Source organism: Oncorhynchus mykiss, chromosome 17 (assembly GCF_057628025.1).
Source record: "Oncorhynchus mykiss isolate SJ-2025 chromosome 17, ASM5762802v1, whole genome shotgun sequence".
Classification (NCBI taxonomy): domain Eukaryota; kingdom Metazoa; phylum Chordata; class Actinopteri; order Salmoniformes; family Salmonidae; genus Oncorhynchus; species Oncorhynchus mykiss.
Genome location: NC_143038.1, coordinates 16,028,128 through 16,303,559, shown reverse-complemented (window position 1 = coordinate 16,303,559; position 275,432 = coordinate 16,028,128). Strand labels below are relative to the sequence as shown.

Below are 275,432 nucleotides of genomic sequence, written 5' to 3'. Positions count from 1 at the left end.
CCAGGGCTGAAGCCCCTGGGCCCAGGCCAGTGGGGGGCCCAAGAGGTAACACTTTTGTATTTAAGTAAACAAATATATATATATTAAAAAAAAGTTTGGACACAGCAATCATTCCAGGATTTTTCTTTATTTTTACTATTTTCTACGTTGTAGAATAATTGTGAGGACACCAAACAATGAAATAACACATATGGAATCATGTAGTAACCAAAAAAGTGTTAAACAAATCAAAATATATTTTAAAATTCTTAAAAGTAGCCACCCTTTGCCTTGATGTCAGCTTTGCACACACTTGGCATTCTCTCAACTAGCTTCATGAGGTAGTCACCTGGAATGCATTTCAATTAACAGGTGTATCTTGTTAAAAGTTCATTTGTGGAATTTCTTTCCTTCTTAACCCTTTCATGCATGAGTTCCAAATATCTCTAACGGTCGTCCCAGCGTGAGTTTTTTTAATCCACGTGATGTTAGAACGTTCTCTCCATTCCAGAATGTGATTGTTACGCAACAGTACATTTAATCCGCGCTGCCCTTAAACCAAGGAATTTAGACAGCTTTTATTTCAACTTCAATTTCAAATTATTTTCTAACAAGTTTTTATTTTCTAAGAACAGTTTGAATTGAGGTGTGTTCCGCCTACTCATTCATTTACATAAAAATAGTAATTTTTACTTTTGCTTTTTCAAACTTCTTTTTTGGGACATTTCTGACCCCGACAAAATTCCCCAAGCACTTCCCAATTGTTTGTGCAGTTCAAGTCTGCAGACATTTGTGCTTCTTCCGTCAGAACAGGATCTGCACACATGTTCACATTTTCCACCTGTTGCCTGCATCGCAGTCATTGTTGTTTTAGTTACTAATAATAACTTTGGAAATGTGTGTGTTTCTATCAAAGTAAGTGCCTTATTACGTTGTAATAGTTTCTGTATGTCGTTTGTATTGTAGCTTACTGTATGTGTGGAGCATAATCTATTTGTGTATATTCCGTATAACCGCGGACACGTGGCTGTGATTGGGAGTCTCATAGGGCGGCGCACAATTAGCCCAGTGTTGTCCGAGTTTGGCCGGTGTAGGCCATCATTGTAAAAATAATTTGTTGTTAAATGTCTTGCCTAGTGAAATAAATAAAAAATATGACCATGGTTTGTTTATTTGGTCTATTCAGCATAGCTCTGTTCTGCCCTGCCCTGCCCCCTTGTGGAGTTCAAAAGGTAGTTTCTTATTGTCGAAACTCAAATTTGTGATTTTTGTCAATGCAATATACTATTTTTTATAGCAGTGTTTATAATGTTACTTCTTTGTAATATTGTTTTATTGCTATATCCTTATATTGTATTCTAATGAATAATTCCTATTTATTCTGTACTTTCAGAAACCACAAACAGGATTTGCCAATATCATAACTGGAGCTGGAGCTGGACATCTTTGGAGCAGAAGATTGAGGCCAGCTTTAGAACGCTAGCGTACACTCCATTACAGTTTTACTGGATGAAAACACAGCAAGAAAACACACAGGCCAACATGTATTTTGTCAACTTCCTCTGCTTACTTCCCCTGGTGCCAGACAGGCAGACTTTGCAGTGCCTCCGTGTGCGACTACCTTGAGCAGTAGTTTGAGGGACTTTGCAGGGAAAATGCCGTACAGTGAGGCGTAGGGGATTGTCTACAGCAGGACGACCCCCAGTGGATCGGCGCCGAGGGGTGTGGTGCTCCTCCAGCAGCTCTCTCATGAAGTTCTCTCTATACTTTTGGTAGGTAATTACTTTACCTATGATGGAGTGTGGAGGATGAGGAAAGTTAGAGGATGATGAGGCAGTGGGTAGGTGGGTGAGACTATAATTGTCACTATAATTGCATAATGTATTTGAATGTGAACTGTACGTCCAATTACCAAAATACCTTGTTCAGTAATCATCTCACCTGTTAGTTGGCAGTGAACTATGCTGCCGTTGAGGGCAGCAGTGTCGATCAGATGGGAAAATATCTTCTTATACCACTTGCTCGATTTCCGAGTGCATTCCACAATGTCCGCCTTATCCACTGCCCACATTTTAAGGTTATAATCAAGCACACAGTCTGGTTTGATTTTTCTCTCTCCCGTCAGGTGGTCCATCTTCCCCGAGGCCGACATGGTTGCTGTATGGACAGTGGAGAGGACATGGACGTCTCGCTTGTCATGCCACTTTACTGCCAGCTGTTGACCGTTCTCCTTGAACTCCACCTCTCTCTGTATCTTCCTGCATCTGAATGCCGGCATCCCCTTCCTGTTCCAACTTACTGTGCCACCGGCACCTGTGCTGATGGAGAGCAGATGCTGGAAGAGTGTGGGACTACTGTAACAATTGTCCATGTACAAAGTGTGTCCCTTGCCGAGATGAGGAGCCAGCATGGTCATCACCAAACCCCAAGCCCCTCTTAATGTTAGATGTCAGTGGTGGACTCTTTGTAAACTATAATGGCAAATCCTGTCTTCACGTCACACATGACAAAGAACTTGACCCCAAACCTGTGCCTTTTGGAGGGAATATATTGGCAGAACGCCAGCCAACCTTTCCATAACATCAGGAACTCATCAATGCATAGGTCCTTGTATGGCACAAAGACCCGACCAAATGCTGATGTCAGGCTGAAAAGAACATTTCTTATTTTGTATAATGGGTCATTTAGGTTGGCAGTAGCATTGTTGACGAAATGCAGGCATCGCAGCAGAACTAGGAAGCGGTCTTGGGAAAAGAGGGTGGCAAAGAAGGGAGTTGCACACATAGGATCTGTGCTCCAGTATTCTCTTAGGGAGTTCTTCTTTACTACCCCCACGAGGACTGTCACCAAATCAAATCAAAGTTTATTTGTCACGTGCGCTGAATCCAACAGGTCTAGACCTTACAGTGAAATGCTTACTTACAGGCTCTAACCAATAGTGCAAAAAAGGTATTAGGTGAACAATAGGTAGGTAAAGAAATAAAACAATAGTAAAAATACTATATAAAGGCTATATGCAGTAGCGAGGCTATAAAAGTAGCAAGGCTACATACAGACACTGTTTAGTCGGGCTGATTGAGGTAGTATGTACATGTAGATATGGTTAAAGTGACTATGCATATATGATGAAAAGAGAGTAGCAGTAGCATAAAAAGAGGGGTTGGGGGGGGCACACAATGCAAATAGTCTGGGTAGCCATTTGATTACCTGTTCAGGAGTGGCTTTATGGCTTCAGGGTAAAATCTTTTGAGAAGCCTTTTTGTCCTAGACTTGGCACTCCGGTACCGCTTGCCATGCGGTAGTAGAGAGAACAGTCTATGACTGAGGTGGCTGGGGTCTTTGACAATTTTTAGGGCCTTCTTCTGACACCGCCTGGTGTAGAGGTCCTGGATGGCAGGGAGCTTAGCCTCAGTGATGTACTGGGCCATGCGCACTACCCTCTGTAGTGCCTTGTGGTCAGAGGCCGATGTCGTTACGTTGTATTAGTTAATGTGATGACTGCTGCTCATCGAATGCGTCTTTCGAGACTGTCCGTTCTAAATTAGAATTCTAAATAAGCGTTCTGATCACACAGGTGTGATCGTCAGCTTCAGGGACCACTGTCGAACGATCACACCCGTGTGATGATACGTGTGAAAGGGTTAATGCATTTGAACCAATCAGTTGTGTTGTGACAAGATAGGGTTGGTATACAGAAGATAGCCCTATTTGGTAAAGACCAAATCCATATTATGGCAAGACCAGCTCAAATAAGCAAATAGAAAACACAATCCATCATCACTTTAAGACATGAAGGTCAGTCAATTTCAAGAACTTTGAAAAGTTTCTTCAAGTGCAGTCGCAAAAACCATCAAGCGCTATGATGAAACTGGCTCTCATGAGGACCGCCACAGGAATGGAAGACCCAGAGTTACATCTGCTGCAGAGGATATGTTCATTAAAGTTACCAGCCTCAGAAATCAGCAATTAACTGCACCTCAGATTGCAGCCTAAATAAATTAATCACAGAGTTCAAGTAACAGACACATCTCATTATCAACTTTTCAGAGGAGACTGCGTGAATCAGGCCTTCAAGGTCAAATTGCTGCAAAGAAACCACTACTAAAGACCAAAAATAATAATAAGAGACTTGCTTGCGGCAAGAAACACAATCAATGGACATTAGGTGGAAATCTGTTTTTTCATCTGATGAGTCCAAATTTGAGATTTGTCTTTGTGAGACGCAGAGTAGGTGAACTGATGATCTCCACATGTGGGATTCCCACCGTGAAGCATGGAGGAGGAGGTGTGATGGTGTGGGGGTGCTTTGCTGGCGACACTGTCAGTGATTTATTTAGAATTCAAGGCACACTCAACCAGCATGGATACCAGAGCATTCTGCAGCGATACGCCATCCAATCTGGCTTGTGCTTAGTGGGCCTATCATTTTTTTTTCAACAGGACAATGACCCAAAACATACCTCCAGGTTGTGTAATGGCTATTTGACCAAGAAGATGGAGTGCTGCATCAGATTACCTGCCTTCCACAATCCCCCGACCTCAACCCAATTGAGACGGTTAAGGATGAGTTGGACCGCAGAGTGAAGGAAAAGCAGCCAACAAGGGCTCAGGATATGTGGGAACTGCCTGAAGACTGTTGGAAAAGCATTCCAGGTCGCTACCTCATGAAGTTGGTTAAGAGAATGCCAAGAGTTTGCAAAGCTGTCATCAAGGCTAAAATATATTTTGATTTGTTTAACACTTTTTTGCTTACTACATTATTCCATATGAATTATTCCATAGTTTTGATGTCTTCACTATTATTCTACAATGTATATAACGGTGAAAAATAAAGAAAAACTGTTGAATGAGTAGATGTGTCCAAACTTTTGACTGGTACTGTATATATATATGTATATATATGAAGGAAATATATACTGTATAAATTAGATTTACAGTATATGTTTTATATTTTTTACTGCAACCGCCAACCACAGGAATCCTCAGGAGCCCGCTCTCAATGAGTGTAGACAGCCTGCTGCCACTTTGCTAATCATCAGTAGAGTAGAGGAGGTAGGGGGCCACGTGGGTAACTGGTGGACCCTGCCTTGATTGGGTAATTGATTCATCATTTTTTTAAAGCATAATACAGAAATGCGTGCATCGAATTGCTTCTTGGTGCACGGATTTGTTTACAGAAAATGATTGTGTGCCAGGCAGGGGATTTCTTAATCTGGCCCTGGGAGGGAACCTGTTACGCACACAGTGCTTTTAACATACAGTATTCCCAATTTACATATTTGACACATATGATTACATTGTGCATGTTCATTTTTACAATAATTTGTATTTAACATTTCCTCAACAGGGATTTGAACTCACAACCTCTTGGGTCATGACATTCCGATCTTCCTGGTATTATCACTTAATCTGACTATTCTCTCATTATTGATTTGATTTACTTATTTCTGCAATGTTAGAGTTTTCTGTATAGTTGTCTAATGTTGGTGGGGCATATTGCTCTGTTTTAATGTTACTCCTTAATCACTATGATAAATAAAATATATTTTCTTGAGTGTACTTTTAGCACTCTGGACACTCTTTCCCACCTGGACAAAAGGAACACGTACGTGAGAATGCTATTCATTGACTACAGGTCAGCGTTCAACACCATAGAGCCCTCAAAGCTCATCACTAAGCCAAGGACCCTGGGACTAAACACCTCCTTCTGCATCTGGATCCTGGACTTCCTGACGGGCCGCCCCAAGGTGTTAAGGGTAGGTAATAACACATCTGCCACGCTGATCCTCAACACTGGGGCTCCTTCTGGGTACGTGCTCAGTCCCCTCCTGTACTCTCCTGTACTTCCAACGATGAGACAGCCTACATGGAGAAGGTGGCCGTGTGGTGCCAGGATAACAACCTCTCCCTCAACGTGATCAAGACAAAGGAGATGATTGTGGACTACAGGAAAAGGAGGACTGAGCATGCTCCCATTCTCATCGACGGGGCTGTAGTGGAGCAGGTTGAGAGCTTCAAGTTCCTTAGTGTCCACATCACCAACAAACTAGAATGGTCCAAACACACCAAGACAGTCATGAAGAGGACTGAGATCCTCAAAAACAGCTGCACCATCGAGAGCATCCTGAATGGTTGCATCACTGCCTGGTATGGCAACTGCTCGGCCTCCGACCGCAAGGCACTACAGAGGATAGTGCGTACGGCCCAGTACATCACTGGGACCCAGCTTCCTGCCATCCAGGACCTCTATACCATAACGTGTCAGAGGAAGGCCCTAAAAATTGTCAGACTCCAGCCACCCTAGTCATAGACTGTTCTCTCTGCTACAGCATGGCAAGCGGTACTGGAGCGCCAAGTCAAGGTCCAAAAGGCTTCTTAACAGCTTCTACCCCCAAGTCATAAGACTCCTGAACAGCTAATCAAATGGTTACCCAAACTATTTGCATTGTCCCCTGCACCCACCCCCTGCACCCACCCCCCTTTACGCTGCTGCTACTCTCTGTTTATTATCTATACATAGTCTCTTTAACTCTACCTACAGTACCTGTACATATTATCTCAATTTCCTCAACTAACCTGTGCCCCTGCACATTGACTCTGTACCGGTACCCCCTGTATATAGCCTGCTACTGCTATTTTACTGCTGTTCTTTAAATATTCGTTATTTGAATTTGAATATTTTATTCCAGTTTTTACTTAACACTTATTTTTCTTAAAACTGCATTTTTGGTTAAGGGCTTGTAAGTAAGCATTTCACTGTAAGGTTGTATTCAACGCATGTGACAAATACAAATTGATTTCATTTGATTTTCTGGCTTATAAATTAATTATATGTACCCATTGATTCTTGAAGAATATAACAGAAGCCAAAATATAAGCTTGTTCTAGTCATTAAAACTAATTTTTCAACCAATCCACACATTTCTTGTTAACAAACTTTAGTTTTGGCAAGTCGGTTAGGACATCTACTTTGTGCATAACACAATACATTTTTCCAACAATTGTTTACATACAGATTATTTCACTTATAATTCATTGGATCACAAATCCAGTTGGTCAGAAGTTTACATACACTAAATTGACTGTGCCTTTAATGCCTTTAAACAGTTTGGAAAATTTCAGAAAATGATGTCATGGCTTTAGAAGCTTCTGATAGTATATAAACACCATGGGACCACGCAGCCGTTATACCGCTCAGGAAAGAGACGCAGTCTGTCTCCTAGAGATTGTAACGTTCTGAGTGTCGTGAGTGGGAAGTCAGGTGCTCAATATAGTGCTCTTTTAATGCACAGACGATGAACAACGGGGGACGAAAACTGTCCAGCAAACTCCACGAACATAAACCAACACGTTCATCTACACCAAACACAAAGGTTACAATAATTAATCCCGCACTCAAAACAGGTGTAACCAATAAACACATAAGAAGGGGGAGGAAAGAATCAGTGGCAGCTAGTAGGCCGGCGACGACGAGCGCCACCCGAACGGGAAGGGGAGCCACCTTCGGTCGAAGTCGTAACAGTACCCCCCCTGACGCGCGGCTCCAGCAGCGAGCCGACACCGGACTCGAGGTCGACCCGGAGGACGAGGCGCAGGGCGATCCGGATGGAGGCGATGGAAATCCCTCAACATTGATGGATCCAAAATGTCCCCCACCGGTACCCAGCACCTCTCCTCCGGACCGTACCCCTCCCAGTCCACGAGGTACTGCAGGCCCCTCACCCGGCGTCTCGAGTCCAGAATGGCCCGTATCGTGTACGCCGGGGACCCCTCGATGTCCAGAGGGGGAGGAGGGGCCTCCGGCCCTCACCGTCCTGCAGCGGAACAGCTACCACCGGCCTGAGGAGAGACACATGAAACGAGGGGTTAATACGATAATAGGAAGGGAGTTGTAATCGATAACACACCTTGTTTATTCTCCTCAGGACTTTGAAGGGCCCTACACACTGTGGCCCCAGCTTCCGGCAGGGCAAGCGGGGCAGGTTTCGGGTCGAGAGCCAGACCCTGTCCCCCGGTACAAACACAGGTGCCTCACTGCGGTGGCGGTCAGCACTCCTTTTCTGCCGTCCACTAGCTTGTTGGAGGGATTCCTGGACGGCCCTCCAGGTCTCCTTGGAGCGTTGCACCCATTCCTCCACCACAGGAGCCTCGGTCTGGCTCGGATGCCATGGTGCCAGGACCGGCTGGTACCCCAACACACACTGAAAGGGGGACACGTTAGTAGAGGAGTGGCGTAGTGAGTTCTGGGCCATTTCAGCCCAGGGGATGTATCTCGCCCACTCCCCTGGCCGGTCCTGGCAAAATGACCGCAGAAACCTACCCACTTCCTGGTTCACTCTCTCCACCTGCCCATTACTCTTGGGGTGATAACCGGAGGTCAGGCTGACCGAGACCCTCAGACACTCCATGAACGCCCTCCATACTCGGGACGTGAACTGGGGGCCCCGATCAGAAACGATGTCCTCCGGCACCCCGTAGTGCCGGAAGACGTGGGTGAATAATGCCTCCGCAGTCTGTAGGGCCGTAGGGATACCGGGCAATGTGAGGAGACGGCAGGACTTAGAGAACTGATCCACAATCACCAGAACCGTAGTGTTCCCCTGAGACGGGGGGAGATCGGTCAGGAAATCTACGGATAGATGAGACCATGGCCGTTGTGGAACGGGGAGGGGTTGTAACTTCCCTCTAGGAAGGTGCCTAGGAGCCTTACTCTGGGCGCATACCGAACAGGAGGAAACATAAACCCTAACGTCCCTAGCGAAGGTGGGCCACCAATACCTCCCCCGAAGGCTCCCCACTGTCCTCGCCACCCCAGGGTTACCCGAGGAGGGTAGGACGTGAGCCCACCGAATCAGTTGGTCCCGGACACCAAGCGGCACGTACTTCCGCCCCTGCCGGACACTGAGGAGGCGCGGGTTCCGCCCGTAACGCCCGCTCGATGTCCAAGTCCACCTCCCATACCACTGGTGCCATCAGCCTCGAGGCGGGAAGGATGGGAGTAGGTTCGGTGGACCTATCCTTCGTGTCGTAAAGGCGGGACAGTGCGTCAGCCTTTGCGTTCTGGGAGCCCGGTCTATATGATAACGTAAACCGGAATCGGGTGAACAACATGGCCGCACGGCCTTAATGCAGTCACATTCCATCACCACCAACGAGGTGGAAATGAAGAACTGCGCTCCGTGAAATGATTCCACCGCCGTAGCGATGAGAGGTAGTGGGTAACTAAACCCCACTGTGATGGCACTTAGACCTCTATAATCAATGCACGGACACAGACCTCCCTCCTTTTTCTTCACAAAAAAGAAACTCGAGGAGACGGGTGAGATGGAGGGCCGAATGTACCCCTGTCTCAGAGACTCCGTGACATACGTCTCCATAGCCAACGTCTCCTCCTGGGACAATAGGTACACATGACTCTTGGGAAGCGCAGCGTTTACCTGGAGATCTATCGCACAATCCCCTCCCGGTCGATGAGGTGGTAATTTAGTCGCTTTCTTTTTACTGAAAGCGATTGCCAAATCGTAATACTCGGGGAGAATGTACACTGTGGAACCCTGGTCTGGACTCTCCACCAACGTGGCACCGATGGAAACGTACTTTGGTGCGAGAAGTGCAAATCAATCCCAGAACAACAGCAAGGGACCTTGTGAAGATGCTGGAGGAAACAGGTACAAAATAATCTATATCCACAGTAAAATGAGTCCTATATCGACATAACCTGAAAGGCCGCTCAGCAAGGAAGAAGCCACTGCTTCAAAACCACCATAAAAAAGCCAGACTGCGGTTTGCAACTGCACATGGGGACAAAGATCGTACTTTTGGGAGAAATGTCCTCTGGTCTGATGAAACAAAATATAACTGTTTGGCCGTAATGACCATGGTTAAGTTTGGAGGAAAAAATGGGATGCTTGCAAGACGAAGAACACGATCCCAACAGTGTAGCACGGGGGTGGCAGCATCATGTTGTGGGGGTGCTTTGCTGCAGGAGGGACTGGTGCACTTCACAAAATGGATGGCATCACGAGGGAGGAAAATTATGTGGGTACATTGAAGCAACATCTCAAGACATCAGTCAGGAAGTTAAAGCTTGGTCGCAAATGGGTCTTCCAAATGGACAATGACCCCAAGCATACTTCCAAAGTTGTGGCAAAATGGCTTAAGGTCAACAAAGTCAAGGTATTGGAGTGGCCATTACAAAGCCCTGACTCAATCCCATAGAACATTTGTGGGCAGAACTGAAAAAGCATGTGCGAGCAAGGAGGCCTACAAACCTGACTCAGTTACACCAGCTCTGTCAGGAGCAATGGGCCAAAATTCACCCAACTTCTTGTGGGAAGCTTGTGGAAGGCAACCCGAAACATATGACCCAAGATAAAAAAGATTTAAGTCAATACTACCAAATACTAATTGAGTGTATGTAAACTTCTGACCTACTGGGAATGTAATGAAATAAATAAAAGCTGAAATAAATCATTAAATTTACTATTATTCCGACATTTCACATTCTTAAAAGAAAGTGGTGATCCTAACTGACGTAAAACAGGGAATATTTTCTAGGATTAAATGTCAGGAATTGTGAGAAACTGAGTTTAAATGTATTTGGTTAAGGTGTGTGTAAACTTCTGACTTCAACTATATAATTTTGTATCATGCATGGTGAGTCTTGCATCCATAACTCTGTATCAAGGCACACGGCGAGACCCAGATGCAGACACAGGAGGCAGATGATTGGAGTCTTACAATGTTTATCAATCCAAAAAAGGGGTAGGCAAGAGAATGGTCGTGCACAGGCAAAAGGTCAAAACCAGTTCAAAGTCCAATAGGTACCGAAGGGCAGATTCAAGGTCAGGGCAGGCAGGATGATCAGGCAGGCGGGAGAGTAGTCCAGAGTCAGGCAGTGGCCCAAACCAGGAAGACTAGCAAAAGAGAATAGAAAATGAGTACAGGGAAAAACATGCTGGTTGACTTGACTAAACATAGAAGACGAACTGGCACAGAGAGACAGGAAACACAGGGATAAATACACTGTGGAAAAATAAGTGACACCTGGAGGGGTTGGAAACAATCACAGGGACAGGTGAAACACTCTGCCTATGAATTTGAGAGTGGTTATGTTTCTTCAGCCCCGTCCCTCAGCTTTTTACCATAACAGAGGCGTTGAAAATTATTCGTTATTATTTCTACTGTTGATTCCCCCTTCAAGGACCTTCTGTTCCATGCCAAGGAGCCAAGAAGAGTAGGAGAAGCGGTAGGGAAGGTAGCAACAGCAGAGTGAAAAGCTAAGGATAAAAGCTTTGAGCATCAATCTTTTAAGCTTTGTGGTGGTTTGTGCTTTGGAGTGGCTGTGTTTAGAATGTGCGAAAGCTATCAAAAAGTTGTGTGGTGTCAATTGATTTTCTGTCTCCATTTTCTGGGACTGTATGGGAAGAAAGGCAAAGATGAACACAGGACAGTTCTGTTCAGAGTACTTTCCTCTATTTTTCATCAAGATTTTCTCTCCATCTGTGGATACTCATCTTGTCAACTAGGTTGAAACAAAAACTCTCCCAGCCAAGTCTTTATCTATCTAACGATGCATTCTACTATGCTCTTTTCCTTTCTCTTATTAGGATATTGCCACTTCTCTGTTTCTTTCCTTTTCTCTCTTTCACCTCTGCTGGACAAGGAACCCTGTGAAAATCAGCAGTTCTACTGAAAGGGCCTCCAGTTGTTCACGTAAAATGACTGAATGAAGTAAATCGCCTTGAGAACAAAAACATCATATTTCCACGGTCTCGAGAGAACATTCCTTCTTTGCATTCATGACCTAACACCATTTTCATGGAGCTATGGTTCATTTGAGTAACGACAACGATTTACTACAAGATATGAATTGGAATTTGTGCTCACCTGGGTGAGAAATGGTCAATTAAGTATAGTATTTATTTATTGTATTGATGTTTAAAGATTTGATTAATCTAAATTGTTTGTCAACTTTTGTTTGTCAATGTTTCTGGGTAGAATTCTCCTCAATCTGCTAGTTAAATGTCACTAGAAATATGAGATAAGCTGTTCCTCAATTCCATAATATTATCCTCAGTACTGCAATGGAGAGATAAAATAAATATTCAGTCCAAAAAGTCTGCAAGATCTCTTGTTGAGATGTTACCAAATATTTGGTTGTACACGTTTTCATTTATCCCTCATGAAATCCGAGGTAATAATAATAATAATATGATGATGATATTGCACTTTACTTTTATGGTATCAAATAGTTTCTTGGCCTACACTACCAGTCAAAAGTTTTAGAACATATACTCATTCAATGGTTTTTCTTTATTTTTACAATTTTATACATTGTAGAATATTAGTGCAGACATCAAAACTATTAAATAACACATATGGGATCATGTAGTAACCAAGAAGGTGTTAAACAAATCAAAATACATTTTATATTTTATATTCTTCAAATTGCCACCCTTTGCCTTGATGACAGCTTTGCACACTCTTGGCATTCTCTCAACCAGCTTAATCAGGAATGCTTTTCCAACAGTCTTGAAGGAGTTCCAACATATGCTGAGCACTTGTTGGCTGCTTTTCCTTCACTCTGCGGTCCGACTCAACCCAAACCATCTCAATTGGTTTGAGGTCGGGGGGATTGTGGAGGCCAGGTCATCTGATGCTGCACTCCATCATTCTCCTTCTTGGTAAAATATATCTTACACAGCCTGGACATGTGTTGGGTCATTGTCCTGTTGAAAAACAAATTATAGTCCCACTAAGCCCAAACCAGATTGGATGGGATATCGTTGCAGAATGCTGTGGTAGCCATGCTGGTTAAGTGTGCCTTGAATTCTAAATCACAGTGTCACCAGCAAAGCACACCCACACCATAACACCTTCTCCTCCATGCTTTACAGTGGGAAATACAAATGCGGAGATCATCCATTCACCCACACCACGTCTCACAAAGACACAGCGGTTGGAACCAAAAATCACGCATTTGGACTCCAGACCAAAGGACAAATTTACACCAGTCTAATGTCCATTGCTTGTGCTTCTTGGCCCAAGCAAGTTTCTTCTTATTATTGGTGTCCTTTAGTAGTGGTTTCTATACAGCAATTCCACCATGAAGGCCTGATTCACACAGTTTCCTCTGAACAGTTGATGTTGAGATGTGTCTGTTACTTGAACTCTGTGAAGCATTTATTTGGGCTGCAATTTCTTAGGCTAGTAACTCTAATGAACTTATCTTCTGCAGCAGAGGTAACTCTGGGTCTTCTATACCTGTTGCGGTCCTCATGAGAGCCAGTTTCATCGTAGCGCTTGATGGTTTATGCGACTGCACTTGAAGAAACTTTCAAAGTTCTTGAAATGTTCCACATTGTCTGACCTTCATGTCTTAAAATAATAATGGACTGTCATATGTCTTTGCTTATTTGAGCTGTTCTTTACATAATATGGACTTAGTCTTTTACCAAATAAGCCTATCTTCTGTATATTACCCCACCTTGTCACAACACAACTGATCGGCTCGAACACCTTAAGAAGGAAAGAAATTCCACAAATGAACTTTTAAGGAGGCACACCTGTTCATTGAAATGCCTTCCAGGTGACTACCTCGTGAAGCTGGTTGAGAGAATGCCAAGCGTGTGCAACGCTGTCATCGAGGCAAAGGGTGGCTATTTGAAGATTCTGAAACATAAAATATATTTTGATTTGAAAAGAAAAACCCTTGAATTAGTAGGTGTTCTAAAGCTTTTGACCGGTAGTGTACGTATCTAAGACAGGAAAGAATATGAAAAGAATATGCTCTCTTATGTCTTGCTTTCAATGTAAAGACGGAGTATTTTGCTCTTAAATGTAAGAACTTTGTCTTTGATACAGGTCTACACCAAAGGTCTTGATAATATTACATACTTCGGAATCCCTTCACAAAATTCCACCTACAACAGCGTGCTTCTCTTAGAACTCCAGTGAAAGTACGCTGTAAGCCTGTGCCTGTGAAGTGAGGGCAGTATATCTCCCAGCCAGAGATGAAAAGATGATTTAATAATCTCAAGGTCAGAGTCAACTCATCTGACATCTCTCCTTTTCTAATGTGCCAGGATACAAATGTGCCCAGACACACTGAGGCACACAAAAGATACCATATTCCCTATGTAGTGCACTACTTTTGACCAGAGCCCTATGGGCCCTTGTAATAAACTAGTGTACTATAAAGGGAACAAAAATAGTGCACTACTGTATATAGGGAATAAGGTGCCATTGGGACACCACCACTGAGTAGACTATATAGCGCCCTTCGCTTTCACTTCAAAGGGGGTTTTAATTAATTCACGATGAAAATAGATAGTTTTAGCCCTCATTCCCTTCAATAATTGAAATAAAAAACAGAAACTATGAGGGTATGTACTGTATGCTATGTAAGAAAATTAAATCATGTAAATGCAGGCACACCCACACACACACAGACACACACACACAGTTGAAAATGTTTCAGAGACTATGCAATGTTTCAGAGACTACGAATCATAAAACACTGTTACTGGCCTCTAAAGAAAAATCTGTATTCAAAAGTTATTTACAAATGTCCTACTGCTTCACCAACCCTACTCACGGACCCAGAAGTATAAATAGGCATTACACAAGTTTCCTATCGAACTATGCCTTGTGACGAACCATCAAACAGGCAAAGCGTCAATACAGGGCTAAGATTGAATCATACTACACCGGCTCAGACGCTCGTCTGATGTGGCAGGGCTTGCAAACTATTACAGACTACAAAGGGAAGCACAGCCGCGAGCTGCCCAGTGACACGAGCCTACCAGACGAGCTAAATCGCTTCTATGCTCGCTTCGAGGCAAGCAACACCGAGGCATGCATGAGAGCATCAGCTGTTCCGGACGACTGTGTGATCACACTCTCCGTAGCCGAAGTGAGTAAGACCTTTAAACAGGTCAACATTCACAAGGCTGTGGGGCCAGACGGATTACCAGGACGTGTGCTCCAGACATGTGCTGACCAACTGGCAGGTGTCTTAACTGACATTTTCAACATGTCCCTGATTGAGTCTGTAATACCAACATGTTTCAAGCATTCCACCATGGTCCCTGTGCCCAAGAACACAAAGGCAACCTGCCTAAATGACTACAGACCCCTAGCACTCACGTCCGTAGCCATGAAGTGCTTTAAAAGGCTGGTAATGGCTCACATCAACACCCTTATCCCAGAAACCCTAGACCCACTCCAATTGGCATACCGCCCAAACAGATCCACAGATGATGCCATCTCTATTGCACTCCACACTGCCCTTTCCCACCTGGACAAAAGGAACATCTATGTGAAAATGCTATTCAATGACTACAGCTCAGCATTCAATACCATAGTACCCTCAAAGCTTATCACTCACTTAGCTAAGGATCCTGGGACTAAACACCTCCCTCTGCAACTGGATCCTGGACTTCCTGTCGGGCCGCCCCCAGGTGGTGAGGGTAGGTAGCAACACATCTGCCACGCTGATCCTCCACACTGGAGCCCCCCCAGGGGTGTGTGCTCAGTCCCCTCCTGTACTCCCTGTTCACCCACGACTGCATGGCCAGGCATGACTCCAACACCATCATTACGTTTGCAGATTACACAACAGTGGTTGGCCTGATCACCGACAACGACAAGACAGCCTATAGGAGGTCAGAGACCTGGCCGTGTGGTGCCAGGATAACAACCTCTCCCTCAACGTAACCAAGAGTAAGGAGATGATTGTGGACTACAGGAAAAGGAGGACCGAGCACACCCCCATTCTCATCGACAGGGCTGTAGTGGTGCAGGTTGAGAGCTTCAAGTTCCTTGGTGTCCACATCACCAACAAACTAGAATGGTCCAAACCCACCAAAACAGTCATGAAGAGGGCTGAGATCCTCAAAAAGTTCTACAGCTGCACCATCGAGAGCATCTGGTTGCATCACTGCCTGGTATGGCAACTGCTTGGCCTCTGGCCGCAAGGCACTACAGAGGGTAGTGCGTACAGCCCAGTACATCACTGGGGCCAAGCTTCGTGCCATCCAGGACCTCTATACCATGACGTGTCAGAGGAAGGCCCTAAAAATTGTCAAAGACTCCAGCCACCCTAGTCATAGACTGTTCTCTCTGCTACCACATGGTAAACAGTACCGGAGCGCCAAGTCTAGGTCCAAAAGGCTTCTTAACAGCTTCTACCCCCAAGCCTAAGACTCCTGAACAGCTAATCAAATGGATACCCAGACTATTTGCATTGTCCCCCGCCCCCGCCCCCTCTTTTATGCTGCTGCTACTCTCTGATTATTATCTATACATAGTCACTTTAACTCTACCTACATGTACATATTACCTCAATTACCTCGACTAACCTGTGCCCCTGTACATTGACTCTGTACCGGTACCCCCTGTATATAGCCTCGCTACATATTATTTTACTGCTGCTCTTTATTTTTTTTTTTATTTTGTATTTTTTTACTATCTATTTTTTACTTAACACTTATTTTTCTTAAAACTGCATTTTTGGTTAAGGGCTTGTAAGTAAGCATTCCACTGTAAGGTCTACTTACACCTGTTGTATTCAGCACATGTGACAAAGACAATTTGATTTGATTTGATTTATTTTTATTCTCAAAAAAGACCTAGGACTTGCCGATGACAAGCATACCTATGACGTGATGCAGCCACCACCATGCTTTAAATATAAAGAGTGGTACTCAATGATGTGTTGTGTTGGTTTTGCCACAAACATTACACTTTGTATTCAGGACATGAAGTTAATTTCTTTACCATATTTTGTTTCAGTTTTACTTTACCCACTTACTGCAAACAGGATGCATGTTTTGGAATATTTATTTATGTCATTTCAACACTATTATTGCACACAGAGTCCATTCAACTTATGTGACTTGCTAAGCACATTTGACTTCTGAACTTATTTTGGCTTGCCATAACAAAAAGGTTGAAAACTTATTGACTCTAGACATTTCAGCTTTTCATTTTTTTATTTTATTTATTTATTTTTTTAAGAAACACATGCATTCCAGATTTGTCCATTTTTATAACAGATATTTTCTTAAAAGTAAAGTACATATACTGTATGTGTGGGAATGTTTCCAATGTTATTTGGCCACTTTAAGCAGTTGATTCCAATCGCTGGGATCATTTTATACATTAAGTGGAATGCACTAAATTATTTTCAAACCTCCAGTTTTCACAGTAGCCAACATTTACGATTTCATTTAAAAAGCGAAGGCTAAACAATTTAAGAGCATAGAGATGATTCTGTGCCATAACATTTTTCAAATTTTGTATCACACCACACCTCGGTCTTGAGAAAAATGTCAAGGTTTCTATGGAAACACTCCAGCTGGACAATATTTTGCAGCAGTGCAAAGTTTAGGACACATGCTGCATTGTAGAGCCTTCATTTCTCCAATAACAGTGCGTGACTGACATTATCCAATAAGAGTAAGGTCAGAGTCCCAAATGGCACCCTAATTCCCTGTAGTGCACTACTTTTGACCAGAGCCCTATAGACCCTGGTCAAAAGTAGGGCACTATTTAAAGAGTATAGGGTGCCTTTGGGATGTAGTCTGCATGTGAATCAATGATGTGGAGCTGACTGCTCCCTGTTGCTACATGATAACAGGTCTACTGGTTTCAGTTTGGGCATTCCATATTCAATATTTAGCCTGTGGAACAGTCCCAATATACACCAGCGTTGATCTTGAAAAGGCCCTCGACACTCTCCACCATATATCCCTATGGAAAATACTTCACCAGTTTGGAATCCCTCCCAAAATTGTCAACGTCATCAAGACCTTGTACACCGATTTCCACTGTCAGGTTGTCTGTAACAGACACGTAACCAACAGTTTTGGAGTCAACACTGGTGTTAAACAAGGATGCTGTTTGTTAAAGCCATTAACTGGCTTATGACACAGACCCTGACAAATGGAACAAGTGGCATCAGATGGACACTCCCCTCATCTCTAGAAGATCTGGATAATGCAGATGACATCACCCTGCTCTCCTGCAGACAATCTGACATGCGAGAACAGGTTGACAAGCTCACAAACACATCCCTTACAAATTGGCTTGAAAATCAATGCAGCGAAATCTAAGCTCGTGAGGAAAAACCACAAGACGCACGCTCATGAACATAAACGGAGGAGCAGTGGAGGAAGTTCAAGAATTCCTCTACCTGGGCAGCGAGGTTAGTAATGAAAAAGACGTCAACACCCGGATCATCGAAGCAACCTAAACTTTTGACGTGTTAAAAACCACATGAAAATCAACCGACTCAACATCAAAACCAAACTCCGCCTGTTCGATAGTAATGTCCTCAGTGTGCTTCCGTACAACTCGGAATGATGAGGGTAACATCCAGACTCTCTCGAAAAACTGGAGACTTTCCAAAACAAGTGTCTCCGGAAGATACTTGGCATTTACTGGCCAAACATGATATCAAATGAAGAACTGCACCGAAAGACAGTATCATTGAGTCAATATTTTGTCGTTATATTGTAGCAAGCAATGTATATCCTGATGTATGTGTGATGCAGGGAGCATCTCTTTACTGCAGGATGCATGGCTAAGACTCCCTGTACAACTCACTGTCCTGAATGTCATAATGCCTGCATAAGGTTGTTGTAACTTGGAACTTTATATAGCCGTTTATGTCAACTCATGTCATATTGTCTGTCTTTGCCATACGCCTGTTCTGAAGCACGATGCACTGAAACTTTACTGGAATCTGAATGCGTCATAGCCGATTAGCGACGGAGACCAGCAATGTGACCAGTTAACACACGTTTATGTCTCATATAGTCAACTGGATGTCCTGCGTGGCTCTGTTGGTAGAGCATGGTGTTTGCATGGGTAGTGGGTTCAATTCCCACTGGGGCCATATATAAAAAAAATTATGCACTCATGACTATAATTTGATTTACAGATAAGTTATGTCACTTTCAAATAAATTGTTGCTGTAAGCTCATACAAACACAAAATAAAGTAAAGGCAATTATGCCTACAAAATTAATCACAGGGAGCTAGAAGATATTCCGTTAGTGAGTAAAAATGACAACATTCAGTGATGGTTGGAAAAGGCAGTCATGGGAGAATGTATTAATTCATCTGTAATGACTTTGTTTTTTACTTTTTCATAGTTCATGGTTTTCTCAGTCCATCACGGTTTGTTTATCATTGTTTTTCAGCTTGAAGCAAAAGGAGACTCATTTGTGGAAACAGTATAATGACAGGAGGAAAGAGTGCAATGTTGTTGAGTTACAGTTATAATCATTTTTATAATGACTATTCATTAGTGGCATTGGCAAATAAGGTTTGTGTTTTCACAGTGTTGGTTTTTACTGCTGTGACGCACAACAGAAATGATTCATTAACAAGGATCCATGACACTTTTAGGAGGCAAAATATCCACGTTGCTTGTTTGCCGAAGGAGGATTTCGATTTTTGCTTGTATGGATGAAATCTATTTTTATTCATACTTGTTCTCCTGGATCCTTGTGGATGTTGATTTTCTGAGTTAATATTGTATGCTTTTTTAATTCATTGAGGCAATAAGAGCAAATAAACTTTTTTTTTAAATGATATTTTTCGAGTGCGGACTAATGAATCTGATTTTCCGAGTTAACCAATTTCAAGAGAACCAGCAGGGTTCAATTCTAGTTGAGCTATAAAAAGTCACATTTCTTAATAATGTCAGTTGAGGGAAATCCACATGAAGCTAAATAGGGCATTTTCTGTTAATAGTTTTCATTTTACCTTCATTGAATGGATTTACCCCAAGACACGATCACCTAAACATGTCCATTTACTTTAGGGCCCACCTAGAATCGTTCTCTCTCTCTCTCTCTCTATATATATATATATATATTTCATTTCAGTCCAGGCCTCCTAAGTTGTTGTCAGAGACGTGTGCATAGGTGGCAGGGAAGTCAGGCGCAGGAGAGTCAAACGGAGTGTAAAATGGAGTCTTTTAATAAATGTCCAAGTAACATGCTCCATAACACTAATAAGAAAAATGAATATGAACAAATATGGGTACGAAGACCCGTCGCGCACCTATACAAAAAAACACTACACTGACAATAAACAATCTCTGACAAAGACATGAGGGGAAACAGAGGGTTAAATACACAACAGGTAATGGATGGGATTGAAAACAGGTGTGTGGGAAAACAAGACAAAACCAATGGAAAATGAAAAATGGATCGATGATGGCTAGAAGACTGGTGAAGTCGACCGCCGAGCACCGCCCGAACAAGGAGAGCGCAACGACTTCGGCAGAAGTCGTGACAGTTGTATACAACCTCACAAATAGAATGCAATTCATTTCTATGCCATTTTATTCATATGGCTACATCTTACTGCTACCGTTTTAAAGTATATTTTAAGGTATTTTTTAAAAGATTTTATTGAACAGATAATGAGACGATGATAATGCTGAACGGTAGGTAGGCTGTGTCAAAGGGCAGTTTTGAACCTATGTTACACTGAATGCATGTGTACCAGTGGCTGCAGCATTGCTACAGGACCCTCAAGGGCACTTCCTGCTTCCTTTTGTCCATTTCCCGTATGGGAAATTACCACCGCGATTACCACCCCGTGCTGAGTGGACGAACGATGACGAAGCTCTAAAACCTGCATGAATCTGTTGGGAGGACAATGAAGATGTAGGATCGGTGCATCCAACTGTGAGATTACATCCTGTGGGTGTTTGTTCATCTGCCTACAAAACTCTTCATCTCCAAATACTGTTTGTAATTATTAAACCACGTGGGAGTTCCCGAATGAAGAAACATAGGCAGTTTACCCACAGACAAAGGCAGTTTACCCACAGACAAAGGCAGTTTCCCCACAGACAAAGGCAGTTTACCCACAGACAAAGGCAGTTTACCCACAGACAAAGGCAGTTTCCCCACAGACAAAGGCAGTTTCCCCACAGACAAAGGCAGTTTACCCACAGACAAAGGCAGTTTCCCCACAGACAAAGGCAGTTTACCCACAGACAAAGGCAGTTTACCCACAGACAAAGGCAGTTTCCCCACAGACAAAGGCTGTTTCCCCACAGACAAAGGCAGTTTCCCCACAGACAAAGGCAGTTTCCCCACAGACAAAGGCAGTTTACCCACAGACAAAGGCAGTTTACCCACAGACAAAGGCAGTTTCCCCACAGACAAAGGCTGTTTCCCCACAGACAAAGGCAGTTTCCCCACAGACAAAGGCAGTTTCCCCACAGACAAAGGCTGTTTCCCAACAGACCTGGGTTCAAATACTATTTTAAATCATTTCAAAAAGCTTGCCTGGCTTAATGGACCAATAGAGTAGTCCCAAAACGTTAAACCCCGGCCAGATGGCACTCCAAGGAGGCTAGAGCAAACGCTCAAAGAATTTAAAAGATTTCAAAAATTATTTTAAACCCAGGTCTGTTTCCCCTTCGCACCGTGTCTCTCTCTCTGTCTATTTTAGCCTCAATCACGTCATGCAAAGTAGTGTAGCGGCGGCCCAGGATAATTTGTTTACTGGAAGACGGAGGAAATCAAATTTCATGATAGCCGGTGACACAGTAGGCTATTGCTTGAGCACATGCTTTATGTGGGAAAATGTATTGTTGTAAATCTAAGCCAGCCCAAATTCAATGAAATCGATAGTCTGGCTTCACTACAGTAATTGTATATAAAATAGGATTCCATAAAATACACAACAGCGAGTTACAGGATTACTGACACGATAGAGTCAAATTCATTTCAAACCAACGTTGGGGTCAATTCCTGAAATACCCTGTTTAAAACATTGTGTATGTATGTGAATCAGCCATTGGACAATTGGCCATGGAACTCTCCTTTTGAGATATTCTAAAATAGAGAAAACATGTACTAAATCGACAAAAAATGTCTGTGTTTTTGGACAAGGTTGCTTCGCCTCCACAGAAAAGGGCTCTCATCGACGCTAATGGAAATGATAGACAAGGTCAAATAGAAACCAACCATTTACGGGACCAAAAGAACACCTGCCACAGTTCACTGAGATGTTTTGACAGGACTGAAGGGATCAGTAGAGGCATAAAGCGCTTGAGTCTGAATATGAGTCTCTCTCTCTCTCTCTCTCTCTCTCTCTCTCTCATTCTCTCTCGCTCTCTCTCTCTCTCTCTCTCTCTCTCTCTCTCTCTCATTTTCTCTCTCTCTCTCTCTCTCTCTCTCTCTCTCTCTAAAACTGCGTGGGGGCACACCGCATACATCACACCCAAATGAGCCTCCCAATTATGTGTGTGACGGGGACTAAAAAAAAGCCTGGCTGCCTCATTTGCATGTACAGCTGGGCAGAAGGATCAAGCAGATTGTTCATGTATCCTTCTTTTGCACAGCCGTGTCTCAGCCTTGAATCATAAGCTAGGGGAGAAAGACGTTCACAACAAAGTCCTTCCATTTTTGTCCTGTTTCATTTTGCAGCTCCCTCACTCTCCTCACATCTTTGTCTGGCACACTGCATTATCGGGAGAGAAGAGGGAGAGAAAGAAAAAGAGAGGGGGGGGGAGAGAAGGGAGAGAAGAGAAAGAGGCAGCTGCAGGTATTGATCGTCGACAGCGTTCAGCATAATGGGTGTTAATGTGAGAGTTTGTGAGAGACGAAGTGCCGTGGCTGGTGTGCCCATCGGAGCAGGGACACGTGAACCCCAGCCGTCGTGTGCTAAATGATGCCATATGCCAGGCTCTCTGCCAGTCCCCTTGAGGTAAACCCAGACTAACTCATGCTAAATTGTCCTCACGCTGGCAAAGCATCCGATTCACATTTCTTACAGTTAGGAATGAACTGCAGAGAGAGTGAATGTCTGGCCCTGAAGGCGTATGACATTGAATGTCGATCAGCCTACACAGGCCGCAGCAGGGCCGTATTGAGGGAAATAGATGTTGATTACGATAGATTAAACAGAATTTCATTTGATGATGGGATGCAATAATGTGCTCTAACTTGGATCAATCATTTTTCTTCAAAAATTGGACTCCTAAAAAAACAAACCCCCCCCCCGACATTTAATGCTAATTTGAAAGGCCCCAGAAAAATATTTACAAGCACCCGGTTTAGAGGGTCATGAATCTGGACAACAACAGTGTTAAGGACAGACATTAAGGTAGATGATGGAGGGAAACAGAACAGATTGAATGGCATTACTATGAACTCTGCTCAAAGCCATTGCTCCACTAAATGACTGAATATTCCCCCCAAACGAGATGGGCACAAATAACTCTGTGATTGACTACTCAAGCTGGATTATCTATGATGTTTTTTTTTCCATTTGAAGTCAAAACTTGCACAGTTTTCTGGAGGGCGAGTGGGTGGCTGGGGAAGAAATAAATCGATAAGGCTCTCATCCCTGTGAAGAGGTGCTCAGTGAAAGAGAAGTGCATGGATGAAGGAGGAGAAAGAGGGGGAGGAAGAGGTGAAGGGTGGGATGTGGGAGAGGAGAGGTGAGAGAAAATGGACAAGAGGGACAATCAGTTGGCTGAATCAGTTCCAAGAACTCCCAAAACACACACACACACCGACCTCTGCTGAGAAGTTACTGCGTAAAACATCTATACTTGTCTTTCAACAATCTGCCTAGTAGCCCACACATTGTCCTCTGCATGAGCCATAGAAACCAATACATATTTTCATACATTACCACTGTACTCCCAATCACAAGTCTCCAGGGTTCGATAAAACACAAATGTTCTTGTGCCGAGGGAGTTTGTTTAATCAATAAAACAATGTTTGCTGTTGGACGCAAAAAGAAAGTCCACTGGAAAGGACATTTGGATGAATTTTACAGCTAACAAAAGTCTCCACAGGTGCCACCAGTGTCACTAAACAAGCACACGCACACACAAATCCACACAGCGATGACGGCGGGTGCCAGACAAGACAAGGCCAAGTATATCGCCGAAGTCTTTGGTTTCCGCCTATCCGACAACACTCCCGTTGTGTTCGTGTGAATGAAGGCTTCATCTAATTCACTGAGTACCGCTGTGCCCCCACTGCTGTTCCCCCACCGCTGTGCCCCCACTGCTGTTCCCCCACTGCTGTGCCCCCACTGCTGTTCCCTCACTGCTGTGCCCCCACTGCTGTTCCCCCACCGCTGTGCCCCCACTGCCGTGCCCCCACCGCCGTGCCCCCACCGCTGTGCCCCCACCGCTGTGCCCCCACCTCTGTGCCCCCACCTCTGTGCCCCCACCGCTGTGCCCCCACCTCTGTGCCCCCACCTCTGTGCCCCCACCGCTGTGCCACCACTGCTGTTCCCCCACCGCTGTGCCCCCACCGCTGTGCCCGCACCGCTGTGCCCCCACCAGTGTTCACTAATACAACCACCTTGGCACGCTCACAACTATAGGGGCTCAAGGTGCCTTGGTAATAATGAATACATTATTCAAATGTATTCAGCGATGACATTTAAAAGTCTTCCTGGCCACAAATCCGGCCCCCAAAAAGAAACTCATCGCCCGACTGGATGTTTAATTTCTGTTAGTGTTGCGTTGTGTTGTTCTGAAGAGAGAACAGGTGGGAGAACAACACAGAACATTAGCTGGAGTATTTATTACGCTATAAATCTTTAATGCTCTTCCATTGCTCAACCATTATTACAAGGCCCGATGCAAATGATTATTTAAGAGACACATGGCTGTGATTCGGATGGCCGTAAGGTCTGGCCTGAAAACTATGAAAAAGGAAAAAATAGGTTATTAATATTGCAGAGAGAGAGAGAGAGAGAGAGTATCCACCTGCGTCAAGTCTCTTCAGTCTAATGGCAGACATTGTTTAAAGGCTTTTTGCAATACAGCTAGTGGCATATTAAATATGCCAAATGCTCGAGGCAAATAGTATTTTATTTGCTGTATATTGGCTTTCTGTTTTGCAATATCTCGAGGAAAATATTGTTAACACTGTAGTAGCCTGCAGGTAGGTTAAATGCATTATGAGACAGTGTTACCAAATTATCTAGCTGAGAATAACAGCTTGGGCCCCAAAAATGTAAAGTTGAGTCTGGTCATGTCTCAGCACTGAGGTTGCAAAACCAGAATATGTTACTGGAAATGTTTCAACTTCACCAGCAAACAACCAGAATTATTTTAGAAGACGACATCTAGTGGCATTTTTTGTGTACTTCAGATTGTCACAGGTGTCTAATTATACATGGTCCTCTGTGTGGCTTTACCACATGTTAAATATATAAAACAACCAAATAGGATTATTTTAAAATAAACAAATTGAATGAAAAAAACTGTAAACATGATCCTAAATATAAAACATCAACTTAGTGAATACCATTGATGTTTAATAAGAGAGTTTACGTAAGAAATATCGTTAATATTTCTTTGAAACACTTTTACTTATTTGATTTTGTCAATATGTCTTTGTTGTCAACGTTTTCTCACCAAACTGGCAGCAGTTGTGAAAAAGTCAATGGTTAAAGAAGGACTTTCAAAGTTCATTGAAAATAGTGCCTTTGTTGATTAGATGATATTTAACTATTATTAACTATTTCATCTTGAACCATATCGCCAATCCACTAAAAACTCATGGAAAATATGGACAAAGATGTCTAAAAATGAATACTACACGGAACATAAATATAAACTCAACCTGTAAAGTGTTGGTCCCATGTTTCATGAGCTGAAATAAAAGATCCCAGAAATGTTTCATATGCACAAAAAAAAAGCTTATTTCTCTCAAATTTTGTGCACAAACATCCCTGTTAGTGAGCATTTCTCCTTTGCCAAGTTAATCCATCTATCTAACTGTTGTGGCATATCAAGAAGCTGATTAAACAACATGATCATTACAAAGGTGCACTTTGTGCTGGAGACAATAAAAGGACCCTCTAAAAGGACCCTCTAAATCTAAATTGAGGGAGTTACAATTGGCAGCTGTTGCCAGAGGATTTAATGTTAATCGCTCTACCATAAGCCACCGTCAAAATTGTTTTAGAAAATTGGGAAGTAGGTCCAACCGGCCTCACAACCGCAGACCACGTGTAACCACGCCAGCCCAGAACCTACACATCCGGCTTCTTCACCAGCGGGATCGTATGAGACTAGCCACCCAGGCAGCTGATGAAATGGTGAGTTTGCACAACCAAAGATTGTCTGCACAAACGGTCAGAAACCGTCTCAAGGAAGCTCATCTGCATGCTCGTCATCCTCACCAGGGTCTTGAACTGACTGCAATTCGGGGTCGTAACCAACTTCAGGGGGCAAATACTTACCTTTGATGGCCACTGGCACGTTGGAGAAGTGTGCTCTTCACAGATGAATTCAGGTTTCAACTGTACCGGGCAGATGGCAGACCTTGTAAGGCGTTGTGTGGGCGAGCAGTTTGCTGATGTCAACGTTGTGAACAGAGTGCCCCATGGTGGCGATGGGGTTATGGTATGGCCAGGCATAAGCAACAGACAACAAACACAATTGTATTTTATCGATGGCAATTTGAATACACAGAAATACCGTGACGAGATCCTGAGACCCATTGTTGTGCCATTCATCCGCCGCCATCATCTCATGTTTCAGCACGATCCATGTCGTAAGGATCTGTACACAATTCCCGGAGCTGAAAATGTCCCAGTTCTTCCAAGGCCTGCATACTCATCAGACATGTCACCCATTGACCAATTTCGGGATGCTCTGGATCGACAGCATGTTGATGTGAAGAAGATGTGTTGCGCTGCATGAGGTAAATGGTATTTGTGACCAAAAGATGCATATCTGTATTCCCAGCCATGTGAAATCCATAGATTAGGGCCTAATACATTTATTTAAATTCACTGATTTTCGTATATGAATTGTAACTCTGTAAAATCTTACGACTTGTTGCGTTTATATATTTTTCAGTGTATACTGTGCATTCAGAAAGTATTCAGACCCCTTGACCTTTTCAACATTTTATTACGTTACAGTCTTATTCTAAAATGTATTGAATTGTTTTTTCCGCTCATCCATCTACACACAATACCCCATAATGATAGTAAAGTAAAAACAGGTTTTTAGATTTTTATTCGAATTTCTAAAAAATAAAAAACATAATATCACATTTTACATAATTATTCAGACCCTTTACTCAGTAATTTGTTGAAGCACCTTTGGCAGTGATTACAGCCTCGAGTCTTCTTGGGTATGACGCTACAAGCTTGGCACACTGCTATCTTCAGGTCTCTCAAGAGATGTTGGATCGGGTTCAAGTCCGGGTGCTGGCTGGGCCACTCATGGACATTCAGAGACATGTCCCGAAGCCACTCCTGCGTTGTCTTGGCTGTGGTCTTAGGGTCGTTGTCCTGCTGGAAGGAGAACCTTTGCCCGAGGTACTGATGGCAAATATTTCACTGTACTTTGCTCTGTTCATCTTTCCCTCGACCCTGACTAGTCTCCCAGTCCCTGCCACTGAAAAACATCCCCACAGCATGATGCTGCCACCACCATGGTTCATCATAGAGTTCAATCTTGGTTTCATCAGACCAGAGAATCTTGTTTCTCATGGCCTGAGAGTCTTTAGGTTCCTTTTGGCAAACTCCAAACGGCCTGTCATGGGCCTTTTACTGAGGAGTGACCTCCGTCTGGTCACCATAAAGGCCTGATTGGTGAAGTGCTGCAGAGATGGGAGAATCTTCCAGAAGTACAACCATCTCCACAGAGGAACTCTAGAGCTCTGTCAGAGTGACCATTGAGTTCTTGGTCACCTCCCTGACCAAGACCCTCCTCCCACGATTGCTCGGTTTGGCCGGTCGGCCAGGTCTAGGAAGAGTTTTGGTGGTTCCAAACTTCTTCCATTTAAGAATGATGGAGGCCACTGTGTTCTTGGGGACCTTTAAAGCTGCCAAAATGTTTTTTCACCCTTCCCCAGATTGATGCCTCGACACAATCCTGTCTCTGAGCTTTACGGACAATTCCCTCAACCTCATGGCTTGTTTTTTTTTTGCTTTGACATGCATTGTCAACCTTATACAGACAGGTGTGTGCCTTTCTAAATGATCTCCAAGCAATTGAATTCAAGTGGACTCCAATTAAGTTGTAGAAACATCTCAAGGATGATCGATGGAATCAGGATGTACCTGTGTTCAATTTCGAGTCTCATAGCAAAGGGTCTGAATACTTATGCAAATAAGGTATTTATGTTTTTAATTAATTATACAATTGCAAACATTTCAAAAAACCTGTTTGCTTTGTCATTATGGGGTATTGTGTGTAGATTGATGAGGTAAAACATTAATTTAATACATTTTAGAATAAGGCTGTAACGTAATAACATTTGGAAAAACTCAAGGGGTCTGAATACTTTCCGAATGCACTGCATATGAATACATTTTCAAAAAGCTATTGAAGTATAAATTACCATAGTTTGCCATAGATTACCTGGTAATGACCAAAATTACTAAAGATTCTGGTAACTTTATTAAATTACTGGTAGCTTTGCAACAGTCTGTTTCCTTCTGTTTTGTGCACACCGAACACAACCATGTTCAGAAGTGGGCTGACGCTAAAAGCAGAGACTAAGATAAGAGTCAGGCAGTTAGTGGTTGATCTTAGATAACTCACTATGTCCCTATCAAGTTTTAGGGAAGACCCCGATGCAGACAGTGTCGAAGTAACGAAAGTTTGTTACTAGAACAGGGGCAGGAAAAACAACAGGTCAAGGGCAGGCAGAGGTCAGTCATCCAGATCAGAGTCAAAAAGTACAGAACTGCAGGCAGTCTCATGGTCAGGGCAGGCAGAGGTCAATAATCCAGGGCGGTGTGACAAGGTACAGAACGGCAGGCAGGCTCAGGGTCAGGGCAGGCAGAATGGTCAAAGCCGGGAAAACTAGAAAACAGGAACTATAGAAAAAGATAGGAGCAAGGGGGGGGGAAATGCTGGTAGGCTTGACGGACAAAACGAACTGGCAACAGACAAACAGAGAACACAGGTATAAATACACTGGGGATATTGGGAAATATGTGCAACACCTGGAGGGGGGTGGAGACAAGCACAAAGACAGGTGAAACAGATCAGGGTGTGACAGTCCCAATAGTTATGACTCATACTGTATTTGTGTTTGTATTTATTATGGATCCCCATTAGCTGCTGTCAAGGTAGCAGCTACTCTTCCTGTGGTCCAGCAAAATTAAGGCAGGTATTTTAAAGCATTACAATACATTCACAACAGATTTCACAACACAATTAAGTGTGTGCCCTCAGGCCACTACTCTACTACCACATATCTACAACACAAAATCCATGTGTACGTGTGTGTATAGTGCGCATGTTATTGTGTGTGTTTGCATGTGTCTGCCTGTGTCTGCCTGTGTGTGTGTCTCTTCACAGTCCCTGCTGTTCCATAAGGTGTATTTTTATCCCCTATTTATTCTAATGCTGATTCTAATGCTTGCATCAGTTACTTGAAGCGGAAAATAATTCCATGTAGTTATGGCTCTATGTAGTACTGTGCACCTCCCATAGTCTGTTCTTGACATGGAGACTGTGAAGAGATCTTTGATGGCATCTTTGATGGCATGTCTTGTGGGGTAATGCATGTGTGTCCAAGCTGTGTGCCAGTAGTTCTAACGGAAAGCTTGGTGCAATCAAAATGTCAATACATCTCACAAATACAATTAGTGATAAAGTCAATCTCTCCTCCACTTTGAGCCAGGAGAGATAGACATGCATACTATTAATGTTAGCTCTCTGTAGATCCCTCTTTGTGGCCGCTGACCAAACGACTGAACAGTAGTCCAGGTGTTACAAAACTAGGGCCTGTAGGACCTGCCTTGTTGATAGTGTTGTTAAAAAGGCAGAGTAGCGCTTTATTATGGACAGACTTCTCCCCATCTTAGCTACTGTTGTATCAATATGTTTTGACCATGACAGTTTACAATCCAGGGTTACTCCAAGCAGTTTAGTCACCTCAACTTGCTCAATTTCCACATTATTCACTACAAGATTTAGTTCAGGTTTAGGGTTTATTGAATGACTTGTCCAAAATACAATGCTTTTAGTTTTTTAAATATTTAGGACTAACGTATTCCTTGCCACCCATTCTGAAACTAACTGCAGCTCTTTGTTAAGTGTTGCAGTCATTTCAGTCACTGTAGTAGCTGATGTGTATAGTGTTGAGTCATCCGCATACATAGACACATTGGCTTTACTCAAAGCCAGTGGCATGTCGTTAGTAAAGATTGAAAAAAGTATGGGGCCTAGACAGCTGCCCTGGGTAATTCCTGATTCTACCTGGATTATGTTGGAGAGGCTTCGTTTAAAGAACACCCTCTGTGTTCTGTTAGACAGGTATCTCTTTATCCACAATATAGCAGAGGGTGTAAAGACATAACACATACGTTTTTCCAGTAGCAGACTATGATCGATAATGTACATTTCAGAGGCAGTCTGAAATATTGTTACACAACACGATGCAGGCCTAATTTTATCGCCACTGACTAGTTGCTTTTACTATCTTTATTTGAATTCTATTTCATTGACACAAACGAGGACCATATAAATAGTGTTTATTTGCCTTGTCAACATGTCTCATGATGTCTTTGGGCCACATCTGCCAGTATTATGATGCAAATTAGATGTACTAATGGATAATTAAGTATCCTATTATATACTATATTAAAATGTAGCCAACTGTTTATGTTGATAAGACAATGTACAATGTGTGCCAGTTTACCCAGTTAGCTTTCTGATTCTATGAGCAGGCTTGAGACATAGTGCCTTCAGAAAGCATTCACACCCCTTGACTTTCTCCACATTTTGTCGTGTTACAGCCTGAATTTACAATTAATTAAATTGAGATTTTGTGTCACTGGCCTACACACAATACCCTATAATGTCAAAGTGGAATTGTGTTTTTAGAAATGTTTGAAAAGTGTATTAAAAATGAAAAGCTGAAATGTTTTGAATCAATAAGTATTCAACCCCTTTGTTATGGCAAAGTTCAGGAGTAAAAATGTCACATAATAAGTTGCATGGATTCATTTAATAAGTTGCATGCCACACCTGTCAGGTGGATTGATTATCTTCGCAAAGGAGAACTAGTCACTAACAGGGATGTAAACAAATTAGTGCAATTTATTTGCATAAGGTTTTTTGTGCGTATGGGAAATGTCTAGGATCAACACTTTACATGTTGTGTTCATATTTTATTCAGTATACAATACAGGTGTGCAAAGCTCTTAGAGACTTACCCAGAAAAACGTGCTGCTGTATTCACTGCCAAATATGATTCTTACATATTTTTTAACTCAGGGGTGTGAATACTTATGTAAATTAGATATTTATGTATTTCATTTTCACAAAATTTGATAAAAATGTATAAAAACATCATGGGGTATTTTGGGTAGATGGGTGAGAAAAACAAATAAATGTATTCCATTTTGAATTCAGGCTGTAACACAACAAATTGTGGAATAAGTCAAGGGGCATGAATACTTTATTTGTTATGAGCTGGTTAAATTACTTGATATTAGTACTTTAATTTAAGCTATAACATAAATGCAGGATCCTTGCAATTGCATAGCACCTGTGATTCACCTTGTGTGTTGTGTTCCTTTCCAGTGCTGATCCTTTGCCTTTATAGAAACCAACCAACCAATAGAAGGAGCTCCATGTTTAAATGATCTCAATTATTTTGAGGGTTTACATGGATAAACAGAAGCAGCAGGAAACAGCACTTGCCGTATCAACAAAATATAGGTGGACATTAGGATATAAAGTTAGGCTTAGATGATGGTTGTTTGTCTTATACATGTCTTCCTCATATGAGAGGATTTAATTCTCCATTTCTCCAAGACACCACACAACCTTGATTCATCTTCGAACCCCTTGCATACCAGAATAAGGTCACGCACATTAGGTAGTTGACATTTTGCCTTTGGCTAATGAGGCTATTAAAAGATATGAGCAGTCTCTTTGGATTGTGATAAAACAGCTGGGAGGAAAAGGAAAAAACAAGGGGGAGAAACAAGCGATAAACAGCTGCATTTCAATGGGTGCATCCCAAATGGCACCCTATTCCCTATATAGTGCACTTATTTTGACTAGTGCCGATAGGGGACCATAGGGCTCTGGTCAAAAGTAGTGCACTATATAGGGAAAAGGGTGCGATTTGTGATGCACATAAAGGCCTCGTTCCCAGTGCTGTTATAGGCTAAACGCTCCCTGGTCTTTACTTGCCCAATAGCATGTTGGCGTGTCTGAAAAACACTTCAGATATTAATTCACCATGAGGTTATTTTATTATTGTCAAATCTTTGGCCAAGTGAAACTGAGTGGAGAGGGTAACTGGAGGCCATCAACAGCATCATGATTATCATATTTTATGACCATCTCTTACCCCCTCCTTTGTCTCTGTGACCTTGGGCGTTTTCACAATCAAATGTGTTTACGATTTTATTTTATTAGGATCCCCCATTAGCCGGCGACAACTAGTCTTACTGGGGTCTGACACATAATGAAAAAGACATTACAGACAAAATACATGTAAAAACATTACAGTGCATTAGTTGAGGTTCCTCAGAGGCGGAAGGGGAGGACCATCCTCCTCTGCAAATTTCATAAAATTCAAATTGTAAAACATTTTAAAAGTGTTTAAGATAAAACTATACTAAATATAATCACCTCACCAAATAATTGATTAAAACACACTATTTTGCAAAGGTCTACAGTAGCCTCAACAGCACTCTGTAGGGTAGCATCATGGTATAGGTGGAGGAAAGCTAGCTTCCGTGCTCCTCTGTGTACATTGAGTTCAAAACTAAACCTAGGAGGCTCATGGTTCTCACCCCCTCACATAGACTTACACAGTAATTATGACAACTTCCGGAGGATGTCCTCCAGCCTTTCAAAGCTCTTGCAGCCCAATGTCCACCCAATCAAAGGATCAGAGAATCAATCTAGTACTGAAAGCATAACCAACAGCTAGCTAGCTCTACAGTGTATAAAATGTGGTGAGTAGCTGACTAAAAAAGAAAGACAATAGCTGAACAGTTTTGAACAATTTATTTTCTTCCAAAATGAAGGAGAAGCATGAGAGAAATAGAGAGAGTGAGAGATTGTCATTTTTTTTTCAATTTCACTTACTTAGCAAGAAAATGCTGCTAGCTAGTCTAGCCTACTCAAACCAAGGGATGCTATGTTAAATAGCTGGCTATGACATTCCAACACAACACTGGAACTCTTCTAAGTCAAGGTAAGCTTTTGGTGATACTAATTTATTGCCATCGGGGACTGCCGGTGTCACTTCTTACTGACTGTACACTGTAATGTTATTGCATGACTGTAGAGGGGTTTACTAAAGCGTTAGTTATATTAGCTTTGCTGACAATGACGTTACTTTATCTAATATGGTGACAACGATGTAGGCTGTGTTTGGCCTGATAAGGTTTTGTTGCTAGGTCACATACAGCTAATGTGTTGTGCATTGATGTTCACAAGGGAAGGGAAGACGTGAGAGGAGAGCACATAGATGCAGTAAGGAATACAACACGGCTTCTATGAAAGTGAACTGTGTTTACACAAACAGAACAAGACAGGGATAAACATAACTGAATTTGTCCAATAGATACTCTTGTTTGCAACTGTTGGACTAATGATTACACCCTATATAGTGCCTTCGGAAAGTATTCAGACCCCTTGAATTTCTCCACATTTTGGTAGATTACAGCTTTATTCTAAAATTGATTAAATCTACAAACAATACAGCATAATGACAAAGCAAAAACAGGATTTTAGAATTTTTGCTAATTTTTGAAAAAAAATTATATGACATTTACATAAGTATTCAGACCCTTTACTCAGTACTTTATTTAAGCACCTTTGGCAGTGATTACAGCCTCGAGTCTTCTTGGGTATGACGCTACAAGCTTGGCACACCTGTATTTGGGGAGTTTCTCCCATTCTTCTCTGCAGATCCTCTCAAGCTCTGTCAGGTTGGATGGGGAGCGTCACTGCACAGCTATTTTCAGTCCAGGCTCTGGCTGGGCCACTTAAGGACATCCAAAGACTTGTCTTGAAGCCACTCCTTTTAAAAAAAAATATTTCACCTTTATTTAACCAGGTAGGCTAGTTGAGAACAAGTTCTCATTTACAACTGCGACCTGATCAAGATAAAGCATAGCAGTGTGAACAGACAACACAGAGTTACACATGGAGTAAACAATTAACAAGTCAATAACACAGTAGGGGGGGAAAAAAAAGAAAAAAAGAGAGTAATAATTACAATTTTGCAGATTAACACTGGAGTGATAAATGATCAGATGGTCATGTACAGGTAGAGATACTGGTGTGCAAAAGAGCAGAAAAGTAAATAAATATAAACAGTATGGGGATGAGGTAGGTAAATTGGGTGGGCTATTTACCGATAGACTATGTAGAGCTGAAGCGATCAGTTAGCTGCTCAGATTGCAGATGTTTGAAGTTGGTGAGGGAGATAAAAGTCTCCAACTTTAGCGATTTTTGCAATTTGTTCCAGTCACAGGCAGCAGAGAACTGGAACGAAAGGCGTTGGCTTTAGGGATGATCAGTGAGATACACCTGCTGGAGCGCGTGCTACGGGTGGGTGTTGCCATCGTGACCAGTGAACTGAGATAAGGCGGAGCTTTACCTAGCATGGACTTGTAGATGACCTGGAGCAAGTGGGTCTGGCGACGAATATGTAGCGAGGGCCAGCCGACTAGAGCATACAGGTCGCAGTGGTGGGTGGTATAAGGTGCTTTAGTAACAAAACGGATGGCACTGTGATAAACTGCATCCAGTTTGCTGAGTAGAGTATTGGAAGCTAATTTGTAGATGACATCGCTATTTTGTAGATGACATCCTGCGTTGTCTTTAGGCCAAACAGTTCAATCTTGGTTTCATCAAACCAGAGAATCTTGTTTCTCATGGTCTGAGAGTCTTTAGGTGCCTTTTGGCAAACTCCAAGCGGGCTGTCATGTGCCTTTTACTGAGGAGAGGCTTCAGTCCTGGCCACTCTACCATGAAGGCCTGATTTGGTGGAGTGCTGCAGAGATGGTTGTCCTTCTGGAAGGTTCTCCCATCTCCACAGAGGAACTCTAGAGCGCTGTCAGATTGACCATGGTGTTCTTGGTCACCTCCCTGACCAAGGCCCTTCTCCCCCGATTGCTCAGTTTGGCCGTGCAGCAAACTCTAGGAAGAGTCTTGGTAGTTCCAAACGTCTTCCATTTAAGAATGATCAATACTGCAGACATTTTTTGGTACCCTTCCCCAGATCTGTGCCTCGACACAATCCTGTCTTGGAGCTCTACGTACAATTCCTTTGACCTCATGGCTTGGTTTCTTCTGACATGCACTGTCAACTGTGTGGGACCTTATATAAAGAGGTGTGCCTTTTCAAATCATGTCCAATCAATTGAGTTTACCACAGGTGGACTTGTAGAAACATCAGGGATGATCAATGGAAACAGGACGCAACTTAGCTCAATTTCGCATCTCATAGCAAAGGGCCTGAATACTTATGTAAATAAGGTAATTCTGTGTTTTATTTTGTCATTATGTGGTATTGTGCATAGATTGCTGAGGAATTGTATTAATTGAATCCATTTTAGAATAAGGCTATATAGCGTAACAAAATGTGGAAAAAGTCAAGGGGTCTGAATACTTTCCGAAGGCACTATTAACTAGATGCGGGCAAGTGTGCAAGGCAGTATTTAATGTCACTGTCTGTCCATGTGTCCCTGTACGTCACCTTAAATTTGTTTCTCGACCTGGGTGCACCTACGTTGTAAAATGTCCTTCATAGGCTAGGTTATAGCAACATCATGATGGTCATAGGGAAAATGTATCATGTAGTAGCCTAAACCTGTCACTGTTACATTGGCCTGGGTGAATGGAATATGAGAGTTATCCAATATGCTGTAATAGATATAAGGCCATGCTCATGAAAAAAACAGCACTGGTGTGCATCTATCAGTTACACATACATGTCAGTACATATACAAGTAGGCCAAAGGTCTGAAATAAAATATTAACCTACACATTTGTAGAAGCAAGAGCTTAAAGTAGTAGTAGTAGCTATTTGGTATCAAGGATAATACAAGAGCAGTGTTCTCTAATCCTGAGTTCAAAATTCGAAGAGCACATTTCGCAAGTGCAACATTGCCATCTATAGGTATCACTCAATCGAAAACATTTAATTTATCAACCATTTCATTAGTTGTGCTATATAAAGACCAACTGTGCCCAGATGGACAACACAGCACCAAAACAGTATCACAACCGTTTTAAATCAAATATACTTTATTAACCAACAACTATTTCTAAAACACAAACACAAAAGCATTCCAAACTGGGTCCCCATTGCTTCTTCTTGAAACGTCAGTAATATGCCTCAGGAGGAAATTAACAACACCACATATGTTCAAATGATACAATACAATGGGTTTACAAAGAACTTAGTCACTAGAGACGCTAACATAAAGAAACAAAAACTTCCCAAGTTCAGTTGTCCCTCTCCGAGCTGTCACTTCGACGAGGACTCCTCGAGGTAGAGTGGCTGAAAGAGAGAAAAACAGAAATGAGTTTTCCCTCCTCATTTATTTGCTGTGCATTAACCCCAACTTAAAGTCATTACCTCAGCTGGGAGGAAAAACGCACCTTAGTTTTTGAGGTGAAGCTTTAGATTTTGAACAGCTGGGATTTAAAATAGAATTTTCATTTTAGAGCTCATTCTTACAAGACTTTGACAGTGGCAATTTGTAGTAAGCAAAGTATTTAAAGACCATGCATTAAATAAAAGTTTGTCATGCAAAATGTATTACTTGGGTGAATTTAAAGAATACCATTCAAATAACCTTTAATACATATTTCACATATTGAATTAAAGATGTGAATGTAATTGTTGTTGATTTATTGCAGTCTACCTTTCACTTGTAATGCTTTAGTAGCCTGACTTAACGAACCATCATGCATCTACACCGTTAACTGTAACCATGCATAACGATTGCCCTCCCGCATGGACATTTTCATTGTCTCGTTTTGCTGCTTATCATGCATTGTCAAACTGTTCCACAGATCGTTTAGAGAAGAGAATGGTGGAAAGAAAATTGGGGTCAGACTCAAGACTTCTGCATACCTCCTCGTGGGGGAACCAGACTTGGATCTGCCCACAGAACCAGACCTGAAGAAGTAAACATACAAGGCATTCATATTCTAGTGTCCCCTTTTCTTGTTTGTCATTGTGGTTTTTATCTCCACCAATGGGTTAAGATCACTTCTGTTACTTTTCCTGCAGTCTGAACATTCAAAAGCTACATGGAATCTGATATTTCAAGCCACCATTGCAAACCACCTTCAATCTGATTGCTGGCAAAGCGACTTGTCTGAACAGTCAAATCTGATTTATTTGCCCTCAAGATACTTTGTTGAGTTTGACAAGAACGTGACGTTGTAGCTAGCTAGCTTGTTAACTGCTTATGAACAAATTAGTGAATGTACTACAAACCTAAACAGCTACCTAGCTAGCTAGTTGACTGCTGCGGCTAGCCAAAAAGGACTAGCTTTGAAAGTTGGATAATCTTATCCTGAAGCTTTAAAAGTGTTCTTACACTATGATTTTGAACATTCAAAGCAACTGGGTAAAAGTCCATGGCAAACATTGTTGTCACCTTAGGTTTGCTACAAAACTTCTGAGTAATAGGAAGCACAAGCACCACCACCAATCAGCCTACACCACTGCACACACACCCATCATTACTATGACAACTAGCGTAGCCATGTCAGCAAATGACTGCTATCTGAACACACACATGTATTTTATATTTAACTAGGCATGTCAGTAAAGAACACATTTTTGTTTACAATGACGGCCTACAGAAAGGCCTGGGGGATTAAACAATATATAGGACAGAACACACATTACCACAACATAAAGAGAGACCTAAGACAACAACATAGCATGGTAGCACCACAACATGACAACAACATGGTAGCAGCACACAACATGGTAGCAGCACACAACATGGTACAGACAACAGAACAAAGGGCAAGTACGATTTGGTCACTTGTAACTTGCTGTTTGAACAGTCACCATTACAAAACTGATTTGAAAAAAAAAACTGATTTGAGCATTAAGGCCTGCAGTGTGAACAAGGCTTTAGGCCTCACTTCAACTCATTCCACGGAGGGCCGAGTGCCTGCGGGTTTTCGCTCTTCCCTTGTAGTTGATTGATGAAATTAGGTCACTAATTACACTCAACAAAAATCAAAATCAATATGCAACAATTTCAAAGATTTTACTGCGTTACAGTTCATTTAAAGAAATCAGCAAATTGAAATAAATTCATTAGGCCCTAATCTATGGATTTCACATAGGAATACAGATACGGTATGCATCAGTTGGTCACATATCTTCAACAAACCCCCCCAAAAAGTGGCCTGTGTATTGTTGTCCCACTCCTCTTCAATGGCTGTGCAAAGTTTCTGGATATTGGTGGGAACTGGAACACACTGTCGTACACGTTGATCCAGAGCATCCCAAACATAGGGCCGTGCATTACTATACTGAAACATGAGGTAATGGTGGTGGATGGATGACACGACAATGGGCCTCAGGATCTCGTCACGGTATCTCTGTGTATCCAAATTGCCATCGATAAAATGCAATTGTGTCCCTTGTCCGTAGCTTATCTTCTTATGGCTGCAGGAGCAGTATTGAGTAGCTTGGATGAAAGGTGCCCAGAGTAAACGGCCTGCTCCTCAGTCTCAGTTGCTAATATATGCATAGTATTATTAGTATTGGATAGAAAACACTCTGAAGTTTCTAAAACTGTTTGAATGATGTCTGTGAGTATAACAGAACTCATATGGCAGGCAAAAACCTGAGAAGAAATCCAAACAGGAAGTGAGAAATCTGAGGTTGGTCGATTTTCAACTCAGGCCCTATTGAATTCACATTGGGATATGAATGAAGTTGCACTTCCTAGGGCTTCCACTAGATGTCAACCGTCTTTAGAAACTTGAATGAGGCTTCTACTGTGTGGTGGGACTGAATAAGAGCTGAATGAGTCAGCTTACTGGCAGAGAGACATTTCCTGGTCATGCACCACATGATTATCGCCCCCCTGTAGACACAAAGGAATTCTCCGGTTGGAACTTTATTGAAAATGTATGATAAAAACATCCTAATGATTGATTCTATACTTAATATGTAATATCACTTTTTGAAGTCTTTGTCCGAAGTTTTTGTCCAAACGCACAAGCGTTTGGATATGTGTACCTAACGCTAACAAAAGTAGCTACTTGGACATATATAACGGAAATTATCGAACAAATCAAGCATTTATTGTGGAACTTCCTGGAAGATCATCAAAGGTAAGGGAATATTTATCAAGTAATTTCTGGTTTCTGTTGACTCCAACACGGCGGCAAAATTGATTAAATTTCTGAGCGCCGTCTCAGATTATTGCATGGTTTGCTTTTTTCGCTACATTTTTTTACAAATCTGACACAGTGGTTGCATTAAGGAGAGGTATATCTATAATTCCATGAGTATTACTTGTATTATCATCTACATTTATGATGAGTATTTCTGTTGAATCGATGTGGCTATGCAAAATCACTGGATGTTTTTGGAACTAGTGAACGTAACGCGCCAATGTAAAATCCGATTTTTGTTATATAAATATGAACTTTATCAAACAAAACATACATGTATTGTGTAACATGAAGTCCTATGAGTGTCATATGATGAAGATCATCAAAGGTTAGTGATTAACTTTCTCTCTATTTGTGCTTTTTGTGACTCCTGGAAAAATGGCAGTTTTTCTGTGGCTTGGTGGTGACCTAACAATCGTTTGTGGTGCTTTCGATGTAAAGCATTTTTTTTATTTTATCGGACACTGTGGTGGGATTAAGAACAAGATTACCTTTAAAACGGTATAAGAAATGTATGTTTGAGGAATTTTAATTATGAGATTTCTGTTTTGAATTTGGCGCCCTGCACTTTCACTGGCTGTTGTCATATCATCCCGTTAACGGGATTGCAGCCCTAAGACGTTATGCCTGCCCATACCATAACCCCAACGCCACCATGGGGCACTCTGTTCACAATCAGCAAACCACTCGATCCACCCGAGGCTGTCTGCCATCTGCCTGGTACAGTTAAAAATCAGGATTCATCCTTGAAGAGCACACTTCTCCAGCTTCTCAGTGTCCTTTGAAGGTGAGCATTTGCCCATTGAAGTTGGTTACGACACCAAACTGCAGTCAGGTCAAGACCCTGGTGAGGAAGACGACCACACAGATTGCCTTCCCTGAGACGGTTTCTGAGAATTTGTGCAGAAATTCTTTGGTTGTGCAAACCCACAGTTTCATCAGCTGTCCCGGTGGCTCATCCCAGACGATCTCGCAGGTGAAGAAGCCAGATGTGGCGGTCCTGGGCTGGAGTGGTTACACGTGGTCTGTGGTTGCGAGGCCGGTTGGACCTACTGCCAAATTGTCTAAAATTACATTGGAGGAGGCTTATGGTAAAGAAATAAACATTTAATTCTCTGGGAACAGCTCTGCTGAACATTCCTGCAGTCACCATGCTCCCTCGAAACTTGAGACATCTGTGGCATTGTGTTGTGTGACAAAACATTTTAGTGGACTTTTACTGTCCACAGCACAAGGTGCACCCGTGTAATGATCATGCTGTTTAATCAGGTTCTTGATATGCCACACCTGTCAGGTGGATGGATTATCTAGGCAAAGGAGAAATGCGCACTAACAGGGATGTACACAAATCTGTGCACTAAATTTGAGAGAAACTTTTTGTGGAACATTTCTGGGATCTTTTATTTCAGCTCATGAAACATGGGACCAACACTTGTTATGTTTATATTTTTGTTCAACGTCGTAACTCTCCTCACCTGGTTGTCTCTTACTTCATCTAAAGGGAAACCCTGCAGACACTATGCCCTCCATGGAATGAGGAACCTGCTTTAGTCTCTTAAGTCAGTGATGTAATATATCAAGCAAATTGTAATACCCGAAACGGTCAATACCAACACATAATTGTATTTTGTTGCAGTAGTGACAATCTTTGGGGATTGACACAAACTGTTGCATTGTTAATTACTCAACTTATGTAGCTGCATTGTTGACAATAGCAATGTAACGCTGATCAGAGCATTGAAACAGTTATATTTCTCACCTGGTCTTTGCATGAGAATGTGACCTAGACCTTGATCTGGACTTTGATCGAGATCTAAAAAGAAATTAGGGGAAAAAGCAACACCCATCATTTACTAAATAAGTGAAAAATGTTATTGTTTTACACAATGTGGGATCTTTAAATAATGCAAGCAAGTCCATTTTTCTACAATTTACCTTGATCTCTTGGGGGTAAGGGCTCTAGATCTTCTAGGAGAACGAGAGCGGCGTGGAGAGAAGGATCTTGATCTAGAACATAAATATCAAAAGCTGTTAGCTAACATACCTTCAGACCCGGTAAACTCTGCACTGCCATTCCTGATCAACTACTCTATCATACTACCTTAACACATATAAATATGTATTGGTGGTGAATGTATGCATGCATGCATGTATAAGGAGTTGTGTACAGCATAACAGTGTAATGACAATTTACTCTACACTGAGTGTACAAAACATTAGGAACACCTGTTCTTTCCATGACAGACCAGGGCTCTCCAACCCGTGTTCCTGGAGAGCTACCATCCTGTAGGTCCCCTCACACCCTAATCTAGCACACCTGCTTCTAATAATTAGCTGATTGATCAGCTGAATCAGTTTAGTTACAACTGGGGTTGGAGCAAAAACCTACAGAAAGGTAGCTTTCCAGGAACAGGGTTGGAGAACCCTGACATAGACTGGCCAGGTGAAAGCTATGATCCCTTATTGATGTCACTTGGTAAATCCACTTCAGTTAGTGGAGATGAAGGGGAGGAGACAGGTTAAAGAAGGACTTGAGACATGGGTTGTGTATGTGTGCCATTCATAGGGTGAATGGGGAGTTTTTCCTAGCCACCGTGCTTCTACATCTGCATTGCTTGCCGTTTGGGGTTCTAAGCTAGGTTTCTGTATAGCACTTTGTGACATCTGCAGATGTAAAAAGGACTTTATAAATACATTTGATTGATTGGGCAAGACAAAAGATGTAAGTGCCTTTGAACGGGGTATGGTAGTAGGTGCCAGGCGCACCGGTTTGAGTGTAACAAGAACTGCAATGCTGCTGGGTTTTTTACGCTCAAGTTTCCCGTGTGTATCAGGAATGATCCAGCACTCAAAGGACATCCAGAGAACTTGACACAACTGTGGGAAGCATTATAATCAACATGGGCCAGCATCCCTGTGGAACACTTGACACCTTGTAGTCCATGCACTGACGAATTGGGGTTGTTCTAAGGGCAAAAGGGGGTGCAACTGAATATTAAGAAGGTGTTCCTAATGTTTTATACACAGTATATTCAGAAAGTATTCAGGCCCCTTCCATTTTTCCACATTTTGTTTCGTTACAGCCTTATTCTAAAATGCATTAAACAACACATTTTCCTCATCAATCTACATGCAATACCCCATAATGATAAAGCAAAAACAGGTTTAGAAATGTTGGCAAAAAAAATCATTAAAAAAAAAACGTATTTACATAAGTATTCAGACCCTTTGCTATGAGATGCGAAATTGAGCTCAGGTGCATCATGTTTTCATTGATCATGCTTAAGAGGTTTCTACAACTTGATTGGAGTCCACGTGTGTTAAACTCAATTGATTGAACATGACAGAGCAAAAACAAAGCCATGAGATCAAAGGAATTGTCCGTAGAGCTCCGAGATAGGATTGTGTCGAGGCACAGATCTGGGGAGGGGTACCAAAACATTTCTGCAGCATTGAAGGTCCAAGAACACAGTGGCCTCCATCATTCTTAAATGGAAGAGGTTTGGAACCACCAATACTCCTCCTAGAGCTGGCCGCCCGGCTAAACTGAGCAATCGGGAGAGAAGGGCCTTGATCAGGGAGGTGACCAAGAACCGAATGGTCACTCTGACAAAGCTCCAAAGTTCCTCTTTGGAGATGGGAGAACCTTCCAGAAGGACAACCATCTCTGCGGCACTCCACCAATGAGGCCTTCATCCCCACGGGGGAAGCATGGTGGCGACAGCATCATGCTGTGCAGATGTTTTTCAGCGGCAGGGACACTAGTCAGGATTGAGGCGAAAATGAACGGAGAGACCTGCTCCAGAGCGCTCAGGATCTTAAGATTGGGGCGAAGGTTCACCTTCCAACAGGACAACGACCCTAAGCCCACAGCCAAGACAACGCAGGAGTAGCTTCGGGACAAGTCTATGAATGTCCTTGAGTAGCCCAGCCAGAGCCCTGACTTGAACTCAATCGAACATATCTGGAGACCTGAAAATAGCTGTGTAGTGATGCCTAAAGAGAAAATGGGAGAAACTACCCAAATACAGGTTTGCCAAGCTTGTAGCGTAATACCCAAGAAGACTCGAAGCTGTAATCGCTGCCAATGGTGCTTCAACAAAGTACTGAGTAAAGGGTATGAATACTTATGTAAATGAGATATTGATGAGGGGGGAAACAATTTAATACATTTTAGAATAAGGCTGTAAGTAACAAAATGTGTAAAAAGTCAAGGGGTCTGAATACTTTCTGAATGTACTGTACAATCATTTTTGTTTCATTATACATGTTACGAAAAAAAGAGGTCCAAGAATAGACCCCTGAGGAACTCCATCGACGATTGATGTGACCCTCTTCCGAGGAAGTTGGACAACAGAGCCTTTGGAACGAGAAAAATGTGCATAAGAATGCTCACCTCCTGCCACGGCCCCGGCTGCGAGAGCGAGAGTACCTCCTCCCACCGGACCTGGAATGAGACCGGGACCTAAACCACATCCAAACGAGGGGGAGGGAGGGAAAGATTGACAGTTCAGAGCAGGCCCCGCAAAGCCCCACATTAACACTGCCTCAGTCTGTCTTTAATTCTGACCTGGCATCTGACAACAACAATTACCCTAAGCCCACTGATGCTCTGACTCTGGCTCAAATCAACACACAAAAAAGGGGGATTACATTAGATTTAGCATTACACGTGCAATGGAACTGGTAGTAGGAGTCACTATATAGACTAGAGGTCGACCGATTAATCGGCATGGCCGATTAATTAGGGCCGATTTCAATTTTTCATAACAATCGTTAATCTGCCTTTTTGGACGCCGATTATGGCCGATTACATTGCAATCCACGAGGAGACTGCGTGGCAGGCTGACCACCTGTTACGCGAGTGCAGCATAAAAAGGACCTTGTGGCTGCAAAGAGCCAAGGTAAGTTGCTAGCTAGCAATAAACTTCTTATATATAACAAAAAAAAAACAATCTTCACAATCACTAGTTAACCTAGTAATATCATCAACCATGTGTAGTTAACTAGCTTGTTTTGCATTGCATATAAATTAACAAGCACCGCATTGATTATCATCGAATCACAGCCTACTTCAACTTCGCCAAATGGGTGATGATTTAACAAAAGCGCATTCGCGGAAAAATAACTTACTTTGCACAAATGTACCTAGCCATAAACATCAATGCCTTTCTTAAAATTAATACACAAGTATATATTTTTGTAACCTGCATATGTACAGTGCCTTGCGAAAGTATTCGGCCCCCTTGAACTTTGCGACCTTTTGGCACATTTCAGGCTTCAAACATAAAGATATAAAACTGTATTTTTTTGTGAAGAATCAACAACATGTGGGACACAATAATGAAGTGGAACAACATTTATTGGATATTTCAAACTTTTTTAACAAATCAAAAACTGAAAAATTGGGCGTGCAAAATTATTCAGCCCCTTTACTTTCAGTGCAGCAAACTCTCTCCAGAAGTTCAGTGAGAATCTCTGAATGATCCAATGTTGACCTAAATGACTAATGATGATAAATACAATCCACCTGTGTGTAATCAAGTCTCCGTATAAATGCACCTGCACTGTGATAGTCTCAGAGGTCCGTTAAAAGCGCAGAGAGCATCATGAAGAACAAGGAACACACCAGGCAGGTCCGAGATACTGTTGTGAAGAAGTTTAAAGCCGGATTTGGATACAAAAAGATTTCCCAAGCTTTAAACATCCCAAGGAGCACTGTGCAAGCAATAATATTGAAATGGAAGGAGTATCAGACCACTGCAAATCTACCAAGACCTAGCCGTCCCTCTAAACTTTCGGCTCATACAAGGAGAAGACTGATCAGAGATGCAGCCAAGAGGCCCATGATCACTCTGGATGAACTGCAGAGATCTACAGCTGAGGTGGGAGACTCTGTCCATAGGACAACAATCAGTCGTATATTGCACAAATCTGGCCTTTATGGAAGAGTGGCAAGAAGAAAGCCATTTCTTAAAGATATCCATAAAAAGTGTCGTTTAAAGTTTGCCACAAGCCACCTGGGAGACACACCAAACATGTGGAAGAAGGTGCTCTGGTCAGATGAAACCAAAATGGAACTTTTTGGCAACAATGCAAAACGTTATGTTTGGCGTAAAAGCAACACAGCTCATCACCCTGAACACACCATCCCCACTGTCAAACATGGTGGTGGCAGCATCATGGTTTGGGCCTGCTTTTCTTCAGCAGGGACAGGGAAGATGGTTAAAATTGATGGGAAGATGGATGGAGCCAAATACAGGACCATTCTGGAAGAAAACCTGATGGAGTCTGCAAAAGACCTGAGACTGGGACGGAGATTTGTCTTCCAACAAGACAATGATCCAAAACATAAAGCAAAATCTACAATGGAATGGTTCAAAAATAAACATATCCAGGTGTTAGAATGGCCAAGTCAAAGTCCAGACCTGAATCCAATCGAGAATCTGTGGAAAGAACTGAAAACTGCTGTTCACAAATGCTCTCCATCCAACCTCACTGAGCTCGAGCTGTTTTGCAAGGAGGAATGGGAAAAAATTTCAGTCTCTCGATGTGCAAAACTGATAGAGACATACCCCAAGCGACTTACAGCTGTAATCGCAGCAAAAGGTGGCGCTACAAAGTATTAACTTAAGGGGGCTGAATAATTTTGCATGCCCAATTTTTCAGTTTTTGATTTGTTAAAAAAGTTTGAAATATCCAATAAATGTCGTTCCACTTCATGATTGTGTCCCACTTGTTGTTGATTCTTCACAAAAAAACAGTTTTATATCTTTATGTTTGAAGCCTGAAATGTGGCAAAAGGTCGCAAAGTTCAAGGGGGCCGAATACTTTCGCAAGGCACTGTAGTTAAAAGAAATTCATGTTAGCAGGCAATATTAACTAGGGAAATTGTGTCACTTCTCTTGCGTTCAGTGCAAACAGAGTCAGGGTATATGCAACAGTTTGGGCCGCCTGGCTCGTTGCGAACTGTGTAAAGACCGTAATTAATTTGCCAGAATTTTACATAATTATGACATAACATTGAAGGTTGTGCAATATAACAGCAATATTTAGAATTAGGGTTGCCACCCATTCGATAAAATACGGAACGGTTGCGTATTTCACTGAAAGAATAAACGTTTTGTTTTCGAAATGAACGTTTCCAGATTTGACCATATTAATGACCAAAGGCTTGTATTTCTGTGTGTTTACTATATTATAATTAAGTATATGATTTGATATTTGACAGAGCAGTCTGACTTAGCAGTGGTTGGCAGCAGCAGGCTCGTAAGCATTCATTCAAACAGCTCTTCACTGCGTTTGCCAGCAGCTCTTAGCAATGCTTGAGGCACAGCGCTGTTTATGACTTCAAGCCTATCAACTCCCGAGATTAGGCTGGCAATACTAGTGCCAATAAGAACATCCAATAGTCAAAGGTATATGAAATACAAATGGCATAGAGAAATAGTCCTATAATTCCTATAATAACTACAACCTAAAACTTCTTAACTGGGAATATTGAAGACTCATGTTAAAAGAAACCACCAGCTTTCTTATGTTCTAACTTAAACGTTAGCTTTTTTACATGGCACATATTGCACTTTTACTTTCTTCTCCAACATTGTGTTTGCATTATTTAAACCAAATTGAATATGTTTCATTATTTATTTGAGACAATTGATTTTATTTATGTATTATAATAAGTTAAAATAAAAGTGTTCGTTGTTCATTCAGTATTGTTGTAAATGTCATTATTACATATATACAGTTCAAGTCAGAAGTTTACATACACTTAGGTTGGAGTCATTAAAACTTGTTTTTCAACCACTCCACAATTTCTTGTTAACAAACTATAGTTTTGGCAAGTTGGTTAGGACATCTACTTTGTGCATGACAAGTAATTTTGCCAACAATTGTTTACAGGCAGATTATTCCAGTGGGTCAGAAGTTTACATACAGTAAGTTGACTGTGCCTTTAAACAGCTTGGAAAATTCCAGAAAATGATCTCATGGCTTTAGATGCTTCTGATAGGCTAATTGACATAATTTGAGTCAATTGGAGGTGTACCTGTGCATGTATTTCAAGGCCTACCTTCAAACTCAGTGCCTCGTTGCTTGACATGGGAAAATCAAAAGAAATCAGCCAAGACCTCAGGAAAAAAATTTAGACCTCCACAAGTCTGGTTCATCCTTGTGAGCAATTTCCAAATGCCTGAAGGTACCACATTCATCTGTACAAACAATAGTATGCAAGTATAAACACCATGGGACCATGCAGCCGTCATACAGGTCAGGAAGGAGACACGTTCTATTTCCTAGAGATGAACGTATTGGTGCGAAATGTGCAAATCAATCCCAGAACAACAGCAAAGGACCGTGAGAAGATACTGGAGGAAACAGGTACAAAAGTATCTATATCCACAGTGAAACAAGTTCCATATCGACATAACCTGAAAGGCCGCTCAGCAAGGAAGAAGCCACTGCTCCAAAAACCGCCATAAAAAAGCCAGACTACGGTTTGCAACTGCACATGGGGACAAAGATCGTACTTTTGGGAGAAATGGCCTCTGGTCTGATGAAACAAAAATAGATCTGTTTGGCCATAATGAACATCGTTATGTTTGGAGGTAAAACTGGGAGGCTTGCAAGCCGAAGAACATCATCCCAACCGTGAAGCACGGGGGAGGCAGCATCATGTTGTTGGGTGCTTTGCTGCAGGAAGAACTGGTGCACTTCACAAAATAGAGGGCATCATGAGGAATGGAAAATTATGTGGATATATTGAAGCAAAATCTTAAGACATCAGTTAAAGCTTGGTCGCAAATGGGTCTTCCAAATGGACAATGACCCTAAGCATACTTCCAAAGTTGTGGCAAAATGGCTTAAGGACAACAAAGTCAAGTTATTGGAGCGGCCATTACAAAGCCCTGACCTCAATCCCATAGAATATTTGTGGGCAGAACTGAAAAACCGTGTGCGAACAAGGAGGCCTTACAAACCTGACTCAGTTACACCAGCTCTGTCAGGAGGAATGGGCAAAAATTCACCCAACTTATTGAAGGAAGCTTGTGGAAGGCTACACGAAACGTTTGACCCAAGTTAAGCAATTTAAAGGCAATGCTACCAAATACTAATTGAGTGTATGTAATCTTCTGACCCACTGGGAATGTGATGAAAGAAATAAAGGCTGAAATAAATCATTCTCTCTACTATTATTCTGACATTTCACATTCTTAAAACAAAGTGGTGATCCTAACTGACCTAAGACAGGGAATTCTTACTAGGATTAAAAGTCAAGAATTGTGAAAAACTGAGCTTAAATGTATTTGGCTAAGGTGTATTTAAACTTCCGACTTCAACTATATATATATAAAAATTGGCTGATTAATCGGTATCGGCTTTTTTGGTCCTCCAATAATCGGTATCGGCGTTGAAAAATCATAATCGGTCGACCTCTAATATAGACATAGCTGTTCATGGAGCTAACGTATCCTGCTTAAAGCAGGCCTTTCAGTTCTCTAGTAAAGAGTGGAAGAGAAGAATGTTATTGTCAAGTCATACATTGGAGATAAAAACACAATTGGTACTTGAAATAAACCTTGCGAGTTTGCCCGGTTGACCCACTTTGGACCAAGGTTCGAGCAGATCTAGGCGTTCTAGAAGTATCTATCAGCCGACCTCTGCATCTAGTCGTGTTCTTCGATTTCTAACGATGATGATTGTATTGACAGCCAAATCGCTTGATTGAGACTTGATAGATGCAAGGCGATTTGTCTAGACGGGACCATGGTCTACCAGGTTGTCCTCTTTACAAAACCCCAGGCTCAAATTGATAACCAAATCATCTGGTGAATTGTCAGCCCTCTATGAAATCTTTAAGGTGCAGCTAGAAGTGGCAGTTGCTTGAGAAGGGGAGGTCTGGTTGATCGATCAACCCCATGGTCATAGGATCGAAAGTGTGGAATTTGCTAGATGCCTCATGAAATCGTTAAGGATCGTGACACTCTGAATCAAACGACGAAACCTGAAATGTTTTGACCAGGTGAGTTGTTAACAAAAAAAACCCACATAACAGTTCAGAAGTATTTCCATATTTTAAAAGGGATTAAGTGACAGATGGAGAGACAAAAGTTGCAACAACAACAGGTTGTATGATAGTATAATAATCATCTTTCATTTTTTTTTTATCTACATAAGACACTGAAAAATCAAGACAATGGAAAATAAGCGACAACTATCAAAATAAGAAAAGACCAAAACAAGCTAAATCTGATGTATTGGTTAAGGAGGCTTTACCTGGTCCTCCTGCGTCGACCGTAGCGGTGGCAGTCGTAGGCATAGTGCCCCCGCTCACCACACTCATAGCACTTGTCGTTGGAGTCAAAGGGCCGGTTGGTGGGCGCACGCTCGTACCGAGATCGCCGCGGCATTCCTGTAGATAATTCAACTCGAACTCGAGATCCAGAAATCAACCTGAAAAACAGTCAGTTCGACAGTCAGCAAATTGCACAATGGCATAGTTCACTTTAAAAAGAGGACTTAAGGAAACCCATCTAAAGTGTAACAAGCATTTAGGAACATACCTTAAGTGTATGATCTGGATAGTAGCAAATGAGTAACAAGATAATACCAGCTACCTGCTTACCATCTACTGATAGATGTCCCTAAACCAATAAAATCCTTCAATATTTGCAAAGAGCAAATTACATTATTGATTGGCAAACGTCAACAACACAGGTGCCCTTTGAGCCCTTTCAGCTTGTAGGTCCTGGAAAGTAGGCTAAACTTGGGGGCAAAGTCTGAAGTCTTGAGGTATCACTTACTTGCCGTCAAGGCCTCGGACCGCATCTTCTGCATCCCGGGTGTCTTCAAACTCCACAAAGGCAAAGCCCGGGGGGTTCCTAGCAATCCACACGGTTCTTAAAGGTCCGTAATACCCGAACGCCCGCTCTAGCTCTCCTTTCCCTGCACCAGTGCCCAGGTTACCGACATAAATCTTAGAGTCTGCAAAGGAAAAACAGAAAGAGGTGCCACCACTGCTGCAACTCGCTGACTTCTGTTCTGAGAGGCCTTTGATTTCCCACTCCCCTAAGCTCAGTATCAAAAGGGTTGTTGGAAGTAACTGCACAAATGTAAAAATCACATTGAAATGCAGCCCTCTCAAGGCATCCCATATGTATTGAGGTCAGTGAATAATTAGCATAGGGTTGGCCTGAGGCAGTTCCTCATGCTATGGTCTAAATAAAATTATAAATTACTAGTGTCAGGCATATGAACATAATATTGTGTACTTTTCCACATGACAATGAGCTGTATGTAGTGATTTACTGCAATTACGTATCACCTAAATCACACTAGAGCAAATATTTGAAGCCTGAAAATGTGATAAATTAGGCAAAGGATCAACCTTATCTCCATACCTTGCTACTAGATTGTGTAACATCTAGTAATGTATCAATTTCTACCTGTCTGATTCAGAGGGGTTGGGTTAAATGCAGAAGACACATTTCAGCTGAATACTTTCAGTTGTACAACTGACTCGGTATCCCCCTTTCCCTTTCTTTATGATAAGACAAAAGGTTTATGGGGTTATGACTAGGCCTATGTTTGATTTGCATTAGTTGCCAAGTGAACGTGTAATTTGCTCTTTGAATTTAGATGTAATCCATCCCCTAACATATGTCATACATAACCATTGAATTCTTTATGACACCGACTAACGTTACAGAGGAATGGTGTATTCATCAAGCGTAGCTATGTTTGGCTCTGTGGTGAACGAGTCAACACATCAACTAAGACAGAAGGTGGAACAGCCAGTGAGGTGAGGATTTTGTTTATTTTTGTTACTTAGCCTAATTAAACTGCAAATAAGGTCCAATTTTGCAGACCCATTTTTGACTCATGAGCTGCCCTCTACAAAAGTAGTAAGAGTTTAGCATCTTAATCCCTAGACTCTTTAGCTATACTAACGTTATCAGTGGTTCTCAAACGTCTTGGGGACCACAGATGTTACATGTTATTGATCTATTCCAGAGCTAGCACACCTAATTCAACTTGTCTACTAATCCCTACTGATATATTTAATGCCGCAATCAGCAGTTTAGCCTAAAGACCCAAAGTTGAATTTAATTGATTTCTACGTCAAGCAGAAATTGGCATTTGGATCAGGAAAGTTTCCTCTCATGACCTCTACAAGCTAGAGTGTTGAATAAAATAATATTTTCGTTTTTTGTACTTTTACCACCTTCTTCATGATATCCAATTGGTAGTTACAGTCTTGTCCCATCATTGCAACTCCCCTACGGACTCAGGAGAGGCGACAGTTGAGAGCCATGCGTCTTCCGAAACACAACCCTGGCAAGCCGCACTGCTTCTTGACACAGTGCTCGCTTAACCCGGAAGCAAGCCACACCAATGTGTTGGAGGAAACACTGTCCAAATGATGACCGAAGTCCGCTTGAAGACACCTGGTTCCTCAACAAGGAGTCACTAGAGCACGATGGGAAAAGGAAATCCCAGCCGGTCAAACCCTCCCCTAACCCAGACGGCTCTGGGCCAATTGTGCGCCGCCTCATGGGTCTCCTGGTCACGGCCAGCTATGACACAGATCAAATTGTATTTTTACTCACTTTCCCGGTTGTTCATGTGGTTGGTCCTTTTGCAGGTAGGAACGTGAGACATATCGACAGGAAGTATAAATACAAACATTTCAAAGCGCTGGTAGTGCGTTCAGATTTCTATCACCTGAAGCATGCACACAAGAGACACAGGCATACTTGGCGAGCTCGTGAATGTATTTAAATGGTTCTGCGCATGCTTCAAGTGAAAGAACTGAATGCACCACCAGCGCCTTGAAAGGTTCATGTAAGTATACTTTCCTGTGAATATATTGTCTCACTTTACAGGTTGTCTGTAGGAATATAAGTAATTCAACATTCTGGCTTGTGAGGAAATTTTCCAAACAAATGTATGGCATTAATAACAAAGCCTTCCCCGCCCCTGCTGAGAAATGGGGCTGGAGAAATGTAACCTCTCTCAAATTCATAGAGCAATGGATATAAGGAATGATATAAGGAATGACCATCCTATGATATCCAAATTATAGTTTTAACCTTGTTTTGAGGCTTTATAGCTAGTTTTTTGTTAATATTTACATTGTTTGTAAACATTGGAGTAAAACATACTTATATTTTGGGTTCTGATGGGGTACAACAGTTGAACTAAGGTCATGAGGCATTTAAGCTGCAATATGTAACTTTTTGTTATGGAAAATATATTTCACAACGGGTTAGATGGTACAATGATTCTCTACACAACGACTGCTTGTTTTGTCGCAAACTATTAGAATTGTAGCAACCAGGAAATGGCGGAGAGATTTCCGCACCTTTCAATTCTTCAACAAACAATGGGCACATTTCATTAATTTATACGTCCACAAATGGATGTAGCAACTGCAGATTGCTCCTTTAAAACATTTTGATAAAAAAAATAGCTACATAATCAAGCCATTAATTAGAGAATCGGGTGTGCTCGTTTATGGCAAGAGCTAGGAAAGCTAAGTAACGTTACGCCTAATGTAGCTAACGTTAGATAGTTAACTAAGCATGAGATTATCTTCACGAATACTGTATTTTGTCTACGATTGAACATGCGTTAGATAATCTTTTTGTGAAGTGAAAATCTGTTTTGCTATTTAGTTTACCTCCTCCGTTTCGACCGTGTCTTGACATGATTCAAGGCCCGCTTTACAATCAATCTGCGCATGCGTGTGGCGAATGATTCTCCTGAAAGGACTGTCAAAGGAAGGACGGGTCACTAAATGTACTCGTGCAATGCAATAAATTGCTAAATGACTCATATTTCATACCACGAATCACACAGTAGAGTATTCGGTTGGTGAAGAGGTTAGTAATATGTAACGAGGTATTTAATTCTTCGGGCTGGAACCTTTGGAATTGTATCACTGTTTTCTACGACACATTTGACCGTCGGACAAATGTAATCACAGGCTCAATCCAGCTAGCCAGTAGCCAGCTCATTCACCTGATTTGGAGATTAAAGCCCAGTGTAGTATATTCTCGGTCAGTATATTGAAAGAGTAATGGACACGTGGCGTCAACTGAAGCCACTGGAGTGGTGTAAATATGTCAACAAAGAGGTCAAAGTGACAGCGCACGAGAAACAACAACATCATGGTTGGGTTTTTACCGTTGATCCAGTATCTGCCAGGTAACTTCGTCAACTTCCCAGTACTCTTCCCCATGGCCATGTGCACAATTTGTTGATGGATAGCTTAAGCTATCATATGAAAATAATACACCAATGCACTGATTTGTCAGTTTTTTCTCCCACTTATATAGTGTGGTACCTAGCTACAACAGTGACGAGTGAAGACACCACTCTGTTATGAGATCTAAGTTTGAGCATCCTACTTCGTAACTGCTATCCCTAGCTACAGTGTGATATTTTTGATGTGACTCAGTCATAGACAATACCAGGATTGTTGCTTTGAAAGGGGTGTATATCAGCTGAGTTGACACTCAATGCATTACCTATTTTCCCTCCCTCAGTATAGTCCTAGTGACCTTCCAGGAGAAAGGAGGCACACCGATGGTCCGAGTTGTGACAGGCCATGCAGTGCAGGAAGTAGAGGTCCTCCAGGAGGGCAATGAAGAAACGGCGGGGCGGCTGAGGGTCATTTTCACACCCCCAGGAGCCCACGCCTTTGGCCCGGAAGAAGTGAGGCACAGGAAAGAGCGCCTCCGCCTGTGGCTGGAAAAGAACCGCATCCCCGTGGAAGAGAAAGGCGAGATGCTGTGCGTGGCCAACGTGCTGACAGTGAGCGCCCCCTACGGAGCGGAAGACTGTAGCAGCTCCAACGAGATCATCCTGGCCCGAGTGCAGAGCCTGGTGGAGAGCAACCCTGATTCAACTCCAGACCAGCCTGCCAACTCCTGATGAAGGATTCACTTTGAGATATAGGGATAGTTTCCCAAACACAGATCAGGCTCAGCCTAGTCCTGGAATAAAATACATTGTCTATTTTCTTGATCTCCATTGAAATAGCTTTTTAGTTCAGGACTAAGCTTAATCTGTGTCAGGGAAACCAGCTCATAGTGGATGTCAATAGTCTAAAATGGTCTCGTCTCCTTCATCTGCCTCTATGTGGGGAAAAAGATGGACTGGGAATTGGGTCTTGGCCATGTGTCTTTCACCTATCCTATGTTTTTAGATAAGTGAAGGTCGAGGAGAGGAGGAGGGAAAGCCACTCTAGACTTGGGATGAACTGAGAGAGACTTAAAATGCTTTGGATTGTTGATGGTTCAAATGTTACTATAATCATATTAAACAATGGACATTGCTATCACAAAGCAAACAGTTGGCAACATTTCGAAATGTGACTTTTTGGTTCTAAAGATACCTTTTTTGTAATGCACTTTTGTAATTAAACGTGCACTGTTACTTACAAACCAATAGTTGCATCTGTCCCGCTACACTTAAATATCTATAAAAAAAAAGACCAATAAAATACCTGTGCCTATAAAATCTATGTTATGAATCTTTAATTGTAAATAATTTTACTTGATAAAACTTGAATAAATCTCCAATAATTAGGCTTGGGTGGTATACTGTACACTGGGGTATTTGGAAAAAGCCACAGGATGGTTTTTTTCCAATACATTTTAATACTTGTAGCTACTTTTTAAATAAATACCTGCAGTCAACTTGTGCAATATGTTAAGAGATAAAGCAGATCCCGTTTGTTCATTTTACCCCTGTCACATTATTTTACATTGTGACGCTTACCTTAGTTCCTCAGAGCAGTTGACCCAGTCACGGGTTTGTTTGTAAATAGCACAATGGGAGAAAGTGGAAGCAGGTGAATCCAGGTGGGTATTGACAGGGGTCGCATTTTATATTAAAAGTTTGCATCAATAGAGTGATCAGGGATGTGCAACTACAGTTTTCCTTCAAAGAAAAGACATTAGCGCAACACATTCAGCAGAAAATGGCTTCATTTTCATCAGATGACAACAGAAGTGCAATGTTATTTGGCTGGCAGAAAATGAAATTACATTGAAATGGCAAATTCTTTTATGCAAAAACAATGCCCGGCCATCTAATGTTTATCATAGGAAGAACGTAGCCTGCTACATTTTCTAATGTTTTGCTTAAAGTTAATCGTACTAGAGTAAAGTAGGCTGGCTACACCGAGAAAAGCCCTGGAGAAATGTATACTGAACAAAGACCTAAACGCAACCAGTAAAGTGTTGGTCCCATGTTTCATGAGCTGAAATAAAAGATCCCAGAAATGTTCCATGCGCACACAAAGCTTTTTTTAAATGTAATTTATTTTGGCCAACAGACATATACAACAAAATGCACAATGTGGACCCAGAGGATATTACTGTAAAGTATTAATTAAAACGCTTGCTTCCAAAGTGTTCCTCTATGGTAAAAACAATAACATGTAATGATTAAAAGACAAGTCAAAATTACAACCAACCATAAAAACATTCATTTATATTGACATCCTAAAAAGTGTCACTATTCACTGCACTTCTCCCTAACCTTAAAAATCAATAATATTAATTTCACATTAAAACAATCTATTCATTTCACATCATACCGATCCTTCAAATAATACACCTGACCAGCAGTAGGGGGGGTACAAGTGACAGTTTAGTGGTTTCCCTTACTTAGACAACCAAATGAAAACCTTTGCGTGCTTTTTAAAGCTATTTTTACTTTTTATTTGCTTGATTTCTAAGGGCAGGCTATTCCATAGACAAATGCGTGTTTGGAAAAATGTGCTCCTTGCAGTACTGTTTACTCTTGGGATTTTACATGACATAACACTATCTCTGGTATTGTGACTGTGTTGGTTATAGACCATATTAATGTGTTTTTTCATGTAACCTGGGGCACGATCATTTAAGATGTCAAACATATGATTAAGTCCACTCTGGACTCCAAAGGCAACAAGCCCACCTTCCGGAACTCCTGTAACCCTATATGGGTCTTAGGGGGGACATTCAGCATATACCTGATAACGTTATTTTGCTTGACCTGCATTCTCTTTTTCAGCTTTTTTGAGAACCCACTATACCAAGCAGAGCAGGCATAATCAAAATTACACTGAATCAAGGTTGAGACAAGCAGTTTCTTAACTTTAATTTTAAAATATCTAGTGTTATGATGTAAAAATGTCAATTTGTTTGCCATTTTAGAAATAATTTTAGCAGCAATCAGGTCTCGGGAAAGATCTAGGAACACACCAAGATAAGATACATTTGTTTTAGATTCAATCTCCTTGCCTGTGCAGTATACTTGTCAGCCTTAATAAGCAATCTACATTTTGTTCCAAACAAAATCGATTCTATAACTATGGTTATTAATCTTGTCCAATTTGAGGTCAGTAATTGCTGTTCTGATGTCCAGAAGCTCTTTTCGGTCATAAGAGACGGTAGCAGCAACATTAAGTGCAAAATAAGTTACAAACAATGCAAAAAAATAAAGTAATTTGCACAATGTCTCTGGTTCACATTCGCTTGTAAATGTCCAAACTCACAAGAAAGGACATTCAGTAGGTCCTACCTTTATACAGTACCAGTCAAATGTTTTTCTTTTTATTTACTATTTTCCACATTGTTTAATAATTGTAAGACATCAAAACAATAAAATAACACATATGGAATCATGTAGTAACAAGTGTTGAACAAACAAGTGTTAAATAAAATCTAAATATATTTTATATGTGAGATTCTTCAAATAACCACCCTTTGCTTTAATGACAGCTTTGCACACTTGACATTCTCGAAACCAGCTTCATGAGGTAGTCACCTGGAATGCATTTCAATTAACAGGTGTGACTTGTTAAAAGTTAATTTGTGGAATTTCTTTCTTTCTTAAAGCGTTTGAGACAAACAGTTGTGTTGTGACAAGGTATGGGGGTATACAGAAGATGGCCCTATTTGGTAAAAGACCAAGTCCATATTATGTCTAGAACAGCTCAAATAAGCAAAGGGAAACGCCAGTCAAGAACTTTACAAGTTTCTTCAAGAGCAGTCACAAAAACCATCCAGCGCTATGATGAAACTGGTTCTCATGAGGACCGCCACAAGAAAGGAAGACCCAGAGTTACGTCTGCTGCAGAGTACAAGTTCATTAGAGTTGCCAGCCTCAGAACTTGCAGCCCAAATAAATGTTTCACAGAGTTCAAGTAACAGACACATCTCAACATCAACTGTTTAGTAGAAACTTCACGAATCCGGCCTTCATGGTCAAATTGCTGCAAAGGAACCACTATCAAAGGACACCAACAAGACAAAGAGACTTGCTTGGGTCAAGAAACACGAGCAATGGACATTAGACTGGTGGAAATCTGTCCTTTGGTCTGATAAGTCCAAAAGTGAGATTTTTGGTTCCAACCTCCGTGTCTTTGTGAGACGCAGAGTAGGTGAACGGATGATCTCTGCATGTGTGGTTCCCACCATGAAGCGTGGAGGAGGAGGTGTAATGGTGCTTTACTGGTGACACTGTCTGATTTATTTAGAATTTGAGGCACACTTAACCAGCATGGCTACCACAGCATTCTGCAGTGATACGCAACCCATCTGGTTTGGGCTTAGTGGGACTATCATTTGTTTTCCAACAGGACAATGACCCAACCCATCTCCAGGCTGTGAAAGGGCTATTTCACCAAGAAGGAGAGTGATGAAGTGCTGCATCAGATGACCTGGCCTCCACAATCACCCGACCTCAACCCAATTGAGATGGTTTGGGATGAGTTGGACTGCAGAGTGAAGGAAAAGCAGCCAACAAGTGCTCAGCATATGTGGGAACTCCTTCAAGACGGGTTTAAAATCATCCCAGGTGAAGCTGGCTGAGAGAATGCCAAGAGTGTAAAAAGCTGTCATCAAGGCAAAGGGTGGCTACTTTGAAGAATCAAAAATATGAAATATATATTAATTTGTTTAATACCTTTTTGGTTAATACATGATTCCATATGTGTTATTTCATAGTTTTGCTGTCTTCACTATTATTCTACAATGTAGAAAATAGTAAAAATAAATAAAAACCTTTGAATGAGTAGGTGTGTCCAAACATTTGACTGGTACTGTATTTTTTATGTCTTTTCAATTGGTTTATTTTTGTGTGCATATTCAGCGAGCAGCCTCCATTAAAAATTCGCTATTACTTGTGCAAATGTTGTTAGCATTCTAGTATAGACACCCAATGGTGCTTTTTGCGTTTGTTTTGGCGCAATCTTGTGTACCAAGCCGGTAATACTATTTATAAATTGGTTGGTTCGAGCCCTGAATGCTGATTGGCTGACAACTGTGGTATATCAGACCGCATACCACGAGTATGACAAAACATTTATTTATACTGTTCTAATTACGTTGATAACCAGATTATAATAACAATAAGGCACATCGGGGGTTGTGTCCATTCTCTCCGCAATGCGTCGTGCTGAAGAACAGCCCTTAGCCGTGGAATGTTGGCCATATACCACACCCCCTCGTGCCTTATTGCTTAAATATACCAGTATGACGATATGAAAATCTGGATACCGTCCAACAATACATAAGGGAATTTCATCTTCACACATTGAGCTACAGTATTACATTGTGTGTTATAACTAAGTAGTCCTCCAGAGCTCTACAACTTCACAGATGTTGGGGTCAATTTAGAATGGGCACTTGACATGGAGAAGAAGTGTTTTATGTAATGTCACAGCCAATAAAGTATAACATAGTGCCCCATGATGATAAGCCTCAACTGCAGTCATACTGTAGCTTAAAGTCTTTCAATGCATCTTATTGTTCTGATAACCTTGCATTGATATAAATACTGTATAGGATACAGTTACAGACTATTTAATGTTAACCCAATAATAAACTAGTACTATGCCAAAATACACAGTTACAAACATGTGTTACCATCTCTTTGGGTTACTGTCATGAATGTCATAACTTTGTTAAAATATGACAAGATTGTGTTATTCTTGTCTCATTGTTTAGCGGTCCTCCTCTCCTCGATAGCCTGAGCACAAATGTATCCTCACAGCGGGAAACGTGAAAGTGTTTTAAAATCTGCCACACCCCCTTTGAATCAGCTATTGTTTCTCTAAGAAAAGCATGCCCACATTTAAAAAAACGATACAATACTTATCTCTCTATAAAATGTCAAGTGCAACCAGCTACAGTTATTTTGACCACTTAACACATGTATTGGGGGATTACTCCTTTGTAAATGTAATTTGCCTGATTACGTGTTGGTGAAGGAGTCATTTCATACAAGCACATTTGTTTGCGTGTTTCCTTTCCTCCTCTATTTGATTACCTTTGACCTTTTTCAAAAGGAGGTGAGGAGAGGATGGAGGAGAGGACGCGAGGAGTCGAGCAAAACCAATTGAGATTCTCCCAAGGAGGGACAGAGATACTGAGGAAAGGGCAAAAAGGGACAGTGAGAGACAGAGAGAGGGATGAAGGGAGAGAGAGGTTGACAGTCCTCTACAGATACAGGAGGCTTCATTGGCTCAGCTGGACTTGAAGGAGTGCACTCAGCCACTGTAGCCCTCCAAACAGTGACCTGTGTTCATCTCATTGCAATAATAACACTTTTTGTGTGTACAGCGATATAGGGGGATTTTCTTATGTATTGTATTGAAGGAGTTTAGTACATTTTGCCTTGGGGGATTGGTTTTTGCCCCACCCCACTTAGGTTGCCAGACTTTCTCGAACACAAAGGCCTTAGAGTTTAGGTCTCTAGTATGAAAGGCCCTATCAAGGTCATTGATAATGCTGTGGCCTCCTCTTTCCTTCATACAGGACTCCAGGCAGGGAGAGAATGTGGTAAAGAAGATTATACAGTCCTTGTTGTTATTGGTCAGGTGTAATATGGGGTAGCCCATTTCCTGGGTAGTAATACTCAGGAGACGATACTCTGCGTGGTAGCCATTATACGGTATGGCTGCGATGATCTTGTCTCCTTTGTAGATTTGTCCGGCAGTAAGTGCCGCCTTGACCACCTCTGGTTCAACGTTGACATCAAACTCTCCAGTCTGGCACTCATCTTTGGTGAGCCTGACAGCCATGGCATACTCACGATTTTGCAGTCCGAACCTGAACAACAGCAGAAAAATCGAGAGACAGAGGTGGTGACAGAACACAGAGCACGTACTTTGGTAGACCTTAATTGTAGAGTTTGGGGACAATTCCCTATAGTATATTAATGCAAGGTTTATTTAGTTAATAAGGCGTGTGGTAATAAAACGGAGACTATATGTTTACAATGAAACAGAGAAGCACTCACTTTTTCATCTCTGTAATCAGTTTAGCTAAATTTGCTTCACTAATCTGAGCATCCACCTTGTCTCCAGCCCAGAGAGAAAGCAGAACGAGAAGGACAACCCCCCTCATAGCTGCACACATCTTAAACACACCAGAGTATCAACACACACACACACACACACACACACACACACACACACACACACACACACACACACACACACACACACACACACACACACACACACACACACACACACACACACACACACACACACACACACACACAAAGAAACACTATGTCAATACAAACACTGCAAACTATTTAAATGGTAAAACCATTACTGTAAACAGATATAAAAGATATGGAGTATACATATTTAAACTAATAAGGAATCAATCATAACACATGTATAGACTCTTAAAATGCTCTTAAAACAGGCTAAACATTTTGTTTGGTGAGAAATGAATAACTCCCAGGTACCTGATGATCCATTGCTGCTGTCCGTGTCTGAATCCTCTATCTGTGTGAGCAATACTTCAATGTTTTTATGTATCAATTCAGCTCACCCAGCATGCCATGTAGGGGGAGTTTCCATTGGTCAGAAAGTGCCAGCACGATAAGCAAGTTCATTCCAGATAAACCAAGGTCATTGTGATGTAATATCATTACGGGAAACCAAATTCCACTAGTTTGACTTGGTTTGGGCTGAGTGGGACTGGTTGAGAAAATGCCAAGAGTGTGAAAAGCTGTCATCAAGGCAAAGAGTGGCTACTTTGAAGAATCAAAGATATTAAATATATATTGATTTGTTTAATACTCTTTTGGTTACTACATGATTCCATATGTGTTATTTCATACTTTTGATGTCTTCACTATTATTCTACAGTGTAGAAAATAGTAAAAATAAATAAAAACCCTTGAATGAGGAGGTGTGTCCAAACATTTGACTGGTACTGTATTTTTTACTTTATGAGCTGGATTGCCTGTCTTTGCAATATGTTTATTTCCGTTAGCATATTCAGCGAGCAGCCTCCATTGAAATTCACTATTACTTGTGCAAATGTTGTTAGCATTCTAGTATAGACACCCAATGGTGCTTTTTTTGCTGTGGTATATCAAACCGTATACCATGGGTATGACAAAACATTTATTTGTACTGTTCTAATTACGTTGGTGACCAGTTTATAATAGCAATAAGGCTCCTTGGGGGTTTGTGATATATGGCTAAGGGTTGTGTCCATGCACTCTGCAATGCGTTGAGTTTAAGAACAGCCCTTAGCCGTGGTATATTCGCCAAATATCCCTCCCCCCGTGCCTTATTGCTTAAATATACCAGTATGAGAGAAGGACGGTATGACGATATGAAAATCTGGATACCGTCCAACCCTTCCAACAATACATAAGGGAATCTCATCCTCACACATTGAGCTACAGTATTACATTGTGTGTTATAACTAAGTAGTCCTCCAGAGCTCTACAACTTCACCGATGTTGGGGTCGATTTGGAATCGGCACTTGACACAGAGAAGAAGTGTTTTATGTAATGTCACAGCCAATAAAGTATAACATAGTGCCCCACGATGATAGGCCTCAACTGCAGTCATACTGTAGCTTAAAGTCTTTCAATGCATCTTATTGTTCTGAGTATATTCATGTATAGTATATTAATGCAAGCGTTTCTTTGGGAAATAAGAAGTGCGGTTTTAAAACAGAGACTATATAATTACAACGAAACAGAGAAGCACTCACTTTTTCATCTCTGTAATCAGTTTAGATAAATTTGCTTCACTAATCTGAGCATCCATCTTGTCTCCAGCACAGAGAGAAAGCAGAAAGAGAAGGACAACCCCCCGCATAGCTGCACACATCTGAAACACACTGGAGTATCACTCACTCACACACGCACGCACCCACCCACCCACCCACCCACCCACACACCCACACACACACACACACACACACACACACACACACACACACACACACACACACACACACACACACACACACACACACACACGAGTAACACTGTGTCAGTACACACACTGCACACCATTTAACAGATGGTAAAACCATTAGAGTAAACAGATATAAATATATAAACTCAGCAAAAAAAGAAACGTCCCATTTTCAGGACCCTGTATTTCAAAGATAATTCGTAAAAATCCAAATAACTTCACAGATCTTCATTGTAAAGGCTTTGAACACGGTTTCCCGTGCTTTTCAATGAACCATAAACAATTAATGAACATGCACCTGTGGAACGATCGTTAAGACACTAACAGCTTACAGATGGTAGGCAATTAACGTCACAGCTATGAAAACTTAGGACACTAAAGAGGCCTTTCTACTGACTCTGAAAAACACCAAAAGAAAAATGCCCAGGGTCCCTGCTCATCCTTGTGAACGTGCCTTAGGCATGCTGCAAGGAGGCATGAGGACTGCAGATGTGGCCAGTGCAATAAATTGCAATGTCCGTACTGTGAGACGCCTGCACAGGATCAGTACATCCGAACATCACACCTGCGGGACAGGTACAGAATGGCAACAACAACTGCCCAAGTTACACCAGGAATGCACAATCCTTCCATCAGTGCTCAGACTGTCCGCAATAGGCTGAGAGGCTGGACAGGGCTTGTAGGCAGGTTCTCACCAGACATCATCGGCAACAACGTCGCCTATGGGCACAAACCTACCGTCGCTGGACCAGACAGGACTGGCAAAAATTGCTCTTCACTGACGAGTCGCGGTTTTGTCTCACCAGGCGGAATGGTCGGATTTGTGTTTATCGTCGAAGGAATGAGCATTACACCGAGGCCTGTACTCTAGAGCGGGATCAATTTGGAGGTGGAGGGTCCGTCATGGTCTGGGGCGGTGTGTCACAGCATCATTGGACTGAGCTTGTTGTCATTGCAGGCAATCTCAAAGCTGTGCGTTACAAGGAAGACATCCTCCTCCCTCGTGTGGTATCCTTTCTGCAGGCTCATCCTGACATGACCCTCCAGCATGACAATGCCACCAGCCATACTGCTTGTTCTGTGTGTGATTTCCTGCAAGACAGGAATGTCAGTGTTCTGCCAGCGAAGAGCCCGGATCTCAATGCCATTGAGCACGTCTGGGACCTGTTGGATTGGAGGGTGAGGGCTAGGGCCATTCCCCCCAGAAATGTTTGGGAACTTGCAGGTGTCTTGGTGGAAGAGTGGGGTAACATTTCACAGCAAGAAATGGCAAATCTGGTGCAGTCCATGATGCACTGCAGTACTTAATGCAGCTGGTGGCCACACCAGATACTGTTACTTTTGATTTTGACCCCCCCTTTGTTCAGGGACACACTATTCCATTTCTGTTAGTCATGTCTGTGGAACTTGTTCATAACACATGTTTAGACACTTAAAATGCTCTTAAAACAGGCTAAACATTTTGTTTGGTGAGAAATACAGAACTCCCATGTACCTGATTATCACTTAGTGCTGTCTGTGTCAGAATCATCTATCTGTGTTAGCAATACTTTTTGTGTGTCAATTCAGCTCACCCAGCATGCCATGTTGGGGGAGTTTTCCCTTTATAAAGCATTCCATTGGTCAGAAAGTTCTATTTCTGCCAACCCAGCACAACGAGCAAGCTCGGTTAAGGGAACCTATTATTTATATTTTCAGGATTGAGGTATGGGTGGGGGTGGGGGTTGGCAAGAGGGACAGACAGACTAGTTGCGTCATTCCAGATAAACCAAGGTCATCGTGATGTAATATCATTACGGGAAACCAAATTTCACTAGTTTGGCTTCTTGCCATCTGACAAACGGGGTGGTAGCAGATAGAGTATGGTATGAGTGGCCAGCCCCCGGCCGTGGACTGAGGTTGGTAGCTGGCCTCCCGGCTGGATCAGCCCCCAATTGCAGACTGTGTTGAACCTGCTGACAGTGCCATAGTTGTTGTCGTGACTTTACTTTCATTAATCTGATGATTGTTATTGAATCATCTATTAAATTAATCATCTAACAATGAACTCATTAGGATTTGGGGCACCATAAGAGTGGTTGTTTAGAGTTACCATCTCCCAAATTAAACTCTAAAGGTCTTTTTACCTATCACATCCATAAAACAGTTGATGTATTAATCATAACTTCGCATCATATCATCATTCTGAACAGTCGTAACCTTACTTATGATTCAGTACTACACAAATTGGTTTAATTGTTTATTTACTAGATAACTAAATGATAACAGAGGATAAACATACACACTTAATACATTAGGAAAAGGTCCCTAGCGGACTGACACAATATGGTTGCTTTTCACAAAAGGAGATGGAGGGGAAGAGAGAAAAATTTGACATTTATCGTGATACATTTTAGAAACTAATCTCACAGTAATCATATACTTTGAACACAAACTGCCACCCGTTTGGAGTAAGAAATCATGAATGTACGTGTCCATGTCTTGGTTCACTGTTGGGCCTTTTCGCGGCACGCTTGTAAGGCTCCGATTGTCCAAGAGGTCGTTCATCCGTCTCTTCTATTGTTACGCTCCTCTGCCCGTTAAACTTGTCGTGTAGTCCTGAACAGACCTACAGAGTTTATTCTACTTTCCATTTGCTCCTGAAGCTTACTTGAAGATAGGCTAGCCAGCTGTGTAGATGGTTCTGTGGTGATGAGTAGTAGAATACGTTGGTTTGAATAGTAGAATGGTCCCACTTAAATTCACTTTTCTAGATACTTTCTTAGGACAGCTAATCTGCCGTACCAGTGATTGTCCGAGAGTTGAGTTGTCTTCTCCTCTTGTGTTGGTATTCAGGGTTCAAACCACTTTACACGTGCAGCTGCAGCCTGGCGATGTTCTGGTCTCGGAGGTGAGTTTACTTTCTTCACCTCGTGTTGAGGTTCAAAGTTCCAACCATTTTAAGCGTGTAAGCTCCCGCTTCATGCTTTTCTGATCTCGCTGTTGTTTCTTTACCAATCCTTTTATGCACTCTGATCGAAAGGGATGGTTCCGTCAGGCTGACACGCTCTCTGACCTCACTAGGGGCTTGGCTACTTAATGTGCAAAGTTTATAGGACACAAATTATCTGATCTCATGGTTCCTAAAATCACATTCATATCTTAACAAAAAAACATTCCTAATTGTTCATATTTCATGCTCAACGTAAAGGATGGAGACTTTGTACATGTAGTGTATATACTTTCCAAGTTACAGTATTTCCTTTATAACACTTAATATCACAAAATAAAAACCAATATGACATTAGTTTTCAAATTTTCCACTGACCATTCCCCACATTCTCTGTTAGGAATATTTTTTCCAGTATTCACTTTAGAACGTGTTAAGAGATCAGGCGGGAAACCTCTGTGTAGACAAAGCACATTTCTCAGTGAAATTTGGAGAGGGATGTTTCTCTCTCCTCTCCTTTAATTTACGACAGGGTGTGAGTCGTCACCCCCATTGTGCAGGAAGCCTGATTGGGCAAGACGATGGAAGGTTGAGCCCGGAAGTTACTGCTTAGAAAGACTCCTGTTGTACACGGGAGGTGTCGCATGATTAAAGGTTCCTCCTGAAACTTCGTAATCAATACTATCAGAAACACTCAAATCACACATATTAGCTACAGTCTCTAGGTGACCAGCTGCACCGAGTCAGGATCTTCACTTACAACTCTAACATTAATCAGTCAACCAATTATCCCCTAAGCTTCCCATTTGACTAATGGCTAAATGGGTATTCCTAACCTTGTGTGTGTATGTAGTTTAACATGACAGTGAAATATGAGTATCTATTGACAATCTAACTCAACATAGCAGTGAAACAAATTCCTTTACTCATCTAATTTGACCTGACTGCATATCTCACTGCTGCAGTCTCGACTTAAACGCTTGGAAGTCATGGTCAGTAAGTATAAGTTTATTACCGATGTGGCACAATTATTGTTTCTGACACTGCATCAACGTGTTGTGGGTTAAAGAGGTCTCTATTGCCGAGGCTTTTTCACAGTATTGCTGGTAAACACCAGACTCACTGTCAATGAGATGATCACATACATACAGTACACACATACAACCTGGTCTCTAAATTCAAGTAACTTTCCTTAAAAGGTCATTATTACTTTCCTAGATATTGGTACACTGATATTGCCGTCAGTTGACCCATCGCGGGACGTGACTTGAATGTGACTGCATGTTCTAGTCATTCGATTTCTATGATTCTCAAACTCCAGCCATTACATAGTGTATGGGCCAGAAAAAGAACATGTTTTTGGAAGCAACTGACAGGATGACCCTATGGCACTTTGTCCGTTGGGAAGAAACCTGGGAGAATAGCCAAGAATGATTACAATGAAGACGACAAACCCAGGTTAATTACTTTAGGCTATTGGGTGTGTCCCAAATGGAATCTATATAGTACACTACTTTTGACCAGGGTACTTCGGGCTCATCAAAAGCAGTGCGCTGTGTCTGGAATGGGGTGCCATTTGGGTGACTCACAGCCCACATTTTGACCCTAGGGAACAAACCATAGTATAACCTGAAGGTGGAACACTTGCACTTCTTCAAATAAACCAAATAGTTTGATTTTACATACATAAACTATTGCCAGTCACAGGATATTGTTCTCTTAATTAAAATGTGGTGTACTCAAGATGTACTGTTAATATATGACCATTCCATAGTGAGTTGGTAACATTTGACTGGAGTGTGGTCTACCTGTGATTAAAAGTATTGTATTCATGATCAAGCAAAATAAGGACAAAGACAATTTGTTGTGGCTAGTCATTCATATTTAGCCATCTAGGTAGCGCCAGCAATTCAACTGCATTTTGCTATGGCCCTTTTTGGATGCTTTAAAAAGGCATCCCTTCATCCTTCCTTTTAAAATGGGGTTATACGGAACGTTTGCCTGGTGCACTTGAGTCAAAAGGGGTCCCCTGAATTGACAGAAATATTGCCTGTGTAAATCGAACCGTGCCCAGAAATGACCTCATTGGACAGAAAGGGGCTTATCTCCTGACACCCATGAGCAAAATCATATTGTAGTCTAAAACTAAGGATTGTGTGGTTTCATGAGTTAAGAAATTGTAACGTGGCTCATTTGATAGAGCACGGCGCTTGTAATGCCAAGGTTGTGAGTTCGAGTCCCACGGGGGACCAGTACGAAAAACATATGCACTCACTACTGTAAGTTGCTCTGGATAAGAGTGTCTGCTAAATGACAAATGTAAACCTTAAAATGAGTCTTGCATGTATGGGGCATATACACAAGCTGAAGTTTGAGGTAAACAATTAGCAACTACATTTCCATACAGACTCTTTGTTACCGATAGAGCAAGGTCTCCAGTACATAACTCGATTAGCTTCAGTCAGATCAGTGACCATTTTGAAGGAAGGGAATCATTAAACAAATATATTCTAACTGGGCATTCAGGACCGTAGCCAGCTCTTCACTAGTTTCATAGCGGACCTACTGCATAGAGTGGTAGAAACACTTTTATTCCCTTGTTTAAAGAAGTCAAATCGTAATTATCTTTACATACTCATTGGCAGAAATGAATCAGAACATAAAAGTACTAACACAAACTTAAGAACAATCACTTCTTGTGTTTCTTGAAAAGTACCTCTTTGGTGTGGATGGGTACCTTAAATCAGGGTTTTCCAAACTCAGTACTGGACCCCCCCACATGTATTTTTTTTGCCCTAACACTACACATCTGATTCAATTAACAAACTCATCATCAAGCTTTGATTATTTGAATCAACTGTGTAGTGCTGGGGCAAAAACAACTAAACACGCACCCAGGACCGAGGTTGGGAAACCCTGCCTTAAATCATGGTACTCTGGTCGATCTACTGGCACAAAAAAAAAAAAAGCTAGCTCCGGACTGAGTCTCTAAGCCTTAAAAACTATCTAACAACATGATTTCCCAAGTCCCTTTTTCCATCTGAGTGAGGTGGATTGAACGACAGACATTTGTTATGGGCGAGTTGAATGGGTTTGCAACACCGTGATAGCTAGAGTCCTCTCTGGTCCGTCTCTGGTCAATATGGGCCACTTTGGTAGATCGTTTAGCCCATACACAGGGAGTTAAAACACTATTAAGTTTGTGGATTTCTCCTGGAGTCTGATCAAACTGGGCTGCAGTCTTTATCGTCCCGTCCTCCAGCGTGCGGTGGACTTGTGTGGTCCTGGTTCATGGTTTACTACGGTTCAAGCTGTATGTGCATGGGTAGGCCACCGAGCTCATAGACAAGTAATGCTGCAATCGATTCACTTAAAAAATAAAAATGAAATAAACATTGGACGATGACAAACAACATACTGTACAAACAAACAAACACATACAATAAAACAAAACAGTAAGACCCCCCCCCCCCGAAATGATTTTTATAGGGAATCTCCAAATGGTCTGCACGAATGAAAAAGGACAATCATCTTTCGTTTAAGTATTTTTTTTATAAGGGCACATGATTATTTTTCCAGGTAGCTAAGAATCTACACTGGTATTGTCTTTTTTTTCTTCTCAAAGTCAACATCACAATTAATGTTGTTTTTTGTCCAAGTCTTTAGTGTTCAATAATTTCCCCCAGATCACATACACAAGTCTTTTTAAAAGGGGTTGGCATTCTCCAGCAGGGGCGGGCCGTCTCGATGCGCAAGGGACGGGTATGACACCGACTCCCTTTTGTACGTTTTGGGGGGGAGCTTGGGGATGGCTTGGGCAGCAGCGCTGCTGGTGCTCTGGCGGGGGGGCACAGGGGGGCCAGCTGCACCCCCCGGAGGGAGGAGGGCTGAGTCGCCGCAGCAGTCTGGGCCACCGGGCCCCAGCAGTGGTAAGGGCGGGGATGGTAGGTGCTTGCGCGGCCCCAGCGAGGGCGAGGGAGTCGGGGGTGGTGGCGGGGTGAGCGGGCCGAACGGCGAGGGAGGGAAGAAGGTTTGGCTCAGCGTGGGTTCGCTGCTGCGGATGCGGCCCTGCGGGGGTGGCTGCAGGTGCAGGGGGCTGTTGGAGCTGGAGAAGACGTCCGGCGTTCTCACGGGCTCCCGCGGTGGCAGTGTGGGTGGGCTGTCAGGCGGCTCCGATAAGGAGGTACGCTCAGTCGAGAGCGAGTAGCGCGGCGAGTAGACCTTGGTGGTGGTGGGCTGCCGTGGAGGGATGGCGGGGGGGCTGTCCAAGTGCTTGGACATCATCTGGAATGTGAGAGGTGGAAAAGGAGAAAGAAGGAGAAGCAAACGTTATGAAGAGTGTGGGAGAACAATTCGACAAACTCAAAATTGTCATCTAAATCTCTAGCAAATAACTGACAGCGCAACTTAGTTGTGTTTCATTGGATATTTAGCATTCCACATCTACACTCTTGAATAAATCAATTGAGAATCCTCCTAATGGTACAGTCTCAGAACAACTTTAGGTAGCAAACATGTCAATATAGAGTCACCTTCGAAGGGGAAGATTCAGCGGGGGCGGATTCGGGGCGTCTGCGAGGGGGCACAGGCGGGGGGACGGTGGCGTCTTCAGTGCTCCTGTGGAGACTCACCATGGAAGAAACTGAGGAGGACCCTGGAATAGAAGGAAATCAAGAACTCAAATGAAGTCTTACAGGAAGAGAGTAATTACACATATTTAACCCCAATTCCCCAAATTCATCCCATACAGGGCTCTACAACTCAGGGATGGGCAACTGAGTGTCTGGGGGGGGGGTTCTCTCTTTTGCTTGGCACTTGACTGTTTCCTAGGTCTTAAATCAGACAATATCTCCAGACATTCAGGCCCACGAAGAATGGAGCAAAAACAAGCATTGAAAACATTTAGAATAGAGGATGAGGAACGGATGGGTAATAGACACTCTCCTTTCGGGAAGGGTATGCAAACAACACCCCTAAAGTATTATGTTCGAGGCAATGACCAACTTCAATAACTAACTACACACCACAGAGTGATATTGTACAAGGATGCTTAGAGCAAAACCCCACAGTGACAATGAAGTCAGGACAGGAGAACAGAAGGGGGTGACACTGATCTAGGGTCAGTTTAACTGGTTAGTAGCCTGGTTAGGGTCGGTATTCAGAGAGGTAAACTGATCCTAGAGCTGTACCCGTGGGCAATGTCTACTTGGAGCTACGAAACGCACACACAGACTAGCGTTCGTTGCCATGGAGACAGACAGGCGCAACAGTGGGCGGAGATGGGAGCAATGAGGTGGATGTCAGTTGCATGCAGGTAGGGAGAGGCAAGTTGGGCTTGAGAGGGTCAGAATGAATGAGAGACGGGGGGGGGGGCGAGTTGATGTAGTTGCTTGGTTGGGGTGTGGGGGGGGATTCACTGACAACAGGTAGGCTGGCTTTGAGAGGGTCATACTAACGTGGGCCGTGTGGTAAAGAGACCGGGGCAAAGATGCTGTCGCAGTCTGGACGGAGGGAGAGGCAGGAGGAGAGAAAAGAGAGAAAAGGCCCTGAGAGGAGGAGAGACTGATGTGGATGGACCAGTTTCATTTCGGACCACTCGACCTATCACCCATTAACCCGTTAATGTATTCACTGTTCACAATTCTGAAAGGACTGCGGGTGTCATTACCCCCCCCACACACACGCCTTGTTACAACGGAGTTCTGAAAATGGGAAAGTTACTGGTATAATGTGAGTTACAGGGTAATGTAAAATGGGTTAGTATCTTTAGGACAAGAGGTTGTGTTCCCTTTGGCTGTGCTCAGAACAATATACTGTAAATCAATTGGAATACTGGCATTATCCATGTCGGCGCCAAACATTTCAAAGTGATAACACTCAATTGCACTCTGACTGGTCTTGCATGCATTCTTCCTTCCTTCCTTCCTTCCTTCCTTGGAGTAATCACTGATCTGACATGACTGGATTGGTGAAAGCTAAGAAGTGGAACACGTTGCATTCACCTAGCTAATCACTTACTTTAGCTCAGTGATTTCTTCAAGGGGAGGAAGGAAGCATTAAATTCAAACTCTCAAACACTTTCTCTATAAGCTCTAGCTGTGCTCCCACCCACCCAACCTCCCCTCCCTTCCGCCGCGATCCCCACCCAAGCTGCTCCCCCGTCCGGCTTGAAGGACCACCTACTGGAGTGGAAGGGGCTGGAGGGGCCCTGGGGCGAGTCGAACACGCTGCCGATGTCTGTGGAGCTGGAGGCGGCCGAGGCCGGCGGCGGCGTGAGGGGCGTGCGCGGCGAGTTGGGCGCAGAGGCGGCGCTCTCCATCTCGCTGTCAGGGATGCGGCTGTAGCTGATCTTGCGTGGCTCGTTCTGCAGTGGCGTCGGGTGGCGCATGGTGCCTGGGCGCACCGAGGACGGGCGCACGCCGGGCGACTTGAGCGGGCAGTTGTACTTCTTGGGCTGGAAGGAGAAAGGGAGAGAGAGGGGGAGAAGAGAGGTGAAGGAGGGGTCAGGGCAACAATATAATGTCAAGGCTTCTCAACTGTAGACCTTCAGCCCTCAAGTGCTGCTGGTTCTTTTCTATCTGGTAGTTAACTGATAAATTAATGTCGGAAGATTGGGGAACGATCTGGTTAGTGTGTTACCTATAGGTAACTGCCAAAATATACATCAACATACATAAACCAACATAAAGTGTCTTAATAGGGCGTTGGGCCACCACAAGCCTTCAGAACAGCTTCAATACGCCTTAGCATGCTTGTACAAGGGTTTAGAACTTTATCGGAGGGATGTGACACCATTCTTCCACGAGAAATTCCATAATTTGCTGTTTTGTTGACGGTGGTGGAAAACGCTGACTCAGGTGACACTTCAGAATCTACCACAAGTGTTCAATTGGGTGAGATCTGGTGGCTGACACACACACTTTAAACCCTCTATGCACCTTTGAGACACCTCTTTCAAAGTCACCAATCTCTTCTTCTAGCCATGGTAGCCAAAATGGGCAACTGGGATTTTTTTTATACATGACCCTAAGCATGATGGGATGTTAATTGCTTAATTAGCTCAGGAACACCTGTGCGGAAGAAACTGTTGTCAATATACTTTATATCCTTCATTTCCTCAAGTGTTTCCTTTATTTTGGCAGTTACCTGTAATTGTTCTAGGTATCAATTCTGCTGACAAATTGTCAGTCTTTTTTCTACCTTAATAGCAGGGGCGTTGCGTCCATAGAGGGCGCTCGGACGCCGCCCCACCTGGCAGCAATGAGATAAAAATGGATTTACAAAAATGTATATAATGATAAAATATTGTAATAATATCAAGTTTGGGGATATAAATAGCTGCATTTAGATTACAAATCGAGTTTTCAAAAAGAAAATGTGCTGCTGTAATCGGCAGCGTAATTCCAGCGTTCCAGAGAGCTTCTCAAGCCACCTCATTCAATGCAATTCAAAGCGATCCCTATACGCCTTGCGGAACCTAAAAAAACAGAGCCAGAGGGCTGCCTCGCTTCTAGTCCTTAGAACATTTTACAAGCATTTCCCTACACCCGCAATAACATCTGCTAAACATGTGTATGTGACCAATACAATTTGATTATCATAGGATTTTAGCTGCTCTTACTGAACCTATCCAAAGAGCCCCTGGTTTTCAGTTATAACTCTGAACACCGGATGGCGACGATCTCCAAAAACACTGGACTGTTGTCAGGTATGAAGTGAGCTCAGACACAGAAGATGACACTGTCAAACGAGCCATGACGTTAGCTAAAACTAGACGACACAAGTTTTTGTCTGTTACTGTATTCCCATATGCTTGTGAGTCTAGCAAATAAGTTGAAGTTGAACATTTACAGTAGCCAACTCATTCCGTTTGGAAATGTGGACTTACGTAAGCGTTATTTGTCAGCTACTTATTGTCAGTTGGCAACGTATTGACAACAGCCCCATTTGTTGGACATTTCACGAGACGCCACTGCTTAAGAGTATACATGCTTAAGTGTGGCCCAGTCTGGTCCCAGTTGGTAGAGCATGGCAATTGCAATGTCAGGGTTGTAGGTTCGATTCCCACGGGGGGCCACTACTAAAAATATGCATTCACTACTGTAAGTCGCTCGGGGCAAGAGAGTCTGCTAAATGACTAAAATGTAAAAAATAAATAATAATAACAATAGTGGAGAAAAAGTATTTTTCATCTGAACTCATGAAGATCCAATGTCCATTCTGACACATTTTTTTGAAATACAACAACTGATCAAACTGCATAGGGAGTCCGAGAGAGGATAATCATGTGAACCGAACCGTAAGATCGGAGAGGAACAAGACACTTACAAATCGAGGCAACGACCGGGCATTCCGAGGCTCGATCTCCAGCGACTTGTTGAACAGATAGTCAGCAAACTCCTTCTCTGCCTTGTCCTCCATTGGATTGAGGTTTTCAAAGAACTTCTGTGATACACAAAGGAGAGGGAGTCGTCAGAAAGATGGAAAGAAAGATCCATCGTGAAATATACATTGCTGTCCTAATGACGATAGACAAGGGTGTGGGTGATTGGGGACAATTGGATGAATAACCAAATAGTACATGTCAGGAGCTGAGTGGCAGTAACTCTCTACTAAGTGGTGAATCCTACCTTCCACTTACGTCGAATTTTCACTTAGTCATGCACTGATGTCAATGAGACTAAAGTTGAAGCTAGGGATCACCACTAAATGTATATCTAATCAAAAACGAATAGGTTGCTATGACTTGGCAAACTGTCAACTGTACATGGTAACTGTAGAGCTGAAATTGTGAAAAGGAAACAGTCCAATAATGTTTTATATTACTTCCATGTGTTACTCATATTTACACCCATTCATATTCCATGTAACTAAATGGTGTTTGTGAAACATCAATGGGTCGGACCATGCTGCAAAGCCGGAATTATTACAATTTCTACAAAAAATGTTGACTATGCCGGCTGGCCATATAGTGGGAGCCGACTTCAACGGAACGTATGACATCATTGTTTTCGCTCCTCACCCGGATATCGCTCTCCACCCGTAAGCAGTAGGGCTGGTTCTGGTACTGCTGGATCTCCCCGGTGATCTCGGCCACTTTCCGTCGCTTGCTGAAGTTGATCAGCTCCTTGCCATGCCTCTTCAGGAAGTCAGGGTTGCCTTCCTCCGTCTTCAGGATGTTCGTCAAGTAAATCCCTGAGGAGAGAGAAAGAAAAGACATGAGAGAGCAGAGCGATGATGTCCATGGACTGGCACCGGTCTGTGGAATGTTGCTGGCCGGTCCCCGAGATGGTTAACCAACACTAGTTTTAATGTAAGTGGTCCTCCAAAGAAGAAAAACCCTAGCTTCGGATAGAACAGGACAGGATCAACTTCAAAGTTCCCGAGGGGAAAATTGTCTTAGACACACAGTACTGCTGTATACCAAATAAAAAAAAAACTGTACATTATTTGTGAGTCCCTGACACAAAAGAGGGCATAGCTTCCTGGTCCCTGGTATCAAATAGGTTGAGAAACACTAGAACATACCAAAGAAGGGGACACAGGGGGGGTTGATGGAGCGTAGTTTTGCCAGGTACTTCTTGTAGTGGTCCTCGCTCAGTTCGTGGGCCTCCTCCAGAATCTTCCGCTGTCGGCTTGGAATTTGCTGGAAAGGGGGCAGAAGTTCAGTCAAAACAAGTATATATATTTCGTCCTACAGATGCGTAGAGACGTACTCATTTCAATACTCAAACACTAGGCATTTATTTGGTACCGCAATTTTCATTGGATTCATGCAATGCCAGATACTGTGATAACACTGTCTTGGTACTATTTCCTAACACCACCACCAAAGAATCTTGCAGAAAGAACCCCTCCGGCCTTCCTCACCTCGAAGGTGTGGTCTAGCCGGTAGACAGGCGAAGAGTTCATGGCGCTGACCACCTCCAGCACGCCATTGAAGTTGTTGAGCTCCTGGAACACCTGCAGGATCTCGATGATACGCGCCACCACCGCTGCCCGCTCTTCCAGGTTCTCCGTCTCTACGATACACCTGGTGTAGAACATAGTACATAGAAAACAAATGCTATTTAAACCCAGGGGCCAACGCTGTGTTCATTAGGCACCAAACGGACAACTGACAAACATGGAGGGACTACCTGGATTTGTCCAACAAGAAACACACATTTTTGTTTTGAACGGCAAAAAGTTTTCTGCTGCAAGCCCTAATAAACATGACTCAGGTCAGCATAGTTCGGTCAATAACTTCCACAGCTGTCGTAAGGTAAGTGGGGGCAAGAAAATAAGCACTGGTACATTTTAATGCTCCCAAATGTGTTTAATTAGTAACATAACATTGACCTGTTAGTCCTCATTTGGTAACATGGTGAGCTATTAAGTCAGTGTAAGGACACATTTCACTCAACCAATTCAGTTGTCCCTGAAAACTAATCAGGAAGTCTCTGGAGATATCAAGCCTGGTGTAAAATCAGACAGGGATTAGCAGCTCATACACAAAGAACAGTCCCAAATGTTTCCTTCCTTTTCACCTTTAGAATCAAGACAGGGAGGATAGGAGTAATCACAGCCTTATTTAGGGTGAAATTCTGCCACCTACATAAAGCATTCATAACACCTTTATGCAAAGGACATGACATAACTATACTGAACAAAAATATAAAAACAAAACATGCAACAATTTCAACTATTTTACTGAGTTACAGTTCCTATAAGGAAATCAGTCGATTGAAACAAATTCATTAGGCCCTAATCTATGGATATCACATGAGTGGGCACAGCCATGGTTGGGCCTGGGAGGCAAAGGCCCACCCACTTGGGAGTCAAGCTCACTGTCTGGGGAGCCAGGCACAGACAATCAGAATTAGTTTTCCCCCACAAAAGGGCTTTATTACAGACAGAAATACTGCTCAGTTTTATCAGCTGTCCGGATGGCTGGTCTCAGACGATCCCGCAGGTGAAGAAACCCTAAATGTGGAGGGGCTTTCGTGGTTAGCGGTTGGGAGGCCGGTTGGACATACTGACAAATTCTATAAAATGTCATTGGACGTGGCTTATGGTCAAGCCTGCCAATTGCATGCTCCCTCAAAACTTCAGACATCTGTGGCATTGTGTGACAAAACTGTATGTTTTAGAGTGGCCTATTGTCCCCAGCACAAGGTGCACCTGTGTAATGATCATGCTGTTTAATCAGCTCCTTGATATGCCACACCTGTCAGGTGGATGGATTATCTAGGCAAATGAGAAATGCTCACTAACCGGGATGTAAACTCATTAGTGCACAACATCTGAGAAGAAATAAGCTTTTTGTGCTTATGGAACATTTCTGGGATCTTTTATTTCAGCTTATGATGGGACCAACACTATACTTGTTTATATTTTTGTTCAGTATACATTGAGCTACATAACAGCTACATAATTTACTTTATCATGACATAAATTGATCATAGAAAATGCTTGGTCAACACTGCAAGTGTAAGGAGTATCATGGTCACATTTCACATGAGGACCGCTTCTTTGTGCTGCCAAAAAACTAAATTGACGCTCTTACTTTTCGAACCACAACGTGAGGTTGGTGGTGTGGCGGATCATGCGCAGAAGGTTGGGAGAGTTCAGCTCCTTGTCCTCCTTCGTCCACACGCTGCCCACCAGCTCTGATGGCTGCACCGCCCTGTAGATATAGGTCAGAGAGAGGTCAATAATTCTCCAAACCAAATATGTAGGAGGAGATTACCATATACCCTAACTATTCTATGCCATTATCCAAAGCGACTTACAAAAAATGTATGCAGGCACTATACTGTATGTTTATGTGATCCCAGCAGGAATTGAAGCCTCACTATGTGAGCCACAGAGGACCACCATTATTAGTTAAATGACAAATAAATAAAAAAATCTGACTGTCAGTGGTCAGGTGCAAACTTCTACCGATTCCAGTCTTGGCAGCAAAGGGAGCTTTCTGTGATTTTCAGACAATACCGGCGACCATTTTTGGGTCACCGAGCCGATGTGTTGTGATCTCGTCGTAGGAAATGGAGTAGGGTGAATGTTTTTATTTTAACAGGTAGTCTGTACTGAGACCAAGGGCCTCTTTTCCAGGGGAGCCCTGTGTACACAATACACATCAATATACACATTTAAAACTACATGTGCGTAAATGTGTTAAAAATATATATTAATATATATATATATTAAATATGCAAAACGAAAATAAACAATCATAAACAGTTACATTTCTCAGCTACTAGGTTTTCAATCAACATCCGAGCAGCACCAGAACATCCAGTTTTAATGAGATCTGTAAATTGTTCCAGCAGTGGGATCCATTAAAACTAAAAGCGGATTTACCTAATTTGGTGGAGACCCGAGGAACCTTAAGAGTTAACCAACCCTGTGAATGCGTTTTGTAACTCATGTTTTTATCCTTCAACAACAAAGTTAGGTAAATCAGATGCTTGTATAGTAAACACATAGGGAGTAATGAAGTGACCTACTATTAGGTACTATTAATGAGGACCAGCTCCATGGACATTTCAATTGATATTCTTACAGTACATACATTGAGTTACCCATAGATGCTGATCTTGGGTCAGTTTTGAATTTTCCCCACTAACGGTTACGGTTAATATAGGGAGAGATGAAGCTGATCATAGATCTGCACCTAGGGGAAACTTCACCCCGGAGCGTGGGAAAGAGGTGAGGGGATAACCTTGGGTACGGCCCACCCTAGCTGTTCCCACAGGCCCAGCGACGTCAGAGGGGGAAGTGTGTCCCTGCGTCCCCTCTCTGGTGCTGCACGTTCGTGTGTGTGTCAGTATATGTGAGAAGAATTGTGCGCATGTGTCCTCTATTGTACTAAACAACTTTAATCTGACAAAATGGGAAAACATAGAAACACATTCAGACAAGAGTTGGATCCAAAGTGAAGACTGCATCAAGTGTGACGAATCATGAACTCAATTTTATTCACTGGGAAAAAAATTGATCACTTAGCCATAAGAATATCAATTGAAATGTCCATGAAGGAGTATCTTCCAATGTAACCGACCTCTTAGGAGGATCTGGGTGCAACTGCAAAGATAAGAATCCCGAAAGAACATCCCAAACTACAGTTGTTCGTCCTATTACCACTGAGAACTTTCTAATTACATGAAATTATATAACAAAATTGATAACAAATAATAACCGGGTATTTAGGGGACTAAATGAAGTGGAACACCTCCACCCTTCACTCCCCACCTGGGATTAAGGCAACAAATACAGCACGTGTGCCCCGTTTCAGGAAGCTAGGCGTATGTCGCACATCACTACTTCACAGGAGAGGCATTTGAACGTCTTTTACTTTTTATCAAAATGTGTTTTTGGGCAGAAATACCTTCTGGAACATGTGAACTTTCATGTGCCTTAATAGAAAATGTATATTCCATCTGTAAATACAAATTAAATTGTTAAAATTACAAGCCTAGTTGGTTTAGCCACGGAAAAAGCCAGGAACCTTCCCGCTAGCCATGATTGGCTGAGATGGGTGGGCTGGACATGCCGGGAGATGAGTTTGGTTTGGTCTGCCATGTAGCAGGCTTCTCTCTATAACGTGAACTCTTTAGTATGTATTGATAGTCCTTTCTACTGCGCCGGACTTTGAAAGTTTTAACATTAGCCATTGAGAACTACAAAAGTTTTGCTACTTTTCTCAACAACATTGATGCCCTGAATTTAGCAGGCGCTATCGACAGATCAGTTGGAAAAAGTTGTGATGGGCTACTTTCTGCACACAGTGTGAACCGGAGTGACTTAACACAACGCTGGCCAAAAAAGATGTAGCTACAAATAAAACGGAGTTAAATGGTTCCAGTCTGCCGTGAAGATTTCATCCATGTAAGAGTCATTTTCAGATATTATAAGTTTCTAATTTTGTCAGAAAGAAATTTTCATTGCAAGTTAAAGCGTACTGTTAGCTAGCTAGCGATTGTTAGCTTGCTGACGTTACGTGTATGATCTGTAGTAATATTATTTGAATCAGAAAACGATTTACATTGCTAGTTATAGCTTAATGTTAGCTCGCTACCTAGCCATCTGTTGTATTTTACGGCCATCTGTTGTATTTCATGAACATGTGTACGTCTAGACAATAGTGGCCCATCCACTTAGCTAGATGTGGCTGGGGGGTGGATATAGCATTTCTTTCACATGGCCTATCAATTGTGTCTGGGTAAGCATCATATAATAAATGATCAAATATTGACACTATATTTTTATCTGGACACTATCTGTTTTTTATACTACTTGCAAATATGCAAGTAACCATTTCATAGTACCATTTACACCTTCTGTATCCTGTACATGTGACAAATAAACTTTGATTTTATTTGATATAGTGTGTGTTTACCAGAGATGGTAAAGAAAAACATGGCCTGCACCAAAGCCAAATTAGGATATTGGACAAGGACTAGATGAAGTGTATTTTTTCCTGGAGCTTTTACTTATTGTAGGCTACTACTTTTAGCACTTTTAGTCTTGAAATACTTTGTTGTTTACTACACTTCTCACTCAGTTTAGCACATGGCCTCAAATGTGAATCCTTAGATGGGTTGGGCTAAGGCTTAAGAGGGTGTGAACAATGCTGAATGCGTGTAGACAAAGAAGAGCTCTCCAAGTAGGTGTACCAAATCATTCAAGGGCCATTTTCTCAAAAGTGGGGTTACCAGTTTATCAACTTTCAAAGCAGAATTACTTTCTCAATGTTCCTCAGCTGGAGTGTACGATATCCATATTTCTAGCTCGGAGTCTGTACTTTTATCCAATGTAAAATACACTATTTCAAATGTTGCTACATAAGACCGAATCCAGGTGGTGGGTCACATTTTTGCTCTAGGACAACACTTACACAGCTGATCCAAGTAATCAAGCCAGTGACAAATTGAGTTGCCTTAGTACTGGACAGGAACAAAAAGGAATGGGAGTAAAAAAAAAACACTTGCGTGGACGGCCATACGGTCCTGTAGGCCTACCTGTAGAAGTCGGACTCGAGCAGTGTGAGCTGCCGGGCGATCTCAATTGGGTGGAGGGTCATGAGGTCAAACTGGTCTGTCTGGCCCGGCTTACTGAGGTGCCACTCGATGGGTGGCGGCGAGGTCTCGAAGGTGATGTTGTGGCTGGGCCCGTTGGCCTGCGCCTGCTTCTTCCTCTGGATGATCTTGGTGATGGACTCCACCCACTTCTTCATGGCCTTGCCTGGGAGGGGTCACAGAGAGGGAGATTGTCACTCAGAGAAGAGAAGTGAAGGAGGAGAAAAAAAATACACTAAATTAGAAGAAAATAGAAAAATACAAGACAAAAAGAGAGGATATGCAACGGGAGGAGAAGAGAAAGTCCTTGCCCCGATGTATCCACACATACCTCGCACCAATGCAATGAACTCCTCCAGACGCTTCAGTAACTGGCAGTCCCGCTCAAAGTCATAGAAGTGGTGCTCCACCCAGTGGCGACATACATTCAGTACTCTGCAGGAAGAGAGGGTGGGTCAAAACCAGTTAGATAGCAGTTACGGACCAGCAAGAGACCGCTAACTACAAATCCTGACCTAAAAACTAAATAAATCTGACCCTGGATTAGCAACTTGAACCCACTCCTAAAATACTGGGAAAGAGATGAGTTAACTGATAAGAGACAAGAAAGCACCAGATTGAGAACTACAAAGAGTGCATGCTGGAAAATATATATGGCAGCTAGAAATATATATGGCAGCTGCATGTTCTTCAGAGAGAGATGGGAAGGGTTGAGGGTAGCTGAAGGCTGGGACTAAAAACCAACAAAAAAGATAACGTAAAATCTATTGTCCGTGAAATCTATGTAGTATGTATAACCTGAAGTGAAGCCTGAGTATTGTTGTCCATTAGTTTACTCCAATTAGGGGAGGGGTGGCAGGGTTAGTGGAACATAATAAAGTAGTGAAATATTTGCATTAAAAAGTTATATATATTTACAAAAAAATATTTACAATGCATTCGGAAAGTATTCATACCCCTGGACTTTGTCCACAATTGTTTTTCATAGCAAAAACAGGTTTTTAGAAATGTTTGCACATTTATAAAAAATTGTAAACAAAAATATAACATTTACATAAGAATTCAGACCCTTTACTCAGTACTTTCTTGAAGCATTTTTGGCAGCAATTATAGCCTCGAGACTTCTTGGGTATGACGCTACAAGCTTGGGACACCTGTATTTGGGGAGTTGCTCACATTCTTCTCTGCAGATCCTCTCAAGCTCTGTCAGGTTGGATGGGGAGCGTCACTGCACAGCTATTGTCAAGTATCTCCAGAGATCTTCGATCGGGTTCAAGTCTGGTCTCTGGCTGGGCCACTCAAGGACATTCAGAGACTTGTCCCAAAACCACTCCTGTGTTGTCTTGGCTGTGTGCTTTGGGTCGTTGGCCTGCTGGAAGGTGAACCTTCACACTAGTCTGAGGTCCTGAGCACTCTGGAGCAGGTTTTCATCAAGGGTGGTCTGAGTCCTTCATGGTCTGAGAGGGCTGTCATGTGCCTTTTACTGATGAGTGTCTTTCGCCTGGCCACTCTACCATAAAGGCCTGATTGGTGGAGTGCTGCAGAGATGGTTGTCCTTCTGGAAGGTTCTCCCATCTCCACAGAGGAACTCTGGAGCGTTGTCAGAGTGACCATCAAGTTCTTGGTCACCTCCCCGACCAAGGCCCTTCTCCCCAGATTGCTCAGTTTGGCCAGGCAGCCAGCTCTAAGAAGAGTGTCTTGGTGGTTCCAAACTTCCTCAATTTAAGAATGATGGAGGCCACTGTTCTTGGGAACCTTCAATGCTGCAGACATGTTTTAGTAACCTTCCCCAAATCTGTGCCTCGACACAATCCTGTCTCTGAGCTCTACAGACAATTATTTCGACCTCATGGCTTGGTTTTTGCTCTGACATTTACTGTCAACTGTGGGACCTTATATAGACAAGTGTGTGCCTTTCAAAATCATGTCCAATCAATTGAATTTACCACTGGTGGACCTCAATCAAGTTGTAGAAACATCTCAAGGATGATCAATGGAAACATGGTGCACCTGAGCACAATTTCACGTCTCATAGCAAAGGCTATGAATACTTATGTAAATAAGGCATCTGTTTAAACATTTTTTTTAAATTAATTTGCAAAAAATAAAAAATGTACTGTTTTCGCTTTGTCATTATGGGGTATCGTGTAAATTGACGAGGATAAAAAAGGCTGTAATGAATAAGGCTGTAATGTAACAAAATGTGGAAAAGGGGAAGGGTTCTGAATACTTTCCGAATGCACTGTATATAAAAAAAAGTGCATGCTTCTGTTTCAACCCAGCATTGAAACAGTTTGAAACCTTTCTCTGCTAATCAGGACAGACTACCCTCCATGTGGCACCATAAGGATCACAAGGAAACCAGGATGTTTTGTTGACCCCTAGGTCATGTTCATTAGGCACCAAAATGAAACACAGACAGGGGCTACCTCAACCTTTTTGCTGTCACATGTTCTGTTACAGTCCCTAATGAACACATCCTCTGGAATTAGGTATGGTAAATTGGGAGGTGTGGAGAGGTACCGGAGTTGGACTGGCTGGACAAACTCCTTGCGAAATCGTTTGAGTTCGGCGCTGAGAGGTTGGTCTCCGTTCTCTATGGCCATCTGGTCTGCCTCTGTGGGCTTTGGCTCTGGGATTTCAAACCTGGAAGGTTCCGGAAAACAAAATCACAACCGAGAAGACACAGTAGTGTGGAATCTGGGAGACACCTTTAAACCAGACAGTAGATGGTGATTGCTATACTAGATGGCAACAATAAAGATTGGTATAATTCGAAATGTTTGAACACCTAGGTATGTTTCTACCAGGGCTGACGCCATTTAGTTAACTGTTCGATTGTTTGGTCGATAGGCTGTTGGTCAGACGGGATTTTTTGAGCGGAGCAGTCGCGAATATATATATATATTTTTCATGGCATACAAGACACCTGTCTGATTCACGCATGTCTTAGTGGAATATGCAGAGGCCGCGGCGATCCAAGAAAGGGAGTGTGGCTAAGATGCACAATGTCTCTTTCCTGACATTTCGCGCACAATCCCCATTTACATAGATCATCAGCAGAGTAGTACATTTACCGTTAATTCTCAATTTCTAATCTATAATGTTTGTTTGGTTACAGTCATTTCTGTTAATGGATTCAATATATCATTATTACAGTTGTTTACCGTTCTCATCGTCGGAGGGGACAAGTTATTTTGTTTGCAGAGCTCACAACCTATCCTACATGTGAGAAAAAATGTCTGATTGTCTTAACTCACCATCACATTTTTTATTTTACCTTTATTTAACTAGGCAAGTCAGTTAAGAACAAATTCTTATTTACAATGACGGCCTACCCCAGCCAAACCCGGGCCAATTGTGCGCCGCCCTATGGGACTCCCAATCACAGCCGGATGTGATGCAGCCTGGATTCGAACCCAGGGACTGCAGTGACGCCCCTTGCACCGAGATGCAGTGCCTTAGACCGCTGCGCCTCTCTAGTTGTGGAGCTTCTCAAAGTTATTTATTCTTCACCTCAAACAGTGAGTAAAGGTGTGTTTTTATTGATAATGACAATGGTTCCTCAACATATTTGAAAAATATTTCCAGCTCTCTCCCTTTCGATCGAATCCCTCAGCATGAAAGGGAAAAACGTAATCTTCTGATCCAGTGCAAACATCTTAAAATACCTAATTACTTCTTATCCCTTGCACAAATAGCTTACAGCTGTGTCTGTCTGTCCCAAGTTCACTGGCGCAAGAAACTCTGAGGGCCCAGAATAATTTAGAAAATGTTGCAAGTTTGCTAGCGCGAGCATCGGGCCTGGATCCAGTTGATAGCCTAGTATAGGTATTCCCAAACTGGGGTACGCAATGCCATCGGGGGTACGCCAAATAAAAAAGGTGATATAATCTTTTTTAAATAATAATAAATATATTTTTTTTTCTTCACATTTTCAAACAGCCCAACGGTGACATTTGTATTTTGCCTGAGAAGCCTCGCTTCACTGCCAAAAATCAAATTAAACCATCTAGTGTTCAGCAAAAGAACAACACAATGTCAAATACAGGTAGCCAAGTCAAATAATTAACATCCAATCACATTAACCGTTACTCTCTCGTGGGAATTCCACTAACAGTCCGTCTGTAGCCAAACGTAGCTGCTGCTCATGTTGGTATCTGTACTGATGGCGCAAAAGCCATGACAGGGAGACATAGTGGAGTGGTAAAGCGCGTGCAAGCATTTGCTCCCGAAACCACTTGGGTACACTGCAGCATCCACCCAGAGGCTCTTGCTGCCAAGGGAATGCCTGACAGCTGGAAAGACGTGTTGGATAGTGCAGTGAAAATGGTTAACATTGTTAAAGCAAGGCTCCTGAACTCTCGTGTTTTTTCTGCACTATGCAATGGATATGGCAATCGACCATGTAATGCCTTTACAACATACAGAAGTGTGCTGGTTATCAAGGGACAAAGTTGACACTTTAAAAAAATTGAGAGACGAGCTTAAAGTTCTTTACTGACCACAATTTTCACTTGTCATCAATGCAAGCGGTCAGACGAGTTTCTCACACGACTGGCCTCTATGGGTGATGTTTTTTCTCACCTGAATGATCTGAATCTAGGATTACAGGGACAATCCGCAACTATATTCAATGTGCGGGACAAAATTGAGGGTATGATAATGATGTTGGAGCTTTTCTCTGTCTGCATTAACAAGGACAACACACAGGTCTTTCCATCACTATATGCATTTTGTGTGCAAATGAACTCAAGCTTACGGACAATTTAACATGTGATATAGAGAAGCACCTGAGTGAGTTGAGTGCGCAATTACGCAGGTACTTTCCCGAAACGGATGACAAACAACTGGATTCGTTATCCCGTTCATGCCCTGCCTCTAGTCCACTTACTGATATCTGAACAAGAGAGCCTCATCAAAATTGCAACAAGCAGTTCTGTGAAAATGTTACTTAAATCAGAAGCCACTGCCAGATTTCTTGATTGGGCTGTGCTCAGAGCGTCCTGTCTTGGCAAATCTCGCTGTTAAGACACTGACGCCCTTTGCAACCACGTACCTATGTCAGAGTGGATTCTCGGCCCTCACTAGCATGAAAACTAAATACTAAATACTATTTGTGCCATGGTCCTATAAAAGCTCTGTCACTTCCCATGAGCCGGGTTGTGACAAAAAATCCCACTCATTCTAAATTTTTTATAAATGTATTGTATAGTGTGTGTGGCAGGCTTACAATGATGGCAAAAAAAAACAACCTTTGAGAGTGCGCTGATCAGGATATTTTCTACCTGCAGGCAGCAATGTTATTATTTGTTGGCTTTATGTAGGCTATTTTTTACAGAGTTGGCAATGGCAATAGAAGTTACTTTTAGATTTGTTTAATATTCATTTAGATAGAACTTAGATGAACCACATGGCAAATATTTTGAGATATGAAGACTTTTTTATAAATTAAATGAAACCGTTTGTTTTGATAATTGATAATAATTGATCATTCTAACTGGCACGCAGAACGGTAGAAATGATAACATAAATTGGCACTCCAAATGGAAAAGGTCGCCGACCCCTGCTGTAGCCTATTATCTGCAAAGGCCAGCAGCAGAGGGAGGAGGGCGGCACAGTTTTTTTTTCTTTGAGTGATTTGTGTGTCTCAATTATTTGATCAAACAGTGTACTTAAAGCATCAGACAAGCTACATATAGTTGATATTAAAAAAGGAAAAATACACGTTTAAAATATGGAAAAATACACGTTTAAAAATGTCGACCAATTGATTGGTCGAAACAACAGAGGACTCTCGGTTGATCAAGATTTTTTAGTCAGGGACAGCCCTAGTTTCTATAAATGTATATAGGAATATATTGTCCATGATAAATACATCTCTGTCTTTGTTCTGACAAAGGTCAGAGTCAACGAGCACGGACAAATAATCTTGTTGACTGAAAACATTTTCCGAAGTCAAAGGCAATGTATCTGATGTTGAAAAATATGATACAATATTAGACAAAGGCGGTTCTTCATAGAATAATAACAGTGGAGCCCAAATCGTAGAATGGCATCAACATTCTCACCTCTCCATAAGAAGACCCAGCAGCTCCTGAGGTTTGCAGAAGGACCTGTAGGTTGTTAGAAATGTTCGGACAAAATTTGGATCTGCAAGAAGGAAAAACAATGGGATTGTCAGCCATTTTGTTAATCATTCCCAGCAGTGTGCAAGTATCTATTTTTCTTTCATGACTTTCAGTGATCACTAATTAAATTTGCTACTGTTTGCCGGCTAGATATCTTATAACTATTAAGTTAACAGTCTAAGATATGCTAACCAATGTCATGCGTATTATTAGGCACCAAACAGAAAAAAACGGACTGAAAGATGGTCGACAACTCGACTTGTCCAATAAGAAAAATGTCAAACATTCCCAAGTGAACATGACCCAGGTCTGTGTGTATATTAGGAGTGCGGATGCTGTGGTTATGTGGGTCTTGGAGTGTGAGCTACAGGGCACCTAGCAAGGGCTAGATCTTCTGCAGTCCGAACAGGATCGTTAGCTCGTGGTTCACATGATGGATCTGTCCAAGCCCTTTCGCCGGGCCTGGCTGGGGTTGGGGGGGGGGGGGGGCAGGGAACAATAGCTGCCTCAGTGTGGATTTACAAACAATCGGCCTGGAACCATTTCAGCCAGGAAACAGACGCTGCTCTGACGCACGCAACTGCCACTCCACCACACACACGCTTAAAAATAGATTACCCGCCTGCCCTTCCCACCACCGACATACACACTGCAGTGTTTCTCCTAGGCTTTGGCCACACATACAAGTATACTGTAGGACAAGTCAACAACATTACTTGGGTATGACTCAACAGAATATGAACTTATAAAAAGTTAGATTTTCACTAGGCAGTTAATTTAAAGTTAACTTCCTGCAATTTTACACATTTTTTGCCTTGGCTTACGTTGTGTTCTTATGCTATCGGAGTGACTCAAACTTTAAAACAAAATACATTTTAGATTCTCACTGACAGTTTAGTTTTTATTCTGGTGGTTGTTAGTTCTCAAAGAAGATCTTATTTAAAAACAATACAGCTCCATTATCTTTTCTACATACGTTATATCTGGATTTAATCATTCAAGTTTACACTGAACACATTTTACCATCCCAAACCTTTTTTGTAACTTATTTCACACACACACACACACACACACACACGTAAAAAGTGTGGACACCTACTCATTCAAGGGTTTTTCTTTATTTTTACTATTTTCTATATTGTAGAATAGTGAAGACATCAAAACAATGAAATAACATATGGAGGAATCATGTTGTAACCCAAAAAAGTGTTAAACAAATCAAAATATATTTTATATGAGTTTCTTCAAAGTAGCCACCCTTTGCCTTGACGACAGCTTTGCACACTCTTGGCATTCTCTCAACCAGCTTCATGAGGTAGTCACCTGGAATGCATTTAAACTAACAGGTGTTCCTTGTTAAACGTTTCCTTGTGGAATTTCTTTCCTTCTTAATGCATTTGAGCCAATCAGTTGTGTTGTGACAAAGTAGGGGTGGTATACAGAAGATAGCCCTATTTGGTAAAATGCAGAATCAAATCAAACTTTGTCACATGCGCCGAATACAACAAGTGGAGACTATCGTGAAATGCTTACGTACAACCCCTTAACCAACAGTGCAGTTCAAGAAGAGTTTAGTTCATTTGGTAGACATTTTCTTAACCTCTTGAAACTAGGGGGCACTATTTTTATTTTTGGAAAAATAACGTTCCCAAAGTAAAGCGCCTATTTCTCAGGACCAGATGCTAGAATATGCATATAATTGACAGTTTAGGATAGAAAACACTAAAGTTTCCAAAACAGTCAAAATATTGTCTGTGAGTATAACATAACTGAAATTGCATTTGCCATGTTTCTGTCGATATATTATGGATATAATTTGGATTTTTTTTCGCCATTGTCGTGACCACTATTTCCGGTGAATTTCTGAACATAACGTGACCAACAAACAGAAGTATTTTGGCTATAAAAATAATCTTTATGGAACAAAAGGAACATTTGCTGTCTAACTGAGAGTCTCGTGAGTGAAAACATCCGAAGCTCAAAGGTAAACGGTTCATTTGATTGCTTTTCGTGACCAAGCTTCCTGCTGCTAGCTGGACATAATGCTATGTTAGGCTATCAATAAACTTACACAAACGCTTGTCTTGCTTTGGCTGTAAAGCATAATTTCAAAATCTGAGATGACAGGGTGATTAACAAAAGGCTAAGCTGTGTTTCACTATATTTCAATTGAGATTTCATGGATATTAATATTTTCTAGTAATATTTTTTGCCCTATGCTAATTAGTGTAGTTGATGACAATTCTCCCAGATCCAGGATGGGTAGTTCCAAGAGGTTTCTTAAGTAAAAAATAAATAAAGTAACACAATAACAAGGCTATAAATACAGGGGGTACCAGTACCGAGTCAGCGTGCGGGGGTACAAGTTAGTTGAGGTAATTTGTACATGTACAGTTGAAGTCGAAAGTTTACATACACCTTAGCCAAATACATTTAAACTCAGTTTCACAATTCCTGACATTTCATCCTAGTAAAAATTCCCTGTCTTAGGTCAAGTTAGCATCACCACTTTATTTGAAGAATGTGAAATGTCAGAATAACAGCAGAGAGAATGATTTATTTCAGCTTTTATTTCTTTCTTTCATCACATTCCCAGTGGGTCAGAAGTTTACGTACACTTAATTTGTATTTGGTAGCATTGCCTTTAAATTGTTAAACTGGGCTAAGACGTTTCAGGTAGCCTTCCACAAGCCTCTCACAATAAGTTGGGTGAATTTTGGCCCATTCCTCCTGACAGAGCTGCTGTAACTGAGTCAGGTTTGTAGGCCTACTTGTTCGCATACACTTTTTCAGTTCTGCCCACAAATGTTCTATAGGATTGAGGTCAGGGCTTTGTGATGGTCACTCCAATACTTTGACTTTGTTGTTCTTAAGCCATTTTGCCACAACTTTGGAAGTGTGCTTGGGGTCATTGTCCATTTGGAAGACCCATTTGCGACCAAGCTTTAACTTCCTGACTGATGTCTTGAGATGTTGCTTCAATATATCCACATCATTTTCCTCCCTCATGAGGCCATCTATTTTGTGAAGTACACCAGTCCCTCCTGCAGCAAAGCACCCTCACAACATGATGCTTCCACCTCCGTGCTTCACAGTTGGGATGGCGTAATTTGGCTTGCAAGCCTCCCCCTTTTTCCTCCAAACTTAAATGGACATTATGGTCAAACAATTCTATTTTTGTTTCATCAGACCAGAGGACAGTTCTCCAAAAAGTACGATCTTTGTCCCCATGTGCAGTTGCAAACCGTAGTCTGGCTTTTTTATGGCGGTTTTGAGCGGCCATTCAGGTTATGTCGATATAGGTATCGTTTTACTGTGGATAGATATTTTTGTAGCCGTTTCCTCCAGCATCTTCACAAGCACCTTTGCTGTTGTTCTGGGATTGATTTGCACTTTTCGCACCAAAGTACGTTCATCTCTAGGAGACTGAGCGGTACGACGGCTGTGTGGTCCCATGGTGTTTATACTTGCGTACTACTGTTTGTACAGATGGACGTAGTACCTTCAGGCATTTGGAAATTGCTCCCAAGAATGAACCAGACTTGTGGAGGTCTACACAAGACTTGTGGGGCTGATGTTAATGGGGGCCTGTTCGGCCCGCCTTTTCCTGTAGTCCACGACCAGCTCCATTGAGTTGCTCACATTGAGGGAGAGGTTGTTGTCCTGGTACCACACTGCCAGGTCTCTGACCTCCATATAGGCTGTGTCATCGTTGTCGGTGATCAGGCCTACCACTGTTGTGTCGTCAGCAAACTTGATGGTTTTGGAGTCGTGTTTGTCCACACAGTAGTGGATGAACATTGAGTACAGGAGGGGACTAAGTACACACCCCTGAGGGGCCCCAGTGTTGAGGATCAGAGGCAGATGTGTTGTTGACACCCTTACCACCTGGGGTGGCCCGTCAAAGTCCAGGATCCAGTTGCAGAGGGACGTGTTTAGTCCCAGAGTCCTTAGCTTAGTGATGAGCTTTGTGGACATTATGTTGTTGAATGCTGAGCTGTAGACAATGAACAGCATTCTGACATAGGTGTTCCTTATGTTCAGGTGGGAAAGGGCAGTGTGGAGTGCGATTGAGATTGCATCATCTGTGGATGTCGGCTGCCGAGAGCGTTATCACACAGATCCATAACAGATGGTGCTCTCGTGCATGCTTCAGTGTTGCTTGGCTTGAAGAGAGCATAAAAAGGCATTTAGCTCGTCTGGTAGGCTCGCGTGACTGGGCAGCTCGTGTCTGGGTTTCCCTCTGTAGTCCGAAATAGTTTTTCAAGCCCTGTCACATCCGACGAGCATCAGAGACGGTGTAGTAGGATTCAATCTTAATCCTGTATTGACGCTTTGCTTGTTTGATGGGTTGTCTGAGGGCATAGCGGGATTTCTTGTAAGCGTCCGGATTAGTGTCCCGCTCCTTGAAAGTGGCAGCTCTAGCCTTTAGCTCGATGCAGATGTTGCCTGTAATCCATGGCTTCTGGTTGGTATATGTTTACGGTCACTGTGGGGATGACGTCGTCGATGCACTTATTGATGAAGCCAATGACTGAGGTGGTATACTCCTCAATGCCATTGGATGAATCCCAAAACATATTCCAGTCTGTGCTAGCAAAACAAAGCTGTAGCATAGCATCCGCGTCATCTGACCACTTCCGTATTGAGCGAGTCACTGGTACTCCCTGCGGTACTCCCTGCTTTAGTTTTTGCTTGTAAGCAGGAATCAAAAGGATAGAATCATGGTCAGATTTGCCCAATGGAGGGCGGGGGAGAATTTTGTTTGCATCTGTGTGTGTGGAGTAAAGGTGGTCCAGAGTTTTTTCCCCCTCTGGTAGCACATGTGACATGCTGGTAAAAATCTGGTGAAACTGATTTACGTTTGCCTGCATTAAAGTCCCTGGCTACCAGGAGCGCCAATTCTGGATGAACATTTTCTTGTTTGCTTATGGCCTTATAGAGCTGGATGAGTGAGGTCTTAGTGCCAGCATCGGTCTGTGGTGGTAAATAGACCGCTACAAATAATATAGATGAGAACTCTCTTGGTTGATAGAGTACCTTATGATAAGCTATAGACCACACTATCTCAGGCGAGCAATACGTTGAGACTTCTTTAATATTAGACATTGCGCACCAATTCCATACTATGGCAAGAACAGCTCAAATAAGCAAAGAGAAACAACAGTCCATTACTTTAAGACACGAAGGTCAGTCAATATGGAACATTTCAATAACTTTGAAAGTTTCTTCAAGTGCAGTCGCAAAAAACATCAAGCGCTATGATGAAACTGGCTCTCATGAAGACCGCCACAGGAAAGGAAGACCTCTGCTGCAGAGGATAAGTTCATTGAAGTTAACTGCACCTCAGATTGCAGCACAAATAAATGCTTCAGAGTTGAAGTAACAGAAACATTAATTGTTCAGAGGAGACTATGTGAAATCAGGCGTTCATGGTCAAATTGCTGCAAAGAAATCACTACTAAAAGGACACCAATAATAAGAAGAGACTTGCTTAGGCCAAGAAACACGAGCAATGGACATTAGACGGGTGGAAATTTGTCCTTTGGTCTGGTGAGTCCAAATGTGATATTTTTGGTTCCAACTGCCGTGTCTTTGTGGAACGCCGAGTATGTGAACGGATGAACCCCGCATGTGTGGTTCCCACCGTGAAGCATGGAGGTGGTGGTGTGATGGTGCTTTGCTGGTGACATGGTCTGTGATTTATTTAGAGGCACACTTAACCAGCATGGCTACCACAGCATTCTGCAGCATTAAACCATACCATCTGGTTTGCGCTTAGTGGGACTATGATTTGTTTTTCAACAGGACAATGACCCAAAACACCTCCAGGTTGAGTAAGGGCTATTTGACCAAGGAGAGTGATGGAGTGCTGCATCAGATTTATTTATTTAACCTTTATTTAACCAGGTAGGCGAGTTCAGAACAAGTTCTCATTTACAATTGCGACCTGGCCAAGATAAAGCAAAGCAGTTCGGCACATACAGAGTTACACATGGAGTAAAACAAACATACAGTCAATAATACAGTAGAAAAAACAAGTACAATGATACAATGTGAGCAAATGAGGTGAGATAAGGGAGGCAAAAGCAAAAAAAGGCCATGGTGGCAAAGTAAATACAATATAGCAAGTAAAACACTGGAATGGTAGATTTGCAGTGGAAGAATGTGCAAGGTAGAGATAGAAATAATGGGGTGCAAAGGAGCAAAATAAATAAATGCAGTAGGGGGAGAGGTAGTTGTTTGTGCTAAATTATAGATGGGCTATGTACAGGTGCAGTAATCTGTGAGCTGCTCTGACAGCTGGTGTTTAAAGCTGGTGAGGGAGATGAGTGTTTCCAGTTTCAGAGATTTTTGTAGTTCTTTCCAAATGAAGAATTGGTTTTGGGGTAACCAGAGAGATATACCTGCTGGAGCGCGTGCTGCTATGGTGACCAGTGAGCTGCGATAAGGGGGGACTTTACCTAGCAGAGTCTTGTAGATGACCTGGAGCCAGTGGGTTTGGCGACGAATATGAAGCGAGGGCCAGCCAACGAGGGCGTACAGGTCGCAGTGGTGGGTAGTATATGGGGCTTTGGTGACAAAACAGATGGCACTGTGATAGACTGCATCCAATTTATTGAGTAGGGTATTGGAGGCTATTTTGTAAATTCCATCGCCGAAGTCGAGGATCGGTAGGATGGTCAGTTTTACAAGGGTATGTTTGGCAGCGTGTGAAGCGAGTGAAGGATGCTTTGTTGCGAAATAAGAAGCCAATTCTAGATTTAACTTTGGATTGGAGATGTTTGATGCGAGTCTGGAAGGAGAGTTCACAGTCTAACCAGACACCTAGGTATTTGAAGTTACCAACATATTCTAAGTCAGAACCGTCCAGAGTAGTGATGTTGGACGGGCGGGCAGGTGCAGGCAGGTGCAGGCATCGATCGGTTGAAGAGCATGCATTTAGTTTTACTTGCATTTAAGAGCAATTGGAGGCCACGGAAGGAGAGTTGTATGGCATTGAAACTCATCTGGAGGTTTGTTAACACAGTGTCCAAAGAAGGGCCAGAAGTATACAGAATGGTGTTTTCTGCGTAGAGATGGATCAGAGACTCACCAGCAGCAAGAGCGACATCATTGATGTATACAGAGAAGAGAGTCGGTCCAAGAATTGAACCCTGTGGCACCCCCATAGAGACTGCCAGAGGCCAGGACAACAGGTCCTCCAATTTGACACACTGAACTCTATCAGAGAAGTAGTTGGTGAACCAGGCGAGGCAATCATTTGAGAAACCAAGGCTATCGAGTCTGCCGATGGGGATGTGGTGATTGACAGAGTCGAAAGCCTTGGCCAGGTCAATGAATACGGCTGCACAGTATTGTTTCTTATCGATGGCGGTTAAGATATCGTTTAAGACCTTGAGCGTGGCTGAGGTGCACCAATGACCAGCTGTGAAACCAGATTGCATAGCGGAGAAGGTTTCGTGGGATTCGAAATGGTCGGTAATCTGTTTGTTGATTTGGCTTTCGAAGACCTTAGAAAGGCAGGGTAGGATAGATATTGGTCTGTAACAGTTTGGGTCAAGAGTGTCCCCCCCTTTGAAGAGGGAGATGACCACAGCTGCTTTCCAATCTTTGGGAATCTCAGACGACACGAGAGGTTGAACAGGCTAGTAATAGGGGTGCCAACAATTTCAGCAGATAATTTTAGAAAGAAAGGGTCCAGATTGTCTAGCCCAGCTGATTTGTAGGGGTCCAGATTTTGCAGCTCTTTCAGAACATCAGCTGACTGGATTTGGGAGAAGGAGAATTGGGGAAGGCTTGGGCGAGTTGCTGTGGGGGGTGCAGTGCTGTTGACCGGGGTAGGGGTAGCCGGGTGGAAAGCATGGCCAGCCGTAGAAAAATGCTTATTGAAATTCTCAATTATAGTGGATTTATCGGTGGTGACAGTGTTTCCTATCTTCAGTGCAGTGGGCAGCTGGGAGGAGGTGTTCTTATTCTCCATGGACTTTAGTTTTCCAGAACTTTTTTGTGTTTCAGGAAGAAAATTTCTGCTTGAAAAAGCTAGCCTTGGCTTTTCTAACTGCCTGTGTATATTGGTTTCTAGCTTCCCTGAAAAGTTGCATATCACGAGGCTGTCCGATGCTAATGCAGAACGCCATAGGATGTTTTTGTATTGGTTAAGGGCAGTCAGGTCTGGAGAGAACCAAGGGCTATCTGTTCCTGGTTCTAAATTTCTTGAATGGGGCATGCTTATTTAAGATGGTGAGGAAGGCCTTTAAAAAAACAAACAGGCATCCTCTACTGACGGGATGAGATCAATATCCTTCCAGGATACCCCGGCCAGGTCGATTAGAAAGGCCTGCTTGCTGAAGTGTTTCAGGGAGCGTTTGACAGTGATGAGTGGAGGTCGTTTGACCGCTGACCCATTACGGATGCAGGCAATGAGGCAGTGATCGCTGAGATCTTGGTTGAAAACCGCAGAGGTGTATTTAGAGGGCAAGTTGGTTAGGATGATATCTATGAGGGTGCCAGTGTTTACGGCTTTGGGGTGGTACCTGGTAGGTTCATTGATCATTTGTGTGTAGATTGTAGGATGGCTGGGGTATTAAGCATGTTCCAGTTTAGGTCGCCTAGCAGCACGAGCTCAGAAGATAGATGGGGGGGCAATCAGTTCACATACGGTGTACAGAGCACAGCTGGGGGTCTATAGCAGGAGGCAAAGGTGAGAGACTTGTATTTAGAAAGGTGGATTTTTAAAAGTAGAAGTTCAAATTGTTTGGGTACAGACCTGGATAGTAGGACAGAACTCTGCAGGCTATATTTGCAGTAGATTGCAACACCGCCCCCTTTGGCCATTCTATCTTGTCTGAAAATGTTGTAGTTAGGGATGAAGATTTCAGAGTTTTTGGTGGTCTTCCTAAGCCAGGATTCAGACACGGCTAGAACATTCAGGTTGGCAGAGTGTGCTAAAGCAGTGAATAAAACAAACTTGGGAAGGAGGCTTCTAATGTTAACATGCATGAAACCAAGGTTATTACGGTTACAGAAGTCATAAAAGAGAGTGGAGCTAGGCACTGCAGGGCCTGGCTTCACCTCTACATCACCAGAGGAACAGAGGTGGAGTTGGAGAGAACAGAGAGTAAAAGGAGGTTTCTGGGGGCGATAAAATAGCTTCAAGGTATAATGTACAGACAAAGGTATGGTAGGATGTGAATACAGTGGAGGTAAACTTAGGTATTGAGTGATGAGAGAGATGACCTGGCCTCCACAATCCCCCGACCTCAACCCAATTTAGATGGTTTGGGATGAGTTGTACCGCAGAGTGAAGGAAAAGCAGCCAACAAGTGCTCAGCATATGTGGGAACTCCTTCAAGACTGTTGGAAAAGCATTCCAGGTGAAGCTGGTTGAGAGAATGCGAAGTGTGCGCAAAACTGTCATAAATGCAAAGGGTGGCTACTTTGAAGAATATCAAATATATTTTGATTTGTTTAAGCCTTTTTTGGTTACTAAATGATTCCATATGTGTAATTTCATAGTGTTGATGTTTTCACTATTATTCAATGTAGAAAATATAAAAAATAAGTAGGTGTCCAAATTTTTGACTCGTACTGTAAATATGTATAGGGGTAAAGTAACTAGCCATCGGGATATAATAAACAGAGTAGCAGCCTACATGATGATTATATGCGAGTGTGTGCAGAGTCAGTATAAATGTTTGTGCATGTCAGCAAATGGTCCCTCTCACACTCACGATAATGTATTCAGACCCCTCGACTTTTCCACATTATATTACGTTACAGCCTTACTCTAAAATGGATTAAATAAAAATTGCTTATCAATCTACACACAATAACCTATAATGACAAAAGGAAAACAGGTTTTTAGAAATGTTAGCAAACGTATTACAAACAAAAAACAAATACCTTATTTACATAAGTACTCAGACCCTTTGCTATGAGACTCGAAATTGAGCTCAGGTGCATCCTGTTTCCATTGATCATCCTTGAGATGTTTCTACAACTTGGAGTCCCCCTGTGGTAAATTCTATTGATTGGACATGATTTGGAAAGGTACAGAACTGTCTATACAAGGTCTCACAGTTGACTATGCATGCCAGAGCAAAACCAAGCCATGAGGTCAAAGGGATTGTTTGTAGAGCTCAGAGACAGGATGGTGTCAAGGCACAGATCTGGGGAAGGGTACCAAAACCTTTCTGCAGCATTGAAGGTCCCCAAGAACACACTGGCCGCAATCGTTCTTAAATGGAAGACGTTTGGAACTACCAAGACTCTTCCTAGAGTTGGCTGCACGGCCAAACTGAGCAATCGGGGGAGAAGGGCCTTGGTCAGGGAGGTGATCAAGAACCCGATAGATAGTCACTCTGACAGAGCTCGAGAGTTCCTCTGTGACGATGCTCAGAAGATAGATGGGGGGGCAATCAGGGAGAACCTTCCAGAAGGACAACCATCTCAGCAGCACTCCACCAATCAGTCCTTTATGGTAGAGCGGCCAGGCGAAAGCCACTCATCAGTAAAAGGCACATGACAGCCTGCTAGGAGTTTGCCAAAAAGGCACCTAAAGTACTCTCAGACCATGAAGGACTCAGACCATCCTTGATGAAAACCTGCTCAGGACCTCAGACTGGGGTGAAGGTTCACCTCCCAACAGGCCAACGACCCAAAGCACACAGCCAAGACAACACAGGAGTGGTTTTGGGACAAGTCTCTGAATGTCCTTGAGTGGCCCAGACAGAGCCCGGACTTGAACCCGATTGAAAATCTCTGGAGAGACCTGAAAGTAGCTGTGCAGCGACACTCCCCATGCAACCTGACAGAGCTTGAGAGGATCTGCAGAGGAGTATGGGAGAAACTCCCCAAATACAGGTGTCCCAAGCTTTTAGCGTCATACCCAAGAAGACTGGCTGTAATCGCTGCCAAAAGTGATTCAGCAAAGTACTGAGTAAAGGGTCTGAATACTTATGTAAATGTGATATTTTTTTAAATGTATTTTTATATATATTTGCAAACATTTAAAAAAAAAAGTTTTTGCTTTGTCATTATGGGGTATTGTGTGTAGATTGAAGAGGCGAAAAAAAAAGAAGATTTAATCAATTTTAGAATAAGGCTGTAACGTAACAAAATGAGGAAAAAGTCAAGGGGTCTGAATACTTTTCAAATGCACTGTATCTTATATAATTTGAAAGGTCATGAAAGAACCACTTGTCAATCAAAGTTTAAAATATATCAGGGTTTCCTTTTTAATGGCTTACAGGTCATTCGGATATGCAGTGGTGTAAAGTACTTACAGTGCCGTGCGAAAGTATTCGGCCCCCTTGAACTTTGCGACCTTTTGCCACATTTCAGGCTTCAAACATAAAGATATAAAACTGTATTTTTTTTGTGAAGAATCAACAACAAGTGGGACACAATCATGAAGTGGAACGACATTTATTGGATATTTCAAACTTTTTTAACAAATCAAAAACTGAAAAATTGGGCGTGCAAAATTATTCAGCCCCCTTAAGTTAATACTTTGTCGCCACCTTTTGCTGCGATTACAGCTGTAAGTCGCTTGGGGTATGTCTCTATCAGTTTTGCACATCGAGAGACTGACATTTTTTCCCATTCCTCCTTGCAAAACAGCTCGAGCTCAGTGAGGTTGGATGGAGAGCATTTGTGAACAGCAGTTTTCAGTTCTTTCCACAGATTCTCGATTGGATTCAGGTCTAGACTTTGACTTGGCCATTCTAACACCTGGATATGTTTATTTTTGAACCACTCCATTGTAGATTTTGCTTTATGTTTTGGATCATTGTCTTGTTGGAAGACAAATCTCCGTCCCAGTCTCAGGTCTTTTGCAGACTCCATCAGGTTTTCTTCCAGAATGGTCCTGTATTTGGTCCATCCATCTTCCCATCAATTTTAACAATCTTCCCTGTCCCTGCTGAAGAAAAGCAGGCCCAAACCATGATGCTGCCACCACCACCATGTTTGACAGTGGGGATGGTGTGTTCAGGGTGATGAGCTGTGTTGCTTTTACGCCAAACATAACGTTTTGCATTGTTGCCAAAAAGTTCCATGTTGGTTTCATCTGACCAGAGCACCTTCTTCCACATGTTTGGTGTGTCTCCCAGGTGGCTTGTGGCAAACTTTAAACGACACTTTTTATGGATATCTTTAAGAAATGGCTTTCTTCTTGCCACTCTTCCATAAAGGCCAGATTTGTGCAATATACGACTGATTGTTGTCCTATGGACAGAGTCTCCCACCTCAGCTGTAGATCTCTGCAGTTCATAGAGTGATCATGGGCCTCTTGGCTGCATCTCTGATCAGTATTCTCCTTGTATGAGCTGAAAGTTTAGAGGGACGGCCAGGTCTTGGTAGATTTGCAGTGGTCTGATACTCCTTCCATTTCAATATTATCACTTGCACAGTGCTCCTTGGGATGTTTAAAGCTTGGGAAATCTTTTTGTATCCAAATCCGGCTTTAAACTTCTTCACAACAGTATCTCGGACCTGCCTGGTGTGTTCCTTGTTCTTCATGATGCTCTCTGCGCTTTTAACGGACCTCTGAGACTATCACAGTGCAGGTGCATTTATACGGAGACTTGATTACACACAGGTGGATTGTATTTATCATCATTAGTCATTTAGGTCAACATTGGATCATTCAGAGATCCTCACTGAACTTCTGGAGAGAGTTTGCTGCACTGAAAGTAAAGGGGCTGAATAATTTTGCACGCCCAATTGTTCAGTTTTTGATTTGTTAAAAAAGTTTGAAATATCCAATAAATGTCGTTCCACTTCATGATTGTGTCCCACTTGTTGTTGATTCTTCACAAAAAATACAGTTTTATATCTTTATGTTTGAAGCCTGAAATGTGGCAAAAGGTCGCAAAGTTCAAGGGGGCCGAATACTTTCGCAAGGCACTGTAAGTATAAATACTTAAAAAATTACTTAAGTAGTACTTTAGTGCATCTGTACTTTACTATTTACTCCATACATTTTCCCTGACACCCATAAGTACTTGTTACATTTTGACAGGAAAATTATCCAATTCACACACATCAAGAGAACATCCCTGGTCATCCCTACTGCCGCTGATCTGGCGGACACACTAAACACAAATGCGTTATTTGTAAATTATGTCAGCGTTGGAGTGTGCCCCTGGCTATCCGTCAATAAAAATATATTTAAAAAAATAATTGTGCCGTCTGGTTTGCTTAATATAAGGAATTTTTAATGGTTGGTTTATACTTCTCCTTTTGACATTTAAATACATTTTTAGCAGTTCCGTTTACATTTGATACTTAAGTACATTTAAATCCAAATATTTTTTACTCAAGTAGTATTTCACTGGGTGACTTTCACTTGAGTCATTTTCAATTAAGGTATCTTTACTTTTACTCAGGACAGTTGAGTACTTTTTCCACCACTGCAGTTATATACCAGAGGGGTCAATGGTCAACGTTCTGTTGACCTGAACATTCCGAAAATGTGTCTATTTCTAAGCTTTCCAATGATATTAGATTAAAGGGTACAAATTAGCAATAACTTGTTGTATAGTGATAGTTTGTCATAGGGTAAAATCCCAATGGGAAAAATAGATGGGACGGAGGGATGAAAGACAACACGCAGAAAGCTACCATTGCTGCACTGCTATCACCCATTTTCCAACTCTAGGGACATAGACCTTCAAAAAATATCACTAAGAGACATCGTTGTCCCAAGTGAGCCCGACCAACCCTCCTGGCTCATGGACTACATGGATTCTTGATTACAATTTATGGCAAAAGAGAAGCATAGTTCCATGCAAATTGTAATGCAGATAGTCAGGACAGAGAGATAAGAGAGAAAGTGTGTGTTGTCCCTGCCCTGCTGTCTCCTGGGTGGGAGTAGGGTGTGTGTCCAGGCATGAGGTGCATCGCACAGGAAGCACCTTTTTCCCCTTTTCAAATTACCGTGGCCACACAGACACACTTTTCCTCAAAAGGCTTGTTTCCCTTGGCTTATTTGAAATCAGTGGCACACAGACTGTTGGAAACTAAAAAGGAAAATAGTGGCCTAAATTTACACCCTACTCTTTATTCGGGGGAGGAAGTTTACACAGGGGTGTGAGCTGGACAGTCCACCCATGAGAGGAATGTTCTCTCCTGGCTTTGTATTGTGCTGGAATAACCTTGGACCAGTGTTTTTCAACTCCAGTCCTTCAATACTCCCCACAGCACACAGGTTTGGTGTAGCCCAGAACAAGCACACCTTAATCAACTGGTCAACTAATCATCAAGCACTTGGGTGAGTTGAATCAGGTGTGCTTCAACAAAAGTGTACAGTTTGGGGGTACTCATGGACCACAGTTGAGAAACACTGCTCTAGACTTGCAGAGACAAAATTCAAACGTATGTGTAAGAGTTCAGAAAGGATTCTGTGCTAAACAAAGGAAAACTTGTGTCTTTAAGAAGATTTTATACAACACCTGTATGGTTGCATGACATTGAATAACAATGCATAGAAACAGACCAAATTCAGAAGTGCTTGGCCTAAATGTTTTGCTCCCCGGATTACCAGAGCCCACATGCACTTGGACTTTGAGCGATTGAATTTGGCGATTTATTTCCCCAAAACGACGTCATTACTTTTAATTAATGAAGAGCTTATTGGTCCAATCGCAGCCTTGTATCCGGTTAAGTAGAATGGCACCCGTCCGTAGAGAAGAATACAGACCCCATGGTCTAAGAACTACTATGCATGCTGAGTCATTCAGCCTTTCTAAAGAGTAACTTCTCACGAAACCCAGACAAAGAATGACCATGGTTTACTGAATTTTCACAAAATATAATCCATAGAACAGTCCTTAGGTTGAAGGATTGTCGACATACAAATGTCAATTGTATCTAAAAGCATAATTGAGAAAGAATTAATACAAGTTGGCATATTTCTGACATTTTAGCCTTATCCAGGCCGCCTTTAAAACACCATAGTGTTTCATCTGTAGGTAAGCAAACATTGATGTCATGAAGTTTTATTGCTTGCTCTGTAATGAGTAGTAATTTGGTTTCAATCACATATTTACATTAATTTATGAATATAGAAAAATAAACATTAAGACATTTTTGATTTGGCATTTATATATATATTTGAACATGATATAGCCTACTCTACAGGCATATCAAAGTTCCAGATGGGATCTCTGCTACTCTTAAGAGTCATGATCCAATTTGTAAGCATTACCAACAGTGAACGTGAAAATGTATTCAAAATGGTCGCCCTCTGCTGGTGATATGCAGGATACAAGTAAAAGGAGGGCTGTGATTGGTTACATTGCCAACTACGCCAATTTCTCTGTATAAAATGGACCATAACTTTAAAACTAGCAGAGATCCCACTCTGGAACTTTGATATGCCTGTAGAGCATATTATGTTCCAGAATATATTGAAACATTTGCCAAAATCAAAAATGTTATATTTTCAATAAACTCAAAAAATATATATTTTTAAATCAAACTCTTCATATTACAGAACAAGTGGTAAAGCTTCATACGACAATTTCTGCTTTGTAGCACCTACAGATTAAGCATTATGGAGTCTTTAAGGAGTCCTGGGTAAGCCCAAAATGTCAGAAATATGCCAACTTTTAGATAAATGCAGTTGAAGTTGAAAGTTTAAATGTATTTGGCTAAGGTGTATGTAAACAGATTTTTTTCACAATTCCTTACATTTCATCCTAGAAAACAATTCCCTGTCTTAGGTCAGTTAGGATCACCACTTTATTTTAACAATAAGAAATGTCAGAATAATAGTAGAGAGAATTATTTATGCCTCATGATGCCATCTATTTTGTGAAGTGCACCAATCACTCCTACAGCAAAGCACCCCCACAACATGATGCTGCCACCCCTGTGCTTCACGGTTGGGATGGTGTTCTTCAGCTTGCAAGCCTCCCCATTTTTCCTCCAAACATAACAATGGTCATTATGGCCAAACAGTTCTATTTTTGTTTCACCAGACCACAGGACATTTCTTCAAAAAGGTACGATCTGTGTCCCCATGTGCAGTTGCAAACCGTAGTCTGGCTTTTTTAATGGCAGTTTTGGAGCAGTGGCTTCTTCCTTGCTGAGCGGCCTTTCAGGTTATGTCGATATAGCACTTCTCGCACCAAAGTACGTTCATCTCTAGGAGACAGAACGCATCTTCCTTCCTGAGCGGTATAATGGCTGCGTGGTCCCATGGTGTTTACACTTGCGTACTATTATTTGTACAGATGAACATGGTACCTTCAGGCATTTGGAAATTGCTCCCAAGAATGAACCAGACTTGTGGAGGTCTACAATTCTTTTTCTGAGGTCTTGGCTGATTTATTTAGATTTTCCCATGATGTCAAGCAAAGAGGCACTGAGTTTGAAGGTAGGCCTTGAAATACTTCCACAGGTACACCTCCAATTGACTCAAATTATGTCAATTAGCCTATCAGAAGCTTCTAAAGCCATGAGATCATTTTCTGGAATTTTCCAAGCTGTTTAAAGGCACAGTCAACTTAGTGTATGTAAACGTCTGACCCACTGGAATTGTGAAACAATGAATTATAAGTGAAATAATCTGTCTGCACAAAGTAGATGTCCTAACCGACTTGCCAAAACTATAGCTTGTTAACAAGAAATGTGTGGACTGGATGAAAAACAAGTCTTAATGAATACAACCTACGTATGTAAACTTTGACTTCAACTGTATATGTCAACAAACCTGTCTCCAAAGGACTATTTTATGGATTACATTTCATGAACATCCTGAAAATCATGGCATCTTTGCCAACAACACTGTAATGGCTAGCTCACCAACATTCCACAAAGGGCTGTGTCTAAATTGTACTTTTATTTTATTTAACCAGGCAAGTCAGTTAAGAACACATTCTTATTTACAATCACAGCCTACCAAAAGGCCTCCTGCGGGGACGGGGGCCTGGGATTAAAAATAAAAACTCCAATATAAAAATAGGACAAAACACACATCACAACAAGAGAGACAACACTACATAAAGAGAGACCTAAGACAACAACATAGGCAGCAACACATGACAACATAGGCAGCAACACATGACAACATAGGCAGCAACACATGACAACATAGGCAGCAACACATGACAACACAGCATGGTAGCAACACAACAACATGGTAGCAGCACAAAACATGGTACAAACATTATTGGGCACAGACAACAGCACAAAGGGCAAGAAGGTAGAGACAACAATACATCACACAAAGCTGCCACAACTGTCAGTAAGAGTGTCCATGATTGAGTCTTTGAATGAAGAGACTAAGATAAAACTGTCCAGTTTGAGTGTTTGTTGCATCTCGTTCCAGTCGCTAGCTACGGCAAACTGAAAAGAAGAGCGACCCAGGGATGTGTGTGCTTTGGGGACCTTTAACAGAATGTGACTGGCAGAACAGCTGTTGTATGTGGAGGATGAGGGCTGCAGTAGATATCTCAGGTAGTGGGGTGTGAGGCCTAAGAGGGTTTTATAAATAAGCATCAACCAGTGGAAGGGGAAGTTCATTATTTTATAACTTGATGCTAGAGGGTTCCTAACCCTGAAAGTAGTCTATGGGCCTGAAAAAACTGTAATCCGTGGTTTGGTTCTCTTTAAACAGCTATGCACAAGGTGAGGATACTGGACTTCCCCTTTAAACATTAAACACTAAACAGATAGGCAAATTACAGGCAGGAAAGATCTGCTACTACCGGTCGCTTACTAAATGGCGACGTGAAGATGAATAGGCTTCATCCACTTGTTTTTTGTTCTTTATCAGTTCTCGTTGTGTTATCTGGGGCTAAAATGACACTGAAACAAAGCAGGTCATCACATATCCGCGTTCTGACGTCAACAGTGGCCAAATATTTACGAGCAGTGTGAAAACAGCTATAAATGGATGCGGGGATGACGAAAGTGGGGGGAAGAAATAGGCCTTCCACTATCTTGTCTTTTATGTTTAGCATAAACAGCGTTTGCGCCATGTTCAAGGTTTTGTGTGTAGAACAACAAGGTGATAACAGGAACAGACACGCCAGGTACTGGGCAAGTGCATAATTGCATAAACACAAACATTGGAGGTGTACAATGGTGTGGACAGGTGAGTAAAAAAATGAAAATAAGTCAGGACAAAATTAACAAGATACAGAAAATATCTAGGTTTATAGGAATTCACTTTCACCTGTCCAGTTCTCTCACATTCAGGAAAAGAAACGTGGAGAGGGAGCCATAAAAGATGCGACCCATGTCTACTTCCTGCTCCTCGTAGCCCTTTACACTCGTACCTGTATACAGGTAGGAAATAGCATATTTGGGCACTGATAAGCGCCTAAATTGGAACACAGTGGCAATACAATAACATGCAGTGTTAAAGTTTATGATCACTATGTATGATGTACAGTTACAAGATGACATGGCGTCAATACCCTGGGTTGTTCTGAATAGAATGATCCTGTTTGTCTAAAGCATGACTCTTTTCTATCTGCACCAAAAATCACAACCCGTTTCTCTGAATTGCCCTGTGAAAGCCTAACACTGTAAGATAGTATTTTATAACTTAGCTAGTCATCATGTTGGCAATAGAACAAGCTTTCAAGATGCCCAGCTGACTGAGATTGCGATTTATAATGGTCCGTTTTTGGATTGCATGAACAACACTAATTGTGTGACGGCGGGGATGCAGGTCTGTGTTACAAACAAAACTACAAGTGTGCTTGCTCTATTTCCTTAACGGCTCAGCTTGGAGAACACAAAAAAGCACCTTATAGTTGAAGACTGAGTCATTAAAGTACATTGAAATTACTTAGGAACTCTGCACACCAGTTAGTCCTCTCACTCAAACAATTTTTTTATCTGAGGTTGCACCTACCCCACATTTTCCAGGAATATTGTTATCATGTTACTGAATGTATCCAGAGTATTTTCAGATTTCATTATCGACAAACGCGGTGAAAAGTACAGTAAATGTAAAATGCACATAAAATCAACTGTGTAACGTTTGGGTTCAGTCTTGTGAAAGGTGAACTATCGTGTCCTCAACTTTGGTATAATAATGTTCCCATAAGCTCATATTTCTTCTGTAAAAAACATTTCAATGTAGCCCTATCCATATAGGCCAATTCACACAAGTGTAAAGGGTTAAACCTGTTCAACACCAAATTGACTCCTACCAACTACTTTTTAACACCAAAACCCTCCCCCTTCCCCCCTGTTCTACGATGGGAAAGGGTCTGCAAGATGTTCTCTTTCAGGATTTAGCAACTACTGTCACTCCACACATCCGAGGGAGGTATTTGTATAGCCCGCTGTAGGAAAAAGGCACGCATTTTAAAAAGGTCATAACAGGTCAACACAGGAAACCCTTTCTGTGTTGTGTGCTTTTTCTCACCTGCATACATGTGGAAGGTGAGCCTTTCGATGAGCTTGAGCACTGTCCCCGCCTTGATGATAGGGATGCCCGACTTGGACTGCACGTTCTCCTCGAACACCACGTTCTCCTCAGAGTCGGGCGTGGCGAACCGGTAAAGCTCCGCCCCGGGCAGCCTCATTTGCTCCTCCTTCTCCTCCTGCAGCATGGCCGAGTCCAGCATGCGCTCCAGCGTCGAGCGGTACTGCAGCGAGATGAGCGCCGCCATCCAGCCATTCTTGTCCTCGGCCGACTTGGCGGCGAACACCACGCTGTTGCCGTCTTTGAGGATGATCTCAAAGGCGTGCCGGTACTCGCCCTCCTTGTCGTCCTTGTCGTTGATCTGCACCTTGCGCATGAAGAACTTCTCCTTGAGGCGGTACTCGGCGGTGGACGAGGCGCCAGGCAAGCGCGGCTGGCCGTGGTTGGACTTGCAGCAGATCATCAGGCCGTCGAAGAGGAAGATGTGCCTTTCGTGTTTGGCGCCCACGCGTGTCAGCGTCCCCTCCATGATGAACTCGTTGCAGCACTGGCCGATGTCCTTGCCCTCCCAGCCATCAATGTTCTTCTGGATCTCGTTCATCTTCTTGATGGCCAGGTGCTTGCCCTTCATCTGCTGGCTGTAGAAGCGGCAGGCCGACTCGCTAGCGCCGTCGAAGAGTTTGAGGGGAATAGTTGAATGTAAGAGAAAGAATGTGAGAGAAAAAAAAGGGAGAGAGGGGGGGAAGAGAGAGGTAGGGAAATGTGGGTCTGATGTTCACAGAACAATGGAAAACAAATCAACAAAGCCAGCGAGACTGAGATGGAGTGTAGGGTCAGTGTGGGTGGCTGAGTTTCTAAAGCAGCGGTATAACTAAAACTGGTCCAGGAGAGGGTTCCTACAAACATCTCATTAACAAAACACTGGGTGCGACTGAAGAGACGTGACTGGCATCCCCACCCATAACTGTAATCCTGACCCTAACCTTAAAAGGAAAATTCCACCCAAAAACGATCTTGTGGTATTTGTTTCATCAGATTTTCAAGATATATAACTTTCAAATACAGAAATACAGCCAATACGATGCGTTTTGCATACATGTCAGCAATCCAGTTTTCAAGATGTAAAACATTTTATAACTTGATCAACGGTGAACTAAAGAAACAAATACCAAAATAGTTCTTGGGGTAGAGTTTTCCTTTAACCACACCAATAACCCTAAACTTATCCGAACCAATTAGGTAATTTATTATCAGTTTGCTGGTCAGTCATGTCCCTTCAGTTTCCACCCAACACTGGTGGACCAGCAGGCCAATTGACTAGACTTCCTCACCATTCCAGCAGTTGAACAAAACGGTAGTCTACCGAGGAAGGGCCCACACCCATGGTTAACAGGGTGCCTCGGAGGACCAACTGAGAAAGTGCATAAGAATAGAATGAGTCTAAAAAGAATAAAGAGCATCTGATTATATTTCTTTGAGCCAGACACCCTTTAAATATTGCGTTGGTTCATCATACCTTTAATATGGTCTATGGTATGACTATCATATTCAAAAATGAGGTATGAGTATCTCTCATTTCAGTTATTTTAGGAACACAATGTAGACTAGTCTGTTTTAATCAATCTCTTTATTCTTATATTATACCAATGTCTATTTTCAGTCTATATTCATTATTAAGGGCCATAATAGTTAGGTCATGTGAGTAGTAAGTTCAAAACTCTTTCAGAAATGCACTACGAAAAGACTGGTTTGAGTGAAAAACCAGCACATGCGGTGGTCTTTCAAAACCAGAATGACAAAACGTAAGTAAACAGAAGACAAGAAAGCTCTGCGGCCCACCAGAACCAGAATCTTACCTCTATTGCACATAAATCAGCTGAGCAATAATTCCAATGATCACTTCTAAAACCATCTACTTAGAATAATAGAACAGCATTGAGCCACTGGGGGGGGGGGGTTAAAGGTTTGTTGGGGGTTCTACAATCGATTGAGTGAGAGGAGAAAAGAAAAAAATCAACAAGGATTTAACACCCGCTAGTACAGTGCATCTGAACTAGACCTACTAGTAAACAATCGCAGGGGGGAGCTTACTTTGCTTTCCACGGACGCACAACGACTTGCATCAGCACTCCCGAGAGGCAGGGGAGGCAGGCAAAGCCAACTTGTGTGCGCCTGTCTTCATACCAGCACCTCAAAGTACAGGATGACTGTCAACCGGCCAGACTTAGCTTCGCTGAGAGACAAGGGGCACCTCTGAAGGGCAAGGGATAGACTACACTCAAAACGTGCCCCAAAATCTTAAATTCCCATTTCCCAGTCCCATTAAGTGTGAAACTCTAAAAACTACATACAGAAAGTCAAAACTTTGCCTTCTCTCAAGTCTGATCAGAGGTTATATTTGAAGTGCATTTACATTCAATCTTATGATGAAATGAAGTAGTTAATTAAAGCAAAAATATATATAACGAGCATCATTATCAAACCATCATTTATTCTAGGCAGCGATGGACCTTGCTAGAGGATTAGCGACTAAGAGGTTATTACGTTTTCCTAATGAACAGCAAGCTTGCGAAAGAGCAAGCATAATTCAAATGGCTGTGACAATAGAACACTTGGGTTGTTCTTTGTTCTGGCTCTGGAAATACAAAGACCCCTAGAGACAGGAAAGGTGTAGCGAAACGGCCAAAGTCAACAAAGGTAACCCTTGTGGGGTACCCCAACTCAGTGTGTCCTCTCGAACTGTCCATTTTAGCCTCCTGTTTGTGTCACCATCCCCACGTTCCCGCCAAAGTATGGGGTGCAAAGACATACCGTAAGATAAGCCATCCTTTCCCCATGAAAAATAAAAACAAAAAGAACAGCAACAAAGGGGTAATTTTTGGGGGTTTATACCCTACGTCCTCATACTCCACGCTCTTCGCTTCCACGCAGGTAAAGAACGAGCAACAAACGCATGTAACCAAAAAAACACCCCGTTTTCTTCACCAATACAAAAGGAGGGATGGAGAGAAAAATGGTCTGCAAGGTTGGGACGCTAAAATCCACTGCTGAAAGCAAGGGGATTCTTTTTCTTCCCCCTTTCAAACTCTCTCGCCTTTTTTTTATTTTCTCAAAGCCGGGAACAATAATACCAGAACAGGACAGCCCAATTCCTGACACAACTTCCCTCCGACAACACAGTGGCGAGCCCCCCCTCCAACCCTCTCCCTCCCCCCACAGGTCTATTTTAGGTCCAGAGGGAAACTCAGAACTGAGCTTAGGGTGGGGGGGTGTGCAGAGGATGGGAGGAGTACACCAATGAGGCAGTAGAATGAATTGCTGTGTGTGTCTATCGTAATGTCTGTGTTGTGCAAGTGTTAACGCCTCTATGAGCATACATAGTGCACATTCAAGACAAATCCACCTACTGATGCCCATGTGGTACATATCATATATTCTCTGGTCTGTGCCATTATGTGGGTGTCTGAGTTAGCTTTCCATATTTTGCTTGTGGATTTCTCTTATTGGATCAGCCAGTGTGTGTGCAAAATCTCTTGTGTGTGTCAGAGCTAGCTTTGTATCTTCTTGGGTAAAGAGAAGCAGGTGTGGACGGACCAGGAGGGGTGGTAAATTGGCGCACCCCTGCCTACCTCAGCCTCCTCTTGGCCATGTTTTTGGAGCAGATCCTCTCCATGCTACTCTGCAGATTGAGCAGCGCCGTGATGGCCTGCTTCAGACACTCCTTGTCCTCCTCGTCCTCACTTTTCTCCTCCAGTTGCTGTGGAAAAAAAGTGGGGTGGACAGAGAAAGAGTGGGTAGAGAAAAACATGTTGGGTCAGGTGGTTTCGCTGGTAGGGGGAGTCCGGTGAAGGATCATGATGCGGTCGGTATAAGGCTAAACTCATGAGCGAGATTAGGGCTGAGTAAAGAATAAGTTCTTCATCGCTCGCCCTCTCCATCATTCTCTCATTCCCAACCCCCTCAACTCGTGTTTCCCCTTAAGTCTTACTTTCTTTAGTGAAGACCTAGGAACAAAATGGCAACCAACATTCAACTGACACCACATGACCCTTTGTGATATACCACACAAGTCTTGCCCAGTAGTTTACCCCACATTTTGTTAACGGTACAGCCTTATTAAAAAAAAAAGTTTCCTCAATCTACACACAATACCCCATAATGACAAAGTGAAAACAGGTTTTTAGAAATTTGACCAAATGTATAAAACCCCCCCGCAAAAAACACCTTATTTACATAAGTATTCAGACTCTTTGCTATGAGACTCGAAATTGAACCCAGGTGTCTCCTGTTTCCATTGATTATCCTTGAGATGTTTCTACACCTGTGGTAAATTCAATTGAATGGACAAGATTTGGAAAGGCACACCTGTCTATATAAGGTTCTACAGTTGACAGTGCATGTCAGAGCAAAAACCAAGTCATGAGGTCGAAGAAATTGTCCGTAGAGTTCTGAGACAGAATTGTGTCGAGGCACAGATCTGGGGAAGGATACCCCAAAATTACTGCAGCATTGAAGGTCCCCAAGAACACAGTGGTCTCCATTCTTAAATGGAAGAAGTTTGGAACCACCAAGACTCTTCCTAGAGCTGGCTGCCCGGCCAAACTGAGCAATCGGGGGAGAATGGCCTGACCAACAACACAATGGTCACTCTGACAGAGCTCCGGAGTTCCTCTGTGGAGATGGGAACCTTCCAGAAGGACAACCATATCTGCAGCCCTCCACCAATCTGGCCTTTATGGTAGAGTGGCCAGATGGAGGCCACTCCTCAGGAAAAGGCACATGACAGCCCGCTTGGAGTTTGCCAAAAGGCACCTAAAGCACTCAGACCATGAGAAACAAGATTCTCTGGTCTGATGAAACCAAGATTGAACTCTTTGGCCTGAATGCCAAGCATCTAGTTAGGCAGAAACCTGGCACAGTACCTAAGGTGAAGCATGGTGGTGGCAGCATCACGCTGTGGGAATGTTTTTCAGCGGCAGGGACTGTGAGATTAGACAGGATCGAGGGAAAGATGGACGGAGCAGAGCACAGAGAGAACCTTGATGAAAACCTGCTCCAGAGCTCTCAGGATCTCAGACTGGGGTGAAAGTTCACCTTCCAACAGGACAGCGACCCTAAGCACACAGCCAAGACAATGCAGGAGTGGCTTCAGACAAGACTCTGAATGTCCTTGATAAACCCAATCGAACATCTCTGGAGACCTGGAAATAGCTGTGCAGTGACGCTCCTTATCCAACCTGACAGAGCTTGAGCGGATCTACAGAGAAGAATTGGAGAAACTCCCCAAATACAGGTGTGCCATGCTTGTAGCCTCATACCCAAGAAGACTCCAGGCTGGAATTGCTGGCAAAGGTGCTGAGTAAAGGGTCTGAATACGTCTGTGATCAGTATTTTTAATAGATTTGCAAAAAAAACTAAACACCTGTTTTTTGGTCATTATGGGGTATTGTGTGTAGATTGATGAGGTAAAAAACAACTTAATTCATTTTAGAATAAGGCTGTAACGTAAAAAATTGTGGAAACAATTTAAGGAGTCTGAATACTTTCCTGAATGCATTGTATAAGCCATATATTACACGTACATGGCTCTGGGGTGAGCTGGCCTAAAGTAACTGTCAGGGAGAAAACATTGAATATTCAATTACTTTTTTCTCTGTCTATCCTTAAACCATGTCATCGTCTTCGCAGTTTTTATTCAAGAGTCTCCAAACTAATAAGGTTGCTAGCATGCTGTGGTTAAAGTACAGAAAGCCCTACCTTTTACATCTGTAGTGACAGTGTCTATATTATGGTTTGATAGTCTTGTATACCTGTACAAAACGCATGACATGCAAGGGATAATCAATGAGGGGGCTATGCGTTCTATGGAAAATAATGAACGATGTGGAAGGAGTGTTCTACGATGTGCTAGCGGAGTAGAACTAACCTCCCACTGAGCAGCATTATTTTCCAGAGAACGCATAGAGCCCTGAGTTGAATATCCCTTCTATGTCTATAATTAAACACATTTGCAGCTAAAAATGCGTTCATTTGCAGGTAGAAATGTATTCAACATCCACTGAAGTAGCTAGCAAGTTCACTAGTTTCCTTGGTAACCAAACAACCAGACGTGCTACTATGAAAATCTAATTCAACAATGGCAAATGTTTTCAATATGACTTTTGCTTTCAAAAGCAGCTCAAACATAGAACATGTAAGGATTAAATATAGCCTTTGAATTCTACCGTGCTGATATGCCGTGCCCTTGAGGGAAATAATGCACACTCTAGAATGCCCTTCAAGCCAATCAGAAACAAGTATTTAACAATGCCATGGTATAAGTCTACATACTGCATTTGCACAACGATAGAAGATAATTATCTTTCCGAAAACTAGGATAATCATGTTTTTACACGTTGGAATGGCTTGATACACATAAGTTTGCCACCTTGTGAGAAAATAGAGAAACCACGCACCTCCAGGAGTGGATGGAGAAACCAAGGCCATGTTCATTGGAACATGCAACATAAATGCTTTAAAAGCATTTTGCACAAAAAAAGTTGTCCGTTTGATGCCTAACGAACATAACCCATGTGTTTGCATCCTGAGTCTGTCCCTTTGACTATGCCGTCTGAATACAAGGAAAGAAACTACTTCTCTTCATACCCGCGTTTCCTTTACCCTGGACTCGCAGTAAGTAAACTGGGGGTAGAAAAAAAAAAAGAGGGATTTCAGCGATTTAGCCCTCTGCAGAGAGCCGCCACCTCTATGGCTTGCTGGAAAGAGGCTCACTGGAGAATAGGGAGTGTGGGGGCCAAATCTAGGCCTAAGGGTGAACAAGGAGCCCAAACACTAAGGCTCTCTCGGAGGGGGCACATGGTTCGGGGTAGCAGATATTCCACACTAGTACAGATCATGTGGTCCAGCGGTACTACTTTCTGCTCTAAACACATGCATGCCTACCCACCAGAGACCAATCTTCATATCCTCCCTTTCTACTATCATTGAGATTGAAAAACATTGAGCCCATCAAATGTGGGCTGGTGGATCACCGTTTGGGGAGAAACCAAGGATTTCTGATCCATATGCAGTGCCTTTCAGTAATAGATACACAAGCTATTTATACACTAATATTAAAACATAATATTTAGCATTTAGCAGATGCTTTTAACCAAAGCGACACCCAGTCCAGCGTGCATACATTTTACGTATGGGTGGTCCTGGGAATCGAACCCACAATCCTGGCAATACAAGTGGCATTGCTCTACCAATTGAGCTACAGAGGACCAACCACATTAGGAATGCTCATATATGCCTACCTTTAAGATCTCAAAATAGTGGAGACAATGATAGACAGGTGTCAGGAGTAACCGGGGCAGGACGTACTGGACTGCTTCCTTAAAGCCTTCGCATATAGACTGGGGGTTCAGAGACAGACAGAGATGAGTGTTAACTTGGGCAGGTAATACAGTGTCAAATCTTATCAAGGTATATAGACCAGGGATATGCAAACAGTGGTCTGGGGGGAAAAGTCTTATAAAGTTCTGACCTTAGGGAAAATCCACCCAGAAATGGCCCATAACATTTCTAGTATCTCAGATTATTCTGCCAATTCTCACAGGGACTTCATTGGGAGGAATGTTTGACATGCTTTCTACATTTTAAATAACTTTTTATTTTATTTATTAAAGTGTCCGTTTTATTCCCTTTTTTTAGACCTTTACATGCCTCCTGTAAGACCTTATGATCCATCAACCGTACATGATACAGACAACATCTTGATGCAATTATACTCATTGTAGTGTGCTCTAAAATATGGAGTATGTCTAGATTCTGAAATACAATTGTTGACATTAATTCTAATTCATATTTTGGAGCACAATGACACCAAGATGTTGTCTGTATCATGTGCGGCTCACAAATCAAAAGCTTTTACACGAGGCAGGTACAGGTCTAAAAGGGGCTTAAAATGGCCACTTTCATCTCGATGAAAAAAAATGTTTGCGATAGAAATGTAAAAAGCATATCAAACATCCTTCCACACAGTGAAGTTCCTATGTGAGAATTTCCAGAACAATCGGATACCAGAAGTATTTCTGGTTGCCCTAACATTCAGAATTTAATGCACATCCAAGAATGGCCACCAACAAAAAAGTTAATGAGCAAACACTTCCAATTAAAATTAAAATTAAATAGCGCATAATTAATATTTGTAGTACATGATTAATTACATTACAACTCTTTACTTTCTTAAAACATAATTTGAATACATCAGTTGTTTACAATGACAAAAACAAACAATGGAGTAATCAAGCCTGAAGCAGGGGGGGTGGTGGTCAGCAGGGGGGGTGTGGACAGAGGCTGGGGGGTGTGGACAGAGGCTGGGGGGTGTGGACAGAGGCTGGGGGGTGTGGACAGAGGCTGGGGGGTGTGGCCTCTGACCTGGAGGTAGAAGGCAGCTCGCGGTTTAGACAGCTGGCTGAGGAAGTGATCGTGGAAGCCAGTCCGTAGGATGTCTTGAGCATACGTCTCATAGGGGTCGAAGGCCAGCTCCTGGAAATAAAAAATATGAAATGTCATGTTTTATGACAATGGCCACAGCCATAGGGTGTAAGTGGGGTCTGTGAATGACAAGGAACCTTGCCTGGGACCTGAAGACTTGCGTTAGCTCCCTGAGCTAATGTCTCGGTCCTGAGCTTAAGCTCGGCAGACTAACAGTGTTGTGGTGCACAAGAGCAATGTATTTTCAGACAGGTTTAAGTGTAACAGAAGTGGTTTGTGTAATGAGCAACCTTTACTGGTACCTGAAGACTCATGTTAGCTCCCCAAGCTAATGCCTAAGCTTTAGCTCAGTCTTTGGGTGCACAGGAGCAATTTATTTGCAGAAACAGCACACACACACACACACACACACACACCAAAACAATATATACGCATGTAAACACACACACATCTCCACAAAAACACACTTTTTTGCAGACAGCAATTTCTTAACACAGACAGCTTCACACACACCTACCTTGGCCCGGTCTTTGAAGCAGCTGCCCACCACAAACAAGCTGGGCTCCCACAAACACCACATACACACACCCACCCACCTCGGCCAGGTCTTCGAAGCAGCTGCCCACCAGCGGGTGTGGGCTCCCCTCATCTGTCATCTCCACCGTGTCTTCAATGAGGCCCAGCAGCTTGAGGGTGACCTCGTGGATGTCCACGATGCGGCTGAAGATGTTCTCCACATCCTGCAGGGTAGTGTAGAGAGCGACTTGTGAGAATAGGGGGATGGTGATGGAAAGATGGGTGGAAGGGGGAGATGGGGAACAGAGTAAAGCAGGAAGGCGGCAGTAGAGAAGTGAGAGCGGTGATAGAGGGGAGGAAAAGGAGTGGAAAAAGTCACAAAGTCTTGATGGAAGACCATAGATGCGCAAGTGTGTACGGGAGGGTACCTCCATCACTACTCACATGGTGGGAGAAGAGCTTGGCGTCGGAGGCGATTGGCTCGCGGAACACCTTGATGATGAGGTTGAGGTCGCGCAGGTACTGTCGGACCTCGGCCATGAAGGTCTTGACCAGGTCGTAGTAGGTTTGCTCCTCGCTGGTGGACGGCTCCTCGTCCATCAGGGGGAAACCGCTGATGTCCTCCTCATCCTGGTGGAACATGTCCATCAGAACCTGGAGATGAGGGGGAATAGAAGTGGCCAGAGACGTATTCTTAACAATTACACAAAGAGTGTTCCGGACCACTTTTTGCTCCCGGGTGGCGCAGCGGTCTAAAGCACTGCATCGCAGTGCAAGAGGTGTCACTAAAGTCCCTGGTTCGAATCCAGGATGATCACATCCGGCCATGATTGGGAGTCCCATAGTGCAGGGCACAATTGGCCCAGCATCATCCGGGTTAGGCCAGGGAAGGCAGTCAAATATGCTTTTTTTTTTTAAAACTGACTTGTAGAGTTAAATAAAAGGTTCAATAAAAATAAAATTAATAGATTATTCAATACCAGGTTGGAGTCAATTCCATTTTAGTTCAGTCAATTCAGGGAGTAAACTGAAATTCCAATTTTCTTCAGTCATTTTCTGTAAAGAAAACATGGAGTTTGAATTTCAGTGTACTTCCTGAATTGAAATGGATCCCGAGTGCCACAAGCTTAGAAACATGCATGCGCACGCACAGGCGAACAAAAGCGGGCACACATTCTCCCTCATTCAGCTGGCATTCTTCATCAGCTTACGTTCAAATGACCCAACGGACTCCAGCTTTAGTTGTATATTGACCAGTCAGTGTGGTTCCTGAAACTTCTCACCATCACACGCCACCAGCCATACTTATGCCAACAACAACATTTACAAGACAATCTAATATCAGTCATAGCAACATAAAAAGGGCCAATCTGGGATTGGAAAACTAGATATTGTTTATTGGCACATATGGCCAGTGATGTCCTGCTGGGAGATCTCATAGTAGCGGATGTTGAAGATCCTCTTCATAATGCATTACAACACTGTGAAGCACAACACAGGTGTTAACTCTCACCTTATCGGCACACATGGCCACGGTGATGTCCTGCTGGGAGATCTCATAGTGGCGGATGTTCCTCACGTAGTTCCCTGCCAGCTTCAGGATGTCTGCTGAGATGTACTCCAACACGGCCACGATGTACACCGACACCTGGTGGTCAATCTTGTACCCTAGTACCTCCTGAACAAGGGAGAGGGATTATGGGAAAATGAGTCCACTACGTACACATATACCTACTGTGTACTGGCGGTCTTGTACCCTAGTGCCTCCTGAACATGACCCAGGAAGAGAGGAATCATGGGTAAAAAGCAGGGCCAGTGTGGTTTGACTACTGTACAATCTGACCACCGTACTTTCAAACTAGTGTAAACGGTGCAGGCCTGAATGGTACACAGAACACAGAAAGCGCAGGGTAAGATTTCCTTTATGCGTTTTAGTTACCGGTACATCATTGAACAGTAATTGGGCACAATGGGTACTTTAAATACTAATTAAGTCATGTATTACGGTTAATGCAAGGCTCAGAATTATATAACCGGTGTTGTTAAAATTATGTCAATCAAGTAATTCTGTTGTTGCTGCACATCAGTATGTGTATTTCTAAAACAAAGAGCACTACCAGCTCATAGCAAAAAAAGGTCTAAAGAATATAAGTGGAATATTCTTACCAGGTATCCAATAAGAGACATGTTTTTTTAAAGGTTGCTTGGTCACTCAAAGCATCTATAGAGTTAGGTGTTAGTTCGCATTCTAAAATGTGAATCCTATCCTTCCTTATTTAAAAAGGGGGCAATAGGTAAAATAATACAACAAAAAGTGCAAAAAAGTTGAGGTCTTTCAGAACTTTAACCTTTTGTATTCTTTGAAGCATGGTCTAAATTAAGTAAATCTTTGCCTCTCGGCCTCCTTGGAATTTTCCCTTTCATGGTTTGAGTGAGAGTACCATTTGAACTCTACAGCCACCATTCATTCTAGCCTGATTCTAGCAAACCCTCATATTTGCTTTCGACATTTCTCCATACCCATCCCACAGCTTTTTACCAAAATGTGTCGTTTCAACTGCATATCGCCCCTTTAATATCATCTCAATTAAAGTATTTGGCATGGGTGAATACATTTTGTTAAGCATCCCAGGTTCATCATGGATTTTCAATAAGTGACCAATTCCACAAAATAGTTAAATGTCTCCCTCTATTGGTCAGTATAGGTACTGTGAGAAGTGGCCAATATCGCTCCTCGAGCTGTGTTCAGTAGGCACCGAAACAGACAAAGAACACACAAAATATCTATTTTGTTTATTGAGTGACTTGTTAAAAGCGGTTCAATCAATACTTTGTCTGTTTCATAACATTTTTTTCTGAAGTGGAGAGCACAATTCCTCCTTTGGCCGCCTTTCCTTCCAGTTCTCTGCTGCCAATGACTGGAACTAATTGCAAAAGTCACTGAAGTTGGAGACGTATATCTCCCTCACTAACTTTAAGTATCAGCTCTCAGAGCAGCTTACAGATCATTGCACCTGTACATAGCCCACCTGTACATAGCCCACCTAACTACCTCATCCCCATATTGTTATTTATACATTTTTGCTCCTTTGCACCCCAGTATCTCTACTTGCACATTCATCTTCTGCACATCTATCACTCAAGTGTTTAATTGCTAAATTGTAAATATTTCTCCACTATGGCCTATTTATTGCCATACCTCACAAATCTTACCTCATTTGCACACACTGCATATATACTTTTCTATTGTGTTATTGACTAAGTTTGTTTATTCCATGAGTAACTCTGTGTTGTTGTTTGTGTCGCACTGCTTTGCTTGATCTTGGCCAGGTCACAGTTGTAAATGAGAACTTGTTCTCAACTGGCCTACCTGGTTAAATAAAGGTGAAACACATGTTTTAAAAGATATCAGTAACTGGGCTCTGTTCAGGAGGATGTAACATTACAACACTTTCAGATATATTGTGTAGAACAGCTAGAACGGATGAATAAATGAATACTTGACAGACAGTCCTGTTTGCAACATTCAGGACTTTTTACTGTGCCCTCAGAAAGTACTCACACCCCTTGACTTTTTACAAATTTTGTGGAATTTTGATTGTGTCACTGATCAATACACAACACCCCATAACATCAAAGTGGAATTACGTTTTTAGAAATGTTTACATATTCATTTTTAAAAATGTAAAGCTGTAATGCCTTGAGTCAATAAGTATTTAACCTTTTTGTTATGGCAAGCTTAAATAAGTAAAAATGTGCTTAACAAGTTACATAATAAGTTGCATGGACTCACTGCGTGCAATAATAGTGTTTAATATGATTTTGAAATGACTACCCCATCTCTGTCCCCACACATTCAATTAGCAAGGTCCCCCAGTCGAGCAGTGAATTTCAATCACAGATTCAACCACAAAGACCAGCTAGGTTTTCCAATGGTTCGCAAAGGGAACCTATTGGTAGACGGGTCAAATAAAAATATAAAGCAGACATTGAATATCCCTATGAGAATGGTGAAGTTATTAATTACACCTAGGATGGTGTATCAATACACACAGTCACTTCAAAGATAGAGGCATCCTTCCTAACTCAGTTGCCGGAGAGGAGGGAAACCGCTCAGGGATTTCACCATGAGGCCAAAGGTGATTTTAAAACAGTTAAGAGTTTAATGGCTGTAATAGGAGATAACTGAGGATGGATCAACATTGTAGTTACTCCACAATACTAACCCAAATGACAGAGCGAAAAGGAAGCCTGTACAGAATATAAATGTTCAAAAACATGCATCCGGTTTACAGTAAGGCACTAAAGTAATACTGCACACAATGTTGCAAAGAAATTAACTTTATGTCCTGAATACAAAGCGTTATGTTTTGGGCGAATCCAACACATCACTAAGTACCACTCTCCATATTTTCAAGCACGGTGGTGGCTGCATCATATTACGGATATGCTCATCTCCGGCAAGGACTTGGGAGATTTTTGGGGATAAAAAGAGTATAGGAATTTAGCTAAGCCCAGGCAAAATCCTAGAAGAAAACTTGCTTCAGTCTGCTTTCCAACAGACACTGGGACACAAATTCACCTTTCATAAGGCCACATATACACTGAAGCTGCTTAGCAAGACGACATTGCATGTCCCCGAGTGGCCTAGTTACAGACCGATTTTCAAGACTATTTTGACAAGACTTGAAAATGTCTGTCTAGCAATGATCAACAACCAACTTGACAGAGCTTGGAGAATTTTTTGAGTAATGGGAAAATATTGTACGATCCAGATGTGCAAAGCTATTAGAGACTTACCCAGAAAGACTCACCGCTGTAATCGCTGCCAAAGGTGATTCTATTGACTCAGGGGGTTGAATACTTATCTAAATCAAGATATGATTAGACTTCTTTTTTTTAACTTTGACATGAGTATTTGATTTTTACAAAAATAATTTTTAACTTTGACATGAGTATTTTGTGTAGATCCTTGACAACGAATGAAAAATGTTTTGGGGAAAATAAAGTCAAGGAGTGTGAATACTTTCTGAAGGCACTGTACATCACTGAATACACCCAGCATTTTCACAGCCTGACGAATGTACTTGGCGCTAAAGACCTAGGCTACATCCTGACCTTCATTATGATTGGTCTAGCCACCAGGGTCATGTTCACTAGGCGCAAAACGTTTTGAAACAGCTACAAACTACCTGAAATCAGGGTCCAACGTTAACCTTTTCTTTGTAAAAGCATTAGGGTCATGCAAGGCCTAGGTTGATATGCTTGGTATGTATATATTCAGTTCGTAATAGGCTACATTTGGTTATTATGGTAATACTGTATTAAAAAACTAATATAATTTGGCAATGTAGACATTGTATTATTTTTGCTAGTATGTTCACTATTGAAGTTTTACTTTTGTAAACCCCTTTCCCTAAAATAAATAAGCTTAGGGAGTAGATTTATGAGCCCTTCTTTCTACTCTGGACAGCTCATATATGCCGTGTGAAGGCATCAAGTCATGTAGTGCGAGCGCTCAAGAAGTTCTGACTTGCGAGGAGCGTGGTTGAATTAACGGCCAATCATTTTGCTCAAATACAAATAACATGACTTTTCAGAGTGTAGTTTTCAATGGTTTTCAATAGCAGACTGACACAGCAGGTAAACTGGAACAACAATAAAGAAGATACTGCCTCAACATGTTTTTACTGGCCAGCGGGCCATCAGCAATGTCAGATCCTGCTGAAAGTGTCCAGTAAGACACGTTCATTTTCGCTTTCCATTTCAAATTGCTTTGCCCTACTGAACATGACCCAGAGACATTTGGGATTATGGGTTACCTTGAGCAGCGGGTGGATCTTATCCACTGGCAGGGCCAAAGGATTCCTCCTCTTCCTCTTTTCGATGGCTGCCTGCGCGTCGGCGATAGCCCACTTATCGATAGGGTGAGGGAAACTCTTCTGCACTCGCTCCTGAGGGGAGGAAAGGAGGGAAGTGTGAGGGAGATTGAGAGCCCTTCAATAGTGCAATACTTTTGACCAGAGCCCTATGGGCCCTTGTCAAACGTAGTGGACTACGTAGGGAATAGGGTGCCATTTGGGCTGCAGTCCGGCCTTATCTCTTATTTACTTGAATTACATATTTCCTGGTCCTCTGTTGATGCTGCATCAATAGGCAAAGCAAACATGTCTTCGTTCACTGGGGGTAAACATGACTTCTCCTCCTTCAACTGCCCTATGACACTTGACATAAGCATTTCCATGCGTTCACCATTGTTTTAGTGTCGCAGACGTTTCACATGGGACTTTTCCCTTAAAAAAGGTTAGGTTATGTCAATGGGAGGGCGGGTGCATGACATGTACATGTCAAGTGTCATGTCACACTTCTGCTGCAGGCACTACCAGGATGTCCCTCCCTTGACGTATGAGTTAGGTAAAGAGTTCATTTAACTCTTTAAAAACAAAGGGTGAGAACTACAAAATACATCCAGTTAACAGAGGACATCTTCATAAGCACTACATAAAAAGTCATTAGCGCTTATGTCAACAACTTCAAGGCATTTATAAAATGTTTTGTTGTATATTTGTGGGAATCAAACATTTATATTGTGCTTACAAAAAGGTATTAATGAGCTCTTTATGAATGTGTTATGTAGTCCTTATGTAGGGTACATACATAGTACACAAACAATACAAATTTCACGCAATCCGTTGGATTCAATGGGTCACAAATTACAATATACACAAGCACAAATGAGTGTGGTCAGTCACCAACCCAGGCAGGTCAAGGGTTAAAGTTCATACAGACAGGGTCACAGGGAGAGGTCAACAGAAAGAGAGAGCACAGAACTAAGGGAGGAGTAAACATGGTACAAAGAGACCACATATCCATGGTTTGACTTTACCATGCCCCATGGCTAGGGCCATGGACCGTAAAAAGCACCTGCGGATTTCACGTGATCCGTCTGCTAGCAAAAAATGAGTCGAGGTGGACAAAACAAAAACAAGAGGTGAAAACAGGTTGGCCATCTAAAAACATGGACAGAACAAAGCAAGATTTCAGATGTTTTCTGCATTAGCTCATGTCAGTTATCATTGTAGAAAAGCAACATAGTGTGATGCGCAAGAAAACGTTCTACTGTTCAATGGCATAAAATAAAACAAGATATGAGAATGTTGTGAATTCTGTTCAAATGATTGTCAAAGCAATATACAGTGCCTTGCGAAAGTATTCAGCCCCCTTGAACTTTGCGACCTTTTGCCACATTTCAGGCTTCAAACATAAATATATAAAACTGTATTTTTTTGTGAAGAATCAACAACAAGTGGGACACAATCATGAAGTGGAACGACATTTATTGGATATTTCAAACTTTTTTAACAAATCAAAAACTGAAAAATTGGGCGTGCAAAATTATTCAGCCCCCTTAAGTTAATACTTTGTAGCGCCACCTTTTTCTGCGATGACAGCTGTAAGTTGCTTGGGGTATGTCTCTATCAGTTTTGCACATCGAGAGACTGACATTTTTCCCATTCCTCCTTGCAAAACAGCTCGAGCTCAGTGAGGTTGGATGGAGAGCATTTGTGAACAGCAGTTTTCAGTTCTTTCCACAGATTCTCGATTGGATTCAGGTCTGGACTTTGACTTGGCCATTCTAACACCTGGATATGTTTATTTTTGAACCATTCCATTGTAGATTTTGCTTTATGTTTTGGATCATTGTCTTGTTGGAAGACAAATCTCCGTCCCAGTCTCAGGTCTTTTGCAGACTCCATCAGGTTTTCTTCCAGAATGGTCCTGTATTTGGCTCCATCCATCTTCCCATCAATTTTAACCATCTTCCCTGTCCCTGCTGAAGAAAAGCAGGCCCAAACCATGATGCTGCCACCACCATGTTTGACAGTGGGGATGGTGTGTTCAGGGTGATGAGCTGTGTTGCTTTTACGCCAAACATAACATTTTGCATTGTTGCCAAAAAGTTCCATTTCAAGAGCACCTTCTTCCACATGTTTGGTGTCTCCCAGGTGGCTTGTGGCAAACTTTAAACAACACTTTTTATAGATATCTTTAAGAAATGGCTTTCTTCTTGCCACTCTTCCATAAAGGCCAGATTTGTGCAATATACGACTAATTGTTGTCCTATGGACAGAGTCTCCCACCTCAGCTGTAGATCTCTGCAGTTCATCCAGAGTGATCATGGGCCTCTTGGCTGCATCTCTGATCAGTCTTCTCCTTGTATGAGCTGAAAGTTTAGAGGGACGACCAGGTCTTGGTAGATTTGCAGTGGTCTGATACTCCTTCCATTTCAATATTATCGCTTGCACAGTGCTCCTTGGGATGTTTAAAGCTTGGGAAATATTTTTGTATCCAAATCCGGCTTTAAACTTCTTCACAACAGTATCTCGGACCTGCCTGGTGTATTCCTTGTTCTTCATGATGCTCTCTGCGCTTTTAACAGACCTCTGAGACTATCACAGTGCAGGTGCATTTATACGGAGACTTGATTACAAACAGGTGGATTGTATTTATCATCATTAGTCATTTAGGTCAACATTGGATCATTCAGAGATCCTCACTGAACTTCTGGAGAGAGTTTGCTGCACTGAAAGTAAAGGGGCTGAATAATTTTGCACGCCCAATTTTTCAGTTTTTGATTTGTTAAAAAAGTTTGAAATATCCAATAAATGTTGTTCCACTTCATGATTGTGTCCCACTTGTTGTTGATTCTTCACAAAAAAAATACAGTTTTATATCTTTATGTTTGAAGCCTGAAATGTGGCAAAAGGTCGCAAAGTTCAAGGGGGCCAAATACTTTCGCAAGGCACTGTAAGTCAAAATACATGTCCGTAAATAGCTGAACTTTTCTACCGGTCACTTTGTAAATGGATTGGATTGGATTTGTAAGAATACAAATGAAAACTGAGTTCTCAGTGCAAAACAAACCGTCTAAAGTACACCATGACCTGAGCTTAAAATTCACTTCACAAACACTGATAATTTCCCCTTTTTGGATGGGCACATAAAATCAACATCCTCTTTTACTGCAACCCTGACTTCACCAGCTGTCAATAAAAAGTGTGCTAACAGAATAAACAGAATAAAATGAAGCGGAATGCTATGCTGTGACTGTGAGAGACATTAAAGCAGCAATCAGCAGTAGAAAGAGAAATGTAACCAACCAAATTCGGATGCAAATGGATGCAAGGACTGGCCGTCCATGATATCAACATTATAGTTTTAACCATGTCTTGAGGCTATATAGTGTTTGTTTACAAACATTGGAGTAAAACAAGCTTATATTTTGGCTTCTGATGGGGTAGGACAGTTGAATTAAGCTCATGAAGCATTTATAAATTATATTCTTCAAGAATCAATATGTACAAATCGTTAATTTAAGTCCCAAAATTGATGTATACTGAAACCAAATATAAAACACTTAACTTTCAACAATTTATACGATTTTACAGTTCATAAAAGGAAATCAGCCAATTTAAATTTAAATTAATTAGGCCCTAATCTAAAGAGTTCACATGACTGGGAATACAGATACAGTGGGGCAAAAAAGTATTTAGTCAGACACCAATTGTGCAAGTTATCCCACTTAAAAGGACGAGGCCTGTAATTTTCATCATAGGTACACTTCAACTATGACAGACAAAATGAGAAAAAAGAAAAATCTAGAAAATCACATTGTATGATTTTTTATGAATTTATTTGCAAATTACGGTGGAAAATAAGTATTTGGTCACCTATAAACAAGAAAGATTTCTGGCTCTCACAGACCTGCAACTTCTTCTTTAAGAGGCTCCTCTGTCCTCCAATCGTTACCTGTATTAATGGCACCTGTTTGAACTTGTTATCAGTATAAAAGACACCTGTCCACAACCTCAAACAGTCACACTCCAAACTCCACTATGGCCAAGACCAAAGAGCTCTCAAAGGACACCAGAAACAAAATTGTAGACCTGCACCAGGCTGGGAAGACTGAATCTGCAATAGGTAAGCAGCTTGGTTTGAAGAAATCAACTGTGGGAGCAATTATTAGGAAATGGAAGACATACAAGACCACTGATAATCTCCCTCGATCTGGGGCTCCACGCAAGATCTCACCCCGTGGGGTCAAAATGATCACAAGAAAATCACAAGAAAATCCCAGAACCACACGGGGGGACCTAGTGAATGACCTGCAGAGAGCTGGGACCAAAGTAACAAAGCCTACCATCAGTAACACACTACGCCGCCAGGGACTCAAATCCTGCAGTGCCAGACGTACTGGCTTAAGCAGGGGGACACATGTCCAGTACCGTCTGAAGTTTGCTAGAGAGAATTTGGATGATCCAGAAGAGGATTGGGAGAATGTCATATGGTCAGATGAAACCAAAATATAAATTTTTGGTAAAAACTCAACTCGTCGTGTTTGGATGACAAAGAATGCTGAGTTGCATCCAAAGAACACCATACCTACTGTGAAGCATGGGGGTGGAAACATCATGCTTTGGGGCTGTTTTTCTGCAAAGGGACCAGGACGACTGATCCGTGTAAAGGAAAGAATGAATGGGGCCATGTATCGTGTGATTTTGAGTGAAAACCTCCTTCCATCAGCAAGGGCATTGAAGATTAAACGTGGCTTGGTCCTTCAGCATGACAATGATCCCAAACACACCGCCCGGGCAACGAAGGAGTGGCTTCGCAAGAAGCATTTCAAGGTCCTGGAGTGGCCTAGCCAGTCTCCAGATCTCAACCCCATAGAAAATCTTTGGAGGGAGTTGATAGTCCGTGTTGCCCAGCAACAACCCCAAAACATCACTGCTCTAGAGGAGATCTGCATGGAGGAACGGGCCAAAATACCAGCAAGTGTGTGAAAACCTTGTGAAGACTTACAGAAAATGTTTGACCTCTGTCATTGCCAACAAAGGGTATATAACGAAGTATTGAGATAAAGTTTTGTTATTGACCAAATACTTATTTTCCAACATAATTTGCAAATAAATTCATTTAAAAAATCCTACAATGTGATTTTCTGGATTTGTTTTTCTCATTTTGTCTGTCATAGTTGAAGTGTACCTATGATGAAAATTACAGGCCTCTCATCTTTTTAAGTGGGAGAACTTGCACAATTTGTGGCTGACTAAATACTTTTTTGCCCCACTGTATGCATCGGTTGGTTAAAGATGCCTTAAAAAAAAAAGTAGGGGCATGGATCAGAAAACCTGTCAGTATCTGGTGTGACCACCATTTGTCTCATGCAGCGCGACACATCTCCTTCGCAGAGTTTATCAGGCTGTTGATTGTGGCCTGTGGAATGATGTCCCACTCCTCTTCAACGGCTGTGCGAAGTTTTTTGATATTTGCGGGAACTGGAACACACTGTCGTACACGTTAATCCAGAGCATCCCAAACGTGCTCAATGGGTGACATGTCTTGTATTCAGGCCATGGAAAAACTGGGACATGCTCAGCATCCAGGAATTGTGTTCAGATCCTTACGACATGGGGCCGTGGATTATCATGTTGAAAGCACTCCACACTGCCCTTTCCCACCTGGACAAACGGAACACCTATGTGAGAATGCTGTTCATTGACTATAACTCAGCGTTCAATACCATAGTGCACACAAAAATCATCACTAAGCTAAGGACCCTGGGACTAAAACACCCTCTGCAACGGGATCCTGGACTTCCCGATGGGCCACCCTCAGGTGGTAAGTAGGCAACAAAACCATCTGCCACGCTGTCATGAAGAGGGCACGACAACACCTATTCCCCCTCAGGAGATTGAAAATATTTGGCAAGGGTCCTCAGAACCTCAAAAGGTTCTACAGCTGCACCAGAGAGCATGACTGGTTAAATCACTGCCTGGTATGGCAACTGCTCAGCATCCGACCATAAAGCGCTACAGAGGGTGGCGGTTTCACACGGTTTTCTCTGTGCATTCAAATTGCTATCGATAAAATGCAATTGTGTTCATTGCAATTGTGTCACCCTGGTGAAGACAGCGACCATGCAGATGAGCTTCCCAGGGAATGTTTTCTGACCGTTTGTGCAGAAATTCTCCAGTTGTGCAAACCCAAAGTTTCATCTGCTGTGCGGGTGGCTGGTTTCAGACCATCCCGCAGCTGAAGAAGCCAGATATGGAGGTCCTGGGCTGGCGTGGTTACACGTGGTCTGTGGTTGTGAGGCCGGTCGGCCGTACTGCCAAAAACTCTAAAACGACATCAGGGGCGGCTTACGGTAGAGAAATGAGCATTCAATTCCCTGGCAAAATCTCTGGTGGACATTCCTGCAGTTAGAATGCCAATTGTACGCTCCCTCAAAATTTGAGACATCTATGGCATTGTGTTGTGTGACAAAAGTGCACATTTCTGAGTGACTTTTTATTGTCCCCAGCACAAGATGCACCTGTGTAATGATCATGCGGTTTAATCAGCTTCTTGTTATGCCTCACCTGTCAGGTGGATGGATTATCTTGACAAAAGGAGAAATGTTCACTGACGGGGATGTAAACACATTTTTGCACAGAATTTGAGAGAAATACGCTTTTTGTGCATAGGGAAAATGTCTGGGATCTTTTATTTCAGCTCATGAAACATGGGACAAACACTTTACATGTTGCGTTTATATTTTTGTTCAGTGTAGCAAATGCTGATTGCCCCTTTAAGTAGAAGTAGCCCGCATCACTGGTCAAGGGTCAGTTTATTTCCCTGACGATGTTTAAATGAGAGGATCAGGGGAACAGTCGTCTGATCCTAGACCTGTGATTTATAGGCAACTTCTACCTCGCCACAGTTCGTTGTTGATTCCATGAGGGACTCCAAAAAGGGAAGGTCTGCTCACTGTTTTTCTGCTTCCAAACGTGATCTGTTAATAATAAAGATTGTGTTGTCTAATCACAACGATTCAACTTAATTGTGATTGAAATGTGTTATCACCTTGACCTAAGCTTCAGTAAAAGATCACATTTGAGGGCAAAACAACACTGAGCAAACACTCCTATTTCTCTACGTAAAGGACCTGTTTGTCCAAAGCTCCTGTTATTGCTTTGGAAGTGTGTATAAAAAAAATAAAAAAATAAAAAAATAAAAAAACTCTTTACACTCTGTAAAAAAGGGGTCAACAAGGTTTTTGGTCCAGACACTGTTGCGCTATTGACGGAGATCCTTACCTCCACGTCCTGCACGCTGCGTGGCTGTGCCTGGCAGAGCATGCTGAGCAGCAGTAGGATCAGCTCCTCGATGTACTGCAGTGCATCCTCCTGGGACGACAGTTTGGGATGTACCTGGCTCAGCACCTTCACAGAGAGAGATGTGTATTAGTTCAGAATGAGTTGATTATTATTTTTTTTTAAATCAGCTGTTAAAAAAAAGGTTGGATCAGCAGAATACGTGGTAAACATGTATTAGTTCAGTATAGGTTGAGTTGATTATCATTACACTTTTTTTTAAATCAAGTGTTAAAAAGCTTGAGATGCATCTGGCTCAGCACCTTCACACAGAAACTAAGAGAAATGTGGCTAAGCTACTAGTTCAGTATAGATTCCAGCTGGGCCCAAACTGGTTGAATAAATGGTGTTTCCATGGAATAGAATCAATGTGGGAAAAGTAATCAACGTAAGGGAATTTAGAGACATTTTTAAATTTTTACACCCAACTTTGAACCTAAATGCAATAACAGTTCAAATGTTTGTTGATTTCACGTTAGTTGATAACTCAATCAAATGTCAAATCAAAACTAGACGGAGTGACGTCCATGTTCAGAAAAACCTTGGGCTGCGACTGGCGAGATATTTTCTAGTGTAGTATAGTTTCCCACTGAGTCCTTTTTCAGACAATTTTTGTGAACTCAGTGCGGTTCGCTTAATTTGTTGTGCCGTGTGAACACTCCAAAGTAACTCGGACCCCTCAAAAGAGTCCCCGAAACAAACCAAACAGACCATCGCTAGAGGTTGTCTGAATTTGGTTTGCTTGAATTCCACGGTCCGGTTCTCTTTTTTAGAGCAATGTGAACAAAGCTCCCCAAGTTTGCTTGCCATTATTTCCGCACCACACACTAGACTACTGCAACACCATTTCCCCTGCCATAAGACCAATGTGCCACAAAAGAAAGAAGATGAAGTAACCCTTTACTTGACCTGCAAGGTCATAACCATATCATGTCCTAACAGCTGACATAACACTGTCATGACACATATTTAGACCTGTTGTGACAGTGTTATTTCCTTGCTGTTATGAAACCTACATAAGAGTGGGAAGGAAACTTATTTGCAAAGAAAATTTATTTTAATAAATGTGGGTTCTGACACTTCAGGCTAGGGTCCTTTTTTCTCAATTTCCACCTGACTGACGTGCCCAAAGTAAACTGCCTGTTGCTCAGGCCCTGAAGCCAGATATGCATATAATTGGTACCATTGGAAAGAAAAAATGTTGGAGACTATAACACAAAAGATATGGTAGGAGAAAATCCATAGAAAAACTAACCAGAATTTATTTGAGAGAGAGCCTATACTATTACAATGGAAAGTATAGAGAAATAATTAAATCTAGCTCTCAGAATGCAATTCCTATGGCTTCCACATGGTGTCAGCACCGTGTTCAAGGTTTCAGGCTTGTTTCTTGAGTTTTAGTACTGGGACACACTATTGGAAATTCATGTTTGGTCGCACGAGGAAGACAAGACACACCTGCTAATATCGGTTTCCTATTGAACATACTACTTTCCGTATGAAAAATTATTGTTGGATTACATTTTAGGGTATCTGTAGAGTCAATATAAACATATTTTGAATTGTTTTAACAAAGTTAGATATATACACACACAACTAGGTTGGAGTCATTAAAACTCGCTTTTCAACCACTCCACAAGTTATTTGTTAACAAACTATCGTTTTGGCAAGTCGGTTAGGACATATACTTTATGCATGACAAGTAATTTTTCCAACAATTGTCTAAAGTAAGATTATTTCACTGTTTCACAATTTCAGTGGGTCAGAAGTTTACATACACTAAGTTGACTGTGCCTTTAAACAGCTTGGAAAATTCCAGAATATTATGTCATGGATTTAGGCTAATTGAAATCATTTGAGTCAATTGGAGATGTACCTGTAGACGTATTTCAAGGCCTACCTTCAAACTCAGTGCCTCTTTGCTTGACATCATGGGAAAAATCAAAAGAACTCAGCCAAGACCTCAGAAAAATAATTGTAGACCTCCACAACTCTGGTTCATCATTGGGAGCAATTTCCAAATGCCTGAAGGTACCACGTCCATCTGTACAAACAATAGTATACAAGTATAAACACCATGGGACTACGCAGCCGTCATACCGCTCAGGAAGGAGACGCGCTCTGTCTCCTAGAGATGAACGCACATTGGTGCGAAAGGTGCAAATCAATCCCAGAACAACCGCAAAGGACCTTGTAAAGATTCTGGAGGAAACGGGTACAAAAGTATCTATACCAACAGTAAAATTAGTCCTAAATCGACATAACCTGAAAGGCCGCTCAGCAAGGAAGAAGCCACTGCTCCAAAACCGCCACAAAAAAGTCAGACTACAATTTGCAACTGCACATGGGGACAAAGATCGTACTTTTTGGAGAAATGTCTTCTGGTTTGATGAAACAAAAATAGAACTGTTTGGCCATAATGACTATCGTTATGTTCGGAGAAAAAAGGGGGATGCTTGCAAGCCTAAGAACACCATCCCAACCGTGAAGCACGGGGTGGCAGCGTCATGTTGTGGGGGTGATTTGCTGTAGGAGGCATTGGTGCACTTCACAAAATAGATAGCATCATGAGGTAGGAGAATTATGTGGATATATTGAAACAACATCTCAAGACATCAGTCAGGAAGTTAAAGCTTGGTCGCAAATGGGACTTCCAAATGGACAATGACCCCAAGCATACTTCCAAAGTTGTTGCAAAATGGCTTAAGGACAACAAAGTCAAAGTATTGGAGTGGTCATCACAAAGCCCTGACCGTAATCCTATAGAAAATTTGTGGGCAGAACTGAAAAAGCATGTGCGAGCAAGGAGGCTTACAAACGAAACTCAGTTACACCAGCTCTGTCAGGAGGAACAGGCCAAAATTCACCCAACTTATTGTGGGATGCTTGTGGAAGGCTACCCGAAACGTTTGACCCAAATTAAATCAATTTAAAGGCAATGCTACCAAATACTAATTGAGTGTATGTCAACTTCTGACCCACTGGGAATGTGATGAAAGAAATAAAAGCTGAAATAAATAATTCACTCTACTATTATTCTGACATTTCACATTCTTAAAATAAAGTGGTGATGTTAACTGACCTAAGACAGGGAATTGTTATTCGGATTAAATTTCAGGAATTGTGAAAAACTGAGTTGAAATGTATTTGGTTCATGTAAACTTCGACTTCAACTGTGTATATATAGAAAAAAAATTATTTACTCTTTTTTATTTTTTTATTGTGTCTTCTGGTTTGCAGGAATTTGAAATTATTTATAATACTTAAATATATTTTAGCAATTACATTTACTTTTGATACTTACGTATATTTAAAACAAAATACTTTTACTCAAATAGTGTTTTACTGGGTGACTGACTTTTACTTGAGTGTTTTTCTATTAATAAGGTATCTTTATTTTTACTCAAGTATGATAATTTGGTACTTTTCCCCCACCACTGTAAGTAGGTATATATAGCGGTCTGATAAATTCTGATGGGATGGCTTGTCCTGCACTTTGTAAAAACACAGAGTGCATTCAGGGAATGTTGGAAAAAGCTTTTGGATCCTTTCTGAACTTGGCAAATGTGAATAAAGAGGACTAGGACCACAAAATAGGCGAAGTGAACTGGCGAGAGAGTTGAGTCCTCATTCAAAGGCAAGGGCAGTGTGAATACAAATAGTATTTAGTTATATAAATAAATAAATAAAATACCCTTTGTAAAAATTTAAAATAAAATGGGGATTTCTCATTTGGACCACTCGAAAACAGACAGAATACAATAAGTCAACTTTTTACTGAAAGTAGGCTAGACTTCACACTCTCTTTTGGTTGGATAGGATGCGGTGGAATATAATGTAATGAATAAAAAAGACAAATAGGCTTGTAGTGTGGCTCCCCTTTGGAAAAGCCCTCTAGATATGCATTTGCAAATTGCAATACAGCCAACGAGTATTAGGCCTACCTGATGAAATGCAAATTCAGAGTGCTGTGTTCACCAGTACCTAGTCTACTCAAATACATTCTTACTCTGGATAGGCCCATCTGCATTCCAGTCAAGTGCACTCCATCATAACAGTCACAAGTCACTGTGACCTACACGAGGAGTTCTTGCAGAACATGCACATCATAACATAGACCTAAACTCCTTGAACACAGCCCATGGTTGTCTTTAAATCAAACACTAGACATAGGCTACATGATTATTGATGAAAGCTATTTTCCAAGTCAATTCATATATTTCCAGCAGGAAATTGCTATTAAGTTATCATTATCCCAAACTAATTTTGGGTTGACTACTGACAAACTTGTGCCCACTTCATGCAGTCACTCAAACAGTGACAAACATGGCTAGAAAAAGAGATGACCAGCGATGAAGGGTTGTCGCTACGAACATAACTATAAAGACACATTACTCTAATGTTGAGGCCTACCTTTTGGTCCTGCATCTCCTAACCATCATCCATCGAGTTGGTACAAGACAACACATCAATCTTAACTTTATGGCTGGTAATGGTTCAAATACGTTAGGGAAAAAGTACACAATTAGGCTACTTGAGTTTAGGTTGGAATAAGCATACGTTTGCGGTTGTAGCTCATGGAGTGGGACTACTGCCTCTAACTCTGTGTCCCTGGTAACTGACTGAGCCCAGTGACGAGAGCACAGCATAGACACTCCGGTCTCCTCAGTTCGCCTCGCCAGCCGAGGCCTCCTATCAGAGCATGACTAAGCAAGCTCTGAGTCTCTACTCCCCTCCTCCTCTTAGAGAGGGCACGGTCTCTACTCAACTTGGCAGCTCTTCAGAGGCAGAGAGAGTTACAAAGGGAGAGATTGAGTGTGAGCGAGAGAGGGTGTTTTCTGAGGTCAGATAGTGAAAAGATGGAGACCTTAGAAATAGAAAGTAAAACTATTTTTTAGGAATATGCCATTTAATTTTAAGGGAGAGACTGCATAAAATAGTAAACTGATCGGTAAAAATGGTGCAGAGTGAATAAAAGCAAAAAGGCGCAGATAGCGTGAAAAGCTAAATAAAAGGGAGGTAAGTAATGAGGGGATTATAACCTACAGCAGGGATCATTAAGATTTTTTCAACATGATTACTAATTATTTGGAGAGAGCAAAATGACCGCAAGAAGCCCAAATAGATGTATTTGACTAAAACAATACATTTCAAACCTTGCTTACATTTGTATGCAATTACACGCATCTCTCTATTAGGCATGGGAATACTGTGAAACAGATTACCTAAATTAAAATCACTTGGAGCTGATTTCCTGCTGTTAACAGTCATTTATTTCCAACAATTAAAATAAAATAAAAAACTAAATACAAACTCCAAAATACATACAGTACCAGTAGTTTACACACCTACTCATTCAAGGGTTTTTCTTTGTTTTGACTATTTTCCACATTGTACAATAACAATGAAGACATCAAAACTATGAAATAACGCATATGGAATCATGTAATAACCAAAAAAGTGTTAAAATCAAAATATATTTGAGATTCATCAAAGTAGCCATAATTTTCCTTGATGACAGCTTTACACACGCTTGATACTTCATTGGAGCAAAAAATACGGTGGAAACCAATTCGAGCCCATGACAAACACCAATTCAACAAGCAAGTGACAACTTCAGATAGAAAGGCAGAGAATCGGAACATGGAGAAAATCGTATTGCAGCTGAAGTGCAATCTTCTCCCATCACAAGGCAAAGAAAACGCCCATCTTCTATGGAAATACAGAGGATGCTGTACTGGGTCAATAAAGCCTGAATGTTCTCTAATGCCTCCATTTTACACACACAGCTCCTCAGTGGAGCACCATCCTCCTCAGTGAATTTAATAGAAATAAAACTATACTAAATATATTCACCTCACCAAATAATTGATTAAAACACACCATCTTGCAGTGAAGGTCTACAGTAGCCTCAACAGCACTCTGTAGTGTAGTACCATGGTGTAGCTTCCATCCTCCTCTTGGTACAATGACTTAATACAAAACCTAGGAGGCTCATGGTTCTCACCCCCTTCCATAGACTTACACAGTCATTGTGACAACTTCCTGAGGACGACCTCCAACCTATCAGAGCTCTTGCAGCATGAACTAACATGTTGTCCACCAAATGAAAGGACCAGAGAATGACACTAGTACTGAAAAAATAAACTACAGCTAGCTAGCACAGAAGTGCCTAAAATGTGGTGAGTGGAAAGACAGCTGAACAGTTTTGAATATAAATTTCTTCCAAAATTAAGGAGAAGCAAGAGTGAGATATATATGGTTGTATGTTTATTTTTAAACTTTCACTTAGCTATCGAATGTAGCTAGCTAGTTTAGCCTACTCAAACAGAGAGGGATGCCATGTTAGCTTGCTGGCTATCCAACACTGGAACTCTTCCAAGTCAAGATTTTGGTTTTATTAATTTATTGCCACCGGGGCCCACCAGTGTAAATGCTAAACTGCTTTCTGACTGTACGTTGTACTGCATGATTGTAGCCAGTTTACTAACACGTTAGTTCTAGTAGCTATGTTGACTATGACGGGACAACGATTTAGGCTGTGTATCGCGGCCAGCGGTCCTGATATGAAGGTTTGGCTTGGAAATGTTTTTTCACCTGGTCAGACAGCTGATGTGTTGTGCACTGAAGTCCACAAGCGACAGGAAAAGGTGATAGGAGGAAAGCATGTTGATAGTTGCAAGAAGGAATTATATATACACAACAAGCAAAGTGAGCATGCAATTTTTTTGGTGGCTGCTATGAATGTGAACTGTGTCTGATAAGGGGTGTATTGATCCCGCTAATTCGGTTGAAAAACATTCCTTAAAACGGAAGAGGGATGAACATACATGAATTTGTACAATAGAAACTAATTTGTAACTGTTGGACTAATGATTACACCCTAGGTCAGCTAGATGCAGGCAAGTGTGTGCAAGGCGGTATTGAGTCATTGTCTCGCACCTTGATTACTCAAAATTCTCTCGACCGGTGCACCTACGTTGTAAACTTTCACTCATTGGTACAGGGAAAATGTGAGTAGCATATGAGCCTAAAACTATCGACGTTAGATTGAGCTGGGTGTTACTTTGAGCTGGGTGAATGGAACATGAATGAGTCATCCACTATGCTGTAATTGAAAGACAATGCTCATAAACAAAGATCATCCTCCCTCATCTTAAACGGCAACGACCGTCACTGACACACACCTCTACCTACCTTTCTCACCTCGCGACGGAACAAACAGAGGTATTCATCTGTCGTGGGCATATACGTAGGTGCTTTCAGAAGTGTGTTTTGAGTGGGGAACGATCAAGGTCTAACAGGAGGTCCTGAGATAATGTAAAATATGTAGCCTAGCCTGACACAAGGCTCATGTTAGGCTACATCATGATTGCCAATTGGGGAAAAAAAAATGGAAGATTGACTAGAAAGCTCTGCTTGAAGATAACCTGTATGCTGCAATACATTGCATGCTGCAATTCTTTAGACCGTTTGATCAGACTTCTTCATTTGCTCTGCCTCCTTGTGAAGGCAAATGAGAAATAAACAAAAAAGTGAAAAAAAAGTCTTAAAACCCATTATAATAAAAGGTAATAATAATCTGAATAAATGAGTTGCAAATAAAATCTGCACACACACAAGATAATATATGGAGGATAGGTTTATGGGAAGCTCCAAGAAAAATTGGAAGAAAGGCTCATTATTCTAACTGAAAATTGGGGGCCAACTCAATGCTCCCCCACAGAAACAATGCCTAAGGTGGACTTCAAATCAAAAAGTGTTGTGTGTTTTACATTTCGTCAAGGCTTGTCCTCACCTCCAGACATGTGTAGTAGAGCAGTGTGGTCCTCTGATAGACAACATCAAGTAAAGAGTAGAATGAAATACTTGGTTGCAAATTCAAGGTCATTCTCCAACCCCAGGTTATGAGTGGACTGAGTGTCGTTCTAGAAGGAAGCATGGGAGTCTCAAATCCAGAGTAAGCTGCTGATCATGTGAATCAATATCGTTGATGACGATTCAAGCTCAAGTGAATTGACTCCAGATGTGCAAGGTGGCCTTGTGAGCCCTAGCCCCACATGACCTCTTCACCTGATCCTGTGTCACTCTTGGCCCAGAGGTTTCCGATGACAACCAAGCTGGTGTACCCAGGTGCTCCTCCCTCAATCCCAACTCAACTCTGGTAACCAACCCTTGCCCATAGCCCTTTCCTCAAGAGTCTTAACAGAACTGAAGGGACCAGACAGATCTCCTAATCTGCAACCTATAGCACCTCTCCAATAGCACTTCCACCTGTCCAGGTCCTGTCAGGTCTGCGTGAATTATGTGGGAAGGGGCTAAGGGTTTATGAAAAGGGGTTAAAGAGCAGAAGGAATCCGGGCCGGAGCTGCCCGTCCCAGGCAGGTGGGTGTGGTGGAGAGAAGGCCCTGGTTCCTGCATGCCAGACTAACCCAAAGCAATGCCAGGAATTTCATTCCCAGGAACCCCAGCCAGTGCGGGCCTGCACGGCACGACATGCAAATAGTGGGGATGTGCATCTTTCACATACAGGAACGATACTTTTTAGTTTGAAACAATTCTGTTTGATTTGAGAACGAATAAATGCAATTCAGTTCGACGCACTAACACATTCATTTTCCATTCTATATAAAAATCTGCTGATGGACCTCATGAGCTGGGCCTCCCTGAGCTGAATCTGTCTGAGTTGATTTATGTGCGTGTGTCTGTGTGTAAATGATGTATGTCTATGGTGGGGGGGTGGAGCCTGTTTTTTGTCAACCCCACTTCTAAAATCGGTGATTTGGGGCAGCAGGGTAGCCTAGTGGTTAGAGCGTTGGACTAGTGACCGGAAGGTTGCAAGTTCAAACCCCCGAGCTGACAAGTTATAAATCTGTCGTTCTGCCCCTGAACAGGCTGTTAACCCACTGTTCCTAGGCCGTCATTGAAAATAAGAATTTGTTCTTAACTGACTTGCCGGGTTAAATAAAAGGTCAAATAAAAAAATCACCACCTGCTAAAATGACAAGTTAATTAGTGGATTAATTGTTTGAGCTAGTATTGTATCAATATTTATCATTTACAAATTAGCTATACTTTGAATTTCACCCCATCTCAAAATCTAATGGTTTTGACCATTTTTAAGTTTTTACAGAGTGACATTTTCTTCTCCTCTCGCTTCAACCATGCAGCGAGCCTCGCAAAAAGGATTGCGGTCCACATTATGAACTTTACCCTTTATATATAGAAATTACCATATACAGACAAAACTATTGCTGATGGTGAACCTGAACAATCAAAATAAAATGTATTTTAAGCACTGTTTGGCAGGTAAATCCATATGAGAGTTGTCTCCGGTAGCTTACTTGTATTCCCCTAAAACACAATTTTCAACAGTGCATAGATATCAATACCCAGCAAACACAGATTTTTAGTCAACTAATATAGCTGAGCCATTTTACTATATGAATGCTGAAGGTGCCGAGCAGATGTGCAATATCAGGAACAGACCGCCTACCGCACATTGGTCAGCGCCCAAAGCTGAGCACAGTTTGCCTAGGCTACTGATGATGTCTGGAGTTGTTTAGCATGCAAAATGACTTGTAGATCAATGACTGTCAACAGTCACACGCAGTTCAACACTGAAGGAGAGGACACCAGTTGTCACAAAAGATGAGGTAGTTTCGGAAGGTAGAAAGAATTTAATACGATTCCCCAAAAATTGTGAACAGGTGATTTGTGAAGTTTTAATCGATTTTATGACCAGATGCAAGCTACATTTGGATCGGTTTGGGGTCCGCGGACCGATGTTAAACATTTGAATCGGGGACCGATGCATATCGGTGAATCGTCACATCCCTAGCAAACAGATTAGGGGAACAAGAGAAAGAGGAATGGGGCACACCGTTTATATGGAAAATTGTCTGCGCTTGAAAATTGTGATTATTGCAGATGCTAGACTGATTAATTATCGCCAAAGAGTAGAGGCAAGATGCAGCATGTTTGGATGTTAAATGCCATTGTAATGTGAAAAGTCTTTAAGTACATATGGAAGAATCAGTGTGACATTTTCCATCCCCAATTGAAGATCATGTTCATTGATGTTTAGCAGGGCTGGGAGAATATTAGGGGATATTCTAGACTACAGCTGTTTTTCTTTTAATATATATATATTTTTTAAAACCTGACCACAACTTCTCCCCACAAAATGAACAAATTACTCTGTGCATAAAGTTTTAAAAAATCCAGCAGAGAACTTCAAAGACTTTGCAAACTCACGCCATTGGAAATTTGTGGGGAGGCTAAAACGAGGGCTTGCTCTTGACAATGCTTTTCCTGGCAGGGCTGGCTAACCTGGCATCTTGGCTTTGGCAAAGCAGGCCAAAATGTCTTGAGCAGTGGACCATGGAGAAATTATAGGTATTTTTTAAATGGCATGAGAAAACTGACCCTATTTCCCCATTTCATTCCACAGCAGAAACCTGAACAATGCTCATCCACTGGAGTGCATGCACGTTTTCAAATCCTCTCAGTTCCCTGTGCCAGAACATTCCAGACAAATGTAACCATTTTTTTTTTGAAGCCGATAGGCCAATTGCTAAATCAATAGGGTGAACAGAGGGTGTGTCAACTTTGAACGGCTCAATGAGGAGAAGCTGGTCTTGCCATGAGGCTCGTTTGAAGTCTTCCATAACCGCTCCTAGACTTGTTGACACAGCTTGAGCGGGGAAAGCAACACTTGAGGGATCAAATGGGGGAGGTTTGGAGGAGAAGGGGGTAAAAGCTTGTTGCAAAAATGTCCTTAATGCGACCAACTGGGGCTAAACCTCCCCTTCGTTGTCACTCACTCCTGTTTTCTGCGAGGGCTGACTTGCTCTGACCTCATGCATTGGGCTACATTCCTGCCATGCCTGTGGTGTTGTATTGCTACGGCATCATCGCACTTTGGCATTTGCCGGCCCTTGCCAGTCTACACACAACAGGAATGCAGAGGCCATCCCCCCTCGTTGGGATTCCACATGTGCCAGTCATCCAAAAGTGGGACCTCGAGCAAAGACTTGAACTGTTTCTCTGCGGCATTCCTCCACAGTTCGTTCAATCTCCCACGTAAGACCAACTTCTCAACATAACTCACAGTGTACCGTTTCTGCAGCGTTAGCTAAAAGATTAACCGAGGCATGTCAAAGGTAATTTTCATTTCCAGATTCATATCAAGCGGCACACTATCATTACATAATTCAGTCCTAGCTGGTCCATTAGGATGTTTTTCTTTCAGTAGGCTAGAATTCAGTTTCGATATTATTAACCTACTGTTTAAGTATTGTTCTGATTCTTCCAGTTCTTCTTAGCATTCTCTTCTCATGATCACTACCTCCGGTCCAACGTGACACAGAGGGGCTTAGGCTGGGCCTACCCCTTCATGTCAAACTCACATTGTAAATTGGGATACTTATTGTGTTTGTTATTCAGGTGTCCTTTCATCTTGTCTACTACCATTATATAGGCCCAATAGTTTTTCTGTTTTGGCCTAAATTGGTTGGTCTGGAGTGGTTTTAACTAAGAACGTTGCAGTGCCCAAACATGAACTAAATATATGCTAGTCATTGAAAACACTCATCTTAAGAAAGCACTGGGGTGAACAAATAAAAATGTAAAGAACATTTTTTTTAAAGAAACAATTTTCTCAACTGTCATTGTAACATCTCACTTGAGAGCTGTGACTGAAGTTCACTGACTCGGCATTCCCCTGCTTGCAGCATCTTGCTGAAAAACCCCACCCTAATCGCCTCACGCCAGCTATAGGCCTCTATTTACCAACACACACACGCAAACCAGAGGCGCTAGTCAGTGTTCACTCTGTGTAGACCAAGGTACCGTGTGTGGTGTGTCACTAAACTTTGCCCACATCAGACATGTTATTTCAAACCACCCCAAAGGTCTGTAAATCGCCAAAAACATGGCCACCACCTTCATGAGACTATATGAGGGCGTCCCAAAATATTGAGACTGAGTCAGAACCTACTTGAAAAAAGGCGCTGAGTCAATCTTGATGAGCTGTGACCCATGCAATGTTTCAAAACCTAATTTCTCTTCAAATACCTGACAAGTCTAGGTGTGCAATTTGCATGTTGTTATTTTCTTTGGTAGGAGGTAGAGTAAAGCAGTGTATCACAACAACAATATAAAAAGATACTTATGACTAATCTAGCAACAACTACTGTAGTGTCAATGATGTTGTCCATGTAAACGGTCAAATAGTCATTTATTGGTCATGAATAGGCTATGACAGTCCACCATCACCTCCACCAACATAGAATTTCCAAAACTGCCTTCAGGGACAAGAACAAACAAATGACTCGTTTCATGATGATTAGTACTACAATATTCAGGGTTGCTGCTAGCAAGTACTTTATTACATGTCTGAAATTGAGGGCCCAGTTTCAACGTTACTATGGAGCCCTTAGCTTAGGAAAAAGTGATGCAGTTTTGCCGAGGGGGGGTGACGTTCTGTGAGCGTGACAGCCGTCCTCCCCCACAGAAGCTTCCAGTTCCGTCACACTCAAACTGACACTGTGGACAAGATGTACATACAGTGACGCTGAGATAGCAGATACAGATAAAAGGGGACGTTTTTAGGAATGGTGTAATGGATGGGGAACTAGTGACGTTCGAGTTTAGGTGAGGGAATCAAACAAAACCATTTGAGTCAAACATAGGGCTGTGTCATATAGAAGCATCGCGTCCCCACGGGTGCACCCCAATAATGAGCGGGGGGCAGCTAACAGTAATCGAAATACAATGTTATCTTGGTACTATTAGCATACACAATCATCTCGCTACACCCGCAATAACGTCTGATAAATACGTGTATGCACCCAATAAAATGTGATTTGACCAACCAAACCATGTCACTGGCAACATGGTGTGTTTTGACGTGGCACCATTAAATGTTTGTTACAAAAATCAATTCCTACAAAAATAACACAGTTTAAGGTAGCTAATTAACGTTAGCTGGCTAGCTAATAATAGCCACTTTGCTTGTAATGCATACCCTCGCCGTCTAACGTTAATTTGTTCGCTTGGCACCTGCCAACTTCCTAGCTTACCTTGTTCAGGGAGGGTACCAATAGCCCCCGCCATTTCGGTGCGTTCTCCTCGCTGAAAAAGTCGTACTGAACCTGGGCCGCTTGCATGGCTTCAGCTGCCGGTCTTCGTGCGCTATCTTGCAGCCAGTGAGCGTTGTGTGTTCACGGCCACTTCTCACATCAAAGCAGTATATAGTGTGGCCTGTGGTTGGAACTGAGAGGTGCAATATTCTGTGCGGCCCGCTGCCTCAGAATATCCACCAAATGAGCATTCCTCTACCAAAACAGTTAACAATGCGACCATTGCATCGGCAGTGTACAGATGTTGATAGCTGCTAGCTAGCCGTCTCCAGCTGCCGAAGCAAGTCGCTATCGTTAGCTAGCAGGGTTGCTCTTTCGGGACACCGAGAGTTTAAAAAAAGCTCAAAATGCACGAACCCAAAGATACTTCAAACGCTAACTAGCAAGCTTGCGTTGCTTTGGCAGATGGAAATGTTTCCAAGTTCCGAACTGACGTTGTTGGTGGCAACAAATGTTACCCTACCTAATTTAGCAAGCTAGTAGTAGCTAGCTAGCAGCCGAGCTGGTGATGTTACTAGCCGTAGCGGATCGATCCTAATCGGAAGATGGTTGGAGTAGTGATGAACTAACTAGCAATATGTGGACAGTGGCGTAGCTGACTAGCTAGTATCCAACGTGGGAGTGAATGTGTCACTTCACGTTTCGGGAAATGCGATACTGTTCGTCCTTTTCGGCCAGTTGAATCATTCCCTATATTTTGGGCAAAAAAAACCTCTTCGGTACAAAATCGCCCATTTTCACCGAATCTTCGGCAGGGTGGATATTGATAACCGTGTTATCCTCCATGAATTTATAATTTCCAAAACATGTCTTCAGACTATTTAGCCTTTTTGTTTGGTTATCGAGAAAACCAAGAATCCACGCAAAGGCTGGTTTTAATTACCAGTTTACCTTTGGTCAAAAATATTTATTTAGACGATTGTTATGACTCGGGTCGGGTGCAGTTGCTGGTAGAAGAATATTGCACAGGCGCAGATGATCGCTAATGACGTCGTTAGGGCTTGTTTACGATAATCATCGCGCCTGCCCACATTCGCAGATATGTATACAATCTGGATAAACCGAGAGTAATAATTAAACGATAGCATGAAAAATCGTTTGATGAGAAAGATCAATTGAAACCATTGCATACTCACATTGCAAACTCAATGTGCCTAGTCACATTACCTCCATACATATCTACCTCCGTCACTCCAATATTCCTGCACATGTTCATGTAGTATTGGAACTGACTTTAAAAATATTTTCTGTATTTTAGTATGCTTACTTAATTACTTTTTTTTTTTTTTATTATTTCTCGTGCTTTTTTCTAGTAATACATTGTTCTGGATTATTGCGTTGTTGAGTTGAGTTTGCAAGAAAGGCATTTCACTGTACTTGTGCATGGGACGTTAAACATACCAACGATGCATGTGAACTAGTGCTAGTTTTGTGCGCACGCGGTGAGGTCGCAGACTTGACGAACAGAGCCCAGAGAAAACATAATGGAAAGCATTCATCTTTTTGTGGAGACTTCCCAAAGCAGACACCTCCACTAACTAACTGGGTGGAGCAGTTCATGGTATAGTAAGTATTCCCAATGTTCAAAATACACATCTACATCTTAGCAGAAATTATTCCATAGGTTTAATAGGCTTAAAAAGACATATACCCACTAAAATGTCAAAGAGAAAAACAGACTTTCTTATTTTTTTTCTATAGCTCATCAGTCAATCAATGTATCCCTTCGTGAGTTAAAATGTTTAATATGTAACATGTCCAAATATAGCAGTTGTACAGGCGAAATTAAGCAATTTTATTTTACAATATTTACATGACACAAAAGCAATATGGAAAGAAACCAAGTGAGAAGATCCTTATACTTCATCATACCGTCTAAAGTTTTGGAGAAAAATAACAGGCTTCCTATGGCTCATCAGTCAATCAATTTAGCCCATCTTGAGTTAAAATGTTTAATATGTAACATGTTCAAATATTAGCAGTTGTACAGGCACAATTAAGCAATTTTATTTTACTGTATTTACATGACACAAAAGCAATATGGAAAGAAACCAAGTCAGAAAATCCTTGTACTTCATCATACCCTCCTTTAGTTGTGTAAGCTACATGGAGTCAGCAAATCACATTTAGTGTTACATGTTCAATTTGGCCCCACATATTCCCACTGACTCCCCAATGCATGAGGTAGAGGCCTTACTATGACGCCCAAACACCAGAACAAACCATATGAACAATGCAATTTAGCAAACATTCAACTCATTGGCCACCATACGGAAAAAGATTCTAAGATGGTACAACTGCCCAGAGTCTCTTCAGTTTGAATGCAGTTTTAACAATAGCGTTGGCGTGTATGTAAAAAAAATAAACCTTATATTGCCTGGTTAAATTTGTCTGAGTTTACAGCTAAAGTGTGTAGTATGATGTTTTCTAATGCACTCATGCAGATACTTTGTTATAAGCACAACTTAACCATGCCTTAAATGTAAGAATAAAGTGTTTTATTGCGTACAACTATGTGCAAATTTCACAACCAGTGCATATCTGAGAATTGACAACTTTCTATGGGGTTGGAATTAAAGTGTGTGAAAATAAAATGACATTGCATATGGCTTCATATCAAAACGAGTCTAACATATTAAAAAAAGGCAACACATGATCAAAATGAACAGACACTTTGCTCTTTGACATCCTACCACTGTTTTGTAAAATTACATTAGTTGACAAGCCCTTAAAAGTAGTACCCCACATTGATTAGGCAACAACTCTTTATATCTCTTAAGTTGGGGGGCAACTTTACAAAATATATGCAGCATGGTTATCTACATGACATACTTATAGTGTACAACCTCAATATTCTATTTACATAAATTACAAACACATCGGTCAAGCACTTGTCAGGTAAGGATGCATGCTCTCAGAAGTTGGTCAATATTGAAATAGTGTGATATCCAGGAATGTGGGTTTGTGTTACTATAAATGTCGACTTACAATTCAAATCATAAGGTTCAATTAAAAACCGGACATATCCAAGGTCGCTTGCTCGATGAATAGTCCGATTGCAATTCCTTGGTCTCAGATGCAGAGTCAGACATGTCCTCCTCATCATAGTCTGTTCCCATCAGGGATGGGGTCAGTTCCATAGTTTAATTTCAGGACATGAATTCCAATTTAATAATAGAAAAATAAACCTAATTGCAATTTTCAATGAATGAATTTCATTCAGATTTATAACCTCTTAAAATGTAACTGAAACCAATCCTGGGCCATGTTCATTAAGGCATACAATGAAATAATGTTTTGCAACCGACAATGAAACTAAGGTTTCTTATTGGACAGGTTCAGACTGTACATCCCTGTAGCACTCCGTTTCAGAAAGCTTTATGCCTACTGAACAGGACCCTGGTTCCCAGAGCGCAGGGTGGTTAGTAACTGTTCTCGTGTCCAGCCAGGATGTATAGGTTGCTGTGTGCTGTAGGGTTGTCTGTAGGTCTGCTCTCCAGCACCACAACCCTGCAATCAAAGGTATTCAGTGATGTGAAATGTTCTGAATGTTGCAGATATAAATAAAATGAACTGCATGAATAAAATATAGCAATCTTCTGAAAAAAAAATAAGATCTGGAACGCCACCATAGCTATTACAGGCAATAATCGAGGCACTTAAAAATATATTTACCTTGCATATTTTTATTTATTAATTTGACAGCACCGAAATGAGGGAGACAGCACAGAAATGAGGGAGATATGTGTAGAGGGACAGATAGATGAAAAGGACAGAGGGGATTCGTACCCATGTCAGCAGAGGTCGCTAAACTAATTTGTATCCACAACACTAAACACAGGTTTCCCCAAATGGTGGTGATTTTATTTGAAAGTTTTCTGAGCAAAAATAAAATAATTTTTATTTTATTTTAAATGTGTTATTATTTTATTGTCGGACATAAGACTGTAAAAATACCAGCAAATCAGCTCAGAGTGACTTTAATTTTGTTCCAAAGTATTCCCACGCGTAATAGAGACATACAGTATGTGATCGTATACAAATGTAAGCAAGGTTTGACATGATTATTCGTTTGGGCTTCTTGCGGTCAATTTGCCGTTCACAAATTCTTTCTAATTATGTTCTGGGCCCCCTGACCATCCGCCCCCCCCAAAAAATAGTCCTGAGGCTGAAGCTAGTTGATGATCCCTGCTAAACGGATTTAGCCTCAATCTAAAAATGGATCTCTCACCTGTCTGATCCTAGGAGTCGGAATATCCTGGTGTTGTCGGAAATCTCCTGTGTAATCTGGTGGGAATATGGACAGGATCTAATATTCACGTCATCGCAGTCATTATCATAGTCATCATATTACAACAACAATAAACAGTTCAAATACTTGCCTCATTAGATTTGAAACTCCGCCCTTGCATGCCATGTCTCCAGAAAGCCAGAACACTGTCTTGAAGGCAGACTGTGGAAAAGATGGATGTTTAATATACCATATGAAAAATTCAAAATTTTACCAGAATGTCATTCATCATAACATGACTGTGAAACTCTGCTCTCCATTCTATAGCTGTTGATACATGTGTGTGTGTGTGTTGGCTAAACTCTAGCAAAGGGGTCAAGGGCAATTACCTATCGACTCAATCTGGAAATTAAACGTCAGCTCAGCTGAAAGCTTTCTACTGGACTTCAGCCTCCCCTGCAGATTCACAATCTTAATGGATCCTGAGGAGTTAAACAATGATGCTATTACATGAAACTGAAGACATCCAGGCACAAAATGGCTGCCGTCCACCCAGGCGGGGTGCAACACATTGGTGGCTATTGAGGTGAGTTTCCCTCCATCTCATTTAAAGGACTGCTCAGTGATAAAACATGATACACTGTTAATATATTGTCATAATGTTATAAGCAACGCATACAATGAACGTACAATGCATGTATAATCTACATAGATAATATTACAATGCAAATCAAATTTTTGGATTGCCAAGACATGCTGCTAGACTCACGATCCAGGCAGACAAGAATGGTGTCTCTTTCCAGTTGAGTCACATGGATTACACAGGTCTGTGGAGTGTCTAGGAGGAGATAAAAACATAAAAACGTCAACTAACCATTTAATCTGTTGCTTTATTAGCGTCAAACATTTTCCATTATGAATGGAATCAAATAGGACTATATTTTCTCTAGAGTTGTGTCAAGTCTATGTCAATGAGGAGTCAAGGTCAGTCTTTGAATGAGACCTTACCGGACTCTTTGAGCCAGGGGCAAGCGGTGTTGGGGTCCAGCGTCTCAAAGCGTACCACCTGGTTGAGCTCCGTGCCCTTGCTGACGCCCATACAGATGAGGGGGTACTGGTGCTCGGGCACCACAAGCATCTCAAACACCTCCATCGGGCAGGGCAGGGGAAAGTCAATGTTCTTAGGAAGACAGGGTTAGCATTAGCTATGTCAATGTTAGAAAGAGAGGGTTAGCATTATCACTATGCTACATTGGTCTAGACTCTAGCATGTTAGCATGCTAATCTCAAATTCGATGTTCTTGCGAGTAGAGGAGCGTTAGCATTAGGCATGTAGACGGGTGGGGTGTTTACCAACAAAGCCGATGCGAGCGCGCAACCACAAAGTATTATTGACAACATGTACGATAAACAGTTGAAGTCAGAAGGTTACATACACTTAGGTTGGAGTATTTGAAACTCGTTTTTCAACCACTAAAGTTTCTTCAACAAACTAAAGTTTTGGCAAGTCGGTTAGGACATCTACTTTGTGCATGACACAAGTAATTTTTCCAACAATTGTTTACAGACAGATTATTTCACTTATAATTCACTGTATCACACACAATTCCAGTGGGTCAGAAGTTTACATACACTAAGTTAACGGTTAAGTTAACGGTGCCTTTAAACAACTTGGGAAATTCCAGTAAATGATGTCATGGCTTTAGAAGCTTCTGATAGACTAATTGACATCAACACATTTGAGTGACCCCCTTCTGTCAAGAGACATTTTTTAAGTTTTAGCGTTAATTTCGTGTTGCAGTTTTAATGCAAGTTTGCTGCAATGGAGTGGAAAGAAGATTTTGCAATTTTAAAACCAATTTCCTGCAATTCTACTAATTTTGTCATGGGGTGGAGAAGAAAATTGGTTGTTTTACAGCTCATTTCCTGCAATACTACACATTTTTCAATATGGCGGAGAGAAATGTTTGCAGTTTTTAATATGATAAAGTGAGACTTACAAAATCAATGGGGGCCCCCGACCGGTATTTCGATCACGATAACAAGTTTAGTAGCTGGCTGCTAAACTAACTTTAGCAATCGAAAAATGTGTTTGCTGACATGGCTAATTGACTGACTGTCAGTGACTGACATAAGAGAAAAACTGCTGATGCACAATCAAATTTAGAAATTGCACCATGTCAATTCTACTATCCTGACTGACCTAAGAACTCCTTGGTCTAGACTCTAGCATGCTAATCTAAAATTATGTTCTTGGGAGGAGATGGCTAGAGTTAGCATTAGCTTGTAGATTACAAAGTAAGGGTAGCCTTGTTGGCATGATTATCTGAAACCCGAACACCTCCATGGGCATGGCAGAGGAAAGTTAATGTTCTTACGAGAGGACAGGGTAAGTGTTAGCTCGTCGGTTACAAAGCAAGGGTAGCTTAGTTTATGTTGGCGGGTTTGCATGCTTATCTGAAACACAAACACCTCCAGTGCCAGTGGGCAGGGGGAAGTCAGTGTTTTTAGGAAGAGGGAAGTGTGTTTCCATTAGCATTTAGGCTACAAAGTAAAGGGATGTCTCTTAGCATATCTCAAACACCTCCATTTGACAGGACAGTTAGCGGAAGGTTGTGGATTGTCTTCCCTGGAGGCTCTTAGCATAGCTACCCTCAATGCTTTATTGTTTTTGGTTGAAACCTCATATGGCTATGACATGTGCTGTCAGCACTCCTCAAAGGTTTGGAAGTAAACCGTGAGCCTGGCAAACACAAAGAGATGACTAAATAAACGCACACAGATGCAAAAATTCTTACCTTGATAAGCATGAACTTCTGCATGGGCTCCACCCATTCCAACATGACCACACTGGATTGGAAGGCCCCACACAAGTACTTGTGGCCCGTGTAAGGGTTTCTCACTAAGGGGGAATAGTTGGTAGTCAGCCGGGGTTGTCAATCATATTAAGCTGTGACCACAATAATATATTTCAAAGATCTTTCAACTATTGGTACTCAGATGAAGAGGTTGTTGTCATAATTGGTTATAAGGGGAATGGATAAGTATTGTGTTTATTACATGTAGTGAAGTGATGCATCTAAGAAACACAGTAGTGTAGCAACTACTCTCAATCTTGTACCAAGATGACATAGCAACTTGTGAGCAAGTAAGGGGTTGGATGTAGAAAGAGGGGAAAACTAAGGGCAGAGAGAGAAAAAGCATGAGAGAAATAAAAAAAGAGAATGTCCATCTCTACTCACCTACACAGCACTTCTGACATCCCTTGGTGTCGGGAATCTTATTGGAGATGGAAAATTTCCTAAAAACCACAGTAACAAGGAATTTAGTCGAAAAAGTGGGACTCTTCCCACAGAAAACTCCTACACACAGAGACATCGCCTTCTTCTTACCTTGGAATGATTTTGTCCGGGAGCCGGTGGGTGGGGATGGCCATTGGCAGCTTCTGCATCTGTCGAGCATGCTCGTACAGACCCGCCAGATTGTGACAGTATAGCTGAGAAGCTTTTCCTGCCAAAAAACACAACGAACACACCTTTCAATGCTTTGAAAATCTTAGATTTTCACGCAAACAGTAGTGTCTAACTGCTTGTATATCTGAAGCAAGTATTGACAAGTAGTATTTACGATTTATATTTACGAGTGCATATTTAATGATAAAATAAGACTAATGCTCTTGATGACATATTGCTGCTTTTGGTTTATGTTTTTAATGTATGTCACTGTCATTGGGGTGGCAGGTAGCCTAGCGGTTAGAGTGTTGGGCCAGTAACCGAAAGGTTGCTGGATCGAATCCCCGAGCCGACAAGGTAAAAATCTGTCGTTCTGCCCCTGAACAAGGCAGTTAAACCACTGTTCCCTGGTAGGCTGTCATTGTAAATAAGAATTTGTTCTTAACTGACTTGCCTAGTTAAATAAAGGCTATATAAATGTTTTATTAAAAAACAATGTGTGTGCGGCCAAAGGTACATTTTATATGAAGTGTCTGGAGAATCTATTCTATAAACTACAAATAAAACAAACAATGTAACATTTTTAGTTATTTGTTGAGATATATTAGCAATGTGTGTGTGGCAATACAGGTTTCTATGATGAATCCTTACCAGATATGGAGAGCAGACTATTACTCATGACATAAAGCCACGTACACCTCCGGGGAAAGAGCTAGGGAATAAAAACAGTTTCAGTTTTTAGTAGGTGGTACAATGAATCATAATACGTGTCTTATTGACCAGTTGTGGATAAAACCTCAAATCTGTGTGGATAAAACCTTGTGGATCAATTCTCAAATCCTTTACTTGAGTCACACAGAAAGAAGCATTCAAATCGAACTATAATCTGTAGTATGATGCGATAAGAGAATATTTTCCACCTTCACATAAATAAAACAATTTCAATTTACTGGCAAAAAGATAATATAAATGAAATAATAAGACACTGACCTGTTCCATGGAGGAGTCATGTAGTTCGTTGAGATTTAGAGTGTAAATGCCCTCTTCGGCGCCAAATAGCAGGTATTGGTCTAAAACAGAGAATGAAACAATTAAGTATTACAGCACAGAGAGACTGGCACACGTGGATAATACACACATTGCTTAGCACACTGCCTAAGAAGGAAACTAATAGTAGCACACGCAAACTGCCAATAAGACATGGGGTAAGACTTAAAATCAAGTTAGCTTCGACTCCTGCTCTAGGCTTCTCCAAGCCTTTCTCCAACAAGAATACGGTGGGACGACTGGTAGCGCAAGACTGAAAAATAAAGTTATCAAATGCTTCAACTCAATCAATTGCAGATAAAAGGTCAATCGCACAGCGGGTTCGGTCAAAATTTTAATCGCGCTCTGTCTGTCACACCCTGCACACCCTTTGTGGACATTGAACATTGACACGAAACCACATCTGTCCTTAAAACCCAGCATAAATACAGTTTACTGTTATCTGCAATTGATGGAATCAGGTTCCATGGCAGTTAGACAGAAATGAACCTCTCGTGTCGGGGTTGATCCAAGACGCCGCACAGTGGATCTTTAGAGGGCAGCCATTGAAGACTTTGGAGAAACAGGCTCCCATCTGTGCAGCGAAAATAGAAAACAAGATGTAGAGGAATGTAGGTGTTTAGTTATAGTTGATCAATGTAGAGCATATCACAATGTAGAGCATATCACAATGTAGAGCACCTGGAAAAGCCCTTTATAAATTCAGTACAATATAATAAATCGCTTATTTTGAAACAAAGTTGTGGCAGGATCTCTAGCTCGAGAGTCGCGGTAATTACAAATGTGTTGTGAACTCAACACTACTACTTTTAGGTTGCTAATGAATGAATTACAACTCACATAAATGATTTAGATAGTGAATGTGTAATCAACACATTTGTGCTTTTGTTTCTGTATCTTAGTGCTCATTTGCTTTTTCCTACAGCGCAGAGTTATAGTTTTCTACTTGACAATGCGTGTGTGTAAGAGCAGGTAAGGGGTGTTAAGACTTACGTGGACTTTTGGCGTAGGGGGAAGGCCATTACTGATTGGTTTCTGAGGAAACAGGAAATGACATCATCATACCAAGGTCAGCGTAGAATGATTAACAATCATAGTTCAAATATACTGTATATTATGCTGTAATATTGTTAAATATAAAAAAAATGATATGTGGATCTTATAGAGTTCTATTTAACTATACGTCAACAATGGTATCATTCTGCTTTATCAGTGCTGTAATAACTTGGGAATGACACAGTAGCACTTTGATCTTTAATTCACAAGTCGTTGCTTATTAATGAGTAACTAATGAGGTAAACATAGAATAAATGCTATTTCTTCAGAGCTCTGGGTGCGAATAAAAATCCACTTCTAAGAAGAACGAGAAGATTTACGTTTAGTCATAATGCAAAACCGCATAATTATATAGGTTGCAATGAAAATGTAAGCCTGTTATCAAAGCTGTTCGGACATTAATTAATCACCATTTACATAAATTATTCTCCAAATAACTTACTTTCAGGTAACACATAGTCAAATGAGTGTGTAAAAATGTGAAAAGGTCAGAAACTGTCTATATAAAACACTTGCTATGAACCAGCACTGTGTGTAATTCATTATGAATACATTATGCAAAAATGCATTATGTATATAATAAACACCTTACTATAGGTATTAATGAATTAATGACAGCCACGACCACTTATCAATATAATGAACTTTACAACCTGTATGTTTAACACAATGCTTACAGGAAGTCTTATAATGCACTACGGATTTGACTAAATCCACTTTAAGTGCATTATACACAAGTTATTCACAGGAAGTGTTGCCACCAATTTTTACGCACAGTTTCTGACCAAGGCTACATTGCTATGATGTTACCGGAATCTCTTTCCTGTCCTTCCTCGTGGTGACGCTAGGTGGCATAGTAGACTGCTTCTCGGCACCACCAGCATCCCCACTCACTTCTGACGAGCTGAACCCATTGCCTGTTGGGAGGGAAATTAATTATGGATTCATTTTTAAATATTACATGATTTATGTAAACGATTCCCCGATAGCCACAATCTGAATGGTGCTGTGGAGAGTGAAAAGGAAGCAAGATAAAATGTGGCTCTGTGGGAACTGAGCAATTCCAAAAATTGTGCTGAAACAAGACACTGATACGACTAAGATCGCCTCTGTGACTAAACTTAAGACTATGTCTAAAGTGGCGTCCTCGTCTCTTCTCCTTGACATATCTGAAAACAACAGGACAGGCGAATACAATAGGATGGAATAGCCCAGGTACTAGTCCAGCTCTTTCACGTCAAGCGCAGGCGAAGGAAAGATGATGAGGGGAGGAAAACTATTACGACCCACACGTGAGGGACAGGGAGCTTTGTTTGAAAGTTGGCCCCTGCCACCAGACTACTCGAAGCAGACAGGATGTGGAAACTGGGGAAGTTTGTGTGAGTGTGTGTGTACTGGAAGGTGACTCATGTGGCAGAGTGGGTATGTGACATTATCACAACACCAGTCACACCACTGCTCCTAATTAAACGGGCTATAAATACTAGCTGGGGCACACACACACACACACTCAGGGTCCACTTTGGAAAAGATGACTGGCTAAGACATGGAGGAAGTGGGGTGGAGCTTCTTGAGTTTAGTAGAGTGAGTGGATAAATGTTGGCAGGGTTGGAAGGAGAGATCCCTGAAAACAGTGGTAGCTTTTATCTCAGCATCATCACACTTATTGTCTAAGTGGTTCGAGTTGGGTATTGTGGTTGGTATTGTGATGAGTTGAATAGAAGCAACGGACTGATTCATTCATTTATTAATTGACTCATTCACCCACCGACCCATTCATTCATTCAAGGGGACCACAGCTTTGGTTCTCCAATTAAGTGCAGGGGAGATAAGAAAACCAGCATTAATGCATTTCTGACATAGGGGATACCACCACTCCCAGAATGCACCCACTCAGTTTGTGAGCATGCCTGTAGACTACGTTACCTACCTAAGCTAAGCTGCCTGTGTGGGGGGTGTCTGGGGGGTGGCGGCCTGGGCGGAACATGGGTGGCAGAGCGGGCGGGGCTCTCGGCGGCCGGACACCGCTTTATGGTCCCCCCGTGGTCGTCATGGTCACCGGGGGAGCCGTAGAGACTGGGAGATCCATGGTGAGCAGGGGAGCCATGGTGAGCGTGGGAGTTGGCACTATCCTGTGGAATGGGGATGGGCTGAGAGCAAAAGACAAAACAGGGTTAATGGAGGAAGTCAACTGAATTTAAACAAATGACATTTGTAAAAAATGTAAAAAATTAAAAATTAAAAGTTGAAATTGATGTGACCCACAACGCTACATGATTGGCATAAAAGCACACACGTCAACATGGAATCATCATCAGTGTATGTAAAGTATTATGCTCTACTGCACACAATAATGCTATAGGAAATATGAACAAGTGTTGTGCTGTGTTCAATTTAAAGTGGTGCCACAAAAATGATTCCTGTGTGTACACTGTAGAAAAGAGATCATCTTACAGGTTGATATGTGAGGAAACACTACGCTCTCGGTCTCATACGATGGACAATGAGTCATTTGAAGAACACATACCTTAACGTTGGGAGGCGGTGGTGGAGGCTCTTTGGGCCGCAATGTGGAGCCCTTGGCACTAAGAGAGAGAGAGCATAACTATTAGAACAAATTATTGTACTAACAGTTATACCTTTGTGTACAGTGTACAAGAACACCTTCCTAATATTGAGTTGCACCACCCCTCTTTTTGCCCTCAGAACAGCCTCAATTTGTCAGGCCATGGACTCCACAAGGCGTCAAAAGCATTCCACAAGGATGCTGGCCCATGTTGACTCCAATGCATCCCACAGGAGTCAAGTTGGCTGGATGTCCTTTGGGTGGTGGACCATTCTTGATACACACGGGAAACTGTTGAGCGTTGCAGTTCTTGACACAAACCGGTGGGCCTGGCACCTACTACCATACCCCGTTCACAGGCACTTCAATATTTTGTCTTGCCCATTCACCCTCTGAATGGCACACATACACAGTGTCTCAAGGTTTAAACATCCTTCTTTAACCTGTCTCCTCCCCTTCATCTACACCAATTGAAGTGGATTTAACAAGTGACATCAATAAGGGATCATAGCTTTCACCTGGATTCAGTCTGTCATGGAGAGAGCAGGTGTTCATACACTCAGTGTATATCCTGGGTCACGTTCATTAAGCACTATTAGGCATTATTAAGCATCAAATGGAAGCAAACAGAGTAAATATAATACGGACTATCTGGACTTGTCCAATAAGAAACGCTTAATGGACATGAACCTGGCCCCTAGCAGAGTAGCCCGTTCCAATCATTTGCATAACGAAACATTCATAACCGCAGTTTACAGATGAAATGTTAAGAGGCCAGATGTTAAGTTGAAAGGAGAAAGGGGTTGAAGACAGTAGGACTTACTGTTGCATTTCATCATCATGGTCACCACCATCATCATCATCATCTAAATGAGTCTCGTGTCCCCTAAGGGAGAAGAAGAGGGATGTACATTTCAATTCAATACAACTTTTAATACAACTATTAATGCCTTTGTAATTGCCCCTCTGGGATTAATACAATACAATTATTTGTAGTTGTATTGAGTAGGTACAGAGAGGCATTTCTCAATCGTGGCTCAAAATCGACTGAGCGCTCCCTTCTATGGGCTTTGGAGAGATGAGGAAAGATCCACCCCATAACAACAATCCTATTGAACAGAATTTCAGCAGTGGGAAACATGCTCTTCTCCTGTCCAATGTAGGAAAATATTTAGTAGGCACCTCATGTCCAAAACATTTCAACAGTGAAATTTGATACTAAGCACCATTATCCATTTCAATGTGAGGTCTACCTTAAGGTGTCTCCATGCTTCCCAACCGAAACCGATCAGAAGAGTTTGTGGATATATTATGACAACATTTTGTGAGGGTTTTGCACTTCGCTGAGGGATTTTTCGGGCACACAGTTTTTTTTGTTTTGAAGTTGGTAGCCAAATCTACCCCACTTCATCAGTGATTGTTTAACAGTAGGGATTCCTCATTTAAAGTCTTTGTCATTCAAGGAAGCGACTCGTTTTCATGCAATTTTTGTTGTTCAGAAATACTGCACCAAACATCTTAGTTAGATATAAAATTGCACGACTAAGATCTCCTCTGCAAAAACGTCAAAATGAATGATATTTCTGGAGTTATTTTTGATTCATTCTGTCTATTTTGAGGAAGTGTATACTGGCTATGGCACCTCAAAATGAACAAAAGTACTATTGCCGCTTTTTTCCAGGTTTTTTCAAGCAGAGGTCTTTTAAGGGAGTATGCGAGCAGACTCATTCGGTTCGCCTAGCTGACTTTGGATAGCCGCCAGCAGCTGACGCCTTTAGTAGTGAACCGGCCACTACATTTGAGAGTGCCCTGCTTCTGTAAGTGCCATTTCATCAACAAAGATGAAAGTAGAGAAGACATCCGAAACAGTCATTGCCTTATTTTGAACAGAGTCTAGCTATCTATTTGTGCTGTCTTGCCAAACATCACGTGTGGCAAGACAATGAACCTAGGAGTTGTCGACACAGCACAAACCGATCTGGGACCAGGCTAGCTGACCTGCTCGTCACTTGTGTATTGGAAATCAGTGTGCAGGTATCTTTCCTGCATGAGGTGTATTTCTTTTCACTCTAACGTTGAGAATTAATGCATGCCAGCGGGATACCACCCTAGCCGCCGAAAGACAAAGACCAATAATAAACGATAGCGGGCATCCCGCCGACTTTCAGTCCCCGCTGCGCTATAACTGGCCATACGGCTTTAACGCCTCAGCAAGGGTGAGAAATCCCCCCCGGTCTTTGTGGGAGTGGTTCTAAAGCAAATTAGTCGTCCATATCACTCGGACAAGCACAGAGGCAGAAGGTTAGGTCACATTAAATATTGAGCATTGCAAGAGCAAGAGGCTCAAGAGAGAGGGGTGGGGAGAGCAAGAGAAAGAAACAGTGAGGGAAGGAGAAAGAGAGAGAGAGAGGGAAGCAGAGTGAGAAAGCGAGGGAGAGAGAGGCTGAAGATGAGAAAAAGATATGAGGGAAAAGGGATGAGAATAGAATAGTTTGAGAAAGAGATGACAGAGATAATAACTTTTATTTTATAAATTCTTTATTTAAACAGGGAAGCCACATTTATTTTTTCCAAGTGAGCCCTGTCCAATATAGAGACAGAAATGAGAAGAGAGGATAGGAATAAAATAGAAAGAGAGAAATAGAGTTTCAGTGAAAAGACAGGAAGAGATAGATAGACAGACATAAAGAGTGTGTGAGAGAGAAAGAGGAGTAAAAACTAGAAAAAAGGGGACAGGAAAGAAAGCACAGCTGGGCCTACCTCTGGATTAGCTCCTCCTCCACCGATTTCAGAAGACTCCTGTTGCGAGATAAAGACAGGAGATAAGAGATAAAGGGAGATAGATACTGTCATGTTTACATTTGCACACAAGGGGTACTTGCAGGGAATGGTTGAGGATAAGGGAGACGATTTTTGTTTTACAAAAAGGCTTTTATTGACTTGAAGTGTAAAGACGGCGCTAGATTGATGTGGATCGTTCAAAGGCCGATTTCCCGTCCTTTTTTCGGAAGATGCTGTGAAAGTACCCAACCAACCTCTGATATCTTGTCTAAAAATATCACTGGAGCCATATTCCTTTTTGTAAAATAACTTTGTCACCTGTTTCTCTATGTCTTGGATTTAAATTATTTTAGTGCTACCCGGGGTCATGCGCTGGGGGCAGTTCCAACAAACAAATTGCCAAGTGATTGTGGAAGAGCAAAAAAAAAAAAAAAAAGGCTACTTATGTTTTATGAATTAGCACTCGTCGAAACCTCTCAATAGGTAGAAAGAATGTTGGCTGAACATTCATTAAAAAAAAATCATCAAAGCTGACAGGGTTCCCTGCTAGTGCACAACAACCTCTCAAACACACTATGCTCAGCAGTAGGCTACTCAATCTTCTATTGGTGGTTCCGATGGCTCAGTTAGTTTTGTCATGATGCTTGCAATACAATAGTTGTGGGTTTGATTCCTGCACGGGCCACAGTGGGTATAGGTTAACTGTACGTTGCTTTGGAAGGGTCTGCTAAAAATGTATACATCGAAATTATATCATATTAGTAGTATTGTATAAGAGAGAACGCTACATTGCTTTTTGTGGAAAGTCCTAGTTACACAGGTTGCAGCTACACTAAATTACCATAATTACTATAATTTAATGATTTCCAGGAGTCGCCTTTTCACTGTTGACGTTGAGACTTGTGTTTTGCAGGTACTATTAAATGAAGCTGCTAGTTGAGGACTTGTGAGGCGTCTGTTTCTCAAACTAAACACTCCAATGCACTTGTCCTCTTGCTCAGTTGTGCACCGGGGCCTCGCACTCCTCTTTCTATTCTGGTTAGAGTTATTGCGCTGTTCTGTGAAGGGAGTAGGACACAGTGTTGTACGAGATCTTCAGTTTCTTGGCAAATTCTCGCATGGAATAGCCTTCATTTCTCAGAACAAGAATAGACTGACGAATTTCAGAAGAAAATTATTTGTTTCTGGCCATTTTGTGAGTGTAATCAAACCCACAAATGCTGATGCTCAGATACTCAACTAGTCAAAAGGAAGCCAGTTTTATTGCTTCTTTAATCAGGACAACAGTTTTCAGCTGTGCTAACATAATTGCAAAAGGGTTTTCTAATTATCAATTAGCCTTTTAAAGTGATAAACTTGGATTAGCTAACACAACGTACCATTGGAACACAGGAGTGATGGTTGCTGATAATGGGCCTCTGTATGCCTATGTACAATTGAAGTCGGAAGTTTACATACACCTTAACTTAGTTTTTCACAATTCCTGACATTTAATCCTAGTAAAAATTCCCTGTCTTAGGTCAGTTAGGATCACCACTTTATTTTAAGAATGTGAAATGTCAGAATAATAGTAGAAAGAATTATTTATTTCAGATTTTATTTTTTTCATCACATTCCCAGTGGGTCAGAAGTTTACATACACTCAATTAGTATTTGGTAGCATTGCCTTGAAATTGTTTAACTTGGGTCAAATGTTTCGGGTAGCCTTCCACAAGCTTCCCACAATAAGTTGGGTGAATGTTGGCCCATTCCTCCTGACAGAGCTGCTGTAACTGAGTCAGGTTTGTAGGCCTCGCACGCACACGCCTTTTCATTTCTGCCCCCAAATGTTATTTTGGATTGAGGTCAGGGCTTTGTGATGGCCACTCCAATACCTTGACTTTGTTGTCCTTAAGCCATTTTGCCACAACTTTGAAAGTATGCTTGGGGTCATTGTCCATTTGGAAGACCTATTTGTGACCAAGCTTTAACTTCCTGACTGATGTCTTAAGATGTTGCTTCAATATATCCACATAATTTTCCTTTCCTCATGTTGCTATCTATTTTGTGAAGTGCACCAATGCCTCCTGCAGCAAAGCACCCCCACAACATGATGCTGCCACCCCCGTGATTCACGGTTGGGATGGTGTTCTTCGACTTGTGAGCATCCCCCTTTTTCCTCCAAACATAGCGATGGTCATTATGGCCAAACAGTTCTATTTTGTTTCATCAGACCAGAATACATTTTTCCAAAAAGTACAATCTTTGTCCCGTGTGCAGTTGCAAACTGTAGTCTGGCTTTTTTTTAATGGCGGTTTTGGAGCAGTGGCTTCTTCCTTGCCCAGCAGCCTTTCAGGTTATGTCGATACAGGACTCATTTTACTGTGGATATAGATACTTTTGTACCTGTTTCCTCCAGCATCTTCACAAGGTCCTTTGCGGTTGTTCTGGGATTGATTTTCACTTTTCGCACCAAAGTATGTTCATCTCTAGGAGACAGAACGTGTCTCCTTCCTGAGCGGTATGACGGCTGTGTGGTCCCATGGTGTTTATACTTGTGTACTATTGTTTGTACAGATGAACATGGTACCTTCAGGCCCTTGGAAATTGCTCCCAAGAATGAACCAGACTTGTGGAGGTCTACAATTCTTTTTCTGAGGTCTTAGCTGATTTCTTTTGATTTTCCCATGATGTCAAGCAAAGATGAACTAAGTTTGAAGGTAGGCCTTGAAATAAATCCACAGGTACACCTCCAATTGACTCAAATTATGTCAATTAGCCTATCAGAAGCTTCTAAAGCCATGACATAATTTTCTGGAATTTTCCAAGCTGTTTAAAGGCACAGTCAACTTAGTGTATGTAAAACTTCTGAACCCAATGGAATTGTGATACAGTGAATTTTAAGTTAAATAATATGTCTGTAAAACAATTGTTGGAAAAATGACTTGTGTCATGTACAAAGTAGATGTCCTAACTGACTTCACAAAACTTTAGTTTGTTAACAAGAAATTTGTGGAGTGGTTGAAAAATGAGTTTTAATGACTCCAACCTAAGTGTATGTAAACTTCCGACTTCAACTGTATATATCCCATAAAGAAAATCAGCCGTTTCCAGCTACAATAGTCATTTACAACATTAACAATGTCTACATTGTATTCTGATCAATTTGATGTTATTTTAATCGATAAAAAAAATGCTTTTCTTTCAAAAACAAGGACATTTCTAAGTGACCCCAAACTTTTGAAAGGTAGTGTACATCTAAAAGACATCTCATCAATGGGGAGGAAAGAGTAAAAGGAATAAAATAGATGACCAAGTAACCTTCATTGATCCAATTATACTTTCTTTTAGCCTGTGTCGCTTTAAAGCATTTTGCCCATAAACCATTTCTTAAAAGGGTTAGTTAACCCAAATAACAAAAGGACACATTGGTTTCCTTACCCTGTAAGCAGTCTATGGACAAGTTATGACAGCAATCCATGATATGGTTTAGTTTCCCTGTCATTGTTTCCACATGCTAACGTTTTTCAATTTGTGGGACAAATCCTATTCAAGTCACAGGACCGATATTTGCATTTTTCGTACATCACGTTAAAATCATACGAAAGTATCTCAAATTGATTGTGAAGCTTAACAAAGTCACTTATAGACGTTTTGAATATGATGCACGAAAAATGCTATTATCGGTCCCATGACTTGAATGGGATTTGTGGCACAAACAGGAACAGTCCCAGGGAAACTAAACCAAAGCATGGATTGCTGTCATAAACCAATTTGTTATTTTGTCATTTGGGTGAAGGTTTAAAGCGGCGTTAAACCTGCTGAGCCTGTTTTGTTTATCTTAAAACTCCTTTGCGTATGGATGGATTTTATATGGTTTGGTACACCATTCCATTCCTCTGCACCAGTGTTAAGGAAATAGCTTTTTCCAGCCATGCTCCTATAGTGCAGCGGTCTGATATTGGCAACACTGCCTCTGGTGTGATGGCTATGAGAGTCTAATGAATTTAAACCAGACAAGTAACTGGGGGCAAGGTCATGTAGAACTTAAAAAAAAAAATGTTGATCTGCACCACCCGGAGGTCAACTGGAAGCCACTTCAGTTCCCTGAAATTATTAGGACAAATATGCATCCCAGGGCTGAGCTTGAGTATAATGATCATCAGTTGGTTTGGGGCCATTTCAAGTTTGTCCTTCAGATTTGTTTTATGCCACTGGACCATGAGATACAAGCATAGTCATAGTGGCACTGGATCAGAGATGTTGCCAGGGTCTGCATAGTAGGCTACTGTTTAAGAGAGGATGCTAGCATGTTGCTTTGTGTGGAGAGCGCTAGCTACACAAGTTGTGGCTAAGCTAAATGACCATTTAATGATTATTACTAGCACTGTATAAGAACAGTGGACGCCACATTGCTAGGCTGTGTGTGGAAAGCGCTAGCTTCACATGTTATGGCTAAGCTTAATTACCTACAAATATACTGTATTATTACTAGTACTGTAGAAAGGATGCTACGTTGCTATGTGTGGAAAGCGTTAGCGACACTGGTTGTGGCTAAACTAAATTACCATATTATATTATTACTAGTCCTGTATAAAGACAGGTTGTTACATTGTTAGCGTGGAAAGCGCTACCTAAACGGGTTGTGGCTAAGCTAAATAATCAAATTATCATATTATTACTAGTACTGTTATGTTGCTCTGTGTGGAAAGTCTTAGGATCACAGGTTGTGGCTACGCTAAATGACCAGATTGTCATATTATTACTAATAATGTATAAGGGTGCCGCATAGCTTTGTGTGGAAAGCTCAAACTTCACAGGTTGTGACTAGGCCCATCTGTTAGTGTAACTGGGAGTGGCACCTCTCGCCTCTGTCTCACTCGTGTGACACTCCATCTGTCTCGACGCCCCACCGGCCTTCTCAAATCTCCATCTTCCTCTCTTATCCCCCTCCCCTTCATTAATGGCGGTCTCTACAAATAAATAAAATACTTAAGGAGAGTGGAAAAGTTTGGGAAAAAAACTACACAAGCTCAAGATTCCCATTAAGATTCAGTGCAATACAACCCGAGTTGGGTTCAAATAATTTATCTGGGCTTGATCGGCCTTGCCTAGTGGCAAAAGTGCACTCCAGATAGGCTACAGAAAACAGTGAAAGTATTTGAAAAATCGAATCCAGGTCTGAATGCAACTTGCCTAGTCATCTTACACTTATACTCCCGAGCTCCCGAGTGGTGCAGCGGTCTAAGGCACTGTATCTCAGTGCTAGAGGCGTCACTACAGACCTGGTTCGAGTCCAGGCTGTATCACAACCGGCCGTGACTGGGAGTCCAATAGGGAGGCGCACAATTGACAGCGTCATCCGGGTTAGGGTTTGGCCGGGGTAATCAAATCAAAGTTTATTTGTCACGTGCGCCGAATACAACAGTGAAATGCTTACTTACAGGCTCTAACCAATGGCGTGAAAAAAAAAAAGGTATGTGTGTATGTAAGTAAAGAAATAAAACAACAGACATTTGAAAAAAGAGTAGCAAGGCTATATACAGACACCTGTTAGTCAGGCTTCTTGAGGTAGTATGTACATGTAGGTATCGTTAAAGTGACTATGCATATACAGTGCCTTGCGAAAGTATTCGGCCCCCTTGAACTTTGCGAACTTTTGCCACATTTCAGGCTTCAAACATAAAGATATAAAACTGTATTTTTTTGTGAAGAATCAACAACAAGTGGGACACAATCATGAAGTGGAACGACATTTATTGGATATTTCAAACTTTTTTAACAAATCAAAAACTGAAAAATTGGGCGTGCAAAATTATTCAGCCCCTTTACTTTCAGTGCAGCAAACTCTCTCCAGAAGTTCAGTGAGGATCTCTGAATGTTGACCTAAATGACTAATGATGATAAATACAATCCACCTGTGTGTAATCAAGTCTCCGTATAAATGCACCTGCACTGTGATAGTCTCAGAGGTCCGTTAAAAGCGCAGAGAGCATCATGAAGAACAAGGAACACACCAGGCAGGTCCGAGATACTGTTGTGAAGCCAGGTCTCTGACCTCCTCCCTATAGGCTGTCTCGTCGTTGTCAGTGATCAGGCCTACCACTGTTGTGTCGTCAGCAAACTTAATGATGGTGTTGGAGTCGTGCCTGGCCATGCAGTCGTGGGTGAACAGGGAGTACAGGAGGGGACTGAGCACGCACCCCTAGGGAGCTCCAGTGTTGAGGATCAGCGTGGCAGATGTGTTGCTACCTACCCTCACCACCTGGGGGCAGCCTGTCAGGAAGTCCAGGATCCCTCTGCAGGGAGGTGTTTAGTCCCAGGTTCCTGAGCTTGGTGATGAGCTTTGAGGGTACTATGGTGTTGAACGCTGAGCTGTAGTCAATGAACAGCATTCTCACATAGGTGTTCCTTTTGTCAGGTGGGAAAGAGCAGTGTGGAGTGCAATACAGATTGCATCATCTGTGGATTTGTTTGGGCAGTATGCAAATTGGAGTGGGTCTAGGGTTTCTGGGATAATGGTGTTGATGTGAGCCATTACCAGCCTTTCAAAGCACTTCATGGCTACGGACGTGAGTGCTACGGGTCTGTAGTCATTTAGGCAGGTTGCCTTTGTATTCTTGGGCACAGGGACTATGGTGGTCTGCTTGAAGCATGTTGGTATTACAGACTCAATCAGGGACATGTTGAAAATGTCAGTGAAGACACCTGCCACACCTACTTGGTCAGCACATGCACGGAGCACAGGTCCTGGTAATCCGTCTGGCCCCGCAGCCTTGTGTATGTTGACCTGTTTAAAGGTCTTACTCATGTCGGCTACGGAGTGTGATCACACAGTTGTCCGGAACAGCTGATGCTCTCATGCATGCCTCAGTGTTGCTTGCCTCGAAGCGAGCATAGAAGCGATTTAGCTCGTCTGGTAGGCTCGTGTCACTGGGCAGGTGAGTGAGGTGAGTGATCGCTGTCCTGATATCCAGAAGCTCTTTTCTTCCATAAGATACGGGTGCAGAAACATTACGTACAAAATAATTGACAAATATTGCGAAAAAAATAACATAATAGCACAATTGGTTAGGAGACCGTAAAACGGCAGCCATCTCCTCCGGCGTCATTTTGTCCACCTGAAGAGGTAGGCCGTCATTATAAATAATAATTTGTTCTTAACTGAATTGCCTAGTTAAATAAAGACAATGATCCCAAACCCCCAATCAAATCTACATGAAAATGTCTAAAAAGCAACACATTTGAAGTTTAAGAATGGCCTAGTCAAAGTCCAGACCTAATCCCAAATGAAATGATGTGGCAGGACTTGAAATGAGCCGTTCATGCTTGAAAACCCACAAGTGTTGCTGAGTTACAGCAGTTCTGCATACAAGAGTGGGCCATAACTCCTCCACAGCGACGAGAGAGACTGATCAACAACTACAGGAAGCGTTAGGTCGGAGTCATTGCAGCTAAAGGTGGAACAACCAGTTATTGAGTGTAAGGGGGCAATTACTTTTTCACACAGGAACATTGGGTGTTGCATAACTTTGTTTATGAAATAAATGAAATAAGTATGTAATTGTTGTGTTATTTGTTCACTTAGGTTCCCTTTATCTAATATTAGGTTTTGGTTGAAGATCTGATAATATTCAGTATTAAATATGTAAAAATAGAGAAAATCAGAAAGGAGGCAAATCATTTTTCACGGCACTGTATCTACCTCTATCACTCATGTATCCCTACAAATTGTAAATATGGTATTGGAACTGACCCTGTATATACAGTAGCTTACTTACGTTCTTATTTTTATTTAGTGTTTTTGTTCGACCTTTACCACCACATTGAAATTGATGACTGCAAATCAAATCAAAAATAACATTTTTTTGGTCGTATACACGTTAGGCAGATGTTATTGCGGGTGTAGCAAAAATGCTTACATTGTTGGGTTTAGAGTTTTGCATTAGCATTTCACTGCACTTTTCGAAACCTCCATGCATGCAGTCTCACTTACTTATGCCCTCCCAAGAAGGAACTTCTGGGAGATCCCTCTTCGTAATCCATCTGCAAGTCCTAGGAGAAATGAAGACCGTTACACAAGACAGAAGCCTTATTTCATTTCACTTTGCATGCTCCATTCCTCACGAGTCAGAAAGTCATTATAACTGCATGATGATGTGTATTAGAAATGAGAAATAAATGAATACGGTTGGACCGAAATGAAATCATGACACGTTAAAGCTCCATCTCTTTTGAGTGATAGGTGACATTGAGCTTTTGTTGTGCGGAGGTGCTATGTGTACTGTAATTCTAGTCGAAATGCAAGGTGATTGCTTTTCGATTTATTCAGTTGGTGAACTTCTATTCATTGGCATGCTCTATGGCAGTCATTCATTCACGCATGCAAATACATCATACCTCTTAATAATAACAATTGATTTGGTTAAGCACGTAATGGATACACACAAGCAAAGAAGATGCTGATTGGTGGATGAGCGGTTTGTTTGAACGTCAACAAAATACATGTTGGTTGACACTTCATTTAATGGCAGATACTGTATATAAACCAAACAAATCTTAAAATTCTATAGAGTAGGAGGGGTAAATTAATGGCAAAGGCCTTTTTAAACTATTTTCTCTGAGCTTAAACTCTATCTCCACAGTAAAGACTGGATAAACTGTGTGGATGACACATCTGTCTTAATCAGATTTACCACCTTCTGCCTTTGGAGCGGAACTCTCAGTCATGCAAAACCGCATCGATTTTTTTCACCCCTAGATTATCAGACGAAATGTCGTTATTCACCGCTCTGCGTTCTGCTGAGGGAGGGATTTTTCAGAGAGGGAGGGGGAGAGAGGGAAGCAGGGGGAGAGAGAAAGGAGAGAGAGAGAGGGAAGGAAGCTATAGAGAGAAAGAGAGAGGGAGGGAAGGAAGGAGAGTTGACAGAAGATCTCAGGCTTTGCAGCTCAGTGACTCTGTCACCTCTCTGCCCTCCTCCATCCCTCGCCTCTCATCTCTCCGTCCTCCCCCTCGTCTGAGTCTGCCATCATTGTGAGGGCGATGCGCTTTGATAACCGTCCCTGTCACTTTTCTTCCATTCCTTCCCCTATAATAACAGTCTCTTAGTCACAGAGATGCCGGGTTCTGCGTCCCAAATGGCCCCCTATCCCCTATATTGAGTAGTAAAAGTAGTGACCTATAGGGAATAGGGGGTCGTTTGGGACAAACCAGGTGTCAGCCTTGAACCCAATGTACACAGAATCTCAGAGGGTGCAGTTAAGAAACTGTTCAGCTACCATCTTTAGTGTACATGATGACATAGTGAATAATGGCAATATATATGTACAACTAAATATATGCGTAAGATGTGTGCATAATTGTATCTTTAGATTAGATAAAAGCATTGGCTAAATTCCATATTACAATATTATATTTCTAGGGCACATTGCTGCTGTATGGCCTAATGGGAAACGCTTGACAATAAACCCTACCATTTCACAACACATTCGTGCAGAGGTTGTTTCTCTATCAACCTCCTTCTCTCAACCGCTCTCTCTATCCCTTCTTCTCTCAACATCTCTCAACCTCTCAAGCGGTCTCTTAACCTCAACATCCCTCGCTCTCTCTGAACCTTGCGCGCTCTCTCTAAACCTCGCTCTCTCTCTCTAAATCTCACTCGCTCTCTCTCTAAACCTCACTCTCTCTCTCGCTCTCTAAACCTCTCTCGCTCTCTAAACCTCTCTCGCTCTCTAAACCTCTCTCGCTCTCTAAACCTCTCTCGCTCTCTAAACCTCTCTTGCTCTCTAAACCTCTCTCGCTCTCTAAACCTCTCTCGCTCTCTAAACCTCTCTCGCTCTCTAAACCTCTCTCGCTCTCTAAATCTCTCTAAACCTCTCTCTAAACCTCTCTCTAAATCTCTCTAAACCTCTCTCTCTCGCTCTCTAAACCTCTCTCTCTCGCTCTCTAAACCTCACTCTCTCTCTCTAAACCTCACTCTCTCTCTCTAAACCTCACTCTCTCTCTCTAAACCTCACTCTCTCTCTCTAAACCTCACTCTCTCTCTAAACCTCACTCTCTCTCTAAACCTCACTCTCTCTCTAAACCTCACTCTCTCTCTAAACCTGGGGCGGCAGGGTAGCCTAGTGGTTAGAGCGTTGGACCTGTAACCGAAAGATTACATATCCCCGAGCTGACAAGGTACAAATCTGTCGTTCTGTCGTTCTGCCCCTGAACAGGCAGTTAACCCACTGTTCCTAGGTCGTCATTGAAAATAAGAATTAGTTCTTAACTGACTTGCCTAGTTAAATAAAGGTAAAATAAAACCTCACACCTCGCTCCTTCTCTAAACCTCTCTCTTTCTCAACATCTCCAGCCCTATATCTCCATCCCAACCCCTCTTCCTCTCTCATCTCTCCAGCTCCCTGTCCTCCCTCGTCTGAGTCTGCCATCATTGAGAGGGCGTTGCACTTTGATAACCATTCCCCTCTCTATAAACCTCTTTCTCTCTTTGAAAAAGAGACGTGTCGCATTGTGACAAGGCCTAAAAATAAAGCCCTTTTGTGCCCCTGTAAACAAAAAGCGTATGCTAAAAAAAAATTCTACTTACTACAAAATAGGCCAGGGGACGAGTTAGATGCGATATATTTCATCCTTTTAACCTGTTTGGTGATTTTTCATGCTGATATTACTGTGGTATTTCATCATCCACGTCAAAACCAGGTAGGAATACAAACTGATCATACTGTAAGGTATACAGGGCATCAATAAATGTGCAGTGATGCATGATGCTTTAATAACCAAAAGGAACTATAGGCTGCAAACTATGTGTTACAAAAGAGAGTACATGTCGCATGGGTTATGTCTTCACATGCAACAACAAGTGAAAGTGTTATGGGATGCCAACGAAAGGAGCAAGACAGCGGGCTTCAGAGTGAAAAGCGTCCAAACGTGAACTGACAACATATGAACTGCGATGAGGATGAGACAACACAAAACGGAGGTCAAATGTGGGCAAAAATAAGAACAAAAGTACCATGTTAGATCTTGCAGTGTAGTATTGTTCTTCCACACAGTCCAAAAAATCGTCAGAGTCGGGCTGTTTAGTAGACAGACCAAGAAAATATAGATTATTCACAGTCATCTGGTATTTACAAAAATATAAAAATCACACACACAGTATAAAAAAAATGTTGTAGTGTTTAAGTTGTTCTCCGAAGAGGTGGGATGATGGTTGGGTTTAGAAATGTATACACAAATAAAACACACTTAAGGGGTGAGAGACTCAAAAGGCTGGCCAGGGGACCAAAAGGATACCATGCAAGTGGGGCCTTCAGAAAATTATCTTTCATGGACTTGCGCTTCTAAAATAAGTGGCCGACCTTCCCCTCCAACAGAAGCACACCAAAGACAGAAGTTGAGAGAGAGAGAAAGAGCGTGGTATTACAAGCCTACGATTTTTGGGGGGGATAAAAAAAAATTATAATAAAAAAAAAACACTCCTTGCAAAAATATACAAATATATTTAGAATAATAAAGAAAAATATAATATTTTGCTAAGTCGCCCAAGTGTGTGTGTGTGTGTGTGCGTGTGTGTGTGTGAAGGGGGGTTATAAGAAAAAAAGCATAAAAGATGAGAATACTTCAAGACTGGAGGATGGGAAGGCACTGTGTACAGACTATATAACTGTGTTGATTCACACACACATTCAAACACTGTTTAGACTAGGTTAGATATTTCATTGTTGGAAGGGTTCCAAAATGTATTCAACAACGCGAGAGTGTCTCACCCCTTCGGTATTTTTGAAGTCAACACACAAACTACAACTCCTATCTGTTGACTGTGGGTGTGTCCCAAATGACTCCCTATTCCATATATAGTGCACTGCCTACCTTTGGAGCACACATTCTGGGTTTCCAATATAGCTTTGTATGAGGCCTCTGCCATCCCATACAGTTAATATAGTCTATATAACATATAATTCTATAGTTTGCCTCATCCGAAATACAATGCACAGTTAAGGGATAATAGTAGTGCAATAGTAATAGCAGAAGCCATGGAAATTGTGAGGTTCTGAATTTAAACAGTTGTTATTGTTGCAAAGCGTGATTTGGTTGGTCAAAAAGTGTGAAATGTTGATGGGCAAGCGTGTGTGTGTGTGTGTGTGTGTGTGTGTGTGTGTGTGTGTGTGTGTTAGGAGAGTCACTCACTGCTGGTTCGTGATGAGGTTCAGTCTCCTTCCTAAGCGGGGGATCAAACTTGACTTGATCAACTATCAGGGTTAAAAAAAAATTACACAGAATTAAACAAACTGCAGTACTAAGAAATGAACACACAACACATTTCGAAATATAGTCCCAGTGGCCTGGCAAAGAAAAAATTATCAAAAACGCATGAGTCGAACAGTAACATAAGCACAACATATCGCTAAAAATCGCTTATGAGCATTTTCCTACTAGTGCAGGCACTTTCCCCCATAATCCCCGTGGGCACGGAGTCAAAACTTAATGGCAAAGATTTAGACCCTCACATATAGAGTCCCTGAATGAACAGTAAGCAGTTCCCCATATGCCTTTTGCAGATGCAGAGCGAATATTCAAGTCTCTTGGGAAGTGATGTCTCTGCCACTCTGAGTGACAAAAATGAGAGCTGGAGAGATAAGGAGGGAGTGTGGGGGGGGGGGGGGGGGGTTCCATATTTAACCACAAGGTCATGAGAAGGACCGATTAGGAAGAAATCTGAAAAGCTTTTGTTACATTGTTATAAACATGACATTATAGATGTCCTAACCAGTCACAGTGACCTTAGTAGATTGTGGCTACTCACTTGAGGCAGTTGTAAAGATGCGTTATAAAGGATTGGTATAATTTCAGCCAGTAGTTTTGAAAGAAGCGCTCACGAGCCAAAACGGTTCCCCGAACATTGTGTCCAACATCCGTACATGTGGGGATGTGCATGTTGGGCTCACCCCACAACCTCATTGGACAATACTGTGCTGATCTGATCCCGCCTCCCACTATAAACTTGCAACCTTTTTTGACATGCCATTTCTGTATGGACCTCGCTTCACGGGAGCATTGTCATGCAAGAAAAGGGAAGGGCCTTCCCCAAACTGCTGCCACAAAGTTGTAAGAATAGAATTGTGCAGAATATTATTGTATGCTGTAGTGCTAAGATTTCCCTTCACTGGAAATAAGAGGTTTAGCCCAAACCATTAAAAACAGCCCCAGAACATTATTCCTCCTCCACCAAACTTTACAGTTGGCACTATGCATTGAGGCAGGTAGCGTTCTCCTGGCATCTCCAAACCTTGATTTGTCCTTTGGACTGTGATTCATTACTCCAGAGAACGTGTTTCCACTGCTCCAGAGTCCAATGGCGGTGAGCTTTACACCACTCCAACCGATGCTTGGCATTGAGCATGGTAATCTTAGGCATGTGTGCGGCTGCTCGGCCATGGAAACCCATTTCCTGAAGCTCCCGTTATTGTGCTGACATTGCTTCCAGAGGCAGTTTGGAACTCGGTAGTGAGTGTTGGCAACGGAGGACAGGAGATTTTTACGTGCTAAGCGCTTCAGCACTTGGGTGGTCCTTATCCAATTCCGAGGTGCATATTGAAGACATTGGAAGACCCGTCTATTTACTTTCCGTCAGTCAACAATATGAGTAGACCTAACGAACAGCGACAGCACTAGCCTATGTCAATCTACTATCCCCCATAGTACAAAGTTCAACCTATTCTATTCTGTACGAGAAATAAATATTCCAAACATAGTCTGGGACAGTTGTGGGATGCGATAGATCCCAAATTAATACAACCACTTGCATCCCCCAAAAAATTTTTTATACAATGTGGCTGACGCAACAGATCAGAACGTTTAACTTAAAATGCTGATAAACTATTAGGCTATTTCTTCCCATTATAAGTGCTGCAATGCACACATGGTAGTAGGCTATAAGTGTAAATGTTCCATTAGCGGGAAAAAACATTCTCAAAAGTGACCGCAAATGCAATCATGCATTAAAATTTTTATGGTGTTAAATGATCTTCCCCAAAACTTGAAACTCACGCGCTACTTATGTATGCCAGTTAGGCTCTATACCCCTTGTAAAGCGCATTAATGTTATTTGGCCACTTTAGTTGTGAAACAAACCTTACTAAGACATACAGGCCTATGGGCTAGGCTATTCTTGATTTAATATTGTCTTTACATATACTAAATAATATATGTGTGAAATGTGTTTTTATTTAGAATGGACCATTATCATGCACCGGTCTCGAAACAGGGGCAGCGGGAAAAAAATACATGTAACCTATGCACTTAAATAGCGAATGGAGGATGCGTTTCCCTGTGGTTTATTTTCATGCCAGCTAGGTAGTCCTGTTGTAAATATAAGCAATGTGCTTAATATTAGGAAAGTTGAGAAATAAATACAGTAGGCCTAGCCAAGCTGACCCTCCTATTTTTAATAGAGGCCATTACTGTTTTCTCGCGCAATTGCATAGCCTATTGAAATGTTGCGCAACATTAGCTCATGGCCTCTCATGAAGTGTTTGATTAGATTTTCGAATACATTAGCATTGATGTCAGAGCGATTAGAAGGACAATAGAATGCTGAGTACCAGGCAGTTAGCAAGTTTGGTAAACTACTAATGACCATCAGCAGCATCAGAGCTTGGAGAAGCCTAATTACCGTGACTAAAAGGGTCATGTGGAATTTGACTGCCGGTGTGGCGGTAATACGGTCACCGCAACAGCCCTAGTCATGACTGCTTACGACATACTATGGCATGCTAATGTCACTCTCATAACAGTCTTATACCAGAGGGATTAAGACAAATGCTACTGAAGACACTCACAGTTGATCTCGGAGAGTGTCTTCCCTTCTCGTGTGTTCCCGGAGCGAATCCGATGCGGCACAGGTACAGGGGGCTGTCAAAACAGATAAAGTGGAGTGAGGGAAACAGTAAAACACTAACTAGCCTGGTCCCAGATCTGTTTGTGCTGTATTGCCAACTTTTATGGTCATTGCCAGCCCAAACTGTTCAGGGACCAGGCTAGTAATACATTAGTCAAAAATGCAGTATTTTTGGATGCAGGCATTCTGACATACATTCCACCTACAGTACCGATTATGAAAACGTCACAAAAACCCTGTAAAGTGTATTTTCAAGTATTGTGTGGCAGCTTTATGAAATGGGAATGCTGGTCATCGGCAGGGACTGGGGAATTTGTCAGGATCAAAAGAAATATGAAAGGAGCAAAGCCTTGGTAAAAAGTTCAAGGAAAACCAGCCTGTCTTCTGAAAACCTAGAGAGTTATATTTTTCAGCGAGGCAATTACACACATTGTTATGCCAAAGACACACCAGAATGGCTTTCCAATAAGTGGAGTGATCCTGACTGGTTTAATGCTGCATTAAATTTGCTTGAAAATCAGAGATACGGTTGAAATATTCCTGTCCATCAATGATTCCTAACCAAATCTACTGAGCTTAAGCAATTTTGACAAACTTCTTCTATTTAGGTATGATGGAGGACACTGTGTTCTTTTGGACCTTCAATGCTGCAGAAATGTTTTGGTACCCCTCCCCATATCTGTGCCTCAACACACGGTCACCTCACGGATGATCAATGGAAACAGGATGCACCTGAGCTCAATTTCGAGTCTCATATCAAAGGGACTGAATACTTATGTAAAGTAGTGCACCATATAGGGATCAGGGTTCCATTTGGGACACTCGGGTGAGTCACATATTCCTGGCAACCTTCCATGTTTCCCTGATTAAAAAGGCTGGTGTAAAAATAACACCACTGAATGTCGCACTTTGATGACACATGCGTAATAAAAATGGCCCTTCTGGGTGGGGGGGGGGGTCGCTAAGCCCTGTGGGGAAAATCAATAAGTGTGCATCCCAAATGGCTCCCCATTTCCTATATAGTGCACAAATTTTTTCTATATAGTGCACTAATTTTGACGGCAGTGCACTACGTAGGGACTAGGGTGACACTTGGCGGCAGCCAAGGTAGTCCCAGGATGGCTTCCACTGTTATTTATTTAGCAGTGTGTCCTCCCTCGTGCATCAGAGGACATGCACTTTACTTTATGTGAAGGGCTCACAGTGGAACTGACAGTTCCAGGGCACAAAATGACAGTTGAATGACATCCTTCACTGCGTGGTTGTTTTGAAGAAGAGACTAAAAGCATTTAGCCAAACCGTCGGAAACGAAGGGCGGTTGAAGGACCTTCACCAGCATATATTATAGGATCATTCTTGTCTGTATTTTATATTTGATTAATTTAGCAGATGCTCTTCTCCAGTAGTGAGTGCATACATTTTTCATACTTTTTCTTGTGGTCCCCCGTGGGAATTGAACCCACAACCCTGGCGTTGCAAGCGCCATGCTCCACCAACGGGTCTACAAATAGCATTTGGTTCCAATTTACAATAAGTGTCTCCGATACCTTTTGTATTTACATGTATTTACATGTAGAGCTACAGTATCTACACTGTAATTACACTACCTGATGTAAATATGTATTATGGTCACCCACTGTAAAGTGGGACTAAGTACTCAAAAGGTTTAGCATACATTTTAGCTTCAGCAAGGACCCAATGGTATCACACCATTCTCCACGTCAAACCATTTCAGCACATGTCCATTTCTGAAGTAACACCCAAACACACTTCTCATGCACAAAACATCTATATCTGTGTCCACACAATCTAATTTACCAGAGCAGGCAAACACAAGCCCACAATGCCTCCACACACACACACACGGTACCTCTCTGCCAACGGCAATACGTAGGAGTTGCAGAGAAAGGGAGGGGTCAACAGGTTGAAACACACCCCAGTATGAGCCAAACGACCCTCTTGTATTTCGACTAAGGGCGAAGGAGAGAGGCAGATACACTCAGCCCAACTGATGAGAGGAGATGAGGAGGAGTAGAGTGAAATTGCCCTTAGATGCTGATCTTCAGGTCAGGTTTGCATTTCCCCCACTAATGGATAAGGTTAGGATTGGGGGAAGGGATCATAGATCTGTACCCGGGGGAAACTTTACCCCGGAGCAGTTGAGGACAGGGCAGGGGGTGAGACGGCCTAAAGAATTCCTTTAAGGCACAGAGTCAACACCTACAGACAGGTATTATGGACCTTGGACAAAGTGACTGCTGCCAGTTAAAGGGACAGTGCAAGGTTTTGGAATTAGTGACGTGTACATTAGATTTTTTTTTTTTAATTGCAAGAAGATAAGAGGCTAATTAACACTTATGCTAAGGCTAGTACATCTTCAAAATTAAAACAAAAATATATAGATGCTGTATAATATTATACATTCTGTAATTTGTCTAACAAATATGCATTTAAGTGTGCCAATGAACAGGACAGAATGTTCAGTCAGTTTATTCTAGTATAATATTGGCAACGACAGAAAGTACTGCTGAGTGTGAATACCGTGGCTATGAATAGCAAAAGCACTCTCGTCAAGCTCTTGCTGTGCATTATACACAGACTAAATTGACCCCTAAAACCTACAGTGACAAAATGTTCTGTATGACAAAGTACAGTAGATGCTCTATAACCAATTATTGTCCACTACAGTCAATTAAAATGATTTAGGGCCTTGATCAATCAAAACCGGTAACCATACAGGTAAGAAAACACTAATCTAAATTATTACTATTCCGCTGTGAGAATCGATGTCACCATTTTAAAATGGCAACCTCCGAGGCAACCTAGCCTAGGTGCCAATCTGTTTCTGCTATCTTGCCAACTCCTTATGGAATAGTCATGCCAAATGTTTGGATTGACGCAAGGAGTTGGCAAGATAGCAGAAACAGACTAGCCCCCTCGCTAGAGGCAAAGGTTACTGGTTCTGATTGAGTGTCTGCAGCTCCACTGTACCTCCTCAGGCTCCTCGGGCTCGTCATCTAAGTGGTCGTCGTAGGAGGAGTGGTCCGGGTTGCTGGCCTTGTCCAAGAGCTCGATGGCCAGCGTTCGACTCAGGGGTTGCGAGACAAAGGGATGCTGGGGAAACATCAGGGGACAACAATGAAGCTGAGTTCATACTGTAGGAAAGCCTGGTCTCGGATCTGTTTGTGCTGCCTTGACAAATCCTATGGTTATTGGTGGGGCAATGACCATAGCAGTTGGTAAGACTATACAAACAGATCTGGGACTGGTACTAACTGTAGGAGACTATGGAACAGAAAAGCCAGATTCAGTCAAGAAAATCCATGTGTCAGAAAGATTGCATTATGAGAAATGCAATCGAATAAAACTCCTTTTTTTTGTACCTATATTATCAAATTAATCATAGCACTCAATTATTAAAAAAATTATAAATACATTTCCTGCCGTGGTTGTTCCCTCTTGAGCCAAACAGCAGTTGAATAAAATAGGAGTTGGCTTGGCATGGGGAAAATGTTATCTAAGATGAGATAAGATACAACTTTATCCATCCCTCAGGACAATTCGATTCAGGGCTAAAGTGGTGCATCTGATATGAACTGATATACAAACACTAGACAGACACAAAACATTTACGGCTGCGTCCCAAATATGGGCCCTGGTCAAGTAGTGCATTATATAGGGAATACGGTGCCATTTGCCTCAGACAAGCATGACATAAGATATTATCCTGTTTTTATCACATGCTAGTGCAACAGATTATTAAAAGGCTAAAGAGTAATGTGCAAAAGGCACTATAAGTGCAGTAGATCTTCAAATGATTTGATAAACAAGATTTCTAAGACATATATTTTTTTTAAACGTTTGTGATTGTAAGAGTTAGAAGGGTTCCTCTGTCCATGTTTATTTGAGTAATACAGTTCTGAGAACACAAACCTCAGGCTACTAGTAAATAAGAGTTGCTATGTAAAAACTGCAGCCCTTTCTGCGATTGCAACATCCCTTTTCAGGCTTTTAAATAATTTTTACCCATTGATTCTTGAGGGATATTTTAACTGCCTCATGAGCTTAGCTCAACTGTCGTACCCCATCAGAACCCAAAATATAGTATACATAGTATCATGAATCATGAAGTCCTTGCACCCGTTAGCTCTTTCTATACATTTGAGTGGTTACATTTCTCCAGCACCATCCCTCAGCTGTGTACAAAAACAGTGACTGCTGTGTTACTGTTTAAACTTCATATTGCCTGTTTAACCAGTCTACATATAACAAATGCAAAGAGGGCTCTAGTTCCAAATATTCACACTATTTCACTAAATCTTGACCTTGAACATTTGAACGGGTTACTTACAAACAATGCTCTATGGGTTGTCACTGCGGCAACCAAATCCCTTGATCTACACAATGACGTCACTACAATCCCATTGCTGATCATCTTACCTGCAGCAGCTTGTCTGAAGAGGGCCTTTTCTTTGGATTTTTCGTCAACGATATCTTTACAAAATGATGAAAATTACTGGTCCTTGGGGAGAGAGAACGAAATTGGATTAAAAAAATATATATTCCGCCCATTCGATCATAAATATTCCATTTATATGCTAATAACGATCAAACCTCTTTGGGATGAAACCTGACCCAATATTATGTGTAAATCAAGTTAGGCTGTCAATTCTCCAGCCCCTCTCCACAAAAAAAACAGCCTTTCTCGGAGTCCAATGACATCGACACGAATCTGAGGCTCCTTTAACGCCGTGACAGGCGTGTCTGACTGTTAATATTTTAGCAGCATTTTGATTTGATTCGTTAATATTGTATTACATCTTTTTTTCCCATCCAGTTCTAATGTATAAGAGTTGGGGTGGGAGAGGACGGTGTGTTCAAGTAGCGAAATAGAACTGGCCAGAGTGTAGGTAATGTTGCAGGCAGCAACCCTAAAAGACACTTACCACTTCACCTTGTCTTTCAACTTGGGTGGCTGGAAGTTACTTTTGGTCATTAAAAACAGGGCCCTGAGGAAAAAAATAAAAAAGTGCAGTTGTGTATTTAAGGAAATCAGTCCTTACACTTACAATCCTTGCTTTTACTCAGAGGTGCTAACTTACTAAGCATTCATTTAAAATAATGATGTTCTGCTTTTTCTATGTTCTGCAAATGCATACAACGAGTTCGTAGAGTCATTGCATGTTAGAAATATGGGACCAAATAACTAACTTTTGACTACTTCAATACACTATAAGTGAATTTCTCCAAATACTACAGACTTCTTCAAATGGGGGACTAGCTACATCAAGTGCTTTAATTTCTTAACGCTAAAACAGATAAGTATGAAAATAACCTCAAATAAAAGGTGCCATTCTGTACTGTCACCTCAAATGAAACATTTTATCTCAAATCCAAAATCCTTGAGTATAGAGCCCCAAAAAAGATATGCTTCCCTGTCCAAATACATATGTGGGGTGTGAGTGTATACGATTCCCCTGCCTGTATGGATAAGAATCCCGGCACCTACTGGCCCCTTCTCTCTGTCTGCTCTTCATTTCATAACGGTCTCTGTCAAAAACAATAAAATAGGAAAGGAGAGTCCACTCTCCTTTAAAAAAAGAAAAGAACCCTGGTCTGATCCAAACACTAACCTCATCGGGTGAAGGTCGAACATGGGCGGCTGCAGCTCTGCCAGCTCGATGGCGGTGATGCCCACTGCCCAGATGTCGCACAGGTGGTTGTACCCGCCCTTCCTCTCCACGGCTGCCACCTCGGGTGCCATCCTGCACACAGGGAGTCGGCTCAGTCAAATGAACCGTTCACCACATAGCCTTGGCACAGGCAATAGCAATTAACACTACAGGGTCATCTCAACCAACTCACACTGATCTCTCAACTCACACTCTATAACCAACTGTGCCAATAACTCGCTTATAAATGTTTATATAATGAACACATTTTGTAAATATTTCAAAACTTTTGTTTAGCGGTGGCGCAACCACTAGAGCCGCCAAGTGGGGGGCCACTAAAATGTTTTGCCCCCACGGTCAGGGGTGGCAACCCACCCAAATCTCGCTTAAGGCCCCAAAATGGCCTTATCTAGAGCGACTTACAGGAGCAATTAGGGTTAAGTTACTTGTTCAAGGGCACAGACACACCTAGTTGGCTCAGGGATTGAAACCAGCAACCTTTCGGTTACTGGGCCAACGCGCATAACCACTAGGCTACCTGCCGCCCATCATCAATCAATATAAATCAGAATATGTTTGACTCGTTAACTCCCTAGACTAGAGTCGAAGCCCTGCCTAAGCTGGGCGGGGGTTCTACTAAGCTAACATATGGAATTGTTTTAAGGTCATACCAAAGATCCTTTAGTTATTTGATTTAGAATTTTAAGACCCCTTGAAATATAAAAAAAATGAATAAAACTAGCCCATAATAAAATTAGCCCATACGAACATATTGAATAACAGTCACTACATGGAACAACAGATAGTAGCCCCCCAAAAAATCTAAAGGAAGTTTGTTCTGAAGTGTCTGTCCTACAGTGCTTTGAAAATGTATTTTCCCCCTTTCTGATTTTCTCTATTTTTGCATATTTTTGATACTGAATGTTATCAGATCTTCAATCAAAACCTAATATCAAATAAAGGGAACCTGAGTGAACAGATAACACAACAATTACATATTTATTTCATAAACAAAGTTATGCAACACCCAATGCTCCTGTGCCAATAACTGGTTGTTCCACCTTTAGCTGCAATGACTCCGACCTAACACTTCCTGTAGTTGTTGATCAGTCTCTCACGTCGCTGTGGAGGAATTGTGGCCCACTCTTGCATGCAGAACTTACTGTAACTCAGCAACACTTGTGGGTTTTCAAGCATGAACTACTTGTTTCAAGTCCTGCCACATCATCTCATTTGGGATTAGGTCTGGACATTAATAGGCCATTCCAAAACTAAAAATGTGTTGCTTTTTAGACATTTTCATGTAGACTTGATTGTGTGTTTTTGGATCATTGCCTTGCTGCATGACCCAGCTGCACTTCAGATTCAGCTCACAGATGGATGGCCTGACATTCTCCTGAAGAATTCTCTGATACAGAGCAGAATTCATGGTTCCTTCTATTAAGGCAAGTCGTCCAGGTACTAAGGCAGCAAAGCATACCCACACCATCACACTCCCACAACCATGCTTGACTGCTGGTATGAGGTTCTTACTGTGGAATGCAGTGTTTGGTTTTCGCCAAGCATAATAATTATAATAATACATGGGACTATATATGGGGCGGCAAGTAGCCTAGTGGTTAGAGCGTTGGACTAGTAACCGAAAGGTTGAAAGATCGAATCCCCGAGCTGACAAGGTAAAAATATGTCGTTCTGCCCCTGAACATTTTTTTTTTTTAAATTACATTGAGATTTATAGATCTTAAAAAGAAAAACTACAAAATAGGAGTCAAAACAAAACATCAGACTAAACAAAACATGAATAAAGAGAGGGGTGGGCTCAAAGCAGGGAAAGAGTGTGATGCATCAGTGTATGGGAAGGGTAGGGTCAGGATTTAAATGCCAACATGGTTTAGGGTAAGGGGCAGCTTTGGGGTTAAGATATGAACCCAGTTTAGGGTAAGGGGCTGGATTGGGGTGAGGATACGAACCCAGTTTAGGGTAAGGGGCTGGATTGGGGTGAGGATACGAACCCAGTTTAGGGTAGGGGCGGGCATTGGGGTTAAGATACGAACCCAGTTTAGGGTAAGGGGCTGGATTGGGGTGAGGATACGAACCCAGTTTAGGGTAAGGGGCTGGATTGGGGTGAGGATACGAACCCAGTTTAGGGTAGGGGCGGGCATTGGGGTTAAGATACGAACCCAGTTTAGGGTAAGGGGCTGGATTGGGGTGAGGATACGAACCCAGTTTAGGGTAGGGGCGGGCATTGGGGTTAAGATACGAACCCAGTTTAGGGTAAGGGGCTGGATTGGGGTTAGGCTACAAACCCAGTTTAGGGTAAGGGGCTGGATTGGGTTTAGAAAAAAAAATATATATATATATAGTATATATAATATATATATATATATATATATATATATATATATATATATATATATATATATATATATATATATATATTCTACTAGCTTTGTAGTTTGCAATGCAAAACATGTTTAGACTTGCATATCTTTTTGTCAAGCATTCTCAAACTATGAAAATCTCTGGTGAAAGACACGCATTGAAATGTGTATTTAAGCCCTAATTTCTGTCACTAGACTTTCTCCATATATACACTTACATTAAAAAAAATTCAACTGGTACCTTCAGACAAGTCTTGTGAGGCTTGTGGGGGCCGTATAGAAAAACAGAGAACGCCATCGTGTTTGTGCGTCTCATCTTTCAATAGTCGTAATGGTTTTTGTAGGCCAAACCGTTCGAACGCTACAGACGTTTTCGTAAGAAGACCAATTTTCGGGATGTCTCATGGTCCGACAAACACCGCTCTAGCTCTACCACCTATTACTGCATATGCGGAAGGGCAACATCGGCAGATGCAATGCAGAGAAAACATCTCTCCAACTTAAACTGATAGATTTTGATGGGGATGTTTTTATTATGCGGGCCGCGGAAATCGGCTCTAAGGGGTCCAACACCTTTTAAAATCAATTGAAGGGCACATTCATATCCTGCTTGACAAAATGGCGGACGATAGATCCATGGATAGATTCCCCTGACTTGGGTATCAAGGGAGAGAGAGAATCGATAGAAGGGGGGGAAGTGATGAAGGACGTTACCAGTAAGGTGTGCCGATGAAGGATTTTCTCTTGGCAATGGTCATCGTGATTTGGGCCGAGACGCCAAAGTCAGCTGCAGAGGAAAAGAAAGACGTGAGAAGCCTGACTTTGTAGTTATATCTACATGAGGCCTCCATTAAGCATAAATAATTGTGCATTTTTATTAACATGTCGTTACTCACCAATGAATGATTTGTAAATGATTTGTTTAAAGTCAGAGTTACATTAATACAGTAACAGTTTATCAGGAATAAATGGCTAATAAATGTCCAAATGCAATCAACAACAGTTTATCATGAATACAGTGAACTTCTAATACACGTTTGATGATGATAAACTATGCATAATAATGCATAACGATGTTGAAATCAATTCAAATCATGCAATGCTCATGTATTGTAATAACTATACATCTTTTGTAAGCTGCCACAGGTAATATTCCAAAAGGAATATGATATAAAGTGTTAAACTGATAAACTGATACAATTATCACTGTCCAAGCTGACTCGATTTCGCCTACTACACACATTGAATAGGAAAGCACGCACACACACACAGAAAGAGAGAGAGAGGACAGACAGAGTGACAGAATGTGAAAGCAGAAGGTGCTCTTCACAGCCAAGCGCAATTAACAGCTTGTCAATCTTCGCCAGGTGAGGATTCACGCGCTCATCAACTTGCCATGATTCATCATATTGAAACACACATCAAAAGGAAACAGTTGCACGCCGGGACTCCTTACCTAGTTTGACGTACCCGTTGTCTGTCAACAGTATGTTTGCTCCCTTTGTGCACATAAAAGAAGATCAGAACGTCACAATGGATCTGCAGTTGCATAGGCCTATGGAAGCGCTTAGTACGTTTTGACCTATTTTTCCCCCTCAACAACGTATAACTAACTCGTATCTGCACATTTTCAGTGCAACTTCATTTCTGCAGCAGTCTCTTAACAAGGCCATCTATCAAAAGGAAACTTCACAGGGGAAAGACCGAAACGGGAAAAGCCTGGAGTGACTTTGAAAGATGTCTTGTGGGGATTCAAATGGTGGCCATTAGTGTCAGAAATGTTTTTATAATGGCTATGGCACATCTATGCCAAGAAATTCCAGAGGAGGACACTAAAACTACTGTCAATGTAATTGTACATGTCTGGGTAAAGGTGTTGTTGGTCTATTTGTGTGTGCGTACAAGCTTGTGTAAAATGACTTCCTTAATAAAAGAGGACAATAACCTCTATTCTATCCTAATCTACACAATGTATTCCTGGTTGAAACGGTTATTGTCCCAGTCCCACCTTACCTTTGTCTTTGTGCACTCTATTCTATGCAATGGAAGCCATGTATTCCTGCTACAATTTGCCATTTTCCCACCTTACCTTTATGTCTCTGTGCATTTTCCCTTTGTTGTGTAGATAGTAGAGACCCTGTGGAGGGAAACATGCCTACAGTGAGTCAGTCCATTGACCTCTTCTCAAATAATATCCCATCCTAATTTGTTGTCCCTTTTTGGCATCCAACCAAAATCAGCCACATATACTTTTCCAAAGCATTGTCATTTAACCAGGAAAGCAAAATATGGGATTTATTATGGTATAATAGTTGTGTATCAAAATCAAACAAATCAATGACAACAATAGTCCTTACGATGTTGCTATGCAGGTCGACTACTGGTTAGAGCATTGGGTCAGTAACCGAAAGGTTTCTGGATCGAATCCCCAAACCGACAAGGTAAAAATCTGTCGTTCTGCCCCTGATCAAGGCAGTTAACCCACTGTTTCCCGGGCGCCAAAGACGTAGATGTCGATTGAGACAGCCCCCCCGCAGCTCTCTGATTCAGAGGGGTTGGGTTAAATGCCGAAGACACATTTCAGTTGAAGGCATTCAGTTGTACAACTGACTAGGTATCTCCCTTTCCTTTCCTATTGCTAAAGGCTGCTTTCAGTCTCATTTCGAGTGGATGGGTCAAATCAAAGGTAAGAGGACGTTCAAAGGCAACACTTTGAGATGAAAGACGTGTGTCAGAAGAAGAGTGAACGCTTGAGCGTTTGGAGGAGGCAAACTGAATTGACGTACCTGAAGAGTTTCTCGAGACACGTAGGCTATTTGTGATTCTGTGAGAGGCCCCGTCACTGAAAGATAAGGAGAGACATAGTTGGAGCCTGAGAAGCACACGTGCTTTATTAAAACGTTCCTCGGCCGTTGGTGCCTGAGACAACATCTGGTACCTGAACTCAAATGTATCATGTATATCTTTAATATTGTTTAAGCTAAAGGTCTTACTTGGGCACATATCAGCATTTCAAGCCACATTTGAAGTATTTGTGTCATTTAACCCCAGCGTCAACCAAATCACATCAAATCAACAATAGGGTCCACAACTGGATGTTGATCTGACAGCTTTACCTGGCAACGTTAGGTTATTTCAAGGTGATTATTGGGGCTATAGAACAGACCAGGCACAACAGAACCCTATTTAAAACAGAACAAAAAATAGATTTGCTACTGAATTAAATAGAGCTAGATTCTTCTTAGATTTCAATATCATTTATAGTACTATATAGGAAACGGCATATTCTCAATGAGATCGCCTGTATAAACAAATAAAACTGTCTATTCAAACATGATCCTCTGGAATTTGCTCGCCCGTCCGTCTGTCTGTCTTCAGTTTGAGTGAGAACACGCATCATACACCATCCTGCTTCAATCCTAGGCTGTGTGAGGGCTTTGGCCATACCGTTGAGAGGCTAATCTTCTTAGAGTCTCTACAAAGTAGATTGCAAGCCATGATAGCACCAGTTGATTGGGGTCTGATTAAAAGGTTCAGTCAGTCACATGACAGGGCTAATTAAACTAACGTTCTCTTAGGCCTCTAAGGGGTATATCAAAAAGCAGGGTCACCAAGTTAGTCAGTTCAATCAATTATAACATTCCCATTTCAAGCTTATCTTTCCAAAAAATGATGACGTTAATTCCAAATATTTACACAGGTTAGCTGGCAACTCATTGACCCTGTTTCAATTGGGAAACTCAGTTGAAAATGACCTCCTACCTTGATATTCTGTCTTTCTTTCATCGGCACTGACCTGAAAGAACCTATACAGTTGACAGCATACTCCCAGCTATGGTCTACCATACTGCTTTCACCTATCCTCCATGTTCAGATCAATGCAGACGGAGAGGAAGCTATGTTAGACTATTGACATGCCCCCTTGACCTCCCCCGCCACCTGCCTACAGGGCGGGTCTAAAACCTTGTTAAAAATACCCAACATCTAAAACGACTGAGGTTAAAAGGTCCAAGGAATGTAACGACACAACAAAACTACAGGGCATTTCAGACGCCTTCCGTTTCGGGGACCCTCTATTTACACCGGAGACGTAGACGGAGCCTTGGGTTGGGGACATTACGAGCAGCGCGTCGTCTCCGTGGCAGCGGGGAGCTGATATGTGGGAGGCTGAGATCAACGGTACTTGGCGGTGTCGACTGCTGTTCTGTCTCTCCAACGAGGGGCCTCGCAGCCGACTGAGCCCAGCACAGTCATTAAGAGCAGAATCAACACGGCCTCTGAGAGCGTATGTGTGTGCGCGCACAAGTGCGACAGCAGCTGCTTAACACAGCCGCTCTAATGACCTGTGCTTTAAATGGGCAATCTGCAGTTCAAACAATTACAAAGACGTCATGCCACCACTGCTTTCGTACACAACTCCGGGATGAGGCCTGGAGAAATGTAACTACTCCAATGTATAGATGGATGCTATGGATGAAAGGACTGACCATCCATGACATCAAACTTATAGTTTTAGCCATGTTTTAAACCTATACAGTGTTTGTTTACAACTTACAATGTTTACAAACATTGGAGTAAAACCAGCTTATATTTTGGGTTGTGTTGGGGTAAGACAGTTGAACTAAGCGCAAGGCAATTTATAAATTGTATCCTTCCCGAATTAAAATGGGTATATATATCATCTCTTTTAAAGTCCAAAAATGGACGTAGCAACTGCAGATTCTCCCTTTAACGACCAAGACAAGAAGAAGAAAAAGAGTAATAAGAATCTGTTAACTGTCTGTCTGGTTATGTGGTAGGAGCTAGGTTACTTCCTACACGGCAACCGATTCCCTCTGGGCCGTGGCATAAAGTAGTGTACTATAAAGGGAATAGGGTGCCATTTGGGACGTACCCCTAGTAAGAGGACGCTTAGCTTGAGTGAGGAATTAGCTTAAAACCTGAAACGTATTGAATTTGGCTTCATCGTACCGGTTGAACCAACTGTCATTTTTTCAAATATGTGTGTGTATGTTGTTGTGTATACTTACCATGATATATGTCTTGTAGGGACCCTCCCCCGCAATATTCCATACATATCCATAATTTATCTCTCCTGTAAAGAGCAAAAGGAAACAAATGACATTACAATCGATACTGTACGTCTCAAAATAGTCTGAGTAAAAACCAAACGCTAGGGGGCGGGGTGGAGTCTGGGGGGGTAGAGCGAGAGTATGAGGAGGATGACTGCTTTTGGGAGTCTTTTGTAGGTCGTGACACAGCATGATGCGGTTTGGCTATTAGGCCACAACCGCCTTCCGGGCAACCAACGCGTTGAAACTTCCCTCTCTTCAGCCCCTGCAACTTCTCAGTATGGCCACTCTCCACCTCCCCTTTTCTTAAGCAGTTCAATACAAAGTATTTCCCTAGAGCTAGCAATCAGCCACATCGCTAGCTAGCGTTAGTGCGGCTAGGTTGGACCAGAGGCTCTGACTGTAGCTTGACTGCAGTGGAGTAAGACCACGCTGAGCCTGTGTGTGTGGTGTGTGTGTGTGTGTGTGTGTGTGTATACTTCCTAGCCTGTAAGTGGCTGGGAATTGACTAAGCCAGGGCAGGGGTGGAGGGAAGGGTAGGGTAGGTTAGGGATGGTGACGGAGGGAGCGCGGGGTGCGGGCCTTTAAATATGCTACCTTAAGTAACTGCCAAAGTAGGCCACGATGTTAGAGTGCTTGCAGTCCTTCATCATGACGATTTCCTGCTGCACCACCACAAAGTCCTCCCCTGTGGAGAGACGGCAGACGTGAGAGAGCAGGTGAGGAGAGAGACAAATTCACATATGTACATAAACACACATTTATAAACACATAGACAAACGTATGTAAACACACTTGAATGACTTTAAAAGGAACTTCAGTTGCTTCTACATGAATAAAATAAGTTTGAATTATTAATGTTTTGATGCAGACACACGCTTAAACCACCTCGCTGAACCAAAGCACTCTGGCAAGACTAGCTGGGAACTTACAGAATTGGCCAAAAAAAAGTAAGTAGACTCCTCTCTGTCTCTAAACAACTACCAAACTGTGCATTAGTCTGCATACTGACCCGGATGTGCAGAGATAATGGCTCGGAGGATTGATTTAGCAGAATCAATGCGTTATTTGTAATCTATGCTAGTCCCTTTTGATGAAGGCATCTGTCAAACTGGCAAAGCTATCACTGCAAACATTAAGCTCCACACCTCCCAAATGAGGACCATACATCTCAGAATCAATGAGCCGCACGACGTCCAACTACGATCACTGAGGGGAATCAATTCCACAGATCATAATTACACAGGCTGGGAATATTCCGTTTGGCAGCTTGTCAACACCACCAGAAGGCCAGTGTTTCCCGACACTCAACGCTATTCTAACGCAGGGGAACGTGATGGGCTTGGAAACTGGGGAAATAGAAACCAATAGAAGCTATGTTTTGGTGGGGGCCTGTCTCCTTGAGGGTGCACTCAAAACACACAATCAAAACACATGCACACACTCACAGATAAGAAATTATCTTAATGACAAGGCGGCAGTGAATAGCCCTTGACGAAAACCCGCTGGGGATGCTTGCTTTTCGTTTTTAGCAGCTCTGTCAATATGGGATGGGATGCGTGCTGCACATTCAAACCCGGCACTCTCCATCAGCAAGTTAGCACTAGCACTGTTGCTAGGTCAGCGCATTTCTCCCAGGCAGAGCTATTGAGCGCAGCTCCACCCGATGCTTCTTCAGAGGAAGAAGCAGGGCACGATTATTGGCTTTAACGAGAAATGACTGCCCATGAAGCTCTCCCTCGCCTTCGATTGGCCCGAGGGACAGACGGCGGGGCCTGGTTGATTGTCGAAAAAAATAGATTCTCATCCAATGTCCCCTGGGGTTCGTGGACCTGACGGCGCCGATCTGGGCTGACCTTGATCTCCGTCTCGGGTCTCAACGTCTATAAACGTGTGCGCCGGGACAAACGCTTTGGAGGAGCGCGAGAGAGAACAAAGTCACTTTAGTGTGACTGCTGACTTAATGATGGACGCTCCAGGCCTCATTAAAAAGCTGACCATTTATTTTTTTTACACCTCCCTCTTTATCTCTCTCGCCACTATTCAATATTTCTAAGCCGGTCGCTTGCTCCGCGTTCAAAATTCCTTCTGTAGTCTCAATGAGAGATGAAAATAAACATGTATGCTGGCTTACGTAATGGCTCATTAACATGTATGTAACGTGCTGGATATGCAAAGCGAGGGTTGTCTATAGCGTTGGCGCTGCAGCAACAACAACAAAAAAAGAAGAAAGTTTACTCGAACCCTTATGATGAATGAAATATCGGTGGGGGGGTTTTGCGGGTCTTTTTCTGCTTACGGCCTCCTCCTGAGGGAGTGTCCTAGGATTCACTTTCAACAGTGACCAAGGTCAGATGGCCCTGGTGCTTCCTGTCGTGGTGAGCCTGTCCTTCTCCGGTGACGCGGTGACATTTTTCCAGCACAGAGGGGATTGGAGAGAGGAGCTGACTGTGTAGGATGCTCTGGGGGTGAAGTTTCCCCTAGGTACAGATCCAGGATTAGCATCTCCTGCTCCAATCATAACGTTAACCATTCGTTGGGAAAAGGCTAAACTGACCCAAGATCAGTGTCTATGGGGCATGTAGGACTGGGGAAGAAGCCTACTACTGACTGCAATCGCCTCTATGTGCGAACACCAAAGGAGTGACTTTGGATAAACTCCTGCACACTTATCTCGAGCTTGACAGAATCAGTCTTTGGACTCAAAACAATTTCTAAATATGTTATATTTAGAACACAAGTGGAGGTTTACTGGCTTGTTACAGAGATGTAATGTAAGCTGAATTGCCTACATGTTGTTTTTTTTAAGTTAAGAACATGGTGTTAACAATGAATCATTCTAAAAGTATTTTTTTCTTCTGTCATTCATTTACTCTATTCTTTTTGATCACAATATCCTACAAATACATGGAATGAAGTATTAATCTGCAGTTACAAAACAGTGTTTAATATTAACATTCTGGTCACTAAGACCTTACATATTGTAACTGTATGGACCAAATGGTTGTTTTTTATTTGGGCTATTTAGCAAACATGTTTGGCAAGGAATAAAGACTTGTATTGCTGACCCCAGAAGAGTAGAGCTTACCTTAGCACAAGGATAATGGAATGCAGTTGCCCTTAAGCTCTGACATAAGGTCAGTTTCTTTGCAGCTTTACCCCCTGACCGGTGCAGTTTAAGCCTCCGGTCAAATGCAGTGCACTATGCAATAGGGTGCACCCTTTGGGATGCACACATACACTGACAGCAAGCAAGGACCACATAAATGTGATGGCTGTACAACCACAATCTCATGTTGGCTAACAGAAAATGGCTTAGAGTTGGCAGATACCATGGACGACTGGAAGCAATCAAGGTTGTGCTCATTAGGCACCAAACGGAAGAAAAAAGGAATTCAAAAACGGAATGCTCATTTTGGTTTTCCGTTGCAAAATGTTTTCAAACTTTTCCCGTTGCGTGCCCTAATGAACAGGATCCAGATTTGGTGGAGGGGGCCTTATGGAAACAGATTGTGATCTATTGGAGCAGTTACACAGATCTTGGCAGCCTCTAAGCCATATTGTTGGGCTGTACATGGACAGCACAAAGCACAAGATGAAGATAAAGCCTGGCAGCCAGCCCAAATGAAAAGGAAACTGTGACCGAGATGCCATCTGAAAATCAAACAGCACAAATTAGAACAAATTGGAACAAGTAAAAAAAAAAAAGAAGCAAATATGAAATGACTTCTTTGAATTCTGCACAGCACGCCACTAAAGCGAGATAAGCCAATTAGACCAAAGCAAACTGTTGCTAGGGAATATTAGTTGGGCTAAAGCTTTGAAAGCATCTTTGGGAAACAGTTTTACATTTGAGATTGAAACAGACAGGCAGATATAACAAGGTGCTGAATATGGTGTCCGGCGTTGGTTAACTGTGACATGTTAGAGGGTGTTAGCCGCCCACCCTTGGGGTGTGTGTGTGTGTGTGTGTGTGTGTGTGTGTGTGTGTGTGTGTGTGTGTGTGTGTATGTGTGTGTGTGTGTGTCCACTCCACACACTATGAATAGTCAATCTGTCAGCCTATGTCTAGCCTACGTAGGTTCCCATGGTCCTGGCATTGGCGACACACCTCGAGCCATCGACCCTGTCGCCACGAAACGCACTCCTGGACATCATGGCGACATCTGTCAAGAGTGCCAGCTGCCCTGGCCGTGATGCGTACTGACAAGCACCTCCATGTCACTCCACGCTGTCACGGTGGATTGTGGCACCTTCCCCTCGTGTTGCCGTGCTGTTGGCATTTTAAGAGGTAGGGTGAAAACCTTGGCAGCATGAATGTTAGATGGGGTTCCTGCACTGCGTTAGCAGGAATGGCTAATAAGAGACCTCCGGGCTGAACTCCACCGCATGTGGTCCACCTGATAAATGCGGGCACACACACACACACTCTCTTCCTCTCTCGCTTTAAAGCTTCTGACCACTTTCCAGCTCCAATTGTCACCGTCAATCTAACCATCAAAGGCCTGTCAAGTGCATTCTCTACCTCTAATGCACTGTAAGAAGACAATAAGCATTTCAACCCTAAACATCCGCAAGGGAAGTTCAAACGACATCGGAAACCCCATATTGATTTTTTTTATTTAACCAGGTAGGCCAGTTGAGAACAAGTTCTCATTTACAACTGCGACCTGGCCAACAACACAGAGTTACACATAAACAAACATACAGTCAATAACACAATAGAAAATATATGTACAGTGTGTGCAAATGTAGAAGATTAGGGAGGTAAGGCAATAAATAGGCCATAGAGGCAAAAAAAAATTATTAACATTTAGCATTAATCCTGGAGTGATAGATGTGCAGATGATGATGTGCAAGTAGAGATAATGGGGTTCAAAAGAGCAAAAAGATAAATAACAACATGGGGATGAGGTAGTTGGATGGGCTATTTACAGATTGGCTGTGTACAGGTACAGTGATCGGTAAGCTGCTCTGACAGCTGATGCTTAAAGTTAGAGAGGGAGATATAAGTCTCCAGCTTCAGTGATTTTGCAATTTGTGCCAGTCATTGGCAGCAGAGAACTGGAAGGAAAGGCAGCCAAAGGAAGTGTTGGCTTTGGGGATGACCAGTGAAATATACATTCTGGAGTGCGTGCTACGGGTAGGTGTTGCTATAGTGACCAGTGAGCTGAGATAAGGCAGGGTTTTACCTAGCAGAGACTTATAGATGATCTGGAGCCAGTGGATTTGGCGACGAATATGTAACAAATGATAAGTCCCCACCCAATGGGCCCCGGTAAAAGGTAGTGCACAATATAGGGAATAATCATTTGAAATGCAACCTTGAAGTGACTGGAATTCCCAACAACACAGAGATGTCACAGTACAGGGTTCTTTTATGATAAACAGGCTCACACACCTAACATTGATGGTCTTTCATAAAGTTGGCTTTGAAAAAAGTGCATTGAGTGACTACATGCAGAAGACAATGATACTCTGTAAGGACTGCTTACAAGGTAAGGTTACAAATATGTAATTTTGTAATTTGGCTTACTATCCCTTTATATAAATAAAACATGGTTAACAGTAAGCTGTGGATGATAATACAACTGACACAAATCAAATGTTTGAAATGATCATGGCACCACGAGCACAACCTAAAAATATGCCACAAATAAACCCCAAATCAATTCCTGTTATTGTAGAATTATGCAGTGTCCTTACAAGAACGGACACACGAAGGGAGAGGAAAGTTGCAGCAAATCAATAGTGCCTCTTAACGTTAGAAGCGCTACGACAGAGGTCCCCCAGTCCAAAAGCCTTGCAGAAATACTCCAGTCTTGTGTGTCTATACTAAAGCCGCTTCCAAAATGGAACCCTAATTCCCTATGTAGTGCACAATTATTTCATTCTTTCCTAAATAGGGAATAGGGTGCCATTTGGGACACATGACCAAAAGCAAGGCAGGAGCTGTCACAGCGGATATGGTAAAGAGGTGGTTTGACATTAAAAGGAGAGGATTGGGAGAGTCAGGGGGCGGTTCAATACTGACTGACCCCTCAACCTTCCACCCAAGAATAGCTTTGGTTGTTGAAGAACACACTCACGTACAAGGACAACAACACACACGGCCGCACGTGCACACACACACACACACAAAATTATGAAAGTTAACATTGGATAGCTACAGATGTAGTAACTTCATTTGAGCCAGTTTGCTACAGCAGGAAAATAATCCTGCAGCAACAGGAAATGTGAATTATTATAATTTATGGACATTTTTGTAGGGGTTGATACATTTTCTTGGAAGGGAAAATGAAGTCTGAAATGTCAAAGTGGAAATTACAAACTTCAGAAGCCTTTTTAAAACCGCAAATACACCACACGTTTTAAATGTCCTGTACTGTAGGAAAATTCTCCTGCAACGGGTTAATCAAATTATGATCCTATTCTGTACTGTAGATTTAACGGACTGCCTGAAAGTTGAATATTAGTGGTAACACACACAAGCGTGCTTCACATGAGCAGGGGCTGTATGTAGTAGTGTTCATTATTTCTATAGGAGCTAGTTCTTCCTGTCTGAACTCTTACCAGCCGCAACGTCAGATGGTACCCCACAAGTCTCAGGCTGCATATCTGCACACACATAGATAACCGCACACACACACTCACGTGCACGCACAGTCCATCAAGCCTACCACCTGCTGACACCCAGTCTCACAAGCCAAACTCAAAGTGAATCCCTGTTGATTTATAGCAAGAAAATGTAAGTAAACATTTCTTTAGTCTCTAGCCTAGCCTACACCCACCAGTTCCCACTCCCTGGGTTGGTTCATCCCAACTATAGCATCAACAGTTAACTGTAAAATGAGTCTGAAAGTTGACCAAGACCAAAATGTTAATAAGATGTATCGAGTTGTTGTTTGATTCGGATTCTAAATAGCACCATACCTATTAGAATCAGTAAAATACCAATATAATATCATGTGACTGTACAAAATGAGAATTCCACATTGACTCCTAGCCACCCTTTTGTAGATCTGAAAGGATTGGATAGGTATAAGCAATAAAGTAATAGCTCCACTTTGTCATCAAATATTGTCGTGAGAAGGCTTATACAGTGCCTTGCGAAAGTATTCGGCCCCCTTGAACTTTGCGACCTTTTGCCACATTTCAGGCTTCAAACATAATGATATAAAACTGTATTTTTTTGTGAAGAATCAACAACAAGTGGGACACAATCATGAAGTGGAACAACATTTATTGGATATTTCAAACTTTTTTAACAAATCAAAAACTGAAAACTTGGGCGTGCAAAATTATTCAGCCCCCTTAAGTTAATACTTTGTAGCGCCACCTTTTGCTGCGATTACAGCTGTAAGTCGCTTGGGGTATGCCTCTATCAGTTTTGCACATCGAGAGACTGACATTTTTTCCATTCCTCCTTGCAAAAAGGCTCGAGCTCAGTGAGGTTGGATGGAGAGCATTTGTGAACAGCAGTTTTCGGTTCTTTCCAGAAATTCTCGATTGGATTCAGGTCTGGACTTTGACTTGGCCATTCTAACACCTGAATATGTTTATTTTTGAACCATTCCATTGTAGATTTTGCTTTATGTTTTGGATCATTGTCTTGTTGGAAGACAAATCTCCGTCCCAGTCTCAGGTCTTTTGCAGACTCCATCAGATTTTCTTCCAGAATGGTCCTGTATTTGGCTCCATCCATCTTTCCATCAATTTTAACCATCTTCCCTGTCCCTGCTGAAGAAAAGCAGGCCCAAATCATGATGCTGCCACCACCATGTTTGACAGTGTGTTCAGGGTGATGAGCTGTGTTGCTTTTACGCCAAACATAACGTTTTGCATTGTTGCCAAAAAGTTCAATTTTGGTTTCATCTGACCAGAGCACCTTCTTCCACATGTTTGGTGTGTCTCCCAGGTGGCTTGTGGCAAACTTTAAACGACACTTTTTATGGATATCTTTAAGAAATAGCTTTCTTCTTGCCACTCTTCCATAAAGGCCAGATTTGTGCAATATACGACTGATTGTTGTCCTATGGACAGAGTCTCCCACCTCAGCTGTAGATCTCTGCAGTTCATCCAGAGTGATCATGGGCCTCTTGGTTGCATCTCTGATCAGTCTTCTCCTTGTATGAGCTGAAAGTTTAGAGGGACGGCCAGGTCTTGGTAGATTTGCAATGGTCTGATACTCCTTCCATTTCAATATTATCGCTTGCACAGTGCTCCTTGGGATGTTTAAAGCTTGGGAAATCTTTTTGTATCCAAATCTGGCTTTAAAACTTCTTCACAACAGTATCTCGGACCTGCCTGGTGTGTTCCTTGTTCTTCATGATGCTCTCTGCGCTTTTAACGGACCTCTGAGACTATCACAGTGCAGGTGCATTTATACGGAGACTTGATTACACACAGGTGGATTGTATTTATCATCATTAGTCATTTAGGTCAACATTGGATCATTCAGAGATCCTCACTGAACTTCTGGAGAGAGTTTGCTGCACTGAAAGTAAAGGGGCTGAATAATTTTGCACGCCCAATTTTTCAGTTTTTGATTTGTTAAAAAAGTTTGAAATATCCAATAAATGTCGTTCCACTTCATGATTGTGTCCCACTTGTTGTTGATTCTTTACAAAAAAATACAGTTGTATATATTTATGTTTGAAGCCTGAAATGTGGCAAAAGGTCGCAAAGTTCAAGGGGGCCGAATACTTTCGCAAGGCACTGTATCTATCCGAACCTCTCCGATTTCATATTAAGAGGTGTTAGAGTGATCGGTTGACTTGTAAATAGTGTTATAGGTAGCTCAAAAGTAGGAGACCGCTCATCGCAATGGAGTGTTTCCTTAAGGTTGCGTTATCACACAGAGCAAACAGCCTTAGCAAATGAATAGATTAGGATTACTAGAATGGAACCACAAGAGGTTGGTGGCACCTTAAATGGGGGAGGACGGGCTCGTGGTAAAGGCTGGAGGAGAATGGTATCGAATACGTCAAACGCGTGTTTCACGTGAATGGAACGTCATTACCAAACTAATTCTAACATTACTTACATATGATCAATTCAACCTCAATAGATGACCTAATCCACGTATCATAGACAGGAGACAGAAATGGCCTTAGGCTAAAAAAGTTAGCATCCGAGAGCTAGTTTGCTATTATTCCCACATATGGAAGCATCAGAACAGAATGCAGTTTAGAGATTGCAAGGAGACTGATAACATGCTATTCATAGCAGAATTCAATTGCACAACTGACCGGTGACAGATTATCACCAAACACAAACCAACTATAATTAGGCTGTTTTATAGTAGCAATGATGACTAACTGTGGACCAATGAGATAGTCTGCTAATGCTAACTAAGAAAAACACTACAATAAAAATTGCTTTTTGGATTGTTAGACATCGCCTCTATAGGTTATTGGAGAAGTGAGTCAGTTGGCCTATTCCACACCTAGTTTATCCTTATGAACAAGGTTGTGTGTGTGTGTGTGTGGGGAGGGGGGGGATTTTTTTTTAACCCTATTCTGAATATTTTGTGTTAGTGCTGGGCTAGAATAAAAATGTGTAACCCCTGAGGGTGTCACGTAAATGGACGAGCTGCACTGATGTAGAGTAACAGGTAACACTTTGCCTATGGAAGTCCTGCAATCTTCACACATTGTTGCATCGTGACAGGATGTGACATTCAATGCATTTTAATAATACAAGGCATTTGAGCTCTGTGTTTCACTGCTATGCAATAATGTGAAATTGCACGGGATCCCTCCAGGGTACTTACTAGCAACAGCTCTACAAGAATATCAACAGTGTTACTTTAAGTTTTTCTGAATAACAATTCATATCCATCATTATCACCTTATCAAATTATAAGGACATCTTGGATTTTGATGCATTCGATATAAGCAGGCAGCTTTTGAAATACCACAGAGACTTCAAATCTGATATTCCTCTCCATTCGAAAATTATAATCTTATTGTGGCGCAGACAAAGAGCTTGGCCGCAAGCTCCAACAGGTTTACTCTTAACACTCCAACTTAATCAAGCCCTGCCATCTGAGGCTGAGATTAAGGTAAATCTGGTCTGATATGGCTCCCAAGGCTAGCTCCACTCCACATTCCTGGCCTGACGTGGGACACATTCCATTTGGGACGCAACCAGGACTGCCTGACTATTATAGAAAAAGTCCCAGAAAAAAAACACACACACCACTCTCATCTAAAGCAATGGGTAACAAATGATAAATGGTAGGCATGAAGCAGATGCCTTTTACGCTAATAGGGCCGGTGTGTGGCCTATACAGGATTTAAACCCGCAGCTCTACTGTAAGCAACATGCTCCAACCAACTTAACCACTAATGTTATGCTCTCACTGGGTCATAATATACTGTACTTCCATGCATATGGCCTGGGGCATACAGGTGGGTTTCATTTGCATAACGCTTTTGTATTTTGCCTAGGGTCTTGAGTCAATTCCTCCACATGTTTAGTGGGTCTCAGAAATAGGCACAGTAATGACTGGAGAAGTAGGATGGTGGGGGAGAGAAGATTTAAGTAAGTCAAATGGAATAATAGGTCAGGAGAGGCTAAACTAACTGAGACAGTGAGTTGAGGTGTAGGGTGACGTTGCCCCTCGACGCTAAGCTTGGGTCACTTTTGTATTTTCCCCACTGATTGGTGGAGGGCAAGCTGATCCTAGATCTGTACGTAGGGGAAACTTCACCCCAGAGTGTGAGAAGATGGAGGCAAAGATTCTTACCGGGCTCCAGTTTGATGACCTTGATGGCCGCCAGCTCCCCTGTGGTGACGTTCCGAGCCTGGAAGACAAACAAGACAGAGGGTGAGCACATCGACCAGTCTCCACACACAGAAAACCACAAGTGATCGATGGAGAGCTGCCCAAGAGCATACCTTGAGGAGGATGTGTTTTGGAACCGGGGCTCGACTTAAAAAAAGGTCCAACGGAGATGTTTTTATCTGAATATAAAATCATTTCTGTGTAACAATTAAGTACCTTACTGTGATTCTTTTTGACCATTTTAAATTAAAACAAACAAAAATATTTTCTTAGCAAAGAGCAATTTCTCAAGCCAGAATTTTGCTATGACTGTCGAGGAGTGGTCTGAGTGGGGAGAGGAAAACTGAAAACTAGCTGTTACTGGTAGACTGGTTTTGAACTTTAGTTCTCATTGGTCTATTAACTAATTATCTACCTGGTGTCAAAAACTCCATCTCACCAAAGCAGGCTGATTTCACAGTATTATTCCAACCTCATAGTGTGGAAATCACGTTTGACTGCACTGGGCCTTTAAATAGCTACAGATAAAACTTGCATAGTCATGATGACTCCGGTTTTTCGAGATTCTGGTATAATGGGACTACTGTGTATTCTGGTTTTTATCCCAACTTGACTAGTGCGGAATTGACGGTCACAAGGAAAATCATGGTTCATGTGTTCAGTGAGAAGATATTCAAGTCATTATGGATTGAAAACCAACATGTGGTTATTCAGGATCAGGGAATGATCATTTAGATAATACGTCTATTTTATTGTGGAGACATGCAATAGGCCAACCTTCAATACAGGTTATTACTAGACGGGGAAATCAAAACACAGAAAAGAAGCATAAAGGCAGACATTTAGCCGGCGGATTCAAAGGTTAATCGAAATTGGTTTAGGATTGAGGTTGAGTTTAGAAGGGGTGAGTTAAGGTAAGGGTTCAATTAGAGCTAGGGTTAGGGTCGGGGGTGGGGGGGTTAAGGTTACCACTGCCAAGCATTAAACATGTATGGGCACTCATCCCGTTCAGACTGCACTCTCACAAGGGGGGCAGTGGATGGAAGGCATGGGAGGAAACAAGACACAGGATCAATGACTTGAGTCTATTTTTCCACGCCTTCTATCTGCTCCACCATCAGATGCAGAGAATCCCAGTTTAGCAGCAGATGTGATGAGCAAGAAAATCATTCAACGCAAAATGGAAAAAAACCTCTGCAGAGCCAGCAAGCTCACATTGTATGTTACATTCATGAAGGGCTGAGCTTGGAGAGAATGGCACATAAAATGAAAACGCCAGCAGGGTACAGTCATAAGATACTCAAATACCTTTGGATAGACGTACTATACAACATAGCTGACCATGGGAGAAAGGTTCATCAAGAATCAATGTCATACTTATAATGACATCTTGGCATGTGTCACAGCAAAGGTGACACTTCTGCGCTTCCTTTAAAGCGATTGGAAAAAGCAACACATAGATTTTCCACAAAAGACAGTGAAACAAATTAGCACGCACACACACACACACACACACACACACACACACACACACACACACACACACACACACACACACACACACACACACACACACACACCTGTGAGGCATATTAAAACCTTGGTGAAATTGAATACAAATTTCTGCGCAGTCTTTCATTAATGACCTGGACGCGCTTTGCGAAAAACACCTCCAAAAGGTTAACTAGCACCTTATGGGAAACGTAGACCGCTCGGAGATCAATAGCGGGATCAACCGCACTGGTGGTGTTAACAGGCACTTCTACCAAAGGTCGATATCTAATTTAGTAGAAAATGGCAAATCATATTGGCCATTACCGCATGTTAAATGCAAACTACGCCTGTGAAGTACAACGGCCACCACCAGCACACCGCCCCCACCTCATCCCACCACCCACCCTAAGGTGAGAGCTGAGGACCGTGGGAATACGCCCACCGGGTATCGACCAGTGCCCTTGAGGGGGCAAAGGGAGAGGAAGGGGCTGGCTGATGATGATCATGTCACAAGGTCTCGGTATGGTTAAGTCCATTGGGTTTCCCCCTCTGTCTAGTTTCTCCATATCTAGTTAGAACCTAGAACGGCACCATCGTCTAGCATTCTGGAGTCAAGTGGCCATGTTCCAATACATGCATTTGAAGTTGTACAGTATGCTGGAACGGGCAATCAGAAACAAGTCGCTGTCATGTTGATCCACCTAACCAGGCTTTTCAGATTTCTGATCGTCAAGAACAGAAGAACAAGACTCAATAGCTCTCAACGGGACATCATTCTAGTAACCCTGAGCCAAAAATAAATTGTAAACTATTTGATTAGGTTCTGTGTTAGATAGGAGCCGGAAAGTCTTTGGCTACTGCATCCCCCTCTCCGCAAGTCTAAGGGCCCAAAACGTCACCTCCCCTTCCCGAAATTCAAAGGATGCCCCCGCCCTGCGAAATTGTGATTCCTCAATATAACCAGTGACGCAAACCCAGTGCAGTGCAACAATGTTCCTTGCTAGTTGCCGCATCCCAAAGTCTGTTGACGGACGTTACGTGAACATTTATGTACCGCACTCCGCGAGGGATTAAAGCAAATGAGCTTAGAGAGTACACACTCTGCAACATTCCACGACCAACGTTAGCCTCCTACCGACGTCACGGTGGCAAAGGAAAAGGAGGAGAAGCAGACAGGCCATGAATCCTCTGACTGGCCCCCACCTAATTCTTCTCCGACCTCTCTACGAACTTCAACCCCTACTCCTTCCAACCTTCCCCCTTTTCCCTCCATTGGGAGCACTAACCCTACCCCAACCGCTCCAGCGCCACTCAGCCAAGGCAACACAGGGTCAAGATACAGCTTTCCCCTCCATCGGGAACGCTGACCCAACTCTCCTCCGCCCCAGTTCCATGCACTCAGCCAAGCTCAGGCAGCACAGGCGCAGGGCACAGCAGGCCCTTTGGCTACCATCTCAGGTAATTACAGCCAGAGAAAATACATCTCAACATAGGCCAAAGCGACACGGGCCACAGGGGCCACAGGGTTCACACAGACTGTAGAGCAGAATCTGGAGCGACCTGTTCTTTGCACCAGGGCAGTATTTATTTCACTGCATTTTCAGCAAATGAGATAGATACATGTTCAAGGCAATGTGTAGGCTTGTTGCTTTTGTATGTGATCAGTTACAGCGGTTTTGTGATGTTTAATGTGTGATGTAATTACTGTCATTGTTTGTAAGAATAACAGATGGAAATATAATCCAGAAATGCAGTGAGACATGTTGTTTTCTGTGTCTGATCAATCTATTCCTGAATGTCAACACTCAAAAGTCAGAGACATGTCAGGAGGGAGACTAAAAAGAGGATGTTCGGGGCAGACACTTATGTCTTTATTGGGTCATTTAATGTGAAATAGGAGCAACTAATGACCCTGACGTTGTGGACTTTTCTGAAATGTAACCCATAGAAATGACCTTTGGGGGAAAGATGTTTATTATACATTTCACATCTGTCTCCAAATGGATTGAGAAATAAGTCATGTTTTGTTCCATTCTCACACAGAATGACCCTATTTCCCTTCTGCATGCCTGCTCATAGCAGTGCTGTGGAATTCCACTCACTTCCTGGTCTGAGTGAAACAAGAACTACCATTGATCCAGCAGCTTTGTTTACAAAGGGAGTATGACAGATAGGGGTAGCTAATGCTAAATGCTAATCTTTCATGGTGAGGAAAGAGAAGACCTCTTTTGAACTTGTACTGAAAAATGTTACAGTGGAGTGAAGGCATCCATGAAGTATTTAACATGTTAAAGGGACAGTTCACCCAAATTACAAAATGGCATGCATTGACTTGCATTGTACTTGTGCCTTAAATGCAAAAAAAGTTAGCACTTGGAGACAGTCGCCAGGTAAACAAAACCAAAGCAAGACACCTTGTCCATAGACTGCTTACAGGGTAAGGAAACTAATATGTAATTTTGTAATTTGGGTGAACTAACCCTTTAACATTTTCCTGAGTCAAGTAAAACCGGTGTATGGTTTTGCGTAGCGACCTTTATAAAATACCAGGTAGACTCCCGTCTGAAATAGGCAAACCACAAAATGTTTTACAAAAATACAGCCACAAATTTTTTATGCAGGTTTGATAGAATCCAGGCCACTTTAATGTCAACAGTGTACTTCTGACTTTGGACAGACACTCAGAATGACATATTTATAATATAATAAAACATGTCACTTAGCAGATGCTTTATATCCAAAGCGACTTATTGTTTATTAAGTGCATGTGATCACTGCGGGAGTTGCACAGGCGATATTGACATTACTAGCTCAATGTTTGCTCAACTTGCTCAACTTCAAGGCCTGAGGAACAAGTCTCAAAAACCCAACCCTAGGAAACAGTGACTAGGGTCTGGTTTCAATAACAGACTGTTTTGGCAACTTCGATAAGGGGGAAAAAAAATGTCCAGGGTGGTTTCTTTTCAGACAGACAACTCTCCCAACAAATCACGAGACAGATACACCAGAACGTTGCAATTCGAAACCAAAGTTTCCAGACAAAACCTTTGCAGTGGTTTTAGTGAAGGTAGCTGAAGCAAACTAGCCACTTGCGAAACGTACTCATTAGAAATAACCTCTGTGATCTCCATCTTGCTAGATACTATTGTGAATTTTATTCAAGCGGATAAGATCGTGATGTGGGCATTGATGTAGTTACTCTATACCTAAAGAGTCCGTCATTGAAACCAGACCCTAATTACGGTTGTTTAGGTTCGGGTTTTCAAGACTACTGAAGAACAGGTCCGTTAAGAGCTGACAGAGAGGATTTCCTCAGCTTTCCAAACCACAGGGTCCAAAAGTGAGAGAACCTCTGTGTCCAGCCTCTCACACCTTTGGGTGACACCTCTGTGAGAGGGGGGTACGGAGCACGCTGGGGCGTGCTTCTAAACATTGCAGATAGAAATAGAATGAATAGAGCTGACAACTCCCTATTCTACTGCACATGACAGATAATCCAACATGTTCTACACAGTACATTTCTATCTGAACATGCATCCTCCTCAGGCCCCTAGGTCAAAGTCTGTGTTTCACTTTGTTTTACAGGTCTCTATTTAGGCTACTTGTCAGTCATGTTAATGAAATGTTAAACAATGTTGTGGTCCTCTGTAGCTCAGTTGGTAGAGCGTGGCGCTTGCAATGCCAGGATAGTGGGCTCAATTCCTGGGACCACTCATATGAAAAATGTATGCGGGTAGGACTGTACGACGCAATGGATAAAAGCATCTGCTAAAGGGCATATATTATACATATAAATGGTAATTGCATATTAATGACCCGGTAATTACTTAGGCTGCAAAAAAATACCTGATCCTAGATCAAGGACAAAATAAACTGCTAACTAGGGATGTAATGATTCAGCGATACGCATTGGTCCTGGTTCAAATGTCCCCGGGTCCCTAAACTGATCCAAATTTAGCATGAATCGGTCATAAAATCGATTCAAACGTTACGAATCGGCGGTGCTCATATTACTTTCTACCTTCTGAAAATACCTCATATTTTGTGACAACTGATGCGTCCTCTCTTTCAATGTCGAACTAAGCAACTGTGTTGACAGTCATTGATGTGCAAGTAATTTTACATGCCAAACAACTCAGGCATTATCAGTCGCCTAGTCAAACTGCGCTTGGTGCACGGCTTAGCATGCTGACCAAGAGGTAGGCCGCGCGGCACCTTCAACATCAAAATGTTTGTAAAATGGCTTGCGCATTATTAGGCTTTATTAGTTGAGTGACAACCAATATAATATGCTAGATTATTGTAATCAAATGTGCGGTTGAAAAGTGTTTTTTACCGGAATAAAGTAGCCTAAACTACCGCCTGAGAAACGTCTCATCTGGCTGTAGCATACCTGCTGATCGGGGCTTAGGCTACATTACATTTAATGTTCCGGTTTACCATCAGCAATAGTTTTGGTCATTTTTAGATATACAGGGTAAAGTTGAAAATTTCATGAGAACAGAAAACAAACGGTTTGACATGGGGGGTGAAATCCAAAGTTGTGCTATATATTCATTGGCTATGTCATATGATTTTTTTTAAAGAAAAATATTGATTACATTACGAGCTCAAACACTTTGAATCTGCAAAAATGGCTAATTAATTAGTGGGTGATGGTGATTTCAGATCGAAAGTGGAGGTAGAAAAAGCTAACATTACCTCCCTTGTCTGATAGTGAGGTGGTAGATGCCCTGTTTCCCTTATGGCTCAGCACAGGTGCCTACATTACACATGTATATAATTCTCACACACAGACAGACAAACGGAGAGAGAGAGGTCAGCTCAGAGAGATCCAGCTCAGAGAGATCCAGCTCAGAGAGATCCAGCTCAGAGAGGCCCAGCACGAGTGCCATCAGCAGCCGTTTTGAATTTAGAATGGAAAATGAATGTATTTATGCAACAAATGTTGGTGTATCGAATCGCACCGAACCAATTCAAACTAAAACGTATCATTCCTGTATTGTTTCAGAGGCCATGTATCTAGATACGTATCGAATTGTCTTGAAAGGGAAAGATGCACATCCCTAATGCTAACCATAGTCACAAAAAAGCGTAGATGGGGAACCGAAAGGGTGCTATGACAAAAAAGGAGGCCTTTTTTTATTCTAAGCATTTGACTCCTGAATAGGGCGGTTTTGACGATTCCCGGATGTGGATACACGTTCATACAGAGTGCCTGTGAAGGAAGGTCTAGTGTGATTTCAGTGTCTGACCATTAACTCCATTCTGAATGTTAGAAATATTTATTCATTATTTAAAAGCTCCTTTATAATGCCTACATAGAGGTGTCATAAGTATGTCATTCAAGCACAAAGTAAGGAGATGGGTTTAGGGTCTTGTGCTTCATACCAGATAGAATCTGGTTATGTGACATCATTTGTCAACTTCTAATGTAACGCCAATTAAGTAGTGTTTATGACAACCTTATGTAGCAAGGCATTATGATGACATATTTAAAACAAAGTGTTAGGCTATTTTAAAGCAGTAGTGACATAAGCATTTATGAACCGCTAATATACCTCTTATGAATGTGTTATGAAGGCCTTATGTAGGTACCCTTCAAATAAAGCACTGCCTAAGACGTATCAGAGCCAGGTGTGTTCAAAGTCAGGGTCATGAGCCCCGGTTGGTCCGTATGGGGAGATTCCAATCTCGGCGCTGTGATAGCGGAACAGGAAGGGACAATGGCCCAGTTGTGGGACTCGGGTAAATAATTGATGAAAAATTCCAAGTGTGAAAGGATTGGGTGACAACATTTATGAGGGTTCGCTGAGGAAAAGAACATTGGTGCCGTCTTGTGTTTCGCAACAGGCTTTTTATACAAAAGACAGTTAATTGATACTGTAAAATAGATGCTTTGTATTCACACATGAAAAGGATGGCCTCACTGTCTCCTAGCTAAGGGTAGACTTTGATTTTATTTTCATACCATGAGAAAGACGTACCAAGAGATATGTAGGCCTACCGGGAGATTAATGGCGAGAGAGTGATAGAGAGAGTGAGATCTCAACAGACTGAATATGTATCAGATTAGTATCTAATTGGCTAGGAGGAAGAGAAGAGAGAACAGGAGAGGCAGAGACAGAGACAATGAGAGAGAGAGAGTGTAGTATGTGGCGTGAAGAAGGCAGGCCAACAAGGATCAAGACAAGGGGGTTAGTAAGCTAGAGTGTTAATCACCTTAACCAAATCAAGCGCATCCCCCCCATAGCCGTGCCTCTGGACAGCTTAAATGGACTGAGATGACTGGATGCCAAGTAGGCTCTTCACTACACTCTCTCTACACAATGGCTGCTGCTGGACCACATCCAGTCAATGTCTATTCAAAGTTTAGCCCCAAACTTCAAAGAGTTCCGGTTGAGCTGAACTTGGGGTGTATTCAGTGCACACCGTAGCAAAATGTTTCGCAACGAGTTTCTATTGGACAAATTCAGGTAGGTCCCTCCTCATTTCATTTGTTTTCTTCTGTTTAGTTTTTAGTGAATACACCCCTGAAAGTTTAGGTAGCACATGAAATGCAGTACTTCCTGAAATGCAGGAAAATCAATGGCCCTGTTGGAATAGTTCAAATGCATCCTTCCCTCCTTCATTTCTTTAAGTAATCACAGATCGGAATTGGTTGGATCAGTGAAGTAAATGGGGTGGTAACCTTGCTTTCTTCTTTCCAATCACTTATAGATCTGTTGATTACCTCAAGGAAACAAGGAAGGATGCATTTAAGTATTCTAACAAGGCCATTGTGTTTGAAGGAGGCCTAACTCTGTCTGAGGAGATCTGCTTACGCAATCCATTTCACAGTTAACCACCGCAGCCCTTAGAAAGAGAATGAACAAATTCCACTCAAACCAGGACTGCTACGCAAATATGCAGTGTCACCATATTTCCTTTAGACCCGCACTCTGCCTCTCACTATATCTCTCTTGTTCACTTTCCCTCACTCTTTTCTCTATCTATTTATCCATCTGCCTCCTCCACCCTCCTCCCTTCCATTTTTTCCATCCCGCAACTACACACTGACACACTCCCTCCCCAGACAATAGGGCTTCCTCAGATTGTTGAAATCAATACAAAACCATTTTCTAGACGCATAGAAGCCGCAGAACTATCAAAACAACCCAAACAAGCCTGATGTACTGTCCAAACAGGCAGTTCAGTTATTTAAAAAGGGAGTGGGAGGGCGATATCCCCTCACTTGTCAGTCTCACCTTAGGAAAGGAGAAAGCAGGGACAGTGAGAGGCAGACCCCTCTGCTGCTCCCTCCCTCCCTCCGTTGAGACTGACCATCAGATGCAGGCACCATCAGTCCAGGAAAATAAAAAAAAGCTAATTATTTCAATTTATGCTGTGCCTCGCAAGTGATACAACTGATCTATTTTGTTATCAAAGCTCGTGTTTTGGAATATAATATGGTCTTAAAAGAACAATATTGTCAGGCCAAGCACATAGCCAATATGCTCTGATAATAAGTTCAAACTCGCGAGGGGACAAGGTACAAATCTGTCGTTCTACCCCTGAAAAGGCAGTTAACCCACTGTTCCTAGGCCGTCATTGAAAATAAGAATTTGTTCTTAACTGACTTGCCTAGTTAAATAAAGGTAAAATAATACAGTATATATAGACTACTGCACAAACTTCATAACTGTTTTTATTAATGTGGCATACAGTGCCTTGCGAAAGTATTCGGCCCCCTTGAACTTTACGACCTTTTGCCACATTTCAGGATTCAAACAAAGATATAAAAGTGTATTTTTTTGTGAAGAATCAACAACAAGTGGGACACAATCATGAAGTGGAACGACATTTATTGGATATTTCAAACTTTAACAAATCAAAAACTGAAAAATTGGGCGTGCAAAATTATTCAGCCCCTTTACTTTCAGTGCAGCAAACTCTCTCCAGAAGTTCAGTGAGGATCTCTGAATGATCCAATGTTGACCTAAATGACTAATGATGATAAATACAATCCACCTGTGTGTAATCAAGTCTCCGTATAAATGCACCTGCACTGTGATAGTCTCAGAGGTCCGTTAAAAGCGCAGAGAGCATCATGAAGAACAAGGAACACACCAGGCAGGTCCGAGATACTGTTGTGAAGTTTTAAAGCCGGATTTGGATACAAAAAGATTTCCCAAGCTTTAAACATCCCAAGGAGCACTGTGCAAGCGATAATATTGAAATGGAAGGAGTATCAGACCACTGCAAATCTACCAAGACCTGGCCGTCCCTCTAAACTTTCAGCTCATACAAGGAAAAGACTGATCAGAGATGCAGCCAAGAGGCCCATGATCAGTCTGGATGAACTGCAGAGATCTACAGCTGAGGTGGGAGACTCTGTCCATAGGACAACAATCAGTCATATATTGCACAAATCTGGCCTTAATGGAAGAGTGGCAAGAAGAAAGCCATTTCTTAAAGATATCCATAAAAAGTGTTGTTTAAAGTTTGCCACAAGCCACCTGGGAGACACACCAAACATGTGGAAGAAGGTGCTCTGGTCAGATGAAACCAAAATTGAACTTTTTGGCAACAATGCAAAACGTTATGTTTGGCGTAAAAGCAACACAGCTGAACACACCATCCCCACTGTCAAACATGGTGGTGGCAGCATCATGGTTTGAGCTTGCTTTTCTTCAGCAGGGACAGGGAAGATGGTTAAAATTGATGGGAAGATGGATGGAGCCAAATACAGGACCATTCTGGAAGAAAACCTGATGGAGTCTGCAAAAGACCTGAGACTGGGACGGAGATTTGTCTTCCAACAAGACAATGATCCAAAACATAAAGCAAAATCTACAATGGAATGGTTCAAAAATAAACATATCCAGGTGTTAGAATGGCCAAGTCAAAGTCCAGACCTGAATCCAATCGAGAATCTGTGGAAAGAACTGAAAACTGCTGTTCACAAATGCTCTCCATCCAACCTCACTGAGCTCGAGCTGTTTTGCAAGGAGGAATGGGAAAAAATGTCAGTCTCTCGATGTGCAAAACTGATAGAGACATACCCCAAGCAACTTACAGCTGTAATCGCAGCAAAAGGTGGCGCTACAAAGTATTAACTTAAGGGGGCTGAATAATTTTGCACGCCCAATTTTTCAGTTTTTGATTTGTTAAAAAAGTTCCACTTCATGATTGTGTCCCACTTGTTGTTGATTCTTCACAAAAAAAGACAGTTTTATATCTTTATGTTTGAAGCCTGAAATGTGGCAAAAGGTCGCAAAGTTCAAGGGGGCCGAATACTTTCGCAAGGCACTGTAGGCTTATATTTTTTGAAGACATGTTTAAAGAAAAAAATCTGAGCAGTAGCTTTCGGCTTGCTTTATAACTGTGAAAGTGATTTGATCTCAGAAAATGTTGGTGATCACTGCAATAGACAGCACAAGCCTATGGGAAATAGTAATTTTGGCCGCGGACGTCACTGTTACTGTATAGAGCAAGTTTTCAAGGTCTTTGTGGGGGCTGCATGTTGTGGTAATTCGGCCATTTTGTGGCTCCGGGGGAGTTTTCTATACAGCCTGCCAGGTGCAGGCTAAACTGAAATGCCACGCTTTGGCCATAGATCCGAACGCGGATCTGGCGGCATTTCGGAGAATCCCGAGAGCCATGCGTTCTTTGGAGGGGTGAATTGTGGATTTTGCTCAAGTTTCTTTTTTGATTTTAGGATCAATGTTGTCACAGTTGCTTCTCGTTGAAGAGGTAGCTGCTAACATTCCAATGCCGTAGCTAGCTATTCTCTTCCTCCTTTTCTGAATAAATTTCTGACCATTTCTTTCTAGCTGGCAAAATAAGTGAGCTAGATTTTGTGTACTGCCATATGTTGAATACATAACTAAGATGGTCACTGCTATGGGCTAGTAAATATCCTAAACCTAGCCAGCTAGATAGTGATAGCCACAAGCTAAATCTGCGGAGAGAGGGAGGAAAGAATTCACTTGGTTTCATCAGCTGCTGGCTAAATCAAACACATATTTCCACATATAATTGATATATTGTAGAAAAATCCTGACAGACGTTACATATTAAAAGGTGAAGTGCCACTTACAGTTTACCACAGTACAGTAGGTTACAGGCAACATGTTCCTCCACCGTGTGAGTCATAGAAATTACAATCTTGCGTTCGTGGCTTTCCATCAATTTTCATGGCTTTTATACGCAGGGAGCATAAACGGTACAATTGTAAACAAACAATTTATTTTACTATATACCGGTATTGCTGCACGGACCTGTTACGGGTTTTTACTTTACCTTATATAACGGTATTTGAAAGTTTGGTATGTTAAATGTGATATGCCTTGTGTAACGTCCATTTTTATAGTTTACACCACTACTTGAGTCATCCCCTCTCCTCTCTCTCCATGCCACTTCCCACACAGACTTAACCCCGCCCAATATCACTCAAGGAGTTGTTGTTGCTTGACCATGAGACACTTGCGTCTGCATGGTCAATGCAGCACATGCAGGATTTTCTTAGCAAGTTTTAGCTAAATCGTGTTAGCCGCTAATGCTAATCACTAGTTAGCTAGCTAGCTAATAAATGTACAGAGTCAGAGCAAAAGTAGCTTGCTTGCATGTTGTTTGTGCAACAGTATCTTTTAAATCAAAGACGAATAGGCAAAGCATGAATATGTTGGCTAGATGAAGAAACATTTAATGTAGCCAAAGATCATAGGGTATCCAAGGAAACACTTACCATCACTTTGGTTCCTACCCTGTCACAATTTCCTTTGTTGTAATGTCAAACAACACTGTATTCAAAGTGCCCACTATTATTTATATTCCAACCATAGAATTAGAATAAACATTATCTATTGAACAAAAATATAAAATGTAAAGTGTTGGTCCCATGTTTCATGAGCTGAAATAAAAGATCCCAGAAAATGTTCCATATGCACATAAAGTGTATATCTCTCAAATGTTTTGCACAAATTTGTTTACATCCATGTTAGTGAGCATTTCTCCTTTACTAATATAATCTATCCACCTGACAGGTGTGGCATATCAATACGCGGATTAAACAGCATGATCATTACACGGGTGCACCTTGTGCTGGGAACAATAAAAGGTCACTCTAAAATGTGCAGTTGTCACACAACAATGTCACAGATGTCTCAAGTTGAGGGAGCGTGCAGTTGGCATGCTGACTGCATGAGTGACCAACAGAGCTGTTTCCAGATAATTAAAATGTTAATTTCTGTACAATGAGCCACCTCATAGAGAATTTGGCAGTGCGTCCAACTGGCCTCACAACCGCAGACCAGGTGTATCTACGCCAGCCCAGGACCTCCACATCCAGCTTCTTCACCTGCGTGATCATCTGAGACCAGCTACCCAGACAGCTGATGAAAATGTTGGTTTGCACAAACAAAGAATTTCTGCAAAAACTGTCAGAAACAGCCTCAGGCACATCTGCATGCTCACCAGGGTCTTGACCTGATTGCAGTTTGGCATCGTAACTGACATCAGTGGGCAAATTCTCACCTTCGATGACCACTGGCACGCTGGAGAAGTGTGCTCTTCACGGATTAAATCGGTTTCAACTGTACCGGGCAGATGGCAAAAATCGTGTATGGCGTCGTGTGGGAGAGGTTTGCTGTTCAACGTTGTGAACAGGGGTTATGGTACGGGCAGGCATAAGCTACGGACAATGAACACAATTGCATTTTATTGATGACAATTTGAATGCAGAGATACCGTGATGAGATCCTGAGGCCCATTGTCATGCCATTCATCCACCGCCATCACCTCATTTTTTAGCATAATAATGCATGGCCCAATGTTACAAGGATCTCTCCACAATTCCTGGAAAATGAAAAAGTCCCAGTTCTTCCATGGCCTGCATACACACCAGATGTCACCCATTGAGCATGTTTGGGCTGCTCTGGATCAACGTGTACGACAGCATTTTCTAGTTACCGCCAATATCCAGCAACTTCGCATTGAAGAGGAGTGGGACAACATTCCACAATCAACAGCCTGATCAACTCAATGTGAAAGAAATGTGCCGCGCTGCATGAGGGAAATGGTGGTCACACCAGATACACCGACTGGTTTTCTGATCCATGCCCCTACCTTTGTTTTTTTTATCTGTGACCATCAGATGCATTATTTGTATTCCCAGTCATGTGAAATCCATAGACTGGGGCCGAATGAATGTATTTCAATTGACTGATTTCCTTATATGAACTGTAACTTGTTGAAATTGTTGCATTAATATTTTTGTTTGGTCTAGTTCCATTACGCCAACAGTTCACCCAAGTATTTTGATCAAAATCCCAAGTCAAATCGCAACATTTGGTTAAAAATAAGGCCTAGTTTTCTTTCTCCATATCGTGCAGCCCTATGAGGCAGCGTAGAAATGATCTCAAACGAGTGCAAGAAATGCAGAAATTTATGGTAATGCAGGAAATTATTTTAGGTTGAATTGAACAGTATAAAACAATCCAAATTGAGAAAGACCCATTGAAAATCACTTATAAAGCAAATTAAGAACTTTTATTATTGAAAAACATAAATATGGTCCAAGATTTGAAAAATACAGTGATATGATATTTTGGTCACTAAATATAAGCCATTTGTTAGCATACAACTGGTATGCTGTCCATTACAATAACAGTTATAACACCTGCATGGCATTGTCATAAGAATGACAAAGCGAGAGCTTGGGACTCTAAGGTTCTATCTGTATTTTTCTCAATTTTTATTTTATTTGACATAGCCTTGTTCTGTTCAATGTCCTCTACCTAAATATGCCATGAAAATGGCAAAAAAGAATACAAGACAGAAAGTGCTGACACCATTCAAACCAATGAGGGTTCGGAACTTTAAAGCCAATTATCTTAGAGTCATCTTTTTGCAGATAGAATCTTATAATCCCAAGCTCTCGATAGGGAAATAAATGTACATCACATTTTAGTCATTTAGCAGACGCTCTTATCCAGAGCGACTTTTGTCTCAGCATATGACAATAATGTTCCTGACAATGGCAAATTATTCATAGTTATTCGATTATTACTGTACTTGTTCCGTCATTCTTACGACAGTATGACACACTTCAAGTGAAGCATACTGTCTGGAAAAGCCAAGTCCTCCTACTCACAAAAAAGCATTGAAGGAACTCAGACATTTCATTAGCATTCTTTCACATGCAAGAATGTTATCTTAAAGTCAAGGATGATAGACGACGAGGAAACTTATGGAGCCAAATGGAGCAAAGGGAGTATGGTGAAGTTGCCCCTAGACACAGATCTTGGGGCAGTTTAGCATTTTCCCCACTAATGGTTAAGGTTAGTACTGGGTGATGGGCAGCTGATTCTAGATCTGTACCTACTGGAATTTTTCACTGGAACGCAAAATGTTGTCATGTTGCAGCTAGGTAAATCACCATTAGAAAGACCCTATGGGCCTTCATAATAGTCTTGATATTGCACTCGTGCGAGTGTTTTCTGGAATGTGAACGCATATACAGTGGCTTGCAAAAGTATTCACCCCCCTTGGCATTTTTCCTATTTTGTTGCCTTACAAGCTAAACATGTATTTTTGGGAGGTTTGTATCATTTGATTTACACAACTCTGAAGATTCACAAGAAAGAAAAAAAAGAAAACTTGAGCGTGCATTACTATTCACCCCCCCAAAGTCAATACTTTGTCGAGCTACCTTTTGCAGCAATTACAGCTGCAAGTCTCTTGGGGTATGTCTCTACAAGCTTGGCACATCTGGCTCGATGTGATTTTTGCCCATTCTTCAAGGCAAAACTGCTCCAGCTCCTTCAAGTTGGATGGGTTCCGCTGGTGTACAGCAATCTTTAAGTCATACCACAGATTCTCAATTGGACTGAGGTCTGGGCTTTGACTAGGCCATTACAAGACATTTAAATGTTTCCCCTTAAACCACTTGAGTGTTGCTTTAGCAGTATGCTTAGGGTCATTGTCCCGCTGGAAGTTTAACCTCCGTCCCAGTCTCAAATCTCTGGAAGACAAACAGGTTTCCCTCAAGAATTTCCCTTTATTTAGGACCATCCATCATTCCTTCAATAATGACCAGTTTACTAGTTCCTGCCGATGAAAAACATCCCCACAGCATGATGCTGCCACCACGCTTCACTGTGGGGGACGGTGTTCTTGGGGTGATGAGAGGTGGCCCAGCTCTGTGGAGTTTACGGCTAAAGTGGTCCTACGGACAGATACTCCAATCTCCACTGTGGAGCTTTGCAGCTCCATCAAGGCTATCTTTGGTCTCTTTGTTGACTTTCTGATTAATGCCCTCATTGCCTGGTCCGTGAGTTTTGGTGGGTGGCCCTCTCTTGGCAGGTTTGTTGTGGTGCCATATTCTTTCTATTTTTTTATAATTGATTTAATGGTGCTGCGTTTCGTATATTTTTTTTAGAACCCAACCGAGATCTGTACTTCTCCACAACTTTGTCCCTGACCTGTTTGGAGAGCTCCTTGGTCTTCATGGTACCGTTTGCTTGGTGGTGCCCCTTGCGTAATGGTGTTGCAGACTCCGGGGCCTTTCAGAACAGGTGTACAGTTGAAGCGGAAGTTTACATACACTTAGGTTGGAGTCAATAAAACTTGTTTTTAAACCACTCCACAAGTGTATTGTTAACAAACTATAGTTTTGGCAAGTCGGTTAGGACATCTACTTTGTGCATAACACAAGACTTGAAGGTACCACGTTCATCTGTACAAACAATACTACGCAAGTATAAACACCATGGGACCACGCAGCTATCATACTGCTCAGGAAGGAGACGTGTTCTGTCTCCTAGAGATTAACATACTTTGATGCGAAAAGTGCAAATCAAACCCAGAACAACAGCAAAGGACCTTGTGAAGGTGCTGGAGGAAACAGGTACAAAAGTATCTATATCCACAGTGAAACGAGTCCTATATCGACATAACCTGAAAGGCCGCTCAGCAAGGAAGAAGCTAATGCTCCAAAACCACCATAAAAAAGCTAGACTACCGTTTGCAAATGCACATGGGGACAAAGATCGTACTTTTTGGGAGAAATGTCCTCTGGTCTGATGACACAAAAATAGAACTGTTTGGCCATAATGACCATCGTTATGTTTGGAGGAAAAAGGGGGCTTGCAAGCCGAAGAACACCATCCAACCATGATGCACGGGGGTGTCAGCATCATGTTTTGGGGGTGATTTGCTGCAGGAGGGACTGGTGCACTTCACAAAATAGATGGCATCATTAGGAAAGGAAAACTATGTGGATATATTGGAGCAACAACTCAAGACATCAGTCAGGAAGTTAAAGCTTGGTCGCAAATGGGTGTTCCAAATGGCCAATGACCTAAGCATGCTTCCAAAGTTGTGGCAAAATGGCTTAAGGACAACAAAGTCAAGGTGTTGGTGTGGCCATCACAAAGCCCTGACTTCAATCTCAAAGAAAATGTGTGGGCAGAACTGAAAAAGCGTGTGCGAGCAAGGAGGCCTACAAACCTGACTCATTTACAGCAGCTCTGTCAGGAGGAATGGGCCAAAATTCACCCAACCTATTGTGGGAAGCTTGTGGAAGGCTACCCGAAACATTTGACCCAAGTTAAACAATTTAAAGGCAATGCTACCAAATACTAATTGAGTGTATGTAAACTTCTGATCCACTGGGAATGTGATGAAATAAATAAAAGCTGAAATAAATCACTCTACTATTATTCTGACATTTCACATTCTTAAAATAAAGTGGTGAACCTAACTGACCTAAGACAGGGAATTTGTATTAGGATTAAATGTCAGGAATTGTGAAAAACTGAATTTAAATGTATTTGGCTAAGGTAAACTTCCGACTTCAACTGGAAATATACTGAGATCATGTGACACTTAAATAAAGTCCACCTGTGTGCAATCTAACTAATTATGACTTCTGAAGGTTATTGGTTGCACCAGATCTTATTTTGGGGCTTCATAGCAAAGGGGGTGAAATATGCACGCACCACTTTTCAGTTTTTTTTTATTTTTTTATTTTTTCATTTCACTTCACCAATTGCCTATTTTGTGTATGTCCATTACATGAAATCCAAATAAATATATATTTAAATTACAGGTTATAATGCAACAAAATAGTAAAAACGCCACGGGGGATGAATACTTTTGCAAGGCACTGTAGGTAGCGTACATTCCCGTCTTACCAAATGTTCTCACTTGCAGAGATGAGGCTGATGACTGAAAACAACCCAGCAGCTATGAAATTGGCTTCAGGGTATAGGCAAAGAAAACAGATAAATGGAACAACTATGGCTTTCATTATTTCAGCATTTTGAATAGCAAGTCTATCTAGGCAGTTTTTTAAAAATGTCCGTCAACTGGGTTGTCAATACATTTACAATTAAAATGGACTTCAATTGGCATTTTTAGACATACAGTTGGATCCGAAATTATTGATCATAACATTTAGCAAAAATGACTATATAAAATCAAATTAAAAATACTGAGCTATATTACATGCAAAAACAAAATGGGGAAATTATAATATAATAATACAATAGCTCAGAGAACGATATTTGTTTATAAAGCGACAATTTATTCTCAAAAAAGGTAGGGGTCAAAATTCTTGACACCCCTGTTTTCAATATGTTTTAATACCTCACCTTGCAAGGATAAGGGCACTGAGCCTTTTCTGAAATGTTTAATGAGTTGGAGAACACATCTTAGACCATTCCTACATACAGAATCATTCCAGATCCTTGATATCCTTCGTCTGCACCTCCGGCTCTTCAATTCAAATCACAGATTTTCAAGTCATAAGACTGTGATGGTAATTTCTTTGCGGATTTTGATGTGTGCTTGGGGTTATTGTCTGCTGGAATTTTTTTTGTCTAAAATGTCCTGGTACTGGGTACAGTTAATGATGCCGTTGACCTTAACAAGGCACCCCAGGACCCAGTCATTTTTGCTCATCTTTATCAAGGGTGTCAATCATTTCTGACCACACTGTAGTTTGAGGGGTGAAACGGGGGGGGGGGGGATACGGTAAGGGATAAAATAGGAAGTATTGTTTATGGCCCAAAGACAATGAGTTGTGTTGAGCACATAGCCTAATTGTTTCTTTGTTTTTCAGTTTCAGTCAAATGACAAGGGCTTTGATCCTACTGCTTCCCTTTCCCGTACCTTTGAGTAAGACTTCCTTTCACAATGCTTTTCTCATGAAATAAGTAGTCCCTAACTTAGCACTAATGGATACTACAGCACAATGATAATTAGGCCTATTTCAAGAGAGATAGTGTGGAAAAGGAAATACACAAGTTCTTTGATGTGTAGTGCACTTTCAGGGTGATAGGCCTACCTAAAACAAATCTATATTTATTGCAGCATAGGCCACCTCCCTTTACCGCTCTTATTTAGGGGCACTGTGGGCACTGACGGTAAAAAGTAGTTTGCGTATTATTATAAGTGCTTGTTAATAATGCCTACTGTCATGACAGAATTACCCATGTTAGCGCCAATTACCAGGTATTTACCTAAGTATTTCATGAAAGAAAGAAATCCTTTACAGGGCCTGTTTAGCTGGTTTCTGAAATGGACCAATTTACTTCAAAATAGAAAATTGGTATAGTAGCTCATTTTCTGGCCTAACTCGGGCCACTCTGGTGCTTGTAAGCTAAAACCTTCAGAATGAAAAGAATGACTAGTGGGTTGAATCCCAACGTTGAAGTATGGATATAAACTCATTATATGAACAGTTATCGAAGCATCTTTTAAAAGGGTTAGAAAAACAAAGTAGGCCTGAAGTCTTTTTTAAATATTCAAGCTTAGCCAAAGATTACACAGAAAAATGTTGCCTTGTATTTCAAAACATGACCAACATTCACAGAATAAGTTAAAACTGAGAAACACTTAACCGTGTAAGCCAGCATTTATCTTTGGGAGCCTCTTGAGCGATTGTTTTCTTGGGCCTGAAAAGGACATTTGTTAAAGATAGGCTACTGTGAATGTAACAATAGGAAAACTAAAGTCATCATCTGTAGACTGTTGTCCTGTCCATCTTTAGATATACAAGGTACATTGATAAATATAACAGGGGAGAGCATAGCCCTTGATCATGATTCTCAATTCCTTATCTTTCATATCAGCAAGAAAAAAATAAAACACATACACACACACACACATACAGTAATGTGCAAAAGTTTTAGGCAGGTGTGAAAAATGCTGTAAAGTAAGAATGCTTTCAGAAATAGACATATTAATAGATTATATTTATCAATTAACTAAATGCAAAGTGAGTGAGCAGAACCAAAATCTAAATCAAATCCATATTTGGTGTGACCACCCTTTGCCATCTTCAACAGGATAACAACAATAAGCACACAGCCAGACAACGCAGGAGTGGCTTCGGGACAAGTCTCTGAATATCCTTGAGTGGCCCAGTCAGAGCCTTGACTTGAACTTGATTGAACATCTCTGGAGGCCTGAAAATAGCTGTGCAGCGATGCTCCCCATCCAACCTGACAGAGCTTGAAAGGAACTGCAGAGAAGAATGGGAGAAACTCCCCAAATACAGGGGTGCCAAGCTTGTAGCGTCATACCTAAGAAGACTTGGTGTTTCAACAAAGTACTGAATAAAACGTCTGAATACATATGTACAGTTGAAGTCGGAAGTTTACATACACCTTAGCCAAATACATTTAAACTCAGTTTTTCACAATTCCTGACATTTAATCCTAATAACAATTCCCTGTCTTAGGTAAATTAGGATCACCACTTTATTTTAAGAATGTGAAATGTCAGAATAATAGTAGAGAGAATGATTTATTTCACCTTTTATTTCTTTCATCACATTCCCAGTGAGTCAGAAGTTTACATACACTCAATTAGTATTTGGTAGCATTGCCTTTAAATTGTTTAACTTGGTCAAACGTTTCAGGTAGACTTCCACAAGCTTCCCTCAATAAGTTAGGTGAATTTTTGCCCATTCCTCCTGACAGAGCTAGTGTAAGTGAGTCTGGTTTGTAGGCCTCCTCGCACACACACACTTTTTCAGTTCTGCCCACAAATGTTCTATAGGATTGAGGTCAGGGCTTGTAATGGCCATTCCAACACCTTGAATTTGTTGTCCTTTAGCCATTTTGCCACAACTTTGGAAGTATGCATGGGGTCAATGTCCATTTGGAACACACATTTGCAACCAAGGTTTAACTTCCTGACTGATGTCTTGAGATGTTGCTTCAATATATCCACATAACTTTCCTTCATAATGTAGCCATCTATTTTGTGAAGTGCACCAGTCCCTCCTGCAGCAAAGCACCCCCACAACATGATGCTGCCACCCCTGTGCTTCACGGTTGGGATGGTGTTCTTCGGCTTTGCAAGCCTCCCCCTTTTTCCTCCAAACATAACGATGGTCATTATGGCCAAACAGTTATATTTTTGTTTCATCAGACCAGAGGACATTTCTCCAAAAAGTACCATGTTCAGTTGCAAACTGTAGTCTGGCTTTTTTAAAGCGGTTTTGAAGCAGTGTCTTCTTACTTGCTGAGCGGCATTTTAGGTTATTTCGATATAGGGCTAATTTTACTGTGGATATAGATACTTTTGTTTCCTCCAGTATCTTCACAAGGTCCGTTGCTGTTGTTCTGGGATTGATTTGCCCTTTTCGCACCAAAGTACGTTAATCTCTAGGAGACAGATCGCATCTCTTTCCTGAGCGGTATGACGGCTGCGTGGTCCCATAGCGTTTATACTTGCGTACTATTGTTTGTACAGATGAACGTGGTACCTTTAGGTCTTTGGAAATTGCTCTCAAAGATGAAGCAGACTTGTGGAGGTCTACAATTATTTTTTGGAGGTCTTGGCTGATTTCTTTTGATTTTCCCATGGCTAGTAAGCGGAAGGTTGCAAGTTCAAACCCCCGAGCTGACAAGGTACAAATCTGTCGTTCTGCCCCTGAACAGGCAGTTAACCCACTGTTCCTAGGCCGTCATTGAAAATAAGAATTTGTTCTTAACTGACTTGCCTAGTTAAATAAAGGTAAAATCTGGAGTGGACACAGAGCAAAGAGTGGGAGATGTGTAGAAATGTATTTTGGGTGTTCTGTGCCACTTTGCAGGATGGGGCAGTGCTTCCAGAAATTCAATGACATGTTGTAGGCTAAATGCAAATAAAGTGACAGTGTGAAATAAGATTTTCTCCTACAAATCTTTTGTTGTCTCTGAACAGTTGTGTTTTGTATCTTCTCTATCAAATACTTGTTGCGTTCACTGAATTGTTGTCAAAATAGGCTACTATTTCTACATTTTGTGTCAGGCCTGGTCTGTACTAAATCTTATTGAGAGAGGTTACCAACATTTTGAAAGAGTCTCTGAATAGTTTGAATGTTTACAATTTTACAGAAGTAGGAATTGTTGTCAATCAAATAGCCTACTTTGTGTGGGTTTTTAAATACCATCTGAATATTATCCTCTCGTCACATTTTGGATAATTGTTTTATTTATATGAAAATAACATTTACAAGTATAATATATTATACATTTTAAGTGAGTATTTTTACAACAGTTTCAATACTACTGGGTTTTTTGTATTTACACAATGGAATACAAAATGAGTGTTATTTCTACTGACATGAATGTGGTGTCATACACTACATGACAAAATGTATGTGGACACCTGCTCATCGAACAACTCATTCCAAAATCATGGGCATTAATATGGAGTTGGTCCCCCCTTTGCTGCTATAACAGCCTCCACTCATCTGGGAAGGCTTTCCACTAGATGTTGGAACATTGCTGTGGAGACTTGCTTTCATTCTGCCACAAGATCATTAGTGGTCGGGCACTGATGTTGGACGATTAGGCCTGGCTCGCAGTCGACGTTCCAATTCATTCCAAAAGTGTTCAAATGGGGTTGAGGTCAGGGCTCTTTTCAGGCCAGTCAAGTTCTCCCACACCGATCTCGACAAACCATTTCTGTATGAACCTCGCTTTGTGCATGGGGGAATTGTCATGCTGAAACAGGAAAGGGTCTTCCCCAAACTGTTACCACAAAGTTGGAAGCAGAGAATCATCTAGAATGTCATTGTATCATGTAGCGTTAAGATTTACCTTCAATGGAACTAAGCCCGAACCATGAAAAACATCCCCAAATCATCCTCCACCAAATTGTACAGTTGGCACTATGCATTGGGGCATGTATCGTTCCCATGGCATCCTCCAAACCCAGATTCATCTGTCGGTGGTGAAACGTGATCCATCACTCCAGAGAACGCCTTTTGTGGCTGAGCTGTTGTTGCTCTTAGACGTTTCAAATTCACAATAACAGCACATACAGTTGAGCGGGCAGCTCTAGAAGGGCAGAAATTTGACGAACTGACTTGTTGGAAAGGTGGCATCCTATGACGGTGCCACATTGAGGGTTTTTCTTTATTTTTACTATTTTCTACATTGTAGAATATTAGCGAAGACATCAAAACTATGAAATAACACATATGGAATCATGTAGTAACCAAAAAAAAGAGCAAAACAATTCAAAATATATTTTATATTTGAGATTCTTCAAATAGCCAAACTTTGTATTGATGGCTGCTTTGCACACTCTTGGCATTCTCTCAATCAGCTTCATGAGGTAGTCACCTGGAATACATTTAAATTAACAGGTGTGCCTTCTTAAAAGTTAATTTGTAGAATTTATTTCCTTCTTAATGCGTTTGAGCCGATCAGTTGTGTTGTGACATGGTAGAGGGAGGTATTCCGAAGATAGCCCCAATTGGTAAAAGAACGTGTCCACATTATGGCAAGAACAGCTCAAATAAGCAAAGGGAAATTACATTCCATCATTACTTTAAGACATGAAGGTCAGTCAATAAGGAACATTTCAAGAACTTTGAAAGTTTCTTCAAGTGCAGTCGCAAAAACCATCAAGCGCTGTGATGAAACTGGCTCATGAGGACCGCCAAAGGAATAGAAGACCCAGAGTTACCTCTGCTGCAGAAGATAAGTTCATTAGAGTTACCAGCCTCAGAAATTGCAGGCCAAATAAATGCTTCACAGAGTTCAAGCAACAGAAATCTCAACATCAACTGCTCAGAGGAGACTGCATGAATCAGGCCTTCATGGTCGATTGCTGCAAAGAAACCACAACTAAAGGACACCAATAATAAGAACAGACTTGGGCCAAGAAACACAAGCAATGGACATTAGACCGGTGGAAATGTGTCCTTTGGTCTGGAGTCCAAATTTGAGATTTTTGGTTCCAACCGCCGTGTCTTTGTGAGACGTGGTGTGGGCGAACGGGTGATCTCCGCATGTCTATTTCCCACTGTAAAGCATGGAGGAGTTATGGTGTGGGGGTGCTTTGCTGGTGACACTGTCTGTGATTTATTTAGAATTCTAGGCACACTTAACCAGCATGGCTACCACAGCATTCTGCAGCGATACGCCATCCCATCTGGTTTGAGCTTAGTGGGACTAGAATTTGTTTTTCAACAGAACAATGACCCAACACACCTCCAGGCTGTGTAAGGGCTATTTTATCATGAAGGCGAGTGATGGAGTGCCGCATCAAATGACCTGGCCTCCACAATCCCCCGACCTCAAACCAATTGAGATGGTTTGGGATGAGTCGGACCGCAGAGTGAAAGAAAAGCAGCCAAAAAGTGCTCAGCATGTGGGAACTCCTTCAAGACTGTTGGAAAAGCATTCCAGGTGAAGTTGGTTGAGAGAATGCCAAGAGTGTGGAAAGCTGTCATCAAGGCTATTTGAAGGGTGGCTATTTGAAGAATCTCAAATATATTTTGATTTGTTTAACACTTTTGGTTACTACATGATTCCATGTGTTATTTCATAGTTTTGATGTCTTCACTATTATTCTACAATGTAGAAAATATTAGAAATAAAGAAAAACCCTTGAATGAGTTGGTGTTCTAAAACTTTTGACCGGTAGTGTGTGTGTGTGTGTGTGTGTGTGTGTGTGTGTGTGTGTGTGTGTGTGTGTGTGTGTGCGCGCGTATAGATAGATAGATATCTATATCTATATATACACCTTTCAAAAGTGAAGGGTAATTTAGAAATGTCCTTGTTTTTGAAAGAAAAGCACATTTTTTGTCCATTACAATAACATCAGATTGATCAGATATACAGTGTAGACATCGTTAATGTTGTAAATTACTATTGTAGTTTTAAAGTGCAGATTTTTTTTAATGGATTATCTACATAGGCATACAGAGGCCTATTATCAGCAACCATCACTCCTGTGTTCCAATGGCACGTTGTGTTAGCTAATCAAGGTTTATCATTTTAACAAGCTAATTGATCATCAGAAAACCACTTTGCAATTATGTTAGCACAGCTGAAAACTGTTGTTCTGATTAAAGAAGCAATTAAACTGGCCTTTTTTAGACTAGTTGAGTCTCCCACTCTTTCTATTCTGTTAATAGACAGTTTGTGCTGTTCTGTGAAGGGAGTAGTACACCGAGCTGTACGTGATCTTCAGTTTCTTGGCAATTTCTCGCATGGAATAGCCTTCATTTCTCAGAACAAGAATAGACTGGCAAGTTTTAGAAGAAAGTTCTTTGTTTCTAGCCATTTTGGGCCTGTAATCGAACCCACAAATGCTGATGCTCCAGACACTCAACTAGTCTAAAAAAGGCCAATATTATTGCTTGTTTAATCGGAACAACAGTTTTCAGCTGTGCTAACATAATTGCAAAAGGGTTTTCTAATGATCAATTAGCCTTTTAAAATGATAAACTTGGATAGCTAACACAACGTGCCACAGGAGTGGTGGTTGCTGATAATGGGCCTCTGTATGCCTATGTAGATATTCCATAAGAAATCTGCCATTTCCAGCAACAATAGTCATTAACAATGTCTACACTGTATTTCTGATATTTTATGATATTTTAATGGACAAAAAAATTGCTTTTCTTTCAAAAACAAGTACATTTCTAAGTGTCCCCAAACTTTTGAACGGTAGTATTTATATTATATATATATATATATATACATATATATATACATATATATATACATATATATATATATATATATATATATATATATATATATATATATATATATATGTATATATATATATGTATATATAGATATATATATATATATATGTGTATATGTATATATATATGTGTATATGTATATATATGTGTATATGTATATATATATATGTATATGTATATATATATATGTATATGTATATATATATATATATATATATATATGTATATATGTATATGTATATATGTATATATATATAGTATTAAAGAGGAGGTTGTGCTCTTTAAAACTAAGTTAACTCGTAATTGTCATTTGTTCTTTATTTTTGAGCTATGACTGTTTGTGTGAAATGTGTTAAAAGAAATGTGCTTTATCTTGAAAATTCTCAGAAATCTACAGCAGCATTCTAGAATTATATTGGGGTCTTAAGGTTTAAACAGAACATGTGGGAGGAGGCAGAGAAGGGAAAGATGGCGGAAGTGGTTGCTGAGGTCAAATCAAGCATCGCGATGGGCAAAGTTGGTGAAGACGAATGTTCTGAATGGACAACAGTAGTATCAAAAACTGGAATAAAAAGGAAATTCTCTAAAATTGGAGTGGAGGATACATATATGAATGATAATGAATCGCTTGTTGTTGAGATGCGTTTGTTGAGTAAGGATGCCTATGCAGGAGACCCATTTGAGGTGTCGAAAATGGTGAAGTACGCACTGTGAAAAGTGGAGTTTGTCAGAGTGAACAGGAGTGGTCTTATTTAGATTTAATTGTATTTCTGAAGAAGAGAGGAAGATTGCAGTGAGCCTCAAAAGAATCCGGACAACAGAAGTTTTGAACTTTGGAGTAGATCACCTGTCAAAGGAATCATCTCAGGGGTGACGACGGATGTTCAGGTTGAATACCCGAAGAGAAAACCTGGTGTGATTGGTGCCCGGTGTCTGACCCGTTGGGTGAATGGAGAAAAATAAGAAAGTATGTCGTTCTTGTTGTTTTTTGATACAGAGCAAATACCTATGCATGTGAAGTTTGGTTATGTAAGATACACTGTAAGAGCTTTCTTCCCCAAACCATTGCAGTATAAGAATTGTAAAGGATTTAGCCATGTTTCAAGTGAGGTGCAGTTGGACAGAATATACTGAAGAATGGTATGTAGAAAAACGTCGGTGTTCAATTGTGGGGGGGGGGGGGGGGGGGGGGGTCATGATCCCAAGTTCCTAGAGTGCCCTGTAAGGGTGAAGGAGATTGAGGTAGCAAAAGTGAGAGCGGTCAATCAAATCGCCTATGCGGAAGAGATTTTAAAAAAGGTTTGAGAAAACAAGTGATGCTAGTGAAGAGATGGTAGTGGACCGACCACAGCCTGTAATAAATGTTTGCTGCCAGTCAAAAGATACCCTGTGTGTTAAAAAAGGGTGGATTTTATGGCGTTCATTGCCACAGTTATAAACTCTAAGCACAAGTCTCAAAGAAGTCTAAGAAACTGGACATGATTGTGGCTGCGGCAGAAAAGTTATTGGGACTTGCAAGGGGTACTGACTACGGAAGACCCGTCCTCCCACTTTCCCCTTGAGCCTGTGTAGCGATCAGATCTGTTTTATTTTTTTATCAGAAAGGTTTTTGATTTAGTTTAGTTTATTTATTTTTGTGGGGGAATCCTGTTTCCATCCCGTACAGTAGGTGGCGGGATGCACATTATATTGTGCGATCGCCAATATACCATAGAAGAAGTAACAGAACATGTAAGGTCCTATGACTATAAGGAATATTGTTAGGCTACTTTAGTCCACTATTGTGCTAAGGATAGCGATGACAACACTGTGAAAGCAAATTGAAACATTATAACAATATCGTTCGTGGAATTTGACCGGGATACGTATACATGTTTTACACTAATAGGTAGAATTCCTTACGGATGTAGTAGGCTTTGTGAATTGGAACACATCTGTAGAGAGTTGGTAAACATGCTAACAGCTTGGATATACAGTAGTTACTATCTCAACAACCACTGTTATTTCCCGACTGACTAAACTCCTGAAGGCTACTCCAAGTTCCTACATTGTAGTCAGGTTACTAATAACAATGTCTTTATTGGTAGCCTATCAATGGTTTATCAAAAATGAGGACAATGTATAGCTAAAATCCCTTTTACCTTGTATACATCTCCGTAGGTCCCGCTCCCAATTCTCTGTATTAGCTCGAAATCCTCTTGCGGATTTCGCCTTGAAAGGTCGAAAGTGGAAGCCATTTTTAGGTCCCCGGTTTAGTTATCCAGTCGCTATATTTGTTGTAACACTGACACCACATATAACGAAAAAAATACAATATAAACACACGTCGTCAGAAAATATCACAGCCTGACTTCACTGTAACTTTAACATGGCCTCCTCTGAGCACTGCGCGTGCGCCGCAGCCAGCTTGTCCAAGAGGGGAATGCAAGGAATGGGTGACAAGAGGGTGGGTCGCTGGCTGGCTGGGGTCTCTGGTAGAATTCTACCCCTGGACACAGATCTAGGATCAGTTTAGCGTCCACAAATTCTCACTCGTTGGGGGTGAAACGCTAAACTGATCTGAAACCAGAGTTTAGGAACGACTAGTTTGGTTTTGTGTATCCTACAGAAATGTCTTTGACACGAGGATCAGGAATACCCTAGTAATTCTCTACTTGTTTACAGCTAGATCCTTTCTTCTCATTCTCACAAATATCCAGAGTGCAATAGAGTAGAATAGTATAGAATTTGAGAATTAGGAAAATAAGATCATAAACTTGTAAAAACGATCTTATGAGTTTGATTATATCAATCAATAATTATGGTATAATAGATAATATGCTGCATTAGGCTACTATATTGATACATTGTATTGCTTTTCAGTAAAACTGGAAAGCACACAAAATAATAACCATACAGTCAATCATAATGTGTGAATTTATTATAATCTATTGTCTTGTGAGCCAGATTTACTAGGCATTTGTGCATGTGGAAAGTTTGCAATACATGCATTATTTATAACATACTATTTGATTGAATGTATTATTATACAGTACTATTAAAAAGTCCATATTACTGAATGATCGAAAAATGACTAATACAAAGCCAATGCGTTATTACATTTGACCATATCACACATCACTCTTATTCTTAATTGTGATAGCTACCTACACAAATAGCTAGCTAGAACAAAGTGTTAATAAGATACATTTATTAAAAAGATTAAAAGCAATACAAATAAGTTATCCAGTAGGCATCTACTGAGGGAGCTAAGAGCTGTGTTGTCAGCCATTTCCCAGCAACTTCAGTAAAAAGGCAGATCCCCAGGAGGACTTAGCATAGACAAACATTTGATCATATTACTCCAGTGCTAGCCTCCCTACACTGGCTTCCTGTCAAAGCAAGGGCTGATTTCAAGGTTTTACTGCTAACCTACAAAGCATTACATGGGCTTGCTCCTACCTATCTCTCTGATTTGGTCCTGCCGTACATACCTACACGTACGCTACGGTCACTAGACGCAGGCCTCCTAATTCTCCCTAGAATTTCTAAGCAAACAGCTGGAGGCAGGGCTTTCTCCTATAGAGCTCAATTTTTATGGAACGGTCTGCCTACCCATGTCAGATACGCAAACTCGGTCTCAACCTTTAAGTCCTTACTGAAGACTCATCCCTTCAGTGGGTCATATGATTGAGTGTAGTCTGGCCCAGGAGTCGGAAAGTGAACGGAAAGGCTCTGGAGCAACGAACCGCCCTTGCTGTCTCTGCCTGGCCGGTTCCCCTCTTTCCACTGGGATTCTCTGCCTCTAACCCTATTACAGGGGCTGAGTCACTGGCTTACTGGGGTTCTCTCATACCGTCCCTGGAGGGGGTGCGTCACCTGAGTGGGTTGATTCACTGATGTGGTCATCCTGTCTGGGTTGGCGCAAGACAATCCCCCACACAATCCCCCACACAATGTAACCTTTTCCAACACTGAAGCATGCATGAGAGCACCAGCTGATCCGGACGACTGTTTGATCATGCCCCCCGTAACCAAGGTGAGTAAGACCTTTAAACAAGTCAACATTCACAAGGCACCAGACCAAACAGAATACAAGGACATTAGCTTGACCGAGTCAGTAATACCAACATATTTCAAGCAGACCCTGTGCCTAAGAACACCAAGGTAACCTGCCTAAATGACTACCAACCCGGATAAAAAGAACATCAATGTGAGAATGCTATTCACTCTGCAACTGGATCCTGGACTTCCTGACAGGCCACCCCCAGGTGGTAAGGGTAGGTAACAACACATCTGCCACACTGATCATCAACACGGGGGCCCCTCAGGGGTGCGTGCTCAGCCCCCTCCCAACTCCCTGTTCACCCAGAACTGCATGGCCAAGCACGACTCCAACACCATCATTAAGTTTGCCAATGACACAACAGTGGTAGGCCTGATCACTGGCAACGATGAGACAGCCTATAGGGAGGAGGTCAGAGACCTGGCAGTGTGGTGCCAGGATAACAACCTCTCCTTCCCTCATTTGGCATGGGTCCTCAAGATCCTCAAAAAGTTCTACAGCTACACCATCGAGAGAATCGTGACTGGTCGCATCATCGCCTTGTATGGCTACTGCTCGGCCTCTGACCGCAAGGCACGACAGTGGGTAGTGCGTTCGACCCAGTACATCACTGGGGCCAAACTTTCAGCCATCCAGGACCTCTATAGCAGGCGGTGTCAGAGGAAGGCCCTAAAAATTGCCAAAGACTCCAGCCACCCTAGTCATAGACTGTTCTCTCTGCTACCGCACGACAAGTGGTACTGGAGTGCCAAGTCTATGTCCAAAAGGCTTCTTAAAAGCTTCTACCTCCAAGCCATGAGACTCCTGAACAGCTCATCAAATGGCTACCTGGACTAGTTGCATTGACCCCTCCCTCCCTCCCCCTCATTTTACTTCTACCTACATGTACATATTACCTCAAATACCTCAACTAACCTGTGCCCCCGCACATTGACGCTGTATCGGTACCCCCTGTATATAGCCTCTTTACTGTTATTTTATTGTTGCTCATTAATTATTTGTAAAACTGCATTGTTGGTTAAGGGTTGTAAGTAGCATTTCACTCTAAGGTCTGTTGTATTCGGCGCATGTGACAAATAATGTTTGATTTGATTTGTTATTTGTACCAATTTGGTCAACCTAGCAAATGTGCCAATTTAATTGCTTAATGTTTTTTCCCATGTTCACTCCACCAGTACAGATTGCAATCATTGTTATCACCATTTACATGTTTATTTATGCAATTCTTGTCATGCCAGGCACACATCCAGGCTCCATTTTAATGGGCCATTATTAGAGCTGGCAAAGGCGCAGATCAAACAAGCCAAATAAACACCCACAAATCCATTTCAGCAATGCTCGCTTTGTGGCAATTATTTCATCACTTTGAGCTCAATTCAGACTTTGATACTGTGACAGAATAGAATTGCAATAGCATGATGCTGAAATGGCTATTTATCATTTGTTTGGGGATTGTTGAAAATCCTTTTGGATCCTTTTGGATATGTCCCCTGAAAGCTTTATGTACAGTTAATGAACTCTGTTCATAGTTCACTTTGATATGGCCATTGTGTGGGTGTGTTTGGTTTCACTATCCTTCTGGAGACCAGAACTCCTCACAAGGATAGTAAAACAAGGAAAATTTGGGACTTCTTGCCATCCTTCCCCAAAAGGAAAAAGGCTATTTAAGGCTTAGGAGTTAGGTTTAGGGTTACAATTAGGGTTAGGGTTAGAATTAGGGTTAGGGGGTAAGTTTAGCATTAGGAGTTTGGGTCTGGTTTAGGATTAGGGGTTAGGGTTAACAGTTAGGTTTAGGGGTTAGTGAAAATAGGATTTTGAGTGGGAGTCCATTGTTTGGTAGTGTGTATGTGTGTAAGAGAGAGAGAGAGAGAGTACTGCAGTAATGGCTCATATAATGACCAAAATGTAATAGAATTCCAACATTGTAGCTGGTCCGCACTCAAAAAGGAGATTCAAGGTTTCTTTTTAGTATTCATTTAATTTAGGGGTAGGTAGATGGACAAACGTTTTGGCCTGTTTCATATGTTTGATGTGCGTGTGTATGTGTCTGCATCTGAGAGAGAGAGAGAGAGAGAGAGAGAGAGAGAGAGAGCGAGATAGAGAGAGAGAGAGAGAGAGAGAGAGAGAGAGAGAGAGAGAGAGATAGAGAGAGTAATTTAAGTTTTACACATTCAAATTGTCAAATTGTTACTTGGTGTATTGGGGGAATGGATATTTTATCAAACTGAGGATGCAAGGGTTAAGTTACAGGGAACCATTATTTTCTCTTATAGACACACCCATCTTTATTACTGACTGTGAAAGAGTAGGACAACCTTGACATTCCCCCACACACGCTGTATGTCGCCTCCGGGAGATGGTCATTTTCCTCTCCATGCGAATAGGAGGAGCCCTCAGTTTTACCCGACTGTGTCACTAACGAAGAGGACAAGCCCAGGTGCTGAGGAGAGGGAAAGAGCGATAGGGGTGGTGTGGTTTCTGCAGGTAAACACTAGTGATCCCGAGCACAGAGAGGCAAGTGCGGAGTTTAGCCCACACCCAGCACGCTTGCGGACACCGTACGGATCCACCTGTGTTGTTGTATCTTCCATTTTCAGCAACCCGCGGGTGGGAAGCAGCCAATGCCAATGCGCTCTCGACTGTGGACCATGTTCGCAGGTCAGAGGATGCGTAAAAATGCGTAGTAACTGGAATAGCAGGTGCTGGAAGAAGGGCGTCCGACTGTCAACACGTCTAAACTGTGCGCATAGCGCCGAGCGCTGATGTTCAAACCATGGAGAAACAAGCTCTTGCAACGGCTCTTAGCTTGTCCATGAGCGTTATCTCTTTACTCTTGTTGGTCACCGCTATCTTCACCGACCATTGGTACGAGACAGACACCAGAAGGCATAAGGAGAACTGCGACAAGTATGGGTCGGATTCTAACGACCAGAAAAACAGGGAGATGCCTATATACCACTTGCCTCTTGTGGACAACGGCAACTCCAAACGGAACGTGGCGCTTATGAAGCCGATTCACGTCGGGAGTAGAGAGGAGGAATTACTTGAGAACTGGAGGGCGATACTGGGGATGGGGATTCTTGAGACGGAATGTGGGCGTCCGTTGTTCTCCACATATTCTGGACTCTGGAGAAAATGCTACTTTCAAGGCATGGACCGGGATATCGATAAACTCATATCAAAGGGTAAGTTTTAATGTACACACTAAAAAGTGGGAGAAAAGAAAAACAGTTGTCAAATTTGCTGTCTGTAATCCGTGACTATAGGCAATGACTGTTTTGCATCCCTTTAATCGAGGTAGCTCCATCTGTGGTGATGATTCTGCATACGTGCATTGCGTCAAAACAAGGTTTATGACGGCTCATACACAAGGGCTCATGATTATACACGCCCAAACTAATTTCCAGGAACATTAATTGCTATTTCAAACTCATTACCAATGCTTGCTTTAGTAGGCTATTATGATTTCTATAATTGTCGCATCATTATGAGGGTGCTGGGAAATTATAGCCTAATGATTTAGGTTATTAATAGGCAAATTTATGAGTTACATTTTTACATTTTTTTCCCTCTAATTTTCCCACAGTGGTAATCGTTGTAGACAGGCTTTGGAAATGTTTGTTTATGTTGTTATCCCAGTCAAATTGTCAATAGAGCCATCTATAGGGCTACAAAAGCCAAAGTGTTGATTGACTACACTTAGAAAAAAATATTCAAAATGGTTATTTGTCTGTAGCCATAGGAGAACACTTTTTGATTCCAGTTAAACCCTTTTTGGTTCCAGGAAGAACCATTTTGGGTTCCATGTTAAACCCTCTGTGGAAAGGGTTTTACATGGAACCAAAAATGGTTATACTTGGAAGCAAAAGGGTTATACCTGGAAGGGACAGCCTAAGAACCCTTTTAGGTGTTAGATATCACCTTTTTTTTACCCACAAAGAACCCCCTTTGAAGCCATTTTTTATTCTACAGGGAAAAGTGAATCCTACAGGGTTCTTAAGAATCTTCTCTATGGAAAAAAGGGATCTAAAATGTTTATTTGATTGAAAGTGTTCTACCTACAACCATAAAGGGATCTCCTTCAGGGAAACGCCAGAATAAAACATTTTCTATAACTGAATTTATGCCCAATGTGCTGAAGTTCAAGGTCCTACAAAGTCTTTTTAAGGTTGAAACTCAAAAAGTCGATCGGGATGAAATGATAACTTTTCCGCGCGGTGTCCAGTCCATCAAGATTAATGTCGCCCTGATTAAGCCAGCGGTTAAATGCCACCGGAACTCACTTGCCACCTTGCATTTAAAACAGCTGAGGTGTCATGTGAAGGACCTCGAGCTTCAACACCTACCGTTTGATTTCTGTCAATATGGATTTTATTTGATACCTGCTTCAACCTGTGAAGAATTGTGCCCATACACTCTTAGAAAATAGCGTTCCAAAAGTGTTCTTTGCGGAAGGTTAGGGTTCTACCAAGAACCGTTTTGATCAGAAGAACCCTTTTTGGAAGACATGATTCTTTGTAAGGCGACGGTTTCTAACCTATAACTTTTAATATCCTAAGAACCGTTTTTGGAAGAAACGGTTATTTGATGATTGGAAGGCAAGAAGGATTCTTTGGAAGGCATGAAGAGTTCTACATAGAACCATATATACAGTGCATTAGGAAAGTATTCAGATCCCTTCACCTTTAACACATTTTTTTGTTACAGCCTTATTTTAAAATGAAATAGTTTTTTCCCCTCATCAATCTACACACAATACCCCATTACGACAAAGCAAAAACAGGTTTTTAGACATTTTTGCAAAATACCATTTACTTTTACTTTTTAGTAATTTGGTGAAGAACCTTTGTCAGAGATTACAGCCTCGAGGCTTCTTAGAAATGACGCTACAAGCTTGGCACACCTGTATTTGGGGAGTTTCTCCCATTCTTCTCTGAAGATCCTCTCAAGCTCTGTCTGGTTGGATTGGGAGCATCGCTGCACAGCTATTTCCAGGTGTCTCCAGAGATGTTCAATCGGGTTCAAGTCCGGGCTCTGGCTGGGCCACTCAAGGACATTCAGAGACATGTCCCGAAGTCACTCCTGCGTTGTCTTGGCTGTGTGCTTAGGGTCGTTGTCCTGTTGGAATATAAATTTGTTTGTCCATTAAAATAACATCAAATTGATCGGAAATACAGTGTAGACATTGTTAATGCTTTAAATTACTATTGTAGCTGGAAACAGAATATTTTTTATGTAATATCTATGTAGGCATACAGAGGCCCATTATCAGCAACCATCATTCCTGTGCATTTGTGGGTTCAATTACTGTCTCAAAATGGCCAGAAACAAGTAACTTTCTTCTGAAACTCATCAGTCTGTTCTTGTTCTGAGAAATGAAGGCTATTCCATGTGAGATTTTGCCAAGAAAATTAAGATCTCGTACAACGCAGTGTACTACTCACCTCACTGAACAGCGCAAACTGGCACTAACCAGAATAGAAAGAGGAGTGGGAGGCTCCAGTGCACAGCTGAGCAAGAGGACAAGTACATTAGAGTGTCTAGTTTGAGAAACAGACACCTCACAAGTCCTCAACTGGCAGCTTCATTAAATAGTACCCGCAAAAAAAACAGTCTCAATGTCAACAGTGAAGAGGCAACTCCGGGATGCTGGCCGCCTAGGCAGTTTCTCTGTCCAGTGTCTGTGTTCTTTTGCCCATCTTAATATTTTATTTTTACTGGCCAGTCTGAGATCTGGATTTTTCTCCGGAGGTGCGATCTAGAACCTAAAAGGGTTTTTCGGCTGTCCCCATAGGAGAAACCTTTGAAGAACCCTTTTTGGTTCCAGGTAGGACCTTTTTGGGTTCCCTTTTTGGTTCTACCTGGAACCAAAAGCCCTTTTCTGGAAATCTATTGGATATAAGAGCAACGTCAACTTACCAACATTACAACCAGGAATACGACTTTCTCGAAGCGGTTCCTCAGTTTGGACCACCACCCAGGACAATGGATCGGATCCCAGTAAGCAAACCAAAACAACGGCGCCGCAGACGGAGCGTTCTTCTGGTCAGGCTCCGTAGACGGGCACATCGTTTACCGCTCCCGAGTATACTGCTCGCCAATGTCCAGTCTCTTGACAACAAGGTAGACGAAATTCGAGCAAGGGTTGCCTTCCAGAGAGACATCAGAGATTGTAACATTCTCTGTTTCACGGAAACATGGCTCACTCGGGATATGTTATCAGAGTCGATACAGCCACCCGGTTTCTTCACGCATCGCGCCGACAGAAACAAGCATCTCTCTGGTAAGAAGAAGGGCGGGGGTGTATGCCTTATGATTAACGAGTCGTGGTGTGATCACAACAACATACAAGAACTCAAGTCCTTTTGTTCACCTGACCTAGAATTCCTTACAATCAAATGCCGACCGCATTATCTACCAAGAGAATTCTCTTCGATTATAATCACAGCCGTGTATATCCCCCCCCTCCCCCCAAGCAGACACCTGGACGGCCCTGAAATAACTTCATTGGATTCTATGTAAACTGGAAACCATATATCCTGAGGCTGTATTTATTGTAGCTGGGGATTTTATCAAAGCTAATCTGAAAACAAGGCTCCCTAAATTTTATCAGCATATCGAATGCGTGACCCGGACTGGCAGCATTCTGGATCATTGCTACTCTAACTTCTGTGATGCATACAAAGCCCTCCCTTGCCCTCCTTTCGGGAAATCTGACCACGACTCCATTTTGTTGCTCCCAGCCTATAGACAGAAACTAAAACAGGAAATGCCCGTGCTCAGGTCTGTTCATCGCTGGTTCGAAGTTTGCCTCGATCACAGGGACTGGGATATGTTCCGGATAGCCTCAGACAACAACATTGATGTATACGCTGATTCAGTGAGCAAGTTTATTAGCAAGTGCATCGGTGATGTTGTACCCACGGTGACTATTAAAACCTTCCCCAACCAGAAACCGTGGATTGATGGCAGCATTCGCACAAAACTGAAAGCATGAACCATTGCTTTTAATCACGGCAAGGCAACCAGGAACATGACCGAATACAAACAGTGTAGCTACTCCCTCCGCAAGGCAATCAAACAAGCAAAGAGTCAGCATAGAGACAAAGTAGAGTCGCAATTCAACGGCTCAGACACGAGACGTATGTGGCAGGGTCTACAGTCCAATCAACGGATTACAAAAAGAAAACTAGCCGCGTCGCTGACACCGACGTCTTCCTCCCAGACAAATTAAATAACTTCTTTGCTCGCTTTGAAAACAATTCAGTGCCACTGACATGGCCCGCTACCAAAACCTGCGGGCTCTCCTTCACTGCGGCCAACGTGAGTAAAACATTTAAACGTGTTAACCCTTGCAAGGCTGCCGGCCCAGACGGCATCCCTAGCCGCGTCCTCAGAGCATGTGCAGACCAGCTGGCTGATGTGTTTACGGACATATTCAATCAATCAGACAAATCTGTCGTTCTGCCCCTGAACAGGCAGTTAACCCACTGTTCCTAGGCCGTCATTGAAAATAAGAATTTGTTCTTAACTGACTTGCCTAGTTAAATAAAGGTTAAAAAAAAATAATAATAATTAAAATCCCTATCCCAGTCTGCTTTTCCCACATGCTTCAAGAGGGCCACCATTTTTCCTGTTCCCAAGAAAGCTAAGGTAACTGAGCTACACGACTATCGCCCCGTAGCATTCACTTCCGTCATCATGAAGTGCTTTGAGAGACTAGTCAAGGATCATATCACCTCCACCCTACCTGACACCCTAGACCCACTCCAATTTGCTTACCGCCCCAATATGTCCACAGATGACGCAATTGCAATCACACTGCACACTGCCCTAACCCATCTGGACAAGAGGAATACCTATGTAAGAATGCTGTTCATCGATTAGAGCTCAGCATTTAACACCATAGTTCCCTCCAAACTCGTCATTAACTTCTTGGTGACAGGGGGCAGTATTTTCAGGTCCGTATGAAATGCATGCACAAATTCAACTGCCTGCTACTCATCCCCAGAAGATAAGATATGCATATTATTAGTATATTTGGATAGAAAACACTCTGAAGTTTCTAAAACTGTTTGAATCATGTCTGTGAGTATAACATAACTTATTCAGCAGGCGAAACCCCAAGGACAAACCATTCTGATTTTTTTTTAGGTCACTCTTTTCAATGGGTTTTCATTGGGAATTCAGATTTCTAAGTACCTTCTTGCAGTTCCTATCGCTTCCACTGGATGTCAACAGTCTTTAGAAATTGGTTGAGGTTATTCCTTTGAATAATGAACAAGTATGGCCGTCTTGAACGAGGGTCACTTGAAGTGTACTGTTAGATAGAGGCGTGTGACCAGAAAGCATGCTTCAGTTTGTTTTCTTCCTGTATTGAACACAGATCATCCCGTCTTCAATTGTATCGATTATTTACGTAAAAAAATACCTAAGTTGTATTACAAATGTAGTTTGAAATGTTTTGGCAAAGTTTACAGGTAACTTTTGAGATATTTTGTAGTCACGTTGAGCAAGTTGGAACCGGTGTTTTTCTGGATCAAACGCACCAAATAAATGGACATTTTGGATATATATTGACGGAATTAATCAAACAAAAGGACAATTTTTGATGTGTATGGGACATATTGGAGTACCAACAAAATAAGCTTGTCAAAGGTAAGGCATGAATTATATTTTTATTTCTACGTTTTGTGTCGCGCCTGCAGGGTTGAAATATGGTTTCTCTCTTTGTTTACAGAGGTGCACCCTCAGATAATAGCATTGTTTGCTTTTGCCGAAAAGCCTTTTTGAAATCTGACATGTTGGCTGGATTCACATGAAGTGTAGCTTTAATTTGCTATCTTGCATGTGTGATTTAATGAAAGTTTGATTTTTATAGTAATTTATTTGAATTTGGCGCTCTGCATTTTCCCTGGCTTTTGGCCAGGTAGGCGTCCCACATATCCCAGAGAAGTTAAGCTCGAAACCCTGGGTCTCGACCCCGCCCTGTGCAACTGGGTCCTGGACTTTCTGATGGACCGCCCCCAGGTGGTGAGGGTAGGAAACAACATCTCCACCCCGCTGATCCTCAACATTGGGGCCCCACAAGGGTGCGTTCTCAGCCTTCTCCAGTACTCCCTGTTCACCCATGACTGCATGGCCATGCACGCCTCTACAGTGGTAGGCTTGATTACCAACAATGATGAGATGGCCTACAGGGAGGAGTTGAGGGCCCTCGGAGTGTGGTGTCAGGAAAATAACCTCACACTCAACATCAACAAAACAAAGGAGATTATCATGGACTTCAGGACACAGCAGAGGAGCACCCCCCTATCCACATCGACGGGACAGTAGTGGAGAAGGTGGAAAGTTTTAAGTTCCTCGGCGTACACAGACAGACAAACTGAAATGGTCCACCCACACAGACAGCGTGGTGAAGAAGGCGCAACAGCGCCTCTCCAACCTCAGGAGGCTGAATAAATTTGGCTTGTCACCGAAACCACTCACAAACCTTTACAGATGCACAATCGAGAGCATCCTGTCGGGCTGTATCACCGCCTGGTACGGCAACTGCTCTGCCCACAACCATATGGCTCTCTAGAGGGTAGTGAGGTCTGCACAACGCATCACCCGGGGCAAACTACCTGCCCTCCAGGACACCTACAGCACCCGATGTCACAGGATGGCCAAAAAGATCATCAAGGACAACAACCATCCGAGCCATTACCTGTTCACCCTCGCTATCATCCAGAAGGCGAGGTTTGTACAGGTGCATCAAAGCTGGGACCAAGAGACTGAAAAACAGCTTCTATCTTAAGGCCATCAGACTATTAAACAACCATCACTGACATTGAGTAGCTGCTGCCAACATACTGACTCAAATCTCTAGCCACTTTTATAATGAAACAATTAGATGTAATAAGTGTATCACTAGTCACTTTAAACAATGCCACTTTATATAATATTTACATATCCTACATTACTCATCTCATATGTATATACTGTATTTTATACCATCTACCGCATGGCCATCACTCATCCAAATATTTATATGTACATATTCTTATTCATCCTTTACACTTGTGTGTATCAGGTAGTTGTTGTGAAATTGATAGATTACTCATTACTGCACGGTCGGAACTAGAAGCACAAGCATTTCGCTACACTCGCATTAACATCTGCTAACCATGTGTATGTGAGCAATACAATTTGATTTCATTTGACAAACCGAGATATTTAATTAAATATGGATCCATTATGAACTCTACATTTGTTGTCACACAGGACCACGTGCTGACACAGACCAATCACGGCCGGAAGGCTACGAGGAGGCTCCCAGTTGACTCGCTCAGGCAGGATGAAAACGACTACATCGACCATGATCCTTTGCTAGTTACGGCCACTTTCACCATGATCCTCAGCAATTTCTTGGGGGGGGGCATTCAGCACCATTCAGCAATATGGCGTGCTTAAAATAAAAATACTTCCGAATTCATGTGCCAATCGGGAGTCTTCCATAGGAATACGTGGATGACGTCAGCGCTATCACTATCTACTGATTTTAATGTCTATGGTTCTTACCTGGAACCAAAAAGGGTGCTCCTATGGGGACCATCGAAGAACAATTTTGGAACCCTTTTTTTCTAAGAGTGTATAGGGAATAGGGTGCCATTTGGGACACAACCAGGGACTGCGAACAGAGCTACTCATATCTATGCAAAGGCACGGAGTGTTGGCTAGTGTAAATAAACACACAACCTCCCAACTCTCTGAGCGTGAGATGCAGATATTCAGTTCGCAGCCTCACACGCCTCACACTCACAGTGAGAGATCAAACACAGGTGTGAGCGCTCACTTCAAAGTGCCCGCTCAACATGCACATGATGATTTTTCTTAATTTCTACCAAGTATGAAATGGTTGCGGTTCCCATGCATTATGTAGATGTGGACCACAAGACGGATCTACAATGATTCCTATGATACGTCTTTTGAATGTGTGTAAAGATTTTGAATAAAAAGTGTTTTAACGATCACTGACATAAAGCTGTTATGACATTAAAAGTGAAAATGAAACTTTTATACAGTACATGATTATAGACCATTATAATATGGCATTATGCCATATACATCTTATGGTAACTTCAAGTAAAGACCTGTAAGTAGGGCAACGATTTTACGTAACAAAAGTCATACGTGCTAATGTTAAAACGTAGAGCTCTTTAGTAATCCATTCTCTCTACAGGTATTGCGGACCGATGCACAACTGTCAAGTACCATTTCTCTCAGCCTATTCGGCTTCGAAACATCCCGCTCAACCTGACGAGAACCATTCAGCAAGATGAATGGCATCTCTTACGTATGTATTGCAGTCCCAGAACCATCAGCAATAAAACCGCTAGCATGGCTAGCTGTTTTTTATAGAGAGAAATAGTAATGGTGTCTTTTTTTAGGAACCAAAGGAGGCTAACTGCAACATGGCTCGTTGGCCAAAGCCTATGGGGAACCTATGGGGAACTGTAAGAGATCTTATACGTTTCGTTCTATGAGAATCTTCCTCAGCTAACGTCACTTTGTGAATTTTGAAGCATTTATGTAATCAAAACAAGCACATATAGCACATAAATACTTTAGAATTCATAAAGGTCATGTAAACTGACTGATATTATCTCATAGAACAAAACATATAAGATCTCCTAAGCATGTGTTTACTTCAGATCTTATTTTCAGAGTTTATCCTATAATCCCATTCTTTCCCCATTCATTTCCTCCATTGCAATGCCCAACGAACCAGAGGTAGAAAATGCTAGCTCATTTCCGGTTTGGTCTGAGCCAAAAGTCTCTTGAACAATGGTTAGATGGTCTTGGTGTGGTGTGAGAAGTTTGATTCCAGGTGCCCTACAACTGATCTATGTCGGTGTCTGCGGTGGGATAGTCTGACGTCTGTCATGCGTAGTGTTAGGGTCCTTTAAGATGAGCTTTTCCAGGGAGTGGTTGGTGCAAAAAAACATAGCGACCCTCACTTTCATCTTACGGATTTGGGGCAAATTTCTACCACCATCTTTGCTCAAACAATACCATTGTATCCCTACCCATATTATTTCCATTATTTATTGGGGAAATGTTTTACTGTTACTTGCTCTTCCCATCCCTTGTATTATGTGGGTTTTTTTTATAAATAGTTACATGTTTTGTATGTGTGTTTTTTAAGTCTGTTTTTCAGTGCTTCGTACAGTACTGTAGACTAAAGGTTCTGAACATGTCTGCTGTGTCTAGGTTTGATAATGAAATAACAGTGGATGTCCAATTCCCAGTGCTCCATATTCATTTGGCTTCATGCTGTGGAACCTTTAGAACCTTCAGACAACCATAGTGATCTCTTCAGAGAACCATGATCTGTAATAAAGCTAATACTGTACCCACATGCTGAATATGTTAAGCTAACCTTTCGAAGCTAGCATTCCTACTCCAGTGTCCGACCCCTGATGATCGGATTACTACATGGTTATAGAAAATGTTCACGGGGAGGAAGTAAATGTCAGCTTGTAAAAGAAAAACATATGAACTCCACACAGTCTTATTATTAATCCACAACTAGTCTGAGGAAGAACATTCATCAAAGTCAAAATGTGATTGGTTTTCTTTGTCTGCCTGCCACCTTTAGACAGTGTTTGCATCCGAAATGGCACCCTATTCCCTATTAAGTGCACTACTTTTGCGTGCACAGTTGCTCCCTATTAAGTGCATAGGGTGTTATTTGGGACGTTGCCCGTGTTTTTCCTGTTCGAGTTTGATCCTGTGTTAGGATACTGCAACTCGATCTGACAAATGTCTGAGATGCAGAGTAGGCCTACATTTGGGGGGGGGGGGGGGGGGGGGGGGGTAGTATACTATCGGATATGTGATTTATGATCAATGTGTCATAATGTTGCTACAGTATAGTTGCAGGAATTGAATATTGCCATTAACATATCCCGCTATAACACTGTTGTGTGTTGAGTGACATAATGCTTGCCATAACGTGTACTGAAAAACAAGGCACAATGCTGTCACGATGCATTAAGGAAATCATTCAAATTCACCTATTTTTAACAGTCGTTGCTGGCCATTTTACGTTATGACAGGCGTCATGTCATTCTTATGACAGGGTTGTAACAAATGTAGGACAGGGGAGACGAAATGCAAAGTATTACCTAATAAAAACAAATGTTTCCCATGGTTGTTTGGAGACTGTTGAGGGGTAGCATGAGCGGGACTACTAGGGGGTGGTTGTCATGGAAATGTTGGTGTGTGCGTGTGTGCTAATGTTTTCACTTGTGTGTGTGTGTACGCTTTGTGTTTGTCTGTGTGTGTGTGTGTGTGCTTATGTGTTCGCTTTTGTGTATGCTGGTGTCTGTATCTTTGTGTACTTGCTTGTGTGTGTGTGCTATGTTTATATGTGTGTGTGTGTGTGTCTCAGATCTGCGGCGAATCACGGCGGGGTTCCTTGGGATGGCGGCCGCCGTTTTGCTGTGTGGCAGCATTGTGGCCACAGTGGGCTTCTTTTGGGAGGAGAGCCTCACCCAGCACGTCTCCGGCCTGCTCTTCCTCATGGCAGGTACAAAGCCTGCCAACTACCAACACCCTACCTCTCCTATGTGTGTGTGTGTTAGAGAGAGATATAGAGAGAGAGACAGCGATATAGAGAGAGTGTGTGCTTCTCTTTCCCTTTCATTGTTGGTTTCAACTTTTGTCTCTCTGTGCCTCTTTTACAACAGCTCTATATCTCTATCTTTAGTTTTCTCCCCCTTTGTCTCTCTCTCTCTCGCTCGCTCGCTCTCTCCCTCTCCCTCTCTCCCCTCTCTTTGTCTCGTCCAAATATTCCTTACAACTGTTCATCAAACACATACAGTAGCAGAATTTGTAAATGCCGAATGGATACAGATGCATTCGTAAAACCTTACAGACAGGTGTTAATATGCATAATAAAACATGCCATAGCCATTCATAATAGCTCATCGCTACAAACAGGAGACTACTTCAATGGTTGTATGCAAACATTCCTTTAACATATGTATAACATTACACAATAGGGCGGCTCATTTTTCATTTCAGTTGAGTTTTAGATTTCCTTTCAACTTGTGTTTTTTTGTTTGTTTATTGATGTTATACTCATGAATTGTCATTCCATGCAGATAGTTATTAAAGTGGCAATTCGGGATTGGTCCATCCATTTTTAGACTTTTTAATGAATAATATATAGCCATTGATTCTTGAAGAATATAACTTATAAATGTCTCCTAATTTTACTTCAACTGTCTAGCCTGTCCTTTGTTGTTATTTGAATCCTGTATGACCCCTTTGATAAAAATCTTGGAGCAAAAAAATTGTCCCCTCCAGGGATCTTCTGCACCATCTCCTTGTGCACCTACGCCGCCAGCGTCTCCTACGACCTCTCCCGGAACCCACCCTTCATCTATGGACTGCCCGGCGACGTGGACCATGGTTACGGCTGGTCCATCTTCTGCGCCTGGGTCAGCCTGGGACTTACCGTGGCATCGGGCTGCCTCTGCACCACCTACCCCTTCTTCAGCCAAACCAAGGCCCTGCACTCCAAAACCGCCCGGGAGTCCTCGGTATGAGCGTTATGAGCAGTGTGAGAGAATTGTGCGCCCCCTGTATATTTGGAGGATGAATTGTTGGTGTGGACATTTTGTTGCTGACTGAAGACCAATATAAAAGGAGGTGTTTTATTTGTACGAAACCAGAGATGAAACATAGTTTCCACAGTGAGATATGGGAATCTTGTTGGTCTTTTTTGTGGACTCTCGCCATCCTTTATCGAGGTGTTATGGAATGTGCAGCTGTTATGATGTGTTATGTGTGTGTTTGTATGTGCACCCAGGCAAACTGACACATACATATGGACCTACACATGTGTACACAAGCACACACACAGTCTCTCTCTCTCTCTCTCCAAGATATGGAGAACAATATGAGAGTGAATAACATGAAACGATGCAAATACCCACACAGGCATACCACACACATAAAACATGTGTGTATATATTAGCATATATACGAAAAAGGCAGAATTCTTATGGGTGGTTTGGTAAGATTGAATCAAATGGACATTGTATAAAACTACTAGTATCACTTTAAAAGCAAGAACCCTGCTTTTTTTCAGATGTAAGTGATATATTTTCTAAACTCTTAAGTACAAAACTCTAAACTGATAGCATGTGTAATGCCCCCTATCTTATGCTCAGAACCTTTGATTGTGCATTCATTGGGGTTTCACATCTTTGTTCTCCATTAAATACCATGAGCACATTTTGGTTAGTCACCAATACATCAGATTGGCTCACCATGTAGTCATTTTAACTACTATTTTCAGTTGTTGTTCTTTTCAATCACTTCCGTGCAATTTTCACTAGTATGTGGTACATTTTCACGACAAGCACAAAAATCAAAACAGATCATCACAATCGTCCCTGTTTCAAAACTCACATTTGCAATTGACTGAGAAAAACAAACAAACAAAGTCACATGTTCACTGCACCAAATCACTTTTTTGGGGGGGTTACATATTCAATCTAAGTGTCTGCTTTTCAAAATGCAATATTCACTTTACTTTTGATTTGAGTTTCTTGTCATTTGTTAACAATACAATTATCTATCACTTAATCAAACTGCTCAAAACTGCTAACTACTGAGCCACAAGTATGTACTGCTTAGTTAACGTATATAGTTTGATAACTGTTGAACACTGTAAATGTCTATATTTTTTACCTAAATGTAGCAATTTGACATCAATTTATGTTGGAAGTTAAAAGCATATGGATGTGACTGTAAATACTACATCATCATTCTCCATCAGCCAGTGTGCTCCAATAGGACAAAAGGGAAAGAATCCCTATGTGCTACAATTTGGGATTATAGTGTTGTGCACAACGCACTGCTGAAACAACTTGGTTGTGCACTGCTGATACACATTTCAAAACTGTTCTTTTTGAAGTGCTGAATAGAAAGAATACTAGATGGTAAATATATATTTTCCATACAGTATTTGACTCTAACTTGACATACCATTTTTTTTAAAACAATTTGTATCCAATGGCAGGTTGTGAGCACGTTGAGAAATATGTCAGTTTAACGGTTTCATCATCCGTATACAGCACACGTGTAGGACAAATCATCAGAAATAGGGGTATTGTAAAGCAGTTGGCTACTGTAAAAACGTAGTACGGGTGTTGTGTGCTATTTCTGCCGCATGCAACATTGTGAAAGATCACCCTTTTCTACAGGACTTGTCAACTAATACAGTATCGCCTGTCGCTCTGCTTGAAATTCGTCGGCTTACAATGTACAAATGAAATTCAGATGATGAGTGAAATATATTATTATACACAATACAGGTATTTCAACACTACACTATCAAATCAAATTTATTTATATAGCCCTTCGTACATCAGCTGATATCTCAAAGTGCTGTACAGAAACCCAGCCTAAAACCCCAAACAGCAAGCAATGCAGGTGTAGAAGCACGGTGGCTAGGAAAAACTCCCATGAAAGGCCAAAACCTAGGAAGAAACCTAGAGAGGAACCAGGCTATGTGGGGTGGCCAGTCCTCTTCTGGCTGTGCCGGGTGGAGATTATAACAGAACATGGCCAAGATGTTCAAATGTTCATAAATGACCAGCATGGTTGAATAATAATAAGGCAGAACAGTTGAAACTGGAGCAGCAGCACGGTCAGGTGGACTGGGGACAGCAAGGAGTCATCATGTCAGGTAGTCCTGGGGCATGGTCTTAGGGCTCAGGTCCTCCGAGAGAGAGAAAGAAAGAGAGAAGGAGAGTATTAGAGAACGCACACTTAGATTCACACAGGACACCGATTAGGACAGGAGAAGTACTCCAGATATAACAAACTGACCCTAGCCCCCCGACACATAAACTACTGCAGCATAAATACTGGAGGCTGAGACAGGAGGGGTCAGGAGACACTGTGGCCCCATCCGAGGACACCCCCGGACAGGGCCAAACAGGAAGGATATATCATCAGGAAGGACTATCATTCCAAATGGTAGCACACAGAGTGACTCTTTCCATTTGGTCCTATTGGAGCACACTGGCTGATGGAGAATGGTGTAGTATTTACAGTCACATTACAGTCATATAAAAAAATAAAGGGAATATTGCATTTTGAAAAGCAGGTACTTAGATTGACTATATATCCAAATTGAAAGAGTGATTTGATGCAGTAACTTTGTGAATTTGTTTGTTGTATCCAGTCAATTGAAAATGTGCTTAGAGTTTTGAAACATGAGCCATTTTGATGATCTGTTTAGATTTTTGTGCTTGTTGTGAAAATGTACCACATACTTGTGAAAATTGCACCCAAAGAGATTGAAAAAAATGTAATCCACAGCCTATGACATTCCGACGGATTCTATTGGTAATTTTAGTTGTGGCAATCAAATTGTATTTTTTTTTTTAGTGAACCCATTAACCAGTCCCTTCCCAAACAGATAAGGCATAATCACTAATAATTTCAACATGTGTGCCAGACTGTGAGAAGAATACTGACAATGATAGACGAAGGACTACAGGGATTGTTGCTTACAAAGTTGAGGAAAGTCATTTTTACGCTCGTGGACACAAATGGTGCACGATTCAACATTGGAATGTGAAAACAGTAGAAACTGGATGAGATAATGTTGACACACCGCTTGAATGGATGTAAGACTTTTGTGTTGGAACTTCATCACACATGTTCTGAGCAGCCAACAGTGAGGGGTGGGCCCTGAAAGTTACATGCTGCCCCATGGAATGGCCAGCTTTCGCAACGACTCAATCTGACCTGGAAGACTTGTAGGGACCTTGATTGGCTTGTGGGGACATTAAATGGCTTGTGTGGACCTTGCAGGTTATGTATGTACAACTCAGCATGCTGTGTCAGAAGCAGAGCAGCAATTCTGAGATGGTACATAGAGCTTCAAGTCTTCTATATTGACATTTAAATCGAGCTGTAAATAAAACATGATCAACAAGAACGTGTCTAAAGAGTTTATGACATGCCTTATGTTGAGCTTTGTCTCTGTGTGTTACCTGTGTTACAAAGGCCTGCATGATGCCATTATAATGCACTTTCAAGACCCCCTTATAATGTTATATAATAATGATCCTTCATGCACTCATGACAAAGTCTTGTCAGCATACCATTGAAGCACATCAGAGCATGGTTAAACTACTAGAACCAAGAGGTCTTGAGCAGTATTGCCATAATCGTCTATGTTGGGAGCTGGGAACGGCACTGTGTGCAACGCTGTTCAGTGTCCAAGGAGCTGAAATCAGCAATCAGCTGTCTTCTATTTTTACCTCAAATTGCAGTACTGTCCATGGTTCTGAAACATTATTTACGTGTGCACTGTTATAATTGCACGATTTAGGATTAGCACAGGTTAGATATAAGCGCTTTAATTTTACCTGCTGCTTTCTCAATAGTCACCACATCAGGCTCAAGATCACTCAAGATCACTTTGAAATGTCCGAAGGATGATGACAAATGCCTTCAAAACCGCCCACTGGGGGCGGTGGGCTTGGGTTTTGCTAGGGCGTTGTGGACGGGGGTGGCAGATGGGCGTAATCTCATGACTCTGGATCTGAAGGTTGCATGTTTAATCCCAGTGGAACACACTCATTTCTTTATCGTTTTCCGTATTCCAAACACTTAATTTAACAATTCGTAATGAGTGCCTAAACTTTATGTTTTGACCTTATCAAAAACTTTAACCCTTAACTTCTGACGTTTGGAGCAACTTCAAAATTTGAGGTTTGGAGAAACAGAATGATGCTGAGAAGGAGGAGATGGCTTTATTGGTCCGCTAATACAGAACTATTAAAAGCACAGTGCACTACTTTTGTTGGGAATCCCCCCCCCCCAAAAAAAATAATAATATTACAACATTTCTTCAGACTTTTCAGGGGGTGCTGATGGTGCACCTCTACTTCCCGCGGCTATGCATTCAGACCAGCATTTCTGATTTAACTTTCATAAACTACATTAGTAGAAAGTGGACTGGTTTGACCTGAAGGCCTATGACAAACACTCTAAATAGTCAAATTAATTATCTTCCCATAGCCTTTCAAATCAAGACGTCCATTTGTTAAAGACACTCTCCAGCTATTTTTTTTTAACTTCCCCCATTGAAAAACGATATTCCGAGTGTATATATACAGTAAAGTAAGGGTGAAGTAAACATACTTGAGCAAAATAGTGTTTTTAGAAGAAAAATAATGTATTCAAGGAGTTGGTCTCTCTGATTGGTGCACTCAGATGTCATCAGCATTCCCCTTTGATTGCTGGAACAATAGAGGAGCAATAGAGGACAAAATGCCCACCCATCCACTTGTGCCATGTCATGAGGAGATCTGCACCAGCTACTGAAATGCACCTTTCGTTAAGTAAATCAGGTGATAACTGAGGTGCTAGGGAGGCTGGAGTGGGTCTTTAAGAAATAGTGTAAATTAAACTAGCTTATAAAATCGAAATAATAGTCTCTATTCTCAGGTGAGAACAACCCGACTACAGCTCCATCTCTTGACTCCAAAGTCATAGTCACTTACCGTGCTGGAACTGCTGACCAGCGCAAGGCTACAGTCCTCTGGGAGTCAATCCAGAAACCCCTCTGTGATCAAGATGATCCTGAGGAAGTTTGGTTGTCTAGGCTTAACTCAGAAGGTTGTGTCGTGTCCTGAGCTGACCCAGCAGGCCCTGCAGCATCCAGATCTGTCACAGAGTGCTGTGAAGCATGTGGAGGCCTGGGCCAATGCCAGTCAGGTGTCCGGGTACCTTTCCTGGAAGCAGGTATAGTCTCGTTCAGGAACTGAGCCAGTCCAAGAGACCTAAACTGAAGCAGCAGCGACAGAGGAAGAAGCCAGTCAGCACTTCAGATAAGAAGTCTGGCAACATTTGGAGCAAGAGAGCAGCCAGCTGGTGTAAAGCAGAAGACATCAGCTTGAACAAATGGCAGGTAGAGAAGGGAGCATTGACACTGATATTCCGCTCACATCAGGGTTGGGGACAAAAACATTTAAATTCTGTCAATTGAGGAAGTAAACAGAAATTCCAGTTTGAATTCAATTTGTTTTCCTCATAGAGCGGCAATGAGGGAATTTTGAAGTGGAACACACAAGTTTAGTTTTATTCGTCGTATGTACAGGATACACATCATATACTCTGTCCAACGAAATGCTTACTTGCAGGTTCCTTCACAACAATGCAACAGTAAGAAATAATGAAATATAAGAATATGAACATAAAGTAAATGGCTCTGCAGACACAAACTTAAACACATTACATCATCATATACTTCTTTTTTTTTTTTTTGGGGGGGGGGGGGGGGGTTAATTAGTATAACATCTGTCAGTTATGTACTTTGATTCCACAATTTATATGTGAGTTACATTTAAGCATTTGTCATGAGAGAAAGGAGAACTTCACATCAAACTGGCCAGGCCTGTAAAGGAATAAAATAGGGTGGTGGTACAATATTACCACTGAGTTTAGTGACTGTGTAACAATACAAATGGCTTTCAAAAACAAACTAAATATAACAGAAAAGAGATGATGAAATGTTCCTCATCAATTCAAATGGTCATTATTGACCTCTTTGACCATTGCATTTACGGCGCACGTCAGAAGATGGCAGTCTACTGATATGAAAAATAAGTGTAAAATTAAGGCAACTGGTTTGTTTCCTGGTGACAAATTAGTAACACTGTAATAGCATTTAAATAAATTAGAAATATTAATTTCTTCTTCATCTACTTTCTGGAACTTAACCTTCCATGAACAGAAGCAAATAAATACAAAAACTCAACCATAGCATGTTGATAGAGAAAGACAAACAATAGTCTATGTTACAGATGGAAATGATGGTGGATGTTGAGCCATAGCATAGCAAGCCAAAACAAACTCAAGTGATCTTTCACCAGGATTTAGGAACAACCAGAACCATATATTAGTATTCATCTAAATATATTTGGGAACAACCATCTATTGTCTTCTTAAAGATGATTGGATGAGGGCTCTTCATAACGCCCATTCTAACCACAGTGTTGTGAGTCACCCTGTGGTGGTATGGCATCGGGTGCGCGGTGAAAGTTATATAAGATAGGCCTACTCTTCAAAGAAGTCGGGTTTGAAATGTTTTCGGAAGGTTATGCAGGGACTCCGCTGTTCTCAGTAGAGGTGCATGTTTAAAAACAGGTGTGTTGTGGAGGAATGAGAATTGACAGCTGTTGTTCTTTGAACATGTTTTCTCATTTATACAATTTTACATACTGGTAATTTTTTTTGTAATGACAGACATGACGCTCAGATAGCAAGTGTTATTGATTAGTGAAACCAACTTTACATGAAAGGCACATTTGAGGGTAAAATTACGTTTTAAACAAGTCTTTATTGATTTATTTGAACACCCCTATTATGAGTTTTTATACAACCTCCATTGATGTTATTTAGACTGCATAGGCCTAGTGAATTAACTGTCGTGAAGACAGTGCATTCTATGTGCCCCAGGTTTATGACAATATGTTTTTGGTATAGCTAAGCAGACACTCCCATCTTAACCATATGTTGCATCGAAAGGAAGGTATGACTCCAGACATCAAATGACTACATCATCCACCTCTGGGTCAAACATGTTAGCAATGAGATGGTGATGTTGTAGGAGCCGCCAGAGATCTCCAGCCCAGTAGAGACACACAGCTCTCCTGGAGGCACCAGAGCAGAGTGTATATGGGTTCATTTCCTCACATCTCCTTCCAGGTAAGTTCACCATGCGAGCAATGGCTTCATGTCTGATTCATGGTACTTGATGTGGAGAGGGTAAGACCCTGGGACTGAGGGCCTGCTCTGCAGAGTGGCCCACAGGACTTTCTATATGAATATTAAGCAGTTTGCTGTCCTATGAGGTTTAATGGATCATGATGAACGGATATCAAAACTGTTGGGCAAGTTTACGTTCGAAGATGTCATTAGCCATTCCATCCAGAGATAATTCACGTGCATCACCCTTAATGTCAGAGGCAAATGCAATGCTTGCAGCTCTACCGCCACTTGCTGCTAGTAGAATGAGCACTTTGTTCAACAATGTCTGCTAAAGTGGGTTATATGGCTAACATGAAAAAGAGATCATGAAATGTTCCTTATCAATTCAAATGGGCAGTTAAGGACTATTTGATATCATACTTCAATCAGCAGGTGGCATTCTCTTCAAATGAAAAGGAGAGATAAAGAGTAAGGCAACTTAGCCAAGCAATATTGTCATTTATTTGCTTGAGGTGAACAGTTTATTTGGTTCGGAAGTGACAAACAATGCAGCCAACTTTTGAGAGACATGAAAGGCAAAATTGAGGGGGCAAAAGTTTTCTTTGAACAGCCGTCATATGAGTTTTTTTTACAACTTCCATTGACGTCATATATACTGTCTAATGATATAGCAGACACTCTTATCCAGAACCACTTCCATTTAGTTTAATAGTTAAACCTGTCATGAAGTAAACTGAAAATCCCATTCCAGTTTTCCTTGTTGCTTCGATTGCCTCGTTAGAAAGGCAACAACGCGGCTTCCCTTGACAGTTTCACTGCCTTCAGAAAGTACTCACACCCTTTGACATTTTCCACATTTTGTTGTGTTACAGCCCAAATTTGAAATAGATTAAATTGAGATTTTCAGTCACTAGCCCACACACAATACTCCATAATTTCAAAGTGGAATTATATTTTTGACATTTTTACTAACTATACTGAACATAAATATAAACACAACATGCATCAATTTTGTTACGTTACAGCAATCTACACACGTTTCACTCAGCAATCTACACACAATACCCCATAATGACAAAGCAAAAAAACAGAAATACCTTATTTACATAAGTACTCAGACTCTTTGCTATGAGACTCAAAATTGAGCTCAGGTGCATCCTGTTTCCATTGATAATCCTTGAGCTATTTCTACAACTTGATTGGAGTCCAACTGTGGTAAATTCAATTGATTGGACATGATTTGGAAAAGCACACACATGTCTATATAAGGTCCCACAGTTGACAGGGCAAAAACCAAGCCATGAGGTCAAAATAATTGGTAGTAGAGCTCCGAGACAGGATCGTGTAGAGGCACAGATCTGGGGAAGGTACCCAAACATTTCTGCAGCATTGAAGATCCCAAAGAACACAGTGGGCGCCATCATTCTTAAATGGAAGAAGTTTGGAACGACCAAGACTCTTCCTAGAGCTGGCCACCTTGCCAAACTGAGCAATCAGTTCCTCTGTGGAGATAGGAGAACCTTCCAGAAGGACAACCATCTCTGCAGCACTCCATCAATCAAGCATTTATGATTGAGTGGCCAGATGGAAGCAATTCCTCAGTAAAAGGCAAATGACAGCCCGCTTGAAGTTTGCCAAAACGCACCTAAAGTCTCTCAGACCATGAGAAACAAGATTCTCTGGTCTGATGAAACTAAGATTGAACTCTTTGGCCTGAATGCCAAGCGTCACATCTGGAGGAAACCTGGCACCATCCCTACCTGTGAAGCATGGTGGTAAGCACACATTCAAGACAACGCAGGGGTGGCTTCGGGACAAGTCTCTGAATGTCCTTGAGTGGCCCAGCCAGAGCCCAGACTTGAACCCGATCGAACATCTCGGGAGAGACCTGAAAATAGCTGTGCAACAACGCTCCCCATCCAACCTGACAGAGTTTGAGAGGATCTGCAGAGAACACTGGGATAATCTGCCCAAATACAGGTGTGCCAAGCTTGTAGCGTCATACCCAAGAAGACTCAAGGCTGTAATTGCTGCCAAAGGTGCTTCAACAAAGTACTGAGGAAAGGGTTTGAATACTTATGTAAATGTGATATTTACGTTTTTATTTTTTATAAATGTGCTAACATTTATAAAATCCTGTTTTTGCTTTGTCATTATGGGGTATTGTGTGTAGATTGATAAGGAAAAGAACATGTGAATCAATTTTAGAACAAGGCTGTAACAAAATGTGGGAAAAGTCAAGGGGTCTGAATAAATCCAATTTATTCGGAATACTTTCCGAAAGCACTGTATTTTTAGCCATATCAATGCAGTTAAACAAGTTCATAAAATAATGAATTATGTTGGCTTGCACTTCCAAGACTGTTTCATATTATATATTTAGGCTATTGTAACAAGGTGTTAGGGTCTGACAAACAGAGTGAAAAACTAGTCAAAGCTCAAACCAAGTTTATTTACCCACTGGGTCAAACAGCTGAAAAGACAAACACATGTTCCCACCAGCACCATTATTTATACCCTCCTTTAGTCAGAGTCTCCTCGTTGCACCTCTAAACACAACATCTTTGCTGCTCGGCAGATGAAGTGTGTAATGAAACAGTTCCTTCTCCCTTCATCTGACCTGACCTCTGCCCACATTCCTCACTAATCCACAGCTATCCAAGCTTTTCAGTGACCGCAACCAAGTGATTGCCTTTTCTAGTGAACAATCGACAAGCAACAATGGGCATGACGTATAGAAGTAGTCAGTACAGGTGTTATCAAGCCTTTACATCAAAGTTGGCTGAAGTTGAATGGAACGTGGTATACCCTGACCAGTTATTCAGAAGAAAATCCTCTGACTGTCTAATTTCACACCGGAAATTGCTGCTGACATTGAACAGGGTTAGGGTATTTCATTATTTTCAGACTCTCCTGTGCCAAAATTCCCAACATATTTGAACACCCCAATTATGATTTTTTTTTTTACAACCTATATTGACATTATATAGACTGTGTAAATATAGAACTGTTGTTTAGAGAGTGTATTCTAAATGCAACATGAAAATGCACATTTTTGGTATAACTTAGCAGGTGCTCTTATCCATAGCCTCTTCCAATCAGTGCGTTCAATTCCATAGGTAAAACAACCACACTTAAAAATTATACCAAAACACAAATAAAATAAAAAAGTACATTACGGTATGTGCAAACCTTTCTCATTTCGTAGCTTTTTCCAGATACTTCCAGATGAACCATATGTTGCTTTGAAACGAAGGTAGGACTCCAGACATCTAACTGCTACATCATCCACCTCTGGGTCAAACTTGTTAGCGATGAGGTGGTGGTGTTGTAGGAGCCACCGTAGATCTCCAGCCCCGTAGACACACACAGCTCTCCTGGAGGCACCGGAGCAGGGTGGATATGGGGCTCCTTTCCTCACATCTCCTTCCAGGTAACTCCACTTTACCATGCGAGCGATGGCGTTCATGTCTGATTCATGGTACTTGACATGAGGAGGGTTAGACCCTGGCACTGAGGGCATGCGCTGCAGAGTGGCCCACAGGTGCTCATCAGGACTGTAGGTGTCCCTCTCCCACTCCAGCAGGGCCCGAACCTCCTGGCTGTCAAACACGTGATGGACAAAGTCCCTGGAGACCACGAAATAGGCATTTCCGGAAAACATGGGGGTGCTGATTGGAGGAGGGCTCTTCGTAACGTCTGTTCTGACTACTATGTTATTGGTTATATTGTGCTGATACTGCCACCGGTGTTTCTTATAGTCAACAGTGGTCTCAGACTCCATGCTGTTCCTCCCGTTGAGCAGTTTGAGTGACTGAACCATTTCTGCGTTGGTTTTAATGGGGAAATCTGTTCCACAGGTATTGAGCAGGTACTTCCACTGGACAGGTGACTTCAACAGGTCCTTCATACAGTTTAGATCTGCCTGCACTCGAGACCACGATGCGTAAACCACACTCTCTGTCTTACTTGCCACAAACACATTGGTAAAACAAGTCACAATAGCCTTTACTGCAGTCCTGAATTCTTCTGAGGATTTCTGGTCCACATGCACGCAATATACATTCTGAGGTGTGTACACGGCACGCAGGAGTCGCTCAAACATCTCAATCTTCTCATGGACCACCATGGAGTAGGCGATGGGGAAGTCTCTCTCCTCCACACTCAGGGGCATCATGATGAACCCTCTGCCTGTAACGTACGTTTTACAGTTTCGGGTCACGTCGTGGTAGAACGCCTCAGACAGAAGCTTGGGCTTATTCTTTGTTTTCAGAAGTCTTCTGAGCTGCTCCTTGTCGATGCCCTTCAGGTCTCCTCTGATGATGGCTGAGCAGGCAGGCAGGTCGTCTGCGTAGTCTTGTGGCAGGAGGTCAGGTGCTGGGAGTGGGCTTCTCTCAGAACAGGTTGGGCGTCTCAGAGTGTTCCAGAGGAGAAGTGAGATTAAAGCAGACATTAGGATGAGAAAGAGGTTTCTGAAGAAGCATATATGTGATAATGATGGCCTAAGAGGACCCATAACAAAATTATTTATCTAAAGAATGTATTATTAGTATTTGTGCAGACCATAGTCTGGGAGCACTTCTGTTAAATAATGAATGACACACACACTCAACTCAGTATAAAGTGAGTAGGTAATCATTAACTTTAGTAGGCATGGCTTTATACTACCTACAAAAGCTTGAAATTAAAAGGAACTAAACTTGGAACAAATGTGGTTGAAAATGAATTACTAACCTACAATATCACACTTTTCAGCATTTCCAAGTTTTGGCATGAATTACACAATTCTAACCCACTTACCCCACACAATCAATATTGTTGGATACATACAACACTTTTGACTGGTACTGTATGTATTATTAGTATTTGTGCAGACCATAGCCTGGGAGAACTGCTGTTAAATGATTAATGTCACACACACACACACACACACACACACACACACACACACACACACACACACACACACACACACACACACACACACACACACACACACACACACACACACACACACACACACACACACACACACACACACACACTTCACATTAAAATTAGTAGGTAATCATTCACTTTAGTAGGCATGGCTTTATACTTTAAATTAAAAGGTACCAACATTTTCAGCAGTTCCAATGAATGGCATGATGCTCCAAAGTACACAATTCTAACCAATTTACCCCACGCAACCAATATTGTTGGATATTACAATATATTTTTTTCATATAGAGTCATGAACATCTAAAACAGTTGGCCCTATGCAAGGTCATGGTTGGATGTCATCTTGGCTACCAGGACCAAATCTCCAGCTACTAATTGTAATAGTTAAACCTGTCATGAGAGTCCGGGGTTGGTTGTGGTCAATTCACTCAATTCAGGAAGTAAACTGAAAACAATGTTGGAGCGGTAGGGAAGGGTGGTAGGGAAATGGTTGGGGTCAATTACAGTAGATCAATTCAGGAAGTAAACTGAAATTCCCATCACAGCTTCCCTTATTGCTTCAATTGTGTCGTTAGAGAGGCAATAACAAGGCTTTGCTTGACGGTTGTATTGATAAATGATACAGTCAAACAACAATGTTATTTCTGCTGAAAGATTTCCTTCTGAGAAGGTGGTGGTAAAGTCCAAACCATCTGGTGGTGCACTGTAAAAAAAAATAATTCAGTGGCTTAGTAAATGTAATGATTTTCATGCATGTTCCTGGTTTTATTTAATTTTTGTGTTAAAAAAGCTTGACTTTTGAAAATGTAAATTCAATTTAATATATTGCAAAACTGAATGATTATTTGCATGTAAAAACAACTTGCATAATATTTTCTCTCAACTTAAGAATGTTATGTTCTTGCAACAACTTAACATGTGGCTCCTTATTAGAGGATTGTGGGTATTTTTGTTCAATGTTTCATGCATTTTTGAAGAAAGAAAAGTAATATATTTATTATTGGTATTGGTATTATATTGGAATTATATTGGTATTAAGCCCATTTGTTGTGCTATTAGGTGTAATGGATGAGGATGAATGAATATCAACACTTTTGGTGTTGCACTTCACAGTGCACTGTGAACCCCAAAAATGTCTTCATATATTTCAGGGGGTGCTGATGGTGCACCCCTACTTCCCGCGACTATGCATTCAGACCAGCCTTCCTGATTTAACTTTCATGAACTACATTAGTAGAAAGTGGACTGGTTTGACCTGTAGGCCTATGACAAACACTCTAAATAGTCAAATTAATTATCTTCCCATAGCCTTTCAAATCAAGACGTCCATTTGTTAAAGACACTCTCCAGCTATTTTTTTTCTTCCTCCATTGAAAAACGATATTCCGAGTATATATACAGTAAAGTACCGGCACGTAAGGGTGAAGTAAACATACTTGAGCAAAATAGTGTTTTTCAGGAGAAGAAAAAAATGTATTCAAGGAGTTGGTCTCTCTGATTGGTGCACTCAGATGTCATCAGCATCCCCTTTGATTGCTGGAACAATAGAGGAGCAATAGAGGACAAAATGCCCACCCATCCACTTGTGCCATGTCATGAGGAGATCTGCACCAGCTACTGAAATGCACCTTTCGTTAAATAAATCAGATGATAACTGAGGTGCTAGGGAGGCTGGAGTGGGTCTTTAAGAAATAGTGTAAATTCAACTTGTAAAATAGCTTGGAAAATCGAAATACTATCCCCATTCTTCAGGTGTCCATAGGATTAATCTCTTCTAATTCTCTCTTCTGAGAGAAAACACATTTTCTTGGATCTGTGTGCTGAGGTTACCGTAGGACACACCTTAGAGAACCTCAGTCTCCATATTAAAAGTGGCCTACCAGCCAAGTCTCTGTTCTCTTGTGAGAACAACCCGACCACAGCTCCATCTTTTTTCTTTCTTTTTTTTTCACCTTTATTTAACCAGGTAGGCTAGTTGAGAACAAGTTCTCATTTACAACTGCGACCTGGCCAAGATAAAGCATAGCAGTGTGAACAGACAACACATGGAGTAAACAATAAACAAGTCAATAACACAGTAGAAAAAAAAGAAAAAAAAGAGAGTCTATATACATTGTGTGCAAAAGGCATGAGGAGGTAGGCGAATAATTACACTTTTGCAGATTAACACTGGAGTGATAAATGATCAGATGGTCATGTACAGGTAGAGATACTGGTGTGCAAAAGAGCAGAAAAGTAAATAAATATAAACAGTATGGGGATGAGGTAGGTAAATTGGGTGGGCTATTTACCGATAGACTATGTACAGCTGCAGTTAGCTCGGTTAGCTCGGTTAGCTGCTCAGATAGCAGATGTTTGAAGTTGGTGCGGGAGATAAAAGTCTCCAACTTCAGCGATCTCTTGACTCCAAAGTCCAAAACCACTTACCGTGCTGGAACTGCTGACCAGCGCAAGACCACAGTCCTCTGGGAGTCAATCCTGTGTGCTGACCCCAGTAACCCCTCTGAGATCCTGAGGAAGTTTGGTTGTCTAGGCTTAACTCAGAAGGTTGTGTCGTGTCCTGAGCTGACCCAGCAGACCCTGCAGCATCCAGATCTGTCACAGAGTGCTGTGAAGCATGTGGAGGCCTGGGCCAATGCCAGTCAGGTGTCCGGGTACCTTTCCTGGAAGCAGGTATAGTCTCGATCAGGAACTGAGCCAGTTCAAGAGACCTAAACTGAAGCAGCAGCGACAGAGGAAGAAGCCAGTCATAAGAAGTCTGGCAACATTTGGAGCAAGAGAGCAGCCAGCTGGTGTAAAGCAGAAGACATCAGCTCTCACAAATGCCAGGTAGAGAAGGGAGCATTGACACTGATATTGCGCTCTCATCAGAGTTTGGGGTCAATTCCATTTCAATTCTGTCAATTGAGGAAGTAAACAGAGTTTTATTAGTTTTATTAGTCATATGTATATGATATACATCATATATACTGTCCAACAAAATGCTTACTTGCAGGTTCCTTCACAACAATGCAACAGTAAGAAATAATGAAATATAAGAATATGAACATAAAGTAAAGTAAAGCAAAAACTTAAACGCATAAGGATTACATCATCATATACTTATTTTTATTTATTTTTTTGGGGGGGGGGTTAATTAGTATAACATCTATCCGTTTTGTACTTTGATTCCACAATTTATATGTGAGTTACATTTAAGCATTTGTCATGAGAGAAAGGAGAACTGCACATCAAACTGGCCAGGCCTGTATAGGAATAAAATAGGGTGGTGGTACAATATTACCACTACAGCTCCAATTCAATTTAATATATTGCAAAACTGAATGATTGTTTGCATGTAAAAACAACTTGCATAATATTTTCTCTCAACTTAAGAATGTTATGTTCTTGCAACAACTTAACATGTGGCTCCTTATTAGAGGATTGTGGGTATTTTTGTTCAATGTTTCATGCATTTTTGAAGAAAGAAAAGTAATATATTTATTATTGGTATTGGTATTATATTGGAATTATATTGGTATTAAGCCCATTTGTTGTGCTATTAGGTGTAATGGATGAGGATGAATGAATATCAACACTTTTGGTGTTGCACTTCACAGTGCACTGTGAACCCCAAAAATGTCTTCATATATTTCAGGGGGTGCTGATGGTGCACCCCTACTTCCCGCGACTATGCATTCAGACCAGCCTTCCTGATTTAACTTTCATGAACTACATTAGTAGAAAGTGGACTGGTTTGACCTGTAGGCCTATGACAAACACTCTAAATAGTCAAATTAATTATCTTCCCATAGCCTTTCAAATCAAGACGTCCATTTGTTAAAGACACTCTCCAGCTATTTTTTTTCTTCCTCCATTGAAAAACGATATTCCGAGTATATATACAGTAAAGTACCGGCACGTAAGGGTGAAGTAAACATACTTGAGCAAAATAGTGTTTTTCAGGAGAAGAAAAAAATGTATTCAAGGAGTTGGTCTCTCTGATTGGTGCACTCAGATGTCATCAGCATCCCCTTTGATTGCTGGAACAATAGAGGAGCAATAGAGGACAAAATGCCCACCCATCCACTTGTGCCATGTCATGAGGAGATCTGCACCAGCTACTGAAATGCACCTTTCGTTAAATAAATCAGATGATAACTGAGGTGCTAGGGAGGCTGGAGTGGGTCTTTAAGAAATAGTGTAAATTCAACTTGTAAAATAGCTTGGAAAATCGAAATACTATCCCCATTCTTCAGGTGTCCATAGGATTAATCTCTTCTAATTCTCTCTTCTGAGAGAAAACACATTTTCTTGGATCTGTGTGCTGAGGTTACCGTAGGACACACCTTAGAGAACCTCAGTCTCCATATTAAAAGTGGCCTACCAGCCAAGTCTCTGTTCTCTTGTGAGAACAACCCGACCACAGCTCCATCTTTTTTCTTTCTTTTTTTTTCACCTTTATTTAACCAGGTAGGCTAGTTGAGAACAAGTTCTCATTTACAACTGCGACCTGGCCAAGATAAAGCATAGCAGTGTGAACAGACAACACATGGAGTAAACAATTAACAAGTCAATAACACAGTAGAAAAAAAAGAAAAAAAAGAGAGTCTATATACATTGTGTGCAAAAGGCATGAGGAGGTAGGCGAATAATTACACTTTTGCAGATTAACACTGGAGTGATAAATGATCAGATGGTCATGTACAGGTAGAGATACTGGTGTGCAAAAGAGCAGAAAAGTAAATAAATATAAACAGTATGGGGATGAGGTAGGTAAATTGGGTGGGCTATTTACCGATAGACTATGTACAGCTGCAGTTAGCTCGGTTAGCTCGGTTAGCTGCTCAGATAGCAGATGTTTGAAGTTGGTGAGGGAGATAAAAGTCTCCAACTTCAGCGATCTCTTGACTCCAAAGTCCAAAACCACTTACCGTGCTGGAACTGCTGACCAGCGCAAGACCACAGTCCTCTGGGAGTCAATCCTGTGTGCTGACCCCAGTAACCCCTCTGAGATCCTGAGGAAGTTTGGTTGTCTAGGCTTAACTCAGAAGGTTGTGTCGTGTCCTGAGCTGACCCAGCAGACCCTGCAGCATCCAGATCTGTCACAGAGTGCTGTGAAGCATGTGGAGGCCTGGGCCAATGCCAGTCAGGTGTCCGGGTACCTTTCCTGGAAGCAGGTATAGTCTCGATCAGGAACTGAGCCAGTTCAAGAGACCTAAACTGAAGCAGCAGCGACAGAGGAAGAAGCCAGTCATAAGAAGTCTGGCAACATTTGGAGCAAGAGAGCAGCCAGCTGGTGTAAAGCAGAAGACATCAGCTCTCACAAATGCCAGGTAGAGAAGGGAGCATTGACACTGATATTGCGCTCTCATCAGAGTTTGGGGTCAATTCCATTTCAATTCTGTCAATTGAGGAAGTAAACAGAGTTTTATTAGTTTTATTAGTCATATGTATATGATATACATCATATATACTGTCCAACAAAATGCTTACTTGCAGGTTCCTTCACAACAATGCAACAGTAAGAAATAATGAAATATAAGAATATGAACATAAAGTAAAGTAAAGCAAAAACTTAAACGCATAAGGATTACATCATCATATACTTATTTTTTTTTTTTTTTGGGGGGGGGGGGTTAATTAGTATAACATCTATCCGTTTTGTACTTTGATTCCACAATTTATATGTGAGTTACATTTAAGCATTTGTCATGAGAGAAAGGAGAACTGCACATCAAACTGGCCAGGCCTGTATAGGAATAAAATAGGGTGGTGGTACAATATTACCACTGAGTTTAGTGACTGTGTAACAATACAAATGGCTTTCAAAAACAAACTAAATATAACAGAAAAGAGATGATGAAATGTTCCTCATCAATTCAAATGGGCATTATACACCTCTTTGACCATGGCATTCATTTCTTCTTCATCTACTTCCTGGAACTGAACCTTTTTGGAAACAGTGGAAAAATCTGAAAACAAATCATTCCATGAACAGAAGAAAATAAATACAAAAACTCAACCATAGCATTTTGATAGAAAAAGACAAACAACAGTCTATGTTACAGATGGAAATTATCGTGGATAGCAAGCCAAAATAAACTCAAGTGATCTTTCACATGGATTTAGGAACAACCAGAACCATATACTTGTATTCATCTAAATATATTTGGGAACAACCATCTATTGTCTTCTTAAAGATGGTTGGATGAGGGCTCTTCATAGCGCCCATTCTGACCACAGTGTTGTGGGTCACCCTGTGGTGGTACGGCGTCGGGTGCGATACCGTACTTGCCATCCAAATACACCTCTGCTGCTTTCAATTAGGATCTCAGCGATCACTGCATCATTGCCTGCATCCGCACTGCTTCTTAACACAGCGCGCATCCAACCCGGAAGCCAGCCGCACCAATGTGTTGGAGGAAACACCGTGCACCTGGCAACCTTGGTTGGCACGCACTGGGCCCGGCCCGCCACAGAAGTCGCTGGTGCGCTATGAGACAAGGATATCCCTACCGGCCAAGCCCTCAAAAAACCCGGACGACGCTAGGCCAATTGTGCGTCGCCCCACGGACCTCCCGGTCGCGGCCGGTTACGACAGAGCCTGGGCGAGAACCCAGAGTCCCTGGTGGCACAGCTGGCGCTGCAGTACAGCGCCCTTAACCACGGAGCAGGCCTTTCTAACCGACTTGGCCCGGGTATCCTGGAAGGATGTTGACCTCATCCCATCAGTAGAGGATGCCTGGTCGTTCTTTAAAAGTAATTTCCTCACAATCATAAATAAGCATGCCCCTTTCAAAAAATTTAGAACTAAGAACAGATATAGCCCTTGGTTCACTCCAGACCTGACTGCCCTCGACCAGCACAAAAACATCCTGTGGCGGATTGCACTGGCATCGAGCAGTCCCAGCGATATGCAACTGTTCAGGGAAGTCAGGAACCAATACCTGCAGTCAATCAAAAAAGCAAAGGCTAGCTTTTTCAAACAGAAATTTGCATCCTGTAGCTCTAACTCCAAAAGGTTTTGGGACTGTCACGACTCCTACCGAAGGTAGCTCCCCTTCCTGTTCGGGTGGAGCTCGGCGGTCGTCGTCACCGGCCTACTAGCTGCCACGGATCCTTTTTTTCCCCTTGTCTGTTTATTAGTTACACCTGTGTTTAGTTAGGTTAATTGGTTGGGCTTTATTAACCAGCCCGCCTGCTGGGTGTGCGCGATTATTTTCTGTGTACTATTGTGCACGCCTGTAAGTCACGGTTATCCGTGTATGTGTGGCTTTTCTGGACTGTTTAGTTCTCCGTGTTTTGGGGAATTTGTTTGGGTGGCGTCGTTTTCCCCGTTGTGGTGAATTAAAAAGTATTCGTTACCCTGAACTCTCTGTTTCCTGCACCTGACTTCTTCCTCCACTACACCCCGGGCATTACAGGGGCACTGTAAAGTTCAAGGAGAACAAGAAGAGCACCATCTCCCAGCTGCCCACTGCACTGAGGCTAGGTAACATGGTCACCACGATAAATCCATGATAATCAAACATTTCAATAAAGCATCTCTCTACGGCTGGCCATGTTTTCCTCCTGGCTACCCCAACCCCGGCCAACAGCTCTGCACCCCCTGCAGCTACTTGCCTGAGCTTCCCCAGCTTCTCCTTCACCCAAATCCAGTTAGCAGATGTTCTGAAAGAGCTGTAAAACCTGTACCCGTACAAATCAGCTGGGCTAGACAATCTGGACCCAAACTGTTACAGACCTATATCCATCTTGCCCTGCCTTTCTAAAGTCTTTGAAAGCCAAGTTAATTAACAGATCACTGGCCATTTTGAATCCCACCGTACCTTCTCCGCTATGCAATCCGGTTTCCGAGCTGGTCACAGGTGCACATCAGCCATGCTCAAGGTACTTAACGATATCATAACCGCCATCGATAAAAGACAGTACTGTACAGCCATCTTCATCGACCTGGCCAAGGCTTTCGACTCTGTCAATCACCGTATTCCTATCGGCAGACTCAATTGCCTTGGTTTCTCAAATGACTGCCTCGCCTGGTTCACCAATTGCTTCGCAGATAGAGTTCAGTGTGTCAAATCGGAGGGCCTGTTGTCCGGACCTCTGGGAGTCTCTATGGGGGTACCACAGGGTTCAATTCTCGGGCCGACTCTTTTCTCTGTATATATCAACGATGTCGCTCTTGCTGCGGGTGATTCCCTGATCCACCTCTATGCAGACGACACCATTCTGTATACATCTGGCTCTTCTTTGGACACTGTGTTAACCTCCAAATGAGCTTCAATGCCATACAACACTGCTTCCGTGGCCTCCAACTGCTCTTAAACGCTAGTAAAACCAAATGCGTGATTTTCAACAGTTCGCTGCCTGCACCCGCCCGCTCGAATAGCATCACTACTCTGGACGGTTCTGGCTTAGAATATGTGGACAACTACAAATACCTAGGTGTCTGGCTAGACTGTAAACTCTCCTTCCAGACTCATATTAAACATTTCCAATCCAAAATCAAATCCAGAATCAGCTTTCTACTTCGCAACAATGCCTCCTTCAGTCACGCCGCCAAACTTACCCTAGTAAAACTGACTATCCAACTGATCCTCGACTTTGGCGATATCATCTACAAAATAGCTTCCAACACTCTACTTAGCAATTTGGATGCAGTCTATCACAGTACCATCCGTTTTGTTACCAAAGCCGCTTATACCACCCATCACTGTGACCTGTATGCTCTTGTCGGCTGGCACTCGCTACATATTCGTCGCCAGACCCACTGGTTCCAGGTCATCTATAAGTCTATGCTAGGTAAAGCTCCGCCTTATCTCAGCTCACTGATCACGATAACAACACCCACCCGTAGCACTCACTCCAGCAGGTATATTTCACTGGTCATCCCCAAAGCCAACACCTCTTTGGCTGGCTTTCCTTCCAGTTCTCTGCTGCCAGTGACTGGAATGAATTGCAAAAATCGCTGAAGCTGGAGACTTATATTTCCCTCACTAACTTTAAACATCAGCTATCTGAGCAGCTAACCGATCGCTGCAGCTGTACATATTCCATCTGTAAATAGCCCACCCAATCTACCTACCTCATCCCCATATTGTTTTTATGTACTTTTCTGCTGTTTTGCACACCAGTATCTCTACTTGCACATCATCATCTGCTCATCTATCGCTCCAGTGTTAATCTGCTAAAATGTAATTACTTGCTACTATGGCCTATTTATTGCCTTACCTCCTCACGCCATTTGCACACACTGTATATAGACTTTCCTTTTTTATATTGTGTTATTGACTGTATGTTTTGTTTATTCCATGTGTAACTCTGTGTTGTTGTTTGTGTCGCACTGCTTTGCTTTATCTTGGCCAGGTCGCAGTTGTAAATGAGAACTTGTTCTCAACTAGTTTACCTGGTTAAATAAAGGTGAAATAAAAAAATAAAAAATAAAATAAAAAACTTCATCACAGAGCCACAGGATCAGGAAGTTAGACCAATAACCCATCGGGAACAAAACAGAACAAACAACACAACAATACACTCCTTTACATATCACTCCATACACTCCTACACATCCCTCAATGTGTGTAAACTTCAATGCAAAACCTCAGAGGACTGTTCCCTCCCCCATTTTGACACATAACTCCCCATGTGAGTAATGTGTATAAAAAAAACACTACTACTGGCCAAAAATAAAATAAAAGAAAGTAAAATAACAAAATTTAATTAAAATCACTACTCTTAAGAACTCCATAAAGAAAAATAATTGTACCCATACGGTCATAGGAAAATAGACTTAAGGAAGCCTACCCTTAGTCAAAGGCAACGCCCTCTCCTTCTTCACATTGGTCTAAATCACAAATATGGCTAAGAACTAGAAACTTCATCATAATTAGCAATATTACAAATTACCTTTAAATCAGTATTACAAATGACCTTAAATTCATTATCCAAATGGCTTTCCAATGAGGGTGATCAAACCTCAATGGAAAGTCATGACAGAGGTCAGAGGTCATACAAACCCTTCAAATAAGTGTTTCTTACTATATTAGACAAATGAATGAAAAACAGGCAAACATTTCATACATGTTGTATCCCAGGTATCCAGTACATTCCTTTATCAAAAGAATTCACACTTTTAATTAAAACTCAGAAAATAAAAACTTCTGAAAATTCCATGTGTGTGCGTGCCCCTTTAAGATACCGTGGCACTAAAACAAATGGAAAACTCAATAAACCCAAAGGAAATGGAGCAAACATGTCAAACATAGTATTTTAAAAACACCAACAAATAGTCATAACAAGTGTGTTGTGTTTGGGTGTTTGCAAAACTTAAGGAAAAAAATAACAAAAAATGTCCAGGCCTTATTTCATTTGGTAGTTTACGGCCTTAATCTCACTCACTCTCCCCAAGATTGTATCTCCGGGAAACATTTCAAAGAGAGACAATGAAACCCCCAATTTCCCAGAAAAAACACAAAACGTTTCGTCGGCATTCACTATACTACACCGATTCAGCAAGCTAACATTTTTAACTACAAACAAAACCTGATAATAATGATAAGTCCACTGTACTCCCTAAAATCATTAATCGTTCAATTTAAACTTCCTCAATGTTTATATGTGCTTAATTTAACATGCGCTACCCTTAGATACAATTATCCTGGTATCGTTACTAGACCAATGTCCAGCTAATATGTGATAGCTGTTTCACCTTAGATTGTTCCTGTTACCCCTCTAAATGTAATCATTTTTTTTCTCTGTCGCAAATGTAGTAAATTTCTCAGGGTAAAGAATCAGTGATATTTAATCCCAGGCATTCAATAAAAAGTTGTTTGAGACGTGTTCTCCTGTTAACATACATACTGTAGGGGATTTCCATCAGTCCCGGAAGAAAGAATCCTACACAAAACACATCAGATAAGAAAGTTTTTCATTAAGTGAAATCGACATCTAAAATAAACAATAAACCCCTTTCCAGTATTCTAATCATTTCAACCTGTTCCATAAAGTTAGTGTCACGGGATTCTTCCTGGGAAGGAGAGGCGTACCAAAACGCAGCGTGGTTATTTTGATACGTCTTTAATAAAGATGAAAATAGAACAATATACAAAACAAGAACCGTGAAAAACCAAAAACAGCCCTATCTGGTGCAACAAACACAAAGACAGGAAGAATCACCCACAAAACCCAACACAAAACCGGCTACCTAAATATGGCTCCCAATCAGAGACAATGACTAACACCTGCCTCTGATTGAGAACCATATCAGGCCCAAACACAGAAACAGACAAACAAGACATCCAACATAGAATGCCCACTCAGATCACACCCTGACCAAACAAAACATAGAACATACAAAGCAAACTATGGTCAGGGTGTGACAGTTAGTAAAAATATAAACCTTTTGTTTAACAAATCCAGAACCTTTAAAAAGTAGGTGCTGTCTCATCATCGTAATTGTTAAAACTAACTGTTTCCCACTCTTAGCTACGATGTGGGAGTGTCCCAAAGGTCAATACTGTTCAGCTTGTACATTAATGATCTTCCTTCTGTCTGTACTGGGTCTGAAGTTCCAATATATGCAGATGATACAGTGATATATGCATGCAAAGAGAAAACAACAAGCTGCAGAAGAATTCACTACAGTAATGGTCCAGATGACAAAGTGGTTGAGGGACTCCTGTTACATCATCTCGATGTAAAACAAAACAGTCTGCATGTTCCTCACAAAGAGGACAACTGATGCCACTGAGCCAGATGGCTGTGTCAGGGGAAAAGCTCCAGGTGGTATTTGATTTGAAGTACCACGGCATCATACTTGATTCCAACCTTTCTTTTAAAAAGCAAATAAAAAAGGTAACTCACATAACCAAATTCAACCTAGCTAATTTCCAAAACACATGAAATTGTTTGACAACAGAGGTAACAAAACAGTACTTCAAATCTATGATAGTCCCCCACTTAACATACTACTTGACTAGTTGGGCCCAAGCTTGCTCTACAACAACATTAAAACCCATTCAGTCTGTCTGCAAACAGGCTCTCAAAGTGCTTGATAGGAAGCCCAATAGCTATCATCACTGTTACATTCTCAGAAAGCATGAGCTCCTGAGTTGGAAAAATCTTGTGCAATACACTGACGCCTGTCTTGTATTCAAGATTCTAAATGGCCAGGCTCCCCCTCCACTCAGTACTTTTCTTAAACAGAAAACCCAAATCTATGGCAGCAGATCTACTTTTAATGTCCGGACATTGTTCCACGTAATGGAAACAGATTATAATGGTAGAATACATTAACTTCCTGCTCAAATTCACTGGTGTTACCTAAACAACAAAACCAAGCAACAATAATCAGAAACTATTACAAAACGTTTCCCGATCCAACTATTCAGACAATGAATCCTTTACAGCCAGATATAGCCTAGCGATCACAACTAACTCTCCTATTCTTACCAGTAGGAAAAAAAGTATACCCCATACTCAAACAACGTTCTGCGCTTACCCCTATCGTAAGATTAAAAACAAACTCTACAACTTTCTCTTCTCTTTCGGCTTCACATTTATGAAAGGTCCAAGACTTTAAAAATAACATGTAATGCACCAAATTCAAAAAATACATCAGTCAATCCATAAGAATAAAAAAAAATGCTTTCGGTGGGCACAGCTCTATCGCAATTACATATCCGCTATTGTTAGAACTCATTAGATGTAGGTAACTGTCTCTTCTTTGATTCAGTTATTGAAATACGACTCCATTCTCAATATGTTATTCCAGCAGACCATTTAGGCAACAGACAAAGTATTACATCGAAATCACCTCGCTATTTATACTGAATGATTTAGTCTTTCAATTTGAACTACGCAAGCTGTTAAAACGTTCAGTTTATATCTTAAACAAACACTGGCGAGCATATCTTTCCAGGCAAACATACCAATAGTTTAATTACAATCAGAAACCCAGATTTTAGTCAATACCATATACCTAATGCTATTGAAATGACGAAGAAACCCCGCAAATAACCCAATTTACAATTGTCTGTAGACGTAAAATCAGGCACATTATAACGACACAATTCCCAGAAAATAGCCTTAATTTAATTAAATGTCCAAGCGTTTCTCCGGCGAGATTCTCACACTCGCCAATTGAATAGATTAACAGTCAATGAGTTAAATTGACATTCATTGACTAGGAAACAGATTTTGCGCTTTTTAATAAAAGTAAATGATGTTTTCTCATGCAACGTATTTCAATTACTTTACTAAATCACATGAATCACACAATGATAATTAGTTTGTTGGATACCCTAGGCTTTGTACGACGTTATAAATTACGTTGAGATTCCATCCTAAATCGCTCTAACTTTATGGAAAACATTTTATTCAATAAATCCAGCAACTCCTCTCATACTGGGTAGAAAAAAATAAAACACATTTTCAGGCCTTAAGGACAGTTTTATTTCAAATGTAGTACACGGACGGAGAAAATCCAATACGCGTTTTATAGTTACATCGTTAGGGTAAGTTAACCAAAAGTGGACACACTCCAATCATCCAGCTCTCAATACCACCCCGTGATATTCTATGATGGGCAGTGAAAGAACAGAGCCGCCAGTCAGCATGGAGCCGCCAGAGCCGCCAGTCAGCCAGGATCCGCCAGAGCCGCCAGTCAGCCAGGATCCGCCAGAGCCGCCAGTCATCCAGGATCCGCCAGAGCCGCCAGTCAGCCAGAAGCCGCCAGAGCCGCCAGTCAGCCAGCATCCGCCAGAGCCGCCAGTCAGCCAGGATCCGCCAGAGCCGCCAGTCAGCCAGGATCCGTCAGAGCCGCCAGTCAGCCAGGATCTGCCAGAGCCGCCAGTCAGCCAGGATCCGCCAGAGCCACCAGTCAGCCAGGATCCACCAGAGCCGCCAGTCAGCCAGGATCCGCCAGAGTCGCCAGTCAGCCAGGATCTGCCAGAGCTGTCAGTCAGTCAGGAGCTGCCAGAGCCATCAGTCCCCCAGAAGCTGCCAGAGCCATCAACCAGCCTGAGCTACCTCTCAGTCCTGAGCTACCCCTCAGTCCTGAGCTACCTGTCAGGCCTGAGCTACCCCTCAGTCCTGAGATACCCCTCAGTCCTGAGCTACCTCAGTCCCGAGCTGCCCCTCAGTCCGGAGCTGCCCCTCAGTCCAGTGGGGCCCTTTGTTAGGGTTCCTAGGCCAAGGTTGGCGGCGAGGGTCGCCACTCAAAGGACGCTAAGGAGGTGGACTAAGACAATGATGGAGTGGGGTCCACGTCCAGCGCCAGAGCCGCCACCGCAGACAGATGCCCACCCAGGGAGGGGGGGGGGGGGGGTACTGTCACGTTCTGACCATAGTTCTTGTGTGTTTTCCTTGTTTTAGTGTTGGCCAGGACGTGAGCTGGGTGGGCATTCTATGTTGTGTGTCTAGTTTGTCGCTTTCTGTGTTTGGCCTGATATGGTTCTCAATCAGAGGCAGGTGTTAGTCATTGTCTCTGATTGGGTACCATGTTTAGGTAGCTTGTTTTGTGTTGGGGTTTTTGGGTGATTGTTTCCTGTCTTCTGCACCAGTTTTCTGCACCAGTTAGGACTGTTTTGGTTTTGCCACGTTTATTGTTTTGTATTCTGTTCAGGTTGAGTTACCTTATTAAAATAACATGAACTCTAACCGCCCTGCGTTTTGGCCTGCCTCACCTTCCCACGAAGAAAGCCGTTACAGTTTTATTGTACTAAGTTCTAATCAATAGCCTAGACTGTGTGTTTGTGTCTGCTTAAGGATAGGGGGCATTTCCCCTTTGGATGAATTGCGTGCCCATAGTGAACTGCATCAAAATCTGTCCTAAATTGCTAATATATGCATATTATAATTATTATTGGATAGAAAACACTCTGAAGCTTCTAAAACCGTTTGAATTATGTATGTGAGTATGACAGAACTCACAGGGCAGGCAATCTTCCAAACTAGTTTTGGAATCCTGAAAGTTGGGGCAACTTTGACGTCATCGCCCCCTCCCTTCCCAACAAGTTATGGATCTGGAAACACTTCCTATGTCTTCCACTAGATGTCCTCATTCAGTAGAAAGTGCAATGGCGCATATGCTGTGAACTTTGACCTAATGGGAAGGAATTTACTACAGTGTCGCAGAAGATTCACGTGCTTCAAAGCGCATATGCGTTTGGGGTGCTTCCTCTTTTCCAATCAGCCCGAGAGGAGCTAGGATTGTCCGGTTGGAATGCCATTCGTTTTGTACGTTTATAACATCCTGAAGATTGATTCTGCACTTAGTTTGACCAGTTTCGTCGACCTGTAATATGTAATTTTGAAGTTCTGATGCAACATTATCCTGGACCAGAAGTCATTTTTTGGGCATTGTAGCTGAAAGTGGCAGCAAATGCTGCTACATGGACACTAGAATTGAACATTATGAAACAAAATGATTTATTGTTGAAGTAGGACTCCTTCCACTACATTCTGATCGAAGACCATCAAAGGTAAGGGAATATTTATGTTGTAATTTTGTATTTCTGTTGACTCCAACATAGCGGAGAAATATTGTTACGTCTGAGATTATTGCATGATAAACTAATTCCGTAACGTTAAAAAAAATGTGACACAGCGGTTGCATTAAGAACCAGTGTATCTTTTTAATTATATGTAGAACATGTATCTTTAGTCAAAGTTTATGATGAGTATTTCTGTTATCTGGCGTAGCTTTCTATAATTCCTCCGGACATTTTTGAGAATTTTCTGAACATGGCGTCAATGTAAACTGAGATTTATGGATATAAAATGCATATTATCGAACAAAACATAAATGTACTGTGTAACATGTCATATGACTGTCATCTGATGAAGATTTTCAAGAGGTTAGTCAATGATCTTTTTTTAAATCCTGCTTTTATCATTTTATATTTTGTGGGACAAAATGGCTGCCTTTTGTCTTTGTTTTGGTGGTGGTCTAACATAAATATGTGCTGTGTTTTCGCCGAAAAACATTTTAAAAATCTGACACGCTAGGTAGATGAACAAGGTGTTTATCTTTCATTTGAGGTATTGGACTTGTTAATGTGTGGAGGTTAAATATTTCTAAGAATATTTTTGCATTCCCTGCGCCACCATTTCAGCTGAACGGGGGGGGGGGGGGGGGGGGGGGGGGGGGAGTACCCCTCGGGGAACCCCTGGCATCAACAGGTTTTAAATTATAATTTTAGCTTGTTAGCAAATAAATAATCAACTCAATCGGTGTGGTACGGACTTATTTGGTGAGACTCGGGTTTGTGCAGATTCCCGGATTATGCAACATTCAGAATGAGACTGTAGAGGAAATTGATTAATTATTGACTCTTGTAAAATCGATATTCTGATATTCTTTGAGTTAATTTGGGAAAAAGAAACTCAGTAAAGCTAAAACTTTCCTGGTGCCCCAGGTTAATGAGTTAATAATTACCTGATTCATTTAATCACGTAATTATAAACTGTTAATCATTCAACGAGCAGCACATTAATCAATACAACATCACGAAAGTAGAAAATATGTTTTTGTAACAATGAGGCTGTGATTTTAGTTGTCTAATGAGATCATAGTAAATTGTGATACCTTTCCTCGTAAATAGCTTACGCCACATGGAACGCAGAGAGCATGTCATAAAGACGGATAATTCCCCCTTTCTACCCTAGGGTATAAAACATGTGAGTTAAGAATTTACATATCAGACTAGAGGACCCCCCGCTGCAGCCGAGGTCCACGAGTAGTCACGACCCCGAATCGCAACACAAGATTGAAGAGGACACCCGGTTATTCTTTTCAAGTCATCATTTGTCTACACTGCTCTCATTCCCACGCTGGGATAATCTACACGGCTGATTAGCCATCCTGAGAAGACCACTCTTACAGAACGAGTGCAAGGAAACAGTCAACTAAGAGAAAGGATATTGTGACATCTTGTGGACAGTCAGAGACTTACACCCGATAACAAAAAAGACCAGACCTTCCAAAGATATTCAACGGAGATATCCAGTGATACCCAATGGAAACATTCAACATGTAAATACATGGATTACAATTCTTACTCATAAGAGCGGGAGTTCGGGGCAAGATGTTATGGCTAAAATAAGCATAGTTTACAAATGTTGCCTTTCTCTCTCCCTCTCTGTCTTTAATTCTCCATCTTGTGTAACGTGTGTCGTATTGTGTTGTTGCGCTAGGGATCTGTTGTCAACTTGTGTGGTACGGAATGATTAGTGAGACCCGGGTTTGGGCAGATTTAAAGGATTATCCGACATTCAGAATGAGACTGACATGAGGAAATGATTGACTGCTATGATATCAAGATTCTGATATTCTTGAGTTAATCCGGGAAACGGTAACTCATTAAACAAACTTTTCCGATGGTACCCCAGGTTACTGAGTTAATTGATACATGATTCATTGAATCACGTAATAATAAACATACTTAATTATTAGATAAATAGGATGTCATCACATTAACGATAGCAACATCACGACACAGATGTAAATACATTTGTGCACAACGTTTGAGAGAAATAAGCTTTTTAAGCATATTTAAACTTTCTGGGATCTTTTATTTCAGCTCATGAAACATGGGACCAACACTTACATGTTGCATTTATATTTTGGTTCAAATCCCTTGTTGTGGCAAGTCTAAAGTTCAGGAGTAAAAATGCGTTTAACAAGTCAGTCACATAATACATTTCATGGACTCACTCTGTGTGTTATAATAGTGTTCAATGTGATTTTTGAAAGACTACCTCAGCTCTGTACCCCACACATACAATTATCTGTAATGTTCCTCGGTCGAGGAGTGAATTTCAAACACAGATTCAACCATAAAGATCAGGGAGGTTTTCCAATGCCTCACAAAGAAGCACCTATTAGTAGATGGGTATAAATAAAACATTCAGACATTTCCCTTTGAGCAAGGTGAAGTTATTAATAACACTTTGGATGGTGTATCAATACCCCCAGTCACTACAAATGTACTACCTAACTCAGTTGCCAGAGAGAAAGGAAACTGCTCAGGGATTTCACCATGTGTCCAATGGTGACTTTAAAACAGTTACAAAGTTTAATGGCTGTGACAGTAGAAAACTGAGGATGGATCAACAACATTGTAGTTACTCCACAAAAATAACCTAATTGACAGAGTGAAAGGAAGGAAGCCTGCACATAATACAAATATTCCGAAACATGCATGATGTTTGCAGTAAGGCACTAAAGTAAAACTATAAAAAATGTGGCAAATAAATATACTTTTTTATCCTGAATACAAAGTGTTATGTTTGGGGCAAATCCAACACACATCACTGATTACCACTCTTCATATTTTCCAGCATGGTGGTGGCTGCATCATGTTATGGGTATGCTTGTCATCAGCAAAGATTAGGGTGTTTTTAGGACAAAAAGAAACGGAATAGAGCTAAGCACAGGCAAAATCCAGGAGGAAAACCTGGTCCAATTTGCTTTCCAACAGACACTGGGAGACAAATTCACCATTCAGCAGGACAATAACCTAAAACACAAGGCCAAATATACACTGGAGTTGCTTACTAACATGACATTGAATGTTCCTGAGTCGCCTAGTTACAGTTTTGATTTAAATCGGCTTGAAAATCAATGGCAAGACATGAAAATGGCTGTCTATCAATAATCAATAACCATCTTGACAGAGCTTGAAGAATTAAAAAAATAATAATGGGCAAATATTGTACAATCTAGGTGTGGAATGCTCTTAGAGACCTACTCTGAAAGAGTCACAGCTGTAATCGCTGCCAAAGGTGATTCTAGCGTGTATTGACTCAGGGGTTTGAATACTTATCTGATCAAGATATATTAATGTTTTAGTTCTCATTCATTTGTTGCAAATGTTAGAATTGTTTTTCCAATTTGACATTACAGAGTATTTTGTGTAGATCATTGACACAAAAATGAAAAGTTATTCCATTTTAATCCCACTTTGTAACACAACAAAATGTGGAAAAAGTCAAGAGGTGTGAAGACAGTGAAACAGTATGTTATTTCTGCTGAATTATTTATTTTTGTAAAGTTGTTGGTAAAGTCCAAACCACCCAGAAAAATATTCGGGGGCTTGGTAAATATGATGATTTTCACATAAGTATGCAGGTTTCTGATTTAACTTCAATATTTTAATACCTTACCTCACTTTTGTGTTCAAAATGCATGAAATTCGAAAATGCAAATTCAATTTCATATTCTGCAAAATCTAAACAATTTTTTGCATGTAAAAACAACTACAAGGGAAATTGTGCTTAGGGATAGACCCCTTTTTTTTTTCTCAATTTCCGCCTGAATGACGTGCCCAAAGCAAACTACCTGTAGCCCAAGCCCTGAAGCCAGAATATGCATATAATTGGTACCATTGGAAAGAAAACACTTTGACGTTTGTAGAAATTTTAAAATAATGTAGGAGAATATAACACAATAGATATGATAGGAGAAAATCCAAAGAAAAACCAACCAGATTTTTGTTGTTGTTGAGAGACTATCCTCTTAGAAATGCAAGCGAAAGCTCATATTGTAAAATAGCTCCCTGGATGCAAATTCCTATGGCTTCCACATGGTGTCAGCAGTCTATGTTCAAGGTTTCAGGCTTGTAACTTCAAAAACGAATAAGAAATAACAGTTTTTGTATGAGGACAGTCTTGAAAATCTGTGTCAATGCACGTCATGATGGAGTTGAGCACCTACTAAAATCGTTTTCCTATTGAACATACTTCTTTCCATATGAAATATTATAGTTTGATTACATTTTAGGGTGTCTGAGGGGTAAAGATAAACATATTTTGACTTGTTGAAACAAAGTTTATGAGATAGATTTTCGGATTCCTTTCTCTGCAAGTTGAACGAGTGGATTACTCAAATCGATGGCGTCAACTAAACAGACTTTTTGGGATATAAAAAAATGTTTTTATCTAACTACATGTCATCTAAATACATGTTATCGCTGGGACCCTTTGGATGACAAATCAGAGGAAGATTTTCAAAAAGTAAGTGAATATTTACTCTTTATATGAGAATGTATGAAACCTGTGCCGGTGGAAAAATATTTTGATGTGGGGCGCCGTCCTCAAACAATCGCATGGCATGTTTTCACTGTAAATCGGACAGTGCAGTTAGATTAACAAGAATTTAAGGTTTCAGACACTTATGTACCTAAATGTTTAACCGCTATAATAACTATTCAAATTTATTTCAATTACGCACCCTCCAGTTTCAATGGAAGTTGTCCCGATGGCGGGACAACTTAAGAAGTTTTAATTTATTCCAATTTCCTAATATTTTTTTCTCAACTATAGAATGGTAAATTCTTGCAACAACTTGACATGTGGCTTCGTTTTTAGAGATTTGTGTGGGTAATTCAATGTATTATGTTTTTACACAATGTTGCATGCATGTTTGAAGAAATAAAATGATATTTTTATATTAGTATTTCGCAGTTTGCTGTGCTATGAGGTGTTGTGGATCATGATGAACGTATATCAAAACTCTCGTGCAAATTGACGTTCAAAGATGTCATTAACCATTCCCACCAGAGCTAATTCACACACATCACCCTTAATGTCAGAGGCAAATGCAGCATCATAAAATGCTTGCAGCTCTACCACCACTCCCTGCTAGTAGAATGAGCACTTTGTTCTACAATGACTGCTAAAGTGGGTTAAATGGCTAATAATTAAAAACAAGAAAAAAATATGAAACATTAAAACGTGATCACTGAAAGTAATTGATAGCTAGTTTAACTTCCGATGACTGACTGTCACGCCCTGACCATAGAGAGCCCTTGGTTCTCTATGGTGTTTAGGGCAGAGCGTGACTACGGGGGTGTTCTAGTCATTGTTTTTCTATGTTTTTGATTTTGTCTGGTTCCCAATTAGAGGCAGCTGGTAATCGTTGGGGATCAGATTTAGGAAGCCCTTTCTCCCACCTGTTTTGTGGGATATTGGTTTGTGTATGTGCATGTAGCACCACTGATGTCACGTTTCGTTGTTCGTTGTTTGTTTATTGTTTTGTTTGGAAGTTTCGCTTTATTAAAAGGTGTGGAACTTTAATCACGGTCCGTCTTTCCACACGACACTGACCATCAAAATAGTCTGTTAACCCCACTATTTTCATACTAATCTGGAGTTATTATTTTCATTAATGATGATGTTTAGTTTATGGAGGTAGTAGATAAGTAAAACAAAGGATCGTCTCTTGATGGTCTTTAATCTATTGATCTAATTAAACAAAGTTCTACTTTTCAGCCCTTCCAGCCTGTATTTGAAGTATTTATAGTGATGACTTGCATTTTAAATGATATACTAGAGCTGCACAGTACATCTCATGTGATATGATGATCTGTTCTTTGGGGAATTTATCATCAATACATTATTTCTCGTGTGGGGATGTTGTTGTCTTTTGATTTCAGGGAGAGACACATGCCTTCCCAAGGGATAGCAATGCATTTTGCCTGATGTGGACCATAAGTGGGTGTCCAAGGCGTTGTTCAGGTGGTTGGGAAATGGGATTCCAGAGATGGACGTTGCCAGGGTTGACAAAATGTGGTGGGACCGCCCTCCGCCACCATCTGCAGCTCAGTAGAGATGGAGAGGTACTTTGCCCATCCTCTGCTGCTCTGAATGCCCAGGAAGCTCTGGCAGGTACAGCTATATTGCCCACATTTTGTGCAGTAGGAAGGTCATCAGTTGGAACATATGGTTCCTTACACCGTTACACGCAAATACACTGGTAATGGCAATATAATTTTTATGTAATTAATAATCTAAGGCCGCTTTTATATTTAAAACAAACAGCAACACATTTCTCACACATTATTATAGAATTATTCCATTCTCAGTCCGTTCTGTTCTCATATATTTCTGCAGTTTTTTTTCTTTAGGGGAGCTGATGGGTTTGAAGTACCTCTTTGATCTGACTGGTTTGGTGCTGCAGGATTACAAGGAGCTGGAGACAGGTGATTCTGATGTCCAAGGGGAGGATGGGCTTTATGGAATTTCAGGACCTGACAGTTCCAGTGCTGGAGAAAGACCTGCCTCTCATTGGCACCTTTCGTCCTGCTCTACCAGCATCCGGTCCACAGCTGCATCAGATAGTCCCCTGTCCTCCAAGGGCTACTTCAGGACCTGGGCCTCTAAGTCTCAGTCCCCTGTCCTACGTTCCTGTTCGGGCTAACATTAGTCCTTAGTCCATGGACCATCAATTATATATATATATATATTTTTTTGTTGTTGTTGAATTTTACCCCTTTTTTTCTCCCCAATTTTGTGGTATCCAATTGTTAGTAGTCTATCTTGTCTCATCGCTACAACTCCCATACGGGCTCGGGAGAGACGGAGGTTGAAAGTCATGCGTCCTCCGATACACAACCCAACCAAGCCGCACTGCTTCTTAACACAGCGCGCATCCAACCCGGAAGCCAGCCGCACCAATGTGTCGGAGGAAACACCGTGCACTTGGCAACCTTGGTTAGCGCGCACTGCTCCCGGCCCGCCACAGGAGTCGCTGGTGCGCGACGAGACAAGGATATCCATACCGGCCAAGCCCTCCCTAACCCGGGCGACGCTAGGCCAGTTGTGCGTCGCCCCAAGGACCTCCCGGTCGCGGCCGGTTACGACAGAGCCTGGGTGCAAACCCAGAGTCTCTGGTGGCACAGCTGGCGCTGCAGTACAGCGCCCTTAACCACTGCGCCACCCGGGAGGCCTTCAATTATATAAAAATAATATATATACAGTGCCTTGTGAAAGTATTCGGCCCCCTTGAACTTTGCGACCTTTTGCCACATTTCAGGCTTCAAACATAAAGATATAAAACTGTATTTTTTTGTGAAGAATCAACAACAAGTGGGACACAATCATGAAGTGGAACGACATTTATTGGATATTTCAAACTTTTTTAACAAATCAAAAAGTGAAAAATTGGGCGTGCAAAATTATTCAGCCCCTTTACTTTCAGTGCAGCAAACTCTCTCCAGAAGTTCAGTGATGATCTCTGAATGATCCAATGTTGACCTAAATGACTAATGATGATAAATACAATCCACCTGTGTGTAATCAAGTCTCCGTATAAATGCACCTGCACTGTGACAGTCTCAGAGGTCCGTTAAAAGCGCAGAGAGCATCATGAAGAACAAGGAACACACCAGGCAGGTCCGAGATACTGTTGTGAAGAAGTTTAAAGCCGGATTTGGATACAAAAAGATTTCCCAAGCTTTAAACATCCCAAGGAGCACTGTGCAAGCGATAATATTGAAATGGAAGGAGTATCAGACCACTGCAAATCTACCAAGACCTGGCCGTCCCTCTAAACTTTCAGCTCATACAAGGAGAAGACTGATCAGAGATGCAGCCAAGAGGCCCATGATCACTCTGGATGAACTGCAGAGATCTACAGCTGAGGTGGGAGACTCTGTCCATAGGACAACAATCAGTCATATATTGCACAAATCTGGCCTTTATGGAAGAGTGGCAAGAAGAAAGACATTTCTTAAAGATATCCATAAAAAAGTGTCGTTTAAAGTTTGCCACAAGCCACCTGGGAGACACACCAAACATGTGGAAGAAGGTGCTCTGGTCAGATGAAACCAAAATTGAACTTTTTGGCAACAATGCAAAACGTAAAAGCAACACAGCTGAACACACCATCCCCACTGTCAAACATGGTGGTGGCAGCATCATGGTTTGGGCCTGCTTTTCTTCAGCAGGGACAGGGAAGATGGTTAAAATTGATGGGAAGATGGAT

At 41.8% G+C, this 275,432-nt stretch overlaps 6 protein-coding genes and 2 long non-coding RNA genes across 26 annotated transcripts; 2 read left to right on the top strand and 6 right to left on the bottom strand.

The window, feature by feature from the left end:
- Positions 1 to 36,232: 36,232 nt before the first annotated feature.
- srsf7b (serine and arginine rich splicing factor 7b) lies at positions 36,233 to 53,312 on the bottom strand. Of its 9 annotated transcripts, XR_016487778.1 has the most exons (10): positions 53,070 to 53,193; positions 50,191 to 50,371; positions 49,664 to 49,840; positions 48,966 to 49,391; positions 43,782 to 43,850; positions 41,321 to 41,392; positions 41,145 to 41,198; positions 37,086 to 37,130; positions 36,608 to 36,643; positions 36,233 to 36,506 (listed from the first exon to the last, which is right to left on the bottom strand). XR_016487778.1 is itself a non-coding variant. In XM_021568279.3 (9 exons), exons 1-9 carry the CDS (start codon positions 53,095 to 53,097, stop codon positions 36,452 to 36,454), a joined length of 717 nt encoding a protein of 238 aa, XP_021423954.1. In that variant the 5' UTR covers positions 53,098 to 53,193; the 3' UTR covers positions 36,233 to 36,451. The 9 variants fall into 9 exon arrangements, 6 of the variants coding, with proteins under 6 accessions (XP_021423954.1, XP_090061057.1, XP_021423955.1 ...); XR_016487777.1 differs by lacking the exon at positions 36,608 to 36,643; XM_021568279.3 differs by lacking the exon at positions 48,966 to 49,391.
- On the top strand, positions 52,134 to 54,913 carry gemin6 (gem nuclear organelle associated protein 6). Of its 2 annotated transcripts, none has more exons than XM_021568284.3 (2): positions 52,134 to 52,231; positions 53,938 to 54,913. In XM_021568284.3, exons 1-2 carry the CDS (start codon positions 52,203 to 52,205, stop codon positions 54,323 to 54,325), a joined length of 417 nt encoding a protein of 138 aa, XP_021423959.2. In that variant the 5' UTR covers positions 52,134 to 52,202; the 3' UTR covers positions 54,326 to 54,913. The 2 variants fall into 2 exon arrangements, with proteins under 2 accessions (XP_021423959.2, XP_021423958.2); XM_021568283.3 differs by lacking the exon at positions 52,134 to 52,231 and adding an exon at positions 53,145 to 53,596.
- A 3,824-nt stretch (positions 54,914 to 58,737) lies between these two features.
- On the bottom strand, positions 58,738 to 62,055 carry LOC149975747 (uncharacterized). Its single transcript, XR_016487782.1, has 2 exons — positions 61,986 to 62,055; positions 58,738 to 58,898 (listed from the first exon to the last, which is right to left on the bottom strand). It is a non-coding gene; the product is annotated as an uncharacterized LOC149975747 (long non-coding RNA).
- On the bottom strand, positions 60,253 to 61,281 carry LOC149975748 (uncharacterized). Its single transcript, XR_016487781.1, has 3 exons — positions 61,151 to 61,281; positions 60,689 to 60,807; positions 60,253 to 60,498 (listed from the first exon to the last, which is right to left on the bottom strand). It is a non-coding gene; the product is annotated as an uncharacterized LOC149975748 (long non-coding RNA).
- A 6,072-nt stretch (positions 62,056 to 68,127) lies between the features above and the next one.
- LOC110493792 (son of sevenless homolog 1) lies at positions 68,128 to 142,634 on the bottom strand. 8 transcript variants are annotated; one of them, XM_036949778.2, is made up of 23 exons: positions 141,428 to 142,634; positions 128,286 to 128,411; positions 120,966 to 121,097; positions 116,657 to 116,821; positions 115,588 to 115,797; positions 115,224 to 115,367; positions 114,568 to 114,678; positions 113,445 to 113,543; positions 109,776 to 109,903; positions 106,147 to 106,808; positions 86,691 to 86,772; positions 83,143 to 83,265; positions 80,951 to 81,054; positions 80,563 to 80,785; positions 77,106 to 77,225; positions 75,428 to 75,590; positions 75,086 to 75,203; positions 74,580 to 74,752; positions 73,886 to 74,002; positions 71,741 to 72,011; positions 71,014 to 71,058; positions 70,090 to 70,211; positions 68,128 to 69,841 (listed from the first exon to the last, which is right to left on the bottom strand). In XM_036949778.2, exons 1-23 carry the CDS (start codon positions 141,512 to 141,514, stop codon positions 69,263 to 69,265), a joined length of 4,104 nt encoding a protein of 1,367 aa, XP_036805673.1. In that variant the 5' UTR covers positions 141,515 to 142,634; the 3' UTR covers positions 68,128 to 69,262. The 8 variants fall into 8 exon arrangements, with proteins under 8 accessions (XP_036805673.1, XP_036805674.1, XP_090061050.1 ...); XM_036949779.2 differs by lacking the exon at positions 71,014 to 71,058; XM_090204924.1 differs by lacking the exons at positions 109,776 to 109,903; positions 113,445 to 113,543; positions 114,568 to 114,678; ... (4 more) ...; positions 128,286 to 128,411; positions 141,428 to 142,634 and adding an exon at positions 108,238 to 109,260.
- A 790-nt stretch (positions 142,635 to 143,424) lies between these two features.
- map4k3a (mitogen-activated protein kinase kinase kinase kinase 3a) lies at positions 143,425 to 223,337 on the bottom strand. Of its 2 annotated transcripts, XM_036949774.2 has the most exons (34): positions 223,044 to 223,337; positions 195,378 to 195,435; positions 185,222 to 185,312; positions 184,583 to 184,647; positions 182,339 to 182,394; positions 181,642 to 181,689; positions 181,009 to 181,051; positions 180,267 to 180,339; positions 177,133 to 177,264; positions 176,446 to 176,508; positions 175,940 to 176,021; positions 174,491 to 174,613; positions 171,441 to 171,513; positions 168,790 to 168,851; positions 167,615 to 167,677; positions 164,596 to 164,654; positions 156,600 to 156,638; positions 154,663 to 154,725; positions 153,801 to 153,858; positions 153,204 to 153,423; positions 152,084 to 152,190; positions 151,211 to 151,252; positions 150,707 to 150,791; positions 150,161 to 150,240; positions 149,822 to 149,882; positions 149,111 to 149,228; positions 148,961 to 149,019; positions 148,517 to 148,620; positions 146,727 to 146,898; positions 146,488 to 146,556; positions 146,108 to 146,200; positions 145,870 to 145,940; positions 145,719 to 145,774; positions 143,425 to 144,997 (listed from the first exon to the last, which is right to left on the bottom strand). In XM_036949774.2, exons 1-34 carry the CDS (start codon positions 223,137 to 223,139, stop codon positions 144,910 to 144,912), a joined length of 2,772 nt encoding a protein of 923 aa, XP_036805669.2. In that variant the 5' UTR covers positions 223,140 to 223,337; the 3' UTR covers positions 143,425 to 144,909. The 2 variants fall into 2 exon arrangements, with proteins under 2 accessions (XP_036805669.2, XP_036805670.2); XM_036949775.2 differs by lacking the exon at positions 167,615 to 167,677 and having other exon boundaries at positions 223,044 to 223,336.
- Positions 223,338 to 227,240: 3,903 nt separating this feature from the next.
- Positions 227,241 to 242,960, top strand: tmem178a (transmembrane protein 178a). 2 transcript variants are annotated; one of them, XM_021568272.3, is made up of 4 exons: positions 227,241 to 228,132; positions 236,172 to 236,285; positions 238,386 to 238,523; positions 239,306 to 242,960. In XM_021568272.3, exons 1-4 carry the CDS (start codon positions 227,721 to 227,723, stop codon positions 239,545 to 239,547), a joined length of 906 nt encoding a protein of 301 aa, XP_021423947.1. In that variant the 5' UTR covers positions 227,241 to 227,720; the 3' UTR covers positions 239,548 to 242,960. The 2 variants fall into 2 exon arrangements, with proteins under 2 accessions (XP_021423947.1, XP_021423948.1); XM_021568273.3 differs by lacking the exon at positions 236,172 to 236,285 and having other exon boundaries at positions 227,277 to 228,132.
- A 3,256-nt stretch (positions 242,961 to 246,216) lies between these two features.
- Positions 246,217 to 251,333, bottom strand: LOC110493788 (beta-1,3-galactosyl-O-glycosyl-glycoprotein beta-1,6-N-acetylglucosaminyltransferase 3-like). The gene has a single exon (XM_021568271.3). It carries the CDS (start codon positions 251,256 to 251,258, stop codon positions 249,918 to 249,920), a length of 1,341 nt encoding a protein of 446 aa, XP_021423946.2. The 5' UTR covers positions 251,259 to 251,333; the 3' UTR covers positions 246,217 to 249,917.
- Between the last annotated feature and the right edge of the window lie 24,099 nt (positions 251,334 to 275,432).

Excerpts from the sequence above, each read along its gene's own strand:
- srsf7b (XM_090204931.1), bottom strand. The coding sequence starts at position 52,048 with ATGTCTCACGTTCCTACCTGCAAAAGGACCAACCACATGAACAACCGG. Across the intron at positions 50,372-51,996 it reads CCACATGAACAACCGGGAAA|ACTCTAAGATTTATGTCGGT; the intron begins GTGAGTAAAAAT and ends TTTCCTTTGCAG. Across the intron at positions 37,131-41,144 it reads CATTCTCATGCAAAGACCAG|GTCTGGTTCTGTGGGCAGAT; the intron begins GTGAGAAATATA and ends TTACTTCTTCAG.
- gemin6 (XM_021568283.3), top strand. The coding sequence starts at position 53,469 with ATGGACACGTGGCGTCAACTGAAGCCACTGGAGTGGTGTAAATATGTC. Across the intron at positions 53,597-53,937 it reads GTTGATCCAGTATCTGCCAG|TATAGTCCTAGTGACCTTCC; the intron begins GTAACTTCGTCA and ends TCCCTCCCTCAG.
- LOC110493792 (XM_036949778.2), bottom strand. The coding sequence starts at position 141,514 with ATGCAAGCGGCCCAGGTTCAGTACGACTTTTTCAGCGAGGAGAACGCA. Across the intron at positions 106,809-109,775 it reads ATGGCCAAGAGGAGGCTGAG|CGAGTCGGCCTGCCGCTTCT; the intron begins GTAGGCAGGGGT and ends CGACGGCGCTAG. Across the intron at positions 86,773-106,146 it reads CACCTTCCACATGTATGCAG|ATCCAAATTTTGTCCGAACA; the intron begins GTGAGAAAAAGC and ends TCCTTCTTGCAG.
- map4k3a (XM_036949774.2), bottom strand. The coding sequence starts at position 223,139 with ATGGCTTCCACTTTCGACCTTTCAAGGCGAAATCCGCAAGAGGATTTC. Across the intron at positions 152,191-153,203 it reads ACACAGGCAGCTTAGCTTAG|GCAATGGGTTCAGCTCGTCA; the intron begins GTAGGTAACGTA and ends CCCTCCCAACAG. Across the intron at positions 146,557-146,726 it reads CCCCTGGCTCAAAGAGTCCG|ACACTCCACAGACCTGTGTA; the intron begins GTAAGGTCTCAT and ends ATCTCCTCCTAG.
- tmem178a (XM_021568272.3), top strand. The coding sequence starts at position 227,721 with ATGGAGAAACAAGCTCTTGCAACGGCTCTTAGCTTGTCCATGAGCGTT. Across the intron at positions 228,133-236,171 it reads CGATAAACTCATATCAAAGG|GTATTGCGGACCGATGCACA; the intron begins GTAAGTTTTAAT and ends TTCTCTCTACAG. Across the intron at positions 236,286-238,385 it reads AGATGAATGGCATCTCTTAC|ATCTGCGGCGAATCACGGCG; the intron begins GTATGTATTGCA and ends TGTGTGTCTCAG.
- LOC110493788 (XM_021568271.3), bottom strand. The coding sequence starts at position 251,258 with ATGGGTCCTCTTAGGCCATCATTATCACATATATGCTTCTTCAGAAAC.